Source organism: Mastigoproctus giganteus, chromosome 12 (genome assembly GCF_048544385.1).
Source record: "Mastigoproctus giganteus isolate SK-2022 chromosome 12, ASM4854438v1, whole genome shotgun sequence".
Taxonomy (NCBI): Eukaryota; Metazoa; Arthropoda; class Arachnida; order Uropygi; family Thelyphonidae; genus Mastigoproctus; species Mastigoproctus giganteus.
The window spans coordinates 176187483-176431275 of NC_143586.1; the positions used below are offsets into that span (position 1 = coordinate 176187483).

Consider the following 243793-nt stretch of genomic DNA (forward strand, 5'->3'; position numbering starts at 1 on the left):
ATGGCATATAACTCAGCAGTGAATATGCTGTACCTCAGAAGAGATAGAGATTGTATAAGAGCAGCAGCAGCTCCAGTCAACATGTTTGACTCAGAACCATCTGTATATATTTTAATCTAGCCCTTGTTCTCTACATTGAAGACAGTGCACTGTATGTATATATGATTTTATGGTGTCTGATGTAAGTAGCCTTTTATTCCATTGAGTGAAAAAACAGAAGATAATCTGTGGTGGTTCTGAGTTTGAAGTATTGTCAATAATACAATTTAGGTCTCTTCCCATTTTTTCAGATCTGTTATTCTAATCTCAATTAGTCTGCTATCATGAAATTTTATAGTCCACTTAGGATCAAACAATATTCCAAATTCAGTGAGATGCAATACTTCATACTTTCAATGGATGTTGACATAGTAAGAAATTCCATTGTAAGAGATGTGGCAATAAAGTTTCCGGACTGGTTTCTGGTGTTGTGTATTCATGTTTAATGATTTGAAAATAAACAGAAGTGGCATGTTGTAGTTCGACTTCCACCAACGCTGGTCTCAGGAGAGATTCAGTTGGATTGGAAAAGTGGCAATGTATCACCAATATATAAAGTCAGTTTTAAGAGTGTAGTGGGAAATTACAGACTGAAACTTCAGTAGCAGGGAAAATCATGGAGGCAATATTCAAGGGTGGAATTCAGGATCATTTAGATAGAAATGGAATTCTACAGGATACACAGCATGGTTTTGTAAAGAGAAAATTATGTTAACAAATCTGGTTAGCTATTTTGACAGGGTCACTCATGAGCTGGATTTAGGGAATAATTTCGACATTGTTAATTTAGATTTCGTCTTATTATTGTTATTTATTTTTTTGGTTTTTTAGGAGCATTAGCAACTAAGGCCATATTGCTTTGGGAATATGCGGTGGTCGTTTCCTGACCTTTCCGGTCAGGAAACATTCCAAAGAATGCAGTGCTCTGCTGAACTATACACAATTAAGATGGAAGGCCATCTTAATAGAGTAGAGTTTGGTAGTTCAAAGGTCAGCTGGATAGTTACCTATGTGAAGAAGGAAGCCCATAATTTGCATTTTCTTATCTACTTGGGTTTTTTTTTTCCAAGTGCAACAAAAGCCTGTGGCTTCCTTGCACTAAATGACGAATACTATTACTATCTTAATTGTTAGCTTTTCTTCAAAATGTAAAGATGTTGAAGAGAAGTTAACTTCTCTTCAAGATCTTTACATCTCTTCAGAAGAAGTGTGCACTGGCAGTCCCGCAAAGTAATTCACAAACTTCTCATCCACTACTGAAGCAAATGAGATCTCTGCTACTTCATCTCAATCAGAATAAATATACCACAAAATTTTGCAACATTCCTCTATATGCTAGAATACTGGGAAATGAACATGCAGATTAAACAATAAGACATTACTTCGGTTCTACAGGAAAGATACCACTCCTACACTGAAGTATATATTAATTTATAAAAGTATGTATATATAATAGCTAAATTAAGGTCAAATCTGTTTATTTCCACTTGTTCTGGGACTTAGGGGTGCATGAAATTTATGAAAAATTTTAAAGGGCTCAAAGTATAAAAGTTTGGAAACCTCTGTTCTATGTTAAAGAAAACAAATGAACTTTGTCTCTTTGGTAAGAAGTTATCTTTGTAATATACACTGAAACTGAAATCCCTGCGAGATTAAACAAAGGCTTTCTCAATGTCCATGGGTGAATTCTCTCTCAAAAACTACAAAAACTCCACCACAATTACTTCTGCCTGTCAGTAACTCTTTGCAGAAACATCAAGCACAATATTCAGACTTCCTGTGGTCTACAGGGATTGTTCAAAATCACATTCATATATGGAATTAGGTACCCCCTTTAGGTTAATGTATTCGTGTTTTCATTTACATAAACATGCAGTTATAGTGGGGCATCTTTCACCAAGTGAAAGGACAATGTTACAGATAGGAATTTAATGACCACCTTTTGTGCTTTGTTCTGTACAATCACATATATATAATAGGAACCTAACTGCAATCCTTATGATAAAACTGGTCACTTACAATTGTTGGATTAGGACAACATGCAACAGCCAATTATAAACAGGAATGTCATAGTGACATTCCAAATCATAGTCCATAGCTAATTAGCAATACAGACACCTTGCTCATTGGCTGTCCTTGATATTTTCAGTGCACTATTCGTAAAAGTTTAACTTATTTTTTCTCCAGAAAATTGAGTGTAGGTGCATAAGTGTTCTAAATTTGTTAAAACCACTAATGTCTGTTTGTTTTACACATTTAATACAGAAGTTAAAACAGTTACTTTGAAGTTAAAATATAGTCCTTACTGCTACACCAGACACGATATGCATAAAATTTAGTTAAGATTAAGCTGTCCATATCCTGAATACAACCAAAATATGTTCTTCCTGTCAGTCCTGGGCACATTGCATTCATTAAAATTGTCGCATATACTTTGTTAATACCAATGTTTGAGAAAATACACAAACAGCTTCAACTTCTCTCCTAATTGAATTTGGGGAGTACAATGTGTACAGAGGATAGACAGGATAGAATGTGAGGAGGGATTATGCTGTTAGTTAAGAAACAAAATCTAAGGCAGTGCATCTAGTTGACAGTGGTGTTGAGTCAGTTTGGTGTGTCATAAGCACTGGGAAAGCAAAAATGAGGATAGCAGTGTATTATAAGCCTAATGACTTTGATAAGTACAATGAACAACTATACAGAGAAATATAGTGGGCCAGTAAATCAGAATGTCTTATAATGGGGGATTTTAACTTCTCAGATATTGACTGAAACTTGTGGATTGGTCACTCGCACAATCATCATCATCAGCCATTTTCAATCCACTGCAGGAAAACCCTGCCCAGGTTTTCTTCTAGCTCCTCTTGGGTACCATTCTGTTATTTTCTTAGTCCATCTGTCATCATGTCTTCGAGCTATGTGTCCTGCCCAAGACCATTTTAGTCCTTTAGTTTTGATAAGAATGTCCTTTACTTGAGTTTGCTGCCTAATCCATGTGTTTCTCTTCTTATCTAACAGTCTGATTCCCAATATAATTCGTTCCATTCTTCGCTGTGTAGTTCTCAGCTTCTCTTCCATTCTTTTGGTGAGTGCCCAAGTTTCACTTCCATAAGTCATGGTGGGGAGTATACATTGGTTCATTATTTTACGTTTCAGACAAACTGGGATATTGCTCTTCAATATGTGACTATATTCTTCTCTTGACTTCCAGCCATTTATCATTATTACAGCTAATAACTTGTCCCAGAGAAGTATATGACTCCACCTTTTCAATTACTGCTCTTCAATCATTATTTCCCTTTCTGTGGCATACTTGTCCATCATTACTTTTGTTTTAGCCATATTCATCTTTAGTCCAAAATCCTTACTAACTGTGCATAACTGATTAAGATTTTCCTCTAATTCTTTGGGATCGTGGCTTATGACCACAATGTCATCTGAAAATCGTAAATGGTTTAGGTACTCTCCGTTCACATTGACTCCTTTCTACGACCAGTCTAATCTTCTGAAAGCTTCCTCAAGGGCAGCAGTAAACAGCTTCGGAGATACAGTGTCTCCTTGTCGAACTCCTTTTTCGATTTTAAATTTCCTACTGTCTTTGTCTAGTCTAATAAAGGAGGTAGCACTCTCATATATTTTCTTCAAAATCATAATATAAGGGGTATCTATGCCTTGTCTTGCACAGTAGCAAGACTTTTGTGGATTTATTGGATGACCCTTTTCTACCGTAACGTGCGAGAGACAACCAGAGGGAGTAATATCATGTTTTTTTTTTTTTTTTTTTTTTTTGTAGTTGTTGGTGCATAGGCTTCTGTGGCCATAATGCACTTCCCAAGGTTTTTGCAGTACTTTGATCCAAGCCCGAGGCAGGAATCAAACCCGCGACCTTTGGGTTGCCAGGCAGGCACTTTACCCACCCGGCTAGCCCGGTCGGCTGTAATATCATGTGGGATTTACTTAAAGATGTAACTACCATCAGGGGTAAAGGGAAGTGGTTTTGCTTTCATAAAGGCGAGATGACAACAGTGGTCTCAGATAGTTTTTAAATTTATATACAGTGGGAACAACTGATGATGTTACCAGAACCAAATTCTAAATACAAAGCATTCAAGGAATTAATCTTGGAAGCAACTAGGCTTTTCATACCAACTTAGAAATGCTGTTCAAAGTTTAGGCCTAAATCTTGAACAGCATGAACTAATAAGACTCGTGGCAAAGTGCATGGGATGCATATAAATTATCAGGAGACACAGAAGCCTATGGTAGATATAAACTAGTCTGTAATCAAGTCACAAAGGAGGTCAGGCAAATGAAGGCAGATTACGAGAAATCTTTGGCAAAGGATGCAAAGAGGAACAGCAAAAACTTCTTTCTTTATGTAAACTGTAGAAAGAATGGGATTGAATCAGATTGGTCCACTTAACATAGGTGGTTCTCGACTGATGATAATCTTGCTCAGGTAGCTGACAAACCGAATGAGCATTTTGCATCTACATTCACACATGAGGAGTTATATAGGGAGGAGAATGCCGGAAGTTCATCAAACTGTAACAGAGAGCTAAAGAATTTTGTAAAAACTGAGAGCAAAGTGGAGGAGAAATTGTTGAAGTTAAACATAAGAAAGGCAAATGTATCCCCAATTCACAAAGAAGGATCAAGAAGTGACATGAGTAATTACAGACCTATTAGTCTAACTCCAGTTCCGGAGAAAATAATGGAGTCACTGGTTAAAGGAACATTGCAGGATCATCTAGACAAGACTGCAGTAATAATTCAGACACAGAATGGGTTTCTTAAGGGGAAGTCTTGTTTGACCAATCTGATTAGATACTACAATGTGGTCACAAAGGAACTGGATGAAAGAAATAATTTTGATATTATATACTTGGATTTTAGGAAAGCTTTTGATACATTTGCACATGGAAGACTGCTGTACAAATTGGAGCAGTATTAAGGGCACACTGCAACAATGGATAAAAGGATGGCTGAGGGGAAGAAGACAGAGTGGTAATCAATGGACACTGCTCTTCGTGGACTAATAACATTAGTCCACGAAGTCATCCCCAGGGTTTGGTGTTGAGCCCATTGTTGTTTTGTATAAATATCAATGATATACAAAGATTCTATGATACAAAGGTTGGCAGGGTTATTAATGACAATAATGGCAGTATGCTATTACTGTCATTAATAATGGGTATATGAGTAGCAGTAATCCCAGAGAAATGTATCAACTGTGTGGTACTACACTCAAGGTAGTGGAGAATGAAAAAGACCTGAGGGTAATTGTGCAGTCAGACAAAGTTTTCTGAGCAGTGCAGACAGGCAGCCAGAGCCACTCATGGGGTCTTGTTAATGATATATAGGAATTTTGCTATCATGGATAAGGAGGTGATTATCCCTTTGCATAAGGCAATGGTCAGGCCACACCTTGAGTACTACGTACAGATCTGGAGGCCTCATTTTAGGAAGGATGCTGAGTTTGCGTCAATGGAGCCCCTAAACCTTCTTGAGGGCTCAAATAAAAAGTAGAGTTGCTAGAACAAGTACAGAGAAAGGAAACGATTGATGAGGTGGAAAAAGGGGTGCTCTTACCAAGAAAGGCTTAAATTCTGCAAATTGCATCAAGAGCAGTGGTTTTCAACTGGGTTGCCACAGCACCTTAGGGTGCCGCAACAACATTCCAGGGTGCCACGTAATTTGGGTTTAAGTTACTTAAACTTATTATTTTTTAATTTATATGTTTATTTCATTATAAAAAGATGTACAGTATCTTTTTAATTTTGTGGTGATCTATAATTGATAAATAAATAAGATCTTTATTGTACAGTTCACCGGTACACGCAGGTACCACGACCATACAATACCCTTCACGGCATCATGCCAGGGGTTAACAAACGGCAGAGATAATAAAGGAATTGTAAAGATTAATTATAAGCAAATTATAAAAAAAAAAAAAAAATACTCATAGCAGATAACATTGACTTGAATGGAAAACTAATACAAAATAACAAAAATAACAAATTGTGATAACAAAAACTTTTCCTCAAGTCCAGTTTTCTGAGAGTCCCTTGCCCCGCCATAACGATCTGAGATCAGTTGGTAGTTCTGGAGATCACGTGCAGATCTAGGATGATCCGTCTATACTTTTTATCATCTATGATTTTAAATAAGTCAGCATCCAGGGATTGAACCAGGTGGAGCTTCTGATAAGGGAGGAACCGATCTTTCAAATGTAGTCTCGAAGGAAGAGCAAGAAGCTTGGGAGTGGAGCGGAGACCTGGTTGGGGAATCCGCCAGCACACGGTGTCCCAAACGTTGGGTGCTGAGACTCTCCCGGCAATCATTTTTACGGTGAAGATGAGTCTTCTCTCGTGCATTAATGCTGAAAACCTGGTTAAATTCAGCGCGTTGGCCATCGGTGTTGTGCGCTGCTGTGGTGGGAGATGACACTTCCAGGTTGCCCACTTCAGGAGCCAGTATTCAGCGGCTTTTAACGGCTTAATTGTGGTGTCTGCAGCTGAGCCCCACAACTCTACTCCATACAGTACACTTCCAAAAATCATCATCCTGATATGCATTTTTATCAGGTTACTGTTGTGAACGTGTAGCAAGTGCTGCTTGGCAACCCACCGTTTCTTGTTGAATTTAGCACAGAGTTCTTCTATATGGTGATGGAATCGTAATTTTCTGTCGAAGATTACACCCAGATCTCTTTGCTTTTCAACGCAGGGGATCGGGACTCCGTCAATCGCAGGCTGAATTTTGGTTGGAATGGGTTTAATAGAGAATACCATGATGGCAGATTTCTCAGGGTTCACTTGCAGGTCAAAATTCTTGAGGTACTGCTGTACTTCTGATAAGGTCTTGTTGATGGTTACTGTGGCGTTTTTGGATTCATCGGTCAAATTTATTTTTGTGAAGATCTTCAAATCATCTGCATATAATATCATATCTGTTCTATTGTGCATTAGTGGGTAGATGATAGCAGTGAAAAGAATTCCGGACAGGACTCCTCCTTGTGGAACGCCTGCATGTATTTGTCTAGTATACCTTTGTTTTCCTATGTACATTTGGATGATGTTTACTTAGTACTTCTAAATAAAGAATAAAATTATTATATACTGTATATATAATTTGTATTATGAAATGTAATTTTTATAATTATATTATTGTAATAAATATCATATAACATATGGATATATACAGAGAGAAAATCGGATCAAACAGGCAGAAAATTGAGTAGGGGTGCTGCAAAATAAAATAAATTACTTAGGGGTGCCGTTCTTAAAAAAAGGTTGAAAACCACTGATCTAGAGACTAGGCACCTAAGAGGTGATCTGATTGCGGTGTATAAGGCCTTGAATGGTTTAAGCAGGCTCAATGCTGATGGGATTCTTTCTCTTGCTCAGATTGCAAACCTAAGGGAGCATAAACTCAAATAGAGAAAAGACAGTTGTAGAAAAATTAGTATTAGTAATGGCCACACCAGCCAAAAAAATATATATAATAATAAAATAAAATAATAATAAAAACAAATTAATAATAAGAAGAAAATTTTTTAAAAAATAATAATTAATAAGAGAAAAGAAAATGGACAACCTATGCATTTCTCTCCTCCCTTAGGTAATTATCCAGTTGACCTTTGAATTTCCTCAAACTGTCAGCCTCTACCACCCATGTAGGTAACTTATTCCAGTAATTTATAACTCGCTGGCTAAAATCAAACTTCCTGCAATTCAGTCTAAACTCCCCCCCCTTAAGTTTAAATTATGGCCCCTTGTTCTTGAATGCTATTATAACCGTGAAAATTTCGTCCTCGTTCATTTTACTTATGCCTCTCAGAGCCTTAAACACCTCAATCAAGTCTCCTCTAAGGTACCTAGTTTCCAAGCTCTGCAACCTACATATTCAAAGTCTTTCCTCAATATAGACGCCCTTTTGCCGATCTCACCAGGAAAATTACCCATCTTTGGACCCTTTAAACTCAATTGAAGTTTAAAGAAAGCACAATGTCTTTCTTTAGGTGCAGTCTCGATACTTGAACACAGTATTCCAAGTGTGGTCTTACAATAACTTTATATAATGGGATTATGACATCCTTATCTCTACTAGCAATTGTTCAATACATCATCAATTTGGACACCATGGGCCTTCCTTGCAACCAGTCTACAATGCTCGGAGAACTTTATATCTGACCGTATCTTAATACACAAGTCCCTTTCCTCCATTACCTGCTTTAGTTCATCTCCACCAAGTGTATAAGTTATTTTGGGGTTACTGTTTCCCAGGTGCAAAACCTTATACTTTGCTGGATTAAAGCATAGCTGCCATTTTTCTGACCATTCCTGAAGTCTATCTAGGTCATTCTGAAGAAGCTCTGCTTGGCGGCAATCATTAACTACTCTACCAATCTTTACATCATCTGCAAATTTAGACGTCATGCCCTCTATCCCTTCATTGATGTCATTTATGAAAATCAAAAAAAAAAGTGGTCCTAATACTAATCCTTGAGGAACCCCACTTCTTACATCAACCCAATTTGACAAATAACCATTTATCACAACCCTCTGCCTCCTGCCCTGAAGCCATCCAGCTATCCATCTAAGGATTTTACTTGTGATTCCAACCTGATCCAGCTTATAAAGTAACTGCTCATGTGGGACTGAGTCAAATGCCTTGCTGAAATCCAAATAAACAACATCAAAATTATAAGTCCAGCTCTTGAGTAACCCTGTCAAAATAGCTAACCAGATTAGTTAAACATGATTTTCCCTTTACAAAACCATGCTGAGTATCCTTCAGAATTCCATTTCTATCTAAGTGATCCTGAATTCCACCCATGAGCATAGTCTCCATGATTTTCCTTACTACTGAAGTTAGACTAACCGGCCTGTAATTTCCCACTTCACTCTTAGAACTGCCCTTATATATTGGAGATACGTTGGCATTGTTCCGATCCAATGGAATCACTCCCAAGTCCAGTGATGCTCTCATAATTAGCCTCAATGGTTCAATGCACTCACTTGCCACCTCCCTTAAGATTAAAGGGTAAATGCCATCAACACCAGGAGCCTTACTCGCCTGTAGGCTTTAAAAGTTTTTCATTAAATAAACATGTGAAATTTCAACATCATTACATTTTTTTCAACTTCACTCCCATAATTTCTCATTGACGTAAAGGATTTTTCTTCTGTAAATATTGATGCAAAGTAACTGTTCAGTTCATCTGCAACATCAGCTGGGATATGTAATACTACACATGTCCATTCATAAGGGTCCGATCTGGTTTGTCTCTCTCTTTTTGCATTTATATAAGTGAAGAATTTCTTATTCCCCGTTTGCTCTCTTTGCCAGCAATTTCTCATAATCTGCCTTTGCCAGCCTAACCTTTTCAATGGCATTATTACAGTTTGTAGCTGTTGTAGATCAATTTGTAGTTATTATAGACTTCAGTAACTTTTATTGCCCTGTAACATTTTCCATGCAGTCTTTTTCTGCTCAAGTAATCTGGCAACTTCATTATTCATCCAACTTGGATTCCTCCTCGTGGAGTATTTTTTTTAATGGTATATAAGCATTCAAGGCTTCGGTGATTAATGTTTTAAAAGTATACCATAGTTCAGTTGTATTCGCTCTCTGTGAGATATCTACCCAATTAATACAGCCCATGTAGCATCTTAAGCGCTGTAATTTCCTTTCCTGAAATTATAACCCATTCATTTGCCTTTAACTACTGTTACCTCTCTCTTCATTGTCCCCCATAGAACTCCGTGATCGCTTCCTGCTATTAGTTTCTGTACTGTCAGCCCTGTTATGTCATCTGGTTCATGGGTGATGATGAGGTCTAGAGTATTCTTTTCCCTGTTGATACAAATAGCAATCATCTAGTTGATTTAAAAATTTTGTCCCACATGTGGAGTTTCCTTCCCATTTGCTCCAATCATTTAGAAGCAAATTAAAATCACCCATAATAAGACATTCATGCTTACTTGCCCATTCCATTTACATGTAGAGGCTCTCATCATAATCTTCACAATTGCCTGGCCTGTAGATTACTTCCACTCTCGTTATACCTTTGCTTCCAACTATTTCACACCATACAGATTCTATACTAGCATGCGAAACGTCTGAATCTGGGAAAAGCTTTCATCATGCTCAGGCTGCTTTTGATAAGAAGCATTACCCCACCACCTCTTCTATCTTCCCTATCCTTCCTAAATACATTATACATACTGTACTGAAACTCGTTATCCCTTATCCCCAGGTGGCACCACGTTTCTGTAAGCCCTATTATATCACCGTTACTTGTCCTAACCAGCAGTTCGAATTCACTCGTTTTATTGACAACACTTCTGATAAACAATTAAGACTTAGTGCTCTTGTATAGTTAACTACCCTGACACACACCCCTTAAAGTTAGTTAAGCTAGCTTTCCTAGTATTTACTACCCGCTCATTTGAAACGTTTCTGCCCTCAGAACGTCTTGCTAATAAGTTCTGTTGCAGTAACAAACAAATACTCTTGAGGTATGTGTAAGCATTAATTTGCCAATACTATCAGATAAATGCATATCTATATTACCCTTGTCCCCCAAAACTAGCAGTTTCCCTGAACCTTTAAGGTATCCTCAATAATACTGGTAAAAACTCTTGCACCACCTTTGTTTAAATGTATCCTGTCTCTACAAAACAGATTCCTTCTACCTACAAGTGTGGGCCAAGCTGATAGAAATTTTCCCCAAAAGCCTTGCAGAGTCCTTCAAGTCTTGAGTTAATCCACAAGGCTTTCAGCATATAATCCCTGCTATCATGCCTGGGCAGAATTGCAGACACAGACATTGACTTAACTCGCGACATTTCTTCAGCATGGTACTGTATTTGTCTAACAAATTGTCAGATCGCGTATGCTTAATGTCATTAGTCCCCCACATGAATAATAATATTCTCTTTCCCCCACCTTAAAATCAGTCTGTTAGTGACATCATTAATAGTTACTCCCAGCAGACATACCCTGGTTCTAGTCCACCTATTCTTATTACAAAAAATATTTCCCCGTTTCCCTGACAATAGAGTCTCCTAATAAAACTAAGTCCTTTTGAACCAGAGTAGTCTGCACTAGAGTCTTGAGTCGCTGACGAGCTCCCAGTTCCAATATTCTCAAGGCCCCTTTTTTTCAGTGACTCGAATTGCTCTAGCAATGTACCAAATTGTAACTTAAGATCGGTGCACTCCTTATAATGGTGACAAAGAAAAGAATCCCCAAGTGAGATAGGATTATACAATAGGATAATCCTAATGTGCAGAAATTTGCCTTTAGCCAGCTGGTAGTTGATTGCTGGAACAAACTTCCATCTGTCATTATAGAAGTTGATAGCTTAAATAAATTCAAGGAAGAACTGGACAAACTTTTGGAGAAATGGATGGGTGAAATTCGAAATAGGGTTTTTTTGGCTGATTCTGTATAAGCTTGCTTTCTTGCACCATATGCCTCTACTAATGCTAATGCCCACTACCAATTCCTTAAATGCTGATCTCCAGGTAATTTTCCAGTGGGGCCAAGATAACTTAGTTCATTTCAATACTTCTAAAACTCAGTCTTGTCTTATATCTCTCAAAAAGGATTCTTCTGCTCCTATGCTTATCTTCAATTAACACTGATTGCTAGGCTATATCTCTATTGAGGATTACCCTGACCTACTCTCTCTCTCTTGGCATAAAAACATTACACATATTGTTTCCTCTGCATCTAAAAAACTGTATTTTCTTTTTCACTCTCAGCATTCCTTTTCCTCCAAACAGCTGTTCACTCTGTACAATTTGCAAATCTGCTGTGCCATGGAATATTATTCCCACATCTGGGGCAGTGTCCCAAAACCTCTCTCAGGCTTCTAGATTCCATTCAAAAGAGAGTGATTAGGTTAATTAATGATAATCACTAAGAAAGCCTTTCCACTCTCTGTCTTATAGATATTCTGTTTCTGCTGCATACCTTTTCTATAGATACTCCCATGGGCACTGTTCTTCTGAGTAGCTTCTATAATTCCCACTCTCAATGCCAAACCAATCTGAACACATTCCACAACCAATTAACATCCTTTTACTGTCCAACTTCAACCTCACAGAACCCACATTTCTTCTTCCTCATTTATTCTATTCAAGTTCCATTTTCTGGAACAACCTCCATACATATTTCCTAAAAATTATAATCTACAGAAATTCAAGTTTAATGTCAGCAAGTATCTTCTTTCATCTTCCCAATCTTCATCCCATGCAAGTACTTTTTTATATATATATATATATATATATACTAGGCGTTTCCTGGCAAAAACTGGCATTCCCGCCATATCATAAAACACCATACTTAGAGACATAGAAACATGAATCCACTTATATAATACACATAAATACATATATTCAAAACACAGATTCAGTTAGTCTAGTCCAGTAAATAATGCTCAGAACCCATTAGATTACTATGGGTTGTAATACCTCATATGCTTATGGTTTAAAAAAAAAAAAAAAAAAAAAAAGTCTGTTAGTTTTATGGCAGCTACAAGCAAAGGTGAAAATTATTCTTGTAATGCTTCTATTAGGGCACACAGCAGCCCGGAGAGCAGGGTTTGGGGATTACAAGGCCTTCTGTGATTCACACAGGACTATCAATTAGATGGGCCACATAATAGTTAACTAAGCACACAGATGCATACATTTACTTGCTTGTACACTAATTCTAGGAGAATAATAAATAAATTCAATGAGTTTTTTCAGATTTCAAATGAAATCGGCAAACTGGCATGAGTTTGAAACCTTAAGTACAAGTTAGTTCTTCATATACATTTTAAGTATACAGAAAACACATGGTGTCACTCTAATATTCAGGGATGCAGAACTTGAATGTGGCGATTATAATGTGTATAGAAAAAAAAAAAAAAAAAAAAAAGAGAGACACAGGATGTTAAATTATGCTTTTGGTTGAGAAATAGACACTATAACCATTAGCCGCATGTTCATATACTGTTGACTCAGTCTGGTATGAATAAATACACCAGATCTCACAATTATCTTAAGAAAATTAGATTCAATAATTAAATATGAAATCATAAAAGAAATATTTACCTATTTCAGTTTTTAAAATAAAATATGAATGGTACATCTTGGCCATTGTTGCTGGTATGTTGTGAAACCACCACATCAACAACAACAATTAACATTAAGTTGTTTCCTCAAAATTTAATTCCAAAAAAATTACACAAGTCTTACAGTATTTAAATATGAATGTTTATGTTGGAGATTGTATTTTCTGAAACTTGGCAATGAAAAATCCAATGGTGTCTTTGTTGAAGCTGGCAGTAGAATGATGAACATTGAAACTCTCCATGTCCGGAAAACGTTGTAACATGGATAACTGTTCCTTAGTTAGATCAGCTCCTAGAATTCCAGTCCCCCCAATATGTGGATTTTGTGGTACTAATGAAAGTTCTTGAAAAGTATCAAGAGCCCATTTAACTATTTTCTCATTTTCAGATAGTGTCCAGGTACAAGTACTGTACACAAGAAAGCCTCCAGCTCGTAAGAGTGGGACTGCTGCCCTGAACAGTTTTTTCTGTAGTGTGGGATATGATTGTAACTCGCTTGGTTTCATAAAATTTATTAACTGAGGTCGCTGTCCTAAAGCACTGCATGGAGCATCAAGTAAGATGGCATCAAACAACTCAGGAGGAAATGGAGGATGGGGAATATTTCCAGAATTTCTTAATTTTTGTGAATCATCCTTAGTTTTTGAACTGTCAAAAGCTTTAACAGAATCACAAACATATGAATAAATACATGTTAAACCACAACGAACCAAATTTCTGTTAAGTTGGTCTACCTTTGGTTTTGTTTTATCAAGAGCTATAATAATTCCTGTGTTCTTCATCAGTAGGCCAAGGTGACTTGTTTTTCCGCCTGGGGCAGCACACATATCAAGTAATAATTGGCCGGGCTGTGGATTCAATACATGTCCACAAGTAACTGATGGTAAATTCTGAAGGAATATTTCTTCTTGGAGCACTTCACTTAGGGATGGACTAGCATATAATGGAGATGTAATTTCCACAGCTAAACCTCTCAGTACTTGGGATGAGAACATTTCGTGTCTACTCAGGACAGCAACACCATTACCAACAAATACTTTCTTTCCTGTATATGGTTTTGTTAATCCTCTTAAACATTTACCCTCTATGTCTGCATAGACAGCTACACAAGCCTCTCTCTTAAGATTTGGTGGTGCTGCTAGGACTCCAGGGGCATACACATTTGCTCCTCGTAAAACAGCTACACCACACATGAGTCCAACAATTACTTCTTGTGAGTGAGGCTGCACTTGAGAAGATTCTCTTGCACCATTTATGACTAACAGATCTGGCAGTAATGGATGGCAAGAAACATAAAATTCATTATTTGTTTGTTTAAATTTTTGTTGAGAAAGGAACTCTTTCAACTTTATGCAAATACTGTCTATAGTTGCTTTTAGTGTATTAATCCTAATAGTAGTGTAGAGTGGTGGAACACACAACCAGGCTTCTAATTTGGAGAAAAAGGCTTCAGCTTCAGTTCTTCCTACAGCCTGAAGTAACTGTTCATTGCAGAATTCATTTTTCAGGTGCACCTGAAGCTGTTTATTCTGAACAAATGGCGACAATGGATAAGTCATAATTACTAAATGACCCAAAAGGGATGTAGAAATAACATTGCTAAACAGATATCAGGGCAAATATATATTTCATAATGACAAATGCTCACTGTGGCTTCGGTTTGCACTGTTCAGATTTTAATAAAATCTGGTAACTGGAAAAAAAAAAAAACATCATTAATCACCATTAAATTCCTTTTAGTAAAACTTAATATTAACATGAACTCAGAAAGAAAATAAAGAAAAAGTAAATTTTCCTATTAGGTAAGACATTTTTCTATTCTTTCCTACTAAGTAAGGCTTGCCCTTAGGTAAGACACTGAAAACATATTTAGCACTATCCAGGGAACACTGTGAGGAAGTTATATACTTTATCTGTGGCCCCAGGCACATAAAAAGTTAAGAATTTTTGAGGCTAAGCTATTTCTACTGCGAGTGAACAGTAACCTTTCAATTTTTGAATACCACACATTACCCCCAGGGGCTCACATCTAGCGAGTATGGGCTTGGCACATCCAGGGTCCTGAGCTAGATATCATTTCTTCTCTTTCTTGGTGATTCTCTCTCTCTCTATCTTTTTTTTTTTTTTTGGCTGGCACAGCATAAGCCTCAGGTTTCCTTGCACCATATGGCTAATAATTATAATTCCTGAAAAAGTGGTTTGTAAAGAGAAAGTTAACAAATTAGGAGTAATTTTTCCACAGATATAGTAAGGTTTTCTAGAAAATAATATGGTTATTTCCAAAAATGCATGACAACTGGGACAACCATCAAATTTATGTTCTAACAATGAAATTTAAAACTCTTTTTAATAATAAAGTTTTAAAATAATAGTATCTTTATTAATACAGGTGGATCACATTTGAGGAAGCAATTTATGGGTTAATGAAGTAAATGAGTGCCAAGGAATATTTTTGCTTAGGAAAAGACCACTACAGCACTGTTTATTTATATTTATAATTAATATTTATATTTAAATAAACAATCACAAAAGTAACAACTTTTCTAGTTTCATGCTTACAATTGTTTAACCCTCAGCTCCCTTCTGCAAGTCAAATTGCAGTGACCAACTTAACCCTTGAGTCATTATACAGAGATCAATAATCATCCAGCATGTTTAAAACTCTTGCCCATGATTGGTTCTTTTCACCTGCAGGGCTGAAACTCACAGTACGTTCCTATTTTACTCTAATTCACATTTTCCTTCTGATTTGAGATCTGCTGTAGGTCAGTGGTCTAAGTAACATATGTGAGATGTGGATATAAAAACAAAGTTGTATTATTATTATTATTATTATTATTAGCTGTATGGTGCAAGGAAGCCTGAGGCTTTTGCTGCACCAGCCAAAAAAAAAAAAAAAAAAAAAAAAATTTCCTGAGTTACCCAGAGAGAGAGAGAAAAGTAGAAGGGAATCACCAAGAAAGAGAAGAATGATGATATCCAGTTCAGGACCCTGGGTGTGCCAAGCCCATACTCACCAGATATGAGCCCCTAGGGTTAAGAGGTGAAAGACTGCAGTGTCTTACCTCTGCAAAATTATGCAAATTGTGCCTTGACAATACTCTAAAACTGAAACAAGGCAGATTGTGAGGACAAAGAAAAATCCTTGTACCACATCCCCAGACTAGAAATTCGAGTCCTGGTTTAGTGGTGAAACAAATTCAGATTTGAATGCTGAGGTGGCCTGTCCATGCAGACAAACTAGGCAGCCACTAGGACACAAGATTTAAAAGAAAAAAGCAACTTGGAATTAAAAAGATGAAGAAAAAAAAAAAAAATACAAATAAAATAATGTCACCATTTCAGTTCCTGTTTGCAATGTGTATTTTAATTCCTTCGTTTTCATTTCCAAGGATTTATTCATGTTCCATCTTTTTTACTGCAAAAATAAATATTTTATTTTAATGTTTCTTTGTTCATATGTCTTAGAAAAATCACTTCACCCTAAGCAGTGATAATATTTTAGCAAAATTCATTTTTAATTTGTGATTCAGTCTGCAAACTTTTCCCAGTTTAATGATAGAAACTATTCTATGTAAAAAATTTGTTGATTAATGTTGAAGCCTTGATGCTTATTTTGGTATAATGTAATGATCATTAACAGTGCAGAAAGAGCAGAAACTTATATAAATATAAAAGGAAAAATTCACTCATCTTGTTTTATATGTAATGTAATTTCTAATAGGAGTTTCAGTCCTGGTTAATGCAGAAATAAATTTAAATTTGAATGCAAGGTTGGCCTATCCATATAAGCAAATTAGCTAATTAATACCACATCAGCCAATGTAATATTTGCTGATGATGTAGTATTAAATGCAGAAGACATGTTGGATTTAGAAAGATAATTAAACAAGCTTAACAAAGCATCTTTTAATGTAGGATGACACATAAAAATAAACATGACTAAGGGAAAGATAATAATCAATAAATATATACCAATAAGGACCTGTTAAAACAGCAGCAAATCAAGGCATAGAAAGGATATCAGCATATGTCTATCTGGGACAAATAACAAGCTTAGAAGACACATGAAGGGAAGAAATTCAACTTGGTTAGGTAGCATATGGAAAAATGAGAAATATTTAACATGCCACAGTACCGTCTACTTTTATAACAAGTACGGAATAGCATTGCCTCCCAGGGGATGAACCTTAAGCTTTGAAAGGTGTTGAGTAGTTTGAATTGTGCTTATAATACACTAATGCTTGATCAGTAGATTGTGGTGCTTATTAAGGTTATTGTTTGTTATGTTTGATAGTAATTCTTTTTTTAAATGCTGTTTTTTTTTTTTTTTGGAAACTAGAAATGCTCATTAGTTTTAGGCTCAAATTATTAATGCATTTGACATTCTTTCAGACTTAAATTTTCACCTTATTTTCAAACTTTTCACGTTGTTAATTAAAGTCCCTCTGATAATCCCATTTGAGAATAACTCCAGGGGCTCACATTTGGTGAGTATGGGCTTGGCACACCCCGAGTCCTGAGATGGATATCATCATTCTTTTTCTTGGCAATTCCCTTCTACTTTTGACTCTCTCTCTCTGGGTAACTCGAAAAAATTTTTTTTTGGCTGGTGCAGCATAAGCCTCAGGCTTCCTTGCACCATATAGCTAATAATAATAATAAGTTCTGCATATTAGGTGCTCCAAATATAGTTCAATCTTGGCAACTTTGTTGGTTAGGATATATAATCCGCCTCAACCTCATGCCCTTATTTTTAAAATCTAAAAATGAAGAAGTTATCACTGCCTAATTTTAAGCTCTATACAACTATCACGTTTCTAATTCTAATTCCGAGGGAGATGGAAGGATATATTTCCTATCTCCGAAAGGGTGTTGATAACAATGCGAAAAAGGAGGCAATGATAATTAATTTATTCAGAATATACCTGCTATATCCCGAAAAGTTGCTATGTTCACATTTACTATATTAAGAATATAATGAATACATAACACAGATAACATTCCCCTATGCCCTGTTTAAAAAGGGTCCATTTTTTGGTATTTAGGGCTTTTATAGTAACATTTACAACTGTTAATTATCCAGGCACATGGCTTACTTGGGCTCATAAAACAATTGAATTCGGTCGCGAACTGACAAACGCCACTTTCGTCAACACACTATGTGATTAGAAGAGAGTTAAAAAAATAATAATAACGTGCACTGGAGTTATTTGGAATTAAATTGTAAGGGGACAATAAAATGTAGCATTAATATACAGGGTGTTTCAAAAATGATGGTCAATAATTTAAAGGTGAAAAGAACAAACTAAAATAAACAAAAAAAGTCCCAGGGAACATCGGGACACAAATGAACCATTTTCCAGATATTTTCTGTTAAGATCCGCCATTGACTATTGGGAGCACACTGGGAGAGTAGTCTGTATTGCTGAGACCTTGTACACGCTGGAATGGTAGGAGTGCAGTAATTGGCGATGTAAAATTCGCCACACACTGCTCTGACTCAGTACACGCTCTTGTAGAGCAACCCTCCTTGTCGAAATTCCTGCATTTTGTTCTATTCTTTCTAATGTCTGCGCGGTAGCACAGTGGTATCGAGACCTCGATACCACACAACAGGTGGAAAAGGCTCGGGTTCGAATCCCGTCGATGACGCGAGGAACATTAATGGGCTTTTTTTCACTCCGTGGCTGAGTCAGTCGGTCGTAGCAAGGTTTTTCCCCCAGAAAACTGGATGCTTTCGTCCAGCACACAGAAATTCGACCATGAAACACAAGCAATTAAAAGACATAAGATACAGCACGGCAGATGAATTTAACTATTCGGGTGGCTTAAATATAACAGTTTTATTCTTTCTAACACCTTTCCTCAACATCAGGTGTTATGATTCTAAGCCTACCTGCTCGCAGTCCATGTGCGAAGCGCCCATGTTCACTAAAGCTTTGATGTACCCTGATGAAGGAGGGCCTGTTCGGCTGCCTTCAGCGGGGAAATGCTTCTAGTACAAACGACTTAAGTTTTAAGACTTAAGTCTTAAGTCAATTTGCAGAAATTAAGTCTTAAGACTTAAGTTCTGCAAATTGCAGCTTCTGGAGACTAGTCTCCTGCGAGGTGATCTGACTGAGGTGTATAAGGCCTTGAATGGGTTGAGCAGGCTCAATGCTGATGGGATTTTTCCTCTTGCTCAGATTACAGATTTGCGAGAGCATGAATTTAAATTGAATTTGAATTTCAGCCTGTACTGTACTTGTTAACAGGAGAGACTGCTTCTACAATGATGGGAAGCACTTAAATAGAAAGGGGGCAATAATACTTGCGGATGCTATCGAGGCAGTGTTAGGTGGGTCGGAAAACTGCTAGCTTGTGTGGGGGGAGATACAAAGACTAATAGATTAACAGTAGCCACTGGCGGAGATGAAAGTGAATCTTGCACTGCTTCTATTGGAATGAGCAGAAGCCTGAAAATCAATCAAGATGCATGATATTTCAGAGACTGCTGGGAGTCATTGGGGTACAAGTAAACACATGGGTGGTGTTAGGGTAGATAAGAATAGAAACAGGTGCATGTATGGCACACCCAGGGTCCTGAGCTGGATATCATCATTCTTCTCTTTCTTGGTGATTCCTTTCTAATTAATTCTGACTGACTGACTGACTCTCTCTCTCTCTCTCTCTCTCTCTCTCTCTCTCTCTCTCTCTCTCTCTCTCTCTCTCTCTCAGGGTACTCGGGAATTTTTTTTGGCTGGTGCGGCATAACCCTCAGGCTTTCTTGCACCATATGGCTAATAATAATAATAATAATAATAATAATATACTTGAGTGTACACCAATGCTAGGAGTTTGGTAAATAACTTTGATGAATTTGAAGTATTGCTCAAAGCATCCAAGGCGGATATTATTAGGATATCAGAGACGTGGTGTCACAGAGATATAAGGAATGCAGAGCTGGAATTGGGGAGTACAACGTCTACAGAAAGGAAAGGAAGGGAGGAAGGGTAATGCTATTAGTCGATAGCCAGTCGAATGATGGCTGGGGAAATGATAGAGAGATCCCCATTAGGTAAGACTCTCTGATTTACTGGCCCACTCTATTTCCCTGTACAGTTTCTTATATAACTCTGATGAGTATAATAAGAAACTGTACAGGGAAATAGAGTGGGCCAGTAAATCAGAGAGTCTTATAATGGGGGATTTTAATTTCCCAGATATTGACTGGAATTTATGGGTTGGTCACCCACAAGCAAGGGTGACCCACAAGCAATAAATCCACAGTGTGCTAAAGTGGGATTTACTCAAAGAGGTAACTACCATCAGGGGTAAAGGAAAGGGTTATTGCTTTCGTAAATGCGACTACGATGGTCTGAGACAGTATTTAAATTCTATACAGTGGGACCAACTGATGATGGTTACCAACAGCAAATTCAAAATGGGAAACATTCAAAGACCTTATCTTGGAAGTTACTAGGCCTTTACATACCAACTAAGAAATATTGTTCAAGGTTTAGGCCCTAAATGGATGTTACATGAAGTAACGAGACATATGGCAGAGAAGAAAAATGCATGGGATACATACAAATTAACACGTAACACAGAAGCCTATGATATACAAGTTGATCTGTAACCAAGTTACAAAGGAGGTTAGGCAGGCGAAGGCAGATTACGAGAATTCATTGGCAAGTGATTCAAAGAAACACATCAAAGAGTTCTTTACTTATGAAAAAACTCTAGAAGGAAGGGGATGAATCAGATTGGAGCACTCTCAGCCCATCTGCTCAACCTGGAAAGGTTGAGCAGATGAGCTGAGAGGTGGCAAATGAAGTTTAACATTGACAAATGTAAAGTACTACACATGGGAAACAGCAACCCCAGAGCAACGTATCAACTCTGTGGTACTACACTGACAGTGGTAGAGAATGAAAGGGACTTGGGGTGGTTGTGCAGGCAGATATGAAGTTCTCTGAGCAGTGCAGACGGGCTGCAAGAGTAGCTCATGGAGTATTGTCAATGATATACAGGAATTTTTCCAGCAGGGATAAGGAGGTGATTATTCCATTGTATAAGGCAATGGTCAGGCCACACCTACAGTACTGTATACAGGTCTGGAGGCCTCATTTCAAGAAGGATGTAGAGCTGCTGGAACCAGTACAGAGAAGGGCAACAAGATAAGTGATTGGAACAAAGGGGTGCTCTTAGGAAGAAAGGCTTAAGTTTTGCAATTACAGTGTCTGGAGACTAGGCACCAGCGAGGTGATCTGATAGAGGTGTATTAAAGCCTTGAATGGTTTAAGCATGCTCAATGCTGATGGGATTCTTCCTCTAGCTCAGAAAAATCACCTGAGAGTGCATAAATTCAAATTGAGGAAAGACAGATGTAGATAGACGTGCGGAAAATTTGCCTTTAGCAGCGGGTGGTTGGTTGGTGGAACAGACTTCCATCCCTTGCGGTGGAGGTTGATAGCCTAAATAAGTTTAATGCTCAGCTGGACAGGTATTTTGAACGAACAGAGGGGTGAAGTGGAAGTGGGTTTTTTTTTTTTTTTTGGCTGATGCTGCATAAGCTTGCTTTCTTGCATCGAATGCCTCTACTAATGCTAATGCTAATGCTAATGCTACTTGATATCGAAGGTTCAACTGTTGATGATCCTGCTCAGGTAGCAAACAAACAAAATGAATATTTTGCATCGATGTTCAATGCCAGAGGTGCACTCAACTCTGGCAGTAAGCTAGAGAATCTTGTAATAAGTGAGAGTAAAGTGGAGGAGAAATTCTTGAAGATAAACACAAGAAAGGCACCTGGGGTGGTTGGGATCTATCCAGTTATATTAAAAGGCCGCAAAGGAAGTAAGCAAACCCTTAGCCATAATTATGAGAGCTTCATTGGAATCAGGGGAGCTACCCACAGACTGGAGATGTGCAAATGTGACCCCAATTCACAAAGGAGGATCAAAGGCTGATACAAGTAATTATTTTATTTTTTAATCCAAATATTTTGGGGCGGGGAATTTGATTTCGCTTACTGACGACACATCCGATCGCAGCAGCCTGGTTGTTATTTTTTGCTTAATTAATGAAAATTAAGCTAAAAAAAACAATACAATATAGTCTAATGAAAGGTGCTACTGCGCATGTTTGAAACCATTAAATGTATAGTTAGCTCTTTTTTCTTCAGGAAATTAAAAAGAAATAAAAATGAAAAGTCAGTCCTTGAGGTTGTCACAGACATTCTCTCAGATATGCCAGACAAGCTGTATTGCTACCTGGGAGTCTAAAACGCTGATGGAACTGATATTCGGGTGACACTCAAGTCAAGTGGACCCAATTTCGGCGACGTCCGGACAGTCTGTGACAGCCAAATCCTCTGCTTGCACCTTCACGATGGTGGGACTGTTAGTAATCCTGGGTATAACCTCCATGCACAAGCACATGGTGGGTGACCACCCAGATGTGAACCAACGTAAGCAGGGGTCGAGGTGTGGCGCCCACACCACATGGAGGAATGTCGCCCCTCTATGTTACCAGGCAGTACTAGGAGGTAGATGACTTTCATCAACCGGTGAAATACCACCACCTTGCTTATTGGAGGCTTGAAGTGGTGGAACCCATGTTTAGTCACTAGAGCTAAGTTCCGGTCAACCCTTCCCTATCTCTTCCATCATGCAGTATGATTGATGACTTTTGAGGTTATGATGAACGTTGTGGCGAGATCCAATATTCCTTACATTTCGAGGGTACAGCTCTAAAACGGTTTTCGCAGGCCGGCCGCTAGTTAGTACACCGGACCGAACCTATTGGTAACTCTCTAGGAGGCTTCCGGATCAGCTAGTGTATAATCTTGCTACCTCTACACTGCCAGATAGTGACTGGAGGGAGTCCGAGTAGTGTGTATGCGGGGAGCATTGTCGAGGCCACGTTATGTCAAGGATCTGGGTATATTCTTACCACATGTATGCCATATCCAAAAATTTCATTACTTCATACAGCATGTCCCACCCACTTTTTCTTACTATTGAATACACCATGAATTGTCAAACTAATAGAACAAGCTTATCTGCGAAAAGATCTAAACCTCCCAAGGACTTCCTAATTCATTTCACAAATATACGTGGTCTCAATTCTAATCTCAACGATGTCCATTTCCACTTGCAGTCTGCCAAACCACATGTACCTTTTCTGACAGAATCTCAGTTATCGGTTGATTCAACTACTGCTCATCTCAGATGCCCAAATTATTTGCTGTATGATTCCTTTCGCCTCAAAGGTGTTACTTGTGCATATGTCCGTTCTGATATTCCCTGTCAGAGCCTTGGCAATTTGGAATCTCCTCTCTTTGATCTTCTCTGGCTTAAAATCTCTCTACCTCATTGTATCAAATTCATCTGTTGTCTCTACCGTTCTCTCAACTCCACTAATCACTTGGAGCTCTTTGACTTCCTCTCGTTGCAACTTGACTTTCTCCAGTCCAACTTTCCTAACAGTGAGGTAATTTTCCTTGGTGATTTTAATGTTCACAACTCCAGCTGGGTTCCGTTTTCTAGTCACACCGACCCAGCAGGTCGAGATGCTGAGGCTTTTGCAATTACTAATGACCTAGCACATATTGTTCATTTACCTACAAGAATACCGGACAATCCGAATCATACAGCCATTACGCTTGATCTTTTTCTCACAAACAACCCTTCTAAGTACACGGTCGAAGTGAGAGGTCTTTTAGGCACTTCAGATCACAACTTGGTGATTGTCTCTTCTCCAATGGAGCCTTTATCTCATGGCTATTCCCAACCTCGTATTGTTTGGCATTACAAGAATGCAAAATGGGATGACCTGCGAGACTTCTTTTCTTCTTTTCCTTGGTCGGAATACTGTACCAATACTCCTGATGTCAACGTTTGCTCAGATCGTGTCAGTCAAATTATTCTTGCAGGAATGGAATCCTTTATCGCACACTCCACTTTAAAATCTCGTCCTTTATCTAAACCTTGGTTTTCCAATAAATGTGCTAAGGCTGTTCAAGAGAAGAATTGGCTTGTTTCTAATTCTTCAGTTTCATTTTCTGCCTACACCAAAGCTCGCAACAATTGTAAAGCAGTTATTAATCAGTCCAAACTAGAGTTTGAACAGGCTAAGAGTAGAAAACTTGCTTCTTGCCCTAATGGTAGCCGAGCATTCTAGTCTCTTGCCAAAGCTATTGGCCGCAACTTTTGCCCATCTCTGCTTCCACCTCTGTCCAAACCAGATGGTTCTGTTGTCACTTCAGCCAAGGATAAAGCTGACCTGCTAGCATCCCATTTTTCTTCCAGCTCATGTATTAATGAACTTGGTAAAACACCTCCCACCATTCCCAACACGGTCCATTCAATGCCTCCTGTGGTCTTCCGTCAAAAGGATATCAGAAGGATTTTGGTGAATCTTGATGCTAAGGAAGCTCCAGGTCCTGATGGTATTTCTCCACTTGTTCTCAAAATCTGTGCTCCTGAACTTACTGCTATTCTTTGCCGCCTTTTTTCACTTTCTTATTCCAAAGGTGTTTTTCCTTCTGCTTGGAAATTTGCTCATATCCAGCCAGTTCCTAAAAAGGGTGACAAATCCCTCCCATCCAATTATCGTCCCATTGCAATTACTTCTACTCTTTCTAAAGTAATGGAGAAATCAATTAACCGCCAACTCTTAAACTACCTAGAAACCTTCCGTCTGATCAACGATCACCAATATGGATTCCGTCAGTGTCGATCCACTGGTGATATCCTGGCTTATGTTACCCATTTATGGACTACTTCAATGGAAAGGTTCGGTGAAACAGAAGTAGTTGCTCTTGACATCTCAAAGGCTTTCGATCGTGTTTGGCATAAAGGTCTTCTAAACAAGCTTCCATCTTATGGTTTGGCAACTGTTTTTAGTAATTGGTTAACCAGTTTTCTCTCTGATCGCTCACTGAGGGTGATGGTAGATGGCTCTCTGTCTTCTAACTTCTCCACTAATGCCGGTGTTCCCCAAGGTTCAGTTCTTTCCCCCACTCTTTTCCTCTTGTATATCAATGACCTTCTTCCATTGACTAGAAATCCTATCCATAGTTTTGCCGATGATAGCACATTGCATTCAACTTTCCGTTTTAAGAAATCTTGTCCTGCTCAATCAGCTTCAACTTCTCGAAAATCTGCTACCAATTCCATAAATGCCGATCTTCAGGTAATTCTCCAGTGGGGCAATGACAACTTAGTTGATTTCAACCCTTCTAAAACTCAGTCTTGTCTTATATCTCGCAAAAAGGATTCTTCTGCTCCTATGTTTATCTTTAGTGACACTCCAATTTCTAGGCAAAAGGATATATCTCTTTTGGGGATTACCCTGACTTCTAATCTCTCTTGGCAGCACAAGCACATTACAAATATTGCTTCCTCTGCATCTAAAAAACTTGGTTTTCTCTCTCGCTCTCGGCGTTACTTTTCTTCCAAACAGCTGCTCACTCTGTATAAATCGCAAATCCGCCCTGCCATGGAATATTGTTCCCACATTTGGGGTGGTGCCCCCAAAACCTCTCTCAGGCTTCTTGATTCCATTCAGAAGAGGGCAGTTAGGTTAATTAATGATTCATTTCTAACAGAGTCTCTCCACTCGCTTTCTCATAGACGTACTGTTTCTGCTGCATGCCTCTTCTACAGATACTTCCATGGGCACTGTTCTTCTGAATTGGCTTCTATAATTCCCGCTCTCTCTTTCAAAACAGTCCGAACACGTGCCGCCACCAGCCAACATCCATTTACTGTCCAACTTCAAACTCACAGAACCAACTTTTCATCTTCCTCATTTATTCATTCAACTGCCGTTTTCTGGAACAACCTTCCTTCATACGTATTTCCCGAAAATTACAATCTACAGAAGTTCAAGTCCAATGTCAACAAATATCTTCTTTCCTCTTCTCAACCTCCAACCCAAGCACGGTACTAAGTACTATAGGTTCTAATACCTCTCGTGTTTGGGGTTCACATAAAAAAAAAAAAAAAAAAAAAAATACATTTAAAACAAAAAATATATATATTTTTTTAATTAAAATTATTTACTATTACTAATGCCTTTGGTGCGTCGGCGGGGAGCCTAGATGCACAACCTAACTTTGTGACTCATCTATTGTAGCCAAGTGGTCAAGCACAATAATGCAGTAGCACACGCTCTTTGAGCAGCCGGGATTTCAGCCCTTGACTACTAAATACGGTCCTTACTAACTCTGCATAACTGATTAAGATTTTCCTCTAATTCTTTTGGATCGTGGCTTATGACCACAATGTCATCTGCAAATCGTAAATGGTTTAGGTACTCTCCATTCACATTGACTCCCTTCTGCGGCCAGTCTAATCTTCTGAAAGCTTCCTCAACGGGAGCAGTGAAAAAACTTCGGAGATATTGTGTCTCCTTGTCGAACTCCTTTCTCAATTTTAAATTTGCTATTGTCTTTGTCTAGTCTATTAAAAGACGCAGAGTTCTCATACATTTTCTTCAAAATCATAATATATGGGGTATCCATGCCTTGCTTTCCAGTGCCCGAAACATTGCCTTATGCTGTATGGAGTCAAATGTCTTTACATAATCCACAAATGCCAGGCATAATGGTGATTTATATTCATTTGCTCTCTCCATTAGCTATGATATTACGTGAATGTGATCCATAGTTGAGAATCCTGTCCTAAAGCCAACTTGCCCTTTCGGTTGATTCTCATCAGATATTCTTTCTAATCTGTGAACAACTTCTAGTTGTGGGATAACAAACTAATTGGTCTATAATTTCCAATTTCTGACTTATCTCCTTTCTTACGCAGCAAAACTATAATTGCATTATTCCACTCCTTAAGCATCACAACTTTTCTAACGCATTTTTGAAGGGTCTTGCCAGTTTTTGTGCCATGTCTCTTCCTCCTAATTTTAATACCTCCACAGTAATTACACCCTCACCTGGGAGGCAATGCACGTTCTACCTCATCAGGAAGGATATCGGGTATGTCATACGTGTTAGTAATTTGCGAATCATCTTCCCCGCTGCTGGCATCATTCCCTCGCTCCTTTGAATTATGCCTTCTCTGCTATTTATAAGTACACCATCGCTATTCTTCAGTTTCAGTATCATTCGTCTTTCTGTATTACTAATCTGGCTGCTGATTTAAGTCCTTTGTTTTCCCTTAATTCGTGTGCTACTTTTCTTCTGTTATATCTTCTTATGTCCCCTCTGAGACTCTTTCTAATAGCTTTGCATAATGGCTTTGTACAAATATACTCAATTTTCTCCTTGTCAGTGTTTTTCTTACTCTTCATTTGTCGTCTTCGGTTCATCATGACAAGTGTTTCTCGACCATTTTTTTCCTTTGGATTTCTTTTTACCTATAGGTTTCTTGGGCTTTATCACTTTCAGAAAGTTATAATATTCCTCGTCGATATTTTGGTCCTAAGCAGTCTGCAGAAGTTTAAACTTCTTCCTAAGTTCCAGTACGTACTGCTTTTTCTCCTCTTCTGTTATTTCAAAGACCTTCGTAATATTTACTCGAGTCAGTTTTTTCCTTTCTTTTCTTACATCTATATCAAGTGTGCATCTTACCATTCTATGATCACTTCTAACGTTTATCTTGTTCAGGACAATAACATCATTCACGATCTATCTTCTGTTAATGAGAATGAAGTCGATTTCATTAGTTGTTAATCCATTTGGGCTCTTTCATGTTCACTTTCTGTTCACTCTTTTCTTGAAAAAAGTGTTCATTATTGACATTCCTCTAGATTCCGCAAATTCCACAAGACTTTCACCTCTTTCATTTCTTTCACCAATTCCAGAATTTCCTATAGTTCTCCTTTCTGCGCTGTTCTGTCTCTTTCCAACCTTAGCATTGAAGCATTGAAAGAGAGAGCGGGAATTATAGAAGCCAATTGAGAAGAACAGTGCCCATGGAAATATCTGTAGAAGAGACATGCAGCAGAAACAATACGTATATGAGACAGCGAGTGGAGAGACTCTGTTTGAAATGAATCATTAATTAACCTAACTGTCCTCTTCTGAACGGAATCTAGAAGCCAGAGAGAGGTTTTGGGGGCACCACCCCAGATGTGGGAACTATAATCCATGGTAGGGCGGATTTGCGATTTTTACAGAGTGAACAGCTGTTTGGAAGAGAAGTAACGCCGAGAGCGAAAGAGAAAACCAAGTTTTTTAGATGTAGAGGAAGCAATATTTGTAATGTGCTTGTGCCAAGAGAGATTAGAAGTCAAGGTAATCCTGAAAAGAGATATATCATTTTTGCCTAGAAATCGGAGTGTCACCAAAGATAAGCATAGGAGCAGAAGAATCCGTTTTGCGAGATATAAGACAAGACTGAGTTTTATAAGGATTGAAATCAACTAAGTTGTCTTTGCCCCACTGGAAAATTACCAGGAGATTGGCATTTAAGGATCAGTCAGGTTTTTACCTGTAGCTTCTCATAGGAGTGGCCTAGAAAAGCATACCAAAGCAACCTCCTGAGATACAGAAATGATGAAGGAAACAAAAACGGAAACAAAACGGTACAGAGGGACTTTATTCAAAACCAGACCAGACCAGACTCTCACCAGAGCAGCAAAGCAAAAGGCTCAAGCTAATGGGAGTGCTGTGACTCAGGGGAGAACTGAGGGGGGCGGTTGCCTCGAATCACATCCTTTTAAGATGCACTGTTTGCTTGATGTTTGCGGAACAATCGGGTACGGGACATGATACTGCCATGGGGGATGTCTTTGTGTGGGCACGATGCAAGGAGTGCAAGGAAATTAGGCGACAACTCGGCGTTGTTATGGGCCTATATGAGACCTTGAAGGACAGGGTGGATGCCCTCGAAGGAAATAAATTGAGGGGCCCATCAAGCTCTCAGCTGCCCACATTAACGCCAGAGCTTGGACTTGGTCATCTTGCAACACAGGCAGCCCCCAAGGCAGAATGCGCTGGTCCAACAGGAACTAGTAGTTGTAGGTGACTCAATTGTCAGGGAAACGGGGAACATGCTTTGTAAAAAGGATAGGTGGAACAGGACCAGGGTATGTCTGCCAGGGGCAAAGGTTGATGACGTTGTAGAGCAGATATCATCTTTTAAGGGCACAAAAGGTGATATAGTTGTACACGTTGGCACTAATGATATTAAGAGTAGGAGACCAGCGGAATTACTTAACAAGTACAGGTCACTGTTGAAAAAAAGCCGTGAAGTAGGGTTGAATTTGAAAGTGTCAGCAATTCTGCCCAGACACGATAGGAGGGAGTATATGATGAGAGCCTTGTCAATCAATTCGGCCCTGGAGGGATTGTGCAAGGCTCAAGGGGTAGAATTTTTTTCAACCTGGAATGTACTTGTTAACAGGAGAGATTACTTCTACAGGGATGGGATACACTTAAATAGAAAGGGTGCAAGAATATTTGCTGATGCTATCGAGGCAGTGTTAGGTGGGTCGGAAAACTGCTAGCTTGGGGTGAGACAAAGACTAATGGATTAACGGTAGCCACTGGCAGAGGTGAAAGAGATTCTTGCACTGCTTCTATTGGAATGAGCAGAAGCCTGAAAAACAAGATGCAGGATATTTCAGAGACTGCTGGAAGTCATTGCGGTAAAAGTAAACGCATGGGCTGTGTTAGGGTAGCTAAGAATAGAAACAGGTACATGTATACTTGCGTGTACACCAATGCCAGGAGTTTAGTAAATAAATTTGATGAATTTGAGGTATTACTCAAAACATCAAAGGCAGATATTGTTGGGATATCAGAGACTTGGTGTCACACAGATATAAGGGATGCAGAACTGGAATTTGGGGAGTACATCGTCTACAGAAAGGATAGACAGGATAGGAAGGGAGGAGGGGTTATGCTATTAGTTAAAAAACACATAAAGTCCAAGGAAGTGAAGCCAGTCGACATCGATGGACAGGGCAGTGTCGAGTCTGTTTGGTATGACATAAGCATAGGTAAATCAAAATTGAGAGTAGCAGTGTGTTATAGGCCTAATGACTCTGATGAGTATAATAAGATACTGTACAGGGAAATAGAATGGGCCAGTAAATCAGAGAGTCTTATAATGGGGGATTTTAATTTCCCAGATATTGACTGGAATTTGGGGGCTGGTCACTCACACACTAGCAAGGCTTTTGTGGATTTATTGGATGATTGTTTTCTAAACCAGCATGTTCGGGAGGCAACTAGAGGGAGTAATACTCTTGATCTGATTATCAGTAGTGTTTCTATATGCATTAGGAATCTGCAGATAAAGGAACCACTGGGTGGCAGTGATCACAGTGTGCTGAAGTGGGATTTACTCAAGGAGGTAACTACCATCAGAGGTAAAGGGAAGGGATTTTGCTTTCGTAAAGGCGACTATGATGGTCTGAGACAGTATTTAAATTCTATACAGTGGGACCAACTGATGATGTTACCAACAGCAAATTCAAAATGGGAAGCATTCAAGGAACTAATCTTGGAAGCTACCAGGCTTTACATACCAACCAAGAAATATTGTTCAAGGTTCAGGCCTAAATGGTTGTCAGATGAACTAATGAGACATATGGCAGAGAAGAAAAATGCATGGGATACATACAAATTAATGGGTGACATGGAAGCCTATGATAGATATAAGTTGGTCTGTAACCAAGTCACAAAGGAGATTAGGCAGGCAAAGGCAGATTATGAGATATCCTTGGCAAAGGATGCAAAGAAAAACAGAAAAGAGTTCTTTACCTATTTAAACTCAAGAAGGAAAGGGATGAATCAGATTGGTCCACTGGATGTGATGGTTCAACAGTTGAGGATCCAGCTCAGGTGGCTAACAATCTAAACGAGTATTTTGCATCTACATTCACACATGAGGAGTTATTCAGGAAGGGAAATGTCGTAGGTGAGGTAAACATTGGCCGTGATCTAGATGATTTTCTAATAACAGAGGAAAGTGGAGGAGAAATTGTTGAGGATAAACATAAAAAAGGCACCCGGGGTGGATGGGATCTATCCAGTTATATTAAAGGAGGCAGCAAAGGAAGTAAGCAAACCCCTAGCCATAATTATGAGAGCTTCTTTGGACTCAGGGGAGGTACCCATGGACTGGAGATGTGCAAATGTAACCCCAATTCACAAAGGAGGATCAAAGGCTGACACAAGTAATTATAGACCTGTTAGTTTAACTTCGGTTCCAGGAAAATTAATGGAGGCACTGGTTAAAGAAGCACTGCAGGATTATCTGGACAAGAATTCAGTTATAGCTCAGACACAGCATGGGTTTGTTAAGGGCAGGTCTTGTCTGACCAATTTGATTGGATACTATGATGTAGTTACAAAAGAACTGGATGCAGGGAATAATTTTGATATTATATATTTGGATCTTAGAAAGGCTTTTGATACTGTTGCGCATGGAAGACTGCTGCACAAATTGGAGAAGTGTGGCATTGGAGGCAATTTTCTGCTATGGATAAAGGGATGGTTGAGTGAAAGAATACAGAGTGTGGTAATCAATGGACACTGCTCAACGTGGACTAATTTTATTAGTGGAGTTCCTCAGGGTTCAGTGTTGGGTCCATTGTTGTTTTCTGTATTTATAAATGATATTGATGATGGTGTATCAGGCTTAATGTCCAAGTTTGCAGACGATACAAAGGTTGGCAGGGTTGTTAAGGACACTACTGATACTATGCTGCTGCAACAGGATCTGGAAAGGTTGAGCAGATGGGCTGAGAGGTGGCAAATGAAGTTTAACATTGACAAATGTAAAGTACTACATATGGGAAACAGTAACCCCAGATCAACGTATCAACTCTGTGGTACTAGGCTGACAGTGGTAGAGAATGAAAAGGACCTGGGGGTAATTGTGCAGGCAGATATGAAGTTCTCTGAGCAGTGCAGACGAGCTGCAAAGAGTAGCTCATGGTGTCTTGTCAATGATATACAGGAATTTTTCTAGCAGGGACAGGGATGTGATTATTCCCTTGTATAAGGCATTGGTCAGGCCACACCTTGAGTACTGTATACAGGTCTGGAGGCCTCATTTCAAGAAGGATGTAGAGCTGCTGGAACGAGTACAGAGAAGGGCAACAAAATTAGTGAATGGAACAAAGGGTTGCTCTTACGAAGAAAGGCTTAAGTTTTGCAAATTACAGAGCCTGGAGACTAGGCATCGGCGAGGTGATCTGATAGAGATGTACAAGGCTTTAAATGGCTTGAGCATGCTCAATGCCGATGGGATTCTTCCTCTTGCTCAGAATAATCACCTGAGAGGGCATAAATTCGAATTGAGGAAGGACGGATGTCGGATAGATGTGCGGAAATTTGCCTTTAGCCAGCGGGCAGTTGGTTTGTGGAATAGACTTCCATCGCTTGTTGTTGAAGTTGATAGCCTAAACAAATTTAAGGCTCAGCTGGACAGGTATTTCGAATGAATGGAGGGGTGAAATGGGAGTAGTGGTTGTTTTTTTTTTTTTTTTTGGCAGATGCTGAATAAGCTTGATTTCTTGCATCATATGCCTCTACTAATGCTAATGCTAATGCTAATGCTAAAAATGGCAACATAGCACTGGCTGCCACGATGCAGATGCATCACTGCCAAAGAGGGAACAAAGGGAAGAGGTGGTCCTCAGTAGGAGATATGGCCGCCACAAATGTCGATGCAGGCTTTGCACCGCCTGTCCATACTAAGAACAATGCTGTTGATAATTTCTTGCGGTAACATCGTCCATTCCTCTGTCAGCACCACCTTTAACTGGTGAACATTTTCGGGTGGGTGTGCACGTGCAGCTAGTCGTCTCCCCAGAGCGTCCCATATGTGTTCGATGGGATTTAGATCGGTTCGGTGGAACGGGCAGGCCAATCCATACGAACAATGTCCTCACTTTCTAAAAGCATATCAACAGCTGCAGTGTGATGGGGTGTGGCGTTATCATCCATAAGTACAAACTCGGGGCCAATAGCACCTCGGAACAGAAGCACATGGGGAAGGATTACCTCAGTATAGTAGCGTGCACCGGTTACATACCGCCTTCCAGTATCTAGAGTTGTGTACATCCATCCAAGATAACGCCTCCCCATACGAGAACACCTCGACCGCCATATCGATCCCTTTCAGTGATGTTTGCAAGTTGATACCGTGTGCCAACCTCTCGCCAGATTAGCTGATGTCCAGAATTGCTGCCGAGACTGAATCTACTCTCATCAGTAAAGAGTACCTTAAGTCAATGTTTTGTGGGTGTGACCTTTAGAAATAGTGTTGGTTCTTAAGTTTTGCACACCAGTGTATTAAAAAAGAACAATAATAATAACAGTTTAAACTTACCAATATTCACTTTTTCCTTTGCGTGCAATCCTTCGAAATCGGGGTGGAATACAGTAGGCACTTCTATCCATTGACTTTTCTTTAGATTTCTGTGTTTGTACTTCTTGGATGATAAATCACAAATTGCTTTCTTTTTCTTAATCTCAACTTTAAAACGTTCAGTATCTAAATCCTCCCTTTTTTTAGCAAAATAAGAAATTAAGTCACTTCAACTGACAGAATAACCTCACTTGGACGGAAACCTGCACGCAATTGGACTGAAATGATCCGACAGAGCGGTCTCATTTCAGTCCTAGACATCTAGACATCTCGCGACAGACAACTGGGCATTTGCATAAAAGGACCAATTAAACACCACGTACTTAGAAAATTCGTGCGACTTTTTGCCGATGGGGTTCTGTAGGCCACGACGCCATGTCTTTCAGAACGCGACGGCAACGTGAACGGACGACAGAGCATAAAATAATCCATTTATTTGCGGTGATTTATGGAACGGACGACATTTTGCCGTCGGCTGTTGCGCGACACAATACTCATGCAGAAAAGCGGGCTTAGCATCACTCTACTTTTTTTTTTTTTTTACTCTCTTTTCTGCTGGCGTCAGTTAATATTATTGATGAGGGATTTCGCTTGGCGACTATTCTTTCTTTGACGGGCTTGTTAAGGGAATTTATTATTTATTATTTTCTATTTTTTTTGTTAGTTTTGCTTTAGTTTGCTGGCATCAGTAGAATTTACTGATGCGGGATTGTTCCCTGCGGGGCGGTTAAAGAGAGAATTTATTTTGGAGAAGGGCAACTTTTTTTTTTTTTTTTTTGCGGGCTCCTGGGTTTGGGCAGCCTACAGGCGGGAGACGCTGGCGCCCATTAGACTTGCACTACTGCTGGTGAGTGCGGGATTTTTGTGTTATTTACACAGACAGTATAGTAGACCCATGTGCCAGGGACGGACACCAAGATGCGGTTGCCCTGGTGGCGCACCTGCTCCTTGGTGAATAAGTGATCATCGTACTATTTTTTTTTTTTTTTTTTTGATGTTCCATTTGGATACACGAATATAGGTGAAGATGGACATCAGACTGGGTGCCAACAGAGACAGTTATATATAAACTGAACTGAACTAACGGTACCAGGGGCTTTCCCATCTCCTCGTTGTATACTCTGTCTCTCTCTCTCTCTCTCAGGGTAACTCGGGAATTTTTTTTTTTTTTTTTTTATTTTTGGCTGGTGCAGCGTAAGCCTCAAGGCCTCCTTGCACCATATAGTTAATAATAATAATAATAATAATAAAAATAAAGGAACTACTAACTAGTCGGCCTATATTAATCCACCCACACCCCAACAACGTATTTTATGACTTGTGACGCCTCATTGAACGGGAGTGCTTGAGCAGGAGGTAGGTGGGAGGAAACCTATCGGATACTGCAGACGACCCTTAAATAAGCATGAGCGAAATTACTCGACGTGCGAGCTGGAGGCCTTAGCGATAGTTTTCGCTCTAGGGAAATTCAGATACTTAGTATATGGAAGGACGTGAGAGTGTTATCCGACCATCAACCACTCCGAATATTGGATCAGATAAAGGATAAAAATGCGAGGTTGATTCGTTGGAGTTTGGAAATACAAGAATACGACATACAAGTAACCTACATCCCTGGCAGACATAATGTGGTGGCCGATTACCTAAGTAGGGATGATTATGAAAAGGTTGAGGAGAGCTCCAACGCAAACATAACAGAAGAGGTGGCGACTCAGAGAAAAGGAAGACGATATGCTGATAATTGGAAACGCAGATTGGGATGTAGAGGCAATGAGGAAGGCCCAACAAGAAGATACTAAATTAAGAGGAGTAGGAAAGGAAAAAACTCAAGGGAATGGGTTAGCAGGTAAACCACCAGGGTCTATTAGTACAGGTAGGGGCAACGGACGAAAGGGGAGAGCAAAAAGTTAGGCTAGTAGTACCAAACAAAATGAAGCAGTGGATATTAGACACATCATGAAAGTAAGGTCATGGGACATTACGGAACGGATAATTCTCTAAGGAGAATACGGAAAATTATACATGGGAGGGTTTAAATGCATACGAAGCAATTTTGTAAAACTTGTCATATATGTCAGGTCAGGGAACCTTTCAAGGGCTAAGCCCCACTACAATGACACATTCAACCCACTGAAGCATTTGAAGCAGTAGTGTTAGATATCATAGGACCATTAATCACTACAGAGTGAGGGAACAGGTATATTCTCACAATAGTAGACATTTTCACCCGCTATCTTGAAGCAATTATCTTTAAGGAACCAAGGTGCAGAGGCGGTAGCTAAGGCATTTGTTGAACATATCGTGTGCAGATATGGATGCTGCAAGAGCATACTTACCGACAGAAGCACTAATTTTCAGTCCGAACTGGTAATTCAATTATGTCAGATGCCTCAAATAAGGAAGTTGAGCACAACCCGATACAGGCCACAAAGTAATGGACTCTGCGAACAGTTGAACGGGACTATTAAGAAGATCTTGACATTCCTAACAAATTGATCTGGAAACGATTGGGACTTACAGCTGCCTTTTTGCTATTAGGAACACGGTACGTAAGAGTGTAAAGGAGAAAGCAAGCTATTTATTAATGGGATTTGACCCTTGGTTACCCCTTGAGTTCGAGTTACAGGGAACCCGAACGTAAGTGAATTTAAAGAAGAAATCGCCGCCAGGTTTGAAAGGGCCAGAGCGCTGGCAAAAGCACAGCGAGGTAAGTAGCAAAAAACAGAGGGAGAGACTAAACATGGGACGAAAACAGAAGGCATTTGCAGTAGGGATTGGGTATTAAAGAGAGCAACCGGTAGAAAGGGGGCCATATAGAATAATAGGAAGGTTATCGGAAGTTATATTTAAGGTAAGGGTACTCGGGCGAAGTGGAGAAACTAGAATAGAGCACATAACAGCTACAAGGTGATGTGTAATAGAGCCACAGAAAAGGTTCGACAGGCAAAGGCAGTTTATGAGAAATCACTAGCAAACAGAGCAAAGAGGGGGGGGGATAAAGAATTCTTCACATATATAAATGCCAAGAAGAGCAGGACAAACCAGATCGGACCTTTACGTAAGGGAAAGGGGATAGTAATAAATACACCAGCTGCCGTTGCAGATGAACTCAACAGTTATTTTGCATCGATATTTACAAATGAAAAGCCTTTTGTGGCAATGGGAAATTGTGGGAGCGAAGTTAAAAAATATGTAATTAATGATATTGAAATTTCGCAAGATTATTTAATGAAAAAACTTTCAAGCCTACAGACTAGTAAGGCTCCTGGAGTTGATGGAATATACCCTATAATCTTGAGAGAGGCGGCAAGCGAGTGCATTGAACCACTGAGGCTGGTTATGCGAGCATCACTAGACTCTGGGGAGATTCCCTTGGATTGGAAAAGTGCAAATGTATCTCCCATACATAAGGGTGGCTCTAAAAGTGAAGTGGGAAATTATCGACCTGTCAGTCTGACTTCAGTAGTAGGGAAAATCATGGAGGCATTGATCAAGGGTGGAATTCAGGATCATTTGGATCGAATTGAAATTCTCAAGGATACTCAGCATGGTTTTGTAAAGGGAAAATCATGTTTAACAAATCTGGTTCGCTATTTCGAAAGGGTCACTCACGAGCTGGATTTAGGGAATAATTTCGACATTGTTTATTTAGATTTCAGCAAAGCTTTTGACTCAGTCCCACATGAGCGGTTGCTTTATAAGCTGGAACAGGTTGGAATCACTGGAAAAATCCTTAGATGGATAGAAGGATGGCTTCAGGGCAGGAGGCAGAGGGTTGTGATAAATGGCTATTCCTCAGATTGGGTTGATGTAAGAAGTGGGGTTCCCCAAGGATCAGTATTAGGACCACTGTTGTTTTTAATTTTCATAAACGACATTGATGAAGGGATAGAGGGCGTGATGTCTAAATTTGCAGATGATGTTAAAATTGGTAGAGTAGTTAATGATCACTGTCAAGCTGAGCTTCTTCAGAGAGACCTAGATAGACTTCAAGAATGGTCAGAAAAATGGCAGCTGTGCTTTAATCCAACAAAGTGTAAGGTATTACACCTGGGAAACAGTAATCCCAAAATAACTTATTCACTTGGTGGAGTTCAACTAAACCCAGTACTGGAGGAAAGGGACTTGGGTGTTACGATACGGTCAGACATGAAATTCTCTGAGCATTGTAAACAGGTTGCAAGGAAGGCCCATGGTGTCCTATCGATGATCTATCGAACTTTTGCAAGTAGAGATAGGGACGTGATAATCCCATTATATAAGGCTTATGTTAGACCACACTTGGAATACTGTGTTCAAGTATGGAGACCGCACCTAAAGAAAGACATCGAGCTTCTTGAAAGGGTGCAAAGAAGGGTAACTCGCCTGGTGAGATCGGCAAAAGGGCGTCCGTATGAAGAAAGACTTCGAATATGTGGGTTGCAGAGTTTGGAAACTAGACACCTTAGGGGAGATTTGATTGAGGTGTTTAAGGCTCTGAGAGGCATCAGTAAAATGAATGAGGACAAAATTTTCAAGATTATAAATGATGCTAGAACTAGGGGACATAAATTCAAGTTACGCGGGGAAATGTTTAGATTGGACTGCAGGAAGTTTTATTTTAGCCAGCGAGTTATAAATTACTGGAATAAGTTGCCTTCATGGGTGGTAGAGGCCGACAGTTTGGGGAAATTCAAAGGTCATCTGGATAGTACTTTCGGGTAAGGGAAGCGCATAGGATGATAGGATTAATTTCCTTTTTACTTAATTTTTAATTTCATTTTATTATTTTTATTTCTTTATTAATTATTATTATTTATTTATTTAATTTTTGTTTTTATCATTGTTTTGTTCGGATTTTTTTTTTTTTTTTTTTTTTTTTTTTTTTTTGGCTGGTGCAGCATAAGCCATAGGCTTTCTTGCACCATACGGCCGTTACTAATACTAATACTAATACTAATACATGGATAGGTTAAAGTGCTTTTTTTTTTTTTTAGGGGAGGAGGATACTTCTCGGAATTCCTAATTAGGAAGAGGAACCCATGTGGACTTGAGAGTCAAGGAACGCACGAAATGGAAAGAGGGAGTGAAAAGAACGAATTCCTGAATGAGCAGCGAGACGGACCAACAATAGATTGAATAGGGACGATTTCTCTGTCCGGAACTAAAACAAAGATAAAGGGGAAGAATTTTAGGGGAGCTATAGAGCTAATAGCCATTCTAGAAAATACCTTAGAAGGAACTTTCTACAGAGAAGGAGGAGGGATTGTAAGCTTAGGCTTACTTTTAAAAAATATTTTTTGTTATAAATAAATTAAGATAAGTATATATGGACGAAATTAACATGGGAACATTCTGTATAATTAGAAAATTTCAGTGAACAACAATTGTACACGCAATGAACAGTTGTAATGGGATAAGGAAATAGTCCTTAGGAAAATATCCAAGGCCGACACCATATTTCTCAGAAGTACAGTAAACATTCGACTTGTTGAGGGGAGGTCAGGTCGAAATTCAGAGAATTTAGGTAAAAGTTCGGATATATCAGGACTAGTTCGGTGGCGAAAAAGCGCGAGAATTTTGTCGGAGCACGAGAGAGAGAGAGAGAGAGAGAGCGAGCGAGCGAGCGAGCGAGCGAGCAAGTTGGGAAGCGGAGTTTTTCGGAGTTAGCAAGTTGGAAAGCAGCGAGTAAGTTAGAAGTAGTGGTGGTTGGGAGTTAAGTGCAGATATGTAACTAGTAGTTCAAAGAGTAGATAAATTTATAGTAAGTGGGCCGTTTAGTACGAATTGGCCACATAAAGTGAGTTTGGTCGAGGAGAATCTTTGATAATAATAAGGAATCTGATGTGGAAGCTATTAAAGAAAGTGCCAGAAGATCAAGGAGCTGGTCCAAAAAACTCGGAGAAATGAAAGTTATTGTAAGTATTGTTTTGTATTATTATTCCTAGGAAATAATACTAGTCAAGGAAATAATCCAAAAAAAAAAGGGAGAAAGGCATTCTAAAATCCTAACTGTGATAAATTTGACTAGCCTAGGAGGTAGCTGGATAATCAAATTGGATGTAGTAAAGAACTATATAATTCAATTTAGAATGAGATATAGAATGGAATGCCTCCGTAGCCGAGTGGGCAGGAGCGGGAGTGCAGTAGCACACGCTCTTTGAGTAGACCGGGATTCAAGCCCATGACTGACTGACTGCTGAATACGGTCGATCTGCCAACCCGCACTGGACCAGTGTAGCAGATTATGGTCCATTTCCCTCAACATGAATTGTTGAGGAGGCTTCCATCCTGCAGTGGGTTGATAATGGCTGCACTTTACTTTACTTTTACTTTATAGAACGGACTTGTTGAAATTATCTATCCCAGTGGAGGAACATCTGTAATATGGAAAAGTTTTCTTGTGATAAATTTTGTATTTAAGTAAGTTTCTATAGTGTGTTTAGGGTCTAACCAGGGGTTTCCCCATCTCCACGTAGTATACATTGTGGTGTGATACAGAACACTGTAGAGACCAGAGGTTTAAAAGTGTATGGATATTGTGGTGTGTAATGTTTTGTACCGTTGTTCATCTGGTCTTTTAACCGTTGGGTCTCAAATGAGACCCACCGTTGCCCACACTATACCTCGTGGAGGCAGACCAGGTACACTAGTATTTTAGAAATTTACTCTGGCAGGTTCTGCCATCTAATTTCCTGAGATTTCAGTGGCTAGGACCTAAAAAAAGGTTGGGGGAAAAACGCTAGAAATTGGGTCAGGCCGAAAGAGATATAAGTTATGCGGGGTAGAGTTAATTTTTCCTTTTTTTTTTTAGTGTGGCGCTTGTGTAGTTTTGACAGGGGTCAAACGCTAGTCGCAAGATAGCAAGAGAGGGAAGGGAGACTGAAGACTGGGGGGGGGGGTGAAAGACAGAAATATCGGGTCAATAGTGAAGATAACCCCAAAAGTCGGTGGGCAGGGCCATGCCTCACCAGATGAAGATAGGGGATGGCAGGGGGGAGGGTACAGAGTAACCATCTCCCTGCCAAGGGAAGGAAAGTGAACCGAGTGAGGGTACTCGGTTCAGATCGCCTAATGATGTTTTGGCAGCAAACTGCACAATGTCTGCCAGGTCTTCGTATGCCATTCCTGGGACATGTTGTCCCATCCGTGTGAGTGGTCAAGTTCAGATAATGACGCCAGTGGTCAGACCCAGGTTAAGTTAATAATTAGTTGTTCTTCAGATTGTAGCTGTTCGGTTTTTGTTGGTTGACACATCTAAGGATCTTTACGGATGACGAGTGGTTAGTTTGAGGGAAAATTCCTGCTAAGGTTGTGGGTCTTTTCTTCTAGTAAAAAGATCCTTGCCAACTGCGTTAAGGCTTTATAGTTGTCCTCGCTCTCCAAGAGATATTGTTCTTGGTTTATTGGCGAGAAACTTCTTCTAGTTAAGAGGCAGCGGAGGTCTTCGTATAGTTGGCATAAGGTATGTTCGTGTCAGACGGCACCTGGGATTTCTCCCATCTCCGCGTGTGTTTCGCTGTATCGAGGACGGTACACTGTCAAGCCAGAGACTTGAAAGTGTGTGGGTCATGTCTGTGCAGTGTGATATGTTGTGTCCATTGTTTATCCGGCTTATTGGCCGCCAGGCCCCTAGTGGGGCCCGACGTTGCCCATACCCTGCCACGTGGAGGCTAGCCGGGTGTATCCAGTACCACAACAATTTGCTCTGGCAGGTCCTGCCACCTAGTTTCCTGGGATTTCAGTGGCTAGGGCCTATTAAAAAAAAAAAAAAGTTTATGCATTTGACATTAATGCTTAATGGGATTGCTGTTAGGAAATCGCTGGTTAGGGTTGAACACTAAAGAGATGTGTTAAAGGCCAAATAGGTCGGGCAAAATTTTGATGTTATTAAATTTAGACATGTAACGCTAGATAAAAGCTGATAGTGTTAGATATCTTAGAGATTTGCACAAAACCGGTAGAGTTTAGACGTTGGTTATAATTTGGCGGCATTGTTAAGGGGTGTACTCGGTCGATTTAGTGAGGGGGGGGGGGAGATTGAAGACTGGGGAGGAAACAGATAGAAGAATAGGGACGGATAGAGTAGGCATCCCCAAAGAGGTCAGTGGAGACGAGCCCCACCAGGCGAAATATGGGGGTAGGCAGGGAGGAGAGGAGACAGAGATCCGTCTCCTCCATTGCCTGCCTGGGGATGGGGTTTTAAAGGGAACCAGGTTAGAGTACCCAGTTCGGATCGCCAATGGCGTGTTGGCAGCAAAGCCGCAGAATGTCTTCTTCGGTGTCATGTCCAAGGAGTGTCAAATCCGGTATAAAGGTCCAGCTGCCCATCCCGCTCTGGGGGTGGGATATGTTAGCTGGCAGTGGGGAACCTACCAGGTGAGGGGGGGGGGGGGGAAACATGCACATTTACTTCATTTGTAATGTGCATTCTCACTCTACTTGCATTCTTTTTTTTTCTTTTTTTTTATTTATTTTTTTATACTTTTTTCTTATTTTATTTTATTTTTTTTATACTTTTTTCTTATTTATTTTTTTTATATATATATTTTTATTTTATTTTTTTTATACTTTTTTCTTATTTATTTTTTTTATATATATATTTTTATTTTATTTTTTTTTTTTTTTTATTATTTCACTCAACTCATTCATCTTTTTCTCACACACCAGGAGGGGATGCAATGATGGGTAGCTTAAATTTAAATACTAATTAAAACTAGGGTTAGTGTGTACTTAACTTAGCATTTGTGGTTTGTGTTCTTTTCTCTCACGCCGACACTTTTATTCATTCTTCTAGCTCTCATCTCATTTATTCGACTCTTTCTTTCTGCACTGCACTCTCTGGGCACCGCAAGTTACTGTTATTCTTCAGTTGTGGTGCAGGCCTAGCTGCAAAGTGTTTTTTTTTTTTTTTCTCAGGCCAGGGGAGAATGCAGTGATAGTGTTTATGTGGTTTGTAAATGTTTGTTGGTACAGTATATATAAAGTAATGTAAGTTATTTTTAACTTTGTATTCTTTCGGCCAATTACATTTGCTCATTCCCATTCACTTTCTCTGCATGCATTCCCATCCCCCTCCCCTCCCCTACATTGGTTTGGGGCCCCAGGTTCCTACACATGGCATGGTAGTCATGGGGAGTTTTGTTATGTCAGGTTTCTGTCAGGGTGCAGAATACTGCTATCCTAACAGTTTTTAAGTCATCATCTGGGCGTAGTGGGAAACTTGGGCAATTTTACTATTGATTATTGTTTAATTGCTGGGGGGCTGAATTGCCATTCTTTGCATTGCTCTGCGCATTTCGAAAACTTTGTGTGAAAGATGTAAAAGCTTTATAATTTTGCTCTTCTATGATGAAGAGATGTTCTTCTCCCCTGGGAAGGGGACCAATCTGTGCTATTAGCACTGTTCTGGGGATGTCATATATTATACATTCATAGAGAATGTGTGCCCAGTCTTCACTTTCGCCACAGGTGCAGTTTGGGTCATCGGTCAGCCCTAAGGAGGTTAGTTTCGCCTTTAGGGAGCCGTGCCCTGTCAATATAAATGTTATAAAAAGTCCAGGGGCATACCACTTAGGTGGCTTTGGGCTAACCATTGACACCAGTGGCAGAAACCGTTTGGTGACCAAACCTCTGGTTTCCTGCTCCCACTTTGTTTGCCATAGCTCGTGGAGCTTTGTGGCTATTCTTTTTCTTTCATCATTGAAGGTATTGGTTGTATCGAGGGCTATCCCCAGAAATTCTATGGGTATGCCCTTTTTAAATCTATAATATAAGCCTCTTTTGGCTATTTCCAGGTAAAGTGGGAGAGTTCCGGCCAGCAACTGTAGTGCAGGTGTGCTTACTGTGCGACATGCTCTGGTAATAGTGAGTAGTATTGTCCTTTGTATCGATTCTAATTTATTCCTATTTCTTACTATGGCCGAGCGGATGAACCACGCACCGGCTCCACAGGTGATAACAGGTAGGAACATTGCACGGTATATGATTGCCAGGGTCTTTCTTTTGAGTCCCCAGTCTGCTCGACTGATCCTGGCAATCATACCTGCATAATTTCTCACTTTCTTCGCCAAGTAGATCAAATGGGGGTAAAAAGTTAATTTTGAATCAAAGACCACTCCAAGATATTTTAGTTCTGTTACCATTTTTATAGTGATTGTGTTAATTTTGATTTGTGGACGTCTTCTTATGTCCAAATTACCTTTTAGAAGTATTTGTTTGGTTTTTTTCAGGCGATATTTTGAGCATGTGCATTTGTGCCCACTCCTGCAGCTGCAAGAGAGCGGCATTTGATCTTTGCTCTACAACCACTCGTGAGTTGCCTTTTACAAGGAAAATCATGTCGTCTGCAAAGGCCAGGCTTTCCACAGGGCCCAGATCCAAGGCCAGAAATTCATCCAGAACAATGTTCCAAAAGAAAGGGCCAAGGATTGATCCCTGTGGGCAGCCTTTATTCACAGGGCGTGTCAATTCCTGGAACCTTGTGCGTACTGAGACACTTCTGTCTGTAAGGTAGCTGTTTATTACCTTATAGAGGTTTTGTGGGGCATTTGCCTGGCAAAGTCTCCTAAGGACACTAGGCCACCACAGTGAGTCAAATGCCCCAGCAAAGTCAATGGAGATTGCCAGCATATATTTCTCCTCTGTGTTTTTAACTGTTGTCAGTAGGTGGTGCATGGCATCCTCCGTAGAATTGCCCTGCTTAAAACCATACTGATTGTTGGAATGCAAGCCTGCTTCTGTGTAATATTGAGCTAATCTGCTGTATATTAATCTTTCGTATATTTTCCCTAGAACAGGGAGTAGGGCTATTGGTCTATATGATTTGGGATCAGTAGGGAGTTTTTCAGGGTGTTTCAGGATTAACCTTAACACAGCTTGTTTCCATATTTTTGGGAATATACCTTCTGTCATACAGTTATTATATAGTGCTATTTCTGCTAATTTTTTGATAATCTCAACCTCTAAGAGGTCAAAACCTGGGCATTTATTGTTTTTGGTTTTAGATAGTGCTATTTCTAAGTCTTGTATAGTGAACAGAGGTTCAATATTGGCATTGTCATATTCAGTGTTTTCTTTTATAATGTCGAGCTGGGTGGGGGAATGATTTCCAGTTTCAGTCTGAATGATACTGTCTAGGATGTTATTTACAGAATCCACCCAACACAGGGTTGGGGTTCCATCTGGTTTGACAGTAGTTTCTAAGACATCTCCTCTTGGCAGCTTGTTGGTCACTATTCTGTAGACAACTCCCCAAGGGTTATTGTTTCCAGTAGTTCCCACCAAGTGCTTCGAGCATTCCTTTTTCTTATCTCTTATGAGGGCTGTATACTGATTCCTGAGAGTTTTATAAGAATCTCTCAGTGCATCCACCTCATTTTGTGACCAAGATGTTCTGGCTCTTTGAAAATGTCTCCGTGCCTGGTGTACCCTACTTCTGAGTATAGTCAGTTCGGGGCACCACCAGGGAACTGTCTGTTTCCTCGGTTTTTTCCGTGGGATAGACAGGGTTGCTGTTTTTGTTAAAATGTTTGTCATAGTCAGTGCTTGCTCGTCCGGGCTACAGTTGCCTGATCTAGACCACTCATTTTCCTGTTTTTGCAGCTCAGCTGCTGTATGTTCTGCAAAAATCTGCCAGTTTGCCTTTTTAAGGTTATACCTTTTGATATCCAACAGACAGTGTTGGGTTGTTTGTAATTGCCTGTTTAGTTTGAAGGAAATGGCTCTGTGATCTGATGTGGTCCAGGCTGGCTGGACACACCAGTCTGTGATTTTATCAGCTATTGAATTGGTGGCTAGAGTGATATCAATGTCACTCTCCCACATGGTACTGCTAAAAGTTGGGAGGTTATTTGGTTGGTTTAGCACTTGAAAGGGTGAGGTGGCTATATAATCTGAAAGTATCTGGCCGTTGTGTGTACGTGCTCTGTCTTCTGTACGGCTATGCCATAAGGCTGACCGGCAGTTGACATCAGCACACACTATGATATTTGCAGTAGGTAGCAAGTTTGTGACTACTTGTAGGTATTCAATAGTTGGATTTATATCTTCACCTGGTCTGGAATATAGTGAAATAATGTAAAACTGTCCTACAGCACTGGTAATATGGGCACACACTCCCACTGGGGAGCAGAGGCGACCCACCTTTGTGACTGTAAGGTCAGTATTTTTAACTACTATTGCTGTGGAAGGGACACCTGAGGTGTATTCTATTATTTTATAGTCTCTTGGGTATCCCTGAACTCTACCCATATGTGCGTAGGGCTCCTGGAGTACCAAGATATCTATATTATTTTCTTCCAATTTGAGTTTGATCTGATCTACAACGGCTCTTGCTCTTTGAGCATTCAATTGGACAAGATTTAGAGCCCTAGTCACATTTATGTTTTCAATTTGGCCCTAGATTGTATAAGTTTTGCCTTTTTTTTTTTTATAACTGGGGCATTTATCATCCCTGATACTATGTGTATAGTCAGTCAGCCATGCTGCCTTGCAGGTAGCACATTTTGGCTGCTGAGACTTATTTTTGTAATCGTGGCCAGTGACCACAGACAGGTTCTTTCTGAGTGCAGTCTCTGGCAATGTGACCATATTTATGGCAGTTAAAGCAACTTTGGATAAGGAAATGTTCTCTAAATCTATGACTGGTCCAGCCAGCATAGATTCTCTGTTGTCCCTGCAATACCTTCCAAATTTTTGGTCTAATTTCTGCAATTATGTTGAGTTGTCCATTCCTTTTGTTTTTTGTTGCTCTTTTCAGCAGGAATTCAGCAGCAAATTCATCTATTGTCATTTCATTGTTAAAGTTTTTGAAGTAGATATCCATCATGAACTCTTTTTCTATTACTGACACAGGTACATCGGCCGACCGGGCTAGCCGAGTGGGTAAAGTACCTGCCCGGCAACCCAAAGGTCGCGGGTTCGATTCCCGCCTCGGGCTTGGATCAAAGTACTGCAAAAACCTTGGGAGGTGCAATATGGCCACAGAAGCCGATGCGCCAACAACTACCAAATCAAAAAAAAAAAAAAACACAGGTACATCAAAGATTATAATATTAGGGTTTTTCCCTTTTGGTTTTTCAGGGAGCAAGCCCAGTTTTCAATTTCAGGATGGTTTTCTGTTTTTCTTAGATCTTCTTTGCTTGCTACCTCGATCAGGACTCCATTATTCCTGATTTTCCGCATGTTGTTTATCTTTTTTTCTCTCAGATGAGGCCTCAGCTTTGTTACCACTGTGTCCTTAACTGCCTCACTGGTTTTATGGGTAGAGTCACTTTTTGCTTTCAGAATAACAATGTTGCTTTCCTTGTTTATATTAGGTTGCTTAGTAGCTATTTGTTTTGCTTTAGTTATGTCCTGTTTGCCATTAACCTTTGCACATTGGGCATAGGTTAGCGTGTTCATTGTTTTATAGTTGTTCTTCTCCTCAGTTGTAACCTCTAATTTTGATTTTAACACTTGGTTCTCTGTGTTTAATTCAATCAGGCGCTGCTCAAGCAGTGACCAACAGTTCACTATCTGCAGCCTAATTGCAGAAGTAATCCTGTTGGTTTGCTTGTGCATATATTCTTCTAGATACACTCTGGTTTCCTTTGCCTGTTTGATAGGGTCAGTCAAATTTGTTAGGTAGTCTAGTTTTACTTCTTCTTTTGTTGCATCTCTGGAATTTCTATAGCTTCTTGATTTTTTCCTTTCCTGCCCTTCTTAATACTGAGGGGGCCAGGAGGCCAGCTATCCAGTTCGTTACCATTTTCCTCATTAACGGGGGCTTTCTCCCTGAGCACTCTAGCTTCATTTTCAGAGGAGTCTTTTAGGTCATTGTTCAGAATTTTGTCATTATTTGATTTTTCAGCCATAATTTCTGCATTAAATTCACTTTCGTAGCAATTTTCTGACGTTTTAAGTAGTGGTTTGAGGTACTTTATTTCCAGTGTAGGCCCACTAGAAATCAGAAATCGCGATTTTCAGGTTTTGGCGGGAAACGCCTGTAGACAAAGAAAACTATTTTCTAAACTAAGCATAAGTTAATTCTGTCAGGAGTATTATATTTTCCATACAAAATAACCTTATCACGAGCCGTTTCAGGTATAATATATTCAAATTTCTCGACTTGAGACGTATTCAAATCAGTGGCTATGCCAGTGGGCTCGCTACCGCTGAAGCTGTAGCGATCGCGCTGGACAAAGTCACTCTCAAAAGAGCAAAAATAGGCAAATACAATCACAAAAACTATTCTTGCCCGACTTAATTTACTTACCTTCATCTGTGATACTCTTCAAACCTGAAAAATCCATGTTCTAATACTTGCCTAAATCGAAGATCGCGCAATATCGTCGTCCGCCGTTTACATCAAGTGGAGCTTCGTGCAGATGCGTCCGAGCACTTCCGCGACCATAGCGACCTCTCCTCGTATAGTTGGCAGTGGTGCATGAGGTGTTCCCACGTCTCTGGCTGTCCACAGTGGCAGAGAGGGGTGTCACTCAATCCGAAACTGGAGAGTATTGCGCCGTGTCCCGTGAGTAGGTAAGATGTCAGCAGTCCCGGTGAAAACCAGCTTGGGCTTTTGGGAAACGCTAGATGATTATCCGGTATGAATCTTCGGGTGACTTCCCCTTTTGTCGAAGTCGTCCAGCGGGTTTGCCAGGCCTGCTGAAGGTGGGTGAGAAGGCGTTTTTTCTCGAGTTGACGATCGTTCGCCGGATCAGTTGTGTAGTCTAGGCAGGTGATTGCTTTGCCTTTGGATAGTTGATAAAGCAACCCACAGCGGACGATCTCCAGGTCCAGGGGGAGAGCGCCCAAGAGGACCGAGGGCGTGGGTGCTTACAGTACAGCAGGCTCTCGAGATTGTCAGTAGGACTGAACGTTGGATGGTCTCTAGCTTCCTTTTTGTTTACTGCTGTTACCGCCTTGTGGAACCAGACTCCTGACGCGTATGTTATTGCTAGTAAGTAGACTGCCTTATAGAAGAGGGCTAGGGTCCTCTTCTAAAGCCCCCAGTCGCGACGAGTGACTAGCTATTAGTGCGGAGTATTTTTTTTAAGAGGCATTTTTCTTCAGAGGCAAGTAAGATGGGGTGTGAATGACAGATTTTTATCCAGCAGAATACCAAGATATTTAAGTTCGGTGGAAAGCTTAATTGTTGTTTCCTGAATCTTTATCTGCGGAGGCCTTCTGATATTGAGAGAACCTTTAAGTAGGATGAACCAGGTTTTTTTTGGGATATCTTTAAGTGGTTTTGGGTGGCCCAGTCTTGTAGGATATTTATAGTACGGTTTGCAGAGATCTCTAGTTGAGTTCTCGAGTCTGCTGCCAGCATCAGGATCAGGTCATCCGCATAGGCCTGTGACCTCACATCACCAAGGTCGAGGTTTAGAAAGCTGTCGAGCACCACGTTCCAGAGAAGTGGGCCAAGTATGAGCCTTGTGGGCATCCTCTATAGACTGGTCGTGTGACTGAACAGTACAGAGCTCTGACTGTTACTGTTCTGTTTGCAAGATAGGTTTTTATACAATTTACAAATTAGCTGGTAGTTTTGCTTTCCGGAGTCTTCCGAGGACGCTTGGCCACCAGAGGGAGTCAAACGCCCCGGCAAAATCCACTGAAATGAAAGGAAGTATTTATGGCTGGTAGTGGTAGCTGCTTTGACGATATTTTAGGGCGTCCAGCGTGGAGCATCCCCTTCTAAAGCTGTATTGGTTGTCAGAGTGAAGGCCAGCCTTGGAGTAATGAATTTCTATTCTATTGCTTAGAAGATGTTCTAGGAGTTTGCTTAGTATGGATAGAAGAGCGATGGGCCGGTATGACTCCGGAAGGTCTTGTGGTTTTGTCGGATTCTTGAGAATAAGCCTTAATTTTGCAGATCTCCATACTGCTGGGAAATTGCCTGCTTCAAGGCAATGATTGAAGAGGTTTAGGATCTCATTTGGGATGGTTTCAACAGCCTTCTTCACGATCTCGGGCTCCAGCATATCTTCTCCTGGAGATTTCTTGTTTTTTATTTTTGCTGCAGCGGTGTCCAGTTCTTCCTTGGTGAAGCTGTCTTCCACTTGAGCTGTGGTGTGTGTGCTGTTTTCCTCACATAGTAGTATTTGCTCTGGGGTGCTTGGTGGCGTGTGTTGATGGAACATGGTGTCAAGGATGTTATTTATAGATTCGGACCATGTCTTTGTATACGTGCCTTGTGGCATCTTGGTGGCTGGGATGACTTCTCCCCTGGGGAGTTTGTTTGTGATTACTCTGTAGACCATGGAGCAGAATTTCCAACTGTGGAGACTAGGTGCTCTCAGGAGTGCTTCTTCCTTTGTTTAATCAGGGCTGTGTATTCATTTCTTGCCGTTCGGTACTGCTGCTTGGTATACTCTACTTCCGCCTCCGGGCATGTCCGTCTTGCGCGTTAAATTTTTCCTTCGGGTGTAAACCTCCCGTTGCAGTTGTTGGAGCTATGGGCACCACCAAGGTACGGCTCCAAGAGAAGGTCTCTTCCTTTTAATAGAGTTAATTGAGCTTTCAGTGACTAGGCTTACATTTGCCTTTTGGTACTGGTCTGCATTCAGAGTGGGCGGGCGGCCATGATCAGTGAATCCTGAAATTGCTGCCAGTTTGCCTTGTCAATTGCAAATCTATGTAGAGTTTGCCTTGTAATTGGTTGTCTGCTTACTGATCGGTGCAGTTGGAAAGTTATTACACCATCGTCTGAAGTGGTCCAGCTTTCTTTAACTGTCCAGGATGAAAGATGCTGTACAACAGATCTTGTGGCCAGGGTGATATCAATTGTGGCTTCCCACATTGTACTAGAGAAGGTCGGTAGGTTATTTGATTGGCTGAGAAAGAACTGTTTGAGAGATATTCTTCCAGTCTTTGTCCGTTGTTTGTGCCTCGTCTATCTTAAGTTTCACTGAACCACGCTGGCGACCTGCATTTTACATCGCGGCAACGATGAGTTTCGCATTTGGGAATTCCAGAGAGATGCTGCTTTGTAAGAATCTAATAATCAGGAGAATATCCTCCCCCGGCCGAGAGTAGAGAGAAACTGCGTAAAATTGCCTCAAAGGGGTAATGATATGGGCACAAGCTGCCCAGGGAAGGCAGTGATGTGATATTTTGGTAACAGTGAGATCAGAGTTTCTGACCAGAATATCCGCCCATGGGGGTCTCCCCGTCCACTTGAACGATCTTATAAGTCAACGGATACCCTCTGACTGCCTTACTATGTGAATATGGCTCTTGAAGAAAGAGGATATCGAGGTTCTCCTCATCTGCCTTTTTCCTCAAATGCGCTGCAACTGCTTTAGCTCGCTGGGCATTAATTTGTGCAAATTTTACAGTGGTAGCATTAAATGGTTTAAGGTAAGTCCCCATAATAGAGCCTTAGTTGGCATGTGCTCTTAGATTTTGTGTAGACAGGGCATTTATTGTCCCGGATGGAATGATCTGTCTGCATTTTCATTGATTTGCAGTTTGCGCAAGTGGGTGGGTCTTCTTTTTTAGTGCACGAGTTGAAGTCGTGGCCTCTCTCAGCACAGTGTCCACATGTGGGTTGAGCTTGGGTACACGTGTGTCCAAAACGACAACACTTGTAGCATTTGGGAATAGCCACATGCTCCTTGAAGTGGTGACTGCCCCAATTTATGAACACTCTATTTTGTTGACTTATTGTTCTCCAGGCTGCAGGGGAAAGCTGCACTACCCAGCTTGTAGAATTTCCCACTCTGGCATTTTTTTGGAATTTCGGGAAAACGAGGTCATTTGGGGTGGTTCAACATCGGGGTGGTCCTGCTGGCAGGTTTCTTCTGTATAGTTCATCCTGGAGTGTTGCTGGGGTTAGGTCCTTTTTGGTATCATAAACATGCTAAATTTTTCATGTGTATTGTCAATTGTCTCACTAAATTTTCTAAATAAATTGCCTGGAATTTTGTTAACGCAGTCAGAGGCCCCAGGATAACTTGTAGTTACCAGATAAAATTGACACTCCTATTAAGAAAGGAGTCGTGCAATAGGTTTAAGTTAAATTTTGCGCTAGTTCAATTAAGTTACTCTATGGGCATACTTGGTAATTTGAGTGGGGAGGAGAGACTGAAGGCTAGGGGTATAGGATAAAGATAAGGGGATGATAGGGAAGGTGGCCCCTGTGAAAATCAGTGGGTATAGGCCCAACCAGGGGGGAGGCAGGAGAGGAGACTAGAACTCGTCTCCTCCCCCTGCCAGAGGATGGGATTTAAAGAAACTGGGTTAGGGTACTCGGTTTGGATTGCCAAATAGCAGAAGGTCAGGTTCAGGATGCGGTTCTCCCCACCTCTGGTGGGGTGAGAGACTAGGTCATTCCATATGTTGGTATTTGTCGATCCTTCAGTTGTATTTCTAGTTCTTCCATTTGCTGGTTTTGGTAGGGAATCTTGTACTACTACTTAGTGCATTGTGGGTAGTCAGTTCCGGTCCATCAGATGTGATGCTGATGTGGGAGGTATTGTTGGGTCGCCATGGGCATAGAGAAGGCAATGAATTTGTTCATGGCCTTCTCTATTTAGTAGCATCAAGTTTAGGTAAATCATGTCTAAGTGTTCAGTCGGTAAGGATTTGTTGATGGAGGCACCATTTATTTACTTAGGTTACTTGCTGCTTTTTTCTTGTTCGTTTGGTGCGGTTTTCTTGTCTGCATAATCTCCTGCGTTATATAGCGCGATCAATGTCCTCTGCGGGATGAACGCTTTGTATTCTTCCGTGTCCAGTAAAAGTTGTTCCTGGTTACGGGGACACCTTTTACTGGACACGGAAGAATACAAAGCGTTCAGTAAAAGGAGGCGTTCTTGGTTATGGGGAAGGTATGTAGTCTTGGTCATCAGGATGCTTCGGAGGTCCTCGTAATACTCACATTCATATATTGTTTCCAAGTCTTACACAGTTTGGGTCGTCTGCAATTCTCATGTTATTTAGCTTGGTATTTATGACAACATGGCCCGTTAGTAGGCATGTAGGATATTTCAGAGACTGCTGGGAATCATTGGGGTACAAATAAACACATAGGTTGTGTTAGGGTAGCTAAGAAAAAGAACAGGTGCATGTATACTTGCGTGTACACCAATGCTAGGAGTTTAGTAAATAAATTTGAATTCGAGGTATTGCTCAAAACATCAAAGGCAGATATTGTTGGGATTTCAGAGACGTGGTGTCACACAGATATAAGGAATGCAGAACTGGAATTTCGGGAGTACAATGTCTACAGAAAGTATAGACAGGATAGGAAGGGAGGAGGGGTTACGCTATTAGTTAAGAAACACATAAAATCCAAGGAAGTGAAGCAAGTCGACATCGCTGGACAGTGCAGTGTCGAGTCAGTTTGGTGTGACATAAGCATTGGGAAATCAAAATTGAGAGTAGGAGTCTTCTATAGGCCTAATGACTCTGATAAGTATAATAAGAAACTGTACAGAGAAATAGAGTGGGCCAGTAAATCAGAGAGTCTTATAATGGGGGATTTTAATTTCCCAGATATTGACTGGAATTTGGGGGATGGTCACTCACACACTAGCAAGGCTTTTGTGGATTTATTGGATGATTGTTTTCTACATCAGCATGTTCGGGACACAACTACAGGGGAGTAATACTCTTGATTTCATTACCAGTAGTGATTCTTCATGCATTAAGAATCTGCAGATAAAGGAACCACTAGGTGGCAGTGATCACAGTGTGCTGAAGTGGGATTTACTCAAAGAGGTAACTACCATCAGGGGTAAAGGGAAGGGTTATTGCTTTCTTAAATGCGACTGCGATGGTGTGAGACAGTATTTATATTCTATACAGTGGGACCAACTGATGTTACCAACAGCAATTTCAAAATGGGAAGCATTCAAAGAACTTATCTTGGAAGCTACTAGGCTTTACATACCAAATAAGAAATATTGTTCAAGGTTTAGTCCTAAGTGGATGTCAGATGAACTAATGAGGCATATGGCAGAGAATAAAAATGCATGGGATACATACAAATTAACAAGTGACACAGAAGCCTATGATAGATAAAAGTTGATCTATAACCAAGTTACAAAGGAGGTTATGCAGGCGAAGGCAGATTACGAGAAATCTTTGGCAAGGGATGCAAAGAAAAACAGCAAAGAGTTCTTTGCTGTAAACTCTAGAAGAAAGGGGATGAATCAGATTGGTCCACTTGATATCGATGGATCAACTGTTGATGATCCTGCTCAGGTAGCTAACAAACTGAATCAATATTTTGCATCGACATTCACACATGAGGAGTTATTCAGCGAGGGGAATGCCAGAGGTGTATTCAACTGTCGCAGTAAGCTAGAGAATCTTGTATTAACTGAGAGTAAAGTGGAGGAGAAATTGTTGAAGATAAATACAAGAAAGGCACCTGAGGTGGATGGGATCTATCCCGTTATATTAAAGGAGGCAGCAAAGGAAGTAAGCAAACCCTTAGCCATAATTATGAGAGCTTCCTTGGACTCAGGGGAAGTACCCATGGACTGGAGATGTGCAAATGTGACCCCAATTCACAAAGGAGGATCAAAGGGCGACCAAAGTAATTATAGACCTGTTAGTTTAACTTCTGTTACAGGAAAATTAATGGAGGCACTGGTTAAAGAAGCACTGCAGGATCATCTAGACAAGACTTCAGTCGTAGCTCAGACACAGCATTGTTTTGTTAAGGGAAAGTCTTGCCTGACCAATTTGATTGGATACTATGATGCAGTCACAAAAGAACTGGATGCAGGGAATAACTTTGATATTATATACTTGGATCTTAGAAAGGCTTTTGATACTGTTGCACATGGAAGACTGCTGCACAAATTGGAGCAGTGTGGCATTGGAGGCAAATTGCTGCTATGGATAAAGGGGTGGTTGAGGGGAGAAGACAGAGACTGATATTCAATGGATACTGCTCATCGTGGACTAATGTTATTAGTGGAGTTCCAAAGGTTCAGTGTTTGGTCCATTATTGTTTTCTGTATTTATAAATGATATTGATGGGAGTATATCAAGCTTAATGTTCAAGTTTGCAGACGATACAAAGGTTGGCAGGGTTGAAAGGACACTACTGACACTATGCTGCTGCAACAGGATCTGGAAAGGTTGAGCAGATGGGCTGAGAGGTGGCAAATGAAGTTTAACATTGACAAATATAAAGTACTACATAGGGGAAACAGTAACCTCAGAGCAACGTATCAACTCTGTGGTACGACAGTGGTAGAGAATGAAAGGACCTGGGAGTAATGGCGCAAGCATATATAAAGTTCTCTGAGCAGTGCAGACGGGCTACAAGAGTAGCTCATGGTGTCAATGATATACAGGAAATTTTCTAGTAGGGATAAGGAGTTGATTGTTCCCTTGTATAAGGCAATGGTCAGGCCACACTTTGAGTACTGTATACAGGTCTGGAGGCCTCATTTCAAGAAGGATGTAGAGCTGCTGGAACGAGTACAGAGAAGGGCAACTACATTAGTGAATAGAACAAAGGGGTGCTCTTACGCAGAAAGGCTTAACTACTTTCTGCCTAAGCTTAAGGCTTAGGCGAAAGGAGTTTTGCAAATTACAGTGTTTGGAGACTAGGTAACAGCGAGGTAATCTGATAGAGGTGTATAAAACGTGGAATGGTTTGGGCATGCTCAATGCTGATGGGATTCTTCCTCTTGCTCAGAATAATCACCTGAGAGGGCATAAATTGAAATTGAGAAAAGACAGATGTAGGATAGACGTGAGGAAATTTGCCTTTAGCCATCGGGTGGTTGGTGGAATAGATTTCCATCCTTTGTCGTGGAAGTTGATAGCCTAAATAAGTTTAAGACTCAGCTGGACAGGTATTTAGAACGAACAGAGAGGTTAAGTGGCAGTGGTTATTTTTTATTTTATTTATTATTTATTTTTTTTTTTTTTGGCTGATGCTGCATATGCTTGCTTTCTTGCATCAAATGCCTATGCTGATGTAGTGCGTAATCCTCGGAAGAACCAATGTGGAGTCTCCTGAGTCTTCTGGATTCACTCTGCTGACTTGGGGTATGGATTTTCTTGTGATTTCTCCTTTACAGGAGTTGGACCATCTCTCTTGCCATGCCTACTGCAGATGTAGCGCAAGCCGCGTTTTTTTCTGTTCGCTGGATCTTTTGTGTACCCTATGAACGTCGTTTGGATTCTTCTAGAGAGAATGTACATTAGCCTACAACGCACCGCCTTTAGATCAAGGGGAAGCGCGCCCGCCAGAGTCTGTAGGGAGAGGGTACTCACCATACAACAGGCACGAGTTATAGTTAGTAGAATATTTCTCTGGATGGTGTCAAGAATTCTCTTGTTAACGGCTATATCTGCCTTGGTAAACCATACTGGTGAGCCGTAGGCAATTTCGGGGATAAGAATTACTTTGTAGTGGAACGCCAGTCCTGCATTTTAGTCCCCAGTCTTTTCTAGCGATTCTTGAAATTATGGCCGTGTATGTTTTTTTAGCTTCTCCTTCCGGTTTATTATTATTATTATTATTAAATCAGTGTATTAAAAATAGCAAGTGTTTGCTTTCACCGCTTATACACAGCCGACCGGCTGAAGGGTGTATAAAATGCAAGAATTGCAATTATATACAATATAAGAAGGGTGTACAAAAAGCAAAAATTACAATATAAGAGTGTACAGAAAGCACGAATGCAATTATTTAGAATACGGTAGAGGAGATGCTGCTTGAAAGATAAGTTTCAGTCTAAAATAATTCCAAGATACTTTAGGTGCTTGCTAAGCCTGATGGTTGGACACATTTTTAATCTTTGGTTCTTGATAGGATTGACATTTTTTAATAGGATTGATATCCATATTTTCAGTGAGTGCAGCTTCGTCCATTCCAGTAGCTTTCGAAGCCGGCCCTTGAGTTCGCCCCCTCGGTGAGGATGAGATCATCTGCAAATGCTTGACTGTTAACCTCTCCCAGATCCATCGAAAGGAAATAGTCTAAAACTACAGTCCACAGGAGCTGCCCAGGACCGAAACCTATGGGCACTCCCTGTGTACGGGTCTGGTTATTTTCTGATAGTGTGATAACTTCCACTCTTCTGTCCTCTAGGTATGACCTTATGGTGTTTAGATTCATCGGTAGGCCTGCCTCCCGGAGTCTGCCACCAAAGGGAGTCGATCGCCCTAGCAAAGTCAATGGAAAGCACCAGGAAGTATTTCTCTGAACAGTTTTGCTGCTTGGATAAGGTTTTGGAGTGCATCTACACTTTAGATGAGCCTCGTTTGAAACCATATTGTCTACTAGAGGCAAGGTTTGCTGAGTTCTAGCGGCTAGTAATTCTCAAGTGTACGAGTCTTTTGAACAGTTTGCTCACTGTGCGGCATACATTGTTTCTTGGTTGGATCTTTTAAAATCAGCCTCAAGTTTGCAGTTTTCCGGCTAGTTGGAAATTTTCCTACGATGACCCAGCTGTAGATTAGTTGGAGTAAAATGTTTGGAGCTATTTCTGCCACTTTCTTGATAAATCTGGCTCCAGCAAATCTGGGCCAAGACATTGTTTCTTATTTGTGCAGTTTCTGCTTTAAGTTCGTCCATTGTAAATTGTGGTTCTATCCTCCACGTAGTATATGCGTCGTTTGCTTGCCAGATCAGATGTCAGCATGTTCGATGGTTCCCGTATAATTGTATTCAGTATGTTGGTTGTTGAGTCCTCCCAGTTTGTTGATATAGTACCCTGTGGCGTCTTGGTTGCCGTTTGAACATCTCCCCTGGGAGTTTGTGGTTATTTTATAAACCACTCCCCAGGGATCTGTTCGCAGTCGTGGAGACTAGCCGTTCCCGAAATACTCTTGTTTTTCTTAATTCTGTCAGTGTCTGTTCCTGGCTTTACTATACTGCTGGCGCAGATGCTCCCTCTGTGGGCGGCCAGGATCTACGCACCCCCCCTTGAACTCTTTGCTTGGACTCTTATTTTTATTACATAGATACAAACACTTTCTATTTACAATTATCGCATTCTATGTAAGAAACTTTCACTTGTACAGCTTCACTTACAAGTTATAAAAGGCAATTAAACATATACTATGTATGCTCTCTTTTGGGTGGCACCTACATGTTTAGTTGAACTCCACCTTGGAAAATCTGTGTTCAAAAAGTAACACTGTCTACAGCGATCAACACCCGGTTGATCACTGCCGAGTCTCTTTCTAAGCATGAGGAACTTTGCCTGGTTCTATTGTCTAGTGGTGCTGCACCAATTTTTCTTCCAGTGGAAGGAGTGAAATACCAAAGGACAGGAGCCCTCAGGCTGCTCAACCTGAGGGAAAACATTAAATTTACTAAATTCTGTATAAAGTTGAAAGCATGTCAAATCATTAATTACTAGATTAAGTTATATTCCAAGAAAAAACTACACAGCTTGTGTAGTCTTGTCCTAAAACTAGATCTGAGCTGGGGCCACACAAGCTACAGGTCGTTAGACCTTAAAACAATTGAACCAATTATTGCTAATTTAAGAAAACAAAATTTAGTTTCTAAGTTAAAAGCTGTTTGACCTACTAAGGTAGAAATATAAGTTCATGAATACATCTGTCCACTTCTAGAATTAGTAAACAAGTGGGTCTTTTAAATACCTTGTCAGAAAAAGATTGAAATGCTGCAACGTTCTTAGCATCTTGAATCAAAATATTGAGGTCGTCAGTCTTAATAGGTTGAGTGCTATTAAATAGTTCTTGTCTGAAGTCGTCATAAGCTGGGCAATAAAGCAAAACTTTCCTCCAATCTTTTACTGCCCCACAGAAACAAAGGGAGGGTCAGGTTAAAGTCCAAATAAAAACAATTTATCCTTCAATGACATGGTTTACTGTCATTGAAGGGTAAAACCATCCCATAACTTTCTTCTTTACTGCAAATGTTGCTATCTTCAATGAACTCCTGATAGAGTTCTGTTTTCACTAGATTGCCATCTGTATTTCTACCTTCTCAGTGAATGTTCTCCTGACGAATGTCTGTGGCTTGGACTAAAATAGCAACAAACTATATTGGGCAACCCGAATATTTAAATTTATATGCTGTGCTGTGTCTTATGTCTGTTGATGGCGTTTGTTCTGCAGTCGATTTGTCTGTTTTGCTGGACGAAAAATCAAATCCCAGTTTCTGGGGTTTTCCCGCAGAAACCGGAGAAAACCCCGTGCTATCCACGCCCGAGAGACTAACTCAGCCACAGAGTGAAAAAGCCCATTAAAGTTCCTCGCGTCATCGACTGGATTCGAACCTGGGCCTTTTCCACCCGGTGTAAGGAAGACGGCGACGATACTACTGTGCTATATGCGCAAACCATGACTTGGACTTCTCTCTTCAGGGCATGGTGCTCAACTCCACCAGGGCTTTGGACACGACGCTAGATTCTTTCTTCTAATTGCTGCCATTGTAATTAGTTGGATTAATTTTATTTGTAATATACAGCTAGGCCTCACATAACGCGAGTTCGATTAATGCGATATTCAGTTAACGCTATTTGAAAAATGACACCACTTTACACGATGCAAATTTCCAGTTAACACGATTTTTTTTTTTATGCTATAGTTGAAAAAGATTTGAGTCGCGCGCTAAGTTTACCGCGAGTCGTGCGTCAATAAACAAACGTTTGCCTGCTGCCTGCCTCGGTGTATTCCATCGGAAGAATACGTGTTTGTCTCCTGCTAATAAAGTCAATGCAGACTTGCATTTAAAAATTCAAATTTTTAAATGAGCACGATAAATGTTACCGCGAAGGAGATAATGGAAAAAGAATTAGATGAATCTTTCGTATCACATAGAACCTCAACCAAAAGGTTTGATGTTCTCTGCGATATTTATTTCGCCAGGGCCCAGAGAAGATTGTTGTCGGCTATTGGAAATTAATTGATGAAAAAAGAAAGTCAGCACTGTTCAAATATTTCCGCAACAGTAATTTCTTCATTGTGTATTTTATGTCAGAGGTTCCCAAAGTTTCTCGGTTCATGGTGTCTTTAATGTCTCAGTAATTTTTTCAAGGTGCACCCAGACCAAAAGAAATACCTAACAGTTTCTTTTAGTAGTTAGGTCCAAACAACTTAATAAGAAATGTTGAAACTATGAACTACCTCGAGCTAGTATTTTTTTTATTTTTGTCTTTTTGTATGGGCTGCTCCGAGAACAGAAGTTCAACTCCGCCTCGTTGCTCTGTTCAGTTTTTACAGACTCTGTCAAGGTAAGGCCGGTGTGTGTCTCGTAAAAATAATTTTTTTTTTGTTTTTTTTCCCCTAAACGAAATCCATACAGAAATATCCCAGGTTGGATGAAGATAAATGAAAAGGAAGGTGAGAGAGAGAAAAAAAAAAAAAGTTTTTCATCCCGCACGGGAAAAAGTGATAGGATAGAAAAACTGTGTTTGTGAACTTATGTGTGTGATCTGTAGCGTGATGTTGTGTTTTGGCCTCTTGGCTACCCGGAAGCAGTGATCACCTGGAGCTAGTAGTTCGCGCGGTACCCAACAGATGTCGAGTATCGCTGTATTTCCCTCGAAAATTTAAAATATTCCGCGGCGCGCAGTTTGGGAACCGCTGTTTTATGCAATAAACATTTAATTCCATAATTATTTTCATTATCTTTTACATTGTATACAGTTAAAAAGTTATTTAAAAGGTATTTTTAAAATTCTTTATGAACATTCCAGAAGGTCAAGGACCAATTATTATAATTTTTCCTATTGGTTATATTTGATTAACACGTTTGCGTGATGCGCTCACGGGACGAATTAATCGAGGCCCACCTGTATCCGGGTTTCCCTGCCATTCAGCTTCTTTGTCCTTCAGTTCATTTACTTTAGCTATAATTTGCTCCTGGAACAGCTGCCAATTTTTTTTTTTTTTTTTTAATCTGTTCATCTTCAGTCTGATGGTTGGTCTCCATGTCATGGTTCTATCAATTTGGTATGTTATGGTGAAATGTTCAGATGTGGTCCAGGAGCTTTGGGCTTTCCAGTTTGAGACATGCTCTGCTATGGGTAGTTGGTTGATTTTGATTGTAGCTTCCCATTTTTTGGTGAAAAGGAAGACTGGGTTAACCTATTCTACGTATGCGCACTCTACGAGGACCTGCGAGCATTGCTCATAAGAAAGATACATGTCTTGCCTCGAGGAAATGAACATCTTCTGATCAATGAGGAAGACCAGTACCACACTTTCTCTGCCTTTGCCCATGATCTCTTCACCAGAAGATCACTGGTACAGCATCCTGGAACCAATGCACACTGATCAACACTTTTCTCATACACTGAACCATCTTCACCTAGATTGTACCTATTGGACTCGAAACTCGGGTTGCTTGAATTGTTTCATCAGTGTCTTGATACATGGCTCTCTTTCCACTTTCTTTTTTTTTTACTTTGTCTTTTTTCAGGAAGCTCAGGCAACCTGGAGGTGACTGGCCAGAGAATTATGGGCAGCCTGGCTATCTCCTAGTGGTGTGTGCAGGCAACGTTGGGTTCCTGCAGCCAAAAGCCAGGACACCCAACAGAAACCAACAATACTTCATTTACAACACAACACTTTCTGGCTTTCTCAGTGATACTGTCTCCAGAATATATGGTGCAGATGTGGAAAACCACCAGAGGCACATTTCCCCTAACACTATATAACTTTCTGTAGCGTATTGCAGAAGGTTAGGAGCTTGAAAGGTTGGTTCTGCACTGTGTAGGTTGAGTTTGATAGAGGTGCCTTTCCGGTGTTGGGTTGTGTTGTGCCAGGCTGGCAAGCAGCAATTAATGTTAGCTCTGATCCCACTATCTTTTCTCGTGGAAGGGGCCTTGGACAGCCTGGAGGTATCTTATAGGTTGTTGGATATCCTCCCCTGGCCTGCACTAGAGTGCAATCACGTAGAGATTTCCGAAGGAGGTGACAATGTGGGCTCATGCTGCCCAGGTAGTATACAAATTGTGGAGAATGGGTCGCAGTTATCTCTGCATTGTGGATAACTACAGCCTGTGAGTGTATCTTCATCAGTGTGGATCACTTTGTAGGCCAGGGGTATCCCTCATCTGTTTCATATGTGTGTGTATACGGTTCTTGAAGAAGGATTAAATCAGTGTTTTCCTCATCTGCTTTAATGCGAACCTGTGCAACCACTGCTCTGGCTCTGTGCAGTTAGCTAGTGTATTCTGAGCACTGTGTAGTTGTATTGTTCAAGTCCATAATTGATTTGGGATTGGTATGTGCTTTTGGCCTTTAAGTAGGTAGGACACTTGGCATCTCTAATAGTGTGTGTGATCCAACTGGACAGACTTACAGCTGGCACACACAGGTTCGTTTGTCTTGTTGGGGCAGTTACTAAACTCATGCCCCGATTAGTAACCGTAGGTTGATATGGTCTGTGTAAATGTATGGGAAGCGTGGCCAAACTTAAAACATTTTGGAACAGCCACACATTTCCTAAGTGGTGGCTTCCCCACTCTGTGTAGATCTTGTTCTGCACCTGCCAGGCTTCTGTGGCCAGTTCAGTGATCCAATTCAAGCTTCCATTGCTTATTTTGCTAGTGTACTTATGGAATGTAAAGTTCTGTCATTCCTGATCTGATAGGTTCCTTTGTAGATTACTTCTGTTAGTTTTTATGGTGTCAGGCATTTATCTATATCAAAGATGATATAGATAAATACCTGAAAGAGCAATGGCCCTTTCTCTTTTGGGGGCTCAGCAGGTAGGCCGAGCATGGTCATTTTGGGATTTCTGATTATATGCTGCATCTCCTCTTTCGTTTTGGCTTCGATCACAACCTCCTGATTGCAAGTCTTTCTAATTGCTTTTATCCTAGTGGTTCTAAGGCGCTCTTTTAGGTTTTCCATTATTTTTGATTTAAGTCAATCAGAGAGACAGTGGCACAAATCACCACAGACTTCAACAAGGGAGTTGCCAGAAACGTTTCCACCAAGACCATCAGGTGATTATTAGCTACAATAGGTTATGGGAGCTGCTGACCCTCCAGATTCCCATTGCTAACACCACAACACAGGACTCTACTCCTCAACTGGGTGAAAGAAGATTGGCACTGGACCTTAGATGATTGGAGATGGTCTCCTGGTCTGAATCCTGTTTTGTTATTTCGAGCAGTTGGATGGGAGGGTAAGTATCTGGTGGAAATGGCAAAAAGCTATGCACCCACCATCAACAAGGAACTGTTCAGGCAGGTGGATGATCAGTAATGGTCTGAGGCTTGTTCAAAAGACACCCTTTCTATTTAAGTGTATCCCATCCATGTTGAAGCAGTCTCTCCTGTTAACAAGCAGACAATGTTGAGAAAAATTGTATCCCATGAGTCTTGCACAATCTCTCCAGAGCCAAACTGATTGACAAGGCACTCATCATATACTCCCTCCTATTGTGCCTGGGCAGAATTGCAGATACTCAAATTTAACTCTAACTTGCAAATGTGCCCCCAATTCACAAAGGTGATCAAGTGGTGACATGAGTAATTAGACCTGTTAGTCTAAATTATGTTCCAGGGAAAATAATGGAGTCACTGGTTAAGGAAACGATGCAGGATCATCTAGACAAGACTGCAGTTATAGTTCAGACACAGCATGGGTTTAAGAAGTCTTGTCTGACAAATCTGATTGGATACTATGATGTGGTTAGGAACTGGATGCAAATAATTTTTATATCACGTACTTGGATTTTAGGAAAGCTTTTGATACTGTGACACAGGGAAGACTACTATACAAATTGGAGCAGTATGGCATTAATGGCAAGCTGCTACAATGAATAAAAGGTTGTTTCAGTGGTGACAAAGTGATTATCAATGGACACTGCTCTTCGTGGACTAATGTTATTAGTAGAGTCCTCCAGGGTTCAGTGTTAAGCCCATTGTTGATTTTGGTATTTATCAATGGTATTGATGAAGGTATATCAGGGTTAATGTCTGTTTGCAGATGATACAAAGGTTGGCAGGGTTGTTAATGACAGTAATAATAGTATGCTACTACAACAGGATGTGGAAAAGTTGGGCAGATGGGTTGAGAAGTGGCAACTGAAGTTAACTCTGACAAATGTAAAGTACTGCATATGGGTAGCAGTAACTCCAGAGTAAAGTATAAACTGGGTGGTACTACACTGAGGGTAGTGGAGAATGAAAAATACCTGGGGGTAATTTTGCAGTCAGGTATGATGTTTTCTGAGCAGTGCAGACAGGCTGCAAGAATAGCTCATGGTGTCTTGTCAATACATACAGGAATTTTGTTGGCAGGGATAAGGGTGTGATTATTCCCTTGAATAAAGCAATGGTCAGGCCGCACTTTGAATGCCAATGATAGTTGGCATTCAAGCTATCATTTTAGGAAAGATGTAGAGCTACTGGAACAAGTACAGAAAACGGCAATATGAGTGGTGAGTGGAACCAGGGCAGTTGCAATTGGGTAAGTGAGGTAAGTGTTGCTTAGATGCGGCAGTTCAGGAGGGCAGCAAAAAAAGTTGACATATACAAGTTGGACCTCTGTGTATAGAGAAATCTGATATTTAGCGTTTTTTTTAAATTCCTGGTAATTACACTTATAATAATTTCAGTGGAACAATTTCCATATAACGAACAGATTAAGAGAGACTTTACTGGGAATGCATTGTTCGCACCTATTGAGTCAATTAGTGCTGTTGCTAAGCACGAATTTATGAGCCAAAGGGAGTACCATTCTGAAACTTGGGTTTACTCTTAAAACCTATCCAACTGCTTGTCCCACATACCCAGAATTCACATTGGTCATCTGATTGGTTTTATACAATCAGCACAACCTTCCTTGTTTACCAGTATTCAACATGACAGGCAAATATTTCATTTGAAATAAATACAGTACCTGAAATTGCAGGCACATTAATTTGTGTTTCATATTTATATTTTGCAGTTATAAAAATCCTCTTCAAGTTTTCTACCCTCAGGCAGGTTCAGGGCTTCATTGATGCCATGTTTACTTTTAATTCCTACAATATTTTCTCTTACTGTCCAATCCATCATTCCAATTCTCTTCTCTCAACAGTTCTCTTCCTACACATCTACCCCTCAATTCCTTTCCCCAGCATGCTTTCTCTTCTCAGTACATGTCCTATAAAGTTATTTTGTCTCCTTAATTCTTTTCAAACATTCTCTTCTACTTTCCGCAAAATCTCATTCTCACTCATTTCACCCTTTCCATTCTCTTCCACACCCACATCTCGAAAGCTTCTAGGCATCTAATCTCCACTTTCCCAGTGTCCATGCTTCGGAGCCATATAGTACAACATTCCATATTAATGTTTTCATCATTTGCTTTCTTAATTCCTCCTTGAAATTTCTTCTCAATAGTTCTTTTCTATTACTAAATGCTTCTTTCCCATTGCAATTCTTGTTATTTTTTTTCAGGGTTTTCCCAATTTTTCTCAGTACACTTCCCAACTGACTGTCGACCTGTTCCAATATTACTCCATAGAATGTTGTATTGATTCTTCTTCCTGGCCACTTTGAAATTAACATTACCTTGGTTTTATTGCTGTTAACCTTCATATTTTACTCCTTTATTGTGCTGTTCAAGATGTCCAAGGAGCTCTGCAATTCTTCATTATTAGCAATTAATATCTAGTCATATACAAATCTTATTGTCTTTTCCTTCCCCCTTCCTACTTTTACATCTCCTTTCAGCTCTTTAAATTCTTTCATCAGTGATTATGTATGAATAAAAAATGTGGGGACATGGAACATCCTTGGCTTACAGCCCTACCAATGGGAAATCACTGAATATTTTGAAGAAAATAGAACAGAGTAAGCATTCCAAAAAATTATTGATTTGGCTAATAATATGGCTACTATCATTGGCATTCCTGCTTAATTTCCAGAAGTAAGCACTGTAAGGAAAAGACTGAAAAGACGTCATTTCAATTATGAAAGTAGAGAAGAAGAAGCTATTCAGGATCTGCAACAATTTCAAAATTTAATTTTTCTTTCAAATTATGGACAATTTTTTTCGCTAACTGAAAGGCTTAGAAATATGAAAGAACACGTAGACATTTTTATATTTCTGAATTTAAAAAAAATGGTAATATAAAGATTTCTTAAATCTTTGCAAAGATTTATGTGACATTGATCATAATGAGTCTGATATTGCTGGTTTAGCATTATTTGAAGAACTTAGAGTACTTCAAATTTATATTAAAGACAATATTATTCCATTTGAAGTTTTACAATAAATTTTTAAAAATAATTTTACAGCTACTTTTTCAAATGTAGCAGTTGCATTAAAAATGTATGCAAATGAGGGGAACAAAGGGGTGCTCTTACCAAGAAAGGCTTAAGTTCTGCAAATTGAAGGTTCTAGAAATTAGGAACTTGGGAGGTGATCTGATTGAAGTGTATAAGGCTTTGAATGGGGCTGAGTAGGCTCAATGCTGATGGGATTCTTTCTCTTGCTCAGATTACGCACTTGCGAGAGCATAAATTCAAATTGAAGAAAGACAGTTGTTGAACAATTGTTTGGAAATTTGCATTTAGCCAGTGAGTGGTTGAATGTGGAACAAACTTCCATCTGTTGTTGAAGTTGATAGCTTAAATAAGTTCAAGAAAGAACTGGACCATCTTTTGGAGCAGATGAATGGGAAATGGGGGTTATACCCCCCCACCCCCTTTTTTTTTTTTTGGCTGATGCTAATGCCAATTTTTCTGACAATTTTCCCAGTTTCAGTTGACTCAAATAAACAGAATTTTTCAAAATTAATGAAAATTAATTTACAATCAAAAATGTGTCAACAGCAACTCTAATTTGTCAATTTCAATGGAAAATTTTTATTTGGAACAAATAAACATAAATTAATTAATAAATTTGCATTTCTTAAAGTAAGGAAAACAGATTTGTAATTTTTTTTTTTTTTTTTTTTTTTAACATAGTTTTCCTCTTATTTTATTATTGTGATCGAGTACAATTACTGTGATTTAGAATTTAAAGTTTATTTTCAGAATGATTTTGTTTGTTGTTTAATTCTATTATGTGAGATGTAATTCTTTTCTTTTTCAATAAATTAATAAAAATTATTTACGCCTTATTTTATTTTTTAATCAAAATATTTTGGGAAGGCAAATTGGATTTTGCTTACTGGTGGTACATAGGGTCGCAGCAGCCCTGAGTGGAACAAAGGGTTGCCGTTGCCAAGAAAGGCATAAGTTCTGCAGATTCTGGAAACTTAGGCACCTGCGAGGTGATTTATTTGGTTTTTTAGGAGCATTAGCAACTAAGGTCATATTGCTCCAGGGATATGCGGTGGTCATTCCCTGACCTTTCCACATCCTCATTTGGTGGTCATGGGCCGAACCCCAGTCCAATCAAGAAGTGTGTACTACACACTGCTGCTCCCGCCCACCTGGCTATGGAGGCGCTGCCAAGAGAGGTGATCTAATTGAAGTGTATAAGGCTTAATGGTTTAAGGCCAAAATGGTTTGAGCAATGCCAATGGGATTCTTTCTCTCGCTCAGATTACTCACCTGAGGGGACATAAATTCAAACTGAGGAAAGATAATTGTAGAATAGATGTGCGGAAATTCTCCTTTAGCCAGTGGATGGTTGATAGTTGGAACAAACTTCCATCTGATGTAGTGGATGTCAACAATTTTTAAATAAGTTCAAGACAGAACTAGACAAAGATTTGGAGTGAATGGATGGGTGAAATGGGAGGGTTTTTTGGCTTTTTTATATAAGCTTGCTTTCTTGTATCATATACCTATGCTAATATATGAAATACAGAATTTTAATTCCATTACTTTATTTAACTTAAGCAAAAATGACTCAACTCTATAGTCAAGTTACAAGGGTTGAACAAATAGCAGAAACTTGGACAGCATAAATAAAAATATTTTCAATACAATTATTAAAATATATCATTAATATACATTTATACTTATATGTACAGCATTAAATTTCACATGTACATTATGTCAGTTGTGATTGGATAATATCAAAAAATACACAGAAGAAAAAGAAAATATCTATGTCATTTCTAATAGGAACTATAGTACAGTTTGGTCCATGGGTAGTGCATAGTTATTCCTTAGCAACAGATTCACCTGTTAAAAGAAAAGAATACAGTAGAATAAATCATTAACATTCATTCAAATTTAATGTAAAACAGTTTTATATGTTCTAATGTTAAGAAATAGAGCACTGGACAAAAGATTCAAATCACTTAACATTTTTGCTGCCACCCGAATGTGAGAGAACTCATTCAATGTGCTGTAATTTTTGGAATGTTGAAAAAAAACAATCCCCAGCATTCAGAAAATTTGTACATAATGGTTGAAAGTTAAATGCTTGAAATTCATTGCTAAAAGTGAGCACTTTTGTGCTGAGCTGACAATCAGAACAAATCTAAAAATTTTATAAACAGTTTATTTGTACATATGTAAACTAACATCAACACAAACAAATAAACTATGAAGTATATAGAAAAAGCTAAGTATTACTGAAAAGTATTCAATCAGTGTGCCATCATTGATTAGTTGTTAATTTCATGTGCCTTTATGTTTACAGCACTGCTTAATTGCACTCTGAGCTTTGTGCTGTTTTGTGTATGTGTTGACAACAAACATGTCCATCTCCAAAAACTGTATTAATCTATGTAAATCAATAAAATCATCAAACTATTTCCTTATATAGTAATATTCAAAATGTATACCTTTTTAATCTTTCAAAAACAAACTGAGTATGTCAAAGTTTGTGACAGATTAGTCTTTGACCAAACTATTTAGCATTAGTATTAAACACATGATGGAAAAAAACAAAAAAGTTGTATGGCACCAACAGTAAAACTCCATATGTTCATTCCTTACAGTAATTTGTCAATACTCTCTCTAAATTTATGAAAAACTATCTACCTCCACAATAGGTTTATTCCAACAAATCGATTACACTGACTGAATGCAACTTATTGCACATCTGTGATCATCCTTTTACAATTGAAGTGTGTGTGCACGTGCGCCAACTGAGAAGGCACCAACAGTATTTAGTTTACTTAACTCTTTTGAAGTTATACTTTCCAGTTGGGTCATCCTGCAGAGGCCTAGTTTCAAGAGAGCTGCAACCTACAGAACTTGGTAGGAAATGCTTCTACCTAACTTTATTGCTCTTCACTGCACCCTTTATAGGTCTTTCCTTCCTGAAATGAGGTTTCCAAACCTGTATTCAGATTTGGCCTAACCATTAGGTCAAAGAGGTGATGATTGTACTTGCTGGAAAAGTTTCTGTATATCATTGTGAGAATTCCATGAGATGTTCTAGCAGTCCATCTGCACTGCTCGGAAAATTTCATGTCAGATTATTCAATTACTTCTAGATCTTTTTTATACTGTACTACTGTGAGTTTGACACCACTGAACTATGTTATTCTTGAAATACGTCGATAATAAATATTAACAATAAAATGAGGCTCAACACTGACCCTTATGGAACCCCACTCATTATAGTGGTTCGTGAACAGCAGCATCCATTTATAACCACTCCTTGTCTCCTACCACCATCCCATTATTCATAGGAAAAAAATTTCTCATAATGTCACAAACTCCAATTTATACAACCATACATGTGGTAGACAATCAGAGGCTTTACTGATATCTGAGTAGATATCAAAATTATTTATCCACTTCCTTTGTGACAAGCTCATAGTAGCTTGTCACAAAGTTGAGGAGGAATCATCTCAACTGTTTATATCATTATTTTTTCTGGCATAGAGGTTAAATTGACATGTTTGTACTCTTTTACTTCACCCTTAGGAGATATATCTGCAATCAGCAGGTACTTCAACAAAAACTAAGAATGCTCTCATAACAATTTAACTAAATGGGTTTTTTTTTTTTTTTTTTTTCCAGATGCCATATAAGCTTCATTTCTTGCATCATTTGCCCTGTTAATACTAAACTACCTCCTTTGTAACATCTTTTAATGTAATTGAGTAAATACCATCAACTAGTCTGAAATCAAAATACAAAGGGCTTTAGGCAAGCAAAGGCAGATTATGGAAAGTTACTGTCTAAGATAAGCAGCAAAGATTTTACTTGTGTAAACACTAGGAGGAAGGTGGTGAATAACATTGGCCCACTAAATAAGAATGGTTTAACTGATCAAGCTTCTGATAAACTGAAAGGAATTTTGCATCTACATTCATACATGAGAAATTTTTAATGATATAGATGCTAGAACTATGTCAAATTCTAACAATGAGCTGAATAATATTAGCATTAGTAGAGGCATATGATGCAAGAAAGGAAGCTTATATAGCATCAGCCAAAAAATAAAAAAATCCCTTCCCATTTCACCCATTCACTCCAAATGTTTGTCCAGTTCTGCCTTGAACTTAAGTTTTCAACCTCCACTATGACAGATGAAAGTTTGTTCCAACTATCAACCACCCGCCGGCTAACTATATTGTGATAACCGAGAAGAAAGTTGAAGAGAAATTGTTGAAACCAAATATAAAAACAGCACCTGGGGTGGGTGGAATCTATCCAATTATATATATATATATATTTTTTTTTTTTTTTTTGCTGGCTCTCAGGTGTGGGCAGCCTGGGAGTGGGATTGCTGGCACCCACCGGCATAGCACTACTTCCGGTGGGTGCGGGATTTTTGTGCATGAGGCACTTAAAATAGAAGACCAGGCCCAGCACCAAGTGAATATGGGCCGCCATTAGGGTCTATTCGCCAACGGGGAGCGGCTGTGCAGGTGACAGCTTCTCCCTGATGGCGAAGAGACCTTCCATACAGGTCTATTTTGCAGAGGTTCTGCACAAAGTCAACTTTATCAGGTGGAGATAGACGGAAGTCTAGGTGCCACCTTATACATAATAATAATATCCAATTATATTAAGAGAAGCAGCAAAGGAGGTAAGAAAAACTTCAGCAATAATTATGACAAGTATCCTTGGATTCAGAGGAGGACTCTATCCCTAATTCGCAAAGGGGAATCAAAAGGTGACATGAGTAATTAGACCTGTTTGCTTGATTTCTGTTCCAGGGAAAATTATGGAGTCAGTGTACCACCTAGAAAGGAATAATAAATAATATTTCATTAAAAATAAATGCAGCAACTAAGCAAAACAAAGAAAAATTACCTGTAAAAAGCAGGATTGATAGGTCTGTATGGAGCCTGCAAGATTCGTGGTGTAGTTTCCATTACTTTAACTAGCAGATTATCAATATATGCTTCTAAGTCCCTGATCTTGTCATTCTGGTGCTCTAGCAATATCTGTTGATTTACAACCAAATTCACCAGTTCCTAGATATATAAAAAGTTACTTTTATTAACCTCTATTGTAGAAATAAAATCATTTATTTTATTTCTACAATATGAACATGGTAGTAAAAAAACAAAAAAAAATTTGTTTTAAAGTTAATTACTGACACTTTTTCTACCTTCCTAAATACAGACTATTTTATTTTTTTAAAATACATAATTTTGTTATTATCAGTTCTGTCAAACGCAGGATTGTGTGTGCACACACACAGAATTTTACTTCTCCCTATCTTCAGTCTTCCTCTTCGCTTTTCTCCATATTTGCCATCCCCTCTCAATTCACTATCGTAGTTTCCTCCATCTCCTTATGAGTCTCTTCCTCTCAATTTTTCTCTCCACCACATCATCAATCTCTCACCTTGTGAGGGACTGATGAATTAACAATAGTTCATCATTGTTGACAGTTTCCACAATTTCATCTGAATGTTCCTGTTCACTATCATTTGTCCTCAAGAAATTGTCACTCACTTTTATGCCATGGAATTTATACAAAGGTGAATTTATCAAATACCATAACCATATTTTCTTCTGCACATATCCTTGTAGATATGATGATTTATGTATGAGGCTTCATTTTATCAATTTCTGCATCCTTTATCAATCCCTCACCTTGTAGCCTATGTCCAATCCAATATCTCTTATGCCTTTTGAATATTTCAGTCAAACATCTCATCCACCACTCTCAAAACATAATTTCTCACTTTATCAACTCATCCTTTCTTTTCCATCCTTCATCTCAACACTTTCCAATCTTCAAATATTTTCCATTCTCAATTTCCATGTCCCTGCTCCATAAAGTACCACACCAGTTTTTTCCCTTAAACTAATCTCCCACATGTTCTTCTCTTTTCAAAAGCTTTTTTGCCCACTGTTATTCTTGTTCCTATTTCTCTTCTGTTCTTTGCTTCTTTCACCATAAGGCTTCCTATACTCAAGTGTTCTATTCTCTCTCTCTCTCCCCCCCTCCTATTTCGGTATTTAACTCGTGCCTTTTCCCACTCTCATAATCTTTGACTACCCAACATTTATTTTCACTGTAAACCTATGACAACTTTGCTTAAGCATATCAATTTCTGCAATCCTTCCTCAGAATCTGACATCAGTGCCATATCATCTGCAAATCTAATATTATCAATAACCTTTTGCCCATCTTCAGCACATACTATTCTTTGTCATCCATATATCCTTCATCAAATGCCGCTTTATCCATCTCTTCTACATGCGTATTAAACAAAATAAAATGAACAGCAAAAATAAAATAGATCAACAATCGAACCCCATCTCATTAGATGGGGACTTAATGGTTGATCACTGCATTTCAAACATTAAACAAATCATAATGACTGACAGATACTCCAGTCAGCATTCTGATGCAACAGATTTGCATAACATAAATGGTCCTTATGCAGTGAAAAATTAATTTAGTCTTAATGATTAGCTGTTTGTGTTAGTTACATTGTAATCGGTTTCAGTTCTTTCCTAGTGACATGTCATATAATTCAGCAGGTACAATCAATGGGCATTGCTACTTTTATTTTAGGCTGTTAACTTCTAAATTATTTTAGGAACATATTCCTTCTATGACACCCTTATGCTTAATAATAATAATAATAATATATAATAATTACTATAGCACCCATATGTTATAGTAATTTGTTGCATACTTGGCTTAAACATTCTGCTGACATATTCCTCATCAACATATTTTAATAAGTGAACACACACGCGCGCCCTCACACGCACGGTAGCTTCTTGTTTGTTTGTTATCTGGTTTTTAGGAGCATTAGCAACTAAGGCCATATTGCTCCGGGGATATGCGGTGGTCATTCCCTGTACTTTCCATATTTGGTGGTCATGGGCTTGAACCCCAGTCAAATCAAGAAGAGTGTGCTATGCACTGCTGCTCCTAGCTACGGAGGTGCCACGCACGGTTGCATTACAATGTTTATCTAAAAGTTATGAGTCAGATAATGGTAATAAAAAGACAAACTTCCATCTGCCTTTGTAGAAGTTAATAGCTTAAATAGATTCAAGGCAGAACTTGACAAACATTTGGAGCTAGTGGATGGGTGGAATAATTTTTTTTTTTTTTTTTTGGCAAAGGCAAATATCGCTGATGCAATATTTGCCTATGCTAATATTAAATATAAAACTTGTTGGAGATGATTTCTGACCCGGTACTATGCATAAATATTTATCTTCAGACCATAATAATCTTCGTTATTGAATTAACAATAACATTATTGAGAGTTTCCACAATTTCATCTGAATGTTCTTGTTCACTGTCATCATTTGTCCCCAAGAAATTGTAACTCACTTTTATGCCATGGAATTTATACAAAGGTGAATTTATCAAATACCATAACCATATTTTCTTCTGCACATATCCTTGTAGATATGATGATTTATGTATGAGGCTTCGTTTTATATGTACATTAATGGCAAAATCGTCATCTAATTCTTTAGGTAACTGATGAACCATCATATTTACATTAACTGGTACTTATTACTTGTCCAATGATCCCATATTGTCAGTGTTCATAACGTAAATGACAAATTTGCATAAAGGGTAATCGTGATGATATCAAACGCTCAGTTACAACATCCAATGGAGGCAAATGAGTAGGATATGTTGGATAGATAAATCCATTTGACGTGGCTATAGTTGCTATCCATCCCTCTTTTAATGAAGTATGACATGTATTACACGTCATGAAAATACTCACTTCTTGTAAAGCAAATTCATTTTTAAGTAATTCATATGAAGTTGTTGGAAATGGTTTCAAATCTAATTGAAACCGTAAATGATCACAAACAGTACAACTAAATCCAAATGGGTTTTTGTACACTAGTTTTTCAAACTCACTGTCAGCTTGTGTAGACACTATAGGAATGTAATCAGGGATTACATTCCTATAGTGTTATTAGCCATTTCTAATTTTGCTTTTTTTTCGTGCACAATATTCCTTCACACCAGCATTAGTGGAGAAGTTAGAAGACAGAGCCATCACCCTCAGTGAGCGATCAGAGAAAAAACTGGATAACTAATTACTAAAATAGTTGGCACACCATAAGATGGAAGCTTGTTTAGAAGACCTTTATGACAAACATGATTGAAAGCCTTTGAGATGTCACAAGCAACTGCTTGTGTTTCACCAAACTTTTCCATTGAATTTGTCCGTAAATGGGTAACATAAGCCAGAATATCACCAGTAGATCAACATTGACTGAATCCATACTGGTGATCATTGATCAGACGGATGGTTTCTAGGTAGTTTAAGAGTTGGCAGTTAATTGATTTCTCCATTACTTTAGAAAGAGTAGAAGTAATTGCAATGGGACAATAATTGGATGGGAGGGATTTGTCACCCTTTTTAGGAACTGACTGGATATGAGCAAATTTCCAAGCAGAAGGAAAAACACCTTTGGAATAAGAAAGTGAAAAAAGGCAGCAAAAAACAGGAGTAAGTTCAGGAGCACAGGTTTTGAGAATAAGACGAGAAATACCATCAGGAACTGGAGCTTTCTTAGCATCGAGATTGGTCAACATCCTTCTGACATCCTTTTGACAGAAGACCACAGGAGGCATTGAATGGAGCATGTTAGGAATGCTGGGAAGTGTTTTACCAAGGTCATTAATACATGAGTTAGAAGAAATATGGGAGGTCAGCTTTATCCTTGACTGAAGTGAAAACAGAACCATCTGGTTTTGACAGAAATGGGACCAGATATGGGTAAAAGTTGTGGCTAATAGCTTTGTCAAGAGACCAGAATGCTCGGATACCATTAGGGCAAGAAGAAACTTTTCTACTCTTAGCCTGTTCAAAATCTAGTTTGGACTGATTAATAACTTCTTTACAATTGTTGAGAGCTTTGGCGTAGGCAGAAAATGAAACTGAAGAATTGGAATGGAATCAAGCCAATTACGATATGCAACATTCTTCTCTTGAACAGCCTTAGCACATTTACTGGAAAACCAAGGTTTAGTCTAGAAAGAGTAGAAGTAATTGCAATGGGACAATAACTGGATGGGAGGGATTTGTCACCCTTTTTAGGAACTGGCTGGATATGAGCAAATTTCTAAGCAGAAAGAAAAACACCTTTGGAATAAGAAAGTGAAAAAAGGTGGCAAAGAACAGGAGTAAGTTCAGGAGCACAGGTTTTGAGAACAAGTGGAGAAATAAAGGACGAGATTTTAAAGTGGAGTGTGGGATAAAGGATTCTAATCCTACAAAAATAATTTCACTGACATGATCTGAGCAAATGTTGACATCAGAAGTTTTGAAACAGTAATCCGACCAAGGAAAAGAAGAAAAGAAATCTCGCAGGTCATCTCATTTTACATTCTTGTAATGCCAAACAACATGAGGTTGGGAACAGCCATGGAGAAGAGACTACCACCAAGTTGTGATCTGAGGTGCCTAAAGGACCAATCACTTCTACCGTATACTGAGAAGGGTTGTTTGTGAGAAAAAGATAGTGTATTGGCTGTATGGTTAAGATTGTCCAGTATCCTTGTAGGTAAATGAACAATCTGTGCAAGGTCATTAGTAATTGCAAAAGCCTCAGCATCTCGACCAGCTGGGTTGGTGTGACTAGAAAATGGAAGCCAGCTGGAGTTTTGAGCATTAAAATCACCAAGGAAAATTACCTCACTGTTAAGAATATCATCAGTTTGGCTGAAACAAGATGAAATGAATCACTTATAAGTTTATCAAGTGGAAATCTGCTGTACACCAATGGAAATGGTGAAAGGAGTGAAGGTGTCCATAAAGATATAAAAAACATTTTGGAATTCAAAAGTACATCACCAAGGGTGCGAAGACCACTACTCAGGATTTCTAATAGGTATAAGATAAAGGTTATGATTTATGCACCAACATAGAGCGATGAAGAGGTTAAAGAAATGTACATCGAAATTGAGTCTTCTAGATTAACAGAAAACTCACTACACTATCATATTGGGGGATTTCAATGCTAAGGTTGGAAAGAGACAAAACAGTGCAGAAAGGGAAACTATTGGAGGAGGTGAAAGACTGGTGGAATTTGCAGAATCTAGAGGAATGTCAGTAATGAACCCTTTTTTTCAAGAAAAGGTGAACAGAAAGTGGACATGGAAGCACCCAAATGGATTAACAACTAATGAAATTGACTTCATTCTCACTAACAGAAGATATATCGTGAATAATGTTACTATCCTGAACAAGGTAAATGTTGGAAGTGATCACAGAATGGTAAGATACACACTTGATATAGAAAAAAGAAAGGAAAAAACTGACTTGAGTAAATAATACGGTCTTTGAGATAACAGAAGAGGAGAAAAAGCAGTATATACTGGAACTTAAGAACAAGTTTGAGATTCTGCAGACTGTTCAGGACCAAGATATCGACAAGGAATATTACAACTTTCTGAAAGTGATAAAGCCCAAGAAACCTATAGGTAAAAAGAAATCCAAAGAAGAAAAAATCAGTCAAGAAACACTTGTCATGATGAAACAAAGACGACAAATTAAGAGCAAGAAAAACACTGACAAGGAGAAAATTGAGTATACTGAGTTATGCAAAGCCATTAAAAGAGACTCAGAGAGGACATAAGAAAATTTAACACAAGAAAAGTAGAACAAACATTAAAGGAAAACAAAGGATTTAAATCAGCAGCCATGAGCAGTAATACAGAAAGACAAATGATACTGAAACTGAAAATGATACTGAAGAATAGTGATGGTGTACTTATAAACAGAAGAGAAGCATAATTCAAATAGCAGAAGACTACTATAGAGAATTATACAAGGAGCAAGGGAATGATGGATTGCAGTGGGGAAGATGGATTACAAATTAGCAACACATACGACATACCCAATATTCTTCCTGATGAGGTAGAACATGCATTGAAGAAAATGAAGAATCAGAAAGCCCCGGGGGGATGATGAAGTTACTGTAGAGTTGTTAAAATTGGGAGGAAGAGACATAACACAAAAACTGGCAAGGCTCTTCACAAAGTGCATTATAAAAGGTGTGATGCCTAAGCAGTGGAATAATGCAATCATAGTTTTGCTGCATAAGAAAGGAGATAAATCGGAAATTATACACCAATTAACTTGTTATCCCATATCTACAAGTTGTTCACAAGGGTCATTACTAACAGATTAGAAAGAATACTTGATGAGAATCAACCGAAAGAGCATGCTGGCTTTAGGACAGGATTCTCAACTATGGATCACCTTCACATAATATCACAGCTAATGGAGAAAGGAAATGAATATAAACACCATTATGACTGACATTTGTGGATTATGAAAAGGCATTTGACTCCATACACCATAAGGCAATGTTTTGGGCACTGGAAAGACAAGGCATAGATACCCCATATATTATGATTTTGAAGAAAATATATGAGAATGCTACCTCCTTTATTAGACTAGACAAAGACAGTAGCAAATTTAAAATTGAGAAAGGAGTTCGACAAGGAAACACAACATCTCCAAAGTTGTTTACTGCTACCCTTGAGGAAGCTTTCAGAAGATTAGACTGGTCGCAGAAAGGAGTCAATGTGAACGGAGAGTACCTAAACCATTTACGATTTGCAGATGACATTGTGGTCATAAGCCACGATCCCAAAGAATTGGAGGAAAATCTTAATCAGTTATGCAGATTTAGAAAGGATTTTGGACTAAAGATGAATATGGCTAAAACAAAAGTAATGATGAACAAGTATGCCACAGAAATGGATATAATGATTGAGGAGCAGTAATTGAAAAGGTGGAGTCGTATACTTATCTGGGACAAGTCATTAGCTGTAATAATGATAAATGGATAGAAGTCAAGAGAAGAATAAATTTTGGATGGATAGCATTCAGGAAATATAGTCACACACTGAGGAGCAATATCGCAATTTGTCTGAAATGTAAAATAATGAACCAATGTACACTCCCCACTATGACTTTGGTGAGTGCCCAAGTGAAACGTGGGCACTCACCAAAAGAATGGAAGAGAAGCTGAGAACTACAGAGCGAAGAATGGAATGAATTATATTGACTGACTGTTAGATAAGAAGAGGAACACATGGATTAGGCAGCAAACTCAAGTAAAGGACATTCTTATCAAAACTAAAGAACTAAAATGGTCTTGGGCAGGCCACATAGCTCGAAGACATGATCACAGATGGACTAAGAAAATAACAGCATGGTACCCAAGAGGAGCTAAGAGAAAATCTGGAAGACAAAGGCGGAGATGGACAGATGAAATTCATGAGTTTGTGGGTAGTAAATGGATAGCCATTGCACAAAACAGAAGGAACTAGAAAGTTGCTAGAGAGGTCTTCATCCTGCAGTGGATTGAAAATGGCTGATGTTAGGAAAGTTGGACTGGAGAAAGTCAAGTTGCAAAGAGAGGAAGTCAGAGAACTCCAAGTGATTAGTGGAGTTGGGAGAACGGTAGAGCCAACAGATTAATGTGACAGAATGAGGTAGAGAGATTTTAAGCTAGAGAAGATCGAAAAGAGAAGATTCCAAATTACCAAGTCTCTGACAGGGATTACCGGATCTGACATATGCACAAGTACCACCTTTGAGGCAATAGGAATCACATAGCGAATAATTTGGGCAACTGAGATGAGCAGTAGTTGAATCAACTGAGATTCTGTCAGAAAAAAGTACATGGGGCTTGGCAGACTGCAAGTGAAAATGGATATCGTTGAGATTAGAATTGAGACCACGTATATTTGGGAAATGAACTAGGAAGTGTTTGGAAGGTTTAGATATTTTTTTGCAGATAAGATTACTGTATTAGTTTGACAATTCATGGTGTATTCAATAGTAAGAAAAAGTGGGTGGGACATGCTGTATGAAGTAATGAAATTTTTGGATATGGCATACATGTGGTAAGAATATACCCAGATCCTTGACATAACGTGGCCTCGACAATGCCCCCGCATACACACTACTCGGACTCCCTCCAGTCACTATCTGGCAGAGTAGAGGTAGTAAGATTATACGCTAGCTAATCCAGAAGCCTCCTAAAGAGTTACCAATAGGTTTGGTCCAGTGTAGTAACTAGCGTCCGGCCTGCAAACACTGTTTTAGAGCTGTACCCTAAAAATGTAAGGAAGATTGGATCTCGCCATGAGATCCAATCTTGGAACATTATCCTTATCAACATTATTTAGTGGTGTGTGTGTCAATATATTTCTTATCACTAACCTGATGAGTCATTTTTTCATACTTTTTAACTGCTTCAACAGAAGCACCTTCTACTATCAGAGTTAAATCTTTAGACAGCAATCTAGTTAATGCTTCACTTGATTTTGCAGAGGACTCTTCTTGACTACAAAATTCTGAATTCACATTTGTAGTGTCGGGAATATGAACTGTGTGTCTTCGTAAGCCTGTAAAAATTTTCATTTATATTACATACAAAATGATAACCTAAATTAAAACAAAAACCATACTTATATGATGAAATATTTATTGAAGTGGTAGCATAGCAAAATGGGAAAAGAAAATCATATCCTGCCTCAGATATAAATATAGGCAAGTCATATGTGCTTATATAAATTGAATAAATGCCAATTATAAGTGGTTGTTTATTATACAAATAGTGTATAATAAACAACCACCAGTGGAGCCACCAGAACTATCAATTTGGCTGTATGACTTGTTGCACAAACAATGAGTAGATTGATTCTACTTAATTCAACATTTTTAAAATACAAACCACATTCAGAAAATATTATCATCATTATGGACCAAGTTAGAAACAATACCTTTAAAATCTAGAAAAATACTACTGACAATAACAGTGTAAATTAAAAAAAAAAAAAAAATTGACAAGCGAGTGCAGGAGAACCGTTGAAATTTCTTTGATTTAAGACTTAATATACCTTAATATATCCATCCATATACCTCTTCCTATATTCTTTGGTATTAGTAATTTTTAATTTTCATCTTTTCTCAATTTCTCTTATTATAATTCTCTATCTCATTATTATATTCTCTATCCCTGTATGTCCTATTTCTTCTTAGGAATTTTCTTTATATTGTCACTCATCTATATAGTTCCCATCTTTGGACTTACAAAAAGTTGGAGATTTGGTGTTTGTAGGCAGGAATAAAACTGGAGTTTTTTTTTTTTTTTGGCCAAAACAGGCAAAAAAAAGAGTTCCCCAAATAGCAAGAGGAAAATAGGAGAAAATTTGGAAAAAACAGGAGGAAGTCCACATTGCACTGCACTTCACTAGTTTTATTACTAAAATTTAATTTCAATGAAAAAAAAACACATTTTATATTAAAATACAGCCAATGGATTGTTTTCCAGTACAGTATGCTTTAAATGTTAGTTTTAAAAAATGATTTAAAACTGCCTAACATTTTTCTGTTTGTTTTTTAGCTATCAACTTTGATATTAGCATTAGCATTAGTAGAGGCATTTTGATGCAAGAAAGCAAGCTTATGCAGCATCAGCCAAAAAAAAAAAAAAAAACCACTTCCACTTCACCCCTCTGTTCGTTCAAAATACCTGTCCAGCTGAGCCTTAAACTTATTTAGGCTATCAACCTCCACCACAAGGGATGGAAGTCTGTTCCACCAACCAACCACCCGCTGGCTAAAGGCAAATTTCCGCACGTCTATCCTACATCTGTCTTTCCTCAATTTGAATTTATGCCCTCTCAGGTGATTATTCTGAGCTAGAGGAAGAATCCCATCAGCATTGAGCATGCTTAAATCATTCAAGGCTTTATACACCTCTATCAGATCACCTCGCTGGTGCCTAGTCTCCAGACACTGTAATTTGCAAAACTTAAGCCTTTCTTCGTAAGAGCACCCCTTTGTTCCATTCACTAATCTTGTTGCCCTTCTCTGTACTCGTTCCAGCAGCTCTACATCCTTCTTGAAATGAGGCCTCCAGACCTGTATACAGTACTCTAGGTGTGGCCTGACCATCGCCTTATACAATGGAATAATCACCTCCTTATCCCTGCTGGAAAAATTCCTGTATATCATTGACAATACTCCATGAGCTACTCTTGCAGCCCGTCTGCACTGCTCAGAGAACTTCATATCTGCCTGCACAACCACCCCCAAGTCCCTTTCATTCTCTACCACTGTCAGTGTTGTACCACAGAGTTGATACGTTGCTCTGGGGTTGCTGTTTCCCATGTGTAGTACTTTACATTTATCAATGTTAAACTTCATTTGCCACCTCTCAGCCCATCTGCTCAACCTTTCCAGATCCTGTTGCAGCAGCATAGTGTCCTTGACAACCCTGCCAACCTTTGTATCGTCTGCAAACTTGGACATTAATCCCGATATACCATCATCAATATCATTTATAAATACAGAAAACAATAATGGACCCAACACTGAGCCCTGAGGGACTCCACTAATAACATCAGTCCACGATGAGCAGTGTCCATTGATTACCACTCTCTGTCTTCTCCCCCTCAACCACCCCTTTATCTATAGCAGCAATTTGCCTCCAATGCCACACTGCTCCAATTTGTGTAGCAGTCTTCCATGTGCAACTGTATCAAAAGCCTTTCTAAGATCCAAGTATATAATATCAAAGTTATTCCCTGCATCCAGTTCTTTTGTGACTGCATCATAGTATCCAATCAAGTTGGTCAGGCAAGACTTCCCCTTAACAAAACCATGCTGTGTCTGAGCTATAACTGAAGTCTTGTCTAAATGATCCTGCAGTGCTTCTTTAACCAGTGCCTCCATTAATTTTCCTGGAACAGAAGTTAAGCTCACAGGTCTATAATTACGTATGTCAGCCTTTGATCCTCCTTTGTGAATTGGGGTCACATTTGCACATTTCCAGTCTATGGGTACCTCCCCTGAGTCCAAGGAAGCTCTCATAATTATGGCTAAGGGTTTGCTTACTTCCTTTGCTGCCTCCTTTAATATAACTGGATAGATCCCATCCACACCGGGTGCCTTTCTTGTGTTTATCTTCAACAGTTTCTCCTCCACTTTACTCCCAGTTATTTCAAGATTCTGTAGCTTACTGCTAGAGTTGAATACACCTCTGGCATTCCCCTCGCTGAATAACTCCTCATGTGTGAATGTCGATGCAAAATATTCATTTAGTTTGTTAGCTACCTGAGCAGGATCATCAACAGTTGACCCATCAATATCAAGTGGACCAATCTGATTCATCCCTTTCCTTCTAGAGTTTACATAAGTAAAGAACTCTTTGCTGTTTTCCTTTGCATCCCTTGCCAAGGATTTCTCGTAATCTGCCTTCGCCTGCCTAACCTCCTTTGTAACTTGGTTGCACATCAACTTGTATCTATCATAGGCTTCTGTGTCATGTGTTAATTTGTAAGTATCCCATGCATTTTTCTTCTCTGCCATATACCTCATTAGTTCATCTGACATCCATTTTGGCCTAAACCTTGAACAATATTTCTTAGTTGGTATGTAAAGCCTAGTAGCTTCCAAGATAAGTTCTTTGAATGCTTCCCATTTTGAATTTGCTGTTGGTAACATCATCAGTTGGTCCCACTGTATAGAATTTAAATACTGTCTCAGTCCATCGTAGTTGCCTTTACGGAAGCAATAACCCTTCCCTTTACCCCTAATGGTAGTTACCTCTTTGAGTAAATCCCACTTCAGCACACTGTGATCACTGCCACCTAGTGGTTCATTTATCTGCAGATTCTTAATGCATGAAGAATCACTGCTGATAATCAAATCAAGAGTATTACTCCCTCTAGTTGCCTCCAGAACATGCTGATGTAGAAAACAATCATCCAATAAATCCACAAAAGCCCTGCTAGTGTGTGAGTATCCAGCCCCCAAATTCCAGTCAATATCTGGGAAATTAAAATCTCCCATTATAAGACACTCTGATTTACTGGCCCACTCTATTTCCCTGTACAGTTCCTTATTATACTCATCAGAGTCATTAGGCCTATAGCACACTCCTACTCTCAATTTTGATCTCCCAATGTTTATGTCACACCAAACTGACTCCACACTGCACTGTCCAGCGATGTCGACTAGCTTCACTTCCTTGGTTTTTATGTGTTTCTTAACTAATAGCATAACACCTCCCCCCTTCCTATCCTGTCTATCCTTTCTGTAGACGTTGTACTCCCCAAATTGCAGTTCCGCATCCCTTATATCTGTGTGACACCACGTCTCTGATATCCCAACAATATCTGCCTTCGATGTTTTGAGCAATACCTCAAATTCATCAAATTTATTTACTAAACTCCTAGCATTGGTGTACACGCAAGTATACCTGCACCTGTTTCTATTCTTAGCTACCCTAACACAACCCATGTGTTTACTTGTACCGCAATGGCTCCCAGCAGTCTCTGAAATACCATGCATCTTGTTTTTCAGGCTTCTGCTCATTCAAAAAAAAGAGTTCCCCAAATAGCAAGAGGAAAATAGGAGAAAATTTGGAAAAAACAGGAGGAAGTCCACATTGCACTGCACTTCACTAGTTTTATTACTAAAATTTAATTTCAATGAAAAAAAACACATTTTATATTAAAATACAGCCAATGGATTGTTTTCCAGTACAGTATGCTTTAAATGTTAGTTTTAAAAAATGATTTAAAACTGCCTAACATTTTTCTGTTTGTTTTTTAGCTATCAACTAATTATGACTGTTCAAGAAAGATACTATAGCAGACTGTTCCTCTTCAGAGATGCTGAGTTAGTTTTATTTATAAAAATGGCTGCTGTTCACACTCAGCTATCAAGAGCATTTCCAAAATTGCACCAGAAAGAGATCTGAATTCAGTTTCCTCCCCCCTTTCTTGGTTGAATATTCTCTGAATTTGGCATTACTATATTAGGAATTATTAAAATTATTTGGGATAACTTGTCTAGTTTCATGCAATTTACCAGCTCCCTGACCAAGGACCACATACCTGAATCTTTCTTCTTGAATTCATTTGTGTCACATTATTTTTTGTCAATTTGTTCATAGTACTCATTGTCTTCCATATCCCCTTGGTCATCCTGAAATCTTTAAAACCAGTGAAAACATATGCAAATAAGCCAGAGCATTATTATCATATGCTTGATTCCCATTTGTAGGTTTCAGTTGCATTTTTTTCTAACTTGAAACAAAATTATGCTCATTCCCTTTTCCATCACCTAACACAATGAAAACACCTTGAAAAAACTTAATAGCTCTAACACAACTGTGTATAAAAGACTGCCTATATAAAAATGACCTACTAGAAGGTTGTTGTCTGAGAGTGTTTCAGCACATTAGCAGCTAATGTGCTAAAGCACTCTTCATATCGCACATATAATGCAGTAAGGCCACATCTCGAATTTTTATAAAAACTGAGTTACGTGTAGAGTAATGATATGGAGATTCAGTTATGATAACTGCAGTAAGACCATATACTTTGTTTAAAAATAGCCATTAGGGAGCATATGTCCTTCAGTTTCTTAAGGAAATCCATCCACATCTTGACTTGTGGCCCTGCTACAGTAAAATGTCCTTAGGTTTCTTAAGGAAATGCAGTGCCATAAGGCTACATCTTGACTGGCCTGCTGTGGTACAATATAATGTCTGCGCAAATATTATCAGTCATCTGTCTGCTTCTGGCCTTATCGCGCTGAACTGTTAGTGACGTTATTCTTGTACTTTTACTGCGTGTTTTATGTGGCATGTAAAGAAGATTAGTTGCTCTGTTTCGTATTGTTAATTATAGACATGAGTGGTAAATTTATAAAAAGCAGAGGGTTGCTAATGGTTAATATGTTGTGTAAGAATGATAGATTCTAAATCAAATGAGGTAGTTGACACTAATATACCTGTAGAAGCTGCAAGAGTTTCTGAAGATGTTCATTTCCAGAGTATGGTTCGGAGTGGAGATTGTTTACCTTGTGTAAATACCTGTTATTGTAATTATTTTTTATTATACTTAAATCAAATGGATATCCAATTATTTCAAGTTAGCTTAATTATGTTAATAGAGGATACATCGGATGTCCTATATATTTTTTCGGACTGTCAATCATTAATTATAAAAATGTGTTAATTTTTGTTATATAAAAAACTGTAAATTTAAAAACTCATTGATGCTAGTTAAAGCATAACTTTTATATTGATTAAACATTTTGGAATGGCAACTGTGTTTATTAAGCAGCATTCTTGGTATTGATACACATCCATACATAAAATTGAGACATTTTGATATATCTTGTCCTTTATCTAAACCTTGGTTTTCCAATAAATGTGCTAAGGCTGTCCAAAAGAAGAATGTTGCATATTGTAATTGGCTTGTTTCTAATTCTTCAGTTTCATTTTCTGCCTACACCAAAGCTTGCAACAATTGTAAAGCAGTTATTAATCAGTCCAAACTAGAGTTTGAACAGGCTAAGAGTAGAAAACTTGCTTCTTGCCCTAATGGTAGCCGAGCATTCTGGTCTCTTGACAAAGCTATTGGCCGCAACTTTTGCCCATCTCTGCTCTCACCTCTGTCCAAACCAGATGGTTCTGTTGTCACTTCAGCCAAGGATAAAGCTGACCTGCTAGCATCCCATTTTTCTTCCAGCTCATGTATTAATGATCTTGGTAAAACACCTCCCACCATTCCCAACATGCTCCATTCAATGCCTCCTGTGGTCTTCCGTCAAAAGGATATCAGAAGGATTTTGATGAATCTTGATGCTAAGAAAGCTCCAGGTCCTGATGGTATTTCTCCGCTTGTTCTCAAAACCTGTGCTCCTGAACTTACTCCTATTCTTTGCCGCCTTTTTTCACTTTCTTATTCCAAAGGCGTTTTTCCTTCTGCTTGGAAATTTGCTCATATCCAGCCAGTTCCTAAAAAGGGTGACAAATCCCTCCCATCCAATTATCGTCCCATTGCAATTATTTCTATTCTTTCTAAAGTAATGGAGAAATCAATTAACCGCCAACTCTTAAACTACCTAGAAACCTTCCGTCTGATCAACGATCACCAGTATGGATTCCGTCAGTGTCGATCCACTGGTGATATTCTGGCTTATGTTACCCATTTATGGACTAATTCAATGGAAAGGTTCGGTGAAACACAAGTAGTTGCTCTTGACATCTCAAAGGCTTTTGATCGTGTTTGGCATAAAGGTCTTCTAAACAAGCTTCCATCTTATGGTTTGCCAACTGTTTTTAGTAATTGGTTATCCAGTTTTCTCTCTGATTGCTCACTGAGGGTGATGGTAGATGGCTCTCTGTCTTCTAATTTCTCCACTAATGCCGGTGTCCCCCAAGGTTCAGTTCTTTCCTCCACTCTTTTCCTCTTGTATATCAATGACCTTCTTCCATTGACTGGAAATCCTATCCATAGTTTTGCCGATGATAGCACATTGCATTCAACTTTCCATTTTGAGAAATCTTGTCCTGCTCAATCAGCTTAAACTTCTCGAAAATATGCTACCAATTCCTTAAATGCCGATCTTCAGGTAATTCTCCAGTGGGACAAAGACAACTTAGTTGATTTCAACCCTTCTAAAACTCAGTCTCGTCTTATATCTTGCAAAAAGGATTCTTCTGCTCCTATGCTTATCTTTAGTGACAATCCGATTTCTAGGCAAAAGGATATATCTCTTTTGGGGATTACCCTGACTTCTAATCTCTCTTGGCACAAGCACATTACAAATATTGCTTCCTCTACATCTAAAAAACTTGGTTTTCTCTTTCGGTCTCGGCATTACTTTTCTTCCAAACAGCTGCTCATTCTGTATAAATCGCAAATCCGCCCTGCCATGGAATATTGTTCCCACATCTGGGGTGGTGCCCCCAAAACCTCTCTCAGGCTTCTTGATTCCATTCAGAAGAGGGCAGTTAGGTTAATTAATGATCTATCTCTAACAGAGTCTCTCCACTCGCTGTCTCACAGATGCACTGTTTCTGCTGCATGCCTCTTCTACAGATACTTCCATGGGCACTGTTCTGAATTGGCTTCTATAATTCCTGCTCTCTCTTTCAAAACAGTCTGAACACGTGCCGCCACCAGCCAACATCCATTTACTGTCCAACTTCAAACCCAGAGAACCAACTTTTCATCTTCCTCATTTATTCATTCAACTGCCGTTTTCTGGAACAACCTTCCTTCATACGTATTTCCTGAAAATTACAATCTACAGAAGTTCACGTCCAATGTCAACAAATATCTTCTCACCTCCAATCCAAGCACGGTAATAAGTACTATAGGTTCTAATACCTCTCGTGTTTGGGGTTCACATAAAAAAAAAAAAAAAAAAAAAATCATTTTTATAGGATAATGATGCTCAATAAAGTGAAGAATATTTGGACGATTCTGACATGGAAAAAAATTACTTGCCAAGTGAAAATTCATCAGATTCTGATAGCTCATCTAATGTTTCACATGCGCCTCAAAGATCACCAAATAATATCGTGGAAGAAGAGAATGGGATGAATGAAGAAGCAGGCATTGAAGAATGTGCTAAAAAACTAGAAGGCCAAGAAGACCTAGCGAATGGAAAATAAATTAAAAAGCTAAAAGTAAACTCAGGTCTAGCATACATTCCCGAAACTAATCGGGAAGTGCCAGCAAAATCAGTAAAAGGAACATGTGGAAATAAATGCCACCTTCAGTGCGCAACAAAAATTTCAGAAGACAAGCAACAACAAATTTCATAAAGGATATTGGGCACTTGGTAGTCATAGTTTGCAACAAAACTTTATTTTAAATAATTCCTCTATAGTGACTCCAAAGTGTCGACAACATACAGAAGGATCAACTAGAGATAATAATATTGCCTACTAGTGGTCAGGAGCGGGAGTGCATAGCACACGCTCTTTGAGTAGACCGGGGTTCAAGCCCCTGACTGCTGAATACGGTCGATCTGCCAACCCGCACTGGACCAGCGTGGCATATTATGGTCCATTTTCCCTCAGCATGAATTGTTGAGGAGTCTTCCATCCTGCAGTGGGTTGATAATGGCTGCACTTTACCTTTTTTACTACTTTCTAAACGAGGGAATAAAGGTTAGAGTATGTAAATGTTTCTTTATGAAAACAATGGATATTGGAGACAAATTAATCCGGAATACATGGAAGAAAGTAGATGAATGTGGAATTTTAGAGAAGGAAAAGTGAGGAATGAATGCAAATAAACCGAAATTATCAGAGGAATTAAATTCTATAAAGGAACACATTAAGTTTTCCATTAATTGATTCATGCTATCTCAGGGCACAAACTTCAAAACAATATTTGGATGGCAGTCTAACCCTTTCCGAAATGCACAGAATGTACGTAAAAGAGAAAGAACTTGACTTTGCAAAGAGATGCAAATATGAGAAAGTAAATTCAAAATTGAATAATCTTTCATTTTTTACACCGAAAAAAATCAATGCTCGTTGTGCCAAATGTATGAAAATAGTAGTCCAGAACAGAAAGAGGCCTTGCAATTGAAATATGAGTCACATATTAATAATTTGAAGCCGAGAGGAAAAATGCAAGGATATTAATGAAGGGAAAGACAAGAAAAATAATAAAATTGTATCATGTTTTGATCTTCAGGCAGTATTACAGGCGCCTTGTGGAGACACTGCAATATTTTATTATAAGCGGAAATTAAATTGCTTTAATTTTACTATATTTGACTGCATCACAAAAGAGGGGTTTTGTTACTTTTGGCACAAGGGCATTGCAAATAGAGGAGTAAATGAAATCAGCTCTTGCATTTTCTTGTACTTGCAAAACCACTGCCTTACTAAAGACACTGTTTTATTCTGACAGTTGTGTTGGACAGTACCCATTTATAAATGGGTACTAAACTCAATCTTATTGCATTTGCGATAATACCAATAACTGGAATTGTGGGTTTTTACATTTTTATGGTGAAATGTGTGTCACCTTCAGTGAAATTCAGTCATATAAAAAAAATAATAAATAAATTTTCAAAATCTTCTCTTCATTCTTATTTTTTAAGCTTCGTAAATTTGTTATTCACCTGGTATTGAACTTGTGCAATTTGTGTATGCCGTGTTCATCGTTATTGATTGCTTATTTTTTTATTATTTTTTTTTATTAAATTTTACAATCCTAAAAAAAATTTTGTGAAAAAAAAAATTTACGTAAGTTCGAAGTTACGTAACTTGGGCTTACGTAAGTCTCTGACTTGCTATACTTGGATTTCAGGAAAGTTTCTGATACTGTTGCACATGGAAGACTACTGTACAAATTGGAGCAGTATGGCATTAAGGGAAAATTGCTACAATTGAAAAAAGAGTGTTTGAGTTGGAGGAAGTTGCAATCCCTTGTCTCAAGGATTAAGACATCAGTTACCCCCCTGCTACAGAGTGGATTAATCTACTGTATTTCCTGCCAGGACTGCACTGGCTGTTACGTTGGGGTACCAGCAGGAGACTCAGTCATGTCTCTGAACTTGTGAAAGCTATCTTTTTTTAGTGGACGTGAAGCACTCTTCCATTGCTGAGCACTTCTGGTCAACCAAGCATGACATTGATCCATGCCGCAACATCATGATTATTGATCAGTCCCACCATTCTCATTGCAACATCTGGTTGAACTTGCTGCACATCTCGTGCTGCAGTGGTTCCTTTAACTGGAACATGTCCATCCCATTACTGAGACGACTATCCTCTTGGCTGACAAAAGTTGCCATTTACAACATTCCCAGGCATTATAGCTACAACTGCAAGCATTCCCTTCTAACAGCTAATAGTTATCTGCACCTGTCATGTGCAGTTCACCATATATGGCTGCCATGGAACACAGAAGATGCTCTGTATTTTTCATTAACGGTCACAACTGATGAAGGACGCTCTCCCATCCGAAAGCTATGTATTACTTTCGTGTATTTTTACCTGTGATTTTGATCATAGTAAGCATTAAATGTATTTTTACCTGTTCTTTTCTTTCTGTTTTGCTCTGTGGCACAATACTTTATTGAATATGGATCCAGAGCACATAGGCCTTTTTGCATATAGCGTCCATTGATTACCACACTCTGCCATCTCCCACTCAACCATCCCTTTATCCATTGTAGCAACTTGTCCTTAATGGCATACAGCTCCAATTTGTATAGCAGTCTTCCATGTGCAACAGTATCAAAAGCTTTCCTGAAATCCAAGTATATGGTATCAAAATTATTTTTTGCATCCAGTTCTTTTGTGACCACATCGCAGTATCCAATCAAATTGATCAGACAACACTTTCCCTTAACAAACTCATGCTGTGTCTTAACTACTACTCCAGTCTTTTTTGTCTAGATGATCCTGCAATGCTTCTTTAACAGTGACTCCATTATTTTCCCCAGAAAACAAGTTAAACTAACAGGTCTATAGTTACTTGTGTCACCTTTGAACCCCATTTGTGAATTGGGATACATTTGCACACCTCTATGGGGACATCCCCTGAGTCTAAGGAAGTTCTCATAATTATAGCTAAGGGCTTGCTTGCTTGCTTCCTGTGCTGTCTCCTTTAATATAACTGGATAGATCTCACCCACCTCAGGTGCCTTCCTTATATTTAACTTCAACAATTTCTCCTCCACTTTGCTCTCAGTTATTACAAAATCACTTAATTTCCTGTTAAAGTTTGATAAGCTTCTGGCATTCCCCTCCTTGAATAACTCCCTGTGTGTGAATGTAGATGCAAAATACTGATTGTTTATCAGCTACCTGAGCATGATATTAATAGTCAAACCATCTATGTTAAGTGGACCTTCTAGAGTTTACATAAGTAAAGAACTCTCTGGTTTTTTTCTTTGCATCCCTTTACAGAGATTTCTCTTAAACTGCCTTCACCTGCCTAACCTCCTTTGTGATTTGATTACAGACTAGCTTATATTTGCCATAGGCTTCTTTGTGGCCAGACAATTTATGTGCATCCCATGCATTTTTCTTCTCTGCCATGAGCCCCATTAATTAATCTGAAATCCATTTAGGCCTAAACCTTGAATAGTATTTCTTAGCTGGTATGAAAAGCCTAGTAGCCAAGATTAAGTACCTGAAGGTTTCCCATTTATAATTCTCCATTGGTAACATCAGTTGATCCCACTATATAGAATATTTAAAAACTGTCTGAGACCCCTGTAGTCACTTTTATGAAAGCAAAAGCCTTTCCCTTTACCCTTGATGGTAGTTACATCTTTAAGTAAATCCCACATCAGTACACTGTGATCACTGTCACCCAGTGGTTCCTTTATTTGCAAATTCTTAATGCATGAATAATCACTGCTGATAATCAAAAGTATTACTCCCTCTAGTTGGCTCTCGAATATGTTGCTGTAGAAAACAGTCATCCAATAAATCCACAAAAGTCTTGTTAGTGTACGAGTGACCAACCCACAAGTTCCAGTCAATATCTGGAAGTTAATCTCCCATTATAAGACACTGAAGAGGCCTCTGGAGTCAGGAACTCTGATTCATCTATGATGTTACTAAAACACTGACTCAAATTGATAAAATGCCTTTATTAAACAAAAATACACACATACTGACTATATAAACGGTACATTAAAATGGAATAATTATTGCTGGTGAAGGTGGTCGCTGCTGTTTTAGGGTTTTTAGTAATTTTAAATATCTTTTTAGTGCTTTTAATTTTATATTTTATCACATTTTATTCTTGTTATATACTATCTTATTTCATTTTAATATACAGTTTATAGAGTCGGTATGTGTATTTTTGTTTAATGAAGGCATTTTATCGATTTGAGTCAGTGTTTTAGTAGCATCATAGATGAATCATTATAAGACATTCTGATTTACTGGCCCACTCTATTCCTCTGCACAATTGCTCATTGTACTCAACAAATTCATTAGGCCTATAACATACACACCTATTCTCATTTTCTCTTTCCCAGTGTTTATGTCCACACTGACTCAACATTGCATTGCCCAACAATGTCAATTGGATGCACTTCCTTAGATTTTGTTTCTTAACTAACAGCATAACCCCTCCTCCCTTCTTGTCCTGTCTATCCTTTCTGTACTCCCTAAATTCCAATTCTGCACTGCTTATGTGTGTGACATCCCAACAATATCCACCTTTGATGTCTTGACCAGCACATCAAATTCATCAAATTTATTAACTACACTTCTAGCATTGGTGTACATGCATCTGTTCCTACTATTAGTTATCCTAACACAGCCCACGTATTTACTTGTTTCACTATGACTTGAGCAGTTCTGGCAATCCCCAGCAACTTGCTTTCCAGGCTGCTGCTTGTTCCAGTAGAAGCAGTGCAAGAATCACTTTCACCTTTGCCTGCAGCCACTGTTAATCTTTTAGTCTGTGTATCCCCCCCCCCAAGCTAGAAGTTTTCTGACCACCGCCTCAATAACATCAGGAAATATTCTTGCACCCTTTCTATTTAAGTGTACCTCATCCCTGTAGAAGCAGTCTCTCCAGTTAACAAGCACAGACCATGCTGAAAAAAATTCTACCCCCATGAGCCTTGCATAATCTCTCCAGGGCTGAATTGATTGACAAGGCTCTCATCATATACTCCCTCCTATCATGTCTGGGCAGAATTGCAGACACTTTCAAATTTAACCCTAGCTCGCAACTTTTTTTTTCAAAATTGACCTGTAATTGCTAATTAAATCTGCAGATCTCTTACTCTTAAGGTCATTAATGCCAACATGTAAAAAAGCGAATCTGTTCATTTTTTAAAACTTGGCATTGTTGTAACAGCTGTTTTGAAACTTAGTTGTCTGTTTTTGTGGCCTCGGTTTGCAAATTCATGCATACTTATCAATCATGTCTAAATTAACAAAGTGGTGCAGGGAAGAAAAACTTACAAATAAATATAATGGTTATTTGAGCCTTTAATCCCTGAGAGATCTGTGTTAGTCCTACACAAAAGTAGTAGAGGTTTGAATGCAAGATTTTACATACAACAGTTAAAAAATTGTGAAGCATTTTCTTGTGCAAATTAATGAAGTTAACCAAAGGATTTGTGATTTTTAATAATTTTAGAAGAATACTACATGGCACAAGAATTAAGATTAACATAATGTTATTCCTTACTATTTCTTATGAGCTGCAACTTGCTCTTCCATTCTTGTATAGACTCTGTCATTTCAGGACAAAGATTACCCTCTGATTTTGTGAGTGAGGTACCTATATGACAAGTGAAATTGTTTTAATATTTTTTGTGCATAACATTACTGTAATATAATTTTCAATAATCACTAAATTTTATTACCATTGCTGTTTCAATAAGGAAATATTTCTTTAATTATTAAAACTGATAATTTTTTGTGCTTGATTAGTGTCCAGTTTTCTGATGATATGATATAAAACTGCAGTAATATCTCAGTACCTTCAATTTCAGTTAAAGATTTTGCAGATTACAATTAGTAAGTTAAAGCATTTTCTTGTGAAAATTAATCTCTTCATGAAATTGAAGTTTCAGTTATTTTATATACATCACTAAAAATGACTTCGGTTAATTCTGCTGAATAAAATGGTAAAAGAACTTCAGTAGTAGGAATAGCATAATAAAGTTACCCCAAATGACAAAAGCTTTTGTATGGTCATCATTTGTTATTGCTTTTGGCTATACAAAACAGGTTTGACTTCATCTATCTCTTCTAGAATAAAGCTTGTCAGATCATCTTTAAGCTGTTCTTTTTGGCAGAGCTGTATTCTGTCATGTATAAATTCACTATGATTTTTAGCTGAATTTTTTCTCTTTTGTGACCAAATAATTTAAAAGGCACACGTAATTTGTTTTGCCAAATTCTGCTCCTTCTGATTATTTCTGTAGTAATAGTAGTAATCTGTTAACTCGGAAATTTTTTTTGGCTGGTGCAGCAAAAGCCTTAGACGTACTTGCACCATATGGCTAATAATAATAATAACTGCTGAGCCTCCATCCCCAAATACCTGTGGATAATGCAGGCTAAGCAGCTACAGCACAATGAAATTAGGCACCTCCGTGGGCAGGAGTGGCAGTGCGTAGCACACACTTCTTGATTAGACCGGGGTTCGAGCCCATGACCACCAAATACGGAGGATGCGGAAAGGTCAGAGAATGATCACCGCATATCCCGGAGCAATATGGCCTTAGTTGCTAATGCTCCTAAAAAAAAAAAAATAAATAATAACAACAACAATGAAATTAAGGCCTGCTGACCAAAAAATACCATTGGAGACTCAGAAGCCTGCTGAAAGCAAATCTGAATGGAGGGAATACAGTTAAAGCCATAAACACTTATGCAGTCCCAGTGCTAACATACTCCTTCAGGGATTATAGATTGGACTAACACTGAACTGGAGGATATCATGACAAGGACAATGATGCCCAAGAGCCGCCAACATCACCTGAAATCTGCCGTGGAGAGACTGACAATTGCCTAGGAAGAGAGGAAGGGGGCTGATAAGACCTCATTGAGCAACAGAAGACAGATAGTTAACCTGAAGGATTACTTCCAGAAACATGCAGCAGCACTCCACCAGGCCATAAGGAAGATAGACAAGTGGTATACCCCACTCAACTTAAGCGAGGAGCCTGTATACCCCCACTCAACCAGGAGGTACAAATGAAGCTAGAAAGATGGGCAGAGAAGACACTCCATGGCAGACACTACAAAGATCTCCATCAAGATGCCTCTAATTGATTGGAGTAAATGGGAAGGAAACTTGACATGGGGAACAAAATTTTTAAATCAACTAGATGACTGTTATTTGTATCGACATGTCAGGGAAAGTACTAGAGAAAAGAATATCCTAGACCTCATCACCCATGAATCAGATGACATAACAGGGCTGACAGTAGAGGAACCAGTAGCAGGAAGTGATCACAGAGTACTACGGTGAATGATGATGAGAGAGGTAGCAGTAGTAAAAGGCAAAGGAATGGGTTTTAATTTCAGAAAAGGAAATTACGATGCCTTAAAGTGCTACATGGCCTCTATTAACTGGGTAGATATTGCACAGAGAATGAATACAATTGAACTGTAGTAGCTTTTAAAACATTAATCATAGATGCCTTGAATGAGTATTTACCATTAAAAAAAAAAAATACTCCACGAGGAGGGTTCCAAGTTGGATGAATAGTGAAATTATCACATTACTTGAGCAGAAAAAAGGTGGCATGGATAGGTTACAGAGCAATAAAAAGTACTGAAGCCTATAACAGCTATAAGATAAACTGTAATAGAGCCACAGAAAAGGTTCAACAGGCAAAGGCGGTTTATGAGAAATCACGAGCAAAGAGAGGGGATAAGGTTCTTCACATATATAAATGCCAAGAAGAGCAGGACAAACCAGATCGGACCTTTATGTAAGGGAAAAGGGGATAGTATTAAATACACCAGCTTCCGTTGCAGATGAACTTAACAGTTATTTTGCATCGATATTTACAAATGAAAAACCTTTTGTGGCAATGGGAAATTGTGGTGCGAAGTTGAAAAACTTACTGGCGCCTAAAAAACTCCAGGAGCCTTACTGGCCTACAGGCCAGTAAGGCTCCTGGAGTTGATGGAATATACCCTATAATCTTAAAGGAGGCGGAAAGTGAGTGCATTGAACCATTGAGGCTAATTATGCGAGCATCACTAGACTGTGGTGAGATTCCCTTGGATTGGAAAAGTGCCAATGTATCTCCCATACATTAGGGTGGCTCTAAGAGTGAAGTGGGAAATTATCGACCTGTCAGTCTAGTCTGACTTCAGTGGTAGGGAAAATCATGGAGCCAATGATCAAGGGTGGAATTCAAATTCATTTGGATAGAATTGAAATTCTCAAGGATACTCAGCATGGTTTTGTAAAGGGAAAATCATGTTTAACAAATCTGGTTTGCTATTTTGAAAGGGTCACTCACGAGCTGGATTTAGGGAATAATTTTGACATTGTTTATTTAGATTTCAGCAAAGCTTTTGACTCAGTCCCACATGAGCGGTTGCTTTATAAGCTGGGGACAGGTTGGAGTCACTGGGAGGATCCTTAGATGGATAGCAGGATGTCTTCAGGGCAGGAGGCAGAGGGTTGTGATAAATGGCTATTCCTCAGATTGGGTTGATGTAAGAAGTGGGGTTCCCCAAGGATCACCCAAGTTCCCCAGTATTAGGACCACTGTTGTTTTTAATTTTCATAAACAACATCGATGAAGGGATAGAGGGTGTGATGTCTAAATTTGCAGATGTTAAAATTGGTAGAGTAGTTAATGATCACTTTTAAGCTGAGCTTCTTCAGAGAGACCTAGATAGACTTCAGGAATGGTCAGAAAAATGGTAGATGTGCTTTAATCCAACAAAGTGTAAGGTATTACACTTTGGAAAACAGTAATCCCAAAATAAGTTCAACTATACCCAGTACTGGAGGAAAGGGACTTGGGTGTTACGATACGGTCAGACATGAAATTCTCTGAGCATTGTAAACAGGGTGCAAGGAAGGCCCATGGTGTCCTATCGATGATCTATCGAACTTTTGCAAGTAGAGATAGGGACGTGATAATCCCATTATACAAGGCTTTTGTGAGACCACACTTGGAATACTATGTTAAAGTATGGAGACCGCACCTAAAGAAAGACATCGAGCTTCTTGAAAGGGTGCAAAGATGGGTAACTCGCCTGGTGAGAGTGGCAAAAGGGCGTCCTTATGAAGAAAGACTTTGAATATGTGGGTTGCAGAGTTTGGAAACTAGACACCTTAGAGGAGATTTGACTGAGGTGTTTAAGGCTCTGAGAGGCATCAGTAAAATGAATGAGGATGAAATTTTCAAGATTATAAATGATGCTAGAACTAGGGGACATAAATTCAGGTTACGGGGGGGAGGGAAATGTTTAGATTGGACTGCAGGAAGTTTTATTTTAGCCAGAGAGTTATAAATTACTGGAATAAGTTGCCTACATGGGTGGAAGAGGCTGACAGTTTGGGTAAATTCAAAGGTCATCTGGATAGTACCTTCGGGTCAGGGAAGCACATAGGATGATAGGTTTAATTTCCTTTTCTTTTATTAATTATTATTATTTATTTATTATTTATTTATTTTTTTATGTTTTTTTTTTTTTTTTTTTGGCTGGTGCAGCATGCGCCATAGGCTTTCTTGCACCATGCGGCCATTACTAATACTAAGATCACGTAGATGAAATTGCTTCCAGTGCATGGCTCACGAGCAGGATGCTCTTCCCCGAGACTGAAGGATTCATGCTTGCCATCTAAGACCAGGTAATCAACACCAGGAACTATAGAAAATACATCACCCAGGAACCCAGAGTGTACAATGACACATGTTGATGATGCCACCTGGCCTCAGAAACGATCCAACACATCACTGCGGGATGCAAGGTGATCACCCAGACTGAGTACACTCATAGACACTACCAGGTAGCCAGGATAATACATCCAAAGCTAGCAAGGAAATACCAGTTGGTCAAAGAAAGTACTACAAGTTCAAACTACAAGTAAGAACCTCAGCCAGTACTAGAGATCCCAACCCACAAGCTGTACTGGGACCATGCCATAATAACGGATAGGACAATCCTACACAACAGCCTGGACATAACCCTTGTAGACAAGAAAGAAAACGCTACCTATCTGATTGACATAGCGGTACCCAAAACTGACAACCTGCAGAAAACCCCATGGGGGAAAAATCAGGACGTACACGAACCTAAGACAGGAGATCAAAGAGATGTGGCATATGCAACAAGTAACGACCATACCGATCATTGTGTCAATGACAGGTGTGGTGCCAAAGACCCTACATAACAGCCTAGCAGCAATAGGTCTCCCAGGGAACACCTACAAGGAACTCTAGAAAGTTGCAATCCTGAACATCTGTAGGATAGTCAGAATTCCTTGACCAACAGTAACACCAGACATAACAACAACCCTGTGTACTTGGTAGCAATACCCGTTACGAGGTGGAACCCCCAATCAGGGAGAAATAATATAAGAGCAACAATAATAATAATTATCCAAACAGAAGAAAGTCTTGTTATTTGAAATTAAAGAAACCAAAAAATTTTTTAATTGAACAAAACTTTTAATTCAGTGTTTATGAAAATATTAAGAAATTTCAGCATTAGATAAATATCAAAAATTTTCAATGCAAAGCACACCCAAGGAGATTTAATTTTCCTTGATTAGGAAATTAAAAATACTAATAACAAAAACTTCATATAAATTTTGAAAAATGTGGCATCAGAATGCTTATATAATAAAATACATATGGTAAGTGAAGAGGAAAATTAAAAGTACTGTATAACTTAATTTGCATTAGTGTACCAGCACACCTATTCATGCTGGTACACTAATGCAAATACAGTAAATAAATTTGAGAAATTAAGTATTGGTTTTCATCAAATGAAGACATTGTAGGGACATTGGAAACGTGATGCCCTTGAACATGGAAAGATGTGGAATTTGAATATAATGAGTAGAATTATACAGGAAAGATGCACAGCAGGTGGTGGGGAATTATACTCATGGTTAGGACATAAATAAAATTTAAGGCAGTGTTCCCCAGTTGAAATGGGTGGTCACTAATGTTGAATAAGTCTTGTGTGACATTAATACTAAGAAAACATAAATGAGAGTTAATTTGTTATAGGCTAAATGGGTGTAATAACTGTAATGAACAGCTATATAACTGGAGCTTCTATGCCGATTATTTACACAGTAGAAGAGCCTTTCTGGATGCATCAGATTGTTTCTACATCAGCATGTTAGAAAAAGTGATAGAAAGCATGGACTTGATCTGATTATCAACAGTGATGCTTCCTGCATTAAGAATCTCCAGATAAAGCAATCACTAGGTATCATATGCTGACAGATATACTTACTGACAAGAATAAAAGGAAGAGATTTTGCTTGCATCAAGGTGACTATAATGGTCTTAGACAGCTTTAAATTATTTTCAGTGGTGATGTTATAGACTGCAAATTCTAAATGGGAAGTAATCACAAATGCTAATGGCTTTTCATACCAACCAAGGACTTAAATGGATGGGAAGATAAGCTATTCAGACTAGCAGCAGAGAAAACAAGTTAGTTAATTTATGTATCTTCATACTATATTACATTTTAGGTATGTCAGCAAATAGTAATTCCTTATTTATAATAAAAAAAATAAGCAAAAAAGAAAACTTTTATGCATGAATCGAGAGCATTTCATTTCTGCATATCTATCATATTGTCCATTCATTCTTTCAGTAACTGCATGGCAACAAACATAATATCCAATGCTTCAGCTACAATATATAGTATAAGGATAGCCTATGTGATATGTATCAAAAAAAAAAAAATAATTGTCAGACTTATATTGGGCTGATTTTGATGTTAAAAACGTCTTTACCGACGTTATTTGGAAAAAAGCATTACATTACCTAGAAATTGTTATATAAAATCGTCATGAAACCTGATGTTGCATGCGTTGTAATGACATCTTTTCTTGAATGCATTGCATTGTACTTGTTGCGGCAGTGACGCAACAAATATAATGGTATAACATAGCGTGTCACTGCTCAATTGTATGCAACAAGTTACAGTGACACAAGTACAATTGAGCAGTGACGCGCTACGTTATACTGTTATATCAGCATAATGATTAATACGCGAGTGACTGTGTCAAAATCAACAGCCCAGCATTTGAAGGAATATCATGAAAGGAAGTTGGACAGAAATATGAAACTGAACAACAGTGTTCTGCTGTGCCTGGAACTTCTGAAACTGCCCACAAGAAAACTCAAGTTCGAAAGATGAAAAAATATCGTGAAAGAAAGAAAAGGAAATTGGACAGAAATGTGAATCCAGATGAAATTCAACAAGAGTGTTTCGTTATGCTTGGGACTTCTCAAACTGCACCCAAAAAAACTCTAGCTGAAATAATGAAGGAACATCATGAACAGAAGAAAAGGAAATTAGAAATTCAAACTACAGTCCATTCCGGTCATTTGGGACACATCAGGACTAGTGCATTTTGGCCCAATTAAGCGGCTGCCCCAATTATCCGAAGTTTCACGTAAATAGTTAAAAATACAATGTATCCCCCCCCTTTTACAATTGGTTCACTGTACAATCAAATCCAGCCAGGGAAGCAAATTAACTGAAAAATATCAGTAAGCTAGTAGCAAGGGGATGCAATGGAGAATGAAAGATAGATAGATAGATAGATAGAATGAATAGGCTGGGCACTGAGTGAACTAGGAATTATGGTAAAAGGGAATAAATGGCAGTTTTGGTGAAAGAAAGAGTGACCTAGAATGAGGGAAAGAGAGAGAGTGAATGGGAATGAGTGGAAGAGCAAATGTAATTGGCCGAAAGAATACAAAGTTAAAGATAACTTACATTACTTTATATATACTGTACCAACAAACATTTACTAACCACATAAACACTATCACTGCATTCTCCCCTGGCCTGCAAAAAAAACAAAAAAACTTGCAGCTAGGCCTGCACCACAACTGAAGAATAACAGTAAGTTGCGGTACCCAGAGAGTTCAGTGCAGAAAGTAAGAGTCGAATAAATGAGATGAGAGCTAGAAGAATGAATAAAAGTGTAAGCGTGTGAGAAAAAACACAAACCATAAATGCTACAGTTAAGTACACACTAACCCTAGTTTAAATTAGTATTTAAATTTACACTATCACTGCATTCTCCCCTGGCCTGCAAAAAAAACAAAAAAACTTGCAGCTAGGCCTGCACCACAACTGAAGAATAACAGTAAGTTGCGGTACCCAGAGAGTTCAGTGCAGAAAGTAAGAGTCGAATAAATGAGATGAGAGCTAGAAGAATGAATAAAAGTGTAAGCGTGTGAGAAAAAACACAAACCATAAATGCTACAGTTAAGTACACACTAACCCTAGTTTAAATTAGTATTTAAATTTACACTACACATCATTGCATCCCCTCCTGATGTGTGAGAAAAAGATGAATGAGTTGAGTGAAAAAAAATATATATATAAAAAACTTGGAAAAAAAAATTATAAAATAAGAAAAAAGTATTTAAAAAAAAAAAAAAAAAATGCAAGTAGAGTGAGAATGCAGATTATGAATGAAGTAAATGTGTGTCTCTCCCCCCCCGCCTGTTGGGTTCCCCACTGCCAGCTAACATATCCCACCCCCGGAGCGGGATGGGCAGCTTGACCTTCATACCGGATTTGGCACTGCTTGGACATGACACTGATGAAGACATTCTGCGGCTTCTGCCAACACGCCATTGGCGATCTGAACTGGGTACTCTAACCTGGTTTCCTTTAAAACCCCATCCCCAGGCAGGGGATGGAGAAGACAGATCTGTCTCCTCTCCTCCCTGCCTACCCCCCCATACTTCGCCTGGTGGGGCTCACCTCCACTGACCCCTTTAGGGATGCCTACTCTATCGTCCCTATTCTTCTATCTGTTTTCCCCCCAGTCTTCGGTCTCCCCCCTCCTCACTAAATCGACCGAGTACACCCTTAACAATGCCACCAATTATAATAACGTCTAAATTCTACTGGTTTTATGTAAATCTCTAAGACAACTAACACTATTAGCTTTTATCTAGTGTATAGCCTCACATGTCTAAATTTAATAACATCAAAATTTTGCCCGACCTATTTGGCCTTTAACATCTCTTTAGCGTTCAACCCCAACCAGCGATTTTCTAACAGCAATCCCATTAAGCATTAATGTCAAACGCAATTTTTTTTTTTTTTTAATAGGTCCTAGCCACTGAAATCCCAGGAAACTAGGTGGCAGGACCTGCCAGAGCAATTTCTTGTGATACTGGATACACCCGGCTAGCCTCCACGTGGCAGGGTATGGGCAACATCGGGCCCCATAGGGGCCTGGCGGCCAATAAGCCGGATAAACAATGGGCACAACATATCACATGGCACAGACACGGCCCACACACTTTCAAGTCTCTGGCTTGACAGTGTACTGTCCTTGATACAGCGAAACACACGCTGAAATGGGAGAAATCCCAGGTGCCGTCTGACACGAATATACCTTATACCTTATGTACAATCAAATCATGTTATGATGAACTCAACATAGTAAAGTACCATTCACTATACGATGTGCAGTAAGCGCCAGTCATTGTGATCACATTTGTGAATTTTAATTCTATTAAACAGCAATTCTAATTAGCGAAAATAGGAGGAATATTATCCACAGGCTATAAAAGCAAAGATATATATATATATATTAAGCACAAATTTATTACCTTACCAATTAAAAAACTAAATGATACGTGAAAATTGGAAGAATATATGTGATAATCGGAATAATTAATATGTACTGTAATATGTACATACAAACTAGTTGACATTTCTGTTCACTGACATTTGTGGGTGGGGGTTAAAATTTAAAACAGTAAAAAAGATAAGCAATCAATAACAAAGAACATGGCACACACAAATTGCAAGTAACACAATAAGCGCAAGTGAGAACAGAGTAACGTGTTACAAAGCTTTAAAAATAGGAATGAAGAGAAGATCTGAAAATTAATTTTTTTTATATGATTGAAGATTTCGTGGAAGTGTAAACACATTTCACCATAATAACCCACAGAATTCCAGCTGTCGGTGTTATCGCAAATTCATTAAGATCAAGTTTACTCTCCGTTTATGATAGACTTCACTAACAGAAAAGCCCAATAAACAGGTGACTGCTAATTGTTTTTATTATTTTATGGTTGTGACCTCCAGAATTTCGACCGAACCATGTGGTACCGTCGGAGACAATAGTAGGGTAATCTCCAGTGCTCCGGGGCAGTCCTGCCCTGATTAAATGGCATGCTGTCCCAATTAAGGAAGTAAACCCCAGCTATTTTCTCGATTGGTTTCTGTTTTTTAAGATTTGCCCAAATAACTGGAATCCACTGTATTTCGAATCGCAATGAAATTCAACCACAACAAATTCTACTAAGCCTGACACTCGTCAACCACACACAGTTCTACTACGCCTGATACTTGTCAACCACAGGGTTCTACAATGCCTAATACGTATCAGGAATCTAAAACTCCAGCAGAACGAATGAAGGAATATCGTGCACGAAAAAAAGCGAAATTAGAAATTGTTAATAATGAGATTTCTGAGTACATTCCTATAGTGTCTGCACAAGCTGACAGTGAGTTTGAAAAACTAGTGTACAAAAACCCATTTGGATTTAGTTGTACTGTTTATGGTTTCAATTAGATTTGAAACCATTTCCACATATGAATTACTTCAAAATCAATTTCCTTTACAAGAAAGGAGTATTTTCATGGCGTGTAATACATGTCATACTTCATTAAAAGAGGGACGGATACCAACTATGGCCACATCAAATGGATTTATCTATCCAACATATCCTACTCATTTGCCTCGATTGGATGTTGTAACTGAGTGTTTGATATCATCACGATTACCCTTTATGCAAATTCGTCGTTTACGTTATGAACACGGACAATAATAAATGTACCAGTTAACGTAAATACGATGGTTCATCAATTATCTAGAGAATCAGATGACGATTATGCCATTAATGTACATATAAAACGAAGCCTCATACATAAATAAATCTACAAGAATGTGTGCAGAAGAAAATAGTGAAAATATGGTTATGGTATTCAAAAAATTCACCTTTGTATAAATTCCATGGCATAAAAGTGAGTGACTATTTCTTGGGGACAAATGATGATAGCGAACAGGAACATTCAGATGAAATTGTGGAACCTGTCAACAATGATGATGAACTATTGTTAATTCAACAACAAACATTATTATGGACCGAAGATAAATATTTATGCATAGCACCACGTCAGAAATCATCCCCAAAAGTTTCATATTTGATATACATGCAGAAGAACTTTCTTTTCCAGCTATATATTTGGGACATGCACAAAAATTTAAAAATGGATCAAAAATTACTCCCTTTGTGATGGCATTTATGATGGCATTGAGTGAAATTTGTAGATCTGATCATTGTGGAATAACTCCCAAACATTTACTATATATGGCAATGAAAATTATGCGAATGCATACTGCAGAAAATTTGCAAATTGCATTTAAATCAGTAGGAATAACAGCTAACATTACTCGTTGTATATTGGAATCGAAAGAATTTATAAACAAGTCATTAGAGTCTAACTTGGCATTTCTAAAATCAATTTCCAATTCAGCATATTATTGGAGTCAACTTAAATGAAATGTGTTTGCCATGATTAGTCAATTAGGAAACCTACAATGTTCTTGACATTGAGTGCGTGTAAACCAACATGGCCCATATGACTATGTATGTTATACAAATTCAGATAGAAACGAGAAATAACAACTAACAAAGTTATGGAGCAATCAATGGTACAACAGTGCATTCTGCTTTCTGTATATGTCTATCAAATAATCTTCAACAATATAAACTGCATTTCAACATGTATGTACTATTATAATTGATGAAATAATATGATTAATGCAGAACTATTATCGATTATAGATATATGTTTAAAATGGATAACTGGTGTTCATGAAATATCATTTGGCGGTATGAATATATACTTCATTGGAGATTTACGGCAATTGTCTCCAGTGCATGCTACAGCTATATATAAATGCCTGAAGAACTCATTCATTGTTCCAGAATTCACTACAATTTCATGAATTAGTACAAGTTGTTCAACAGCCCAATAGCAAAAATAGGGAATGGAGAAGCGTTATTACCAGATGAACTTAAAATTATAGAATCAAGATTTGTTCCCAAAGAAAATGCTACTAATTTATATCCGCATGGGATTTGACTATTTTTCAGAAATAGTTGTAAATGCCTATAATACAAATGCTTTAGTTGCAGATGAAATCCATGAAGTGGTTGCACTAGATTTATACCAAGGATATCATTCTGAAGAACAATTAGCAAGTATGAGAAATAAGATTCATAACATGTCAGTGACTGAAAACTGCAGGACTTCCATACATTCTACCATTATTGAAAGGAAAACGGTATACGAGTACTACAAATATAGATGTGGTCGATGAATTGGTAAACGGTGCAATCGGTCCTTTAGTATATTTTGAATTTGAGGATGCCTGAACAGTTAAACGAGTATGGATAAAATTTCCTTAGTAAAAAATAGGACATGACCTTCAATCTCGTTATAAACAATATGTGAAAGATTAACATTTACCTAGTCGATTTTGGGTGGATTTTTGGCTGCTTTAAAGGGATAAATATTTTTAATTTTTAACATATTCTTCATTATTTGACATAGTACACGGTGTTTTATGGAGATATTAAATAGGTTTAGTAGCGTTCGTTAGCTTCTTATTTTGAATTTAACCATCAATTTTTGGAAGTTACAACTCCCGGTGTTGGCGCCAATATTGTTGAACTAGCCGCCATATTGTAGTCAATAAGAAATAGCTTAATGTGTGTGTGTGTGTGTGTATATATATATATATATATATATATATATATATATATATATCTCTATCTCGAACTGATAGCGAAGGTATAAAGTAAAACTAGATAGCGTAATACAAAGCAATGTATTAGGAATCTGTTAGTTTATTATAGTATTTTCAATTAATCTAAATATTAATCTTATTCAACTTCATTGTTAATTAAATTGTATTTAAACGGAAATCATGACCCAGACTAGTGCTGTGAAGCAAAGATCACAGACTAGTGAGAGTGCTCGGGGGAGAAATGAAGGGGGTGATTCTCCAATGCATCAGTCTCAAAAAATATGTGAAATGTTTGCCGACCTTTCTAAAACAGGACATGATCTAGCCAAGGAGGATGCCTTTGTGTGTGCTGGGTGTCTAGAGTGTCAAGAAATTAGGCGCCAACTCAGAATTCTGATGGGTGTCTCTGAGACCTTGAGGTGTAGGGTAAATGCCCTCAAAAAAATTAATATGAGAGGCCCATCAAGCTCTCAGCTGCCCAGCTCAACAGAGCTCACTCCTGTACATCAGGCAACACAGAGGCAATCTCCAAGGCAGAATGCGCTGGTCCCAAAGGAACTAGTTATTGTTGGTGACACTATTGTCAGGGAGACAGGAATATACTATGTAAGAAGGATAGGTGAAACAGGACCAGGGTATGTCTGCCAGAGGCAAAAGTTGATGTTGTAGAGCAGATATCAATCTTTTCAGGACACAAAATATGATATTGTTGTACACTTTGGAACTAATGACATTAAGAGTAAGAGATCTGCAGATTTACTCAACAAGTACAGGTCAATGATGAAAAAAAGTTGCGAGTTATGGTTTTAAAGGGAAAAGTGCCTGCAATTCTGCCCAGACACGATAGGAGGAAGTATATGATGGAGCCTTGTCAATCAATTCGGCCTTGGAGAGATTGTGCAAGGCTCAAGGGGTAGAATTTTTTTCAGCCTGGTCTGTGCTTGTTGACAAGAGAGACTGCTTCTACAAGGATGGGATACCCTTATATAGAAAGGGTGCAAGAATATTTGCTGATGCTATCGAGGCAGTGTTAGGTGGGTAGGAAAACTGCTAGCGTGGGGGATACACAGACTAAAAGGTTAACAGTGGCTGCAGGCAGAGGCAAAAAGTGATTTTTGCACTGCTTCTATTAGAATGGGCAGCAGACTGGAAAGCAAGGTAATGGAGATTTCCAGGACTGCTGGGAGTCATAGTGGAACAAGTAAATACATGGGCTGTGTTAGGGTGGCTAGGAGCAGGAACAGGCACGTGTATACTTGCATTTGCACCAATGCTAGGAGTATAGTTAATAAACTTGATGAGCTTGAGGTGCTAGTCAAGACATCAAAGGCAGATACTGTTGGGATATCAGAGAAGTGGTGTCACACAGATATAGGCAGTTCAGAGTTGGAATTTGGGGAGTACAATGTGGATAGGAAGGGAGGAGTTATGCTGTTAGTTAAAAAACATAAAATCTAAGGAAGTGCATCCAATTTATGCTGGTGGACAATGTAGTGTCGAGTCTGTTTGGTGTGAAATAAGCACTGGGAAAGGAAAAATGAGAGTAGGTGTGTATGTTATAGGCCTGATGAGTATAATGAGCAATTGTGCAGAGAAATAAGAGTGGGCCAGTAAATCAGAATGTCTTTATAATGGGAGATTTTAACTTTCCAGATATTGACTGGAAATTGTGGGTTGGTCACTTGCACACTAGCAAGACTTTTGTGGATTTATTGGATGACTGTTTTCTACAGCAACATGTTTGAGAGGCAACCAGAGGGATTAATACTCTTGATCTGATTATCAGTAGTGATTCTTCATGCATTAAGAATCTGCAGATGAAGGAACTACTGGGCGACAGTGATCACAATGTATTGATGTAGGAATTATTTAAAGATGTAACTATCATCAAGGCTAAAGGGAAGGGCTTTTACTTTCATAAAGGTGACTACAGTGATCTCAGACAGTTTTTAAATTCTGTACAAGGGGATCAACTGATGATGTTACCAACAGTGAATTCTAAATGGGAAGCCTTCAGGGACTTAATTTTGGATGCTACTAGGCTTTTCATTCCAACTAAGAAATACTGTTCAGGGTTTAGGTCTAAATGGATGTCAGATAAATTAATGAGGCTAGTGGCAGAGAAGAAGAATATATGGGATGCATATAAAGTATCAGGCGACACAGAAGCCTATGGCAAGTATAAACTAGTCTGTAATCAAGTCACAAAGGAGGTTAGGCAGGCAAAGGCAGATTATGAGAAATCTTTGCAAAGGATGCAAAGAAAAACAGCAAGGAGTTCTTTACTTATGTAAACTCTAAAAGGAAAGAGCTGAATCAGATTGGACCACATAACATAGATGGGTTGATTACTGATGATCATGCTCAGGTAGCTGATAAACTGAATGAGTATTTTGTATCTACATTCACACATGAGGAGTTATTCAATTAGAGGAATGCCAGAAGTTTATCAAACACTAACAGGGAGCTAAGTGATTTTGTAATAACTGAGAGCAAAGTGGAGGAGAAATTGTTGAAGTTAAACATAAGGAAGGTACCTGGGGTGGACGGGATCTATTCAGTTATATTAAAGGAGGCAGCAAAGGAAGTAAGCAAACCCTTAGCCATAATTATGAGGACTTCCTTGGACTCAGTGGAGGTCCCCATGGACTGGAGGTGTGCAAATGTATCACCAATTCACAAAGGAGGTTCAAAAGGTGACACAAGTAACTACAGACCTGTTCGTTTAACATGTGTTCCGGGGAAAATAATGGAATCGCTGGTTAAAAAAGCATTGCAGGATCATATAGCCATGACTGCAGTAATAGTCAAGACACAACATGGGTTTGTCAAAGGGAGGTCTTGTCTGACCAATTTGATTGGATACTATGATGTGGTCACAAAGGAACTGAATGCCAAAAATAATTATGATATCATATACTTGGATTTCAGGAAAGCTTTTGATAGTGTTGCACATGGAAGACTGCCGTACAAATTGGAGAGGTATGGCATCAAGGGTAAGCTGCTACAATGGATAAAGGGATGGTTGAGTGGGAGACAACAGAGAGTGGTACTCAATGGACACTGCTCTTCGTGGACAAATGTTATTAGTGGAGTTCTCCAGGGTTCGGTGTTGGGCCCATTGTTGTTTTTCATATTTATAAATGATACTGATGAAGGAATATCAGGTTTAATGTCCAAGTTTGCAGATGATACAAAGGTTGGCAAGGTTGTTAACGACAGTAATGACAGTATGCTACTCCAACTTGATCTAGATAAGTTGGGAAAATTGGCTGAGAAGTGGCAACTGAAGTTTAACATTGACAAATGCAAAGTACTACATATGGGTAGCAATCCCCGTCGAGAAACATACCAACTGGGTGGTACTACACTGAGGGAAGTGGAAAGTGAAAAAGACCTTGTTGTAATTGTGCAGCCAAATATGAAGTTCACTGAGCAGTGCAGGCCATGGAGGTCAATGATATATATATATAGGAATTTTGCTAACAGGAACATGGAGGTAATAATTCTGTTATACAAGACAGGCCACACCTAGAGTACTGTGTACTGGTCTGGAGACCTAATTTTAGGAAGAATGTAGAGTTGTTAGAACGAGTACAAAGAAGAGTAACAAGATTGGTGAGGGGAACAAAGGGGTGCTCTTACCAAGAGAGGCTTAAGTTCTGCAAATTGCAATGCCTGGAGAGTAGGCACCTGCGAAGTGATCTGATTGAGGTAAGGACTTGAATGGGTTGAGCAAGCTGAATGCTGATTTGATTTTTTTGTCTTGCTCAGACTAAGAACCTGAGGTGGCACAGTTTCAAATTGAGGAAAGATAGTTGTAGAATAGATGTGCAAAAATTTGCCTTTAGCCATTGGGTAGTTGATTGGTGGAACAGGCTTCCATCTTTAGTTGTGTAAGCTAATAGCCTAAATAAATTTAAGGCTGAGCTGGACAGACATTTGGAACGAATGGAAGGATGAAATGGGAGGAGTTTTTTTTTTTTTTTGGCTGATGCTGCATAAGCTTGCTTTCTTGCGTCGTATGCCTATGCTAATCTGTACCTATTATAACATGATCAGCTATGATTCCATTCAAGAACGATAGGAAATTAACATGTAGACATATACAATTTCGTTTAGTATCTGTTTGTGCTTTGACTTTACATAAATCTCAAGGAGGGACCTTCGACAAAGTTGTATATAATGAGAAAGATCATCAACAGAAACTTGTATACGTGGCATTATCTCAAGTGAACTCATTGGAAGGTTTATATATTACAAATCCCTATGACGATTTCACCACAGCAAAAGCTACTAGTAATTTCACTACAGCAAAGCTACTAGTAATATAGAACTTCGTGAACTAGATTTCTTGAAAAATAATAAGCTATCATCTCTACAGGATGAACTGCAAGATTTCATGCAAAGTGGTATATCTATATCGTAAACGAAAGTATAAAGTTTATGTGCCCATGTTCGAGATATCGAAATGGACACAATCTTATAGTAATCCAAAAATATTGATATTAAGTGAAATGTGGTTGGATAACGATGAACATATATTACTTAAACCATTCCAATGTGTGACTCAATTTAACAGGTTGGTGGTGTTGCGATATTGCATCGTGAAGGTTCAACTATCATCAGTACACCACATATCTTTCCGCAACATAATAGTAATGCAAGAGCAGTATCAGATGAAATTGGAGACATTTGTGGATCTTTATGCAAATCAATAGCTGAGTGGTCAGGAGCGGGAGTGCAGTAGCACATGCTCCTTGAGTAGACTGGGGGTCAAGCCCCTAACTGCTAAATACGGTCGATCTGCCAACCCGCACTGGACCAGTGTGGCAGATTATGGTCCATTTTCCTCAACGTTAATTGTTGAGGAGGCTTCCATCCTGCAGTGGGTTGATAATGGCTGCAGTTTTTATGCAAATTCAATAGTGAATCTATTTTCATCGTTGCCATATACATCACTCCAGGGATGTCATTAGATATAATTCAAAAATTCATAAACAAGAATTTGATGCTGTATTCCATTGAAGGTTAAAAATTATTGGAGGAGCCACTGGATTGTACACCTATAGTTCTCCCTGGTGATTTCAATCTACAATTAAATTCTGAGGCTGGAAAGAAGTTTTGTAAATTTATGAAAGATGTCTTCAATTTAGATATTAAGTCAAATACTTTAGTAAATACTATAATGGAACAAAAATCGATGGAGTATTCACTCGGGAATTAAAATCATTTGAGTGTCAAAATTGTCTTATTTCAGTTACCATAGAGCAATAATTTTAGTGTTATTATAATATATTTTATACGAATTATTTCATTGTACACCAGTACAATGAAAAATTCCATTCATGTATTTCATTGTACTGAAATTATTTTTTTAATAAAAATAATGTAGCAATACTTTTTTTATTTATTTTGCTGTATACCAGTTTCATAATGTCATACTTTACTGTATCAGTTTCATAATGAGTTCCTACAGTAAAGCCGTTTTTAAAGGCTGCCGCATGACATTATCAGTAACACTCAGTCTCAGAGTAGAGTGGAAGAAACTCCTTATGTACCTGGTACATAATTTTTCTTTCTTTTTAATGAAATTTGAGAAGACTTGACAAATCATTCTAAAACAGTCAAACATAAAATTTCACGAAAATCAACCCAATGAGAGTTAAGTAATTACACATGGTAACTCCCATATTTCTACTAGTCTGACTTTAATTAAATGTAGGATGGCTCAATAAGTCTCTCTAAAAGGGCTAAATATAATTTCCTAAAAATCCATCCACTGACAGTCCAGTTATGATGCCTGATTTTACATGTTGATGGATGGAAAAAAGAAATAATAATTGAGGGATGTCGACAGGTCCAATTTTAATGAAATGAGGGGTCTATAAATTTTCTCGACTCTTAGAAAATTTGGAGAAATTTAGAAAAATTTGTTGCATCAGATTTCTATAAAAGACCAAACTATAAATATATTTTATGAAAATCCATCCATTAGGAGTCAGATTATTACATGTACAAAGATGGATGAATGGACATTGCAAAAGCAATAAGTGCTTTATGCATACATGTTAACATTCCTAAAAAACACATTAGATGATTATAAATTATCAGGGGATAGAGAAATTTACAATAAGTACAAATTAGTCTGCAACCAAGTCACTAAGGTGATTAGGCAAACTAAGGCAAGCAGATTATGAGAAATCATTGGATAATTATGCAAAGAAATGGTTGAAAATAGGATTCGTTCCAAATGCCTGTCCAGCTCAGCCTTAAATTTATTTAGGCTATCAACAATGACAGATGGAAGTTTGTTCCAGTAATCAACCACATGCAAACTTCCGCACATCCATCATACAACTTTCTTTCCTCAATTTGAATTTATGTCCTCTCAGGCGATTAATTTAGTCAAGAGGAAGAATCCCATCAGCATTCAGCTTGCTCAACCCATTCAAGGCCTTATACAACTCAATCAGATCACCTCGCAGGTGCTTACTCGCCAGGTGCTGCAATTTGCAGAACTTAAGACTTTCTTGATAAGAGCACCCCTTTGTTCCCCTCACCAATCTTGTTGCCCTTCTTTGTACTCGTTCTAGCAGCTCTACATCTTTCCTAAAATTAGGCCTCCAGGCCTGCACACAGTACTCTAGGTGTGGCCTGACCATTATCCCATTATATATTGCCTTGTATAATGGGATAATCACCTCCCTATCCCTGCTAGAAAAATTCCTATATATCATTGACAAGACTCCATGACCTGCCCTGCTCAGCAAACTTCATATTTGACTGCGCAATTACACCCAGGTCTTTTTCACTTTCCACTTTCCTAAGTGTGTAGTACCACATAGTTGGTACATTTCTCTTTGGTTATTGCTACCCATATGCAGTATACTTTGCATTTGTCAATGTTAAACTTCAGTTGCCACTTCTCAGCCAATTTTCCCAACTTATCTAGATCAAGTTGGAGTAGCATACTGTCGTTAACAACCCTGCCAACCTTTGTATCATCTGCAAACTTGGATATTAAACCTGATATACAGGGTGTCTCAAAAATACATGGCATAACTTCAAGATGGAGTTCCTCATATGTAGACAATAAAAATATTTTATATCAACATAGTTCCGGAAATGCTTGGATCCCTAATTATCAACCAGAATGTCTTATCTCCCACAGGTGATTTCCTTCATCACAAGGTACTGACAGAATCAGGTGGTTTTCCATTCCGACCATGTACTCAAATCAGGAGCAAGCAGATATGCACTTTATGTACGGTTTGGCAGATGGCAATGATCTGGAGGCTCGTCACTTGTACCACGAAAGGTTCCCAGAACGAAGATGTTCAGACAGGAAAATGTTTGAAGGTATCCATCGCCGCCTTTGTGAACATGGGACCTTTACACCTCATGCTGCCAACAGAGGACAACCAAGATCTACGACTCCTAAAGTAGAGGGGTGGACCAACTGCTTAGCCTCCACGCTAACTGATTTAAACCCACTAGATTGTATTCGACTCTGGTAGCTGATGTGGAAACTCTCCGCAATTGAATTGTCGCAGGTTGTGAGGCAATACGAAACATGCCAGGAATTTGGCATCATCTTTGCGAGTCCATGAGATGTCGATGTGAGGCCTATATTCAGGCAGAAGGTGGACATTTTGAACAATTACTATAAGTTGATGTAAACAGTTAAGTGTCATAGACAGACCTTCAAAACACAGAAACCAAGCATTTCTGGAACTATGTTGATATAAAATATTTTTATTGTCTACATATGAGGAACTCATTCTTGAAGTTATGCTGTGTATTTTTGAGACACCCTGTATACTGTATACCTTCATATCAGGTTGATAAGATGCCTCAAACATGAGCAGCAAAGCAAAAAGCCCAAAATAGCAGGAATAGTTCAGTTTGGGAAAGAACCATCGATGGCAATTTCCTTGTGAATCAAACTCGCGTACAAAAAGATGTGCTTCTTTTAGTATTAGTAGTGGCAAATGGTGCAGGAAAGCAAGCTTATAAAACATCAACAAAAAAAAAATAATAATAAATAAATCACCTGTCCATCCAATCCAATAATTTGTTTAGTTCTTCCTTGAATTTATTCAAACTATACACTTTCACAACAATTGATGGAAGTTTGTTCAAACAATCAAACACCTGCTTGCTAAAGGCAAACTTCCACATATCTACCCTGCAAACATCCTAACTTAATTTGAATTTATGCTCTCATGTGTAGAGTCTGAGCAAGAGGAAGAATGCTATTAGTATTGAGCTTGCTCAATCCATTCAAAGCCTAAAACACCTTAATCAGATCACCTCACATGCACCTAGTCTCCAGATGTTGCAGTTTGCAGAATTGAAGCCTTTCGTAGTAAGACTACCCTCTTGTTCCCTTCACCAATCTCAGCACTCATTCTAACAGATCCACATCCTTCCTAAAATGAGGCCTTTAGACATGTATGCAGTACTCAAGATGCAGCCTAACCACTGCTTCATAAAACAGGATAGTCACCTCCTTATCTCTGCTAGCAAAGTCCTGTACATAATGACCAAACCCCACGAGCTGTGCTGGCAGTCTATCTGCACTGGTTAGAGAACTTCATATCTGACTGCCCATTTATCACAAGCTATTTTCATTACCACTAGTGTAGTATTTCCACTAGTCTAGTATTCTTCATTTAGTGACTTTTTTTTTTTTTTTTATTTACTCTCTACATTTTATTTCAATTTCTGATAGTCGTTGCCAGTCAAGAAGACATGTTGTCTCACTGGCATTCTGGATTTTTTACTTCTGGAAAATTTTCTTCCTTTCATTCTAGTCTTTCATTTCTGACAACCCTGAACCTGCAAATAAACATACCATTTCACTGGTTTTTGACATTTTTCTTTTATTATTTTTTTCCTATATGAGCACACTTTATTTTACTATTTTAAAATTTTTCAGCTACATTTTCTTCTGATCAGTGCTGGGATGATTATTAATTGTATTTTACTCCTGAACCTCTGAGGTCCATTATAGTTTTCAGACATCTTCTGTGCTTGCCATTTGGAACTCTCCAATTCTCCTCCTTGCCTTTAAGTTACCTAAACTATCTCACATTTATGACATCACTGTGTTTGTTATGTTTAGATTTCACCTTAACTAAACTTAATTGCTTTTTATACCACATGTGGAGTTTATATAGTTCTTGCATATTCTCTGGTTTAATATAACGGTGTTTCCAGTTTACTCTGGTTATATTTTTAATCAGCATGCACATGCTTTCCTATTTTATATTTCATTATTCTTGCACTTTTTGCTTGTTTTAAGTTGTTTTGCTGCTTTCATTTCACCCAATATTTTCAACGGATTCTAAACTGTATACCGTTTGGTTCCTTCTCCAAAACCAATTTCATTTTTTAATATATTCATATTTTGTAATTATGGGATAACCTTTTCTACTTAAAGTCTGAAATGTCAAATACTTTATTCTCACTAGAGGCATTTCATACACTTTCACATTTTCTGTTTCATTTTTTTCATGGCTTTGACTTAAACTTCAGATAAACTTGGTACCTAGTTTCACCAGTTTCAGCATGCAGCATAGCTTGGATACATGACAGCATAGACTCCTCTGTGCTTTAAGGTGTCCAGAGGTATGGGGTAACCCAAGCCAATTACACTGTCCATTCAATAGTGCTGGACAGCCTATTCCATGATGTCCCATCTATATATTCAACTGGGCTGAGATCAAGCAAGTTTGGTGACCATGGGAGAATGAAGAACTCACCAGAATGCTCAATGCTTTTCAACTGCAGTACATCCTTTTGACACAAATCACTGTCTCATTGAAAAAAAAAAACTTGGTAGCCTCGAAGACTGACTCCATAAATGGGTGCACATGGTAATAAACAGGCAAACTGATGAACAAACATCCTGTGAAGTGCTGATCAAGAGGTACTGGTGAGGTAAGTCTCCCATTCAAGCATGTGCCCAAGTATCCCCCATTTCTACACCAGAATTTGAGAAGCTTGTGTTAAATGTATATCACATCCACATCAGTTTGTCTGCCTGACACATTTGGAAATGTAATGCATTGGACTAGGAAACCTGTTTCAAGTTGTTCACTGTGCAATGGCTGGTGTTCTCCATGGTTGCTGCAGGTGCATTTGCTTGTGAGCCATCAGCAGAGTTTACATAGGTGGACTGTTTCTTTGAGAGCCTAATTGTGCTAGTGTCCAATGCATGATCAACATTGAAATGGGCTAAGCAGAGAACCAATAAACATTTATAGGAAACATAAATTACCAAAGAGATAACCTAAATCAATTTAACAATCTGACCTTTATAGTGTGATGTGAGCTGAGCAATCCACTTAGGTGAAGAAGTAGAATAATCTGAATTGTCAACAGAGTTTAATCTGTCACACGATGTAAAAGGACTAGAGATGCAATCTTCTTTTTGTGAAATATCTTTATTTGGCTATGAAAAATAAAAAATTCAAACCATAACTTTATGCAAAAAGAATATTTTATATAATGATTGCAATCAAACCGTGAAAGCATTTCAGTGAATACTGATGGTCTACAAAAAAAAAAATAAATAAAAAACAATGATAACAGTCCAACTGCTCTTTCAATTTCACCAGACACTCAATTTCAAACACCTAAGGAGACAATTTATTCCAGTTAACAGTGAACATGGTTCAAGTGTAAACTTTCTGATACCCAGTTTATTAATCTTTGCTAATAGTTTGTATTTATGTTCCTTGGTTATTTGGATATTGTTTCCAATTTAAACATAAAGCAGGTAGCAGTAGTAGAGGTATGTGATGCAAGAAAGTAAGCATATGAGCTTATGTAACATCAGCCAAAAAAAAAAAAAAAAAAAAAGAACATTTCACATATCCATTCCCTCTAAAAGTTTGTCCAGTTCCTCCTTGAATTTATTTAAGCTATCAACTTCCACAATGACAGATGGAAGTTTGTTCCAGCAATCAACTACCAGCTGACTAAAGGAAAATTTCTGCACATCTATTCTACAACTGTCTCTCCTCAATTTGAATTTATGCCCACTCAGGTTCGTAATCTGAGTAAGTGGAAGAATCCTGTCAGAATTCAGTGTGCCCAACCCATTCAAAGCCTTAACACCTCAATCAGATCACCTTACAGGAGCCTAGTCTCCAGATGCTGCAATTCATGTTTCGGAAATTAAGAATTTCTTGGTAAGATGACCCCTTCGTTCCCCTCGCTAATCTTGTTGCCCTCCTCTGTACATGCTCAAGCAACTCTACATCTTTCCTAAATTGAGGCATCCAGACATGTATGCAGTACTCAAGGTGTGGCCTGACTATTGCCTTATACAAAGCAATAATCACCTCCATTTCCCTACTAGCAAAATTCCTGTATATCACTGACAATACCCCATCACCTGCTCTGGCAGCCTGTCTTCATTGCTCAGAAACTTCATATTTGACTGCACAATCACTCCCAGGTCTTTTTCATTTTTTACCACCCTAAGTGTAGTACCACACAGTTGGTACATTCCTCTGAGATTACTTCTACCCATATACAGTACTTTGCATTTGTCAATGTTAAACTTCACTTGCCACTTCTCAGCCCATCTGTGTAACTTTTCTAGATCCTGTTGCAGTAGCACACTGCCATTACTGTAATTAACACTTTTCCAAACTTTATATCATCTGCATACTTGAACATTAAGCCTGATATATCTTCATCAATATCATTGATAAATATACAAAACAACAGTGGGCCCAACACTGAATCCTGGGGGACTCCACCAATAATATTAGTCCATGAAGAGCAGCATCCATTGATTACCACTCTGTCTTCTCCCACTCAACCACCCTTTTATCCATGTAGCAACTTACCCTTAATACCATACTGCTCCAATTTGTACAGTAATCTTCCATGTGCAACAGTGTCAAAAGCTTTCCCAAAATTCAAGAATATATCAAAATTATTTTTTGCATCCAGTTCCTTTGTAACCACATCATATTATCTAAATCAAATTGGCCAGACATGACTTCCCTTTAACAAACCCATACTGTGTCTGAACTGTAACTGCAGTCTTATTTAGATAAACCTTCAATGCTTCTTTAACCAGACACTATTATTATTTTCCCCCAAAACATAAGTTAAACTTACAGGTCTGTAGTTATTCGTGTCAGCTTTTGATCCACCTTTGTGAATTGGGCATACATTTGCACATCGCCAGTCCATGGACTTCTGATGAGTCCCAGGATGCTCTCATAATTATGGCTAAGGGTTTCTTACTTCCTGTGCCACCTCCTTTAATATAACTGGAGGGATCCCATCCACCCCAAGTGCCTTTCCTTTGTTTAACTTTAACAATTTCTCCTCCATTTTGCTCTCAGTTATTACAAAATCATTAAGCTCCCTATTAGAGTTTAATAAGCTTCAGTCCTTCACTACCCTAAAGAATTTCTCATGTGTGTATGTAGATGCAAAATACTCACTCAGTTTGTCAGCTATCTGAGTAGGATCATCAACAGTCGAACCATCAATATCAAGTGGGCCAATCTGATTCATCCCCTTCCTTTTAGAGTTTATATAAGTAAAGAAGTCCTTGCTGTTTTTCATAGCATCCATTGCTAAAGAGTTCTCTAATCTGCCTTTTCTTACCTAATCTCCTTGTGACTTGATTAGACTAGCTTATACCTGCCATAGGATTCTCTGTCACCTGATAATTTATATGCATCCCATGCATTATTCTTCTCTGCCACGAGTCTCATTAGTTTATTTGGCATCCATTTAGGCCTAAACCTTGACCAGTTTTCTTAATTGATATGAAAAGGCTAGTAGCTACCACAATTAATTCCTTGACTGCTTTCCATTTAGAATTTTCTGTGGATAACAATATCAGTTGGTTCAACTGTACATAATTTAAAAACTGTCTGAGACCACTGTAGTCACCTTTACAAAAGCGAAAACCCTTCCCTTTACCCCTGATGGTAATTATATCTTTAAGTAAATCCCACATCAACATACTGCAATCACTGCCACTTAGTGTTTCTTTAACTGCAAATTCTTAATGCCAGAATAATCACTGCTGATAACCAGATCAAGAGTATTACCCTCTCTAGAACATGCTGCTGTAGAAAACTATCATCCAATAAATCCACAAAAGTCTTGCTAGTGTGCGTGTCACTAACCCACAAGTTCCAGTCAATATCTGGGAAGTTAAAAGCCCCCATTATAACACAATCTGATTTACTGGCCCATTCTATTTCTCTGTACAACTGTTTGTTGTACTCATCCCTATAACACACTCCTACTCTCATTTTTGCTTTCCCAGTGCTTATGCCACACTAAACTGACTCAACATTGCACTGTCCATCTATGTCAACTGGATGCACTTCCTTAGATTTTGTTTTTCTTAATTAACAGCATAACCCTTCCTATCCTGTCTATCCTTTCTGTACATATTGTATTCCCCAAATTACAATTCTTCATTACTAATATCTGTGTGACTCAGCATCTCTGATATCCCAATAATATCCGCCTTTGATGTCTTGACCAGCACTTCAAATTCATCAAATTTATTTACTATACTTCTAGCATTGCTGTACATGCAAGTATACATGCACCTATTCTTATTCTTAGTTACCCTATCACAGCCCATGTATTTATTTGTTTCATGGTGACTCCCACAAGTCCCTAAACCTCCTCCCAGCACCCTGCCCTGCAATCCCCAGCTCATTCTAATAGAAGCTGTGCAAGAATCACTTTCACCTCTGCCTGTGGCTACTTTTAACCTTTTAGTCTGTGAATCTCCCCAAGCTAGCAGTTTTCCGACCCACCTAATGCTGCCTTGATAGCATTAGAAAACACTCTTGCACCCCTTCTATATAAGTGTATCCCATCCCTGTAGGAAGCATGAAGGGTAGGATACTACGTGCATGAAATTTGTAGTTGAAATAAAAATTAGTGAATAACAGTTGCCACTCTCTGAAGTATAGCTCAATAATAGCACAAACTATATAAACAATAAATAAACTATATACACACAGAAATGTGACTGATATAGAGTAATAAAAATAGACCAAAGAAAGTAAGTGGGGGTGGGGAAGATTACTGTATATTAAGGCCGAACTACCATGGTCTTTAACAGTGTATTTTAAGAATTTTAGTACAGGTGAGAACTGTACAGGACATATATTCCTCCAGAGAGTGACTTGGAAGTGACAGCAACAAACAGAAGTAGGAAGATTGTGATTGGTCATACATACATATACCAGATGTCAGCCATTCCTGGAGTTACAGGAACCTAAACAGTCTGTGACCTCCATCACATCCCTGAGAAAAAGCTGCATTATGCTAATTGGCTCTCGCTCTGTCTCTTCTGAATACACACCAATCTTTGTAGAATGGCAGGTTTTGAATGTTGATGGACAGAACTCAACTCAGTCTCTGACTGCTAGGTCTCTCTCTCAGATTCTGTGGGACCTCCTGGTGCCAGTAAAAATTATTCTTGATGTGGGAGGAGGGAGAGGGGGATTCTTAATGCCAGAATAATCACTGCTGATAACCAGATCAAGAGGGGATTCTTAATGCCAGGGATATGATGGAGTAATACATGAGCAAACTGGAGGAGAAATTGTTGAAGATAAACATAAAAAAGGCACTTGGGGTGGATGAGATCTATCTAGTTATATTAAAGGGAGTAGCAAAGGAGGTAAGCAAACCCTTAGCCTCAGACTTTTGAAGTACAAAAGTCTGAGGTATCTCCAGGAACTGTGCTCCACAGTATCATCCCCTCCTCCCACTCAGAATAATTTCTACTGGCACCAGGAGGTCACAAATAATCTGAGTGAGTGAGTTTGTTTGTTTTGATTTTATTGGCGCATTAGCTACTAAGGCTATAATGCGCCAAGACCAAAGTGAGCGAGCGAGCGAGTGAGTGAGCGAGTGAGCGAGCGATCAAAACCTGCCATCCTATAAAGACTGCTGTGTATGCAGAATGGATAGAACCAATTAGCATAATAAAGCTTTTTCTCGGGGATATGATGGAGTTCACAGACTGTTTAGTCACCTGAAAGGAAGTATGCAAACCCTTACCCATAATTATGAGAGCTTCCTTGGACTCAGGGAGAGGTCCTCATGGACTGGAGGTGTACAAATGTATCACCAATTCATAAAGGGGGTTCAAAAGTAACTATAGACCTGTTAGTTTAATTTGTGTTCTGGGGAAAATAATGGAGTCACTGGTTAAAGAAGCATTGCAGGATAATCTAGACAAGACTGCAGTAATAGTTAAGACACAGCATGAGTTTGTTAAAGGGAGCTCTTGTCTGACCAATTTGATTAGATACTATGATGTGGTCACAAAGGAACTGGATGCAAAAAATAATTTTGATATCATATTTGGATTTCAGGAAAGCTTTTGCACATGGAAGACCGCTGTACAAATTGGAGAGGTATGGCATTAAGGGTAAGTTGCTACAATGGATAAAGGGATGGTTGAGTGGGAGATGACAGGGGTGGTAATCAATGGACACTGTTTAACAAGTACAGGTTAATGTTGAAAAAAGCTGTGAGTTAGGGTTGAATTTGAAAGTGTCTGCAATTCTTCCCAGACACGATAGGAAGGAGTATATGATGAGAATCTTATCGATCGATTTGGCCCTGGAGAGATTGTGCAAGGCTCAAAGGGTAGAATTTTTCTCAGCCTGGTCTGTGCTTGTTAACAGGAGAGACTGCTTCTACAAGGATACACTTAAATCAAAGGGTGCAAGAATATTTGCTGATGCTATCAAGGCAGAGTTAGGTGGGTTTGAAAACTGCTAGCTTGGGGCAGGTAACAAGAACTAATAGATTAACAGTAGCCGAAGGCAGAGGTTAAAGTTATTCTTGCACTGCTTCTATTGGAATGAGCAGCAGCAGCCTGGGAAACAAGGTGCAGGGGATTCCGTAGACTGCTGGGAGTCATTGCGGAACAAGTAAATACATGGGCTGTGTTAGGATAGCTAAGAATAGGAATATGTGCATGTATACTTGCTGGAGAGGCCTTCATCCTGCAGTGGATTGAAAATGGCTGATGATGATGATGATGATGATGATACTTGCATGTATGCCAATGCTAGGAGTTGGGTAAGACAAAATTTGATGAATTTGAGGTGTTGGTCAAAATGTCAAAGGCAGATATTCTTGAGATATCAGAGACGTGGTATCACACAGATATTAGGAATTGTAATTTGGAGAGTGCAATGTGTACAGACAGGATAGGAAGGGAGGAGGGGTTATGCTATTAGTTAAGAAACACAAAATCCAAGGAAGTACAGCCAGTCAACATGGCTGGACAGCGCAGTGTCGAGTCAGTTTGGAACATAAGGATTGGGAAAGCAAAATTGAGAGTAGGAGTGTGTTATAGGCCTAATGATGCTGATGAGTATAATTAACAACTGTACAGAGAAATAAAGTGGGCCAGTAAAGTAGATTGTCTTATAATGGGGGATTTTAATTTCCCAGATGTTGACTGGAATTTGTGAGTTGGTCACTCAAACACTAGCAAAACTTGTGGATTTATTGGGTGATTGTTTTCTACAACAGCATGTTCGGGAGGCAACTAGAGGGAGTAATATACTTGATCTGATTATCATAAAAGATTCTTCATGCATTAAAAATCTGCAGATAAAGGAACCACTAGGTGGCAGTGATCACAGTGTGCTGAAGTTTGATTTACTCAAAGAGGTAATATCATCAGAGGTAAAGGGAGGGGTTTTTCTTTCGTAAAGGTGATTTCGGTGGTCTGAGACAGTATTTAAATTCTATCTGGTGGGACCAACTGATAATATGGTAATATTATCAGTTGGTCCCACCAGATAGAATTCAAAAACAGCAAATTCAATATGGGATGCATTCAAAGAATTAATCTTGGAAACTACTAGGCTTTCATACCAACTAAGAAATATTGTTCAAGATTCAGGCCTAAATGGATATCAGATAAACTAATTAGATATGTGACAGAGAAGAAAAATGCATGGGATACATATAAAATAACAGGTGGCACAGAAGCCTATGATAGATATAAGCTGGTCTGTAACCATGTCACAAAGCAGGTTAGGCAGGCAAAGGCACATTTTGCATCTACATTGACAAAGGATGCAAAGAAAAACAGCAAACAGTTCTTCACTTATGTAAACTCTTGAAGGAAGAGGATGAATCAGATTGGTCCACTTGATATTGATGGTTTAACTGTTGATGATCCTGCACAGGTAGCTAACAAACTAAATGAGTATTCACACATGAGAAATTATTCAGGGAGGATAATGCCAGAGGTGAATTAAACTCTGGTAGTGAGTTAGATGATTTTGTAATACATGAGCAAACTGGAGGAGAAATTGTTGAAGATAAACATAAAAAAGGCACTTGGGGTGGATGAGATAAAGGGAGTAGCAAAGGAGGTAAGCAAACCCTTAGCCATAATTATGAGAGCTTCCTTGGACTCAGAGGAGGTACCCATGGACTGGAGGTGTGTAGTGAACCCAGTTCACAATGATGATCAAAGGGCAACACAAGTAATCACAGTGCTGTTTAGCATTAGCATATGATGCAAGAAAGCAAGCTTATGCAGCATCAGCCAAAAAAAAAAAAAAAAAAAAAAAACCAACGTCCACTTCACCCCTCTGTTCGTTCGAAATACCTGTCCAGCTGAGTCTTAAATTTATTTAGGCTATCAACTTCCATGACAAGGGATGGAAGTCTGTTCCACCAACCAACTACCTGCTGGCTAAAGGCAAATTTCCGCACGTCTATCCTACATCTGTCTTTCCTCAATTTGAATTCATGCCCTCTCAGGTGATTATTCTGAACAAGAGGAAGAATCCCATCAGCATTCAGCATGCTCAGACCATTCAAGGCTTTATATACGTCTATCGTTTGTTATTTGGTTTTTAGGAGCATTAGCAACTAAGGCCATATTGCTCCGGGCGGTGGTCATTCCCTTGACCTTTCCGCATGCTCCGTATTTGGTGGTGACGGGCTCGAACTCCGGTCTAATCAAGAAGCGTGTGCTACGCACTGCTGCTCCTTCACACCTGGCTACGGAGGCGCCTATATATACGTCTATCAGATCACCTCACTGGTGCCTAGTCTCCAGACACTGTGATTTGCAAAACTTAAGCCTTTCTTCGTAAGAGTACCCTTTTGTTCCATTCACTAATCTTGTTGCCCTTCTCTGTACTCATTCCAGCAGCTCTACATCCTTCTTGAAATGAGGCCTCCAGACCTGTATACAGTACTTAAGGTGTGGCCTGACCATTGCCTTATACAAGGGAATAATCACCTCCTTATCCCTGCTGTTAGTTTAACTTCTGTTCCTGGGAAATTAACGGAGGCACTGGTTAAAGAAGCACTGCAGGATCATCTAGACAAGACTTCAGTTATAGCTTGGACACAGCATGGGTTTGTTAAGGGGAAGTCTTGTCTGACCAATTTGATTGGTTACTATGATGTGGTTATAAAGGAACTGGATGCAAAGAATAACTTTTGATATCATATATTTGGATTTTAGAAAGGCTATTGATACTGTTGCACTTGGAAGAGCAAAAATTGGAGCAGTGTGGTATTGGAGGAAATTGTTGCTATGGATAAAGGGATCGTTGAGTGGGAGAAGACAGAGTGGTATTCAATGGACACTGCTCTTTGTAGACTAATTTTATTAGTAGAGTCCCCAAGGGATCAGTTGTTGTTTTCTGTATTTATTAATAATATTGATGATGGTATATTAGGCTTAATGTCCAAGTTTGCAGATGATACGAAGGTTGGCAGGGTTGTTAATGACACTAATGATAGTACGCTGCTCCAACAGGATCTAGAAAAGTTGAGCAGATGGACTGAGAAGTGGCAACTGAACTTTAACATTAACAAATGTAAAGTACTGAATATGGGAAGCAGTAACCCCAGAATGTATCAACTGTGTGGAACTACACTGACAGTGGTAGAGAATAAAAAGAACCTGGGGTTATTGTGCAGGGAAATATGAAGTTTTCTGAGCAGTATAGATGCTTTGCATGATGTCTTGTCATCTATATAGAGCAATTTTTCTATCAGCAATAAGGAGGTGATTATCCCCTTGTATAAGGCAATGGTCAGGCCACACCTTGAGCACTGTAGTCTGCAGGCCTCATATTCAGAAGGATGTAGAGCTGCTGGAATGAGTACAGAGAAGGGCAACAAGATTAGTGAATGGAACAAAGGGTTGCTCTTACGAAGAAAGACTTAAGTTTTGCAAATTAGTGTCTGGAGACTAGGCACCTGTGAGGTTTGTTATTTGGTTTTTAGGAGAATTAGCAACTAAGGCCATATTGCTCCGGGGATATGCGGCGATCATTCCCTGACCTTTCCGCATCCTCTGTATGGGCACGGGCTCGAACCCTGGCCTAATCAAGAAGCGTGTGCTACGCACTGCTGCTCCTGCCCACCTGGCTACGGAGGTGCCTCCTGTGAGGTGATTTGATTGAGGTGTATAAAGTCTTGAATGGTGTGAGCATGCTCAATGCTGATGGGATTCTTTCTCTTGCTCAGAATAATTGCCTGAGAGGGCATGAATTCAAATTGAGGAAAGACAGATGTAGGATAGATGTGCGGAAATTTGCCTTTAGCCAGTGTGTGGTTGATTGCTGGAATAAACTTCCATCTGTCATAGAAGTTGATAGCTTAAATAGATTCAAGGCAGAACTAGACAAGCATTTGGAGCAAGTGGATAGGTGAAATGAGAAGGGTTTTTTTTTTTTTGGCTCACAATATAAGCTTGCTTTCTTGCATCATGTGCCTTTACTAATGTTCTCTTACATATGTAGACCCTTTAAATCTAGCCTCTCTCTCTCTCTCTCTCTCTCTCTCTCTCTCTCTCTCTCTCTCTCCCCCAGCATATGAATAAGTCATTTTTCAGTTATTTCCCAAATATAAACCTGGTATCCAGCAGTATATGTTGATTGTTCAACCATCTCAAAATCATTCTGCAGAAACTCAATTCAGCTTGTGTAGCATTCATACTTTCATGCTTTTCATGGCATTCATGCTTTTGTGGCATTCATATTAATATTTTATGTATTACAATGCATACTTTGTCTTTATTTGACTAATGCAGCAAAAGCCTAGCTTTTTGAATCTTATAGCCTATACTAATATCATTTGCAAATTAACACTGTATCCTATATTTGTTCATTGATATCATTCAGGATAAAAGAACGTCTTCTCTGACAAACCTTGAATACCCTGTTTAAATTCAACCTTACTCTGAACAGTAACCATTTAAAACAACTCAACATCTCCTGTCCTTCAGCCAGAGCAGTCACTCACCCACAGAGACAGTGGATTTTAAAACAACAGCAAGTCCAGCTCACCCCCCTCCCCAGAATTGAAACTTTTTCAATGCCCAGCCAGGATATAAAAATGTAGTCTTAACATAAAATGGTCAAAATGATCAAATTAATGCTGTTTATAAAATCATAAACTGAAATTACAAGGTATCAAAAAGACAAATATTTAATAAAATTTCTTCTATAAAGAAATACATGTACATCACAATATATACATCACATAGATATAATACATCATAAAGACAAATATCAAAACACGCAAAAAAAATGAGACATTCCTTCATCTACTGACTTATCTAATCACATAAAATCCCATAGATTGCTATTTTAAACAATAGCCTTCTTTCTTCAGGAAATCTGTAATACGCGTCTATTAAGAACAAAGAATTTATTTCCTGTATTTTAAAATCAAAATGGACTAATATTTATATATATTTTTTAACATGGATGATTAGAATCTTGTTCTATTCTTTTTTGACAAGACAGAACACACATTGACATTCTGCATTAGTAAAGAATAATGAAAGTGAACAAAATATTTAGATATTTTATTATACTTCAAAATTTGATCCACTCTATGACAAGCCCATTTTGCATAAATACTACATTCATTTGGAGTAATGGTTAAAATATCATCCATTAGCAGAGTTGTTAATTGTTTCTGAATATATGAAATGGATGAATTAGAATCTTCATATATGTATTAGAACTATATGTTCAAGGGGTAAGAAAGAAAGCCAGAATTAACTGGACAGACAAGCACATATAGCTGCTAATTTTAGTTTTTGTTTCAACCAAACGTTTGTTCCTGCAAAGCAGTGTTTTTCTGTTTTTTTCATGTTAAATTAATATTTTAATTACATTTTAAGTTTCCTTCAAAATTCTTAGCCAGAAAATGGAATATGTGCAGATAACCTGCAAATTTATTTTATGATGAGTATTATTTATAAATATAATTATAGAAATCATGACTTCAGTATTTGGTTAGTATATATTAGAAAAATATGCATGAATTTGACTGAAATTTGTATGTTAAAAATGCTCGCAAATGACAGACTTATGAAATTAAAACTTATGAAAAATTCATAAAATCTGAGCAAGTATACTGATGGATGGAGAAAAAAAAAAAACAGGCAAACTGCAGCCATTATCAATCCACTGTAGAGTGGAAGCCTCCTCAATGATTCATGTTGAGGGAAATGGATCATAATCTGCCATGCTAGTCCAGTGCAGGTTGGCAGATCGGCCATATTTAGCAGTCAGGGACATGAATCCCAGTCTACTCAAAGAGCGTGTGCTCCTGCACTCCTGCTTCTGATCACTTGGCTATGGAGGCTGGGTATCACTGCATAAACATTGCACATTTTAACTCTGCAGTGGGTGCATCAAAATAAGTCACACAAGCAAGCAAGCAGGTATGATGTTGCATTGTGTGACGTTACATTACCTGCGAAACTTAATATTTGTAGGAAAAAAGGCGAGAAATAGTTTGACTTGTGCATTTTATAATTCTGTTCTTTATTCTGGTATTACACTGGATAATAAGAACAAACAATACCTTTAACAAAAGCAGTCTTGTTATCCAAAAAGAATTATCTTTTTACTTCACTTCTGGTGTACAGTGACACACATAAAATGAGAGAGAGAGAGAGAGAGAGAGAGAGCAAGTGACCAAAACAGTGCTATAAAATACAGTACAAATAGGTGTGCAGAGCAGCATATTTTTTTTCATATATATGGATTCTTAATGAATTTTTTTGAAGTCCATACTTTTTCACAGGTTAAAATTCACAGATATTTTAATACTTGAATTTGAATGGGTGTGGTAAACTGGATTTGATAGCAAACCTAATGCAGGGTAAATTAATGAAACCATTTATGAATAGTACTGTATTCATAACACTTTTCAAACATACAGAAATGTAAATTAGAATTGCATATTTATCTAATCTACTGGACAAATAAAAACTACATACATTATGGATGCCTTTCCATCTTAATTCATCATTATCCTTTCCACCAGTGCAAATAAGAATGTCTTCTCCATCTAAGCTGTCAATAGGAAATTCTGATATAGAATTATGACGTCTATCTCTTATACTTTTAAATTCTGACCGTGGATCTAAATGATTAATTCTAAAGGAAAAATTGTGTGTAGACAATCTGTGAAGCTTCTGCCCTGGAAAAAAAAAAAGTGAGCAGATATGAACAAAACAGAAAAGCTAATAAAAATTTACAAATCACTATATTAAAATAATATTCTTTTAATCATAGACAAAACTACAGGTATACAGAGTGTGCCTGGGCATACCCTAATGTATCAGGCATGAAAACAAATTATTTCAATAAATAAATACTTTTTTATTGTCCTCTCTCTCTCTATCTTGCCATTGTAGAATATCTTTTGCTAGTGTACAAGACAAGAGAAAACGGATCACTGACTCACTTGCAAACCAGCAGAGATAGCCGCATGTACCTCACACAGTTCTTGGCATCTATGCAGGTTAGCAAAAGCAGGCAAAAATTTCCTAAATATTTCTTATTTTTTAAAAATTTATTGTAATTATTTGTAACTTAGAGATATTAAGCCTGATATACCTTAATCAATATGATTAATAAATATAGAAAACAACAATGATAAAAAAAAAAAAAAAAAGGTAAACTGCAGCCATTATCAGTCCATTGCAGGATGGAAGCCTCCTCAACAATTCATGTTCAGAGAAATGGACCATAATTGGTCATGCTGGTCCAATGCAGGTTGGCAGATGGACTGTATTTAGTAGTCAGGGGCTTGACCCCCAGTCTACTCAAAGAGGGTGTGCTATTGCACTCCTGCTCCTGACTACTCGGCTATGGAACAATGGCCCAGCACTAAACCTTGGGGAACTCCACTAATAACATTAATCCAGGAAGAGCAGTGTCCATTAATTACCACTCTGTCTTCTCCCAATCAACCATCCCTTTATCAATAGCAGCAAGTTGCCCTTATTGCCGCAAGCTCCAATTTGTACAGCAGTTTTTATGTGCAACAGTATCAAAAGCTCTCCCAAAATACAAGTATACAATATCAAAATTAATTTTTGCATCAAGTTCCCTTGTTACTGTATAATTGTATCCAGTCAGATTGGTCAGACAAGATTGCCCCTTAACAAATCCCTGCTGTGGCTGCAATATTATAGCATTCCTGTCTAGGTGGTACTGCATTACTTCTTTGACTAGTGATTCCAAAATTTTTCCTAGAAGTTAAACTAACTGCTCTGTAATTACTTATGCCAGACGTTTATCAAACTCTAACAGGGAGCCGAGTGATTTTGTAATAACTGAGAGCAAAGTGGAGGAGAAAATGTCGAATTTAAACATAAAAAAGGCATCTTGGATGGATGATATCTATCCAGTTATATTAAAGGAGGCAGCAAAGGAAGTAAGCAAACCCTTAGCCATAATTATGAGGACTTCCTTGGACTCGAGGTGTGCAAATGTATCACCAATTCACAAAGGGGTTCAAAAGGTGACACAAGTAATTATAGACCTGTTATTTTAACTGGTGTTCCGGGGAAAATAATGGAGTCACTAGTTAAAGAAGCATTGCAGGATCATCTAGACAAGACTGCAGTAACAGTTAAGACACAGCATGGGTTTGTTAAAGGGAGGTCTTGTCTGACCAATTTGATTGGATACTATGATGTGGTCACAAAGGAACTGAATGCCAAAAATAATTTTGGTATCATATACTTGGATTTCAGGAAATCTTTTGATGCTGTTGCACATGGAAGACTGCTGTACAAATTGGAGAGGCTTGACATTGAGGATAAGTTGCTACAATGGATAAAGGGATGATTAAAGAGGCCTGTGTGCTCTAGATTCATTATTAATATCAAATTACTGTTGCTCAGAGCAAAACGGATACAAATCCGTTTCGCTCTGAGTGACAGTAATTTGATATTAATAAGGATAAAGGGATGGTTGAGTCAAAAGGTGTTATTAGTGGGGTTCCCCAGGGTTCAGTGTTGGGCCCATTGTTGTTTTGTATATTTATCAATGATATTGATGAAGGTATATCAGATTTAATGTCCAAGTTTGCAGATGAAACAAAGGTTGATAGGGTTGTTAACAACAGTAAAAACTTTATGGAGTCAAACTCCAACTGGATCTAGATAAGTTGGGCAAATGAAGTTTAACATTGACAAATGCAGAGTACTGCATATGGGTAGGAATAACCGAAGAGAAATGTACCAACTGTGTGGTACTACACTCAGGGAAGTGGAAAGTGAAAAAGACCTGGGGGTGATTGTGCAATCAAATATGAAGTTTGCTGAGTAGTGCACAGGGGCTGCCAGGGCAAGTTATGGAGTCTTGTCAATGATATACAGGAATTTTTCTATCAGGGAAAGGGAGGTGATTATTCTGTTGAATTGCTAGAATGAGTACAAAGAAGGGCAACAAGTTTGTGGAGAGTAACAAAGGGGTTCTCTTACCAAGAAAGGCCTAAGTTCTGCAAATTGTAGCGCCTGGAGAGTAGGCACCTGTGAGGTGATCTGATTAAGGTGTATAAGGCCTTGAATGGGTTGAGCAAGCTGAATACTGATGGGATTCTTCCTCTTGCTCAGATTAAGAACCTAAGGGGGCACAGATTCAAATTGAGGAAAGACAGTTGTAGAATAGATGTGTGGAAATTTGCCTTTAGTCAGCGGGTAGTTGATTGGTGGAAGACTTCCATCTTTTGTTGTGGAAGTTGATAGCCGAAATAAATTTAAGGCTGAGCTGTACAGGCATTTGGAATGAATGGAAGGGTGAAATGGGAGGTTTTTTTTTTTTTTTTTCTTTCTTTTTTGGCTCATAATCTTGAATTCTTGCATCATGTGCCTCTATTAATGCTACCTTTTAAATACCCCTTTTGTGAATTGGGGATATATTCACACATCTCCAGTACATAGAGACCATTTCCAAATCCAAAGATGCTCTCTTAATTATAGCTAAGCATTTGTTTTCCTCCTTTGCTTCCTCCTCAATATAATTGGATAGATCTGATAATTTATAAACAACTCATTTATTTTTTTCTCTGCAATGAGTCTTGTCAGTTCATCTGATATTGATTTCGGTTTTGGCCTGGAGCGGTAACTCTAAATTGGCATAAAAAGCCTCTGATATAGATATAAATATTGGTATAAAAATACACTGATTACTTCCCTGAATACAGTGGTACCTCGACATACGAGTTTAATTCGTTCCGTAACCTTGCTCGTATGTCAAATTGCTCGTATCTCAAAGCAATTTTCCCCATTGAAATTAATTGAAATGCCATTAATCCGTTCCAGCTCCCAAAAAACCACCTCAGTTGTTTTTGTTAAGTGTTTTTGAATAAGAAAAATGTATTTACAAGAAGAAACATTTATTTATAAATAACAAATACATATTCTATAGAAACATAATAAAAGAAAAGGTGAAGTGCTTACAGAAGCGTATAATTTTCGTCATTGGTCTTCGCTTTTTTTGTCACGCTTTGCTCATTTTCACCTGCAGATCGTTTAAAAAAAACTGTCCAAGGAGGTTTGTTTCTTCCTCCCTTTCAGGATATTGCGGAAATGTGTTAGGCAAGTTTCGTTGAACAACTCCGATGCACGACCAGTTGCAACTTTTTCGGGGTGATTTTTATCCACGAACTCTACAACTTTCTCCCACATTCCCAAGATCTCCTTTATATTTCTTGTAGAGATAACCTTCTCCATATCTGGCTCCTCTTCAAAACTAATTTTTCGTTGAACCACCATATGCTGCTGCGAATGTAGATCGTGTAACTCCTCGGTTGTCAACTCCTGAGTCTGTTCCTCGACAAGTTCGTTCACATCTCTCTCATCCACCTCCAGACCCATGGATTTTCCCAGAGAAACAATCTCCTCTACCACTGACACTTCGGGTTCCAATCCTTCAAAAGCCCTTTCAGCTACAGCTTCAGGCCACAGCTTCTTCCATGCAGATATTAAGGTCCTCGTTGTAACACCCAGCCAGGCCTGATCAATAATTCTTAGGCATATCACGATGTTAAAGTGGTCCTTCCAGAACTCTCGAAGGGTAAGGTTTGTGTTCTCCGTCACTTCAAAGCAGCGCCGAAAAATGTGCTTGGTGTACAACTTCTTAAAATTAGAAATCACCTGCTGATCCATGGGCTGCAGGATAGGAGTGGTGTTGGGTGGTAGGTAGAGAACCTTTATAAACTTGAACTCTTCGAGTAAATCATCTTCGAGATTTGTTGGGTGAGCAGGGGCATTGTCGAGGACGAGAAGGACTTGCATGGGTAGGTTGTTTTCCTGTAGATATTTTTTAACAGAAGAGCCAAACACCAGGTTTATCCACTCCACAAAGAATTTCCTGGTGACCCACGCCTTCAGATTTGCCCTCCACATAACTTGTAGTTTTTCTTTTAAAATCTTATGTGACTTAAAGGCTCTGGGATTTTCCGAATGGTATACTAGCAGAGGCTTGATTTTGCAGTCGCCACTCACATTGGCACAAAGTGCTAGAGTTAATCTATCCTTCATGGGTTTATGACCTGGCATCGTCTTCTCCTCTGCCGTTATGTAAGTCCTATTCGGCATCCTTTTCTGGAAAAGCCCTGTCTCGTCACAGTTGAAGACTTGCTGAGGGATGTATCCTTTGGCTTCTATCAGTTCAGAAAACGTTTTGATGTAAACCTCAGCTGCCTTCACATCCGAACTTGCTGCCTCACCATGCCTGACGACGGAGTGAATGCCGGTCCTTCCTAAAGTTGTCAAACCAGCCCCAACTGGCTTTAAACGAGTCTTCCGATTCCTCGTTTGTGGAAGTGTGTGGGATCTGCTTCAGCAAATCACCGTAAATCGCTCGTGCCTTCTCACATATGATACTTTGTGTTAAGAATCCTCCTTGAAGCTGCTTCTCTGTCACCCACACCATCAGTAGTTTCTCCATTTTCTCATGGAGAGAGGTCCGGAGCTTAGAAATTATTGTAATGCCCTTGGCTGGCATTATACCCTTTATCAACTTCTTCTGTTTAAGCACAGTACATATCATTGATGTGCTACGCCCGTACATCCTCGCCAAGTCAATTACTCGCACACCTTGCTCATGTTTTTCTATGATTTCACGCTTTAATTCAATAGACATCATCTTCTTCTTCGGACCCATGGTTATAAAAATAAATTTGATAATGTTTTGTAAATGTACAAAAAGCAAAAAACGCGAACCCAACTTATCAAATATGCTACGAAAACGAGGGAAACAAGCACACAGACTGAGGTCTAGTCTGAGGTGGGAGAAACTGTTAGACGCTGCACACGACCCCAACATGCGCCCCGCATGTTGGGGTCGTGTGCAGCGGTGTAGTGTGCGATTCCTCGTATCTCAAATCTTGCTCTCATCTCAAAGCAAAATATCGCTCGCTCGGCGGCTCGTATCTCAAAGCACTCGTATATTAGGGCACTCGTATATCGAGGTACCACTGTACTTCTCATTTAGAATTTGTTGTTGGTAACATCATCAGTTGGTCCCAGTGAATAGAATTTAAAAACTGCCTGAGACCATTGTAGTCACCTTTACAAAAGCAAAAGCCCTTTTCATTGCTTTGATTGTAGTTATACCTTTTGTGCCCTTAAAAGATGATATCCACTCTATAACGTCATCAACTTTTGCCCCTGGCAGACATACCCTGGTCCTGTTCCACCTATCCTTTTTACATACCATGTTCCCCATTTCCCTGACAATAGAATCACCAACAACTAGTTCCTGTGGTACCAGCACATTCTGCCTTAGAGGTTGCCGCTGCATTGCGTGATGATCAATGATAATGTATGGGATATCTGTGCCTTATCTTTCCAGTGCCCGAAACATTGCCTTATGCTTTATGGGGTCAAATGCCTTATCATACTTGTATTTAAAATTGACATGTTATTGTTATTTCTTTATTGATTTCTTTTCTACATTTTATACCTTTGTTATTTTATATCTTGACATGGTGACCTAAGTAATTAGGTCAGTGAAATTTAAATGTTTTATATATATCACCTGGTTTTGGCACATTATAGCCTTAGTTGCTAATGCGCCAATAAAACCCAACAACCAATCAACCAGCCTTATCATAGTCATTTGTATAGTCATTTGTAATGCTCAATACATTATGTATAGTCATTTGTAATACTCATTACAGTGCAAGCATTAGGCTTGTGTTAATGTACAAATTTTTTGTATTAAAACTCCTGCCCTCATTTTTATTTTCCTCATGCTTATAACACACCAAACACAATCAACGTTATTCTGGCCACCTCCATTTACAGTTGGTGGCGTGCTTCTTAACTAAGAACATAACTTCTTTCCCCTTCTGTCTCTCCTTTTTCTGAATATTTTATTCCACTTATTCAAATTTACTGCATTCCTTATGTTTGAGTGACATGTCTCTGTCTTTGATGACTTACCAGAACTTTAAATTCATCAAATTTGTTTACTATATCCCAAACATTAACACAGCCAATGTATTTGCTTATTCTATGAATACTCCCCCCCCCCACTAAAAGGCCCTGAAATGTCCAACACCTCATTCAAGATGCTATATGTCCCAAGAAAAGTAGCACAAGAATCACTTTCCCCCTCTGCATCTGCTATTAATCTGTTAGTGTTGGTCTGTTAATTAATCTATTAAGCTGACAGAGTGAATCAGTAAATCAGAATACATGTATCTTATAATGGGGGATTTTAACTTTCTAGATATGAACTAATGAGACTCATGGCAGAGAACAAAATGTGCGGGATGCATATAAATTATCTAGTGAATTACCACAGAAGCCTATGGTAGCTATAAACTAGTCTGCAACCAAGTCACAAAGGAAGTTAGGCAAGCCACGGCAGATTACGAGAAGCCTCTGGTAAAAAGGCCAAGAAAAGCAGCAAAGACTTCTTTACTTATATTAACAGTAGAAGGAAGGTGTTGAATCACATTAGTCCACTTTATTTGATGGTTTAACTGTTGATGAACCTGCTCAGGTTGCTGACAGGCTGAATAGCTATTTTGCATCTACATTTACACATGAGGAATTCTTTAGGGAGGCAGATCACAGAAGTTTATCAAGCTCTAAGGGGCAGCTGAATGATTTTCCGATAACTCAGAGGAATGTTCAAGAAGAGAAACTGTTCAAGTTAAACATAAAAATGGCACCTGGGTGGATATAATTTATCCAATCATATTAAGGGAGACAGCAAATTAGGTAAGTAAACCCTTAGCCATAATTACAATAGCATCTTTGGATTCAGGAGGAGATCCCCTGTGGACTGGAGATATGTGAATGTATCCCCAATTCACAAAGGGGATCAAAGGGTGAAATGAATAATTAAAGATCTGTTAGCTTAACTTCTGTTTCAGGGAAAATAATGAAGTCACTGCTTAAATAAGAAATGCAGAACCATCTAGACAGGAGTGCAGTTATACTTCAGTCATAGCATGTGTTAATTAAGGGGAGATCTAGTCTGTCCAATTTTATTGGTTGCTATGATGCAGTGACAAAGGAACTGGATATCAAAGTTTCTTGCGCCGACCAACTAACTGGTTAAATAAATTTATTAAAATAAAAATGATATATACATAAGATAAAACAGAAATAAAATAAGATAAAAGCATTAAAATACAATCAGATAAAAGATAAAATAAACATAAAAGCTAGTCTGTGTCATTTCACAAACTAGCTGATGAAGAGGCACTTTGCTTCAAAAGGCACTATGTATTTTAACGCTTTTATTATATATATTTTAACTCTTATATTATTGTATTTTAACGCTTTTATCTTATTTTATTTCTGTTTTATCTTGTGTATATATCATTTTTATTTTAATAAATTTATTTTAACCAGTAACTTTGATGATATAATGCAACACGAAGCACAAGGCCTGTTTTCTAAAGGAACTGGAGATGCAAAAAATAATTTTGATATTATTTACTTAGATTTCAGAAAAGCTTTAAATACTGTTACATATAAGAGATTGCTGTACAAATTGGAGCAGTGTGGCATTAAGGGAAAGTTACTGCTGTGAATAATGGGATGGTTGAGTGGAAGAAGACAGAGTGTGGTTATCAATGGACACTGCTCTTTGTGCACTGATTTTTAGTGGAGTGACATGGGGTTTGGTGCTGGGCCATTACTGTTTTCTCTATTTATTAAAGATATTGATGAGGATATATCAAGCTTAATGTCCAAGTTTTCAGATGATACAAAGGTTGCTAGGTAGTTAATGACAGAAATGAAGGTCTGTTGCTGCAAGAATATATAGAACAATTAGGCAGATGGGCTGAAAATGACAACTGAAGTTTAACATTGACAAATTAAAGGTACTGCATCTCTGCAGCAGTAATCCCAGAATAGCATATCAACTCTGTGGTACTACACTCAGGGTAGTGGAAAATGAAAAGGACCTGGGAGTAAGTGTGCAATCTGATATGAAGTTTTCTGGCAGTGTAGATATGCTGCCAGGACAGCTCATGGATTTTGTCAGTGATATACAGGAATTTTGCTAGTAAGGATAAGGAAGTGATTATCCCATTGTATAAGGCAATGCTCACTCCACATCTTGAGTACTGCATTCAGGTCTGGAGGCCTCATTTCAGGAAGGATGTAGAGCTGCTGGAATGGGTACATTGAAAGGCAAGGAGATTGGTGAGGGGGAACAAAGGGGTGCTCTTACTAGACTATGCACATGAGGGACATAAATTCAAATTGAGGAAGGATGGTTGCAGAATAGATGAGTGGAAGTTTTACTTCAGCCAATGGGTGGTTGGTTGCTGGAACAAGCTTCCATCTGTTATTGTGGAAGTGGGTAGTTTGAATAAATTCAAGGAAGAACTAGACGAACTATTGGAGGGAATGTATAAGTGAAATGGAATTTTTTTTGGCTGATGGTGTATAAGCTTGCTTTCTTGTATTATTTGCCACTATTAATACTAATACTATTTTAGTTTTGTTTTTATTTTGTTATTTTTGAACTCTGCAGTATTCAGTGCTCTAAAGGCAGGTGGCAGTTGAAGTTTACATTGAAAAATGTACTAGATATGTGTAGCAGAATAAAATACCACTTTTGGTATCATACTCAGGGTAATAAAGAATGAAAAAGACATGGGGATAATTGCACAGTCAGACACAAATTGCTCTGAGAATGCATACGTAACTAAACATGTGTATTCTATGTAGAAAGTAACATGGGATTATTAGATTAACTGTTAAGTGCATCTCCACTTAATAAATGTCTAATTTACAAATTTCCCATGAATTACAAAAGAACCTTGAATAAATATAATGTAAATACTTTAGGTTAGCAACATGTTTTACAACTAGTTTAAGCAATAACATGTTATTAAAGTTCACTGAGACAATTCAAAAGGTCACTAAGGAATTTTAAATAAATATGCAAATTATTTTTCTTTCTTTACAGTATTGAGCATAAAGACAAGTAAAAATCCCATATGTTGATGGTGTATACCCATTGGTTTTGAGGGAGACCACCAGGGAGTGTATTGAACCATTGAGGTTAATTATGAGAACATCTTTGGACTTGGTGGAGATTCCTTTGGACTTGAGAAGTACCAATATATCACCAATACATAAAGGCAGTTCTAAGAGTGAAGGATACTGATTTGGTTTGGTCTTTGCACAGTTGGTAACTACAGACTGGTTAGTCTGACTTCAGTGGTAGGGAAAATCTTAGAGGCAATGATTAAGAGTGCAATCTAGGGACATTAGCATTAGTTGAGGCATATGATGCAAGAAAGCAAGCTTATACAGCATCAGCCTAAAAAAAAAAACTCTTCCCATTTCACCCATCCATTCACTCCAAATGTTTGTCTAGTTCTGCCTTGAACTTATTTAAGTTGCTAACATCCACTACAACAGATGGAAGTTTGTGCCAATGATCAACCACCCACTGATTAAAGGCATATTTATTCTACACATCTATTCTACAACTGTCTTTTCTCAATTTCAATTTGTCTCCTCGGGTTCTTAATCTGCGCAAGCGGAAGTATCCCATTAGCATTGAGCCTGCTCAAACAATTCAAGACCTTATACACCTCAATCAGATCACCTCGCAGGTGCCTAGTCTCCAGTTGCTGCAACTTGCAGAACATAAGCCTTTCTTCGTAAGTGCACCCCTTTGTTCCTCTCACCAATCTTGTTGCCCTTCTCTATACTCGTTCTAGCAACTCTACATCTTTCCTAAAATGAGGCCTCCAGATCTGTACGCAGGTCTGAAGGCCTCATGTACACAAGGTGTGGCCTGACCATTGGCTTATACAAAGGGATAATCACCTCCTTGTTCTGCCAGCAAAATTCCTATATATCATTGACAAAACTCCATGACCTACTCTGACAGCCCGTCTGCACTGCTCAGAGAACTTCATATGACTGCACAATTACCACCAGGTATTTTTCATTCTCCACCTCCCTGAGTATAGTACCACACAGTTGGTATGTTTCTCTTGGGTTACTGCTACCTATATGCAGTACTTTGCACTTGTCAATGCTAAACTTCAGTTGCCACTTCTCAGCCCATCTGCCTAACTTATCTAGATCCTGTTACAGAAGCATACTGTCTTTAGTGCCATTAACAACCCTGCCAACCTTTGTATTATTTGCAAACTTGGATATTAAGCCTGATATTCCTTCATTGATATCAGTGATAAATACCAGCACCGAACCCTGGGGGACTCCTAATAACATTAGTCCATGTAGAGCTAGAGCAGTATCCATTTATTACCACTCTCTGCTGTCTCCCACTCAACCATTCCTTTATCCATTGCAGCAACTTGCCCTTAATGCTATACCGCTCCAATTTGTACAGCAGTGTTATTGTTGTGGGAGTTTCTGGCGCAAGGGCTACATAGGTCATATTGCACCATCTTACATGTACAACAGTATCAAAAGCTTTCCTGAAATCCAAGTATATGAAAGAATAAATTATTTTTGCATCCAGTTCCTTTGTGACCACATCACATTAGTCAGACAAGACTGCCCTTTAAAAAAAACCCATGCTGTGTCTGAACTATAACTGCAGTCTTGCCTAGATAAACCTTCAATGTTTCTTTAACTATTATTTTAACTATTAGACTCTATTATTTTCCCCGAAACATAAGTTAAACTAACAGGTCTGTAATCATTCGGGTAACCTTTTGAACCCTCTTTGTGAATTGGGGATCCATTTGCACACTGCAGTCCATGGGGACCTCCCTTGAATCTAAAGATACTCTCAAAATTATGGCTAGTGGTTTGCTAGCTTCCCTTGCTGCCTCCTTCAATATATAACTGGATAGATTCCATCCACCCCAGGTGCCTTTTTTATGTTTAACTTCAACAATTTATCGTCCACTTTGCTCTCAGTTATTACAAAATCACTTAGCTCCCTGTTAGTTTGATAAACTTTCTAAACTTATTCAAGGAGGGGGATCCTTGAATAACTTCTCATGTGTGAATGTAGATGCAAAATACTCATTCATTTTATCAGCTATTTGAGCAGGATTCTCAATAGTCGAACCATCTACGTTAAGTGGACCAATCTGATTCATTCCCTTCCTTCTTGAGTTTACATAAGTAAAGAACTCTTTACTGTTTTTCTTTGCATCCTTTGCCAAAGATTTGTCGTAATCTGCCTTTGCCTGCCTAACCTCCTTTGTGACTTGATAACAGACTAGTTTATATCTGCAGTAGGCTTCTGTGTCGCTGATAATTTATATGCATTCCATGCATTTTTCTTCTCTGCCATGAGCCTCATTAATTCATCTGGCATCCATTTAGGCAACTGAACCTTGATCATTATTTCTTAGTTGGTATGAAAAGCCTAGTAGCCTCCAAATTAAGTCCCTGAAGGCTTCTCATTTAGAATTCACCATTGATAACATCATCAGTTGATCCCACTGTATAGAATTTAAAAACTGTCTGAGACAACTGTAGACACCTTTACGAAAGCAAAAACCCTTACCTTTACCCTTTATGTAACTACCAACAAAATCTCTTGTTGGTAGTTACATCTTTAAGTAAATCCCACATCAGTATACTGTGATCACTGTCACCTAGTGGTTTCTTTATCTGCAAATTCTTAATGCATGAATAATCACTGCTGATAATCAGATCAAGAATTACTCCCTCTGGTTGCCCCTCAAACATGTTGCTGTAGAAAACAATCCTCGAATAAATCCACAGAAGTCTTGCTAGCATGCTAGTGACCAAACCACAAGTTCCAGTCAATATCTGGAAAGTTAAAATCCCCCATTACAAGAAATTCTGATTTACAGCCCACTCTATTTCTCTGCACAACTGTTCATTGTACTCATCAGAGTCATTAGGCCTATAACACGCTCCGCTCCTACTATCATTTTCCCTTTCCCAGTGTTTATGTTACACCAAACAGACTTTTGCACTATCCACAGATGTTAATTAGATGCACTTCCTTAGATTTTATGTGTTTCTTAACTAATGGCATAACACTTCCTTCCTTCCTACCCTGTCTATCCTTTCTATACACATTGTACTCCCCAAATTCCAATTCTGCACTGCTTATATTTGTATGACACCTTGTCTCTGATATCCCAACAATATTTTCCTTTGATGCCTTGATCAGCACTTCAAATTCATCAAATTTATTTACTATACTTCTAGCATTGGTGCACATGCAAGTATACATGCACCTGTTCTTACTCTTAGTTACCCTAACACATAGGCTGTGTTAGGGTTACTCTTAGTTACCCTAACACAGCCTATGTATTTGGGTGCCTCCGTAGCCAGGTGGGCAGGAGCAGCAGTGCGTAGCACACGCTTCTTGATTAGTTCGGGGTTTGAGCCCGTGCCCACCAAATACGGAGGATGCGGAAAGGTCTTGCTCTCTAGTCTGCTGCTCATTACAATAGAAGCAGTGCAAGAATCACTTTTGCCTCTGCCCTCGGCTACTGTTAATCATTTTAGTCCATGAATCCCTCCCCCCAGGCTAGCAGTTTTCCAACCCACCTAACTCTGCCTCACTAGCATCAGCAAATATTCTTGCACTCTTTCTATTTAAGTGTATCCCCTCCCTATAGAAGCAGTCTCTCCTGTTAGCAAGCACAGACCATGCTGAAAAAAATTCTACCCTGTGAGTCTTGCACATTCTCTCCAGGGTCGAATTGATTGACAAGGCTGTCATCATATATTCCTTTCTATCGTGTCTGGGCAGAATTGCAGACACTTTCAAATTAATCCTAACTTGAGACTTTTTTCAGCATTGACCTGTACTTGTTAAGTAAATCTGCAGTTCTCTTATTCTTGAGGTCATTACTGCCAAATGTACAACAATATCACCTTTTTTGCTCTTAACAGATATCTGCCCTACAATGTCATCAATTTTCGCCCCTGTCAGACATATCCTGGTCGTGGTCCGCCTACCTTTTTGCATAATATATTCCCTATCTCTCTGACAATAGTCACCAACAATAAATACTTCCTGTGGAATTAGAGTATTCTGCCTTGGAGATTGCTGCTGTGTTGCCTTATGCACAGGAGTGAGCTCTGGCATAGAGTTGGGCAGCTGAGAGCTTGATGGGCCCCCTCATATTAGTTTCCCTACACCTCAATCTCTCATAGACACCCATCAGAACACTGAGTTGGCAAAGTATATGCAAGTATATGTTTTTTGTGTGCACCTAGCACACACACAAAGACATCCTCCTTGGCTAGATCATGTCCTGTTCTAGGCAAACATTTCACACATTTTTTTTTAGACTGTGATGCATTGGAGAATTGCCCCCTTCGGTTCTCCCGTGAGCCATAGCACTACTGCTACTTTGTGCTTGCTGCTTTGCTGCTCTAGTCTGTGTCATGCTTCTGTTTAAGTATAATTGAATTAACATAACAATGAAATTTAATAAGATTAATAAATTTTACTGATTAATTGATAATACTATACTAATCTAACAGATTTCTAATACAGTGTTACATATTTCGCTATTTAGTTTTACGTTAAATCTTATGCTATGAATTTCGGGATTTACGTTATGCTGTTCTGTATCGTATAACAATGACATCAAGTTACGAATGGTAAGATCTATGGACAATAAGTGTTAACTTTCAAAATCGCTATCTAAATTCAAATAAACCAAGGAGCTTGACTAGGACTATAAAGGTGCTTATAGAAAATAATTTAGTATAACAATTAAGTCAATAAAACAACTAAATATATATAAAAACTTAGTGTTCGCCGGAGATGCAAAAATCTTGGCCAACACGGTAATAACCTCGTACCCAGATTTAGATGGATATAGCATTCTGAAGGACACACAATAGTATCTGTTTTGATAAGGGAAAATTGTGTTTAATTAGCTTCATAGGCTATTTTGAAACAGTTACTCATGAGCTGGATGTAAGGAACAATTTTAACATAGTTTATTTGGATTTTAGTACAGTAATAGCTGTTTTTGTGCAAAGAAGACTAATCTTATGCTGCACTATAATAATAATAAAAATTTAAATAAATAATAAAAGAAAAGGAAATACACTGAGTGATCACTGAATTATGACCACCCCTATGAAAACTGAATGTGACCTGTGTGCAGTTAGTCAACCTACATAGCATAGTTAAGGTGTCAGTGGTTCAATAAGTAGTAAAATTCCGAGCGTGATGGGTAAAAGGAAGGATTTATCAGACTTTGATAAAGGACAGATTGTGGGAGCTTGACGAGCTGGTCCTATCACTATTAACAAATATTACAGTTTTGCTGTCATTGGATTAGATAAACTATGTTGTTGTTATCTTGAAAATTATATTCAGAGGTATCTTTACAATTATGAATCTATTTTCTCTTGAAAAATACACCAATATTGTGATGTTGTTGTTGTTATTTGGTTTTTTAGGAGCATTAGCAACTAAGGCCATATTGCTCCGGGATATGCAGTGGTCATTCCTTGACTTTTCTGCATCTTCCGTATTTGGTGGTGACGGGCTCGAACCCCCAGTCTAATCAAGAAGTGTATGCTACGCACTGCTGCTCCTTCCCACCTGGCTACGGAGGCGCCTCCAATATTGTGATATTTTCTTTGAAACAATATTGTATCATAAGCCTGTGTATAGTACAGATTTCTTAACATGTATATAAATGTAGAAACTTTCCTGTAAGCATATGTCCTTTCTATAAATATGAGTTTTAAGCTAATTACTGTCCACAAATGTTTAGATTTAAAAAAAATATTTCATTTGCTTATAGTTCTAAAATATATTTTAGCTTGTTATCCATCAAGTTAAATGTTCTGCTGATTAGATACTGACCAGTAGGCCATCATCTTGTTGATGGGGGAGGGTTTAAAATATTACGAATTATAATAGAATATGCTCTATTATAATACATAGTACATTTTCTAGAAGGGATAAGGAGGTGATTATTCCCTTGTATAAGGCAATGGTTAGGCCACACCTTGAGTACTCTATACAGGTCTGGAGGCCTCATTTTAAGAAGGATGTAGAGCTGTTGGAATGAGTACAGAGAAGGGGCAACAAGATTAGTGAATGGAACAAAGGGTTGCTCTTACAAAGAAAGGCTTAAGTTTTGCAAATTACAGTGTCTGGAGACTAGGCACCTGTGAAGTGATCTGATTGAGGTGTATAAAGCCTTGAATGGTTGGAGCATGCTCAATGCTGATGGGATTCTTCCTCTTGCTCAGAATAATTGCCAGAAAGGGAATAAATTTAAATTGAAGAAAGACAGTTGTAGGATAGATGTGCAGAAGTTTACCTTTAGCCAGCGGGTGGTTGATTACTGTAACAATCTTCCATCTGTCTTAGAAGTTGATAACTTAAATAGATTCAAGGCAGAACTAGACAAACATTTGGAGTGAGTGGATAGGTGAAATTAGAAGTTTTTTTTTTTTTTTTTTGGCTGATGCTATATAAGCTTGCTTTCTTGCATCATGTGCCTATGCTAACATATTCTATGAATGCCAAATATTGGCATTCATAAAATATGTCAAACTGTCAAATATATTTCTGAAAGGGGAAGCTGAAATTCTCAATCCCATTGGAAGTCCATATATCTGTTTATATATATCCACACCGAATCTAAAATGCTTTTCTTTTCTTTGTTTTTAATAGAAAACATGTTAACTTTTAAGATATTTTCAACATTAAGAGTAATGTCCTGCATAAATAATTTGTGTAGCTTTATTAAAAAATGTACTCCACATCCATACTAGAGTAAAATATTTCATGAGAGGCAAAATAATAGTAACAAAAAAGAAGATAAATTGTGATATCTGAATACCTTTAAGATACTATTGAATGAAAATATATGGCATATTACTCCTCAGTCCAATACACTGTAATGTGTGCAAGCTTATTTCTTTGTTACTTCTAAGTTTCTTAAATAATTACCTACCTACCTACCTGATTTTTAATACTATTTAATAAAAAGTTATTATCGATAACATAGGTGTCTTGGTCTAGTAATGCTGTGTGATACCACCCTTGGGTAGTGGAGAATGAAAAAGACCTGGAGAACGAAAAAGACCCCAAAAGTTGAATCTGTCAAGCATTTGATATCTTTTGATTATGATATCTTCAGCTTGCTGTAAACATTAGCATTAATGCAGATAAATGAACCACTTGGTGGCAGTGATCACAGTGTGCTGAAGTGGGAGTTACTCAAAGAGGTAACTACCATTAGGGGTAAAGGGAAGGGGTATTGCTTTCGTAAAGGCGACTACAATGGACTGAGACAGTATTTAAATTCTATACAGTGGGATCAACTGATGATATTGCCAACAGCAAATTCAAAATGGGAAGCATTCAAAGAACTTATCGTGGAAGCTACTAGGCTTTACATACCAACTAAGAAATATTGTTCAAGGTTTAGGCCTAAATGGTTGTCAGATGAACTAATGAGGCATATGGCAGAGAAGAAAAATGCATGGGATACATACAAATTAACACGTGACACGGATGCCTATGATAGATACAAGTTGATCTGTAACCAAGTTACAAAGGAGGTTAGGCAGGCGAAGGCAGATTACGAGAGATCCTTGGCAAGGGATGCGAAGAAAATCAGCAAAGAGTTCTTTACTTATGTAAACTCTAGAAGGAAGGGGATGAATCAGATTGGTCCACTTGAGATCGATGGGTCAACTGTTGATGACCCTGCTCGGGTAGCTAACAAACTAAATGAATATTTTGCATCGACATTCACACATGAGGAGTTATTCAGCGAGGGGAATGCCAGAGGTGTATTCAACTCTAGCAGTAAGCTAGAGAATCTTGTAATAACTGAGAGCAAAGTGGAGGAGAAATTGTTGAAGATAAACACAAGAAAGGCACCTGGGGTGGATGGGATCTATCCAGTTATATTAAAGGAGGCAGCAAAGGAGGTAAGCAAACCCTTAGCCATAATTATGAGAGCTTCCTTGGACTCAGGGGAGGTACCCATTGACTGGAGATGTGCAAATGTGACCCCAATTCACAAAGGGGGATCAAAGGCTGACACAAGTAATTATAGACCTGTGAGTTTAACTTCTGTTCCCGGAAAATTAATGGAGGCACTGGTGAAAGAAGCACTGCAGGATCATCTAGACAAGACTTCAGTTATAGCTAGGACACAGCATGGTTTTGTTAAGGGGAAGTCTTGCCTGACCAATTTGATTGGATACTATGATGCAGTCACAAAAGAACTGGATGCAGGGAATAACTTTGATATTATATACTTGGATCTTAGAAAGGCTTTTGATACTGTTGCACATGGAAGACTGCTGCACAAATTGGAGCAGTGTGGCATTGGAGGCAAGTTGCTGCTATGGATAAAGGGGTGGTTGAGGGGGAGAAGACAGAGAGTGGTAATCAATGGACACTGCTCATCGTGGACTAATGTTATTAGTGGAGTCCCTCAGGGTTCAGTATTGGGGCCTTTATTGTTTTCTGTATTTATAAATGATATTGATGATGGTATATCAGGCTTAATGTCCAAGTTTGCAGACGATACAAAGGTTGGCAGGGTTGTCAAGGACACTACTGACACTATGCTGCTGCAACAGGATTTGGAAAGGTTGAGCAGATGGGCTTCGAGGTGGCAAATGAAGTTTAACATTGACAAATGTAAAGTACTACATATGGGAAACAGCAACCCCAGAGCAACGTATCAACTCTGTGGTACTACACTGACAGTGGTAGAGAATGAAAGGGACCTGGGGGTGGTGGTGCAGGCAGATATGAAGTTCTCTGAGCAGTGCAGACGAGCTGCAAGAGTAGCTCATGGTGTATTGTCAATGATATATAGAAATTTTTCTAGCAGGGATAAGGAGGTGATTATTCCCTTGTATAAGGCAATGGTCAGGCCACACCTAGAGTACTGTATACAGGCCTGGAGGCCTCATTTCAGGAAGGATGTAGAGCTGCTGGAACGAGTACAGAGAAGGGCAACTAGATTGGTGAATGGGACAAAGGGGTTCTCTTACGAAGAAAGGCTTAAGTTTTGCAAATTACAGTGTCTGGAAACTAGGCACCAGCGGGGTGATCTGATAGAGGTGTACAAAGCCTTGAATGGTTTGAGCATGCTCAATGCTGATGGGATTCTTCCTCTAGCTCAGAAAAATCACCTGAGAGGGCATAAATTCAAATTGAGGAAAGACAGATGTAGGATAGATGTGCGGAAATTTGCCTTTAGCCAGCGGGTGGTTGGTGGGTGGAACAGACTTCCATCCCTTGTCGTGGAAGTTGATAGCCTAAATAAGTTTAAGGCTCAGCTGGACAGGTATTTCGAACGAACAGAGGGGTGAAGTGGAAGTGGTTATTTTTATTTATTTATGTTACTTTTTTTTTTTTTTTTTTTTTTTTTTTTGGCTGATGCTGCATAAGCTTGCTTTCTTGCATCAAATGCCTCTACTAATGCTAATGCTAATTAGTAAAGGTACATGATGCAAGAAAGCAAGCTTATATAGCATCAGCCAAAAAAAAAAAAAAAACCCTTCTAATTTCACCTATCCACTCACTCCAAATGTTTGTCTAGTTCCGCCTTGAATCTATTTAAGTTATCAACTTCTAAGACAGATGGAAGATTGTTACAGTAATCAACCACCCGATGGCTAAAGGTAAACTTCTGCACATCTATCCTACAACTGTCTTTCTTCAATTTAAATTTATTCCCTTTCTGGCAATTATTCTGAGCAAGAGGAAGAATCCCATCAGCATTGAGCATGCTCCAACCATTCAAGGCTTTATACACCTCAATCAGATCACTTCACAGGTGCCTAGTCTCCAGACACTGTAATTTGCAAAACTTAAGCCTTTCTTTGTAAGAGCAACCCTTTGTTCCATTCACTAATCTTGTTGCCCTTCTCTGTACTCATTCCAACAGCTCTACATCTTTCTTAAAATGAGGCCTCCAGACCAGTATACAGTACTCAAGGTGTGGCCTGACCATTGCCTCATACGAGGGGATAATCATCTCCTTATCCCTGCTAGAAAAATTCCTGTATATCATTGACAAGACACCATGAGCTACTCGTGCAGAGCATCTGCATTGCTCAGAAAACTTCAATCTGCCTGCACAATTATCCCCAGGTCCTTTTCATTCTCTACCACTGTCAGTGTAGTACCACACAGTTGCACAGTTGATTTGTTACTCTAGGGTTACTGCTTCCCATATGCTGTACTTTACATTTGTCAATGTTAAACTTCAGTTGCCACCTCTTAGCCCATCTGCTCAACTTTTCAAGATCCTGTTGCAGTAGCGTACTGTTGCAGAATAATATTAGGATGCATATTAATTCTGGTGTTAATAATAGCACTTTCTTCATGCATGTCTATTTTTATAAGAGCAGTTTAGTTTTACTTGTAATTGAGCAGTATGATCCTTCATTTAATATCCTTTATCTGTGATATGGCTGTGACAGGTTTGGCAGATCAGCAGCTTAAATTTATTGCCTTCATTAGAAAAATAAGCCTCAAAGCTAATTAGCCTGGACGTGGTGGTATCTGCAACCAACAAGATCAGCTGATGACGACATATATTAAACTAGCCATACTCAATATTATGACATTGTCAGGAAAAATCGAGGAATGTATGTGGACATCTTAAAGGACAGAAAAATAAACATAATTGGATTGAGTGAATCAAAATAGAAAGGAAATGGGTGTAGAGAGTTACGAGGAGGCTATTACCTATATTGGTCTGGGTGTGATGTAGTGAGGAAGGGTGTAGCCATAATTATAGACCACAGGATTAAGGAAAGGCTACCTAGAGGTGAATAATATCAGTGACAGACTCATGTCAATTAAATTGCATTAATTGACATGAGTAATTGACAGCATTGACATGTATTGACATTGACAGTAATTGACATGAGTAATTGACAGCAAAACATTGAACAATATTATGCACCGCAATTTGGTTGCGAAGAAATGGAGAAGCTGGAGTTTGAGGACAAGCTTGAAGAGAACATCACAGGTGGAGATATAGTTATCATGGGTGACCTGAATGCAAAAGTGGGAGTGGAGAGACAAGGAATAGAATACATTATGGGTCCGCATGGTTGGGGACATAGGAATGATGATGATGGTGACAGGCTGTTGGATTTCTGTTAATGGAACACTTGGTCATAAGAAACACCTGGATCAAGAAGAGAAAGAGTCACAAAGTGACAAGATATGGTTGGGACGGTCAACAGGAATTCCTCCTTGACTATATACTCATGGATAAAGAGCGACACAGAAGACTAGTGGATGTCAAGGTCATTCCTAGTGTCTCCTTGGGTAGTGATCACAAGTTAGTTGTTGGAGTTCTAAGATTCCCTAAATTGAAGAGGATCAAAATAACAAGAGAGAGAAAACTAAGGGTGTGGAAGTTGAAAGAAGAAGAAAAAGGGCGATGTTCAGAAAAGAGTTCAGGAAGGTTGTACCTAAGGCAGTGGTGAATAGCGTGAAATCAGAATGGAAAGCATTCAAAGACTGTATTAGTAGGACTGACAGAGCAGGTTTGTTGAAGGACAAGCAATAGAAGGAGATGGAAAGAAACCCCATGGTGGAATGAAATGATGAGAGATGCTGTGAAATTCAAGAATAATGCATTCAGGGCCTACTTTCAGAACAGAAATGATGAGAATAAAGAGAGATATGAAACCGTTAAGAGAGAGAGGCTAAGAGGATAGTTAACGAGGAGAGAAGACTGTGGTTAGAAGAATGGAGTGAAACTCTACGACAAGATACGTCGTAGAGTGAAACTCTACGACACTGTATGGTATGGCGAGGAATAGAAGAAGAGATGGTGAACAGAGCAAATACTTGATGGATGAGAATGAGAACCTAATAACCAAGGATGAAGAGATAAGAGAAACATGAAAGAAGTATTTTGAAAATCTGTTGAATGTGCAGGACAGCCAGAAAAAGGGACAAAGGCAGGTTGATCATAGAAGAGGGGATGGAAGAGAAAATATGGAGAGAGAGAATAGATAGACTTGATGTGGAATGATGTAGTGCAGACATGAAAATACATCAAGACAGGTAAGTCTGCTGGTATGGATGAGATAAATGGAGAGATGCTGAAGGCTATAGACGAGGCAGGGATAGCACAGACATACAGACTGTTCTGTAAGATCTGGGATGAGAGCCAGGTGCTGAACAACTGGAAAGAAGGTTTGATTATCCTGTTGTTCAAGAAGGGGAACAGGGAAAAGTGTTCCAATTATAGAGGCATCACACTGACATCACATGTGAGTAAGCTGTATGAGAGAGTGTTAGAGTGGAAGATAAGAGGAACGATTGAAAATAGGATGGCCAAAGAACAGCAAGGCTTTAGGCCTGGCAGATCAACGGTGGATCTAATTTTCTAAATCCGGCAACTGATGGAAAAGTGTTATGAACACAATAAAGAATTATGGATGGCATTTTTGGATATAAAGCGTTTGATGCCGTAAAGAGAGAGAAAGTGTGGGAGGTTTTGAGCAACTTGGAGATAGAGGAACATCTTGTGGAGAGAACTGAGAATGTGCACCAATACAGTGAGAAAAGTAAGAACAGTGATGGGGTTGACAGAGAGCTTCAAAATAACATCAGGTTTGAGGCAAGGAGGCATCCTGTCACCACTATTCATATTTGTCGTGAATGATGTGCAATGTAGAGTGGTGGGACAACTTGGACAACACCAAATGAAAGTCATGCTCTTCGCAGATGACTTCTGCATATGGGGAGAGAGCAGGGACAAGTGCAACAGCAAGTTGCACTTGTCCAATGAATTTGGACTGGTTTTCAGTCAGGAGAAGAGTGAAGTAATGGTTCTAAAGAGGAGTGGCGAGCTTAATGGATACATTACAATGGAAGGGAAAGGGCTAAAAATGGTTAATAACTTCAAGTATCTAGAAAGCACCATTACAAAGACTGGAGTGATCGATGAAGAAATAAGTAGAAGGATACAAGCGAGTGGGAATTTCTATAGGCAGACAAGAGCTCTGATCTGGAACAGGAACATAGCACTGAAGTGTAAGAAGACTATATATCAGGCCTATAAAAAGGATGAAAGCAGAATTCAGGGGGCAGAAATGAAATTTGTGAGGCATATAGCTGGAAATACAAGCCACGACAAAATCAGGAATGATGTGATTAGGGAGAGAATTCAGGTTAAAAACTCCAGGACAGGATTGAAAGGTCTCATTTGAAATGGTTCGGACATGTAAAGAGGATGAATGAGAGGCGTTTGCCAAGAAGAATGTTTGATTTACAATTAAGGGACAGAAGACCAAGGGGAGACCAAGAATGAGATGGCAAGACATGATAAAGACCGATGTCATTAAGAGAGGAGGAAACTGGAGTGAAATCAACGACAGAGAGAAGTACACGGACAGGGCATGGTGGTGAGGCTTCATACGTCGACCTGTGGAATAGCAGAATATGACAGATGATAATATCTGTGATAGCAAAATTACACCCATATTCCAAACCACAGGCAACTCTTTGCTAGAGAACTCTCTTGCCAAAAGATTAACTACTGATGTAGGGGTGGAAACAGTATGATTACATGTGAAGATGCCCCATTTTATTTCATGTCATTTGTGATTTCTTCTGTCCAGCTGAAGTATGACATTTGCCTTTTAATTTGGAATTTCTGATGAATTTTTGGAACAATCCATTTTATCACAAAAGCTTTTTTACAATTCAGGTTTCAATATAGCAAAGCAAAGAAAACCTGGTTAATAACACATGGATATTTCTGTTGTGCATTTAGGTTTAGGCCTAAATGGTTGTCAAATGAACTAATGACACTCGTAACAGAGAAGAAAAATGCATGGGATGCATATAAATTATCAAGCGACTCAGAAGCCTATGGCAGATATAAGTTAATCTGTAATCAGGTCACAAAGGAGGTTCGGCAGGCGAAGGCAGATTACGAGAAATCCTTGGCAAAAGATGCTAAGAAAAACAGCAAGGATTTCTTTACTTATATAAACTCTAAAAGGAAGGGGATGAATCTGATTGGTCCACTTGACATCGATGGTTCGACTGTTGATGATCCTGCTCAGATAGCAAACAAACTGAATGAGTATTTTGCATCTACATTCACACATGAGGAATTATTAAGGTTTGAAAATGGCAGAAGGTTATCAAATTGTAGCAAGATACTTAATGATTTTGAAATAACTGAGAGCAAAGTGGAAGAGAAACTGTTGAAGTTAAACGTAAGAAAAGCACCTGGGGTGGATGGGATCTATCCAGTTATATTAAAGGAGGCGGCAAAGCAACTAAGCAAACCCTTAGCCATAATTATGAGAGCATCCTTGGACTCAGGGGAGGTTCCCACGGACTGGAGATGTGCAAATGTATCCCCAATTCACAAAGGGGGATCGAAGGGTGACACAAGTAACTACAGACCAGTTAGTTTAACTTCTGTTCCTGGTAAAATAATGGAGTCGCTGGTTAAAGATGCATTGCAGGATCATCTAGACAAGACTGCAGCAATAATTCAGACACAGCATGGGTTTGTTAAGGGAAAGTCTTGTCTGACAAATTTGATAGGATATTATGATGTGGTTACAAAGGAACTGGATGCAAAAAATAATTTTGATATCATATATTTGGATTTCAGGAAAGCTTTTGACACTGTTGCGCATGGAAGACTATTGTACAAATTGGAGCAGAATGGTATTAAGGGTAAGTTGCTACAATGGATAAAAGGATGGTTAAGTGCGAGAAGACAGAGGGTGGTAATCAATGGGTGCTGCTCTTCTTGGACTAATGTTATTAGTGGAGTCCCACAGGGTTCGGTGTTAGGTCCTCTGTTGTTTTGTATATTTATCAATGATATTGATGAAGGTATATCAGGCTTAATGTCGAAGTTTGCAGATGATACAAAGGTTGGCAGGGTTGTTAATGGCAGTGTGCTACTGCAACAGGATCTAGATAATTTGGGCAGATGGGCTAAGTGGCAACTGAAGTTTAACCTTGACAAATGCAAAGTACTGCATATGGGTAGAAGTAACCCCAGAGAAACGTACCAACTGTGTGGTACTACCCTTAAGGTGGTAGAAAATGAAAAAGACCTGGGAGTAATTGTGCAGGCAGATATGAAGTTCTCTGAACAATGCAGACAGGCTGCCAGGGCAGGTCATGGGGTTTTGTCAATGATATATAGGAATTTTGCTAGCAGGGAAAAGGAGGTGATTATCCCTCTGTATAAGGCAATGGTCAGGCCACGCCTTGAGTACTGCGTACAGGTCTGGAGGCCTCATTTTAGGAAGGATGTAGATTTACTTGAACGTGTACAGAGAAGGGCAACAAGATTGGTGAGGGGAATGAAGGGATCCTCTTACCAAGAGAGGCTTAAGTTCTGCAAATTGCAGTGGCTGGAGACTAGGCACCTGCGAGGTGATATGATTGAGGTATATAAGGCCTTGAATGGGTTGAGCACGCTGAATTCTGATGGGATCCTTCCACTTGTTCAGGTTACGAACCTAAGGGGGCATAAATTCAAATTAAGAAAAGACAGATGTAGAATAGATGTGCGGAAATTTGCCTTTAGCCAGCGGGTGGTTAATTGCTGGAACAAACTTCCATCTGTCGTTGTGGAAGTTGATAGGTTGAATAAATTTAAGGAGGAACTGGACCTGGACAGGCATTTGGAGGGAATGGTGTGATTTTTTTTTTTTTTTTTTTGGCTGATGCTGCATAAGCTCATACATTTGCTTTCTTGCATCACATGCCACTACTACTACTACTATTTCTAGGTCACATACGGGCAAACTATGGAATGACCCAATGTGTGAGACATTCTTTCAAGAAACTAATATTAAGTATGGCAACAAAATATTTTTGTAACAATTAAGAATATTCAAAAGTGTTAGTTACTGAGGCACTCTTGATGACTAAACCAGGTGGGCTCAACAAAGGGTGATAAACAGAATGGAGGAGGCAAAAAAATTGTCTTTACAGTGTTTCTCTAAGGCATGATATTAATGCTGATTAAAAAATGCCTCTTGCATTCTGTTCATCACTCTTCAGAGTCCAAAATTTCCTGGAAAAAATGCCCTTTTTTCCCTAAGAAATTCAGAGTATAAGCTTAATTTTTTTTTCCCATAAGACTATAAATGATTTAATCATACTTTGAAGAAATTACTATAAAAAATTCTTTCCTATTATAACTTCTTTTTGGCATTTTTTTTTTCCAAATTCAACCCAAATAAACAAATGAAAGCAGAGATACTAGTAAGTCACAAAAAATCACTGTAATTGGAAATTCATGCAGCACCTGGGGCCTCTCAAAAATCTGCAATGCAATTAATATTATTGCAGTCAGTAGAACTAATTAATTAAGTTTCTCTTAAGATATAAAAGCATTAAATTACTAAATTTCAGTTGGACATGCACTAAACTTCAGAATACATTGAAGGAGCAGTAGTAAAAAAATATATATAAAACTTCACGAATAGGCACCAACCACAACACTTTTTGCTTCTTTTTAGGCATGTCAGCATGTATGTGCAAAGCACACTGTTCCAGCTGTCTGTCTGTATATAATAATTCAACTCTAAATATGGAAGGATGGATAGATTTTCAAGAAATTTTATATTTAGCTCTTTTAGAAAGGTTTGTCAAGCCATCCCTCCAAAATTTCATTAGCATCAGACCACTAGAAATCTGGAAATTTATTATTTCTTTGTTCAACCATCCACATGTAATAACCCATATCCTAATAGATGGATTTTCGTGAGAATTTTATATTTGGCACTTTTAGTAGTAAAAGATTCAGGCTTGCTTTGATTTTCTATATTGAAACTTGAATTTTTAAAAACGATTTCATGATAAAAATGGATAGTTCCAAAAATTGTGTAATTCAGAAATTCCAGATTAAAAGGCAAATGTCATATTTCAGCTGGAAAAATTTCATTAACTATAAACAATAACTGTAAACAGATACATACAAATGCTACCCAGAAGAAGAAAAATAAGAAAGACAAAAAATGCAAGAAGAAAAGAAATAAGTCAAGTCTTTCCACGTTTCATTAAAATCACACCATAAACAAAAATAAATAATAATCTGGCAATTATTATTTCATTTTCTTATTTTTTGTGCACATCACATCATCATCATCATCCATTTTCAATCCACTGCAGGATGAAGGCCTCTCCAGCAACTTTCCAGTTCCTCCTGTTTTGAGCACTGGCCATCCATTTATTACCCATAAATTCATGAATTTCATCTATCCATCTCCGCCTTTGTCTTCCAGGTTTTCTTCTAGCTCCTCTTGGGTACCATTCTGTTATTTTCTTAGTCCATCTATCATGATGTCTTCGAGCTATGTGTCCTGCCCAAGACCATTTTAGTTCTTTAGTTTTTATAAGAATGTCCTTTACTTGAGTTTGCTGCCTAATCCATGTTTCTCTTCTTATCTAACGGTCTTTCCCAATATAATTCGTTCCATTCTTCGCTGTGTAGTTCTCAGCTTCTCTTCCATTCTTTTGGTGAGTGCCCAAGTTTCACTTCCATAAGTCACGGTGGGGAGTATACATTGGTTCATTATTTTACATTTCAGACAAACTGGGATATTGCTCTTCAGTATGTGACTATATTTCCTGAATGCTATCCATCCAAAATTTATTCTTCTCTTGACTTCCAGCCATTTATCATTATTACAGCTAATAACTTGTCCCAGATAAGTATATGATTCCACCTTTTCAATTACTGCTCCTTCAATCATTATTTCCCTTTCTGTGGCATACTTGTTCATCATTACTTTTGTTTTAGCCATATTCATCTTTAGTCCAAAATCCTTACTAACTGTGCATAACTGATTAAGATTTTACACTAATTCTTTGGGATCATGGCTTATGACCACAATGTCATCTGCAAATCGTAAATGGTTTACGTACTCTCTGTTCACATTGACTCCTTTCTGCGACCAGTCTAATCTTCTGAAAGCTTCCTCAAGGGTAGCAGTAAACAACTTTGGAGATGTTGTGTTTCCTTGTCGAACTCCTTTCTCAATTTTAAATTTGCTACTGTCTTTGTCTAGTCTAATAAAGGAGGTAGCATTCTCATATATTTTCTTCAAAATCATAATATATGGGATATCTATGCCTTGTCTTTCCAGTGCCCAAAACATTGCCTTATGGTGTATGGAGTCAAATGCCTTTTCATAATCCACAAATGCCAGTCATAATGGTGTTTATATTCATTTCCTTTCTCCATTAGCTGTGATATTACGTGAAGGTGATCCATAGTTGACAATCCTGTCCTAAAGCCAGCTTGCTCTTTCGGTTGATTCTCATCAAGTATTCTTTCTAATTCGTTAGTAATGACCCTTGTGAACAACTTGTAGATGTGGGATAACAAGTTAATTGGTCTATAATTTCCAATTTCTGATTTATCTCTTTTCTTATGCAGCAAATCTATGATTGCATTATTCCACTGCTTAGGCGTCACACCTTTTCTAATGCACTTTGTGAAGACCCTTTCCAGTTTTTGTGTTATGTCTCTTCCTCCCAATTTTAACGACTCTACAGTAACTTCATCTTCCCCCCGGGGCTTTCTGATTCTTCATTTTCTTCAATGCATGTTCTACCTCATCAGGAAGAATATTGGGTATGTCGTATGTGTTGCTACTTTGCAATCCATCTTCCCCACTGCTGGCATCATTCCCTCGCTCCTTGTATAATTCTCTATAGTAGCCTTCTGCTATTTGAATTATGCATTCTCTGCTGTTTATAAGTACACCATCACTATTCTTCAGTTTCAGCATCATTTGTCTTTCTGCTCATGGCTGCTGATTTAAATCCTTTGTTTTCCTTTAATGTTTTCTACTTTTCTTGTGTTAAATCTTCTTATGTCCTCTCTGAGTCTCTTTCTAATGGCTTTGCATAACTCAGTATACTCAATTTTTTCCTTTTCAGTGTTTATCTTGCTCTTCATTTTTTGCCTTCAGTTCATCATAACAAGTGTTTCTTGACTAATTTTTTCTTCTTTGGATTTCTTTTTACCTATAGGTTTCTTGGACTTTATCACTTTCAGAAAGTTGTAATATTCCTTGTCGATATCTTGGTCCTGAGTAGTCTGCAGAAGCTCAAACTTGTTCTTAAGTTCCAGTACATACTGCTTTTTCTCCTCTTCTGTTATCTCAAAGACCTTTGTATTATTTACTCGAGTCAGTTTTTTCCTTTCCTTTCCTTTCCTACATCTATATCAAGTGTACATCTTACCATTCTGTGATCACTTCCAACATTTACCTTATTCAGGACGATAACATCATTCACAATATATCTTCTGTTAGTGAGGATGAAGTTGATTTCATTAGTTGTTAATCCATTTGGACTCTTCCATGTCCACTTTCTGTTCACCTTTTTCTTGAAAAGTGTTCATTACTGACAATCCTTGAGATTCTGCAAATTCCACAAGTCTATACATCTTTCACCTCTTTCATTTCTTTCACCAATTACAAAATTTCCCGTAGTTCCCCTTTCTTAACTGTTTTGTCTTTTTCCAACCTTAGCATTGAAGTCCCCCATAATAATAGTGTAGTGGGTTTTCTGCTCATCTAGAAGACTCAATTTCGGTGTACATTTTGTGAACCTCTTCATCATCATGTTGGTGCATAAATCATTATAACCTTTAGCTTGTACCTCATAGAAATCTTGAGTATTAGTCTTGACACCCTTGGTGATGTACTTTTTTTTTTTTTTTTTTTGTTTGGTGTACTTGGTGATGCACATCACAGGTTTTTCATATATACTACATTTGTTCCTGAAACCCTGGATGAAAATGTTGACATGCACAAAACTTTGTTGTATGTCCATGCTTTATGGACAATGCTTATTGCTGTAGCTGGAGGAATGAATGGGTTTAATGGAATGTTCTCATTCTCAGATTGTGTGAAAGGCATTGCCTTTTTTTGCTTATTATCCTCGGGGACTCACATCTGGTGAGTATGGGCTTGGCACACCCAGGTTCCTGAACTGGATATCATCATTCTTCTCTTTCTTGGTGATTCCCTTCTAGTTTTCTCTCTCTCTCTCTCTCACTCTCTCTCTCTCACTCACTCACTCTCTCTCAGGGTAACTCGGGGAATTTTTTTTTTTTGGCTTGTGCAGCATAAGCCTTAGGTTTCCTTGCACCATATAGCTAATAATAATAATACATTAATCATGAATTATTACTATTTGCTTATTATATTAATCACAGTAGAAATGTTAAATACATATAATATTTCAGCTGGTATTAAAATTCAGGAAGAACTAGTGTAAACTACATTACGAAATTTTTGGACAGTATATTATGATTGTTTAATTTATTAAATTACACAGAATACATGATGCATTTCATATGGTGCTGATTAGAAAGCTTACCAAACATGGGGTAAGTATTATGTTGCGGGGGGGGGGGTATGTGCAACTTGAAGTGAACACAGTTACTTTTATATTGTTAATTAATAAATTATATTAAAATTTAGTAATTAATTGGTAACAAGATAATGAGGTATTTATTTTCACTTCCATTGGTCACAGAAAAATAAAAAATTCAATTAATTTAAGAAAGGCGCCTCTGTAGCCAGGTGGGCAGGAGCAGCAGTGCGTAGCACATGCTTCTTGATTAGACCGATGTTCGAGCCCGTGACCACCAAATATGGAGGATGCAGAAAGGTCAGGGAATGACCACCGCATATCCCTGGAGCAATATGGCATTAGTTGCTAATGCTCCTAAAAACCAAATAACAACAACAACAATTTAAGAAATAAAAATCTAACGTGACTGAAATTTAATGTGCTATGTATATTAGCTAACTTTTTTTTATATGTGTGTATGTATGTGTGTGTGTGTGTGTGTGTGTGTGTATATATATATATACACACAGTTGGACCTCTATATAATGAAATCAATCGTTCCCTTAAAAAAATTCGTTGTACAGAAATTTCATTATAAAGAAATATCACCTTTTCTACAATGAAAAATGCTGTAAATTCAGAAATATAGTAAAAGATGGGAAAGAAGTGGGAATGAATACATTTTCTAACATTTTAAAACAAATTGTTTTAAAATGTTAAGAAATGACATACATATTAAGAAATGACTACTTACATGATATAAACACTCAGATATATTTTCTGTTACATTTTCTTCCCACTGAAGGCCTTGATGCAAAGTTTCAAATGTTGCCAACATTTGTTTAGAAGGTTTAATATTGCCCTCATTTTCATCCAACTCATTGTCAATATTGTCACTAGTTCTTTCAATATGTTCCAAAATGTTGGAGTCACTCGGATATTCAGCCACTATGACATCGTTATCAACTCCTAAAAATTCTTCAAGAACAATTTCTCCACTGATCAAACCTCGCTTGGAACTCTTCCCAAGATTGCTCAATATCTTCTAGTAGTTCATCCCTTCATCTCTGTTAATTAGCAAAACCTGTTTTCGCAAAACAATTCTTAATCGTTGTTTCCATCACATCTTGACTCCACACTTTTGCCAACTCTGATATGCACATCCACAAATCTATAATAGAATCTCCACTGATCTTGGTTGGTTTCTATTCTCAGTATAATTTTTTTTCAGTATGTGCCTTTGGTAGTGCATTTTCAAATTCTTGATAATGCCTTGGTCCATTGGCTGCAGTTAAGACGAATTATTCAGAAGAAAGAAAACAAGCTTCACACTTGTAAGTTTCAGAATTACCGAGTGAAGGTGGGCAGGGCAGTTGTCGACAATCAATGTGATTTTTCTGTTTTCTTTTGGCATCTTTCTATCGAAATTTAAAATCCACTGCTCAAAAATTGTTTGTCATTTAAGGTTTATTGTTGTAGTCGTAGTCCAACTCTAATGACTTTACTTGTTTGAAACATCAGGATTATTTACTTTTGCCTATTACCAAAAGCTTCACTTTTTCATTACCAGCCATATTTGCAACTAAGAGTGTAATTCTCTCCTTACTATTTCTACCACTTAAACATTTATCACCTTCAAAAGTCAGTGTCTTGTTTGGCAAACATTTAAAAAATAGACATATTTCTTCAACATTGAATATGTCAAAATTTTTTTTTTCAAAACTGTTTCTTTCCAATGGGTATAGTCTTCTTCAATTGCAACTCCACTTTCATCAGAAATAACTTTTTCGAGCAAGCCATGACACTTTTTAAATTTGTCCAGCCAACCATAAATGGCTTGGAATGTTTTGTGCTCCAGAAAAGATGCATACTCCACAGCCTTTTCTTTTATTAATATCTTTGATATCGGCATGTTTTGGTCTCGAATAAACTTCATCCACTGCTTCATCTACATCTTCTCAAAGGCATAATTTCACATGCTTCCGACTGGGTCACATTTCCTCAAACAATTTGAGAATCAAAACAGGGTTTTTCAGAATGGTTAACACACTACTGGCAAGGACATCAAATTTTAAAGTGATTTCTTTTTTTTAATGCCACGATCTACACTATTAAGCACTTCCACGTTTTTTGCACTACACTCAAGGATTTCCTCTTAGACACTGTAAGGTTACTTGCGCAGCAGTCAAAACAAAGCTGAAATTAGGGACCACTTGTAGTTACCATGTAAACAGAGACAGGTGAAATTTAGTGAAAGTGTGGACAACTCATTTCTTCGAAACAACAGATGAATTTTGAGATAAAGGAAAATATCTCTCCTAATTCTCTAATAGGATGCTTACAGTAGAAAATAGGTTGACCAGAGCCAATTCCTGCGTCGGGAATATGTCCTAATCTTTGGCTGTGGACAGCTGACCAGCGGGACTTCTCAGCATAGTAGTGTATAAGTTGTATAGATTTTACTTCTTTTTAGCCATTGCTGACCCACTACTGGGCAAAGGCCTCTCCCAAACTTTTCCATCTTTTTCTATCCATGCTGTGGTTGGCCAGTTTCCCTCTGCAGGGTTTTACAGGCACCATTAAATTGTAAAATGTTTTAGCTCTTAATTCGTGGAATTAAATTTTAGCTATTAAAAACTAAAGGGATTAATGCTTAATCCTTTTAACTCTTAATTCGTGCTTTCTACAGCATTAGCTTTATTGCCTAAAGGCCAGAGGTGTGAACAATGTGTACCCAGGTCTCTCAAAATCAGTTCGTTATATGGAAATTTTCTTCGTTATATGGAAACTATTTTTAATATAATGACCAGGGGGAAATCAAAAAAGTTCACTACATAGAAAATTTCGCTATATGGAAGTTCGTTAAAGAGAGGTCCGACTGTGTATATATATATCTACCACTTATTGATTCAAACTTTACATTCAAATTATTACATATAATGTATTAGCATACCAACTACTGCAGCAATGTCTTTTATTGATCCTCTCCTCTTTTTGGGACCTTGGGCATTGTCTATAATGGAATTACTCAAAACAGATACTATCTGCACTTCCAATTCTCCTCGGTATTTCTGAACATTTTTGTCAGTCTTTCCTTTCAGAGGGTACCACCTTAAAAAATTAAAGAGAAGTTAGATTGGTATAATTTATAATTTTAAAGTAGTTGAGCAACTTGCAAGATTATGGAGGAATCAATATTATCTATTAGAAGTATTTGTGGTTAAAGGTATTTACTTCTAATGGACATAGTAATCATGAAGTTAACTTAGAAAAATATGGAAAAAATAAACACTGCACTATGTGCAGTTTAAAAGAAAATTTATTACTTCATTAAACTCTTCTGCAAGTTTTTATAATTTATTAACTTATTAAACTCCCCTGCAGGTTGTTATTAGCTTTTTTTTTAATGTTAACCACAAACATGAAAGGTACTTTTACAAAGTACTCTACTATTGTACATGGGTTGAGTCCCAAGAAGACAGAAGATACTTATTGACACTGGACTCAAATTTTTGTGGAGTGTAATTTTAAGAAAATATATAAAGAAGATAGTTTCAAAGGGAGGAAATAGAAGGTCTGATATATATACACTGAAAAGCACTGGACCACGTTGTGTAGACCTAAGGCAGTAAAATAAAATTTAATCAATTAAATAAGATAAATGCTCTGATGAGCTTATAGAACTGCATTTTTAATTTGAAAATTACAGCAGAGAGAGAGAGAGAGAGAGAGAGAGAGAGAGAATTAAAATACATTGGCCATATTAACAATTGAGAAGTACAATTCTCAATGAGGATTTTATGATTTGTCTGTTCATCCTTTTTGTTTAACATGCTATTCCTGGTCTTTTTCTTGTGGCTTAAATTAAAAAAAAGTTTAATTTAAGAAGTGCTTTTTTCATTGGAAAACATTGTCTAATATTGCTCTGCAGTTCATGATCCAAAAGCTAGACACATGCAGACTACATTTTTAATTGGGCTACATTTTTGGCACTGAGCATATCTGGGTAATGCCTTATGCTTGTCCCAGTAGAAACTGTCCTTTATGCCCACAAAGAATACTGATAAAATCTTACTCCTTTCTAGAAACTTCCTTTTCTTTAGAAGAATTACCATGGAACTCTGCCCTAGCTTCAACATATATGAGACAACTCCCACCTTCTTTAAACCTGCTTATCTGAAAGTTCACACTGGTAATGAAAGAATAACAGGAACTGTGATGAGTTGTTTAAGGTTCGATAACAAGTAAGTGCATTGTTCTGTACTGACATTTTATTTAGGAAGCATATGAGTAAGTGTTTGTTTATTTGTCCTTCAGATATGTGCAATAAAATATTGTTTCTCAAAATTCATTCTCTACAACCTATGGTCTGTAAAATATAGTGGACAGTAACTTCACAGAAACAATGTAGTGTACATCTTATCTCCTTGCACACAGAAACCACAAGAAATAGTTGTCTTTGCTATGGGGCAAAGAGTTGCTGTAAGTGTTGTCCTTATTGAAGGTAAGGCAACATTGTTGAGAGTTGTCAAAATTTCTGGGTATTATAACTTGACTTGAAACTATATTCACTAGTGGTTTTAACATATTCACTATCAAGTGCAAGCTATGAGATAACAGATATTAAAGACTTACTAAGAGTGTGAAAACAGACATTCTCTGACCCAAAAGTAATAATACAATATTTCAATGCTTTTTTCAGTATTTCTCCAATTTGGACTTCTGCTAGTATATCAACTATGACCCTAATGTGCTCTTGCAAACAGTGGATAATAAAGTGATTAAAATTATATAAAAAAAAGCTCTATAGATCTCAATTATGTTATCTTGGATATACAATTATCCAATCATAAATGCAAAACAAAATTCTTGGAAGTTTTATGGGAATTCTTCCTAAGCTGGATGACCACTGTGATATTTGGTAATCAGTATCTTGGCAATTCCCTCCAGTATCTCTGCAAAACTATCCACTGCTCCAGCGTAATCTGTGGAGCAATGTATCACAAACTAGACACACTTTGTCAATGTTGCTATTGACTTCTAGATATTACATCCTTGCTTAAAGGGACCAAAAGAAAACTTTATGATCTGCACAATAGTACAGAGGGTAGTGTGAATTTTTCTGTGATTTTAATAGTTGACAGTTTTATTTGTTAATCTTTCTCATAAACCCTACAATGTGTATATATATAAAAATTATTACTTTAGCTATTGTAGTAATGTAAGAATTTTTTAGAGTTTTATGGGTTCAGGGAGGTGAATAGTTATGATTTCAGTACAGTGAGACACCAGTGCACCTCCATGTAAAGAACCATGGAGCAAGGTGAGTAAAGGCTTACGAGGGCTTTTGATGAAATATTTTTTTGGAAAAACAAAAGTATGGCTAACATGTGGAATGGTTATGAAATTATGGAAAATATGTAGACTCTACAGGAATCTGTGTGGTGTGTGTAGCTGTAGCCGAATGGTCAGGTGCAAGGGTACATAAGTACACATAATTTAAGTGACCAGGGTTTAAGCCCATGACTGCTAAATATGGTGCTGTTTCTTGTATTCTTTTGATCTTGTGAACTCCTCTGACTGTGTGGTCGTCCCAGAGTATAAACAGAAATTTTATTTTATAATGCAAGGAAGCAAGCTTATACAGCATTAGCCAACAAATACTACCCTTTAAATAAATTGCCTAATTCTTCCCTAAATTTATTCACACTACCCACTTTCAGAACACTAGATGGTAGTCTGTTCCAACATTTGATTACTCTCTTGTTGAAAGCAAATCTTTGCATATCTGTCCTGCAGTCATCCTTTTTTAGTTTATGTACCCTAGAGTACATTGTCTAAGAAAAAGCTGGAATTCTTATGCTGGGTGGTTTCCATTGGTGGAGGGGACTCCTTTTTTTTTTTTTTTTTTTTTAGAGCGCTTTCATTTTGAAGAACTATCTTGTAATGTTATAAGAATATCACTATCCCGTGCTACAGTAAAAGGTTCTAATATTTTATTCAGGTTGGTGCCATAGCACATTATTCTTTCACTGTAATTTTATGAAAATTTCTTAGAAAAATCTCAGCCCATGAACATTCAACATTCATTGCTAAGAAGTTTTATAAAATTGTTTATATGCTAATGAGGAAGGCATATCAGCACAAGCAGAAAAGAATGCTTTTAAGTAGATAATGGCCAAAAGTATCTGGATAGCCCCTCCACAAATATTGTATACTGTTAGAAGTCTTTTGCACACATGTATCAGCTCAAATATACCAATATATATCTCATAGGTCAGCCTGTACAGCAGCACATCAGAAGAAAGTGTAGATCACAGATCGGAACTTAGACACTCAATGCGGCATTACAGTTGGATTCCACATGAGTAACTTTTCTGTGCACACAACTGCAACTGATCTGAACCCTGTAAAAATCCAGAGGCAGATTATATGAATATATCATTATTACTAAAAAGAACCACAGATAAAATTTTAAAAAACAAAAAGAATTTGCCATACATATTCTTTAACATTATTTCAAAGAACTTCCTTAGAGTTTAAAGACATGTTTAAAGATGTGGTGTTTGTTTCAGTGCCATTATACATTTGTATCCAGTTTTTGTATGCAAGTACAGTTTTTGTAAATGGTACATTTTACCAATATTTTGTTAAATACAAACTAATGGTAAAAGTATATTTTATACTTGTAAACATGTATACAAACAAATATTTCTAAATCAGTATTGTAAATTTGTCAAAAATATATTTGTCATAAATAGTTTTGCTTCTGTAAAACCTAACTAGATCTGTCTACAGAGTGATCACTGTAGCATTTTTATGTAAGCAAGCATATCCATGCCAATGCTTTGCATCACTAGAGAAACATAAGTTTTTCCAGAGATGAAGAAGTAGGAGATAACAAGCTGGAAGTGCTATAATGTAGTGAGGATAAATTCCATAGGCAATAGAAAGTCATTTGTTAGCTACCCTCTTGGATTCAGGGGATGTACCTATGGATTAGAGATGTGCAAATACATCTCCAGTTCACAAAGGGCGATCAAAATGTGGACATGAATAATTATAGGCCTTTTAGCTTAACTTCTGTTCCTGGGAAAATAATGGCATCTCTGGTTAAAGAAGTAATGCAGAACCATCTACACAGGAATGAAATTATACTGCAGTCACACCATGGATTTGTAAAGGGATGATCTTGTCTGGCCAATCTGACTAGATACTATGATGCAGTAAGAAAGGAACTGGATGCAGAAAATAATTTTGATATCATACACTTAGATTTCAGGAAAGCTTTTGATACTGTTACACATAAAAGACTGTTATAAAAATTGTGGTGTGACATTAAGGGCCAGTTATTGCTCTGGATAAAGGGATAGTTGAGTGGGAGAAGACAGAGTAGTTATTAATGGACACTGATCTTTGTGGAGTAATGTTATTAGTGGGGACCCTGGGGTTCAGTGCTGGGCCCATTGTTGTTTTCTATATTTATTAATGATGGTATATCACACTTAATGTCTAAGTTTGCAGATGATACAAAGATTAGCAGGGTGTTTAATGACCAGGGTAAGCTACTGAAACAAGATCTATAAAAATTGGACAGTTGGGCTGAGAAATGTCAATTGAAGTTTAACATTGACAAATACAAGGCAGTGCATATGGGTAGCAGTAATCCCAGATTAATGTACCAACTATCTGGTATTAAACTCAGGGTAGTGGAAAATGAAGAAGGCTTGGGGAGTCATTGTGCAGTCAGATATCAAGTTCTCTCAACAGTGTAGACAGGCTGCCAGGAGAGCTCATGGGGTTATCATTATTAGCTATATGGTGCAAGGAAGCCGAAGCTTTTGCTGCACAAGCAAAAAAAAAAAAAAAAAAAATCCAATTTACCCAGAGAGAGAGAGAGAGAGAGAGAGAGAGAGAGAGAGAGAGAGAGAGAGAGAGAGAGAGAGAGAGAGAGAGAGAGAGAGAGAGAGAGAGAGAGAGAGAGAGAAGTAGAAGGGAATCACCAAGAAAGAGAAGAATGATGATATCCAGCTTAATGATATACAGAAACTTTGCTAGCAGGGATAAGGAGTTTATTCCACTATACAAGGCAAATGGTTAGGCCACATCTTAAGTACTACATACAGGTCTGGAGGCCTCATGTAAATCTGCTGGAATGGGTGATGCAGATCTATATTAGTGATGGGAACAAAAGGGCAGTCTTAACAAGAAAGGCTTCAGTTCTGCAAATTACAGCATCTGGAGACTAGTTACCTGTGAGTTTTTGATCTCATTACGGTGTTTAATGCTTTGAATGGATTGAGCAAGCTCAATGCTGATAGGATTCTTCCTCTTGCTCAGATTACACATGTGAGGGACATAAATTCAGACTGAGAAAGTAAGGTTGCAGGAGAGATGTGTAGAAGTTTGCCTTCAGCTAGTGGGTGGTTGACTGTTGAAACAAAATTCCATCTGTTGTTGTGGAGGTAAGTAGGTAGTACGAATGAATTTGTCTAGTTCTTCTTTATACAGTCAGTTCTGCAATAACACAGTACATATGTTCCTAAAAATCTCTACATTATGGCATTTCATGCATTAAGAACAACAGGGCTTATGGGAAAAATAGGGATAGGGGCAGAGCACTCAAAAAAAAAAAAAATTAAACCCAATAAAATTGCTAATACAGGTTTAAACATCTTAAATTTCTAATAAATAAATAAATATTGTACAAGTTAGTGCATTTGCATCATTTCTGTACATAGCCAACTATGTAAGTAGTTATAAATTGGCATCATTACGTATATGCCAATTTATAACTACTTATGTAGTTGGCTATGTACAGAAATGATGCAAATGCACTAACTTGTACATTAGTTAAACTATTTACATAGCCTGAGGCTTTCGCCCTAAACTATACTGTAATCTAAATTACTCCACACCATCAGGCATCTCTCATATTGTGGATTTATACTTCGCAATTGTGTTGTCATCATTGCAACACCAGGGTACCTACCTACCTACCCACTGATGAGGAGCCAATAAGCTCTGAAACGGTGCTGTATGGCTGATGGTATCCGCTGAGAATAAGTAACAATAGTCTTCTCATATGGTGAGAAGACTAATGTACTGATTACTTATTCGAGGTAGTGCAATATCAACTCGTTGTGAAGGTATTGACAATATGAGATATACTTAATGATGCCAATTTATAACTACTTATGTACAGAAATGGTGCAAATGCACTAAATACATTAGTTAAACTATTTACATAGCTTGAGGCTTTAGCCCTAAACTATACCGTAATAAATAAATATTACATTAAATATAGCACTATAACATATACATACTAATTAGTATTTCTGTTCATTGACTGTTTTTTTTTTTTGGATTTTTTTTTTTATGGATGTAAAATTTAAAACAGTAAAAAAGATAAGCAATCAATAATGACAAACATGGCATGCACAAATGAGATACACAGTAACAATTTTGCACATTAAAAATAGGAAGCTTAAAAAACAGAAGATTCTGAAAATTTATTTATGTTTTTTATATGGTTGAAGATTTCATGGAAGGGGAAACACATTTCACCATAATAATGTAAAAACTCACAGAATTCCAGTTCACCATAATAATGTAAAAACCCACAGAATTCCAGTTATTGTTATTATCGCAAATGCAGTAAGATAAAGTTTACTACCCATTTATAATTAGATTGCAATAATAGTAAAGCCCAATAAACTGGAACCTGCAAATTGTTTTATGGTAGTGACCTCCAGAAATGTACTCTTCTGTTCACACTATCACGCCTCACAAAATTTCTGTTCAAACTGAAAAATGTGAGCTTCTGAAAACGTGTTTTGGTTTACAATATCTTGTGAATACAGTGAATGACAACAGTATGTTGCCGACCAATACAACTACAGTAAATGGGAAATACAGCTCTCATACATTTGACGTTTGACATTTTTTAAGCTTTGTAAACATGTATGTATTACTGCACAGGTCACTATGTTCGGCTTGGTGCCAAGTTTTGCGTTCACCTGGTGTTACTTGCAGATGAAATCATGCATGAGCCAAAGCGAAAATCACATTATATTCACATTTTTCCCTAATATATCAGTCACATTGGAGCAAATTCGCGTTGCTAAAATGCGTGTTATAGCAGAACTGATATTCAAGGGAGAACTAGATAAATTATTGGAGGGGATGGACAGGTGATGTGGGAAGGTTTTTTTTTTTGGCTGTTTTATAAGCTTGCTTTCTTGCATCATGCATTTGCCACTGCTAATACTGATACTCTTCTCTCACTCATTCCATATACCTTTCACCCACAAAATTGATGCTACTGAATGCTCATGTAAGCAGTGATCATATGTAAGATTACTTGCATTTTGCTAGAATTGTAACTTATTTTTTGCTATATGTCTGCAAATTACAATTTTTGAATATTTATTCTTCAAGGCAATTAAGTATTATCTCTGTTTTCAGGTATATATTAATTAATTCTCTATGTGTTATTAAGAAAGACATTCTGATACAAAACATTTGACTGCTAACATCATATTTCTCTATAAAATAAGATATGGACTCTGTTGACTCCTGAGAACTTGTTTACTGATGCTGGTTGTACTAATGACTGAGAACTTGTTTACTAATGCTAAAGATATTCAGGCATGGAACATTATCTTTACTAATAAATTGAATTGAATTGAAAGTGAAACTGTAACCAAGGAGGTGTCTGAATGGTATATAGTAGAACCCCAGTCATCTAAAACAAATGAGACCAAAGATATTTTGGATAATTGTTTTTTTTTTTAGATAACTGATTCTAAATGCACTCTACCCACATATGAAAGAGAAGCACAGAAAAAAATTAAATGAAAAACAATTACAATAATTGGCATTCGTTACTTAAACATTATATACTATCATGAATTAAATAATGTAAAGAAAAACTCTTATACAGTGTAAATAATTCAAAGTTACTTTATTGAGTGGCTGTGACCTCACTACCCTAATTTTGATAAAAATGTGACATTTCATGGCCCTTGCCACCTAGCATCAGATGTTAGAGTAAGAGAAACAAATTACTATCTGAATGTGCAAGTAGTAAATTTTGAAATTAATCACATACAGGTAATGAAATGTAATTAAATAACAATTAATTAATTTTATAAACTTATTAATTAATTATACTCAAGAAGACCTGATTATTACCAATATTAAATCCTGATTATTAAATCAGATGAATCATTAGCAGGATGCAATCATGCATTCCTTAGTTCAAAGATGAAGAAAGGTGTAGTTGTTAAAGGCATGGGGTTTAATTTCGGAGGAAGGGGACTATGTCAGTTTAAGAAGCTACATGGCCTCTATTAATTTGGCAAATTACAGAGGGAGGGTTAATACGTTAGAATTATGGAATATCTTTAATATTTAATAAAAGACTGTGGGTTTCAATGTACCTTTGAGTAGACAACTTTAAATATATGAAGGCATTGGCCTTTGTTTTTTTCAAGGTACTGCCTATAGACAATACACACAATAAAATTACACTCATGAATTTTAGTTCTCAGGAAGCAAGTTACAACCTGCACTCCCAAACCAATGAAATGCTATCCATCCACCATTAACATAAGAAAAGGTCTGCTGGAGGCTTAGGGCTAAGCTGTTTTATCATTTTAATAGACCTGTCTTTTGGCATATTATTCAAAATATGTTATATGTTTCAGTATTCTCACCTTAGTGGCAGTTAGTACCTTTAGTTGGTTTGGATGAGAGTGTGGGTTGTAACTTGTTTCCTGAGCATGAAAATTCATAAGTGTAAGTTATTTTATTGTGTGTATACATTGGAAGTTAAAAAAAAATAATAATAAAAAAAAAAAGGTAAGTGCCATCTATCTTATATTTAAAGGAATATCATTAAAGCAATAGTCACAGAAGCCATGAATGCATACACTAATGAGCCAAAACATTATGACTAATCGTGTCTCTGTGAGTGGATGCATCCCACAGCACCTAGGAGTGACATCGCTGAGTGGTACAGCATATGAGGTGTGCAATAAAATTTCTGGACTGGTGCTGTTGTGGTCATGTTCAATGAGATTGAAAATAAATGGAAGTGGTATGTTATAGTTCAAACTTCCTAAAACAACTTACTGGGCTATAAAGGAACTCTCTAAAACATACATCCTCAAAACACTGACGATGAAAAATAAAAACAATATGAAAACAGAAGAGACACAAGAAATTAAAAAAATATGGAATGAACATTACCAAACCCTGTTCAAAGGGGATAAGAAAAAATGCTCTTGCCTTAGATAATAGAAGAGATAAAACACCCTCGATAACAAAAGTTCAGAAAGCAATTAGCCAAATGAAAAATGACAAGCCATCTGGAAATGATGGTATCCAAGCAGAACTTTGGAAATTTGGAGGTGATACAATGTTAAAACACCTTTTGGAGGTGATGCAATGTTAAAACACCTCGCACAATTCTTTAATCTAATTTTATTTACAGGTGATATACCAGAAGACTGGAAAAGTGGAATAATAGTACCTATACACAAAAAAAGGAAATAAAGAAAATTGTCAGAATTATAGACCCATTACTCTTTTAAACTATATATATATAAAATATTTATAAGGACCTTACAAATAGGATACTTAAAATATATGAAGAAACAATAAGGGAAGAACAAGCAGGATTTAGAAAAGACAGAACAACAATAGACCAAATTTCTTGGTGATTCTCTCTCTCTCTCTCTCTCTCTCTCTCTCTCTCTCTCTCTCTCTCTCTCTCTCTCTCGGTAACTCAGAAAATTTTTTTTTTTTTTTTTTTTGCCGGTGCAGCAAAAGCCTCAGGCTTCCTTGCACCACATAGCTAATAATAAATATGGCACTGTACAGATCAACCGGGCAGAGATGGGGCAAACCCCTGGTGCTGCTAGACACAAATACACTTTACACTGTACAGATCAACCATCCACCCTACTGTCCTCATCTGGCACCAGTGGATTTCTTCCTTTTTCCCAAGGTAAAAGCTTCCCTCAAAGGAAAGATTTCAGAATGTTGAGGACATAAAGAAAAACATAATTGCCAAAAAGCATTTCTTTGGACTCCTGTGCTCACTCTTTTTGGAAACTTCTAGAATGGTGTAATAAGTGCATTCAATCAGGTGATCATTAGTTTGAATAAAAATAAAATCATTTTTGAGCTCCCTCATTTTCTGTTCTTTTTATTTCACCAGTTGGGGAACTTTATTGTCACATCTTGTATATAGTGACAGCATGGGTAGTGCCAGTCAGTATGAAGTCATTGCAATGTAGAAAGGGAAGGACCTGACAGAGTTTGAATGGGGAATGACAAGGATTGTTATTCCTCAGCAATCATAAGGATTGTCAGCTCTTCGAAGGCCACCACAGTCAAAGTGTGGTGGGAATGCACTGAATAGGGACACAACCACCCAAAGTGCTGGGACAGGGAGACTACCACTTGTTGAGTCAAGATGAACAGAAGTTAGCAAGTGCTGTCTAGTGTACAGGACAACATACAGCTCATGATCACTCAATTGGTAGCAGATAACAACCAGGATGCACAGAGGAATGTTCTGAGGGACCACCCATCAGGTGCTCTTGCAGATATGGAGTAGCTAACCTGTTTGTGCCCATGTTGACCTACCATCATTAATGCAGTGGGCACAGAGCACATTTCCTGGACATTGGATGACTGGAAAAGAGTTGCCTGGTTTGATGAATTAAGTTTCCAGCTCCATCATGTCAATGGGTGCGTGCATATTTAATGATGAGTAGATAAACAGCTGTAACCAGACTGCATAGTTGGACTAAAACAGACCAGGAATAGTGGTATCATGGTTTGGGGAATGTTTTCATGGACATGATTTGGTTCCCTTATCAGCATTGAATACACCCTCACTGCCAGATCCTACCTCAACATTGTTTCCCACCACGTTTTTTCCTACAGGGTGATTGTGTATCCAGATGGCACTGGACTATTTCAAAAAGACAATGCCCTGTGTCACAAGACCTGCATTGTGCAGTTATGGTTCAGAGATCATGTCAAAACATTTTATGTACTCTTCTGGCTACCAAATTTCCCTGACATCAATCCCATTGAATGTTTGTGGGATGCAGCGGAATGCAGGATTTACCAGTCCACACCGGTGCTTTTGCTCCATTGCTGGGACATCCATTTGTCTAAGTCATCCAGGATACCTGAAGACACCTCTGCAGTCTTGTGGAGTTGATGCCACACCAGGCACAAGCGGTTATCACAGAGAAAGGCAGCCCAACATGCTATTAGGTAGGTGGTAGTAGTAGTAGTGGCACCTGATGCAAAAAAGCAAGTGTAGGAGCTTATGCAGCATCAGCCAAAAAAAAAAAAAAAAAAAATCACACCATACCCTCCAATTGCCTGTCCAGTTCCTCCTTAAATTTATTTAACCTATCAACTTCCACAACGACAGATGGAAGTTTGTTCCAGCAATTAACCACCCGCTGGCTAAAGGCAAATTTCCGCACATCTATTCTACATCTATCCTTTCTTAATTTGAACTTATGTCCCCGTAGGTTCGTATTCTGAACAAGTGGGAGGATCCCATCAGAATTCAGCGTGCTCAACCCATTCAAGGCCTTATAGACCTCAATCAGATCACCGCGCAGGTGCCTAGTCTCCAGCCACTGCAATTTGCAGAACTTAAGCCTCTCTTGGTAAGAGGATCCCTTCATTCCCCTCACCAATCGTGTTGCTCTTCTCTGTACACGCTCAAGCAAATCTACATCCTTCCTAAAATGAGGCCTCCAGACCTGTATGCGGTACTCAAGGCGTGGCCTGACCATTGCCTTATACAGAGGGACAATCACCTCCTTTTCCCTGCTAGCAAAATTCCTATATATCATTGACAAAACCCCATGACCTGCCCTAGCAGCCTGTCTACATTGCTCAGAAAACTTCATATCTGACTGCACAATTACTCCCAGGTCTTTTTCATTTTCTACCACCTTAAGTGTAGTACCACACAGTTGGTACGTTTCTCTGGGGTTATTGGTTATAATGTTTTGCATTCACTGGTTCATGCATTCACTCATGCCAAGATGAATGACTATAGAACTAGCCAGACTAATAAAACAGAAAAAAAGATGGTAAGATGGCACCTGAAATTACAGAATGGTGAAAAGTACTGAAGCTTATGACCACTGCAAGTTTATCTGTAATAGTACCTACAGAAAAGGTGAAGTTGGCAAAGGATGAGTAAGAGAAATTACTATCTAAGAGAGCAAAAAATGAGAAGTAAAACACACTGTACATAGAAGAGATATATGGTATGGAGGATTGGATAAGTTGAAAATACCATGGACCATGAAATGGGAGGTTTTTTTTTTTTTTTTTGGCTGATCTTGAATAAGCTTACTTTCCTGCATATTTTGCCAATGCTAATGCTAATACCAAATTTTCCAGTGCAGGGGTATACTTCACTTCTTTCACAAACAAGTGGCAAAACAGGAGGAAATTTAAAGACAAAAGTAATTATTCATTAAATTTTTTAGATTCTGAACAAATTTCATAAACAGAGAACAAGGAAAGGTATTCGATCACCAATACTATACTACACTACACTACACTACACTCTCAAACGACAGAATTCATGTGATACCTGTCTCCTGACAAACCCACAGCTTGGCAGGTATACATGTACACTGCATTCCTGTAGATGGTAATTTGATGTCAGTATGGATAAATCAACAAGGAACTGTTCAGGCTGTTGGACAGTTGGTAATGTCTGAGGCATATTCAACTGTCACACCTTGGGACCTCTGGTATGTCTAGACACATCTCTGAATGGTCCAGGTGACTTGTCCATCCTTGCAGACTATCTGCATCCCTTTGTGGTCATCGTGCACCTCCCACAGAGCCGTGGGGACTAGAACATGGTTCGAAGAGTATTCCACAGATTTTACCACCATTCAATGGCCTCTCCATTCACTGGGCATGAACCCTGTGGAATATCTTTGAGATGCTCTTAGGGTTGAATTTGAAAGTGTGTGCAATTCTGCCCAGACACAATAGGATAGAGTATATGATGAGAGCCTTGTCAATCAATTCGGCCCTAGAGAGATTGTGCAAGGCTCAAAGGGTAGAATTTTTCTCAGCCTAGTCTGTGCTTATTAACAGGAGAGACTGCTTCTACAGGGATAGGATACACTTAAATAGAAAGGGTGCAAGAATATTTGCTGATGCTATAGAGGCAGCATTAGGTGGGTCGGAAAATTACTAGATTGGGGGATACATGGACTAACAGATTAACAGTAGCCACTGGCAGAGGTGAAAGTGATTCTTGCACTGCTTCTATTGGAATGAGCAGCAGCCTGGAAAACAAGATGCAGGGATTTCAGAAACTGCTTTCAATTTCTAAAAGCAGTTTCTGAAATCCATTGTGGTACAAGTAAACACATGGGTTGTGTTAGGGTAGCTAAGAATAGGAACAGGTGCATGTATACTTGTGTGTACACCAATGCTAGGAGTTTGGTAAATGAATTTGAGGTGTTGGTCAAAACATCAAAGGCAGATATTGTTGGGATATCAGAGATGTGATGCCACACAGATATAAGAAATGCAGAACTGGAATTTGGGGAGTACAATGTGTACAGAAAGGATAGGAAGGGAGGAGGGGTTATGCTATTAGTTAAGAAACACATAAAATCCAAGGAATTCAAGAAGGATGTAGAGCTGCTGGAACGAGTACAGAGAAGGGCAACAAAATTAGTGAATGGAACAAAGGGGTGCTCTTACGAAGAAAGGCTTAAGTTTTGCAAATTACAGTGTCTGGAGACTAGGCACCAGCGAGGTGATCTGATAGAGGTGTATAAAGCCTTGAATGGTTTGAGCATGCTCAATGCTGATGGGATTCTTCCTCTCACTCAGAATAATCACCTGAGAGGGCATAAATTCAAATTGAGGAAGGACGGATGTAGGATAGATGTGCGGAAATTTGCCTTTAGCCAGCGGGTGGTTGGTTGGTGGAACAGACTTCCATCCCTTGTCGTGGAAGTTGATAGCCTAAATAAGTTTAAGGCTCAGCTGGACAGGTATTTCAAACGAACAGAGGGGTGAAGGGAAAGTGTTTTTTTTTTTTTTTTTTTTTGGGCTGATGCTGCATAAGCTTGCTTTTTTGCATCAAATGCCTTTACTAATGCTAAGTGCAGCCAGTCCACATTGCTGGACAGTGCAGTGTCGAGTCAGTTTAGTGGAACATAAGCACTGAAGATCAAAATGGAGAGGAGTGTGTTATAGGCCTAATGACTCTAATGAGTATAATAAAAAAACTGTACAGGGAAATAGAGTGGGCCAGTAAATCACAGTCTTAGAATGGTGGATTTTAATTTCCCGGATACTGACTGGAATTTGTCAGTTGGTCACTCACACACTAGCAAGGCTTTTGTGGATTTATTGGATGATTGTTTTCTACATCAGCATGTTCGGGAGGCAACTATAGGGAGTAATACTCTTGACCTGATTATCAGTAGTGATTCTTCATGCATTAAGAATTTACAGATAAAGGAACCACTAAATTCCTTTATCTGCAAATTCTTAATGTGATCTTATCTGCAAGATCACAGTGAGCACACTGTGATCACTCACTAGGTGGCAGTGATAACAGTGTGCTGAAGTGGGATTTACTCAAAGAGGTAACTACCATCAAGGGTAAAGGGAAGGGTTTTTGCTTTTGTAAAAGCGACTATGGTGGTCTGAGACAGTATTTAAATTCTATATGGTGGGACCAACTGATGATGTTGCCAACAGCAAATTCAAAATGGGAGGCATTCAAAAGAATTAATCTTGGAAGCTACTAGACTTGTCATAACAACTATGAAATATTGTTCAAGGTTTAGGCCTAACTGGATGTCAGATGAACTAATGAGATGGAATGCATGGGACACATATAAATTAATGGGTGACATGGAAGCCTATGATAGATATAAGCTAGTCTGTAACCAAGTCACAAAGGAGATTATGCAGGCAAAGGCACATTATGAGAAATCTTTGGCAAAGGATGCAAAGAAAAACAGTAAAGAGCTCTTTACCTATGTAAACTCTAGAAGGAAGAGGATGAATCTAATTTTTTTTTTTTTTTTAATGTAAATCCCAAACACGAGAGGTATTAGAACCTATAGTACTTAGTACTGTGCTTGGGTTGGAGGTTGAGAAGACGAAAGAAGACATTTGTTGACACTGGACTTGAACTTCTGTAGACTGTAATTTTCAGGAAATACTTATGAAGGAAGGTTGTTCCAGAAAACGGCAGTCGAATGAATAAACGAGGAAGATGAAAAGTTGGTTCTGTGAGTTTGAAGTTGGACAGTAAATGGATGTTGGCTGGTGGCGGCACATGTTTGGACTGTTTTGAAAGAGAGAGTGGGAATTATAGAAGCCAATTCAGAAGAACAGTGCCCATGGAAGTATCTGTAGAAGAGGCATGCAGCAGAAACAGTTCGTCTATGAGACAGTGAGTGGAGAGACTCTGTTGGAGATGAATCATTAATTAACGCAACTGCCCTCTTCTGAATGGAATCAAGAAGCCTGAGAGAGGTTTTGGGGGGAACCACTCCAGATGTTGGAACAATATTCCATGGCAGGGCGGATTTGCGATTTATACAGAGTGAGCAGCTGTTTGGAAGATAAGTAATGCCGAGAGTGAAAGAGAAAACCAAGTTTTTTAGATGCAGAGAAAGCAATATTTGTAATGTGCTTGTGCCAAGAGAGAGATTAGAAGTCAGGGATTACCCTGACTTCTAATCTCTCTGAGATATATCATTTTGCCTAGAAACAGAGTGTCACTAAAGATAAGCATAGGAGCAGAAGAATCCTTTTCGCGAGATATAAGACAAGACTGAGTTTTAGAAGGATTTAAATCAACTAAGTTGTCTTTGCCCCACTGGAGAATTACATGGAGATCGGCATTTAAGGAATTGGTAGAAGATTTTTGAGAAGTTGAAGCTGATTGAGCAGGGCAAGGTTTCTCAAAATGGAAAGTGGAATTCAATGTGATATCATTGGCAAAACTATGGATAGGATTTCCAGTCAATGGAAGGTCATTAATATACAAGAGGAAAAGAGTAGGGGAAAGAACTAAACCTTGGGGGACACTGGCATTAGTGGAGAAGTTAGAAGACAGAGGGCCATCTACCATCACCCCTCAGTGAGCACTCAGAGAGAAAACTAGATAACCAATTACTAAAAACAGTTGGCAAACCATAAGATGGAAGCTTGTTTAGAAGACCTTTATGCAAAACACGATCGAAAGTCTTTGAAATGTCAAGAGCAACTACTTGGGTTTCCCCAAACCTTTCCATTGAATTAGTCCATAAATGGGTAACATAAGCCAGAATATCACCAGTAGATCGACACTGATGGAACCCATACTGGCAATCATTGATCAGACGGAAGGTTTCTAGGTAGTTTAAGAGTTGGCAGTTAATTGATTTCTCCATTACTTTAGAAAGAGTAGAAGTAATTGCAATTGGACAATAATTGGATGGGAGGGATTTGTCACCCTTTTTAGGAAATGGCTGGATAAGAGCAAATTTCCAAGCAGAAGGAAAAACACCTTTGGAATAAGGAAGTGAAAAAAGGCAGCAAAGAATAGGAGTAAGTTCAGGAGTACAGATTTTGGGAACAATTGGAGAAATACCATCGGGACCTGGAGCTTTCTTAGCAACAAGATTCATCAAAATTGTTCTGACATCCTTTTGACGGAAGACCACAGGAGGCATTGAATGGTGCGTGTTGGGAATGGTGGAAGGTGTGTTTTACCAAGATCATTAATACATGAGTTGGAAGAAAAATGGGATGCTAGCAGGTCAGCTTTATCCTTGGCTGAAGTGACCACAGAACCATCTGGTTTGGACAAAGGTAGGAGCAGAGATGGGCAAAAGTTGTGGTCAATAGCTTTGGCAAGAGACCAGAATGCTTGGCTACAATTAGGGCAAGAAGCAAGTTTTCTACTTTCAGCCTGTTCAAACTCTAGTTTGGACTGATTAATAATTGCTTTACAATTGTTGCAAGCTTTGGTGTAGGCAGAAAATGAAACTGAAGAGTTAGAAACGGGCCAATTACAATATGCAACATTCCTCTCTTGAGCAGCCGTAGCACATTTATTGGAAAACCAAGGTTTAGATAGAGGGTGAGATTTTAAAGTGGAGTTTCGGATAAAGGATTCCATTCCTGCAAGAATAATTTCACTGACAAGATCTGAGCAAATGTTGACATCAGAAGTTTTGAAACAATAATCTGACCAAGGAAAAGAAATCTCGCAGGTCATCCCATTTTGCATTCTTGTAATGCCAAACAACACGAGGTTGTGAATAGCCATGAGATAAAGGCTCCATTGGAGAAGACACAATCACCAGGTTGTGATCGCAAGTGCCTAAAGGACCTCTCACTTTGACCGTGTACTTAGAAGGGTTGTTTGTGAGAAAAAGATCAAGCATGTTGGCTGTATGATTAGGATTGTCCAGTATTCTTGTAGGTGAATGAACAATCTGTGCAAGGTCATTAGTAATTACAAAAGCCTCAGCATCTCGACCAGCTGGGTCGGTGTGACTAGAAAACAGAAGCCAGCTGTAGGTGTGAACATTAAAATCACCACGGAATATTACCTCACTGTTAGGAAAGTTGGATTGGAGAAAGTCAAGTTGCAAAGAGAGGAAGTCAAAGAGGTCCAAGTGATTAGTGGAGTTGGGAGAATGGTAGAGACAACAGATGAATTTGACACAATGAGGTAGAGAGATTTTAAGCCAGAGAAGATCAAAGAGAGAAGATTCCAAATTGCCAAGTCTCTGACAGGGAATATCAGAATGTACATATGCACAAGTACCACCTTTGAGGTGAAAGGAATCATACAGCGAATAATTTGGGCATCTGAGATGAGCAGTATTTGAATCAACCAATAACTGAGTTTCTGTTAGAAAACGTACAGGGTTTGGCAGACTGCAAGTGGAAATGGACATTGTTGAGATTAGAATTGAGACCACGTATATTTGAGATTAGAATTGAGATCATTTAGATTGATCCACTGGATATTGAGGGTTCAACTGTTGATGATCCTGCTCAGGTGGCTAAAAAACTAAATGAGTATTTTGCATCTACATTCACACATGGGAAATGTAGGGGGGGATGCCAGAGGTGAATTAAATTCTGGTAGTGAACTAGATGATTTCTTAATAACTGAGAGGAAAGTCGAGGAGAAATTGTTGAAGACAAACATAAAAAAGGCACCAGGGGTGGATGGGATCTATTCAGCTATATTAAAGGAGGCAGCAAAGGAAGTAAGCAAACCCTTAGCCATAATTATGAGAGCTTCCTTGGACTCAGTGGAGGTATCCATGGACTGTAGATGTGCAACTGTAATCCCAATTCACAAAGGAGGATCAAAGGGCGACATGTAATTACAGACCTGTTCACAAGGCTGAGCTTTTATTCCTGTGATGCAGTTCACTTGCTCCCATTAAGGAAAGTAATCTTATTTCAACATTCAGTGTGGTTAGTAAAGAGAATACTGTAAAAAACAAAAGTGATAAGTTCTTATCCTTCTGTTGGGAAGGCAAATTTTCCTCATGAAGAAGTTATTTACAATTTTTGAATTATAAAGGCTGCCTTAAAAAAAGTTAGATAGAATTAAAAACGATTACACTTTTAATTATTGAAAAAAAATAACAATATAACAATAATTACTTCTTTATTGGTTTATCACAGAAAGCAAGCTCAGCAACTGGAATAATAACTTGTCCAAGAAATTCATCTAATCCAAAGATATTGCAATGGAAAACTGTCAAGACTATGTTACTGTTGTTATCAAGTGATCTAAGAAAGAAAAAAAAAAAAAGAGAGAGAGTTAAAGAAAATTATCATGAGAAATACACAAAATTCGGAATGAGTCATATATCAGTTTATTTAGAAATAATATGTACATTTTAAATCCCAAAGTCAAATTGATGCCCATATTGCTTTATTAATATCAATATCATATTTACATGATGTTTATGCCTTTAAATAATTTTTCAAAGTCAAATTTTCAATAATTTTCTAAGTAAACTAACACAGAACATTAATAATTATTTTTACTTAAGCACTTTTGTTAATATATCACAATATAATTAAAAATTTTTTTTTTATTTCTTTCATTTAATTTTTCTTGCAAATTACTGTTAATTATGAAACACAAACTTATCTGGCATACATGTATCGTTTATATCTGGTATGCACGTATCTTTTATATCTGGTATGCACGTATCTTTTATAGTTGGTATGCATGTATGCATTTATATCTTGTATGCATGTATCTTAGGGTAATAAAACCCCTTTAGTGGTTTTATTAACCTAATAAAATTAGGGTAATTTAGGGTTTTATTAACCTAATAAAATTAGGGTAATTAATCCCCTAAAGGGATTTTATTACCCTAAGATACATGCATGCCAGATATAAATACATACATGCATACCCCTTTAGGGGTTTGCATGTATGCATTTATATTTTGGGTAATAAAATATGCATTTATATTTTGTTTTGGGTAATAAAACCCCTTTAGGGGTTTCATTACCCAAATTAGGATATTTACTACTAAGAATTTGAGTAATAAAACCCCTTTAGGGGTTTCATTACTCAAATTCTTAGTAGTAAATATCCTAAAACATACTAAATATCACAATTAATTTTTTGTAATATAATGCCCCACACACCTGGTGATTCTTAAATTTTCTGTTCCTGTTGAACCCAACAAAACTCAGAGTAGTGCACCTCATCCTAGGATAGATTCGTGGCTGAGCAACATTATAATACAGTATTCCAATTGATGCATAGCAGATTTGTACCAAATGAGACAGTGAACTGAATTTCGTCCCAAGAATTGGACCTGGGTTAGCAAGTTCTCCACCCATGGCACATAATAGAGCCAGCAGCATGATTACACCCCAGCTAATGACTGGGAGGGGATCAGCAAAGGTGAAACCCATCCCATTCAAAAACAAGGTGAACAGGAGTCTGCAGTTGGCCTACCCAAGTCAGAATGGAGTGCAGGTGAGAGTGCAGCTACAGGCATACAGAGTAGGTGAGCATGGAGAGAGAGAGAGAGAGAGAGAGAGAGAGAGAGAAAGAGAGAGAGAGAGAGAGAGAGAGGGGGGGGTTTGAAGTAGATATCTTGCCCCTGGAAAATTTCCAGTTCCATGCAAAAGTAGTTTCTTCTAGGTGCTGAGCTGCAACATAACATTAGAATCCAGTTTTCCTAGAGGAACCCTGGATCCTCTGGGGGTCATCAGTCAATGGAGATTATTCTACTCATTATCCTATTATTCTGCCCTCCCAGTATGGGATTGCACTTTACTGAATCTGAGTTCAGCAACGTGTAATCCCACACTGGGGCTTTAGAAGGAAAAGTCCTAGTTGGAAGAGAGATTGCACACACAGGAAGGTCAAATGAAATGGATCCAACCCTGGGTGGCTAAGCAAAGATAATTCTATAATATGAAAAGAATCCAACATCATCAGCTTGTATTTCCCCCATCCTCAATGGGATATGGAGATCAACAGAAATCCTAGTTTGTCCTGAATTTGGAAAAGAGCACAAGATCTGAGGTACAAACTGGTGGCCATTGAGAATCAAAGCACTCCTCTTGAAGGCTGCAATGTTAAAGGTGACAAAGGCTGGGTAGTTAAGTCTTGTGCTGAGGAGGGTTTGCTTAGATTTTCTGGGCAAGGTGGCCTGTAGTGGTATCCATAGTTGTGGAGGTGGGCAGTTTGAATAAATTTAAGGAAGGTTTGGGCAAATTATTCGAAGGAATGGGGAATTGTGTTTTTTTCATGGTATTATTCCCTTTTCTTCCTTGCATATTGTACAGGAAGTAACTATTGTGTTACTTCCTATACAAGAGTTTATTATTACCAATAAAGTTAAAAAAGCAATTATAGCCTGAAAGATTTCAATTCACTGTCATTCCACCCAACATACTTCAAAATAGATTAAGTTTATTAAGCTTACAGTCAAGGGTCATTCACATTTGAATCTGTTACATTAAAATGGTATCAAAAAAATGGAGTTGTTCAATGCATGTAACCAATGGAAGTTTCTACAACAAGCAATTTAAACAATGAAACAAGAGAGCATGAAAGGGAGATGCTCTCTTGTTACACACCTTGTTACAAGATGTGCAACAAGGAAGCATGGCATGAGCTCTACTTTTCATGATAGTTTCTTCACATGCGTAATTATTTGTCATGTCGGCTAACAATGAAAAATTACTCAAAAGCTGTTAGTTCAAGCATCAGTGTTTGTGGACTATTCCTGTATCATGTTTTTTTTTTGTTTTTTTTTTTAAGAACAAACAGCAAATATGCACTTTCTTTTGTAGCATTCTTTTTAGTTCAGTTGAATTTTAATTTATCTTTCACTCTTCGTCATACTATCAACTTGTGAAAGAGGCAAGTTACATATAATTAAATAAAGCTTCTGGTTCTGAGAAATTTTAGAGAAAATTGTTCAAGCTACAGAAAATGTATATAATTATTGTCATATGGTTGGTTCAATAGCATTGAATCATATGCAGCTGTAGGGAAAGCGCACAAAATTTGCATAGTCATTCACTTTAAATAAGTAGTATACCACTGTTTATTCTCAGTTGAGTGCCACCACACAGATGGCACTGTTTCGGGGATTGTTTGGTGGTTAGCATTTGATGCCAATCTGGTTGCATTCATTATAGCTACATATAATCTAATGATATTGAACTAATCATATAATAGTTATAAAGCTGTTAATATTTTGAAATATATTCAATGTTATGTTTAGAAATAAAAGTAGATTTTGGAATGCAGTCCCCCTTCTCTGATTCCTCACCATTTATATTAGACTCGTTCCTTAATTATTTAGATTTAATTTGGCTTCAAAGTTTCATTTAAAAAACCCAGTGTATCATTAGTGTAGAGAATTTGCATTCGTTTTTTTAATTATAAACTATTCTGATGTATAATTTATGAAATTTATATTTTACTTTATCTTAGCTCAATTCTCAAGTTTAATTCTACTGCAATGCATGAATGTGCATGTATGAAATGTAAACTAAGCTTAAACATGTGTCACAACTGTAAATGTTAGTGATTTAATGAAACTGTTAGGTGAATTTATAATGCAAAGTTTATTCAAAGCATATAGTCTGATAGAAAAATATTTTACTTACCTGGATATAGTTTTGATAATCCTTTCTGCATGAATCTTCAGCGATTTATGCAGTATAACTCATAACGTAGTAAACTGTAGTTAGTTTTGCTTTGAATTGTGTTAGTACATCAACAAGGGAATAGAAAGTGCTGCATGTATCTGTATTAAAGAAACTTAGAATATTGTATATATTGTGTTGGAAACAGCTAAGTATGTTAGCTAAAAATCAAAAGGGAAAATCTAGAGAAGAAGAAATATCAAGGGTAAAACATATAGTTTCTGTGAATTTTATATTGAATTTTCTCAGAATGCTGAGGAAATATAATCTTTATTTGTGCACAATTAAAATTGATGTGTTTAAACAGTTTAAAGAAAGAAAATATGGTTTGTACAAATAAATTACATAATACATATACTTCATCAGCATCATTGGAACTTTCATTTCTGTCTAGATCTAAGTAGAGATGAGATGAATTTACTGTTCTTTAGTTAATTTTAAGGAGGAAGTACAGAGCATTTTTGTTGCATTCATAATAATTCTTTGATAAGAATTCAACAAAACTAATATGATATGAATGCAACAAAGAATTGTTATGGATATCCAATTCAGGAACTGGACATCCAAAAAATTCTTTGATACTATTGTACAAACAAATGTCCAGTGTTATCTGAACTGTTATGGATGCAGAAAATTGAACATTTGTTGTACAAACATTAAGTTTGGATGGAAGAATATAAATTTATGTTATGGAAGAATATAAAGGCATGCTGAAATTAATGTTCTGTAAAGAAAAGAGTTAACAATGAAACAAGTCAATAATTAAAAAAGTTAACTTAGATTTAATATTTACAATTTATGTACAAGTGATTCATAACTTGAATAACATGCATACTATACTTTATTTACTTAAGTCATTTGGTGTATTCTATGATAATGTTTATGTTTTTGCCCATATATTTGCATCCAATAGTATTAATTAACCAATTTAGAACCTGTGGTGAGATTGAAGAGATTAATTAAAGTGGGAATTCCAACTTGTTATATTGTGAGTAACAATAGCAGTTTAGCTTCAGGATTCTCATATTCCACACGAGCATCCTAAGTATAAAACTTTTTGTACAATTTTTTTAAATTTTGGGAATAACTGTTTATCATCTGACAAGTATTATGCAAGCAATTGGGACTTTTTTTTAAAATTGGTATCAGTATTAGCCATATAGCTCAAAGGAAGCCATGCTTCTGCTGCACTAGCAAAAAAAACCATTAAACTTAATAATGTACTATGCCCTTCCAATCAATAGCTGCTAAGGCTGTGATGGACAAGTCTAGCTCCTCCCACCAGTTGTTTTTTTACTTAGCTTTAAAGTGAAACCCCCCAGCACCATTTCAAAATCAGGAACTTGTTTTCCGATTTTAGTGCAAGGAGGGAGGAATAAACATTCCTCCCTCTAAACATTCTTCCTTTTGCTGCTGTTTTATAATCAGGAGTTCGTTTTCCAGTTTTAAGGCAACCACAATGGGGGAATAAACACACTTCCAATCACTGTGAGAAAAGCAACAAGTAGGAGCAGCTAAGCCTGTCAATCACTGCTACTCACAACAATCCATGGGAAGGGGTACCATGTTGTAAAGATTAATCAATAAAACAATAATAAATAAATAAAATAATAATTTAAAAAATATATAAATAATAATAAAATAAAAATAATAAAATTAAGTAAAAAAGAATAATAATAAACAGAATTAACAAAAGAATAAAATAAGTCAAAAAATAAAAATATAATGGAAGACATAAAAAAAAGATATATAAAAAAAGTAGATAAAAAAAATAGACTAATTATATGCCTCCCTCCTCAGGTAACTATCCAGTTACCTGAGCCTTCTGAACTTCTTCAAACTGTTAGCCTCAACTACCTGTGAAGGTAACTTGTTCTGGTAATCAACAACTTGCTGGCTAAAAGAAAACTTCCTGCAATCCAATCAGAGTAATCTGTCCCCTCAATCTTCCTACAATCTATCCCCTCTCAGAGCATTATAGACCTCAATCAGGTCTCCTCTGAGGTGTCGTTGGCAAGCTCTGTACCCCACATATTTGAAGTCTATCCATGTATAGCACCCTTTTGCTGATCTCACTATGAGGGTTACCCATTGTTAACCCTTTCAAGAAGCCAAATCTCTTTTTTTAGATGAGAACTCCATATTTGGACACAGTATGGAGGTTCAAAATTTGGCCTCAATCTGACTTTTCATTCTAGAGTAATATGCTAAATATACTTTCATTTATACAAATAGATTTCTGTAATCAGATGGAGGAAGAGGCTATGATTGATCTTAAAAGCTTTCCAGGACCAATAAAACATACACTGAAAATGTGATATCAATTGAACTTTTTCTTATTAATTAATTGTCTAAACATCCAAAGACATATGCACTTCCATTACAAATTATGTGACATATGCAGTTTGTTACTTTCAGGCACATTCTCTTTTTTTCTTAAAATTAATTGAATTCATTTTTCTTTTATGATTAACTGAAGTGAAAAGCAAATATAGTTATCTTCATATCAATTAATCACTAAGATTATAACTTTATAGAACACTTAATAAAACTAGAGTTTTACATTCTTGAAACTTAGCCATATAAATAATGTGTGGTTTGTAAAATAGATAAAGTGTCTGTGAAAATGGAAATGAAAAAAAAGTACACACAGTGCCTGAGCTAAGAGAAGTTTAAGGGATAGTCAAAAGTGGAAGTGAAGTAGTGGTAAAACAGGTGAAAGAATTGAAAAACCTAGCACAAAAATGAACTGCAAAAAAAAAATAATAATAATAACAAAGAAGCATTTAGGGCTAAAGCCTCAAGCTGCAAGCAAATTTAGACTATGTATATATTAAGTGCAATAGCATCATTAATACACAGCCATTTCTGAATAAACAGAATATTTATAAGGCAGCATCGTTTTAAGTTATATCTCATATTGTGAATACCTTCACAACGAGTTGCCATGATATTGCACTACTTCGAATAAGTAATGCTTCACCTAAGGAGAAGATTAATGTTACTTATTCTCAGATAGGTACCACCACCCAGACGGCACTGTTTCAGGGCTATTTTGTATATGTGTGGGATAATAACTCGACTATCCACTTGTCCCTATTAGACTTAGAAAAGCAAAAAGGTAGAGGGAAAGTAATAGTAGGAGTGGAAAAGGAAAAGAAACGGTGTAGAAGAATGAAAAGCTGAATAAACAGAATATTTATAAGGGGCATCTCTCATATTGTGGAGTTATACTTCATAACTGTTTTGCCATCATTGCATCACTTGGGTACCTACCCACCCACCGAAGAAGGGCCAAATAGCCCTGAAACGGTGCCATCTGAGAATAAGTAACATTAGTCTTCTCCTTAGGTGAAGCGTTACTTATTCAAAGTAGTGCAATATCATGGCAACTCGTCGCGAAGGTATTCACAATATGAGATATAACTTAAAACGATTCCGACTTATAAATATTCTGTTTATTCAGAAATGGCTGTGTGTTAATGATGCTATTGCACTTAATATATACATAGTCTAATAACAAAGAAATAATTAAGTAAATAACACACATTTACTTACTTATTTATTTCTTTGTTTTTTTTTTTTTTTGCTTCCTCAGTCCCAATTCATTTTTGTACTAGGTTTTTCAAATTCTTTCACTTGTTTAACCACTACTTCACTTCCACTTTTTACTATCCCTTACACTTCTCTTGGTTCATGCACTGTGTGTACTTTCCATTTCCATTTTCAAAGACACTTTATCTATTTTACAAACCACACATTATTTATATCCTTTTGCTTCCTTTACTGCTGCACTCTGCGTTTTGGAGCATTAGACATACAATAACTTTTGTTATTTTCCTTTTTCTGCTTTTTTTGCTTCTTAACAGTTGTATATTACTACTACATACATAAATATTTCTGCTACATACATAAAAATTTCTGCCCAGACACAATAGGAAGGAGTATATGATGAGAGCCTTGTCGATCAATTCGGCCCTGGAAAGATTGTGCAAGGCTCAAGGGGTAGAATCTTTTTCAGCCTGGTCTGTACTTGTAACAGAAGAGACTGCTTCTACAGGGATGGGATACACTTAAATAGAAAGGGTGCAAGAATATTTGCTAATGTTATCGAGGCAGTGTTAGCTGGGTCGGAAAACTGCAAGCTTGGGGGGATACAAGGACTAGACTAACAGTAGCCACTGGCAGATGTGAAAGTGATTCTTGCACTGCTTCTATTGGAATGGGCAGAAGCCTAGAGAACAAGATGCAGGATATTTCAGAGAATGCTGGGAATCATTGAGGTACAAGTAAACACATGAGTTGTGTTAGGGTAGCTAAGAATAGGAACAGGTGCATGCATACTTGCATGTACACCAATGCTAGGAGTTTGGTAAATAAATTTGATGAATTTGAGGTATTGCTCAAAGCATCAAAGGCAGATATTATTGGGATATCAGAGATGTGATGTCACACAGATATAAGGAATGCGGAACTGGAATTTGGGGAGTACAACGTCTACATAAAGGATAGACAGGATAGCAAGGTAGGAGGCATTATGCTATTAGTTAAGAAACACATAAAATCCAAGGAAGTGAAGCCAGTCAACATCACTGGACAGTGCAGTGTCGAGTCAGTTTGGTGTGACATAAGCATTGGGAGATCAAAATTGAGAGTAGGAGTGTGCTATAGGCCTAATGACTCTGATGAGTATAATAAGAAACTGTACAGGGAAATAGAGTGATCCAGTAAATCAGATAGTCTTATAATGGGGGATTTTAATTTCCCAGATATTGACTGGAATTTGTGGGTTGGTCACTCACACACTAGAAAGGCTTTGGTGGATTTATTGAGGCAACTAGAGGGATTAATACACTTGATTTGTTTATCAGTAGTGATTCTTCATGCATTAAGAATCTGCAGATAAATGAACCACTAGGTGGCAGCGATCACAGTGTGCTGAAGTGGGATTTACTCAAAGAGGTAACTACCATTAGGTAGTTAGCTTCAGGCAGGAGGCAGATGGTTGTGATAAATGGCTATTCCTCAGATTGAGTTGATGTAAGGAGTGGGGTTCCCCAAGGATCTGTATTAGGACCACTGTTGTTTTTAATTTTCATAAACGACATTGATGAAGGGATAGAGGGCGAGATGTATAAATTTTCAGATGATGTTAAAATTGGTAGAGTAGTTAATGATCACTGTCTTCTTCAGAGAGACCTAGATAGACTTCAGGAATGGTCAGAAAAATGGCAGCTATACTTTAATCCAACAAAATGTAAGGTATTACACCTGGGAAACAGTAATCCCAAAATAACTTATTCACTTGGTGGAGTTCAACTAAACCCAGTACTGGAGGAAAGGGACTTGGGTGTTACGATATGGTCAGACATGAAATTCTCTGAGTATTGTAAACAGGTTGCAAGGAAGGCACATGGTGTCCTATCAATAATCTATCAAACTTTTGCAAGTAAAGATAGGGACGTGATAATTCCATTATATAAGTAATTTATTCAAGTATGGAGACTGCACCTAAAGAAAGACATCGAGCTTCTTGAAAGGGTGCAAAGACTGGTAACTCGCCTGGTGAGATTGGGAAAAGGGTGTCCTTATGAAGAAAGACTTCAAATATGTGCTGCAGAATTTGGAAACTAGACACCGTAGAGAAGATTTCATTGAGGTGTTTAAGGCTCTGAGGAGCATCAGTAAAATGAATGCGGATGAAATTTTCAAGATTATAAATGATGCTAGAACTAGGGGACATAAATTCAAGTTACGGGGGGAGATGCTTAGATTTCACTGCAGGAAGTTTTATTTTAGCCAGGGTGTTATAAATTAACTGGAATAAGTTGCCTACATTGGAGGGTGAGGCTGACAGTTTGGGGAAATTCAAAGGTCATCTGGATAGTACCTTCGAGTGAGGGAAACGCATAGGATGATAGGTTTAATTTACTTTTCTTTTATTAATTATTATTTTTTTTTTTTTTGGCTGGTGCAGCATAAGCCATAGGCTTTCTTGCACCATGCGGCCATTACTAATACTAAACTAAATATAATCTATGAATTTTTTTTTTCCATACAAAATTTATGGAAGAAAGAAAATATCACTGCTGGATTTCTATTGGTCGAATTTTAATTAAATTTGGGATGGCTCAACAGAGTTTTCTATATGAACCAAATATAAAATTCCATGAAAATCTGTCCTCTGGGAGTTGAGTTGTTTTGTGCAGACAAACAGACATAGTGAAGACAATAGGTGCTTATACATATATGCTAATGTGACTAAAAAAGGGGGGGGGGAGAAATGCACACAACTCATGAAATTTCAAATGAAAAGTGGGAGAAATTATGTAAAGTCTAATGCTATTTTAAATTCAAAAATGTTAAAAATTATGTTTTTATATAAAAAAAAAAAGTGCCTGCCAGACACCATATTGATGGTATTTATTATATATAGGAATAAAATAAGTCAAGAGTCAATAAATACCATATTAAAGAAATGGTAATGTGACTAAACACAAAGCTAGTCTGACTATAGCTTTACTGAAATTTGAAACCATTCTATCAGTTTTATAGATACTGATAAAAGACAATAATCAAACCTCTCACCAATCTGTTTATAAATTGATAATAGGAAAATAAAATAAAATAATATTATTATAATAATATTCTTTTATTTGAATTTCATCTGCATATAGTGTAAATTTCATTATTATTATTATCATCAATTTATTACCCCAGGAAATTGTGGGCCACCCTGGGACAGCAATGTGCCAGGAGGGTGTGAAATTTACATACTAAGGTGTGAGGAAACACACGTACAATGTACACGAGTACTGAGTGCTCGAACTGACATATTTACAGAGCTCAACTTACAAGAGCTCAAAATAAAAACAAAGTTTGTAATAAACAGCAAGATAAGTGCAGCAGGCAAAAAAGTCCAGGTGTGGGTGAATGTCATAGATTCTATAGCTAGTAACAGTTCTTAAGTATTTCCTTTCTGTAGGGCCTGTCCTCACAGAACTTATCAGGTTGGATGCCTAATTTATTGTAGATCTGAAGACAATTGGCCGGGAACATGTCCCTAAGGGAATCAATGTTTGTAAGGTTAAGCCGCAGAGGGAGGCAGGAATCGGGGTGTTCTCCTCTTGTCTTCTTTGGCCCAGAGATTAATGGAGATATAGACGGAGCATCAATTTGACCTGTGATAAGCCGAGCCAGCGTGAGTGTATTTCTTTTCATGATGAGAAGTCTCCAGGGAGTGGTGCCTAGACAGCTTGGAGGATGGATCTGGAGATAGTAAAAGGGTGGCCCACCACCCTGTTCATCCATCTGAGCAACAAATATTCCAGACTGAGGTACTTTTTTAGGTGGGAGGCAGGAGCAGATGACCAAATTTCAGATGTGTAGAGAGGGATAGGGGTAATGCACCTCAGGATGTGCCAAACAAGCAGCACTGGATGATGCACACCAACGAGCTCTTGATGCACTGCCCAAAGTGCTGCATACGTCTTCTGTCTCTGGAAGGTGAATCCAACATCCCAGGTGAGGCCTAGATCTGTATGGGAAATTACCCTTTGCACCTTTTCACTGCTAACGAAGATTTGAACATTGGTAGTTGAGCAGATTTGGAAGGGTTCAGCTGTAGTCCAATTATGGCTAGATAGTTTTCCAGTTTCATTATCTGTGTAGGGCATGTTGGTTAATATCAAAGTAGAGGCATGTTGGTTAATATCAAAAATCTGATGAGGATGATTTGAACTCACATAGAACTTCAGATCGTCGGCATAAGAAACAAAGTTAGAGTTACATGCTAGGAAATGTTCTAAAACAGCTGCAAAGAGGATAGTTGAAAGCACACTCCCCTGCGGGATGCCTCTTGTGACATCGAAAGTTACCTGGATGTCATTGACAGTAACAGACTGATGTCTGGGAAGTAGAATTGACTTCAAGATTTGTAGCAAGGTATCTGCGAGATCGAAGTACTGCTTAAGCAAGGTAAACAGAGCTAAAATATATTCTGCCATATGCCGATTTAATGTCCAGGAAGATGATGTCGATCTGGGATTTGCTGTTGAGGGCTTGTTGGATTCTGAAGAGAGTATCTAAAGGCTGGTGGTTGTTGTTCTCTTGTGCAAAATGGTATGAAGGTACTTTGGCCTGTGACCTTCATATTATTATTATTAGCCACATGGTGCAAGGAAGCATGAGACTTATGCTGCACCAGCCAAAAAAAAAATTCTGAGTTACCCCGAGAGAGAAAACAAGAGTCAGAAGTAGAAGGGAATCACCAAGAAAGAGAAGAATGATGATATCCAGCTCAAGATTTCATGATGAGAAGGGTGTGCCAAGCCCATACCCACCAGATATGAGCCCTTTTGATGAATAAAAGTGAAATGCACTCTATTTTGTTATTTTTTTATTTTTATTACAATGAAAGAAAAATTTCAATTAAGCAAAATGCTTTTTCCTTGCATAAAACAAGAAAAAAAAATTCAAAATAAAGAAATACAGTGGACCTTCCACGATGACTACATTGTCAGACTGCATCTGACTGCAATGTTGGACAGATGTAGCATTTTTGCCTATTTTTCCCATTAATTTTCTCTAAATGATAATGAAAAATTTTTATTTGTTTCAATTTATAATGGATTATGAGAGTTAATTGTTTATATGGTGACTATATATTTTGTAATTTGTTTATTTGCAATTATTATTATTATTATTTATTTATTTTTTTGTAAATCAAACATGTGAAAGGTTATATTAGTTAGCTAGATATTTGTAAATTTTTTTCTGCATCAACTGTTTTAATTTCTGACTGCCTTCTTTCTTTTTCTTTTTTTATATATATAATTTTGAATAATTTCTGCCACTGCACCCGTATATGAGGAAATGCAACGTACTTCAGAATTTTATTTCTTCTCACTTTCCAGTGGCATTTTATAATGCCATATTTTTTGGCTAATTCAGTTACAGAATACAGTTAAATGAATATTTATTACACATTTAAAGATAGCGAAACATAAATAAATAATGTGATATTGAAAGTATAATTTAATTTTTTTTAATAAATTTGTTATATAAATACAAAATTTTAAAACACATACAGATTGCATTCTTCATGCCACTCTGGTGAAATGGTCTTTTCTTTGAGAGATGTTTGATATTTCTCTTTTCCCATTTGAATAACAACATACACATCATTGCTCCCTAAAAAAAAAAAAAAAAAAGAGCAAAGATTAATATCTAATATAATCTTTGCATATCATGATGTAGAATATTACTATGCTGGTTATGGAAACAACACTGAAGTTACTGAAGATTCAACCAACTTACAGTATTCAATATGAACTCTGGTACTTATACAAAATAACCATTTACAGCAACCAATCTAACTTTAAAATGCCTAAGTTATATTATTTAATAATTAATTGTAACAACACAAAGAAAAATAAACAGATCATTAATTCATATGTCTTACAGATACTAATCCCAATTTGAGTTCCTCTTATTGAGGAACTCAATAATAGGAACCCAAATCCCTGTCTTGTCCAAATTTAACAAATACAGAAAGCTAAACACTCAACAACTCTTGAAAATTATATTTCCTAATTTTCAGAAGAGTTATTAGAAGAAAAGTAGGACGCTAGTAAGTCACCTTTATCTCTAGCTGAAATGGCAATAGAATCATCACAACCAACTATGAATGTAATAGGTGCATTATAGCCTTAAATCCAATAAATCAAACAAACAAACAACAACAGAACCATCACATTTTAAGAGAGGTGGAAATAAAAATGGGCAAAAGTTGCAACCAGTACCTTTACCATGAGACAAGAATGCCAACTACCATTTAGACAAGAAGCAAGTTTTTTACTCTTAGCCTGTTCAAAATCTAGTTTGAAATGATTAAAAACTACTTTACAATTGTTGCAAGTTTTGGTGTTGGCAGAAAACGAACCTGAGATCTGGGTGCAAGCCAATTACAATATACAGCATTCTAATCTTGAAGAGTCTTATCACATTTATATTAGAAAAATAAGGTTTAGATAGAGGACGAGATTTTAAGGTGGAGTGTGGAATAAAGTATTTCATCAGCATAACAAGTTAAAACTGCGGTGTAGTGTGCCTTTTCGTGTCCAGTGATTTTAATAGTTATAGATTTAGCCCTCTCAGATTTACAGTTTTATTGGAAGGCACATCAAAAGTCAATGCAATTTCATCCATATTCCTGATTTGGCTAAGTTCGTAGTTGGTTTGTTTGTTATTTGGTTTTTAGGAGCATTAGCAACTAAGGCCATATTGCTCCGGGGATATGCGGTGGTCATTCCCTGACCTTTCCACATCCTCTGTATTTGGTGGTCACGAGCTCAAACCTCGGTTTAATCAAAAAGCGTGTGCTATGCACTGCTGCTCCTGCCCATCAAGGGGCCAAGTTCATAGTTGCTTTGTTTTCTAGCATTAAAGACAAATTTATGGAAATCTAATATTTTCTGTTTATACTCAGCAGGTATTCTCTGGGTTATTCTAGTTCTTATGCATAAACTTAACCCATTTCTTTTCATGAAGCGATAACACCAAGATTCAGTTCCTTTAAAGTCGTGTATCCCAATAACAGCTGCTTGTATCTGTGCTTCTGCTATTATCATTTTAGTACTCACTACAATACCATTATCCAACTACACAAATTTTCTTCCAAATTTGGCCATTTAGGTGGAAGTTTATGAAGGTTGTGCTTTGCTTTATCATCTTCTTAGTAGGTGGTGGCCCGAAATTTCATTCTGCTGCTCTGTTCCCATGTTCTTTGACATATTGATGGGTCAACTGTTGATGATCCTGCTCAGGTAGCTAACAAACTAAATGAATATTTTGCATCGACATTCACACATGAGGAGTTATTCAGCAAGGGGAATGCCAGAGGTGTATTCAACTCTAGCAGTAAGCTACAGAATCTTGAAATAACTGGGAGTAAAGTGGAGGAGAAACTGTTGAAGATAAACACAAGGAAGGCACCCGGGGTGGATGGGATCTATCCAGTTATATTAAAGGAGGCAGCAAAGGAAGTAAGCAAACCCTTAGCCATAATTATGAGAGCTTCCTTGGACTCAGGAGACGTACCCATAGACTGGAAATGTGCAAATGTGACCCCAATTCACAAAGGAGGATCAAAGGCTGACACAAGTAATTATAGACCTGTGAGCTTAACTTCTGTTCCAGGAAAATTAATGGAGGCACTGGTTAAAGAAGCACTGCAGGATCATTTAGACAAGACTTCAGTTATAGCTCAGACACAGCATGGTTTTGTTAAGGGGAAGTCTTGCCTGACCAACTTGATTGGATACTATGATGCAGTCACAAAAGAACTGGATGCAAGGAATAACTTTGATATTATATACTTGGATCTTAGAAAGGCTTTTGATACAGTTGCACATGGAAGACTGCTACACAAATTGGAGCAGTGTGGCATTGGAGGCAAATTGCTGCTATAGATAAAGGGGTGGTTGAGGGGGAGAAGACAGAGAGTGGTAATCAATGGACACTGCTCATCGTGGACTAATGTTATTAGTGGAGTCCCTCAGGGCTCAGTGTTGGGTCCATTATTGTTTTCTGTATTTAATGTCCAAGTTTGCAGACGATACAAAGGTTGGCAGGGTTGTCAAGGACACTACTGACACTATGCTGCTGCAACAGAATCTGGAAAGGTTGAGCAGATGGGCTGAGAGGTGGCAAATGAAGTTTAACATTGACAAATGTAAAGTACTACACATGGGAAACAGCAACCCCAGAGCAACGTATCAACTCTCTGGTACTACACTGACAGTGGTAGAGAATGAAAGGGACTTGGGGGTGGTTGTGCAGGCAGATATGAAGTTCTCTGAGCAGTGCAGATGGGCTGCAAGAGTAGCTCATGGAGTATTGTCAATGATATACAGGAATTTTTCCAGCAGGGATAAGGAGGTGATTATTCCATTGTATAAGGCAATGGTCAGGCCACACCTAGAGTACTGTATACAGGTCTGGAGGCCTCATTTCAAGAAGGATGTAGAGCTGCTGGAACGAGTACAGAGAAGGGCAACAAGATTAGTGAATGGAACAAAGGGGTGCTATTACGAAGAAAGGCTTAAGTTTTGCAAATTACAGTGTCTGGAGACTAGGCACCAGCGAGGTGATCTGATAGAGGTGTATAAAGCCTTGAATGGTTTAAGCATGCTCAATGCTGATGGGATTCTTCCTCTAGCTCAGAAAAATCACCTGAGAGGGCATAAATTCAAATTGAGGAAAGACAGATGTAGGACAGACGTGTGTAAATTTGCCTTTAGCCAGCGGGTGGTTGGTTGGTGGAACAGACTTCCATCCCTTGTGGTGGAGGTTGATAGCCTAAATAAGTTTAAGGCTCAGCTGGACAGGTATTTTGAACGAACAGAGGGGTGAAGTGGAAGTGGGTTTTTTTATTTTATTTTTTATTTTATTTTTTATGTTTTTTTGGCTGATGCTGCATAAGCTTGCTTTCTTGCATCAAATGCCTCTACTAATGCTAATGCTAATATTGTACTACTTTTAGCTTAAATCTAATAGTATAATTTTGCCTTCTTGATGTGCCTGCCATTGATTAGGGTTAAATGTATAACTTGAATTCACTTGTTACTCCAACAACAGCCTGGTAATTACTGAAAAGTGTACTAACGTATAGTAGTTAGCTATCCATTAACTACTATATATTAACTCTTGGTTTTGCGCATGTGCTGTATTTCCACTTTCAGCTTTTAGATGTAGGGCTATTTTTTAAGGTATTTATATGGAAAAATATATATAAATATATATTTGACTATTCAGTAGTAGAGAACAGTCAAATATATATTTGACTATTCAATAGCAGAGATTATAACAGTTATTTCTTCTGAACTACATTTTCTGCATGTCAAATTACTATGAATTCAGATTTCATCAATGTAAACAGTAGGTCTCCTTTCATTTCTTATTCATTTCATTTCCCAAATAATACATAGATGAACAAATAATATTTTAAGCTTTGTTCTCATATGTCATTTCTTTCCATTAATACTTTTCTTCTGTTTTGACATTTTTTCCAAAAAAAAAATGCCATCTCATTAAGAATTTTTCTTAGTTTCTCATTGCCAATTAAAATTTATTTTCTGTTTTAATACTCAATTAATTAGGTATAATTTATCATAAGTATTAAAAATTTTTTATCACAAGCATCAAATTCCCAAATTTTTATATCATAGAAAACCATGTTTTTTTTTTTTATCATAAACATAAAAATCTTGGATTGTTGCCCTTATGATATTGAGATTGGATTGGTCCAGAGTCATTGTACATTCTAATTAATCAAACAGTTTGGTTACAAAAAACTGTCTTAAATACATAACTTAAAAACTTACCTCCTTTGCCTTTAGAAATTAAATTCTTAGCAGAATGCACTAGAAAAAAAAAAAAAAAAGTTATAAATTAATATCTGTTTATTTGCTTGGAATCAATATACAAAATCAAAGACAGATGGTCATGGTAGAGCCATTGAGGCTAACAGAGACAAAAAGATAAAAATTGTTACATATAAATTCGATAAGCTAACAAAGATAAAAAATCAAAGAATAATGCAATTACAAAAAAAAGTAATTTTTTTTTTAATGAAAACCCCAAACACAAGAGATATTAGAATCCATATTACTTAGTATCACGTGGGCTGAAGGTTGAGAAGATGAAAGAAGATACTATAGATTATATTTTATTAAAAAAATGTTTTTTATATAATTTTTATATTTTTTACAAAAAAGTAATATTTATGAAAGCTATGAATTACATTAAAAAATCATTAATTATAGTGTAATGTACAAACAGTTATTACAATGCAGATATGATCACTGTCCAATCAAGTTTCATGAGCTCAAAGCCACAGTAATTTTTCTTGTTATTTGAGAGTTGCAACAAATTTTCCATTCAAATAGTCTGGAAAGTGATTAGGCATAGTAGTAAAAATAAAGGCTAGCTGATAAGCTTCAGGTCTTGAATTCCTTGACAAAACGTGCGCGTGGTATATGTTAATGATGTGTATGAATTATATATAAAACAGCTTCAAAAAATGTCTGCTCATTCAGTTATGGCATCAGTGAAAGGCTCTTATGTAAATTGAAGAAAAAAAAAATGGCATTACTGGTAAGATCCATTGTTGGATCAGGAGCTGGCCGAAAGAGAGGAGTCAGAGAATAGTTATAAATGGACATTCTTCAGGACTGATCAGTGTAGCAAGTAGAATTCCATAGGAATCAGTATCAGGGCAAGTCCTGTTTCTAATCTTTATTAACAACTGAATGAAGGACGTTGTTAACTGTACAGGGGAAGTTAAACTTATTATTATTATTATTATTATTATTAGCCTTAAGGTGCAAGGAAGCCTGAGGCTTATGCTGCACCAGCCAAAAAAAAAAAAAAAAAAAAAATTCCCATGTTACCCTGAGAGAGAGAGAGAGAGAGAGAGAGAGAGAGAGAGAAAATCAGAAGTAGAAGGGAATCACCAAGAAAGAGAAGAATGATGATATCCAGCTCAGGACACTGGGTTTGCCAACCCCATATTCACCAAATATGAGCCCCTGGGATTATTTATCTGTTAATTTACACTAAATTTAAAATTTCTCAGCACAAAACTGAAAAGAACATTAAAAGTTTCCAAAAAATTGCAACTTGCAGAAACACTTAACTTTTTAGGATTGCATTCAATGGGTAAATTCAAAATGACTGTATAATTTAAGTAGCTTATGGTCATAAATTCAATATTGTCCCTGTTTTCATTTTATACTGTTTATTAAAATTATTTCTACAAAGTGTATAATTGATTTGAATTTTTATTGCACATGGGCAAACTTATCCCATGATTCACTGAGTCCAAGTATATAAGGAAGTTGAACCATATGAAGATATTAGCATTAGCATTAGTAGAGGCATTTGATGCAAGAAAGCAAGCTTATGCAGCATCAGCCAAAAAAAAAAAAAAAACCCACTTCCACTTCACCCCTCTGTTCGTTCAAAATACCTGTCCAGCTGAGCCTTAAACTTATTTAGGCAATCAACCTCCACCACAAGGGATGGAAGTCTGTTCCACTAACCAACCACCCGCTGGCTAAAGGCAAATTTCCGCACGTCTATCCTACATCTGTCTTTCCTCAATTTGAATTTATGCCGTCTCAGGTGATTTTTCTGAGCTAGAGGAAGAATCCCATCAGCACTGAGCATGCTTAAACCATTCAAGGCTTTATACACCTCTATCAGATCACCTCGCTGGTGCCTAGTCTCCAGACACTGTAATTTGCAAAACTTAAGCCTTTCTTCGTAAGAGCACCCCTTTGTTCCATTCACTAATCTTGTTGCCCTTCTCTGTACTCGTTCCAGCAGCTCTACATCCTTCTTGAAATGAGGCCTCCAGACCTGTATACAGTACTCTAGGTGTGGCCTGACCATTGCCTTATACAATGGAATAATCACCTCCTTATCCCTGCTGGAAAAATTCCTGTATATCATTGACAATACTCCATGAGCTACTCTTGCAGCCCATCTGCGCTGCTCAGAGAACTTCATATCTGCCTGCACAACCACCCCCAAGTCCCTTTCATTCTCTACCACTGTCAGTGTAGTACCACAGAGTTGATACGTTGCTCTGGGGTTGCTGTTTCCCATGTGTAGTACTTTACATTAAAAATATGTGTGCCCGAACAGGGACACGAACCCTGGACCGTTAGGTTAAAAGCCTAAGTTTAACTTAGGCTTTTAGCCTAAGCTTAAGTTTAACTCATCAGAAAAGGTTTTTCTGATGAGTTAAACTTAAGCAAGGTTGTTAATGACCAGAAACATAATATTATGCATCAAAATTACTTAGACTGGTTGCAGAAATTCATAAGCCACTTAGAAGCTAGAGAGAAAGAGAGAGAAGAGTTAAAAGTGGTTTCCAATGAAAAAGACTCGGATTATGGTACAATACATTATGAAATTTGCTGCCACATAAACAGGTGCTAGTAAGGAATATGGTGTCCTGTGCATAATTTAGAAGACTTTCAAAAGTAGAGAAAAGGTTATCATTGTCACTCTAAGATGTGCGAGACCCATTTAGAATACTGTGTTCAGGTTTGCAGGCCACACCTAAAGAAAGACATAGATCTTCTAAGAAGGGTTTAAAGAGGAACAACTAGACCAGTGGGGGGGGGAATTCCAATCTATGTCCAAACAAAGAATGGTTTAAAGAATGCAAACCATAACAACTAAACATCTTGAGATACAGTAGCGGACAAACAAACTGCATCACTTGGGAATTTTACAAATAATGTGTTTTGTGCTGCATTGTGGGTTACAGAAATGTTCGAAATGCATTTGTTAGATGGGATATATATCTCTGTGGATGAAATCCAATAAAAAGACTCCACCTGATGGCCATGAATATCTTTCCAAAGGGTAAAATGCATAATTCATGGAAATATGGGAAATCATGCAAATTGCAAACATGACAACCAAACATACATTTTATTGCAATTACATGTACAAACTGAAATGACAAGTTAACATAACAGTATTATGTACTGTAAATCAGCAAAATAAGTTGTTCCTCCTTGAGCTGCAATTACAGGATGCTCTCATAATTATGAGAGCATCCTCGGACTCAGGGGAGGTCCCCACAGACTGGAGATGTGCAAATGTATCCCCAATTCACAAAGGGGGAACGAAGGGTGACACAAGTAATTACAGACCAGTTAGTTTAACTTCTGTTCCGGGTAAAATAATTGGGTCACTGGTTAAAGTTGCATTGCAGGATCATTTGACAAGACTGCAGCAATAATTCAGACACAGCATGGATTTGTTAAGAGAAAGTCTTGTCTGACAAATTTGATAGGATATTATGATGTGGTTACAAAGGAACTGGATGCAAAAAATTATTTTGATATCATATATTTGGATTTCAGCTTTTAACACTGTTGCGCATGGAAGACTACTGTACAAATTGGAGCAGAATGGTATTAAGGGTAAGTTGCTACAATGGATAAAAGGATGGGTGAGTGGGAGAAGGCAGAGGGTGGTAATTAATGGGTGCTGCTCTTCATGGACTAATGTTATTAGTGGAGTTCCACAGGGTTTGGTGTTGGGTCATCTGTTGTTTTGTATATTTATCAATGATATTGATGAAGGTATATCAGGCTTAGTGTTGAAGTTTGCAGATGGTACAAAGATTGGCAGGGTTGTTAATGACAGTAATGGCAGTGTGCTACTGCAACAGGATCTAGATAATTTTGGCAGATCAGCTAAGAAGTGGCAACTGAAGTTTAACCTTGACAAATGCAAAGTACTGCATATGGGCAGAAGTAACCCAAGACAAACGTACCAACTGTGTGGTACTACACTTAAGGTGGTAGAAAATGAAAAAGACCTGGGAGTAATTGTGCAGTCAGATATGAAGTTTTCTGAGCAATGCAGACAGGCTGCCTGGGCAGGTAATGGAGTTTTGTCAATGATATATAGGAATTTTGCTAGTAGGGAAAAGGAGGTGATTGTCCCTCTATATAAGGCAATGGTCAGGCCACGCCTTGAGTACTGCGTACAGGTCTGGAGGCCTCATTTTAGGAAGGATGTAGATTTGCTTGTGCATGTACACAGAAGGGTAAGAAGATTGTCGAGGGGAATGAAGGGATCCTCTTACCAAGAGAGGGGCTTAAGTTCTGCAAATTGCAGTGGCTGGAGACTAGGCACCTGCACAGTGATCTGATTGATGTGTATAAGGCCTTGAATGGGTTGAGCACACTGAATTCTGATGGGATCCTTCCACTTGTTCAGATTACGAACCTAAGGGGGCATAAATTCAAATTAAGAAAAGACAGATGTAGAATAGATGTGCAGAAATTTGTCTTTAGCCAGCAGGTGGTTAATTGCTGGAACAAACTTCCATCTGTCATTGTGGAAGTTGATTGGTTAAATAAATTTAAGGAGGAACTGGACAGGCATTTGATGGGAATGGTGTGTTTTTTTTTTTTTTCGGCTGATGCTGCATAAGCTCATGCACCTGCTTTCTTGTATCACGTGCCACTACTACTACAGACTTGCAATGATCTGGCATAGAGTTAACAAACTTCTGGATATATGTTTGCCCAATTTTGTGGTACCACACCCTTACAATGCTCTCCTGCAGCTGAATCTTACTTGTTGGCTTCTTCTGGGAAATTTTAGACAAGGTTATGTAGCAGCAATTTTCAATAGGGTTCAAGAACTGTTTCTGGGCCAGTCCAACACTGTAATGCCAGCATTTCTGAGATATGACTGCACCTTAAGGGAGAAAAATGACGGAAAACATTAGTGTAAGTATGTTTGAGCCTTGTTTTATGTATGTTTTAAGTCTTACCAATTTTGCTGTGTGGCAAGGTGCTGAGTCCTGTTGAAAAATGCACTTTTGGATATCTGTGTGGTGATCCCTAATAACAGGTTTCAGGCACTCCTCCAAGATAGCAGTGTACGTTTCTGCATTCACTGTTCCATTAATAAACTTAATTCTCCCCATCCCTTTGCTTTTATATGCATCCCCAGACCATCTGACCAGTGGGGATCTTTGCAGTCGGTGTTATGCAGTCAGGATGGTATGCCTCCGATTTTCGTCTTCTGACATATCGCTTCCCATCCGAGCCATGCAGTTTGAATTTCGATTTGTCAGAAAAGATGACAGTGTCTTATTGATCTTTTGTCCACAAAAGAGCAATGGGATCTCTTGGGCCAATAGGCAGGCAGACCACATTCTGAAAGCCATCTTTGGATAGTTCGTGCACTTATTTCAACACCAGAGGCCATCTCAAAGTCCAGTTTTAGATCAGGAGCACTAGCATGGCGATTACGAAGGCATAGCCATTTCAAATAGCAGTCTCGGGAGGGCATAGTCACTCTCTTATGGCCTTATCCATGTCTTCTCTTCACATCACTGGTTTCACGCTTCAATTTCAGCGACAGCAAGCATAGGAAAGCCCTTCCTGGGACAGAGCAACAGCTACACTTTTTTTTCTTGGTGTCAACTGAATATATAGAGGCTTGCTTACAACTCTGCAAAACAGGATACTAATGAGCACATATATATCCTTCCAACGGCGTATTTATAGAAATGGCTGATGCAATACCTTGCAATTACTATCTGATGCAATAGCAGCATTATATGATGCAATAGCTTTGCTTTGCGACAAACAAAATGACTGTAATCAAACAATATCTTATGTTTCACTACAAATGTTCCTTTTTTTAAGGTGATGCAGTTGTTTTGTCCACACTGTATATGTGGACCTGAAGGAGATCATAAAATGAATAAGGGAGGTATAATTTCATTGGTAAATGATCAGGAATCACAAATACAAAATATTTGGAAGTAGCAGAAGGCTGGATTCCATGAAGTTTAATTTTTGGCAGTCTTACCAAACTTTCTGCCTAAATCACTTTTTAATGATGAGGAAAGCATTAGTGATTGGAGAATTTTCCTTTTTTTTTGACGTGAATAACGTCTATGCTGGGGATACCCTACTGCACTCAGGCTGTCATGAAAAGTGAAATATCTAACTGCTGTTATATCTTCGAAACTAATAGACAATAATATAAATAATTTTTACTTATTTTGTCGTGTATATAATGCCGGCGATGAATATGCAAGAAAAAATTTGAAAATTTGATATTTAATATCATTTTTTTTGAAAAAACTAGGAAGTTCACATTTTGGTCATTTGCCATTGTAACTTGGTTAATTTCACTCTCAATAATTTCTAAACTATGATAGATAGACATAAACAGTAAGTGACAAAATTGTTCAGTAGGAAATAGAGCTTTTACATCTATAAACAGTTTTGATGTAGCTCTTATGGTTCCTGAGTAATAGTGATGCAAATTTGAGAGAGTTGAAAAATTCGAGCATTTTCAAGTTTGTTTTCACAATATCTTGAAACCTATAAATAATAGACAAAAACAGTAAGCAACAAAATTGTTGATCTTTGAGAGCTCTATATAATTATATTTCAAATTGTGTTTTTAGTTTTCGAGAGTTGAACAACTTGTTAAAGTAACTACTTCTTTCAGTTACTTCACATTTGTCGAGCAGTGCGGTTCTGTTTCATTTAGTTAAGTTGTGACGATGCCGAAAGTTACATCAATTAAACATGTTCAAAGATTTCAACAAAATCACAAATCTAACGTTGAAAAGCAAGCACCAGAGTCGGCGGCGGAATGCAAGAGAGAGAGTCGTAAGCGTGAATGCGAACAAGATCAATTAGAGGCAGATGTCTGGCCATCAACATTGAAAAGAACAGTGCAATGAAGATCGTCAAAAGTGTTATACGTTAGTTTCAAAAGAATTTGAAAGAACATTGTTGAACAACTCGTTTGGATATGTCTGCAGTGTTTGCGACAGACTATGGTTTCAGAATGATTTGAGATTACCAAAGCCAAACCATATACAAATTCTTGAAGATGGATTTCCAGAAACAGAGAACATGGCATCATTTATGCTTTGCAATACATGCTTCACAAGCTTAGAATCAGGAAATGTACCGTTGTTATCCAAGTCCAACGGCTTCATATATCATCACTTTCCATCGAATTTATCGCCGCTCGATTGTACTGTATAAGCAAACGGTTGGTTTTGGCTAGATTGCCATTTATGCAGATTCAACGTTTTCGATATGAACTGGTAGTTATGGTATCTTCGGACAAGTCATAAATGTTCCAGTCAAAGTGAATAATATGGTTAGAGAGTTGCCTCGTGCTTTAGACGACAATTATGCATTCAACGTTCACACCAAGAAGCATTTGGTTCATAAATTGACTTACTTGCAAGGATATGTGAGAAAAGAAAGTCAAATCGTGGATAAGGTATTTAATCAATACTCCTCTGTACAAACGTTATAACATCACAATCAATCGTCAGTTGCTTGCTGCAGTTTCATCAAGAGCTACCAATAGCGAACAAGTAGACAATGTAGAGAAGATCATGTCATCTGAAAGTGACATTGAATTACTTATGGCACAGCAACACACTTTACTTTGGAATGAAGACAAATATCTTGCAATTGCTCCTGGACAGCACAATCAACCGATGTCAACAGTTTACGATGAACATGCCGAGGAACTGTCGTTTCCAGCGATATACTTAAATTTAAAGATGGATTACTTGTTACTCCGTTTATGATGGCAACTAGTGAAATAAAATGAAAAGATCACCGAGGAGTAACGCCACATCATATTCTATGCATGCCGATGAAAATTTTATGCTTGAGAATAAACAAAGGTTTATATTCCACTTTCAAATGCATCTGAGAAACTTCCAACATAACAAAACGTATGATAGAAGACCAAAGATTTGTTGAAGAATGTGTCAAATGTAATTTGTCGTTTCTTAAATCCATTCCAAATTCTGTACACTACTGGTCTTAACACAAGAAAGATGTCTTTGCTATGATCAGACAACTTGGTAAACCGACCACGTTTCTGACATTAAGTGTGATGGAGGTTTGCTGGCCACATCTCTTGAAAACACTTCACAGACTAAACAGTAACGAAGATACAGAAGTTGATGATCCAATGAAAGAATTGACAGCACTGCAGCATACGAAGCTAGTCAATGTGGATCCAGTCATATGTGTAATATATTTCAACAAGCTAGTTGACGTTATAATGCATATATAGTCAGTCCTCGTATAGCACGATAGTTGTGTTCCTAGAAACCCTCGTGCAATGCAAAATTGTGCAATATAAACAACAGGCCCTATGGGAAAAATAGGGTTAGGTGTCGACCACCCAAGATTGAATACACATTTGTAACCAAAGCATTACCAAAAACAATCATCATAATAAAATACTTAAGTATTTTATTACAACTATTACGTAATAAAATATTGCTAATGCTTTTGCTTCTATCGTAAGCAAACTTGTTTTTTGTTTGATTTTCTATCCGAACAGATGAGAGCCGTTCCATCTCTTCCAATTCTTTGTCTTAATCTAATGGATTTTAATTACACTTTGAGTTGTTCCTGCTAGGAAAGTTGTTTTTATTTTCTCTGCATTCTTTGTAATTCTCGGCATTGCCTCATTTAGGCCTGTAGCACGTGCAATATCACATGGTCTTTAATTTCCCTCAAAGCGTTTCACAATTTCGTATTTTTTCTCTATCAACAGAGGCGGACTGGCCATAAGTCTTATCGGGGAATCACACCAGCCTCCGGCCCACCGGGGAAACCCCGGTGGGCCGGAGGCTGGTGTGATTTTGGCCATAAACGCTAGTATGAGGCCATTACAAATTTTCCTGGGTAAGAATTTTTGATCCAGTCCGCCTCTGTTTATCGATATTGCTTTTCTTTTTCTCTCTGAATCTGTAGTGTCTTCACCAGGATGCTTCCTTTTCACACCTTTTAAGTATTTTACTCATTTTTAGGGAATAAAGCCCAGTTACAAAATGAGGAGGCAAGCTTGATACACATAAACAAAGCTGCTTACGTGTAGTAACTGAATAAATAACACTGTAAAGGCAGACACACACACACACACACACTCACTCTGAACACCTCACTGGCTCACATTTTACTAAAGCACATTTCTGGGGGTTACTACCATAAAACAAACACAATTTCCAGTTGCATTCAAGCTAGTGGAATCTGTTATAATCTGGTAGTAAACTCGATCTAATTGCATTTGCTATAATACCGATAGCTGGAATTGTGTAGGTTTTTATGTTATTATGGCAAAAAGCATTTCCCCTTCACTGATATAAAAAACATAAATACATTTTCAGAATCTTCTCTCCATTGCTATCGTGTTCCATTCAGTTGGGGTGGTTCCGCTTTCAACTGCCATTTCTCGTAAACACAAGGCGAATCGTGCATAAGCGAATTCGGTTCATGTTATATATGATATCGTTCCTCTATTTATAAATCGTGTATGAAACAATTCATGTAGTGTAAACACGTGTTATACGAAGACTGACTGTACTGTAATCGAAAAGGTTATTATTATTGCTAGCTATATGGTGCAAGGAAGCCTGAGGCTTATGCTGCACCAGCCAAAAAACAATTCCCAAGTTACCCTGAGAGAGAGAGAGAGAGAGAGAGAGAGAGAGAGAGAGAGAGAGAGAGAGAGCGAGAGTCAAAAGGGAATCACCAAGAAAGAGAAGAATGATGATATCATACAATCCTTTTAGGAAATTCAAAGTAATCGATTTCTTCAAGCATCTACAGTTAAAGCATCGTGACAGTCTGCATGCTCACATTTTGCTGTGGCTATAAAACAGTCCTAAAGAATTGGATCATTTTGGATTTTATGCCAAAGACTGTAGAAATAATAGATGAATTGTGCAGAGTCGATGCTTCGGATCTTCCGACGACTTACTCAAATCAAGTGTACAAGCATACATTTACTTGTTTCAAGAAGAATGATTCAATATTCCATATTGGCCTATGGATCAAACTCGAGTTTTAATAATGATGAACACACAAGACAATCGACGTCCAAGTTTCAAACGGCGTTTTCAACAATATAAGAAAGATCTTGAAGAGAAACATTACAATAGGTAGCTAACAAACTAAATGAATATTTTGCATCGACATTAACACATGAGGAGTTATTCAGTGAGGGAATGCCAGAGGTGTATTCAACTCTGGCAGTAAGCTAGAGAATCTTGTAATAACTGAGAGTAAAGTGGAGGAGAAATTGTTGAAGATAAATACAAGAAAGGCACCTGGGGTGGATGGGATCTATCCAGTTATATTAAAGGAGGCAGCAAAGGAAGTAAGCAAACCCTTAGCCATAATTATGAGAGCTTCCTTGGACTCAGGGGAAGTACCCATGGACTGGAGATGTGCAAATGTGACACCAATTGACAAAGGAGGATCAAAGGGCGACACAAGTAATTATAGACCTGTGAGCTTAACTTCTATTCCTGGAAAATGAATGGAGGCACTGGTTAAAGAAGCACTGCATGATCATTTAGACAAGACTTCAGTTATAGCTCAGACACAGCATGGTTTTGTTAAGGGTAAGTCTTGCCTGACCAATTTGATTGGATACTATGATGCAGCCACAAAAGAACTGGATGCAGGGAATAACTTTGATATTATATACTTGGATCTTAGAAAGGCTTTTGATACTGTTGCACATGGAAGACTGCTGCACAAATTGGAGCAGTGTGGCATTGGAGGCAAATTGCTGCTATGGATAAAGGGGTGGTTGAGGGGGAGAAGACAGAGAGTGGTAATCAATGGACACTGCTCATCGTGGACTAATGTTATTAGTGGAGTTCCTCAGGGTTCAGTATTGGATCCATTATTGTTTTCTGTATTTATAAATGATATTGATGATGGTATATCAAGCTTAATGTCCAAGTTTGCAGACGGTACGAAGGTTGGCAGGGTCGTCAAGGGCACTACTGACACTATGCTACTGCAACAGGATCTGGAAAGGTTGAGATGGGCTGAGAGGTGGCAAATGAAGTTTAACATTGACAAATGTAAAGTACTACATATTGGAAACAGCAACCCCAGAGCAACGTATCAACTCTGTGGTACTACTGACAGTGGTAGAGAATGAAAGGGACCTGGGGGTGGTTGTACAGGCAGATATGAAGTTTTCTGAGCAGTGCAGATGGGCCGCAAGAGTAGCTCATGGTGCATTGTCGATGATATATAGGAATTTTTCTAGCAGGGATAAGGAGGTGATTATTCCCTTGTATAAGGCAATGGTCGGCTAAGACCATTGCTAAGAAAGTACCTAGAGTACTGTGTACAGGTCTGGAGGCCTCATTTCAAGAAGGATGTAGAGATGCTGGAACGAGTACAGAGAAGGGCAACAAGATTGGTGAATGGAACAGAGGGGTGCTCTTACGAAGAAAGGCTTAAGTTTTGCAAATTACAGTGTCTGGAAACTAGGCACCAGCGAGGTGATCTGATAGAGGTGTATAAAGCCTTGAATCGTTTGAGCATGCTCAATGCTGATGGGATTCTTCCTCTTGCTCAGAATAATCTCCTGAGAGGGCATAAATTCAAATTGAGGAAAGACAGATGTAGGATAGAAGTGAAAAAATTTGCCTTTAGCCAGCGGGTGGTTGGTTGGTGGAACAGACTTTCATCCCTTGTCGTGGAAGTTGATAGCCTAAATAAGTTTAAGGCTCAGCTGGACAAGTATTTCGAACGAACAGAGGGGTGAAGTGGAAGTGGTTATTTTTTATTTATTTATTTTATTTTTTATTTTTTTTGGCTGATGCTGCATAAGCTTGCTTTCTTGCATCAAATGCCTCTACTAATACTAATGCTAATGCTAAAAAGTTACCACAAACCTTTATCGTTGAATGTAAATGAAAATACCAAATAACATAAAACTGATTTTATAAAGCTTAAGTTGTATTTTTTTCATTTCACATGATGTTATTCACGGATCCACCTTCGTCTCCATGATGCCAACGTTGATTTTTTTTTTTTTTTGGAGATGCAGGAATGTCCACTTCATTGGATAATTTTAGATTAGGATTTTTGTTTTGTAACAGTTAATTGATGAATATTTTAACCAAAATTATAAATATATTTACGTTCTGTTTTATGAAATAATATTAGTGTTGTTTATATTAAGGCAACCTAGAAAAGCCAAGGAGGCAAAAGATAAATCATCTTATCTTTTTTGAGTGCATTTTACCCTGATTTTTACATCTCAAGAACGTTTTGTCCCAGGCTTTATCCTTGAAAATCTGGTCACCATATACAAACCAAAATAATCAGTAAATGATTTTGGTTTCTAAATATCTTAAAATGACAGTCAAGCTCTAGGAAATTTTTCTTTAAGTACTAGATTCCTCAAGAGAGTAAATTTCAGTCACTATTTAAACCGTTAAACTTTATTTTTCTTTTTCTATATGTATTAGTATTAATAGTGGCAAATTATGTAAGAAAATAAGCTTATACAGCCTCAGCCCAAAAAAAAAAAAAAATCCCATTTCACCTATCCATCCCCTCCAATAGTTTGTCCAGTTCTTCCTTGAATTTATTGAAACCATCCAATTCAACAACCCACCTGTTGGCTGATGGCAAACTTCCACATATCTGTTGTGCAACCATCCTTCCTCAATTTGAATTTTATGTCCCCTCATGTGCATAGTCTGAGCAAGAGTAAGAATCTCATCAGCACCGAGTTTGTTCATTCAAAACCTTAAGCATCTCAATAAGATAAGAGATGCCTTAGTCTCTTAGAATGTACATTGCAATTTGAAGTCTTTCTAGTAAGAGCACCCCTTTGTTTCCCTTATCAGTCTCATTGCCCTTCCCTGAACCCATTCCAGCAGCTTCTTCTAAAAATGAAGCCTCAACCTGTATGCAGCACAACAATCAATGAAAAATTTTGGAATGACACAATATGAAAAATGAAACATGGAAGTAGAAAATGAAAACTGAATGTTTGTTGGTCCAATTTTGATGAAATTTGAATGGCTTTACAAATCATTCTAAGAGACAAATATTAAACTCCATGAACATTGGGAGGAGGGTTGTTACATGCAGATTGATTGAATTGGTGAATACAACAGACAAATGGCAAATGTGTTTAATAAGATATATAGGGCCATAATAAACAAAGTCACCTCCACTGGAGAAGAGGTCAAGTTGTTATCTGAAGTACCTAGAAGAACATCTCTGGGACACATCTGACAAATATTGGAGCAAACATATGCACAAATATTTTAAGATATGTTGCAACCAAGTTTGAAGCTTAAGAGGAAATATTCAGACTGAGTTTGGTTACCTTTTTAAGTACCTAAGGAAACAAAGGAAGTAAATGCCTCTTTGTTTACCTAGTGATTTCTTGATGTTAATTTCTATAACTTACTCTATTCATCAGTGATGGATTCTTTCTAAACCTTTTGTATTCAAGATTTTTCTTTTGAACTGCCTAAGATAAAGCTGGGTTCTGCCAAGGCTTTGAAAAAGGTGGAGACTCATGTTAGTTCAAGTGGGACAGATTCACATTACATAGTAGCCACTTGTTAGATAGAAAGTTATCTCCTCGAATAGATAATTGTCTAAAATGTACTGCAGGAATATCTGAAATAAAAAATTAATAGCCTTTCTGTTTTACTAACTTAGGTGAGAAAAGTAATTTACATTTTGCATTAAAAGAATTTTTAGTATTGGATTGGTGAACTCAGTAGCATTAGTGGAAGGGCCTCATAGATCCCCCCCCCCTCATTTTGGTGGACCCTGAATAGTTTCATAAATATCACAAAAAATATGTATGTATTTTTTGTTTCCTGTGGGGAAGGAACCACAGTTAGTTTTATGGAGATCCCCTCTGATCAGCTGAAGGAGGGGTGAGAGGGCCTCCATATTCTGTAATACCACTGGGTCCATCATTAATTTTATATTAATGATGGATTATTAAAGTGGTGGAGGGCGGATTGTCATCTGAATTACAAAAAAAATAAAATGACAGTTAAAAGTACATTGTTTCATCTACTAAAGATATAATATAATTGGGTACAGTTTTTTTTTTGATTTAGTCTTGATGGTGGAGCACTCAGTGCCACAAGAATTTTAGAGGAGAAAACTGCTACGAACAACTATAAAGCACTGTTCACACGGTGATTTATAATTGTTTCACAATTATAAAGTGCCACAAGAAACAATTTCAAAAAAAAACAAAAACAACAACAGTTGTAAGTATGAGGAGATGTGACAGCTGCTTTTTACATATAAAAAAGGACAAACATCAAATACAACTGTTGTTTTCCTCCTCTTCAAATAAAATAGGTTTAAGTTTGTATCAGGTCAATTTTAGGCTAAGCTAAGAATGTAAACAACTTTCAGAAATGCAATTGATTATGCAAAATGTATATTTGGAATGGTAATAGTCCAGTTTTAACATGAAATTCAAAAATTTCAGACAAAATATGACAGAAAAGGTCCAAATGACAAATTGCCTAAATCTGAAAGAGTGCCATGTTCACAGTGAACAAGTGTCATGGTCACAGGGTGGAATAAAACTTTTTCATTCCATCCTATGAACATGACACTTGCCAAAACGTTTGTCCACTTAAGGGAGGAATTTTTAGTGGATTTTAAATTCATTGTTTTATCGTACTTTTATTTCATTTTAATTGTATTTCATTTATATTTCAAATTCGCATTTATAACAAAATGTCTTCCTTCACTAAAGGTTGCATGGGAGTTTTGATATTTCTGGGGTTGGGTTGGGGTTCACCACTGTGATCCTGCAGTGTTGGACTGCCAGTGTGTCAATAGTGAGGAATACATTATGAGTTTTAAATTATTTGAAATTATGTAATCTTGTTTTAATGTATCATTTCGTAACTTATTCGCATAAGGAGAATTGATTAAGAAGAAATCCTACTCACTGAATAAAAGGTAACTCCTTGTTTATTTCTAAAATATATATATATACTTAATTGCTAATTTTAAGTTAGTGTTTTTTTTTTTTTTTTTCTTTTTCTTGTTTTGGGTGGGAGGCATTAAAGCCTAACAGACTGTCTAGCAATTGGTCTGCTAGCAGTTGTTGGTTTGCCTATTGATCTATGTTGAAAATTAAACTGAATATAAAAACTAATTTTTAAAATTAATATAAAAGTTAGAGGAAATAGGAAAATTATTAAAGAATAAAAATAAAGTTAGAGAAGGAGGAGACAAAAGGGGTATATATATATATTTTTTTTTTTATTTGTCATATTTATTATAATACATATATATTAAAATATAGCAATATGGATTTTGGCAGAAATAACCCAACGACAATAATGGTATATAAACCCAGGGGCTCACATCTGATGAGTATGGGCTTGGCACACACACACACACACACACACACACACACACAGGGTTCTGAGCTGGATATCATCATTCTTCTCTCTCTCTCTCTTCAGGGTAATTCAGAATTTTTTTTTTTAGCTGGTGCAGAATAAGCCTCAGGCTTCCTTGCACCATATGGATGATAATAATAATAATAAGTGGCCTGATAGACCTCATTGAGAAACAGAAGACAGTGATTGCTAACCTGAAGGATTACTTCCAGGAACACACAGCAGCAGCACTACACTAGGCCATAAGGAAGATAGACAAGTGGTATACCCCACTCAACCCAAGCGAGGAGCCTGTATACCCCACTCAACTAGGAGGCACAAATGAAGCTAGAAAGATGGGCAGAAAAGACACTCCATGGCAGACACTACAATGATCTCTGCCAAGATCACAAAGATAAAATTGCTCCCAATGCATGGCTCAAGAGTGGGACGCTCTTCCCCGAGACTTAAGGATTCACGCTCACCATCCAAGACCAGGTAATCAACACCGGAAACTATAGAAAATACATTGCTAAGGAGCCCGGAATGTTCGATGCCACCTGGTATCAGAAATGATCCAACACATCACCGCAGGATGCAAGGTGATCAAACAGACTGAGTACACTCGTAGACACAATCAGGTAATCAGGATAATACATCAGAAGCTAGCAAGGAAATGCCAGTTGATCAAAGAAAGTGTACCGTACTACAAGTACGAACCACAGGCAGTACTAGAGACCCCAACTCACAAGCTGTACTGGGATCGGGCCATAATAACGGATAGGACAATCCTGCACAACAGATCGGACATAACCCTTGTGGACAAAAAGGAAAAGGCTACCTATCTCATTGACATAGTGGTACCCAACACTGGCAACCTGCAGAAAACCCATGGGGAAAAAATCAGGAAGTACACAAACCTAAGACAGGAGATCAAAGAGATGTGGCATATGCAACAAGTAACGACCATCCCGATCATCGCTTCAACCACAGGTATGGTGCCAAAGACCCTACATAACAGCCTAGCAGCAATAGGTCTCCCAGCGAACACCTACAAGGAACTCCAGAAAGTCACAATCTTGAACACCTGTAGGATAGTCAGGAGAGTTCTTGACCAACAGTAACACCAGACATAACAACAACCATCCTGTGCACTTGGTAGCAATATCCGTCACAAGGTGGAATCCCCCAATCAGGGAGAAATAATATAAGAGCAATAATAATAATAATAATAATAATATGAAGGCAAAGCTGAATGGAGGGAACACAATTAAAGCCATAAACACCTATGCAGTCCCAGTACTAACATATTCCTTCGGGGTCATAGATTGGATTAACACCGAGCTGGAGAATATCATGAGAAAGACAAGGACAGTGATGACCAAGAACCTCCAAAACCACCCGAGATCTGCCATGGAGAGACTTACAATTGCCCGGGAAGAAGGAGGAGGAAGGGGCCTGATAAATCTCGCTGAGCAACAGAAGACAGCGACAGTTAATCTGAAAGATTACTTCCAGAAACACACAGCAGAACTCCACCAGGACATAAGGAAGATAGAGAAGCGGTATACCCCACTCAACCTAAGCGAGGAGTCTCCCCCCAACCAAGAGGTACAAATGAAGCTATAAATATGGGCAGAGAAGACACTCCACGGCAGACACTACAATGATCTCCATCAAGATCACATAGATAAAACTGCTTCCAATGCATGGCTCACGAGTGGGATGCTCTTCCCCGAGACTTAAGGATTCACGCTCGCCATCCAAGACCAGGTAATCAACACTGGGAACTATAGAAAATACATTGCCAAGGAGCTCGGAACGTTCGATGCCACCTGGCCTCAGAAATGATCCAACACATCACTGCGGGATGCAAGGTGATCACCCAGACTGAGTACACTCATAGACACAATTAGGTAGTCAGGATAATAAATACATCAGAAGTTAGTGGGGAAATACCAGTTGACCAAATAAAGTGTACCATACTACAAGTATGAACAGTACTAAAGACCCCAACCCACAAGCTGGGACCATGCCAAAATAACAGATTGAACAATCCCACACAACAGATCGGACATAACCTTTGTGGACAAGAAGGAAAAGACTACCTATCTGATTGACGTAGCAGTACCCAACACTGGCAACTTGCAGAAAACCCATGGGAAAAAAATCAGGAAGTACATGAACCTAAGACAAAAGATCAAAGAGATGTGGCATATGCAACAAGTAATGCCCATCCTGATCATTGTGTCAACCACAGGTGCCAAAGACCCTACATAACAGCCTAGCAGCAATAGGTCTCCCAGCAAACACCTACAAGGAACCTCCAAAAAGTCGTAATCCTGAACACATGTAGGATAGTCAGAGAGTCCCTCAACCAACAGTAACACCAGATATAACAACAACCACACTGTGTACTTGGTAGCAATACCCGTCATGAGGTGGAACCCCCAATCAGGTAGAAAAAATATAATAATAATAATAATATTAGTTATTTAAGTGGTTCCCAATCTTTTGTCACTCAAGTCACACTTTAAGTTAAAAGATGAATATTAACGGCATACCGAAATAGTGATTGCCATCGAACTCAATGGAATGGAATTTTTCACAATCTTGCGGCACACTTCAAAATGGTCACGGCACACCAGTTGGGAACCACTGAGTTAATTGATTTAGAGGACCAGAATAGGAAATGAGCTACTAAATGGAAAATGGAACTACAAAAAGATATAGGAAAAATAAAAAGAGTACTTAATACCGAAAACCTTGTAATTTCAATGACATCGTTGAAATCATAAGCATGATAACTGAAAGGGAAATGAAAGAGGAATTGTTGAAGCTGAACATAAAACAGGCACTTGGTGTGGATGGAATCAATCCAAGCATATTAAAAGAGGCAGCAAAGGTGGTACACAACTCTTTAGAGATAATTATGAGAGCATCCTTGGATTCAGGGAAAGTCCCTATGGACCGGAGATGTGTGAATGTATTCCAATTCATAAAGGGATATCAAAAGGTGGCATGAGTAATTGCAGACCTTAACATTTCTTCTTAACATTTTACCTTATATTTCTTCTAGGGAAAATAACAGAGTCACTGGTTAAAGAAATAAGGCAGGATCATCTAGACAAGATTGCAGTAATAGTTCAGACACAGTATGGGTGTGTTACGAGGAAATCTTGTCTGACCAATTTGATTGGATACTAAAATCTGGTCATGTAGGAACTGGATGTAAAAAAATAATTTTGATATCATATACTTGGATTTCAGGAAGGCTTTTGATACTGTTCCATATTAAAGACTGCTGTATAAACTCGAGTAATGTGGTACTAAGGAAAAGTTACTGCTGTAAATAAAGGGATAGTTAAGTGGAAGAAGATAGAGAGTGGTTGTCAATGGGCACTGCTCTTCGTGTGTTATTAGCAGAGTCCTCCAGGGTTCAGCATTGTTTTCAATATTTATTAATGATATCAGGCTTAATTTGAAAGTTTGTAGATGATACAAAGGTTGGCAGGGTGGCAACAGTGAATCAGGTTGGGCTACTGCAACAAGATCTAGAAAAAGTGGGTCAACAGGCTGAAAAATGGCACTTACACTGACAAAGTTTAACACTGACAAATGCAAGGTACTGCATGTGAGTAGCAGTAATCATAGAGTAACTTATTAACTATGCGGTACAACACTCGGGGGAGTGGAAAATGAAAAAGATATGGACAATTGTTCAGTCAGATATGAAATTCTCTGAGCAGTGCAGAAATGCTGCCAGAATAGATCAGTTATGAATGGCATTCTTCCTCTTGCTGAGACTACACATATGAGGGGGCATAAATTTAAGTTGAGGAAGGATGGTTGCAAGATAGATGTGCGGAAATTTGCTTTCAGCCAGCAGGCGGTTAATTGTTTGAACAGGGTTCCATCTTTTGTTGTGGAAGTAGATGGTTTGAATAAATTCAAGGAAGAACTAAAGATATTCTTGTATAGTATGGATAGAAGTGTGTAGTGTTGATTTTTTTTTTTTTTGCTTATGCTATATAACTTGCTTTCTTGCTTCATTTTCCATTACTACTATTACTGCTACTACCATTTGTGGCACACTTGAAGAAGGTGCTGGGATAGAGTTCTGAGCGGATTCACTGTATTAGACTGCAACCCACAGAAAGATAAATAAATAATGACATATTAATAAAATTTGCATTCGATTTTCTAAATGTCAGTAATAATGCAGTAGTTAGCTTTAAATTAAAATAAATATATTAATAATATTAATATTTTATTGTATAAAATATATATAAAAATTTAAAAACTAATTTATAAAAATAAAAGAAACACATTCATAATGTAATTGATTTTTTTTTTTTTTTTTTTTACAGTTTTCGCAAATTGCTGTGCCCGAACAGTGCACAAACAGTTTCTGGGTTCAGCTTTGTTCAGAAATTCAGAAATTATTTTTTTTATTTATATATTCTATTATTTTTTCTTAACTTTACTGTATTATTTTATATCTTAATACAGTATACCTTAAGTATAACTTTTTTTTTTTAATCCTTATTACCTCGGTCTGGTTGTGATATTAAAATGAAAAAAATTAAAATACGAATGATTTTGTATGTATGACTATAAACTCCTTAAATTAATACAATAATTTTGAATTTTCCTACGATTAATGCAATCCTAGAAAGTTCTTTTAAGTTTTCTTAAAAACTAGAAAACTATTCATACCTTTAAGGCGAATGTACGCAATTTATAAAGATATCAGTGGTTCAGTAGGGTTATGTAATTCAATTTATACAATTAAACTTCGATACATCACTTAGAAGAAAAAACTAATATAAACATTTACTTTATGTGTTACTATATTAATTTTTGTTATTATCGTAAAAAACTATAACCGCACCCAACCTGCGAACCGCAAAATTACTGAAGATGCAACCTGATCTCACTGCGGGTACTCGACCCGATGCGGACTCTGTGCCAGGACACAATTTGGGAATCCTGTAGTCTACCCTCTCAGTGAAGCATTCATCAGTACCATATACAGTGCTGGACGTGTTGCTACCACTCTGTAGATTTTCCTGTTTTTGACCAACATTTTCTCGGACTTACTTGGACTTGTTCCTGTAGCGCCAAGATTACATTTTTTTTTTTTTTTTATCATCAAATGAAAGTACGAACCAGAAAGACAAGTCGACATTTAGTATTTATGTATGTATATTTTGTTCCATCATCCCGTTCTTATTTTATTATTATTTTTTTAACATATTGGCAACCATGTCACCGTTTTTGTGTTGTACAGATAATGCTATTGACATATTTATATTTTCCCTACCCCCTTATAAAGATATCAGTGGTTCAGTAGGGTTGGAAAGATCAAGGATGAATCCCCCCCCCCCCCACGGTTGGCAATGGATTTCTGCAGTTAAGTGCCGAGATCGAATTGTTGCTTAGAATACAACCCTATAGTATTATCACAAAGTGGTGGGACCATTACTAATGATTTCATAAATGCTAAGACAAGAACGCCAGCCTTTCAACTTCACCGTATGCCAGATCACGGATGACTGTTTATTTTAGCCTACATCGTAGATATTTGGGCAGGGGCATAACACAAACCTGACCTGGCGTGCTTCAGCAACAATTCTTGTTCGTTAGCTGCGCGCTGAATTTTGCAATAGTAACGATGTATAGTTGGAAATAATCTAGCTTTTTTCCATCCAGATAAATAACTCTATCCTTGGGATTTTGAACCACTTAAGTACTGAAGAATGTGCTAGGAGTTTTTCGGGAATGCGACTAGACCAGGATGATGTCAATATTATTATAGCTTTTTTCTTTTTTTTTTTTAGGAAGGAAGAGAGTGTATCAGAAGGCTAATTTGCATTATCCCTTCACTTGGGCATCGGCTCCAGCATTTATTATATAGAACAGCTGCCTGCACTTCTTGAATGTTTCGTAAGTGAGTAAATGTATAAACATGCGTGACTTGATAAATTTGGACTTGATACTTAAGGGAGCACCACACGGTTATTAGTTTAATAGAGTACTCGTCGTATAAATTGTCTAACTGAATGAAAAAAATAAGAGTAGAAAATACGAGGTGTGATCAAAAGGGGACGACTAATAATCGGGAAATTAAGCTTAACAGATGTTCAGATGGATCTCCTTCGAAATAATTTCCTTGACACTATATACACCTATTCCAATGCTTTTGCAACTTCTGGAAGCATTGCTCAAGGCTTCTTTTTGAACTGCTAATAGTTCCTGCTTGGATAATAATAATAATATTATCCAAGGAGGTACCCATTGACTGGAGATGTGCAAATGTGACCCCAATTCACAAAGGGGGATCAAAGGCTGACACAAGTAATTATAGACCTGTGAGTTTAACTTCTGTTCCCGGAAAATTAATGGAGGCACTGGTGAAAGAAGCACTGCAGGATCATCTAGACAAGACTTCAGTTATAGCTAGGACACAGCATGGTTTTGTTAAGGGGAAGTCTTGCCTGACCAATTTGATTGGATACTATGATGCAGTCACAAAAGAACTGGATGCAGGGAATAACTTTGATATTATATACTTGGATCTTAGAAAGGCTTTTGATACTGTTGCACATGGAAGACTGCTGCACAAATTGGAGCAGTGTGGCATTGGAGGCAAGTTGCTGCTATGGATAAAGGGGTGGTTGAGGGGGAGAAGACAGAGTGGTAATCAATGGACACTGCTCATCGTGGACTAATGTTATTAGTGGAGTCCCTCAGGGTTCAGTATTGGGGCCTTTATTGTTTTCTGTATTTATAAATGATATTGATGATGGTATATCAGGCTTAATGTCCAAGTTTGCAGACGATACGAAGGTTGGCAGGGTTGTCAAGGACACTACTGACACTATGCTGCTGCAACAGGATTTGGAAAGGTTGAGCAGATGGGCTTCGAGGTGGCAAATGAAGTTTAACATTGACAAATGTAAAGTACTACATATGGGAAACAACAGCAACCCCAGAGCAACGTATCAACTCTGTGGTACTACACTGACAGTGGTAGAGAATGAAAGGGACCTGGGGGTGGTGGTGCAGGCAGATATGAAGTTCTCTGAGCAGTGCAGACGAGCTGCAAGAGTAGCTCATGGTGTATTGTCAATGATATATAGGAATTTTTCTAGCAGGGATAAGGAGGTGATTATTCCCTTGTATAAGGCAATGGTCAGGCCACACCTAGAGTACTGTATACAGGCCTGGAGGCCTCATTTCAGGAAGGATGTAGAGCTGCTGGAACGAGTACAGAGAAGGGCAACTAGATTGGTGAATGGGACAAAGGGGTTCTCTTACGAAGAAAGGCTTAAGTTTTGCAAATTACAGTGTCTGGAAACTAGGCACCAGCGGGGTGATCTGATAGAGGTGTACAAAGCCTTGAATGGTTTGAGCATGCTCAATGCTGATGGGATTCTTCCTCTAGCTCAGAAAAATCACCTGAGAGGGCATAAATTCAAATTGAGGAAAGACAGATGTAGGATAGATGTGCGGAAATTTGCCTTTAGCCAGCGGGTGGTTGGTGGGTGGAACAGACTTCCATCCCTTGTCGTGGAAGTTGATAGCCTAAATAAGTTTAAGGCTCAGCTGGACAGGTATTTCGAACGAACAGAGGGGTGAAGTGGAAGTGGTTATTTTTATTTATTTATGTTACTTTTTTTTTTTTTTTTTTTTTTTTTGGCTGATGCTGCATAAGCTTGCTTTCTTGCATCAAATGCCTCTACTAATGCTAATGCTAATGCTAATGCTAAAAGCAGGAATAATAATAAATAATTAATTGCTACCAACCACAGTTAGAACACAAGATCCTAACCATAGATATGAATGTTGTGAAATATCTTCTTAAGAATAGGTTGTTTTATAGTCTCATTATCAAGCAAATGTCTGGCAATGAGGTTAAAAAACAAACTTTGTAGTATTTTAGACAAATCTGGTAACGACAATAAAGATTATATCAAGCGGAGAGGGGAGCTACCCAATGGCTAAACTACCATACCAAAAATCAAACCAAACTATTATTTTTAGGCCACCAGAATAATTAAATTCATCTGCCGTGCTGTGTCTTATGTCTGTTAATTGCGTGTTTTCTATGGTCGGTTTGTCCGTTTTGCTGGACGAAAAACCCCATTTACTGGTTAAAAAAACCTTGTTATCTACTCCTGAGACCGACTAACTCAGCCACGGAGTGAAAAAAGCCCATTAAAGTTCCTCGCGTCGTCGACGGAATTCCAACCCGAGCCTTTTCCACCCGGTGTGGGGAGGACGGTGACGATACCACTGTGCTACCGCGCAGATACTAAACTACCATACTACCGTCTCGCAGGCCATCCAGGGGGGGAAGAGCGAAGAGTCGGCAGGGGGTCAAGAGAGTGGCCCGAAGATTGTTTTAGTAATGCCGCCGAAAAGAATAGATGAATAACTTCAGTGTCTCTAGTATCTCTTGAGCAGGCTTGAATTTATAGTTTTGTCTTCAATGACGTTTTGTTTTTTTATTCGTTTACTTGTTCCGTTGAATGAAAAACCCATGAGCTTCAGAAAAAAACATCGAAACCGCACAAGAACTACTAATTTGGACGTGGCTCCTTGAAGTACTGTATTTCGGAATTTTTATGCCGCATGCAAATCCGCTAGTGAATTCAATTTTGTACAGACGTATAAGTAATCGTTCGGTCAGTGTGCGGATTTTCCACCAATATCTCTCCCCGGGTGTAGATGGTCTATGAAGAATAATTCCATTACATTACTGTGTAAGAACAAAATTCTTACACTTATCCTAGCGAATGTTATGTTATAAATATTATAACATAACAAGAAAAAAAAGATGTAAATAGTAAATAATATTATTTACATAGGATGATCTTCAACCAGATTTCGATCGCTCTGTACCTTACAGTCAAGTAGGGGAGGATTAACGTAACAACGGGAGGTAGCAGGACGGTACACAAGACAATGGGAGCACTGGAACACTAGTACAAAGGGGGCACCGCAAGGCCAGTTCATGGTCGCATAAACAGAAAGTGAGCAGCTCTTTGGAAGGAAAGAACAAGGGAACCGACTCCCCCTTGTGGAGAGGAAGATTTTAAGAACTAGGAGGGTGAAGAAAACCCTGGATGCGATATACACTATGTAGAAATGGCTGCCGCTATTTGAAACAGACCGACTCCTTGAGCACTTACTAATTTCAAGGAGCGGTAGAGAAGAAACAGAGTGGACTAATGGCGGTAAGTGAATCGGGAATGATCACAAGGAAATATCTAGAAATTTCTAGACGCCCTGTAGTTCATCGAAGTTGATGAAAATTTCGTAAACAGGAAGTTACCCCAGTAGAGGGAGGGCCAAGAAAAAACGGAAGAAGTGGGAGAGAGCGAATGAGAATAATGAGATGATGGAGAACGAACGACGATTGGATTAAAATAGAATGAGCGGCTGAAACAAAAGGCAGATGCAAGAGGGAAGTGAGGAGTTTTATTGGGAGAGTTAGGAGTTTGTGGGAGAGTTGTGAGTTTTGGCAGTGTGGAAGTTTGGAGAGTTCCCGTGGAGATGCCTGAGTGATGTGCGGCTGGAAAGAAATCCCGAGAAGTGCCGGGAGAATCGCCAGAGTAATGAGTTGTGGAAGATGCTGTTTAAGAGTTGTTGAAATAGGAAGGAGATAATCCTTGAAAGATGGAAACACCTATGCTGGAGCTGAGTAAAAAAGGATCGAAAAGCCTCACCATAGAACGATAAGGAAGAGCTACATAGCCAGGCTTCTTAATAAAGCAGTAAGAAGAGTCCTGATAATCCTATTATGCTTCCCAGTTTCGTCGAACTGATCAGACGCCCAAAAAGCAGGCCGGAGCAACTTATTTAATAGCCGTATGGAAAGAAGAGCGAGTTCCTGAACGTAGGAGAATCCCTGTAGAAGAGCAGCAGTTCCTTTGCCGATGAATACTTCCAGTTGGAGCCTGATGATGGCCTATGCTGTCGATGATGAGTCGCCCCTGAACTGAGAAAAGGTAGTGTAAGGAGTGATTCCCTAAGTTAATATGTAAGTACGAGATAATAATTTTAAACTAGATTTGAAGAGAAGGACTTTAGAAAAATGTTTATTTAGTTGATAGTAGATTTGAAGAGAAGGACTTTAGAAAAATGTTTATTTAGTTGATAGTAGATTTGGTATTGATTAGTATAAAAGGAAGAAAAGGGTTCATAGATGTATGTACTTCATCTCAAGGATAAGTTAAAGCAAGGAAGAATTAGATACATGTACTTGAGACTGGTATGTTCTAAGTTAAGATGTAAAGGTGTTCTATGTACTAGAAACGTTACAAGATATTAAGATTGAATTATTTTGGAAGGGATAAATTAATGAAAGATTATAGCGGGGATTTATAAATCTAGGACAATATCCATAGAGGTGTTAAGCCCACTGAGGTAATTCCAGTTGGGAAGTTTAACTGTTAGAAAGTAAAAATAATGTTATGAGATGTAACCTAAACCAGAAGGAGAAAAAGCAGAAAGACACGAAGAGACATATTATATCATTTGCTATTAATTTTACATCTTAACACACATATAATGCCAGTTATTAACATTATACCAATTGATGTTGTATGATACAATTCTTTAATGTATATACTGTGAAATAAACAAATTTGTATATGGTTATCATGTGTAGTATTGAGTCATTCTGAATACTCAGCCAGTCCAGAGGAGACATACACGAACTATTATTCCCCCAGAATCTGTGATCTTCTGTGCAGTATACAAGTCAGGTGTTAACGTGGAGGGGAGGTAAATTAAGGGGGAAATTTAATTGAGAAATACAAAGTTAAAAGAGGTGGGTCTGGAAGGATAACGTGAGATAACGAGATTTATGATTACAGAAATAAATAAATAATAAATAAAAATAAAAATAAAATATTCTCTCAAACAAACCACCCCCCACAATTGGCGAGCAAAGCCAGGATATATCCTCACGACGGAAGGCTGGTGTTCAGAACGACAGATTAAAAAGTAATTCAGTTGCTGAAACTGAGGAAAAAATTCAGCTGGCGAGCCAGAAAAAAGAATAGTAAGTATAATAGGTTGATTAATTTGAGGTAATGTGCATATAGTTGTGAATTGATTAAGATATATATAATTTTGGAATTAAAGAGGAATTAGATTGTTAGTTAAGTTAAACCCCCAAAGATAAGTCATGGCTACCAGGAGAGCGAACAGCAGTAGGGATAGAGAAATGGAAAATAATAATGGACGGGAGACATCAGTAGAAACTATTATTTCCAGTGTAGGGAACGATAGTAGGGGGACACTCAAACTAAGTAAGTTTTTAAAAACATTTAGGGGCGAGCCATCAGAAAGCATAGACTATTTTCTACGGAGACTAAAACTGATTAAAGAAAAGGAAGGCCTGTCTGAACTGGAAATAGTCATGATGGCGGAATTCAAGCTGGAGGGCAGGGCCCAGACTAAATATTTAGAGGAGACCCAAGCGATGGAGGTGGAAACCCTAGATGAATTTGAAAAGATATTAAGAAAGCTATTTTCCCGGAAAAACTCTTTTCTAGAAGGAATAGGTATATTAAATAACTACTCTCAAACAAGTAGGGAAACAGTAGAAGAGTATCATAAAAGATTTATAAATGTAAAATTAAATACAGAAGTATCGGAAAAAGAAAGTAGCGCTTTTGACAAAATCCTGATGGGGCAGTTTTTGATGGGGGTCAGGGATAAATACAAAAAAGAAATTTTGAGGAGAAAACCAAATTCATTAGCAGAGGCCCTGGAACTAGCCGTAGAGGAGCAAAAATTAGATTTCCAAAGTCGGGGGGCAATTAGAAGGGACATAAATATAGTATCAACGGGAGAAGAGACAAAACCAAGCAGTACTAAAGAAAAAGGGGGCGAAAATAAGCTAGAGGGACTAGAGAGACAGATAGCTGGGATGGAAGTTAAATTAAATAGATTATTAGGAGAATTGAACACAAAAAAGAACGCTCAAGATCAAGATAATAGACAGTGGGGCGAAAACACTCAAACGGGGCAGATCACAAGAGGTGGATACAGCAGGGGGTGTATAGGAGAAGTCAAAGAAGTTAGGCGAGAAAGATATGGAAAGAAATGCTATATATGCGGGCGAAGCAATCACTGGACTAAGAACTGCTGGTACAGGGATAGATATCACGGGGACAGAAATAAACACTGCCAAGACAGAGGCACAAATCAAGGGCAGCATATAAGCATGAATGCTCTGCATCTTAGACGCTGGAAAAATAATTCCTGTGGAAAAGGGGGGAATAAATCAGGCAGCACAAGGACGATGCCACACACACTTAGAAGTAAGTTTATGAATAAAGAACCAATAGTTTTGGCCACCCTAGAACATAAATGGAATCATCCAAGGCAAGTGAAGTGTTATAGGTGTAGCAGATATGGGCATATAGCCAGATTCTGCTGGACTCAGATGGTGGATCAGGGAGTCAAGTATGGGAATACTGATCCCAGAAAGTCATGGAAGATCAAGACAGGTCGATTTTATCCTTGGCGCTCAAGAAACTTCATATTTGGTCCAATAGAGTGCAAGGATAGGCCAGAAATGAGAGAGATGAATTATGGAAGTCCGGTAGGTGAGAGAAACGATAAGAGATCAAGCTCGGAAATTGAAAAGAAAGAAAAGAAGTGGAAAGAGACTGAAAAAATTGATGTGAAAGGGCGAAAGAAGGGACCCAGACGGCGGAATAGAACCAAAACACTACACGTAGGAACATTAGAAGTAAAGGAGAAAGATAAAGAGAAACATGAAGATAGCGAAATGTTAAATAAAGTGGAAGAAAGTGGAGGTGAAAAGAATGACAACTTGGTAAATGAATCAACAGAGCAGAAAAGAATCGAATGGCCATGGAACCACATAACTGAAACTTCCTATGGGAAAAGGGCCCTCAAGTTGAAAGAGACAAACAGGCTACAACAAATGTGTCTAGGAGCAGCATTTAATGAGAACATGGGATGGGAATAGTTTTAGTGAAGCCCAAAATATACACTTAAGTAGTGTACATGTATATTATAGTATTTAGGATAATCTAGAAGGGCAATTAAAGGTGTTGGCATGTACTTGCTTAAAGACAGATCAAAAGGGAATATAGAGTTGTTGTTAATAAGTAGGCCATGGAAGTAGACGCACAAGCAGGGAACCTGTAAAAAATTTATAATGGGGATATAAATTTTAGAGGGAGGCGGAAGGAATGTAAGAACAAAATTCTTACACTTATCCTAGCGAATGTTATGTTATAAATATTATAACATAACAAGAAAAAAAAGATGTAAATAGTAAATAATATTATTTACATAGGATGATCTTCAACCAGATTTCGATCGCTCTGTACCTTACAGTCAAGTAGGGGAGGATTAACGTAACAACGGGAGGTAGCAGGACGGTACACAAGACAATGGGAGCACTGGAACACTAGTACAAAGGGGGCACCGCAAGGCCAGTTCATGGTCGCATAAACAGAAAGTGAGCAGCTCTTTGGAAGGAAAGAACAAGGGAACCGACTCCCCCTTGTGGAGAGGAAGATTTTAAGAACTAGGAGGGTGAAGAAAACCCTGGATGCGATATACACTATGTAGAAATGGCTGCCGCTATTTGAAACAGACCGACTCCTTGAGCACTTACTAATTTCAAGGAGCGGTAGAGAAGAAACAGAGTGGACTAATGGCGGTAAGTGAATCGGGAATGATCACAAGGAAATATCTAGAAATTTCTAGACGCCCTGTAGTTCATCGAAGTTGATGAAAATTTCGTAAACAGGAAGTTACCCCAGTAGAGGGAGGGCCAAGAAAAAACGGAAGAAGTGGGAGAGAGCGAATGAGAATAATGAGATGATGGAGAACGAACGACGATTGGATTAAAATAGAATGAGCGGCTGAAACAAAAGGCAGATGCAAGAGGGAAGTGAGGAGTTTTATTGGGAGAGTTAGGAGTTTGTGGGAGAGTTGTGAGTTTTGGCAGTGTGGAAGTTTGGAGAGTTCCCGTGGAGATGCCTGAGTGATGTGCGGCTGGAAAGAAATCCCGAGAAGTGCCGGGAGAATCGCCAGAGTAATGAGTTGTGGAAGATGCTGTTTAAGAGTTGTTGAAATAGGAAGGAGATAATCCTTGAAAGATGGAAACACCTATGCTGGAGCTGAGTAAAAAAGGATCGAAAAGCCTCACCATAGAACGATAAGGAAGAGCTACATAGCCAGGCTTCTTAATAAAGCAGTAAGAAGAGTCCTGATAATCCTATTATGCTTCCCAGTTTCGTCGAACTGATCAGACGCCCAAAAAGCAGGCCGGAGCAACTTATTTAATAGCCGTATGGAAAGAAGAGCGAGTTCCTGAACGTAGGAGAATCCCTGTAGAAGAGCAGCAGTTCCTTTGCCGATGAATACTTCCAGTTGGAGCCTGATGATGGCCTATGCTGTCGATGATGAGTCGCCCCTGAACTGAGAAAAGGTAGTGTAAGGAGTGATTCCCTAAGTTAATATGTAAGTACGAGATAATAATTTTAAACTAGATTTGAAGAGAAGGACTTTAGAAAAATGTTTATTTAGTTGATAGTAGATTTGAAGAGAAGGACTTTAGAAAAATGTTTATTTAGTTGATAGTAGATTTGGTATTGATTAGTATAAAAGGAAGAAAAGGGTTCATAGATGTATGTACTTCATCTCAAGGATAAGTTAAAGCAAGGAAGAATTAGATACATGTACTTGAGACTGGTATGTTCTAAGTTAAGATGTAAAGGTGTTCTATGTACTAGAAACGTTACAAGATATTAAGATTGAATTATTTTGGAAGGGATAAATTAATGAAAGATTATAGCGGGGATTTATAAATCTAGGACAATATCCATAGAGGTGTTAAGCCCACTGAGGTAATTCCAGTTGGGAAGTTTAACTGTTAGAAAGTAAAAATAATGTTATGAGATGTAACCTAAACCAGAAGGAGAAAAAGCAGAAAGACACGAAGAGACATATTATATCATTTGCTATTAATTTTACATCTTAACACACATATAATGCCAGTTATTAACATTATACCAATTGATGTTGTATGATACAATTCTTTAATGTATATACTGTGAAATAAACAAATTTGTATATGGTTATCATGTGTAGTATTGAGTCATTCTGAATACTCAGCCAGTCCAGAGGAGACATACACGAACTATTATTCCCCCAGAATCTGTGATCTTCTGTGCAGTATACAAGTCAGGTGTTAACGTGGAGGGGAGGTAAATTAAGGGGGAAATTTAATTGAGAAATACAAAGTTAAAAGAGGTGGGTCTGGAAGGATAACGTGAGATAACGAGATTTATGATTACAGAAATAAATAAATAATAAATAAATAAAAAAAAAAGTATTATTCCCCCAGAATCTAACTCAAACAAACCACCCCCCACAACTGTATATAATATTCATATTTTAAGCGAATGAAATAATTGTATGATGTTGCAAGGGCTGTGGTCTAAGGGTAACGCGCACAGACGGAATTTCGTACATTGCGAAATCGTGACCGTACGCTGCTACAAAGGGTGTATGTGGTATGCTGCAATAAAAATAGTTGTAAACTCTTCCTCTTCTAAAAGGAAATGTCCTTTTATTACTCTGGCCGTTTCCAGAGTAATAAAATGACATTTATTTACTTATTTGTGGTATAGAGTTGTATAGTGCTGGAAATCTATTTTAAAACCGAAAATGCATTCCCAAAAATGCAAGAAATAAATATACAAACACTGTTCCATTTAAAGATATTTAAAAACATCTATGACTAATGACAAAGAGTTATTTATTTCATTCAAATAGTTGTAGTAGTGAAATTTGTAGAAAAGTTAACCATACTAGCCGAGGCAGATCGAATCATTGGGTCTTTGGTTGACAATCAAGCCTTGTGTACCCATGCATTAGTAACAAATGGCAGAAATATACTGTATATACAGTGCAACATGGCGTAGCCGAGTGGTCAAGAGTGGGAGTGCAGTAGCATACGCTCCTTGAGTAGACCGGGGTTCAAGCCCCTGACTACTGAATACGGTCGATCTGCCAACCCGCACTGGATCAGCGTGGCAGATTATGGTCTATTTTCCCTCAGCATGAATTGTTGAGGAGGCTTCCATCCTGCAGTGAGTTGATAATGGCTGCACTTTACCTTTTTATAGCCTCCATAGCCGAGTAGCGGGAATGCAGTAGCACACACTCTTTGAGTAGACCGGGATTCAAGCCCCTGACTGCTGAATACGGTCGATCTGCCAACCTGCACTGGACCAGCGTGGCACATTATGATCTATTTTCCCTCAGCATCCTGCAGTGGGTTGATAATGGCTGCACTTTACCTTTTTATGGTCTAAGTTGCTGATGCGCCTTAAACCCTACAACAACAATAGCAACGACGTCCATTCGAGCTCAAAGAGCCCTTCAATAACGCATTTTATTTTAATACGAGATATGTCAAGCTTTTTTGTTGTCCAGTCTTGTATTCTATTCAGAGCCTCCTCAGCTTTTCTTTCTAACGTCAGTCTAGAGTTCTCCCAGAGATTACTAATAATACATCGTCTGTGTAGGCTATTAACTCATTACCTTCCCAGTCCTGATTTAATAACTCATCTAATACATTATCCCACGTATAAGAGCCCAAAATTGTGCTTCCCTGTAGAATTCTTTTTGCTATGTTCTTTTCAACTTTAACAAATTTATTTTTAACTGTAATTTTCCCATTCACAAAGTAGTCTTGCATTAGCTTATACAAATTATTAGGACACTTAATCGGACGTAATCTCTTCATTATATTTATCCACCATAAGAAGTCGAAGGCGCCTCTGAAGTCAATAAAAATATCAGCTGCATATTTATCCATAGAGTGCTTGACCTTATTAAGCACCTCAAATATTCAGCTGATCTACCCTTTTTAAATCCATATGATGTTTCTCTGATTTTTCATTATACCTTTTATCCAGCCTACTAATCAACATTCTTTCTAATATCGAGGGTCTAGTGTCAGACAACGTTAACTACAAAACCATTTTGTAGTAAACGTTTTTGTAATTAACCAAGAAAAAAGTCATTTGACATTTTCTTGGTTTACCAGAAATGTGCTTATAGCCTAGGCTAACTTGTAAACTACTAGAGAAATACATTTCTGTGACATGCATTCTTATTTGTATAAAGTTAAACTAAAGTTGTCTCAAGACAAATATGCAATTTTGTAGTAACGTTGTCTGACGCTAAGCCCTCGGTATCTTACCTGCAACAGACAATAGTGCAATGGAACAATAAGATCTACGATCTCGTACATCCTTATTCTTCAAAAAGATCTTAATCAATGCATTCTTCCAACATAATGGAAAGCTGCCCCCCTTTCTGATATAAATTATATACGGATAGTATAATCGCAGGTCATTCATCAGCAAAGCCTTTACAACCTCCACCAAGGCTTTCTTACGCTTGGTCTTGCCCTCGTGGGTAGCAGAGTTAGTAGGATCGCCGTCCTTCCCACACCGAATGGAAAAGACCTGAGTTCGAATCCCGTCGATGACGGGAGGAATTTTTATGGGTCTTTTTCATAACGTGGCTAAGACCTCGTGATCTCAAGCGAGAGTAGCATGGTTTTTTTCTCCGGAAACTCGGGTTTTTTGTTCAGCAAACAGAAAATCGATGTAAGAACACACTCAATTTACAGAAAATATATACAGAGCAACATTGTCTTAGTCACCAATGCTCCTTAAAAAAAAAAAAACCCTTGGTCTTTCTTAGCATCTTTTAGTTCTAATGAAAACTCATCTTCAATCATATGTAATTCATATTTTACTGTACTTCGAATTTCCTTTGTTCTTCCTGTCTCGTCTTCATTATCATTAGAAAATAACTCTGCAACGATCCCAGAGAGAGAGAGGACATCAATTAGTCTTCCTAACTCAGAGTCTTCAAAGAAGGAGAGCCAACAGTATATATTGAACCTTCTCCAGCTTCATCTTCTCATCATAATTTTGTATGGAAGTCTCGACGGATCTTTATTGTCTTCTAAATACACAAAATCATGCGATGACTTTCTCTTATACCTTCTCATTTCATTCACATATCTCTTCATTAATTCCACATAATTTTAGCCAATTCCATACCTCGTCTTCTGGCCGCCTTGATATTTCTACGAGAACTATTTACTTCCCCTCCGTAATCTACTCAATTCCCCATTCCACCATGGCACCGTGTTCACCTTTCTCTTTCGTGGCCTCTTGATCCACATAAGCAATACTTATCACAAATTATCTGCATCATCATCTCTAGTTCTTCTTTCAAACTCTTCAATTTCATATCGAATAACTCTAAGATGGATTGCTGGGTGGCTGCAGGGCAGAAGGCAAAGGGTTATGATTAATGAATATTCTTGAACCACTGTTGTTTCTCATTTTCATAAATGACATCGACGAAGGGATAGATGGCGTCATATCAAAATTTGCAGATGATGTAAAGATTGGCAGAGTTGTTAATGATCACTCCCAAGCAGCGCTCCTTCAGGATGACTTTAACAGACTTCAGAGATGATCAGAGAAGTGACAGCTATGTTTTAATGGTGCTAAATGTAAGGTAATAGGGTTGTTTGTTGTTGTTTGGTTTTTAGGAGCATTAGCAACTAAGGCCATATTGCTCCAGGATATGCGGTGGTCATTCCTTAACCTTTCCGCATCCTCCGTATTTGGTGGTGACGGGCTCGAACCCCGGTCTAATCAAGAAGCGTGTGCTACGCACTGCTGCTCCTTCCCACCTGGCTACGGAGGCGCCAAGGTAATAGGGAATCAAGTAATAAGGCACTTGGGAAATAGCAACCCACAAGCCAGAGGTGTATTGCTAAAAAAAATAGTACCGGAACGTTCGTCGATTAACCACGCTTTTTTCATTTGCAAAAATAAATAAGTCAAAGATTAAAATATTTGTTCAGTATTTATTTATAACTATTAAATAAAAATTTCAAAAGTCAAAAACAAAGACAAAAAACGAAAACAAAAACTCCAAAATAATACACTGTATAAAAAATACTGTTCAGAAGAATCATAAAGAAATTCCAATACAGGATCGATTACGTATTCTTGAGTGACTGCCCTTTTTGTTTATCGGTCAACAGCAGAACGATGGCACCGCAACCAAGTTTGGACATAAACTATAATTGTAATGGTGGACCGTCTAGTTTAATAAACAACAAACATTTAGAAAAAAATTACGGGAACGTCGTTCCGTTGCGTTCCGGCCCAAATACACCACCGGTGTAAACAGGCAGCAAGAAAAGCCCGTGGTGTCCTATCAATGATTTATCGAACACTATCCTGTAGAGATAGGAAGGTCATAATCTCACTGTATAAAGCAATTGTAAGAGCACATTTGGAATACTGTGTTCGAGTATGGAGACCTCATCCGAGAAAAGATATTGAGCTTCTTGATGTTTCTTTGTTTGTTATTTGGTTTTTAGGAGCATTAGCAACTAAGGCCATATTGCCCCGGGGATATGCGGTGGTCATTCCCTGACCTTTCCGCATCCTCCGTATTTGGTGGTCACGGGCTCGAACCCCGGTCTAATCAAGAAGCATGTGCTACGCACTGCTGCTCCTGCCCACCAGGCTACGGAGGTGCTGAGCTTCTTGAAAGGGTCCAAAGACGGGCAAGTGGAATGGTGAGACTGGCAGAAGGACGATCGTATCAGGAAAGACTCCGATTATGTGGGCTACAGAGCTTGTCAACCAGGCACCTCAGAGGTGTCCTGATTGAGGCTTATGACGGTGGAATTCTCACTGCTATAAAGAATTCCAGAACTAGAGGTCATAAATTCACATTACAGGGGTTGAGGTTTAGATTAGATTGTAGGACATTTTCTTTTAGCCAGCGAGTCGTTGATAGCTGTAACAAGTTGCCCTCACAGGTAGTTGAGGCTGACAGTTTGAATAAATTCAAAGGTCAACTGGATACTTACTTGTGTGAGGAGGGAAGTATATAATTTGTGTTTTCTTATCTACTTGGTTTCTTTCTTTCTTTTTTTTTTTTTTTTTTTTTTTGGCAGTGCAGCAAAATCCTATGCCTTTCTTGCACTATATGGCGAATACTGTTACTGTTACTATTACTTACATAACTCTATAGTTACTAGTACACCATCCGTTCACCACTCTCCAACTCTTTACCCTAGTTACCATACACTTACTACCACAGTATGTAGACCACATTTTTTTTTTTTTTAATGTGAACCCCAAACACTAGTTGCTACCTACAGTATGTAGGTAGCAAACATTTGCTACCTACATACTGTAGTAAGACTACAGCATGAAGTAGCTCTATGTATATTCGATTTTCCAAGTCTTCCCGAAACTGGCAGTAAATACTTATTAAATATACACAGCCAAAGCTTCCTGGCCTTCAGCAAAACTGCCATGCGAAAAAAAATTAAATCCTGTAACTGAGTAACAACCAATTCCTTGTTAAAAATTACAACCGCAACTTAGCAACCACGACAATGGTGCACAATCTTAAAGTCCAATGGACAGCGTTTAACAATTGAGGACTGTATAAGGCTCCTCTACCAGAAAACAGTCGAATCATGTTTTCTTAGTCTCGCAGCCAATTTGCAAAGCAACCCAGGAGCGGATTAAGGTCGGTTGAGGCCCCGGGCGCAGAAGAAAATATTGGGCCCCTTAAAAAAAGAGAGAGAGATAGGGAAAATAAAAATACATGTTAACCATTTTTTTAAATAAATAAAAAATATTATGTACTATTAATGTTTTATTTCCAATAACATTTGAATATAATATATGTATAATATAATTAATAATAGCATATTAATAATCACAAAGTTTTGAACTAATATGTTCAACTAATTTGTTGGGGTTTTGCGTGGGCACTTCAGAAGTCGGGGCCCAGGGCGCGCGCCCGGTGCGCCCGCCGTTAAATCCGCCTCTGAAGCAACCTGATATGAACGCTGACCATTCACTTGAACTACTTTTAACACATTATTTCCATAGCTTCTGGAAAAATCCATATTGCATCTTGTTTCTTATCTGTCCATAAACTTGATATATTCAGGACAATCCCTACTTCTAACGGAATGGTCAGCTCTTCTGTCCCTGGTTTTTACAATTCACACACACACATCGTTTCACAGGTTAATCGTTATAATAGTGACTTCTTTTTGCACAGTTCATACATTGGTGTGCAAAACTTAAGGACCAACACTATTTCCAAAGGTTACAACCACAAAATCAAACGAAACAGCCTGTGGTAATTTGCATAACTGTGGCCGTTCAGTAGAAAGCTGGCGCACATGCAAAAATTTGAATCGTGATGAGAGTGCTCACATAAACAGATAAAAGCAGCAGTTTAGAAATTATGTGCAAATTTCCGAATGGTGAGCACGATTGTTACACACGTTCCACTGGTGCGATTCATACAGTGCTACAGACAACGAAATGGCCAGTAGACATCTGGATGACTTTACCCGGGGTCGAATAATTGGGAAGCTGGAGGAAGGTCGAAGTGCGAGGAGTGTGGCTGCAGAGTTCGGTATCGCTCATGGCATCGTCTCACGTGCCTGGTCGGCCTTCAGAACGACAGGTACAGCTGTTCGAAGGACCAGTGGTGGGCGCCCACGAAAAACAACGCCCAATGAATACCGCTATATACTCCTACAGGCCAAGAAGGACCGACACCAGACAGCGAGATCCATTGCAAGCCAGCTGCACAGGACGCAGGATATCACGGTTTACTGTGGCCAGGCAACTCCACAAAGGTGGACTGTTTGCCCGACGGCCAGTACGCTGTGTCCCTTTAACACCTGCCCATCGGAGACACCGTTTACAGTGGTGCATTGAACACAAGGACTGGACAGCAGCGCAATGGGGTAAGTTACTCTTTGATGATGAGAGTAGATTCAGTCTCAACAGCGATTCTGGACGTCAGCTAATCTGGCGAGAGAGGTTGGCACACGGTATCATCCCACAAACATTACTGAAAGGGATCGATATGGCGGTCGAGATGTTCTCGTCTGCGGAGACGTTATCTTGGATGGACACATACAACTCCAGTAACTGGAAGGCGGTACTGTAACCGGTGCACGCTACTGTACTGAGGTGATCCTTCCCCATGTGCGTCTGTTCCGGGATGCCATTGGCCCCGAGTTCGTGTGTATGGATGATAATGCCACACCCCATCGCACTGCAGCTGTTGATATGCTTTTGGAAGGTGGGGACATTGTTCGTATGGATTAGCCTGTCCGTTCCATCGATCTAAATCCCATCGAACACATATGGGACGCTCTGGGGAGACGCCTAGCGGCACGTCCACACCCACCTGAAAATGAACATTTTCAGGTGGGTGTGGACTCCACCTTTTCAATTACGTCTCCTTCAATTATTATATCCCTTTCTGTGGCATACTTGTTCATCATTACTTTTGTTTTAGCCATATCTAGCTTTAGTCCCAAATCCTTACTAACTCTGCATAACTGATTAGCCTTACAGTTTTTAGCAACACGACCAAACATAAGACAATTAAAACATTTAACTACAAATACAATATCTTTAACCTTATGAGAATGCAGAAATACTCTCCCCTTATCGATCAGGAACTTTCTCAATTTTACTGACGCTTTTACTACCGACAGTTTTATGGCCTTATTCACTGCTTTCGCCACTGATCTAATTTCGTCTCCTTTGAAAATTGTTCCAACGAGATCTCATAGTCAGCTAAATTTCGTTCATACAACTGATCCAGAAGTTCTTCTCTCTCTCTCTCTCTCTCTCTCTCTCTCTCTACATTTCTTGATGCACATCGTAAATAATAACCTTGGATCCAGGCTTTCGTGTCACTTCCAATTTCATTCCCATTTCCATTATTTTTTCACAGTCACTGATCTTCTTAATATCATATTTTTTTCATTTCATTAACGATTCCTTTATCTCTTATTGTTCACATTCTTCTCACTTTCACTTTTGCTAATGCCGGCTTAATTGCCTACAAAACTTCCTTTTTCATCTCATCACTAGTTTGCAGTCAATCACGGTCAGCGTTAACAAGACTTCCTGCTCCTTATCACATCTATTTTTGTTATTTTTTTTAGCCACAGTCGCAGATGAATCCTCTACTTTTCGTATTGTTTTACAGTCTGTAATGCGAGCCTTCAAAACTTGGTTGTTTTAAGAGATATTCGGTGTTATTTTTCTGAAGGTAATTAATTATACTGATGAAACCTGATTGATTACGGGTATACAAAGGAAAGGTCTGGCCAGACACCACCACAAAATCTACGCATTCGCGATATTGCCCATTATCATCATCAGCCATTTACAATCCACTGCAGGATGAAGGCCTCTCCAACAAATTTCCAGTTCCTTCTGTTTTGTGCAATGACCATCCATTTGCTACCCACAAACTCATGAATTTCATGTGCATCTCCGTCGTTGTCTTCCAGGTTTTCTTCTAGCTCCTCTTGGGTACCATTCTGTTATTTTCTTAGTCCACCTGTCATCTTTTCTTCAAGCTATGTGTCCTGCCCAAGACCATTTTAGTTCTTTAGTTTTGATAAGAATGTCCTTTAATTGAGTGTGCTGCCTAATTCATGTGTTTCCCTTCTTATCTAACAGTCTGATTCCCAATATAATTCGTTCCATTCTTCGCTGTGTAGTTCTTAACTTCTCTTCTATTCTTTTGGTGAGTGCCCAAGTTTCACTTCCATAAGTCATGGTGGGGAGTATACATTCGTTCATTATTTTACGTTTCAGACAAACTGGGATATTGCTTTTCAGTATGTGACTATATTTCCTGAATGCTATCCATCCAAAATTTATTCTTCTCTTGACTTCCAGCCATTTATCATTATTACAGCTAATGACTTGTCCCAGATAAGTATAAGACTCCACCTTTTCAATTACTTCTCCTTCAATCATTATATCCCTTTCTGTGGCATACTTGTTCATCGTTACTTTTGTTTTAGCCATATCCAACTTTAGTCCAAAATCCTTACTAACTCTGCAGAACTGATTAAGATTTTCCTCCAATTCTTTGGGATCATGGCTTATGACCACAATGTCATCTGTTAATCGTAAATGATTTAGGTACTCTCCATTCACATTGACTCTTTTCTGCGACCAGTCTAATCTTCTGAAAGCTTCTTCAAGGGCAGCAGAAAACAACTTCGGAGATATTGTGTTTCCTTCTCGAACTCCTTTCTCAATTTTAAATTTGCTACTGTCTTTGTTTAGTCTAATAAAGGAGGGAGCGTTCTCACATATTTCCTCCAAAATCATAATATATGGGGTACCAATACCTTGTCTTTCCAGTGCTCGAAACATTGCCTTATGCTTCTACCTCATCGGGAAGGATATATCTTGTATGTCGTATGTGTTACTAATTTGCTATCCATCTTCGCCACTGCTGGCATCATCCCCTCGCTCCTTGTATAATTCTCTATAGTAGTCTTCTGCTATTTGAATTATGCTTTCTCTGCTATGTATAAGTACACCATCGCTATTCTTCAGTTTCAGTATCATTTGTCTTTCTGTATTACTGCTCATGGCTGCTGATTTAAATCCTTTGTTTTCCCTTAATGCTTGTTCTACTTTTCTTGTGTTAAATCTTCTTATGTTCTCTCTGAGTCTCTTTCTAATGGCTTTGCATAACTCAGTATACTCAATATTTTCCTTGTCAGTGTTTATCTTGCTCTTCATTTTTTGCCTTCGGTTCATCATGACAAGTGTTTCTTGACTAATTTTTTCTTCTTTGGATTTCTTTTTACCTATAGGTTTCTTGGGCTTTATCACTTTCAAAAACTTGTAATATCCCTCGTCGATACCTTGGACCTGTGCAGTCTGCAGAAGCCCAAACTTGTTCTTAAGCTCCAGTACATACTTCTTTTTCTCCTCTTCTGTTATCTCAAAGACCTTCGTATTATTTACTCGTGTCAGATTTTTCCTTTCTTTTCTTGCATCCATATCAAGTGTGCATCTTACCATTCTGTAATCATTTCCAACATTTACCTTGTTCAGGATGGCAACATCATTCACGATATATCTTCTGTTAGTGAGGATGAAGTCGATTTCATTAGTTGTTAATCCATTTCGGCTCTTCCGTGTCCACTTTCTGTTCACCTTTTTCTCGAAAAAAGTGTTCATTACTGACAATCCTCGCAATTCTGGAAATTCCACAAGTCTTTCCCCTCTTTCATTTCTTTCATCAATTAAAAAATATCATATAGTTCCCCTTTCTGTGCTGTCTCTTTCCAACCTTAGCATTGAAGTCCCCCATAATGAGAGCGTAGTGGGTTTTCTGCTCATCTAGAAGACTCTCAATTTCGGTGTATATTTCTTCAACCTTTTCATCATCATGGCTAGATATTGATGCATAAAGCATTATAACCTTTAGATTGTACCTCTTTGAAATCTTGGGTAGTAGTCTTGACACCCTTGCGATGTACTTTTGAATTCCAAAATGTTGTTTTTTTATATCTTTATGGACCAGAAAGCCAACTCCACTTTTGTTGCTTTCACTGTTTCCATTGATGTAAAGCAGATTTCCACTTGATAAACTTATAAGTGATTCATTTCTTCTTCTTGTTTCAGCCAAATCGATGATATTCCAATTCACATTTTCTATTCCTTTTCCAGCTCTAATATCCTGTCTTCACCGATGAGCGATCTTACGTTGTAACAGGCCAAGTTCAGTTTCTGCATGGCAGCTTAGTCGTACCCAGAGATTCTTAGCACCCTCTGCATCCACTCTGATCCTCTCGCTGCCGTAAGAGGAGGAATGAAAGCCGCTGGGGACTGAGGGCCATTTGTTTCGTCGTGTTGTCGTGTGTTAGAAGTTTTGGTCTTTTCCACTTCATGCTGACCAGGCGTCTTGAAAGGAACCACTATACACGTTCGTTGCCACATAGATGACGTAACAGGGCTTACCATCGAGAAGGTGTGCATGAGTGGATTTTTAGGGAGGCAGGCCAACCGGACTTCTCCTAAATCTTCTAAAATAGAAAGATATTGGGTCCATCAGTGTTTTAGACTGAGTGTCTGATAACACTCAGTCTAATTACACGAATGTAAGCCCCATATATTCGTGTAATCAGAGGAGCCAAGAAAATTAATATCTAGTGCTTCATCTACGATATCGATATTAAGTATATGGATTGCCTATGTAATATATGCATGGGAAAAAAATGAAAAATAATAATAAAATAAGAAATAAATAATAATAAAATAAGAAATAAATAATAATTGCCGAATTTCTGTTGGTCCGATTTTAATATAATTTAGGTTGGCCGTAAAATCTTTGTAAAAGAGCAAAATATAAAATTTTTTTCATGAAAATCCACCCACTGGGAGTCGAGTTATTACATGCAAGCGGACAGACAGACGGATGATAATGGTAAAGACAATAGGCGCTTTATGCTATCGCGCCTAAAAATGTTTCCATTTTCAGTGATTATCTTTTGCATTATGCTTTACAAACTTTTTCTTAAGAATTCTCCATCGGAAAAAGGTTTGCATTCTTTAGCAAATAGGAGAAAACAAGATAACTTGCAACTGATGCATTATGTATATATATATATGTATATTTTAATTAATATGATAAATAAAAGTAAAGATGGCAGTTCGAAACTCCGGAAAGCTTAAAAAATTACATCAAAACGTCAAAATCATTACTTTACTTTTATTTATCATATTAATTAAAATATACATATATTTACATTTGCATCCGTTGCTGCTGCTTTGCGCGCTTCGGTGCATTTGCCATATCCAGTTTATTTAACTCTCTGATGTTTTCTGTTTTTACTCTTTAATACTATCTTTTATATATTATATTATTATATATATATATATATATACAGGGTGTTTCAGTTAAACGTTTCAGAACTTCTAAGAGGGGTAGGGTACATCCTGACAACTCGAAATCATATAGCAATGTGGGGTCGGAAATGCTTTCCTGAAGCGGTGTTGTACACAGAAGCACCATAAAGAAAAGAGACCGTAAGTGAGAAATCGTTTTAATATAATACATGAAAAGAAGCAAAAGGTACATGGATTACCGTAGGTACATGGATTATCAAGTAGATAGGTCTAACCGGACCTATCTACTTGATCTTTCTGCAGCAAGTATTGCCACAACTTTTGAGAGATGAACAGATTTCTGCATCGACGCAACAGACAATGTGGTTCCAACACGATGGAGCCCCTGCCCATTATAGCGGAGATGTTCGTAACTACCTGGATGTCACATTTGGTCAACAGTGGATCGGACGTGGTGGTCCCGTGCGTTGGCCTGCTCGGTCACCCGACCTATCATGTCTTGATTTTTATTTCTGGGGTCATATGAAATCGCTAGTTTATGACACCCCTGTTGACAATGCTGAGGAGCTGGTTGCAAGAATCGCAGTAGCTGCCGAAGAAATTCGAAATTCGCCTGGAGTATTCCAGAATGTTCGGATGTCCATGCGTCGGAGATGTGAGGCGTGCATTGTAGCCCGTGGAAGAAACTTCGAACACTTACTTTAATCCATGTACCTTTTGCTTCTTTTCATGTATTATTAAAACGATTTCTCACTTACGGTCTCTTTTCTTTATGGTGCTTCTGTGTACAACACCGCTTCAGGAAAGCATTTCCGACCCCACATTGCTATATGATTTCGAGTTGTCAGGATGTACCCTACCCCTCTTAGAAGTTCTGAAACGTTTAACTGAAACACCCTGTATATATATATTTGAATTATGTCAAATGACATTTATGTTTAAATATTAAATGGCGTAAGTATTGTAAATATTGTAATATTGGCTCCATCGTTAATGCTATTGTCTGTGGACAATTAGACACTATACGTGCATGGGTTGTATATGTACTTAACTTATTTATACATTATTATTTTTAAATTATGGTACTTCTTGGGAGCGTCAGGTTTGTAGTGACCCCAACCAACCCGCTGGTTATATTTAAACCTAGCCCTGGTATGGATAGCCTTCTATGAATGGGAAAGCTTTGAGTTTAATTTGTAGTGAGAGTATTGCGTACAGTATTTTTAAAGACTATCCATTAAAATTCTAAAAACAGAGCAAAATACAAAAGGCTGTCCATACCAGGGCTAGGTTTAAATATAACTAGCGGGTTGGTTGGGGTCACTACAAACCTGACGCTCCCAAGTAGTACCATAATTTAAAAATAATAATGTATAAATAAGTTAAGTATATATATATATATATATATATATATATATATTTTTTTTTTTTTTTTTGTATTTTGCTCTGTTTTTAGAATTTTAATGGATAGTCTTTAAAAATACTGTACGCAGTACTCTCTCTACAAATTAAACTCAAAGCTTTCCCATTCATAGAAGCAAAAGAATTCGCCTGTTTACTTCTGTTGAAAAATTCAACATTCACAATCTACTTCAGTCTTTTTTTGACAAAGAAGTTTCATTTAATTTATCCTCAGTTATTAGTCATCTTAGCATATATGCGTAAAGCGCCCCTATTGTCTTCACCATATCTATTCGGCTCCCTGCATTTCCGCATTTTTTTAGAAAACACTTGTTGAGCCATCCAATTTTTATTTAAAATCGGAACACTAAAAATCCGGCAGTTATTGTTTCTTTTTTCCATATACAATATATACAATATACAAAATATACAATATATTATAGTCAAAGTATTAATTTTTTTATTTTTTTACCGTGTGCTGATTGCAGGAGTGATTGCGAAATATGTTGGATGTGCAGAAAGGAAATGCTCTCTATTAGCGCATGTCTTTACTTTTTGCTTGTTTTTTGTTATCAGTTCGCTAAATACATGCATTATGAATTATTACTACTGTCGTATTATCATAGCAGACATGTTAAATACTTGTTATATTCAATTTTATTTAAATGCAGGAATAAATAAGTAAATTGCATTATGAAAGTGTTAGATTGTTAAATTTATTAATCACAAGCCTGAAATACGCGTTGAATTTCACGCGCTATTAATTATAAGGATTATTTATAGTGCACTATTAATTCCATAAACAGAAAAGTTAAAAATTCATTTCATTCAAGAAATAAAAATCTAACACGCCTGAAATGTAAGGCACTTTTTTAAAAAAGAACTGCAATGCGTACATTACTTAACTTGTCTTTAATTATAAATACAAAGCGTACTTGCTACTGTCACTTAGAGCACCAAAAAAACAGAACTCGATTAAGGTTTAATAATATTTCTGTGTAACAAGAAACCGTCGCAGATCTATCCAAAAGAAAACTAAATTCTAAAGCATCAATGATGTTCATCAGCAAAACCTTCAATCCTAGTGTGACATGAAACTGCCATACAATCAAGTACATAACCATTTCGTTCCGGTGTGCTGACCGATGCTTGAAAATCAAAGTCAAATTTCGATTCTTTGTGGAATTTTTGCACATTATTGTCAACGAGAAATTTGACATTGGTGTACATGCAGTTAAATATAACATCGAACACAATTGGTTGGGAGTTAACGAATTACATACATGATCCTAAAAGAGTTACTTCTGCAACTGTTTTCAGTTTAAATTATATAGTAATACATCCTCCACACATAATTGCAAAACGGTTGTACTAATAGCGGTTCTGGACTGCAGTGTTGTAATTTTTTTATAAGCGAAAACGTCCATGTTTTCCTGATTGCACTTGAACAGAGATTCTAAACTTTTATATGCATTTTTTTTTTTTTTTTTAAATCAATGTGTGCTTCAATGCATTCAATCTTCTTTAAAGAATGAAATAAAATGCGCTTCACACCTGGATTAGTGGGATACAGCTGCTTCTTGAAACGTAACTGATCATACCGAGGTTGTAGTTTTGCAACGGCCACTCTGAGGTCGTTTTCCGATACTTTGTTTTGATAGTTGCCACTGCTGAAAGTCCAACCTCACCAGGTAGGATGTTGATTAAAGCAAAGAGGAGGAGGAGGATGCTCACAGCTGAGGTAAGGGAACTCCCCTCCAGTGCCCACACAACGTTCTGTGACTGACTTCCTAGGAAACTAAACTGAAGTTTTAAACAAATATCAGAAACTATGGTTTTCTTCTTGGAGAGAAAAGTTATTTGAAGGAAACCAGAATTCGATGGGATGGATCAGTTATCCAATTGCATTTCTCATCCACTACTTCCGTAAAATACCTGGACCACATCGAAAATACTGCACATCGACAAAGTGATCTGTAGTCCAGATCAGTTGGTTTTTTAACGAAATATATTTGTACACATTTCTTTTAAAAAGTGCTTTATTCGAACACGTGCCCCACAAAGAAACCAAGTGCGCCCTTAAAGGGACGCTTCACAATTTGGGAGCTGTGCACTTGACTAGGTTTCCGGCTCCTCAAATACAATCCCCGTACTGCAAATATCAACAAAGGTATAATTATTTTAAAATATTATTAAAAAATGTTTTGGATTTTGTAGATGGAACGTATATCTTATATAAATCTTATGGATATTCCAGTTGTCATGCGTTTTGGGAGTGAATATTTTAGTTTATGGAAAATGACTCCCGATTTACAAACTTTCTTTACGAACTACTTTTCAGGAACCACAGTGTTCGTAAATCGGGAGGTTACTCTAGTAGAAAAACAAAACTGTTGTCTCCTAGCCACCTATCAAGTATTGTTGACACACACACACACATACACATCCCTCCCGAATACTCAGCAAAAGCAAACTGATTCACTTGCGAGACTTAGGTTTGACCGCGAGCTATGATTTATACCTAGTTCCGTTCCGGTGATGCGATACAAAACGAAAAGAAACAATTCACTTATAAAGTAATAGATGTGTTGTATGTTAAAAGTTAAGCTATGATTCAGATAAATGGTCTAAATTGTCCAGACTTAGTTAGGTATAATAAATAGTTTATTGCGAATATAATTTTAATTTAAAAAATGAAGAAAAGATAAATTTAATAGAAGTATTCGTTACTCATTTTTCAAAAAGTGTAAATCGCTTTTACTTTTTCCACTCTCCGACGGCTCTCCCCTCACCAGAGGAGTTCACAGCTTTATTGAACATTGAGCAGCTTGAACAGCGCTCCCTTAACAATGGGCCACCGTTTTTTTTTTTTTTTTTTTTCTTGTGCCGGCGTACAGATTCAGTCCGGGGACGTTAGTACGTTGTTGCCTAAGTACGTTGCCCCAGTATACATGGTATCTTCATTAGCGCATGGTCCGAAGAAAGATAGAGAATTAAAGAAATCTCGAAATTCTTAGCTTCCTTTGGGACCACTCGCTGATGTCTACTCAAAAACATCTTTCTACTTTGCTCCTTCATTACCTTACCTGTTTCTGACGCTTATTTTCCCTTACGCTAATTGAAAACATCTTTTTGGACTACAGTACTTCAAATACAAATAATAAAGGCTAAAAATATTTACCTGTAACTCGAAGGTGAGTCCGGTTGCACGTTTCCGTAAAATCTTGCATAATCGTAACTAAAATGCTCTTTCTCTTTCTTTCTCTCCGAACTCTACTATAACACACAGTGTCCAACTACTTTTGTCATCTTTTCTGCTGCTTTACCATCACTACTAAACGTACGAAACGAATAACTCAAAACTTTTCCCCCACATTACTTTTCGACTCATATATGAAAGCATGACACTGCGATGGAGTTCATGCAAACACAATTTCCGCTTGGGCCAGCTGACTTTGTTGTCTGACATCGCCGTGCACTTCACGTATTCATAGCAACAATAACGTCCGCCGTAGCGTCCTTTTTTTTATTATTTTTTTATTGCCATCTTTTTTTCCCCGACTTTGAAAGTGGCAGTGAAGCGCCACCTTTTTTAGATATCCATTACGATAATTCGAATTATTCTTTCGACAGAAATAACGCTACTTTAAAAAGAAATGGAAATATTTTTGAATAATTCAAAATATTATTAATTTGCGAATGTCCGAGAAGAAACGCATAGTCCCGATATCAGTGAGATATAAATTGCAAAGATTGTGTAGTAGAGATGATAAAATACTATTTATTCTCTTTGAAGTGCTAAAAACAATCTAATTCCTATAATTGCACTAAAATTATTTCAAGAATTTAAATATAATTTTAAAATTATTTAAATTAATATAATTTAAATTTTATTTTATTATGTAATATAACAGAACATTCGGTATGGCCACGTCGGTCTGTCACTTTGTCCAATATGCCTCTGTTCACTGGCCTGTGACCTCTGCCCCATTTCTCTTGCTGTTTGCCTCTCTGTATTGTAGTAGTTGTAGTAGCAGCAGTGCCATACCTAGGTATGATGCACGAGACTGCATTAAATTAAATCAAAGAACAGGCAAAGGAAAAGACGCAAAATACAAGGTTTGTTAACAGAAATTACTCATTTTAAGTTAATATAAATGTAGTTATTTGGTACGAAACATTGAGTATTATACATAAAGTAAAGGCATGCAAAGTAGTGCAATTGATATGGGCACCTTCTATCAGTTA

The 243793-nt window shown here is 38.0% G+C and overlaps 2 protein-coding genes across 2 annotated transcripts; both read right to left on the reverse strand.

Annotated features, from left to right (window-relative positions):
- Positions 1–13320: 13320 nt before the first annotated feature.
- Positions 13321–14818, reverse strand: LOC150077614 (tRNA (cytosine(72)-C(5))-methyltransferase NSUN6-like). Its single transcript, XM_090385962.1, has one exon. The coding sequence runs from the start codon at positions 14734–14736 to the stop codon at positions 13321–13323; it is 1416 nt and encodes a 471-aa protein (XP_090242088.1). The 5' UTR covers positions 14737–14818.
- A 52619-nt stretch (positions 14819–67437) lies between these two features.
- Rip11 (Rab11 interacting protein) lies at positions 67438–243006 on the reverse strand. The gene is made up of 11 exons (XM_090386503.1): positions 242727–243006; positions 195868–195906; positions 191572–191674; positions 178949–179077; positions 160173–160330; positions 127393–127595; positions 115395–115533; positions 92724–92816; positions 78940–79124; positions 70560–70723; positions 67438–67520 (listed from the first exon to the last, which is right to left on the reverse strand). The coding sequence occupies exons 1-11, from the start codon at positions 242773–242775 to the stop codon at positions 67517–67519; spliced, it is 1266 nt and encodes a 421-aa protein (XP_090242629.1). The 5' UTR covers positions 242776–243006; the 3' UTR covers positions 67438–67516.
- Positions 243007–243793: the final 787 nt, after the last annotated feature.

Bases quoted from the DNA above. Each gene is read 5' to 3' on its own strand.
- LOC150077614 (XM_090385962.1), bottom strand. From the start codon at position 14,736: ATGACTTATCCATTGTCGCCATTTGTTCAGAATAAACAGCTTCAGGTG.
- Rip11 (XM_090386503.1), bottom strand. From the start codon at position 242,775: ATGCAAGATTTTACGGAAACGTGCAACCGGACTCACCTTCGAGTTACA. The intron at 191,675-195,867 runs GTAAGTTTTTAA...TTTTTTTTTTAG, and splicing joins AATTTCTAAAGGCAAAGGAG to GGAGCAATGATGTGTATGTT. The intron at 160,331-178,948 runs GTAATTATTGTT...TAATTTTTTAAG, and splicing joins TGTGATAAACCAATAAAGAA to GTGGTACCCTCTGAAAGGAA.